Here is a 252,243-nt window from a genome sequence, read left to right as displayed (position 1 = left end):
TTTTCTATGAAGAGGGAGAGTAAATGCTGGACCCAACACAGCTCTGCTTCAAGGGGCTGCTTTCTATTTGGAAGTCTCTAGGTTCCTCCAGACCTCAGGGTCTTCTATCAACTCCTGTCTCTCAGGCATATATGACATTTTGGCATGGCCATTTTGATGCAAAAACATTAAACTTTCAGGATTTTAAAAAATCAAGTTATGTGGCCAGGCATGGTGGCTCACGCCTGTAATCCCAGCATGTTGGGAGGCTGAGGTGGGAAGATCACTTGCGGTCAGGAGTTCGAGACCAGCCTGGCCAACATGGTGAAACCCTGTCTCTACCAAAAACAAAAAAAAGTAGCTGGGTGTGGTGGGTGGGTGCCTGTAATCCTAGCTACTCGGGAAGCTGAGGCATGAGAATTGCTTCAATTAGGGAGATGGAGGTTGCAGTGAGCCAAGATTGCACAACTGCACTCCAGCCTGGGCAACAAAGTGAGAGTCCCTCTCAAAAAACAAAAAAATAAATTGATGTTCAAAATAGACAGTGCCAGCCCCTCCCTAGTGCCTACTCTGTCCTGAGGCCCTCCCAACCCAAACCCCATTTTGAGAGGCATCAGGGATGAAGATGGATTCCATATGGGCTCAGAACCACAGCCTGTTGACCAAAGTACATAGTACCACAAACACATTTTGATGCAAGTTAGGCAAAACAATAGTGGCAAAATGATAGAGCCAAAATTCCCTCTTTGGCCTCTTTGCCTGTTCCTCACCATGTGTGTAATTCTCGCTGAGTGTGTGTGCCCCACTTACAATGAGTTACTGTACATCCAAATGCCAGTCCATGAGTCATGGCTAGCACATGGTATCATGTGTCTGCATGCCCTACAATGGCCTGTATCTGTGTATGCTTGGGTGTCCGTCCTCATCACGGTGCGGGCACTCCCTGCTGGGCACCGTGGTCACCACTCTTTGCCTGCTCAGGCCAAGGACCAACAATCGGTTTAGGGGTCATCACCCAGGCACACCCCCCAAAGGAAGAGCTACCTGCTCACACTAACTGGGAAATAAATACCCTGTTTCTGAGAGTAATTTAATTATTGGCTCCTGTGGACTAGTGGGTAATTAAATTCCGTAGCTCCCAAAGTAATTAATTGCTATGCAAATAGTAATGCCCTCTGCTTTGGAGAGAAGGATCCCGGCCTTGAGTTTGCCCTGCAATTAGAAGCTAATAATTGCCCTGTCAGTTCCCAGCTTTTGCCGGGTAATTACCTGCTGAAGCCCCACTGGTCACTGAGGGCTATTCCCATCAACTGCCACTGTAGCTCTGGCTCTGGTGGCCCCAAAAAGCCAGAGCAGGGGACCCCCAAGAGTGCTGGTTAATCCTGAGGTTCTCCCCATCCTACACCATGTCCACAAGCCCCAGGAGTCCCGTAGAGACACACTTACTTCTGACCATGGGAAACTCAGGATGGGATCTCCTTAGCCTCCCTTTGCTAAGGAAGAGGTGCCCCATCTTCTCAATGGCTAGAATCCTGTCAGATAGGTTCACCCAGGCTGGAGTGCAGTGAGCCGAGATCAAGCCACTGCACTCCACCTCCCAGGTGGAGTTCAAGCCACTTGAACCTCCACCTCCCAGGTTCAAGCAATTCTCCTGCCTCAGCCTTCTGAGTAGCTGAGATTACAGATGTGCACTACCACACCTGGTTAATTTTTGTATTTTTAGTAGAGACAAGGTTTTGCCATGTTGATCAGGCTGGTCTCAAACTCCTGGCCTCATGTGATCTGCCCTCCTCAGCCTCCCAAAAAAAAGCAGGCATTTTGCAGCTTCCGCACACCTTTTCCCAGGTACTCAATAAACACTAATCTAGGTCCTGCTGTAAAGGGGCTTTGAGGATGTAATCAAAGTCCCTAATCAGTTGGCTTTAAATGAGGGAGGTTATCCTCCATGGGCCTGATCTAGTCAGATGAGCCTGTAAAGGGTCAGGGCTCTCCCTGATGAAGGATGCTCCAAATAGCAGCTTGGTGTAGAATTGTTCTCCCTTTGCTAGGTTCTCCCATCCCGACTGCCTGTGGACAGCAGCTTTGCTAGCACCCAGGGGGTTCCAGCTTGTTCCTGATCTTTCCTTCCTGACTGCTTGCCCTACAGATATCAGACTTACTTAGCCAACCCACACAATTGCATCAACCAGTTCCTTGAAATAAAATTTGGTATGTATTTAATAAAATTTATTTTATTATTTTTAGAGACAGGGTCTTGCTCTGTCACCCAGGCTGGAGTGCAGTGGTGCAATCACAGCTCACTGCAGCCTCAAACTCTCAGGCTTAAGCAGTCCTCCCACCTCAGCCTCTTGAGTAGCTGAGAGGTGCACACCACTGCGCACCACTGCAGGTGCACAGAGGTGCACACCACTGCAGCAAGCTAATTTTTATTTTTTATTTTTTGGTAGAGATAGGGTCTTGTTATGTTGTCCAGGATAGTCTCAAACTCCTGGCTTCAAGCAGTCCTCCCACCTCTGCCTCACAAAGCACTGGGAATACAGGCATGAGCTAACATGTTTGGCTCCCCCAAATTTTTTTTAATGAGCCAGGTGTGGTGACATATGTCCGAAGTCCTAACTACCTGGGAGGCTGAGATGGGAGGATCACTTGAGCCCAGAAGTTCAAGGCTGCAGTGAGCTATGGTTACACCACCGCACTGCAGCCTGGGTGACAGAGCAAGACTCTCTGTCTAAAAAACAAAACAGGATGGGCATGGTGGCTCATGCCTGTAGTTCCAGCACTTTGGGAGGCTGAGGCAGGCCGATAGCTTGAGTTCAAGAGTCCGAGACCAGCCTGGCCAACATGGTCAAACCCTGTCTCTAATAAAAATACAAAAATTAGCCGGGTGTGGTGGCGCGTGCCTGTAGTCCCAGCTACTTGGAAGGCTGAGGCAGGAGAATCACTTGAACCCAGGAAGCGGAGGTTGCAGTGAGCCGAGATCACGCCACTGCACTCCAGCCTGGATGACAGAGAGAGACTCCATCTCAATAAAATAAAATAAAATAAAATAACAAAACAAAACAAAAAAAGTGGCTCACCAAAGATTCCCTAGCTAGTAAGTGGGAAAACAAGGTTTCTAGCCAGGCTCCCAATTAGATTATAACTGCCCATTCAGTGTCAGGACCTGGCTCCAGGTCCCAAGTTCAAGGTAGGTTATACCTGTGCCCAATGAAAAGGTGCTTGTGGATCTCCCCAGCCATCTCATAACTCTCAAGCATCACTGTGGCTAAGCTGAGTTTTTGTTTCTGACCTGGATCTTGTCCCCTCTATCAGCCTCCTGGCCCTTTGTTCTGGGTTCTTATTGCTGTCCCTGATTCCTTCCTAAGGAGATGGGCCTGAGAGTGGCAGAGCCTATGTGTCTTCTAGGCTTTGGTCGCTCCCTTTGAGAAACAGCCAGACCCCACCCTCCAGGTCAGAAGTCTTCCAACTGAATCCCTGTGGAATATTGTCCTGATGTAGTCTCAGAGCCGAGGGACTCCCTAGGAAGCCGGATGCTGGGCAGGCTGTGGGTGGAGGGGGAGGGCTCATGGAGACTGACTGAAGGACTCTGAGCCAAGAATGGGTTTCAGGAGTCTGGGAAAGAAGTCTAGGGAGCACAGGGGCTCAGTGAGGGCAAAAATCCTCCCCAGCCCCTCAACTGGTACCTCACAGTTATCTTTCGGGTCTCAGCTGCAGGAAGCTCTCCCTCACCCACATGGGAGGGTAGGCCACATGCTCCGTGTTTCTTCTCTCCCATTCTCCGTCTTAGCCCAGGTGAGCAAAAGGGCAGAAGACCTAGGCAGAGGAAATAGACCTCACAGGTGACCAGCTCTCCTCAGTCCAGAGGACATGTCTAGGGCTGAAGCCTAGAAACGGGATGGCAGGAAGCACTATGGGCTTTGAGGCCAAAGTCTAGCCCTGTGAGTGCCTTGCCTTTGGTTCAGACACTCTAGGATTAGTGAACCATCCAAGGCAAGACTTCCGCACCACCACCAGGGAGGACAAGAGAAAAATGGGAGGCAGAGGATAGCCCTGGGAAAGCCAGAGGTGATCAACAAACAAGCTTCCTACGCTTCATATAGGGATGTGGGCAGAAACTACACACAGGGAAATACTCAAGCCTCTCCATACGAGATGGTTAAGGTCACTTGATATCGAGGGTCTCTCATCTATTTGGGAAAATCCAACCTGGAAGAGATCCCTTACCTCCACTGCCCAGCTTCACCTGACCTAGGCTTCCATGGCACAAGAAAAGTAATAGCGTCCCATGGTCTTGAGTCTGTGCCCTGACTTCTATTTCCAGCTTCTGCTCCAATTTAACTGCAGGAACTGGTGGGAATCATACTCCCACCTGTGCCTTTGTGAGGAGGTAATTTCTTGCTAGAGATTTTAGGACAAAAATGTCTAATCAGCCGGGCATGGTGGCACACACTTGTAATCCCAGCACTTTGGGAGGCTGAGGTGGGTGGATCACTTGAGGTCAGGAGTTTGAGACCAGCCTGGCCAACATGGTGAAACCCCATCTCTACTAAAAATACAAAAATTAGCCAGGCGTGGTGGTAGGTGCCTGTAATCCCAGCTACTTAGGAGGCTGAGGCAGAAGAATCTCTTGAACCCAGGAGGCGGAGGTTGCAGTGAGCAGAGATTGCACCACTGCACTCCGGTCTGGGCAACAGAGTAAGACTCTATCTCAAAAAAAAAAGAAAAAGAAAAAGAAAAGTCTAATCATTTATAAGTCAGCAGTCTTCAGAGAACTCAGAGAGCACTCCGGAGGGTGGAAGCCACGTCTCCCCCATTGGACTAGAGGCTCCCTAAAAGGAGGAGCCTCCATGTCCCCTTTAAATAGGGACTCCCAAATGCAGTTGTATTTCTCTCTTATCTTCCCCCTCAGTGCCTTGCCTTGAGGTCTGCAAACAGTGATTCTCAAAACAGAGTCCCTGTGAAGAAGCCCGGTAGGATCAGGGGTCTCAGAGCATGGCCAGGGCTGCCAGACACCCTCCACACAATATGGCCCCCTGCATAGGCTGGTGCAGTTGCTACTCCACTGACAGCTCTTTAGAATCCATTCAGAGTTTTGGCCCTGCTGTAATCTCTGGGTGATGAATATTTCCCCTAATGAAATGACAGGAATTGAATTAGGCTGGAATGCTTCTGTGCTTAGACTGTAGCTGATTAAACCCCCATCTGTGCAAGGCCTGCCTGTGAACAGCTTGTTACATACAATTTTTTAAAGGAGGGAAAAATGATGTTGGTATTCAAGTTCTGCAAAGGAACAGGAGAGAAAGTGGAAGCAAAATGTCAATCCAGGCTTTTAGCAGGATCTGGTTGCTTTTAATCTGATCAGGCCAGTACTCCCACCTTAGGGCACCTCCACTTTCCAGCCAACTTATCTCATGAGGAGGGACTTAGGCCAGGTGTCTTCAGGTCACAGGTACCTGCACCCTTCCCCAGGAGTCCTGCCCAGATCTCCTCTGAGCCCACAACTGTCTACCTCTTGCAAGGAGCATTTATTAAACAGGGAGTTGCTTTGGGGAAAGGTAGGAGAAGGAGAAGGTGTGAGAGCGAAGCCAGGCCTGTGGATTCAGTTCCCATCAGATGCAGCTCTAGCTCTTTGTTCTTCCTCCAAAATCATCTGGTCACCTTCATGGGAAATTGCAGGGAGTTTGGGGTAGGCACTCCGTCTGGGCTATTCGTGGGCCCTTAGTCAGGACCAAGGACAGCACCCCCACTATTTCAAGGATCACCAAACTTCCAGGTCCCTCCGCTTTTCCCTCTTCTTCCCTGCTAAACATTCCTCATTCTTCAACACACCTTTTCCTTTTCCTTCTTGTTCCCTTCCTCTTATTCCTCCCTCTTCCTTCTCATTCCTTGTCCTTAATCCCAGGGACAGAGCCTGGCTTCTGATTCTTCACCACCAGGTACTTCACCCCAGGAATCCCTCAAGAAAAGTTATTTAGGCTGGGCACAGTGGTTCACATCTGTAATCCCAGCACTTTGGGAGGCCAAGATGGGTGGATCGCTTGATCCCAGGAGGGAGAGACCAGCCTGGGCAACATGGTGAAACCCCATCTCTACAAAAAATTAGCTGGGCATGATGATGTGTGCTGGTGGTCTCAGCTACACAGGAGGCTGAGGTGGGTGGATCACCTGAGCCTGGGAAGTCGGGGCTGAAGTTAGCCATGATCGTGCCACTGCACTCCATCCTGGGTGACAGAGTGAGACCTTGTCTCAAAAAAAGAAAAGTTATTTAGCACCCCAAGAAGCCTATCCCACCAAACCTCTGTTAAAAGCCTTATTCCCATGACTGACTCTTACCCAAGCCATACAAGAACACACACGCCAAAATCTGGTGGTTAGCAGGAAGGAAGGTCAGGGTGATTGTTTCTGACAGACTGGCCAACTCCCCTTCTCCAGTGGAGCTCAGAATCAGCCCACCTGATTTGAGTACTCCCAGCACAACTGTGGCTCAAACACTACAGCCCTCTCCTCTCTTCACCTCTCCTCCCACCCTTATCCCTTTCCCTCCCTTCCCCCCTCTCCTCTCCTCTGTGTCTCTATGAAAAGTGGCAGCAGCTGCTGAAGAAGGCAAACCCTTCAATGAGCATCAGCAATTGTAGTGACTGAATGTCCCAGCCTTCTTTCCCAGTTAATCTGACTTGGGAAGAGTTGAGGTGTGCTCTGGCTCTGCTGCCCATGAAAGGCAGAGAATAAATAACAAGCCAGAGGCATAAACAGATGTGCAGATATATGCAGCTGGCATTTCCCTGCCAAATTACTATGGACAGAATGCTGGCAGGGGGCCAGGATGCCTCCCTCCCTGTTTGGAGTTCCGCCACCAGGACCTATCCAAGCTCACCATCCATTTGGCAACATCTGAGTGAAGGGAAGGGATGCCAGGGAAGGGAGTGGGGAGGCTGCAGGTGCCCTTAGGTTTGGTGAAGAGCTCCAGAAGCTCATTCTAAAGACTCAGGTGGGTGGGAGTTAACATGGTGGGGAGGGATAGGGAGCTCTGACCAGGCCCTCCCTGTAGGTTCCCTAGGGTAGTCCCCTTAGGGTGTGGCTTGAGGGTCAATTCTTATCATACTATATGGCTCTGTGTTTCCACCCTCCCACTCACTCAAGGATTGGGTGTTCTTTGATCTTGGATCATATATGGCATTCCTCGGAGTTGGCATGGAGTACAGGGGGCAGGCACCAGCTGGTTAAGAGCCCATCAGAAACTATGCAGAACAAAAAGATGTCCCTACAGGCTGGACTCAGTGGCTCACACCTCTAATCCCAGCACTTTGGAAGGCCAAGGCAGGCAGATCACCTGAGGTCAGGAGTTCGAGACCAGCCTGGCCAACATGGTGAAACTCCGTCTCTACTAAAAACACAAAATTAGCTGGGCATCGTGGCACATGCCTGTAATCCCAGCTACTTAGGAGGCTGAGGCAGGAGAATCGCTTGAACTCAGGAAGCAGAGGTTGCAGTGAGGTGAGATCGCGCCACTGCACTCCAGCCTGGGACAGAGTGAGACTCTGTCTCAAAAAAAAAAAAAAAAAAAAAAAAAAAAGATGTCCCTAGAGACTCTAGCTCTGGAACAAGAAACCGTGCTTGGAATTACTGTACAAGTAGCAAAGCAAGTGGGCAGGGAGAGAGAGAATGAGCTAGAAGGAATGTTGCCCAAGGGGGTCTCTCTATGGCTAGCCCCAGATCTGAGTTCAAAGAGACACCAAGCCACCTTCTGGGCTTCATTCAGATCACAAAGGGTCTTTTCTCTTATTAATTTGCCTTTCTTATGCCAGGCCATCTCATGCAGATTTGAGTGGCATGGAAAAGTTTTTCCAGTGCCTGATTATTGCCCTTGCTCCATATAAGGTTCTGCAGATTTCTGACTTTATGGGGATGGGTGATGTCTGCTCTGATGAGCCATGGCATTATGACAGATCTTGAATAGTCTCAATTCTGTAGGCAGTGGGGAGCCAAAGAATTATATGATAAAAATAAGTGGCCTAAAAAGACCAGACTGGGAGTGGAGTGGAAGGATGGGTTGAAGGAATGAGAGATGCAGAGTGGGGAGGCTAGTTAAGAGCCTGTTGTCATTCAGGCCTGATGATGGGATCCTGAGTTATGCAGAGGCAAAGGAACAGAGGGAAGAGTGGAAAAACAACGGCTGGGACTTTGTGATGAACTGAACAGGAATCAGATGAAGAGAGATAATGTGGCCACATAATTTATCATGCAATCTAGAACAGTTTTGAGCATAAATGGAGTTCTAGCAATGATTTTACCAAGACAATAGACATGAACTGTGGACAACTCTGGGCAAATCTGAACACACAGATGCCTTGGTCAAAGATGACTCAAAGTATGACGTTTGGGCAAAAGCATGTATAGGAATGATGCTGACCAAAGCAAGGAGGCTGGGAGGCAGAGTAGCAGGATGGGAAAAGGGGGAACAATGCCCTTGGCATTGGACGTGTCAAGTTTGAAGCACTTAGAGACATTCACCTTGCAATAACCAGCAGGCCACCCTCTTCCAAGCATCCTTGGGTGCCTTCTTGGCAATGTGTGTTTCAAACTTGAAGGACAGTCAGGGTTAGATATAGTGCTGTTTTTTTTTTTTTTTTTTTTTTTTGAGACAGAGTCTCGCTCTATTGCCCAGGCTAGAGTGCAGTGATGCGATCTGGGCTCACTGCAACCTCTGCCTCCCAGGTTCAAGCAATTCTCCTGTCTCAGCCTCCTGAGTAGCTGGGATTACAGGCATGCAAGCCTGGCTAATTTTTGTATTTTTAGTAGAGACAGGGTTTCACCATATTGGTCAGGCTGGTTTCGAACTCCTGACTTCAGGTGATCCACCGGCCTCAGCCTCCCAAAGTGCTGGGATTACAGGCGTGAGCCACTGCACCTAGCCTAGTGCATATTTTTTGACTCACAGATGCCACTTCTAGAAACGTTAATCTCAGGAAATATTCATTCTTGTACCAAAAAATGACATGTATTAAAGCAGGATCATTGTGGCATCGCTTGGAAATAACCTAAAGGTCTATGAATAAAGAATTGGTTCAATCTATTCTGGAGTGTCATGTGAAATATATTCACACATATTGAGGTATATCCATATATGACCTAGAAAATATCTCTGGTATTTTTTTTTTTTTTTTTTGAGACGGAGTCTCACTCTCTCACCCAGGCGGGAGTGCAGTGGCGCGATCTCGGCTCACTGCAAGCTCCGCCTCCCGGGTTCACGCCATTCTCCTGCCTCAGCCTCCCGAGTAGCTGGGACTACAGGCGCCCGCCACCACTCCCGGCTAATTTTTGTATTTTTTTATTTTTAATTTAATTTTATTATTATTATACTTTAAGTTTTAGGGTACATGTGCACAATGTGCAGGTTAGTTACATATGTATACATGTGCCATGCTGGTGTGCTGCACCCATTAACTCATCATTTAGCATTAGATATATCTCCTAAAGCTATGTATTTTTTTTTAGCAGAGACCAGGTTTCACCATGTTAGCCAGGATGGTCTCGATCTCCTGACCTCATGATCCGCCCGCCTCGGCCTCCCAAAGTGCTGGGATTACAGGCGTGAGCCACCGTGCCTGGCCCATCTCTGGTATTTTTAAGTGAAAAAGGCAAATTGCAAAATAATAGTATGACACAATAAATATACAGTAATTGTTTTAAACCCTATTTTTGTGTGTGTCTATATGGTGACTAGGTAAGAGACCTAGAAGACTACACACTGAATTGTTAACAGTAGTTGCTTATGGAAAAGGGAATAGAATTAGAGGGAAAGAGAAAGGCTTTCACTCCTTTATACGATACAGAAGTTTGACATCGAATTTTTTTTCTTGAGATAGGGTCTCAGTCTGTCGCCCAGGCTGGAGTGCAGTGGCATGATCATGGCTCACTCAGCCTTCAACTCCTGGGCTTGAATGATCCTTCCACTTCAGCCTCCTAAGTAGCTGGGACCACAGGTGTGCACCATCATGCCTGGCTGATTTTTGTATTTTTTGTAGAGATGGGGTCTTTCTGTGTTGCCCAGGCAGGTCTCCAACTTCTGAGGTTGAGTGATCTACCTGCTTCAGCCTCCCAAAGTGCTAGAATTACAGGCGTGAGCCACCACGCCTGGCCAAAATGGAAATTTTTATAAGCGTATGTTCCTAGACTACATTTTTAAAGTAAAGGACCAAAAAAAAAAAGGATTTTTTAAACACAGACTAAGGAGTTATTAAGGGGATAGGTGAAGCCCTAGGAGTGGGTGAAACCAGAGACTGGGGCTGAAACTTGAGACCTATTCCCACAGATGGGAAGCTAGGAGCAAGGAGACAAGGCCAGAAAAGAAACCCCAGAGGGCGGCCAAAGAGGGTGGAAATCACTTCTGACTCCCAAGGCTAGGGAGATAGAATCTCCACCTCACACGTAAGGCTGCCCTCATCAGTCTCTCCAAACTCCAACCATCCCCTTCAGGAGAACAGAGCTGTATAAGAGCCCAGCTTTGTTCCAGGGCCGTGATGTGTCCTCGGTGACCCACAGCTGTTCCAGACTCTGAGCTGTTAGAGAAAAGTCCAGCTCTACGTTAACTGCCACATCAACCCAGAAGATCAGCTCGATCTTAGGCACCACCTAGGGTGACCCAGCCCCAGCCTAGGTGGCCCCACCCTGGGTAGTCCTGACTTTTTCCTACTTCTCTCATCTTCCCTAATGCTGTCAAAACTCGCAGTACTTCTCCAGGTGAAAAAACTAATAGTCAGAAATTAATTCCATCTTGGGGAGCAGGGCTGTGTGTGTGTATTGTCGGGGGTGGCGGGGATGGACAGAGAGCAGCTTGACTCAGAGAGCTCCTCCCCTGGGGAGATGGAACCTGACAGACAGGGGTGTGGGATGCATCGAGGTGACTTCCTGACAAGGCTGTCAGCACGTTTCACTCTTCACTCTCAGCAGCAGGTCCCCTGCAGCTAAGTCGGCTTCTTTTTCTCTGTCTCCATCTCTCTCAGGCTGACTCTCTTCCCCCTGCCAGTGTCTCTTCTCCCCATTGGGAGCCCTTTCCAGTGCTCACTTCCTATCTTGGTACTCCACTTCCCACCTCTGCTAGGCTCTTCTTTTAATAGAAATGCATAGAGTCAGCTTTTCTATTAGGGTGCCCTAGCCCCTGCGTCCTTCCCAAACACAGCAAATTTTATAGTTGATTGGGAGTCCAGGGATGTACACAGCACATGGGGCAAGGAGACAGTGTGCACACGTGTGTGTGTGTGTGTGTGTGAGAGAGAGAGAGAGAGCACCTTTTGGTCCGTGTGTATGCTGCTAGTGGAGGGAGGGGTTCAGAATGTGTATGTGCTGGAGGAGGGCACAGCTGGCCCTAACCAAGGTTCCTCAGGTCGTAGAAGATTATAGATATCAGTACCAGCATTGTCTATAGAGTTTGTCTCATCAGCAGCCCCCTCCCCAATTTATAAGTGAGAAAGCTGAGGTCCAGAGAGGTTAAGTAACTTATCTTCCATCACACTGTTAGCTAGTGGTAGAACTAGGGTTAAAACCCAGGAATTCTGACTCATGGACAATACTGTGTTCACAACTCTCTCAGAGACCTTAGAGAAAAGGTCCTATATCTCAGACACCACAAAGGTGACAGATGCCCAGGCAACAAGGTGTTGCCCATCTCTACAAAAAAAAAATTAAAAATCAAAAAAATAAATAAATAGCTGGGGCTTGGTGGCATGCACCTGTAGCCCCAGCTACTCAGGAGGCTGAGGCAGGAGGATCCCTGCAGCCCAGAAGTTCAAGGCTGCTGTGAGCTATAATCACACCACTGCACGCCAGCCTAGGAGACAGAGACTTTGTCTCAAAAAAATTAAATTAAATTAAATTAAATTAAAATTAAAACTTAAAAGATGAGGCTGGGCGCAGTGGTGCATGCCTGTAATCCCAGCACTTTGTGAGGTCGAGGCAGGTGGATCACATGAGGTTGGGAGTTTGAGACCAGCCTGGCCAACATGTCTCTACTAAAATTACAAAAATTAGCTGGGTATGATGGCGCATGCCTGTAATCCTAGCTACTCGGGAGGCTGAGGCACGAGAATCACTTGAACCCAGGAGGCAGAGGTTGCATTTAGCCGAGATGGTGCCACTGCACTCCAGCCTGGGCTACAGAGAAAGACTCTGTCTCAAAAAAACAAAAACAAAAACAAACAAAAAAATCTTAAAGATGATAGATTTGACTAACAACTTCTTAAAGTGGTGGGAAAATCTAGAATCTCCTGGCCTTCAGGCTGCCCAGGGGACAGGCCGGGCCCTGTCTCTCTCTCTGTGTCCCCACCAGCCCCAGCGGTGACAGCAACCCCTCTCCTTTCCATCCCCGCTGATTCTCTCCTGACAGAGTTCTCCTTGGCTGGGTGTTTCTTACAGATCCTTATTCTCCCCCACCGGCTGCCTCATCCAAGGACCCAGCCCAAGACAAATTGGTCTTCCCCTTACCCAAGCTCTGGTTCCAGCCACTGCTTAGGGGCTTGCTTGACTTTTTCGAGTGTCCTCTGTTTCCCAGCCCAAATCTGAAGTCCCCTTTGAGCCACAGCTCCTTGGCATTGGAATCATTTGACTGCTCCAGGAATGACCCAAGACATCTTCCCCTTCATTGATTGGAAGAAAAATTGGTTCTTAACACAAGCTCTGTTCATTTGACAGCAACATGAAACGCCAGCATGGGGCGGCCACCCCCTCTACCCCTGCCTAGCATGCTGTAAGTTCTGCGGGTCCCCTTGAAGAGCTCATATATGAAGATTGTCTTCCCCGCCACGCTCTGCCCCCAACCCCTACCAGGAGCCTCTGCTATGAGGGAATGGTGGTGAGTACGGCAGGCTTCTCCTATCGCTCTAATTGCCTCTCCCACCTGCCCGCAGCTCCCCTAGGAAGAGGGGTGGAAAGAAGGGTGCGGAAAAGAGGTTGGCAGAGCAGTAAAATGTCAGGGCCTTTCCCCTCTGCTCCCTCTTGTGACTCTGGAAGCGTCCCGCTTTCTCCCCTCTCCCCTCTCCCCTCTCCCCATCTCCATCTCCTCCCCTTCCCTCTTTCTCCTCGGCAGCCCCCATGCAACCGCTGCTGAGGCAATGGCATTTGGGGGATGAGGTGGGAGAGGTTAATTATTGCTCCCTCGCCCCCCACGCCCCCCCCAACAAGATGTATCTGACTGTCAGAAGGGGTGACAGATGAAGACAAAGTACAGGTACAGCGCAAACCGGCCCTCCTTGTACCAGCCAGGGGTGGGGGTGGAGGGGGGCGCGCTACAGAAATTTTAACCCCTCCAACGCTGGTTCACATAGCAGGGAGGGGCGGCGGGAGTCGGGGAAGCTGGAGTTAGAACCTGGGTCCTGATGAGGGCCGGCTGAACCCAGAAAACCTGTGGGGCCTCTTGCCTTGCTACAGTGATCTGAGGTGGGGGGCTAGGTTGCGGGGAGCGACTGTCCCAGAGGCTACAGAATCAAGGTCACAAGCAATCATTCAGAGAACTTTACAGGAACAGAGAAAGGGGCTCATGGAGTAGCCTAGGTCAATTTGGGGACTCAGGAACCCCAGTAAGAGGGAGCGTTCCACCACTCTTTCACCTTCTCCATGACAATGTCCCCCTCACATGTCTGTCCCCAAGGCTGCTTGTCAGGGTGTGCCTGTGTATTTGAGAATGAGCGTCTGTGTAATTTTGTGTCTGAAACTGTGTGTACTTCTGATGATGTAATGCAATAGGCTTGGAAGTACTGGCCTACATTGGGGTTGTGTGTGTGCGTGCGTGCACCTGTGTGAACGGGTGTGTGCGTACACACCCACGGGTGCTTGGAAGGTGTTTAAGGGTACTGTGATGGTGCCTGTACTGTGAGCACAGTGTGCTGTGAGTGTGCTTGAGAGAGAGTGCTTCTGTCTGTAAGTGTGGCTGTGGCGAAGGAGTGTGTGTCAGGAGAATGTGGATGTGTGCACGCAAGTACTGAAGTGTCTGCATTTGGGACTGTACACACATGTGCTAGTGTGAGAGATATGTGGACGTGGATTATGGTGTAAGTGTGAGCATGGTTGTGTGTGCACGCACGCTGTGTGCACACTGGGCTCAAGACTGCAGCCTCTTCCTCTCACTGGCGTCCCTCCCTTTCCTGACTCCCCTCTCTCCATAAGCAAACGAGGTGAAATAATTACTTTTCCATTTAAATGCCCCATGTTCAAGCCAGAATGAAAACAAAGTGATTTAATAAAATTGTCTTTAAAAGGGAAAAGAGGAAAATAAATGTCTGCTCTGCTCCCCTCCCTGGCATTCAGGGAGGCCCCAAGCCCTTCAAAGTTAATTAAAACAGGAACTAAAATCACAGAATCACTTCCCAATCCTTTTCCCATCTCTCTCTGCCTTACAGGTAAGGCAGCCCCAGAACCGCTGCCTCAGCCCTGTGCCTGGAGGTTTCCTCCTGTTTTAAGTTTCGACTTCCCCCAGGACCAACCCTCACTCTCAGCAGGCACCTTGGCCTTCCTGCACACATGTCTGGGGGAGGCAGCTCTGTCCCTATTTCCCTCCTCCCAAAGAGTCATTAAAGGCTTTGTCTGGTCATTTGAAGTCCTTGATGGACACTGGTCCCCATCAGAAGCTTCCGGCCTTGCCTCCTCCCAGGACACAGCCAGCCCTCAGCCCTGCTGCTCCCCCGCCCCAGGTCCCTTGAGCCTCCAGCTGCTCTGAGCTTTATCTGTCTTCACTGACCCCCTGGCCCAGTCCTCAGCTCCAGCCCAGCACAGTTCCGGCTGCTTCCGCCTGGTCTGTATCTGTTCCCCATCAGAGGCCCCATTGGAGCTCTAGCCCTTCAACAGCCCAGATAAAAGAGATGGATGGAGGTGACTTTGGGGGATGTCCCTCCTCACAAGCCCAGAGGTAGAGCCCTGGGTTCTGACAAGGGCTCCCTGAGGAGGGTTAGGGGTGGGGGTGAAGACTGCTGAGCTCTCTGGAAGCCCAGTCCCTGCCCATCTCTATTCTGCCTCCGCCTTTCCCCTTTTCCTAAGGCCCAATTCCTAAGGCCTCCTCCAGGCAGATGCCAAGACTGCAATCACCCCATTCTCCAACACACCCACTTCAGCAGGAAGCTCTGCACTGGGCACCCTGCCCCCATCTCCATGCAGATCATCTACCCCAAAATAGTAATGCATAGTAAAACTGACGTTTATTGAGCACCTATTTTGTTACAGACACATTGCTTATAAGATCTCTAATCCTTATCACAATCCCTATGGAGTAAATTTTATCACTATATTGCAGAAGAGGACTCAGAAGAAGGAAGGTTAAGAAACCTACCCAATGTACGCATTTAAAAAGCAGAACTGGCTGCGTGGGTGGTGCATGACTGTACTCCCAACTACTCAAGAAGCTGAGGCGGGAGGATTGATTGCTCCAGCTCAGGAGTTCAAGGGTGCAGTGAGCCATGATTGTGCCACTTTAGTCTGGGCGACAAAGTGACACCCTGACTTAAAAAAAAAAAAAAGAAAAAAAAGCAGAACTGAAACTCAATCCCATACTGCAAAATCTCCTATGCAAAGACCCACCATTACCCTTCAGAGATTACTGCCCCCAGAAACCCCCCACTACTGCCCCCAGAACTTAACCCCTCTGACACCAAGGAGTTAGGCCCAGGAGAACTGTGAGGCCTTCTCCAGCCCTACTCCAGCTCTCAGGGTGGGGGTAGCAGGAAGCAATTGTCCCTAGAGTCCTCAACCCTTATCCTGGGAGACTCCATTACTTCCCTCAAGCTGTCACCACTTCTCATAGAGACCCTGTCTTTTCTTCCGGGGGACTCCAGCCCTCATTTCAGTGAAGATACTGAGTACTTCAAGGTGCTCCCCACCAAGAGGATGGGATGAGATTTGATTGTGGGGTAACTCTTGTCACCACAACTGGACTTTCATAACTGTCCACCCTGTCCAGAGAGCCTTTAGTTGCCGAAATGGCAGAGTAAATGTCAAAACCAAATCCAGGCCAGGCACAGTGGCATGCACCTATAGTCCCAACTACTCGGGAGGCTGAGGCAGAAGGATCTCTTGAGCCCAGGACTTCAAGTCCAGTCTGGGCAACATAGCAAGACCGTGCCTCTAAAAATAAATCAATCAGAAAAATAAATCTAGGCCAGGAACTAGCTTGCGTTTTTAGCACATCCCACCCGCACCCCACTCCCTAACCAGCGAGGACACAGCCCAGGGATCTAAGGCCTCAACCCTGGGGAAAAAAAAGAGGCCCTGAAGAAAGGGGAAAAAGGCAGTGAAGGGGCAGAAACTCTGGAAGTCCAGCAAGGGAGGGTGAGAAGGAAGGGGAGAGGTATGAAAATTACCATAGACCAAGGGTTGGGGCGGCACCTGGTGACTCCCGGACTTGACTGCATCTGGAAAGCATCTAGCAAAAGCAGGGAAAGGAAGAAATGATTCAGAAGCACCTTCCCACTTCAGTCCTAGAAATGTGTGTGTTGGTAGAGCGGGTGGATATTCTATGACCTTTTCCAGGTCTATGCCCCACCCTTGTTTGAACGCCTTGGGCTGAGCCCAAACTGGAAGCTGGTAATGGCAGCCAGGTAGGTGATAACCCAGGTGGCTGGGACAAGGCTTCATGGGACGCTGGTATTGTGAGCCCTGCCCCACCTCGACCACCACTTAAGTGAGTCACCTAAGCCAGGCCAGGCCCTGGAGCCTTAGCCCTCCTCTGCCCCCAGCACATCTGGGAGCCAGCTTCAGCAGAGAGAAGGCTAAACTGGGGCCCAGCATGGGGAAGGGAGGTGGGGGTGGGGAGGGAGGGAGGGATGACTCCCTCAATATGGCTTCCAGGCTCCACCCCCAGACAGGTGTATCCCTGCCACCAGAGCCTCTATCTCTGCCCTGTCCCCACCCCAACTCCATCCCCAATCCCAACCTCATTACTCACTTCTGCCCCCTTCTCTATCCCACCACCCCATCCCTCACCAAGTGCCCTCAAACCGCCCCTCATTATCTGCAAGTGACTCCCAGAGCTCACTGCCTCCCAGAACTGATCCCTCCTGGTCTCTAAGTGCCCTCATCACTGTCCTCAGAGAACCTAGCCTCTTACCCCAGCCTCCCAGACCCCGCTCCCACCCTTCCCCAGCACTGAGCAGAGGCAAGACTTGATGTGCACTAACAGTTCCTTACCACGCGTGGACTTACACAGCTGTTCCCGGTTTAGAAAGAATTCAGTCATTCAGAAGGCTGAGGAAATAACCACAATGCATCCTAGGAGGCAACAGGCCTATGTCTCTAGTTTCTTTCCCTCTGCCCTCAGCTGCCTTCATGCTCAGAATAGAGCTCCAGGTGACAGGACCAGTGATTGTGAGTTAAAAACCAGGGAATCTCCAGGCCTACCAGAGTTTAGGCCTACCTACTCCTCACATATACACATATTAGACAGTATTATATGTGCATGTGCACATAATCCTGGAAATATAAACATACCTAACTAATGTAAGTATACATACACATCTTAGACTGGAATCCAAGTTCCATGAGGGCAGGAACAATTTTCTGTTAAGGCTCTGTCACCCAGGCTGGAGTGGTGCAATCATAGCTCACTGGCAGCCTTGAACTCCTGGCTCAGGCAATCCACCTTCCTTAGCTGCCAGAGTAGCTAGGATTGCAGGTGTGCGCCATCACACCCAACAAATTAAAAAAAATTTTTTTTTTGTAGAGATGGGGCTTCACTATGTTACTCAGGCTGGTCTCGAACTCCTGGGCTCAAGCAATCCTCCTACCTCAGCCTCCCAAGTGCTTGGGTTACAGGCAATTTTTTTCCCATGATGTAGCCCCAGTGCTGGTACATAACAAGTATTTGTAGAAAGAATATGACACAGCCAGGCATCATGGCTCATGCTTGTAATTCCCAGCTACTCAGGAGACTGAGGCAGGAGGATCACTTGAGCCCAGGAGTTTGGGGCTGCAGTGAGCTATGAAAGTGCTACTGTATTCCAGCCTGGGTGACAGAGCAAGATCCTGTCTCTAAAAAAAAAAAAAAAGAAAGAAAGAATGATACATAATGGAATATATACTTGAAAATAAATGTATATATGTATACATATAACAATACATACAAATGCAGTCGAGTCCAGGAGTCTCCAGGTGCCACCCCAACCCTTGGTCTATGGTAATACTCATACCTCTTCCTTTCCTTCTCACCCTCCCTTGCTGGACTACCAGGGTTTCTGCCCCTTCACTGCTTTTTCCCCCTTTCTTCAGGGCCTCTTTTTCCCCCCAGGGTTGAGGACTTTTGCACACACATACATACATACAAAACCTACATGTAGGCCAGGCATGGTGGCTCACGCCTGTAATCCCAGCACTTTGGGAGGCCGAAGCACGCAGATCACTGGAGATCAGGAGTTCGAGACCAGCCTGGCCAACATGGTGAAACCTCGTCTCTACTAAAAATACAAAAAATTAGCTGGGCATGGTGGTGTACGCCTGTAATCCCAGCTACTTGGGAGGCTGAGGCAGGAGAATCGCTTGAACCCGACTGCAGTGAGCTGAGATAGCACAACTGCAATCCAGCCTGGGCGACAGAGTGAGATTCCATCTCAAAAAAAACTTCATGTATAATATATCCACATACATATATATGAAATTAGATGTATACATGTATACATACAATGCACACATAACTACTATATTATATTTTACATAGATATCATACTAATATATGCTACACATACATGTGCACATTCATATACATTAAATGAATACAAATTGAAGCATCTTTTTTTTATTCAGATTTTTCCAGTCAAGTAAATTGTCTCAAGGCCCCTGGCCCAGGTCTGAGTGTCACTACCAGAAGGATCCACCAGATGGCACTCCTTCGCTACTTCCTGTACTCCCAACTTGCCAGAGATGTCGCCTCTTTCCGCTAAGGCACAAAACTTGCAGAGCCAGGTGTTCCCCAGGCGCTTCCCCGCACGCCACCGCCCGCGCCATCCCCCCAGCCCCCACCAGCGTGGTGAGGGTGTCCTCGGTCCCCAAGGTCTGCAGTCTTGGCCCTCTCTGAGTCGGGTTCATCTCTCGGGCTTCCAGGCTTCTTTTTGAGGGGCGCTCTCCAGCTTCGGGCTCCAGTTCTGCCCAGTCCGCACATCGACCCCCCCGGTCACCAGGGCGCCAGGGGCTGGGCTTCGCCAGGACACCCTCGGTTATACCAGCACGGCTGCGCAACCCTTCTTTGGAGCCTTCGCGATGACGAGCAGCCGGGCGAAGCGGCCCTCCTCCTCACGACAGCCCGAGGAGGGGGTCAGGGTCATTTTCAGACAGCCCCCTCTGGCTTCCTCTTCACACCCTGCTCTAGATGGAGGAGAGAGGCACGTCCAGCCCGGCTCAGCTAAAAGCAGGGAGAAGAGCCCGGCCGAGACCTGGAAGCCTCGGCTTGGGAGGCGCTGGTCCGACGGACCCTTCCTGCCCCGGTTTGTCCGGACTCCGGATCTCCGGGTAGGAGCCAGAAGAAAGCGCATTCCAGGGATTTCAAGCGAACTATACTTAAAATCTTGGAGGTGGGAAATGTAGGGTGCGACTGAGCCTCTCCCGCCTTCAGGCCTGGCAACTCTGGGTCGGCGCTCCTGGAACCTCACATCTCGGGTGTGAGCAACCTAGGACACAAAACGCGGGGATGGCTTGGAAGCCCGTGGGCAGGCGAAACCGGGAGTTCTGGCAGCGGCTCAGCCTCCCCCTCCTCCTCCCTCCCCCTCCCCTGCCTTCCCCCGGGAGCAGCGGGAAATTATTTATTAAAACGCCGCCCGCGCTCTCATTTATTTGCGGTGAATAATCCTCGGCATCTCAGCACGTTTATTAAACCTTTCCCGTCCCCGCGCCCGCATTACTTTAATAATAAATCGCGTGTCACTTTCCAGCGACATTATTAAAGCGGGTCCGCTGCAGCAGAGGCGGGGTGCGGGGAGGGAGGGGGCGGTGGACAACAGTTCTCCCATTCCAGGCTGTGGTGCTTGAACCAGCAGGGCGGGGAGGGGAAAACTGAGGCTGCTAGGAGGCTGCTCCTGAACACCTACAAAGTCGGCTAACGCGATCAAGGAGTGCGGATTCCCCGGGACCTCCGTGACCCTCTCCGGTGGGGTGGGGCTTTTGGTGAGGAGCCTCTGCTCTGCAGGTGGACGCGGTAGGAGCTATGGGCCCGCAGAGGGCGCCTTGGAGCCCAGCTGGGCGAAGAACAAGCTAGGGGCGGATTCCCTGGCTGATGCTGGGACTCACACCCACGTCCCCTCTTTCAGCGCCGGGCGGATTTTGGCCACAGCGCCGAACAGCACGCCCCACCCCCGCCTACCCCTCTGATTCTGCTTCTGTGGGCGCCCTGGAATCGGCTCCCGGTATCCAGCCCGCTTGCGCTGTTGTGCGCGGCTCCTAGGGCCGCCCGCCTCCAGCCTGGGTTCGGCAATAAAAACTGTCGCTGGCTTAAGGACCCGGGGCAAGCCAGCAGTAGATGGAGTAGTGCGTAGCCGCGGGAGGGGCGGCCAAGCAGGACCTGGGGTTGGAGTTCCGGACCACACCCCTCCCATGTGGCCAGGCTCCCTGCGTTGGGCCCCAGAGGACAAACTCTGACGCTGAGCCAAGGGCAGGCCCTCCCGCAGTGGCGCCAGGATCCGGGTGGAGCCCTGGCGTGTAGGAGGCTGTCGCCATCTACACACAGCGCCTCGGCCTCGCTGACTTATGCTTTCATTCTTTCCTCCAATCATTAAATAAACATTGAGTCTCACCAGTGTCCCTGGGATAGGTAAGGAGAATGAGGAAAGAGATTTGGGGACCCCAAGCCAGAGAGGACAGGTCACAATTGGGGCAGATAGGAAACAGGCTTACCATGGCTCTGGCTTCTGCAGGAAATGGGTAGATTCCTATGGGAGCTGGGGAAGGGTATGGACCACACAGGTGACCAAACTTCCACCCTCCTCTATCCAGTTTATGCTTTCATTTTGGGGGCCTACCCACGTAGCCCTGTTCCCCACTCTGGCCTGGGGAAGGGTTTGGAATAAGATGAGCAAAGAAGCAGGTAATGTATACCAGCCCCAATGGAGGGCAGACTGGGAAGATAACTTCCCTCCAGCCAGATGGCTCCAGCCTCCCTCCCTCAAAGGCGGGATAGGCCCAAGTTCAAACTTTCTCTTTGTACATCTGGCAAGCATGTGCTTAGAGAGCAGGCCCTGCAGCTTCTGGAAGCCAGAGTTCTGTTAGTGTGGGAGGCCTCCCAGGGATATTCAGTTTTCATGTGCACATCTGCATAAACTGTCTGTGCATCTGTCTGTGCATCATTAGAAATCTTTATTGGTGCCTAGCCCTGTGCTAGGCTTTGTCCAATACAGAGTGGTATAAGATCTCGAGCTGGCCTCACCTATCTCTCTGCACTGAACTAAGTCATGCTCCGCTGTTCTCTCTCTTGTACAAAAGACGGCAGACAGCAAAGGGGACTGCAGGTAGTAGGTGCAACTGGGGCTTAGGAGAGAGGGAAAAGTTCTGGAAGATGAGTTTGGGGAAAGGGCAAACAAGCTAGATAAACGTTGGGGACCAGGAAATAGCAAGAACCAGGGCCTGGGAGGAAGGGCAGTTAGAACTGTGGCCCAGCAGGGCTGGAAGAAGTGGAGAATCCTGGTGCCTGCACCTCTGTGTCTGCTCCGGCCCCCACCCCAGCCTGGGAAACAACCTGTTGGAGGTCCTACTGGCCAGGGCATCTCCTGCATGGGCCCCTTTGTATCCCACCAGTCCTGGTCTCAGCTTCTCTCCCTACCCTTCTCCAGCTTTTGTCTCTATCCTACCACACTGCTACCTTGGAGTCAAATAGGCCTCCCATGATCATCCCTACTGACAGCATGAAAGCAGTCGATGAAGGGACCCTGCTCCCCTTTCCAGGTCTTTTCAAGAGCAGGGATGAACACTATAGCCGCTCACCCACCCCCATGGGCCAGAGCTCTGGACCTAGTAGTAATCGTCATTCTCTTCACTCTCAGCCTCCTCCTCAGGAACCAGGTTTAGTGATCGCAGCTGGGGGATGCCTGTAGCGTTCAGCTGGTCTGCAAACACACATAGGCAAAGAAGAGAGAACAGGAGAGAGGGGCTGTCGGTGCCCACATAGCCCAGTCTGCGGAAGGCTATGCTTGTGTATACAGACACATGGTCTGTTTCTTACACATTCACAGCTGGAATCCAGCACCATCCCCCCAACCCCCAGAGCTCAGGAATCCCCTTACCAGGTGTGAGCACTGTCAAGCTAGCAGGGGCCTCCACTTGACCCAGGGCATTGCGGGCAAGGCAGCGGTAAGTGCCCTCATCACTGGGACGCACAGCCTGGATCTGCAGCCAGCCAGTCACCTCAAACCTCTGGGGTCCACCCCTAAACTGGAGCCAGGCAAGGAATCAGCAGGGTCCTTCTGGAGGGCCCTGGGCTGCCTAAGGAAAGCCTCTCCCACCAGTCTACCTGCACAGAGATGTGGGGGTCATCCCCTGGCAGCTGGATGTCCAAGCCATCCTTCCTCCACTCGATGGAGGCCATGGGGTAGGCAAACACCTCACAGCCAAAGATCACATCCTGCCCTGTCACATTCCAAGTGTCATATGGATGTGACACGATCTGGGGCCCTGGGGGTGAAGGTGGGAGGTCTGAGAATAGCATGGCCCAGAAAAGGCATCCAGTCTGGCAAAGACATGATACACAAATTTTTGTGGACATGCTTGTGGCAGAACACAATATATGCTGAGGTAAATACACATCCATAAACACACCGTGACACACACAGGTACACACAGATATGGATGCTGGTACACACAAGGGTACCACGCAGACGTGGAGATAGGTATACATGCACATGTGCACATAGAACCTCATGCAGACCCAATGCACAAATAAGCACACACATCTACATTGTAGCTTGGCAGCCACTCTGTCCCTAACTGCTCCCCTGTCCTCATTTCACCCTCCCCAGCCTTTCCTGCAGTGCCTGCAACCAAAACCTTCCAGATCCCCCTTCCCCTTTTCTAATCAGGCCCAGTTCCCAAAGGAGGAAAAGCAGCCGTTCCCTCCGCAGTACCCCCTGGGGGAGTCCTGCGGCAAGGCAGAGAACCTGAAGCTGGACTTGTGCGACAGGCAGGAAGCCTGCAGGAGTGGAGGAAATTGCTGGGAACCCCACGGGGTGTTTGTTTTCTGGCTGCCCCAGCCGAGCCAGACGCAGAGCCGGGGCTCAGGAAGTGAAAGTTACTAAAGCTACCAAGGAAACTAGAGGCCTGAATGGACCCCAGTCCCCAGGGATAGAGAGAGAACTAGCTGAGCTTCCCGCTCCCTTTCACTAATCCCTAAACGCAGGAGAAAGCAGAGAGGTGGGGAGACTGGGTGAACAGACTGCTCTAAGAATGAAACGTGATTGCATCTCACAGGAACCCGTCTTGCTGCCTGGACTCCGCTGGTCTGGGAAAAGTCGGGGGGTCTCTGAGCAAACCATAGGTTATGTGCCTGCGCCCTCAGAGGACCTGTCTCTCCCTGCCAGCCAGCTCTGGGGCTTTCACGTGGTTCAGCGCATGCAGCTTGCTGACGAAGCCCGGGACTCCCACTCCACTCCACCCCCCACCCCCACCTTAAGGTGGCAGCTTTTATGGACCAGTAGCGAGAGCAGGGTTTTATACTGGACTCGAGGCCTCTATGGCCTTATCTTTTTTGCTCTGCTGGCCAGAGACCAATGCTGTCAGGGGTCGGGGAGCAGTGCCTCTAGGAAACCTAAGTGCTGGGTTGGGGGCCCCGGGCCGTGCGTACCCGATTCGCAGGGCCCCGGGTGTGCCACAGTGAGGTTGGCATCGGGCCGAGCGCGGGCCGCCTCCTGCAGGCGGCAGATCTGGGAGTAGGTGTGACCGTCGGACCCGCAGAGCGGACTCTGCGAACGACAGGCACACAGAGGTTCCGGCACCTCTCCGCGGCTCAGGTCGTCGCCTGTGTCCAGCCGGCACTCAAGCTGCTCGCCGCAGTGCCCGTAGAAGTGAGCACTGGGGTCCAGGTCGCAGAGCTGGCCCTCGAGGTTGGCACATTCCCAGCAGCAGCCGCACGCGTCGCGCACCCAGCCCGCCAGGCAGCCCCGCGGCGCGGCGCACTCTTCTGGCCGGCAGGGAGCGCAGCCCTCGCCCTCCGCTAGCAGCCGCAGCCAGCCGCGCCGCAGGTAATCTGGGCCTGGGGATGGCCTTGCGCCGGTCGGGGGCGGCGTCAGCACCACCAGCAGTAGCAGGAGCACAGGCAGCGCCAAGGCAGCTGCGGGCGGCGGCGGCGGCATGGTTAGCGGGAAGCCCTGCGAGCACTCGGGGCATCAGCGCGTTCGGGCACCCTGCCAGGAAGGGAAGCCAGGTCAGGAGATCAGAAACAGGGCCTGTGCCGAAAGACCAACCTCACTGCTTCTTGTACCAAAGCATGACACTAGCATCGCCCCCTCCCCTGCTACCAAGTAGACTCCCCCAACACACAGGCCTAGTGACCCTCTAGGGATTATCCAGTTATGGCACTTAGCAATCAGTTGGGCTGTTCTTGGGAGGGCTGGGAGTGAAGAGAGGTGAGGAAAGAGTGATAAGGCTCAGGCGCACGCACACCCACCACCAGCACCACTTCCGTGCACCACCCGACTCCGATCCCTGGCCCCTGAGCATCCTTGCCCAAAGAGAATGGGCGGCTCCAGAAGTAAGAAGCTGTTAATGGGGGGTGAGAACTGGGGGAGCTGATGCCGCCTCGCTTATGGCCTGGGGCACAGAGTGCTCACCTAGTGTCCGGAACTAGACCCTTCGCAGCAGCCGTGATTCGACTCCGAAAGAAAAGGTTATGGAAAGAAAGCAGAGGCGCAGTCAGCCGGGCCCGCCAGCCACCTCTGCTCCGTCCTGAGGACTTCTGAGAGAGCCCACGAACTTGGATTCAGAAAGCAGCTCCTCCGCCCCCCTCTCTCCGCCCCTCGACTTCGTGCACCCGCCTTCCCACTAGTTCTAAGGCTGCCAATTTTATGTAGCCGCATGGGACCCTCCCGGGTCATTTCCCCCAGCCTGGCCCAGAGTCACAATGCGAGCAGAGGAGCCGTAACCAGACACCGAGGCTGGGAGAGAGGAAGGGGGTGAGGACCGGAGGCGGGGAGTGGGGGTAGGAGTTTGGCTGGGAAGCTCAAAGTGTTGGCTGAACGGCTAGGCCCTGTCCCATCTGACTTTACAGTCCCTGGCGTCGGCGAGGGCAGCTGCATAAGGGGGAGGCGGCAGGAGCTCTGGTGCCAAGTCATTTTACGTCGATGTCGGGGCGCTCCTGGAGGGCAGGACCAACCACCTTCGTGTCCCCGCAGCCCAGGGCTGGTTTCCGGGAGCGACCGCAGGCTTGCCCACCCAGCTGCCCCACCAAGGCGCGGACAGACTGGGCGCCTACATCCGCCTTCCCTCATCTGGCCTCCTTCTTCCTCCCCACATCCGGCAGGTGCTGCGATCCGCGGGTGAGCCGGGTGATTCGAGGTCGGAGCCGACCAGCGGCCGCAGGGAGAGGCGGGCTAGCGCCTCCCCGGCGGGCGTCCCTCGGGTCGGGATTACAGGTTACGGTTGCGAGGCTGGCAGGGCCGGGGACACTCGGCCTCGCGGCCGCCACCACCGCCACCGTGGCACTTTGGGCCGGGGGCGGGGAGGAAAGCATTACTAGGGGCCCGCCAGCCAAACCCGGGTCGGGTAGGCCCCGCCCCGGCCGGCCCCAAGCGGTTCACAGAAGCCTCGGCGCAGTCCAGCTCGCGGGGGGATGGGAGAGGGTGGGGGGCAGAAATAGCAAAATGCAGCCGGCAAGGGGGCGGCACTTAGTCAGGCTCCGCCCACAAGACCCGGCTGCCGTCCCCGCCCGCCTGCGCGGGATCGACTCCGCATGCGCGCTGAAGAGCCGTAATACAGCCAGGACTCTCCCGTCGGAATGCGCCCCTGAGTTGGGCCAAGCCCATTCATTCAGGGGCTTCCGAGCCACGTAGGCGCCATCCCTGGCCAGAGGGGTTCTGAGGAGGTGGGCAAGGGCAGACACTCTCTCCCGGTCTCAAATTCGAAATAGGGACTAGAAGGGAACGTCACGCGAGGCCTCGCAACTGTCGCGAGAATCAGAACAGGAAATCTAGGAACCGAGAACACTAAGAGCCCGCGGATTTTAAACAGGAAAAAGAAAGGGCGGAGCAAACTCTGGCGGATAGTTGTGAGTAATCCCTGGTCTTTGGAGTAAGTATCGACCTGAGGCAGAAGGGGAACTGTCAGAGAGCTGCCGGAGACCCTGAAAAAGGCCAGAGACGGGGACTTGTGGGGCTGACGAATGGAATCACCCAAGGAGAGGTCTCTGACTCTAACAAAACACCTTGGGGACGGAGCTCCTTGCCTGGGATACAGAGCAGAAACAAGTCCGGGATCTTTTAGTGAATTGCTGCCGGCTTCTAAGGCCTGGAGCAGATATTCAACAACAAACTCCACGGACCTAGAAACTCTCCACTTACCCTACTATTGTAGCCGGTGGCTTACTTTTAGTCTTCCCTATGCTCTAAGCTTCTGGTAGTAGGAATCGTGCCTAACTCACTACTGTATCTTGTGAACCTAGCCCCGCGCCTGGTGGCACGTCAAATTCTCGGTAAATATTTGTGGATTAAATGTGAAAGACTGCCTGAGTGTTTAACCTGGATTTTCTGAGTCGCTGATGGAGAACAGTAGGTAGACGGGGAACCAGCGCCCTCTGGTGGGCTTGTGGTTCGTGACGAGAACATGCTGGAACCGTGCATCCAGGTAGGCACAAAGATAATAAAAGGAGATCCGCTGTTATTAAGTAGAGATTTTGTTCCAGTAAAACCCTACATACCGTAAAAATGCTTTTAGAAGGGAGTTTTTTGAATAGGACACAACTTGAAAGTTTAGATACATTCCCCGATCAACATCCCATACTTTATCCATCAAGGCTCCAAAATATTCAGTAACACCTATGCGCATCATACATAGTAAAGAGATAGCAAATGATTTTGCGTATATATACTTTGAAAATGTTTACTCGGTTTTGTGCAAAACGGGCCAAAGGGAAGGGATTTTCTAGCCTAGATGATGTGAATACTGCTAGGGAGAGGAGCCAGGTGGCAGCATCCTTTGCATTTAATGAGGGAGACTAGATCCAGATGGGCAGGGTGAAGTTGAAATTTGTTGAATAATAGATGGTCCCGCCTCTTTTTTCCCCTTTTCCTGCAGATGCTTGTATTGAAGAAGGAATGAGGTATAGAATGTAGTTTTCTTTCCACTGTGAAGCCCTGTGTTCACAAGATTATCATACGTTCACTTTCAGTCACTGACACATGAAATAACTGAAATATAATGACAGAATGATGAGCTGGAGTGTGGTGGTGCACGCCTGTAGCCCCAGCTACTTGGGAGACTGAGGCAGTAGGATCCCTTGAGCTCAAGGGTTCGAGAGACCATGTCTCTTTAAAAATAGAAGTTTAGGGCCAGGCGTGGTGGCTCATACCTCTTAATCCCAGCACTTTGGGAGGCGGAGGCGGGTGGATCACCTGAGGTCAGGAGCTTGAGACCAGCCTGGTCAATATGGTGAAACCCCGTCTCTACTAAAAATACAAAAATTAGCCCAGCGTGGTGGTGCACGCCTGTAATCCCAGCTACTCAGGAGGCTGAGGCAGGAGAATCGCTTGAATCTGGGAGGCAGAGGTTGCAGTGAGCCCAGATCACGCCACTGCACTCCAGCCTGGGTGACAGAGCAAGACCCCCTCTCAAAAAATAAAAATAAAAAATAGAATTTTAAAAATGAAAGAGTGAAAAGAGCCCTATACAGATGAACAACAAAAGATGAAACAAGGCATACAGTCATTGTTTAATTTGGTAAAGAAAAGAAATTACTTCAAATGATCCACATATTTTAACCTGTCACTTCACAAACCCTGTTTTGACACAGCTGGTGAAAATAGTAGAGTTGCAACTTTGAGGAAGAAGCAGGAATGAAACAAATGGTCCATACTGACATATTAGAGACGGATATGGAGAAACTGTGCTTCCTGTGAATATTAGAATTGGTTGAGTAAAAAAAAAAACCTCAACATAGATAATTAAAATGGAATACTTTGTAGCTACCAACTATGACAAATAGGTAAACTCAAAATAATGTATGTAGGAAACAAAGTGAAAAGTATGTATGGAAAAATAAGGTTAAGAGAAAAGAAGAAGTATATGGATACTGATCACAACTGTTTGTGTATTTATCATCTATATCATCAATAAACATCCTAAGAGAATTTGGAATGAGGCTAATGGTTGAGTGTAATACTCACTACTGCTTTATAAGTTATTTTTCCTTTTTTTTTTTTTTTTTTTTTTTTTGAGACAGAGTCTAGCTTTATCGCCCAGGCTGGAGTACAGTGGCGCAATCTCAGCTCACTGCAACCTCGGCCTCCCGGGTTCAAGCGATCCTCCTACCTCAGCCTCCTGAGTAGCCACCTGGCTAATTTTTTTTTTTTTTTTTTTTTTTAAGTAGAGACAGGGTTTTGCCATGTTGGCCAGGCTGGTCTTGAACTCCTGACCTCAAGTGATCTGCTCACCTTGGCTTCCTAGTAGAGGCTATTTTTATAGGTAAATTAGAATGTCAAGATAAATGTAGCAAAGCTGGGGTGGCCAGGTAAAAAGATTGGCTGGGCACAGTGGTTCATGCCTGTAATCCCAGCCCTTTGGGAGACCAAGGTGGGCGGATCACCTGAGGTCAGGAGTTCGAGACCAGCCTGGCCAACATGGCAAAACCCCATCTCTATTAAAAATACAAAAATTAGCTGGTTATGGTGGCGCATGCGTATAATCCCAGCTTCTTGGGAGGCTGAGACAGTAGAATCGCTTGAACCCAGGAGGCGGAGGTTGCAGTGAACCGAGATCGCGCCACCACTCCAACCTAGGTGACAGAGCAAAACTCCATCTCAAAAAAAACAAGAAAAGAAAAGAAAAAGGAAAACGTAATTCAGCTATAAGTAATGTTACAAAATGAAGACTGGAATAGCCAGGAACTGGTTCTCTGGAATACCTAGGCATTAAGGCAAGTTGAATAAGCTTCAGGACATCTAAATCAGGCCTCAGTCTACCTTCGTATATCTCAAAAGGCAATCCCTCCCCCCAACACCCACCTTCAGTATCCCATTGACCCTTGAAATGGTGACTATAGCTCCATCCAACCTGATGACTTGGCCAAATGTTATATTGATAAACTTAGAAAAGATGCTTAAATCATTCCACATGTACATTGTTTCTACATTTCTATTTCTTTCTTTTTTTTTTTTTTGAGACAGAGTTTCACTGTTGTTGCCCAGGCTGGAGTGCAATGGCACAATCTCGGCTCACTGCAACCTCCACTTTCCACGTTCAAGCGATTCTCCTGCCTCAGCCTCCCGTGTAGCTGGGATGATAGGCATGCACCACCACGCTAGGCTAATTTTGTATGTTTAGTAGAGACAGTGTTTCACCACGTTGGTCAGGCTGGTCTTGAACTGACCTTAAGTGATCCACCCACCTCGGCCTCGCAAAGTGCTGGGATTACAGACGTGAGCCACCGCGCCTGGCCCTTTCTACATTTCTTGTTCTCATTTTGTTTTTAACTTAATTTCATTATGAAGTATAATAGACAAGCAGAAAAGTGCACAAAGTAGATATATGGTTAAATTAATTATTACTAAATGAACACTCGTGATTATCCAGGTCAAGAAACAGAACATTGCCAGCACCCTCAGAAGCCCCCATCATGCCCCTCCCCAATAATTTTCCCTCCTCTTCTCCCTAGATAACTTTTGTTTGTTTTTTTGATTTGTTTGTTTGTTTTTGTTGAGACATGGTCTTTGTTGCCCAGGCTAGAGTGCAGTGGCGTGATCATGGTTTGTTGCAGTCTCAAACTCCTGGGTTCAAAGGATCCTTCCACGTCAGCCTCCCAAGTAGCTGGGACTACAGGCACACCACCACACCTAGCTAATTTTTTTATTTTTATTGTTGCAGAGACAAAGTCTTACTATGTTATCCAGGCTGGTGTGGAACTCCTGACCTCAAGCAGTTCTCCCACCTCAGCCTCCCAAATTGCTGGGATTATAGATGTGAACCACTGTGCCTGGCCAATAACCACCTTTAACTCTATACTTTAAGTTTACCTGGTTTTGACATTTATAGAAATTGGGACATGCCTAGGATTGGAATTACTGCTTCATGTGATATGCATATTCAACATTAGTAGATTTTCTTTTCCTTCCTTCCTTCTTTCCTTCCTTCCTTTCCTTCCTTCCTTCTTTCCTTCCTTTTCTTTTCTTTCTTTCCTTCTTTTCTTTCTTTTTTTTTCTTTTCTTTCTCACAGGGTCTCGCTCCGTCTGGGCTAGTCCCAAACTCCTCGGCTTAAGCAATCCTCCCACCTCAGCCTCCCAAAATGCTGGGATTATCAACATTAGTAGATATTACCATACACTTTTTCCAGTGTGATGTATGAATTTATATAGTCTTCAGCAGTTGATGAGTTTTCATTATGCCACATCCTTGCCAAGAGTTGGTATTGTTGTTGTTCTTTTAAATTTTAGCCATTAGGTAAAAATTTTAGAGCCTAAAATTTTTAAATGGCCAGTTCTGCAAGGATTTCCTCTCTTGGATATTTTTTAAAAACCTTTTATTTTGAATTTTAGACTTGGATAGAAGTTGTGAAAATAGCAAAGAAATTTCCCATGTACCTGTCACCTAGCCTACCCTGGTGATAACATAATATCTTATATAACCATGATATAATTATCAAAACCAGGAAATTGAAATTTATACAGTACTATTAGCTAAACAATGGACCTTATTTGGATATCACTGGTTTGATATTACGTGTGTGTGTATAATTGAAATTTTATTGCATGTGTAGAGTTGTGTGACCATGAGGTGAGTAAATGGGTCTTCAGGGGTATGACAGGGTAAAACTGATGCCAAGGGAAAAGCTAGTAGACTCTATAGTACTAAACACAATGTCATTTAATATATGAGTAGCTTTAAAATTATTATATCAAAAGTCAGTGATAGGAAAGGCAGCTAGTTATGGTAGCTAAACACACACAGCTGGGTGCGGTGACACATGCCTATAGTCCCAGCTACTCAGGAGGCTGAGGCAGGAGGATCACTTGAGTCCAGGAGTTCAAGTCCAGCCTGAGTGAAATAGCAAGACCCCGTCTCTATAAAAACAACAAAAACCCACTCTCACACATTTGCACACTGTGCGTCTACCTGTTGGGGGAGCTGTGCACATGGCTAAAGTCCCAGGGTCACTGGTTGAAGTTCACTTTGCATTATGACACACTCAGAAGGAAAGATAAGTTTCTGCCCTTACATCCAATTTTACTTGCAGACAACTTTCTGTAGGTGAGGCCAATGAGATAACTTTCTGCTGACACCCCACAGCATCCTCGTTCCTTCTGCCAGACTTCCAGATTTCTATTTCTGGCCCAAACCTCTCTCCTGAACATCACTCCATGGATTCGTCTACAACCACTTCTAGTATTTTCTTCCACAGCCAGGGAAGAAGTCCATAAACAGCTCCCGGCTACATCATACTTAGGACACCTAGAAAAGTGTATCAGTATATCACATCTCATGGAAACCTTTTATTGACTCTGTTTAGGTGACGTGCTCAACAATAATTCACCACATGGCCCAGGAGCCACCACCCTGGACCACAAACCCCATAGCAGATGCAGTCAGTACCTCACTCATATACCCTTGGCTCACTCCAAAGGTTACCTGCAGATAGTTCCTTTATGACCCGGTGGGTCTGTCTGTTGGAGGGAGTTCTTTAGCCCCTAGAGTCAGCTTGGCTGACATGCAGGGCAGGCTGGAAATGCTGTGGAGGTAACAACTCAGGAGCAAGCCACATCCGGTGAGGAAAAACAATAGAGGACAGATAATCCTGTTCCTTACCCTTCAGTGGGATAATTTTGAGGTGTGTTCTCCACAGTTTTGCAGAAGGCTTAGAGAGACTGAGTCACAGTTGTCCTCAGTGGTAACCTGCTCATTAATGCATCCTTTATTTGGTTTTCCTCCTCTCTCTGACTTCCCTTCCCCCTCACTGTGTTTTCTGGGATAAACTCCCAAATAAACTACTTGTACCAAAATCCTTGCCTTGGGATCTGCTTTCTGGGAAATCAAAATTAAGACAACCCCTGTAAAGGGAGGAGGCCATCTTCCTGAGTGCCCCATCAAGACCACAGGGACCAGGGGGAGATCTTAGACCCCAAAATCACATTGTGACAATATCTTTGCTGACATCCCACTTTATTTCCTTCCTTTTTTTTTTTTTTTTTTTTTTAAGAGAATCTTTTTCTGTGGCCATGGCTGGAGTGCAGTGGCATGATCATAGCTCACTGCAGCCTTGAACTTCTGGCGTTAAGCAATCCTGCCTCAGCCTCCCAAGTAGCTGGGACTACAGGTGCATGCCACCACACCTGGATAATTTTTTTTGGTAGAGACAGGGTCTGGCTCTGTTGCCCAGGCTGATCTTAAACTCCTGGTCTCCCAAAGCACTGGATATCCCACTTTTGTCTTCTTCTTCTTCTGTTTTTGAGACAGTGTCTCTGTCACCCAGGCTGGAGTGCAATGGCACGATCTTGGCTCACTGCAAGCTCTGCCTCCCGGGTTCAAGCAATTCTCCTGCCTCAGCCTCTTGAGTAGCTGGGATTACAGGCACTTGCCACCATGCCCGGCTAATTTTTTTGTATTTTTAGTAGAGATGGGGTTTCGCCATGTTGGCCAGGCTGGTCTCGAACTCCTGACCTCAGGTGATCTGCCTGCCTCAGCCTTCCAAAGTGCTGGGATTACAAGCATGAGCCACTGCACCCGGCCTGGATATCCCACTTTCAACCTTTGCACTTGAGAAATAACAGAGTCTAGTGTTGGCTTCTGTGGAGTGTTGGGACTCCCCTCAGCTGACCAGTTCACTGAAACTAAGGAAGAGCCTGACAAGTGTATGCTCAGAACTCCAAGCAAGAAACAGTGGGGGCTTTCTCAGGGCTGATGGGAAATAAAAAGGACTAATTAGCTAGGAACTACTTGGCTTTTAAGCAACCAAACCACATGGAGAATCTCAGGTCCCAGCAGAGCATCAGAATATGATTCATAGAATGCTGTGCATGTATAAAAGTTCATAAGCATTACATGTCAACATACTCAGCCTGCCAAAATCCAGAATTTTTTGTGCCTTTTCTATCATTTTCCCCAAGGGTAAGGTACAAGAAGAGAGGTAGCAAAATGTCGCAATCACAGGACCAGGAGCATTGGCTCATGCCTGTAATCCTAGTGCTTTGGGAGGCCAAGGCAAGAGGATCACTTGAGGCCAGGTGCCTTGGGAACATAAGGATACCCTGCCTCTACCCCCCTCCCCAAATAGCTTAGCATGGTGGCCTGCACCTATAGTCACAGCTACTTGGGAGGCTGAGGTGGGAGGATTGCTTGAGCCCAGGAGTTCAAGGCTGCAGTGAACCACGATTGTGCCACTGCACTCCAGCCTGGGCGACAAAGCAAGACCCCGTCTCCAAAAACAAAACAAAAAAGTGGCAATCAGGAGAACTTCCCAACAAACCTGCTGGATCTGTCCCCCAGTGTGGGGGACACAGATGGGAAATCTGTTGAGTAGAATTAAATAGAAGTTGATGAACTAAAGAAGTGTGTAGAATTTGGGGGCTCTAAATTGGGGGTTAAGATCCCCTGGGTCCTGGGACTTTTTGACTTGCTGTCACACTCCCCTCAACAACTTTTTTTTTTTTTTTTTTTTGAGAAAGGGTCTTTCTTCATCTCCCAGACTGGAGTGCAGTGGCGCAATCACAGCTCACTGCAGCCTTGACCTTCTGGGCTCAAGCAATCCTCGTGCCTCAGCCTCCCAAGTACCTGGGACCACCACCGCCTGTCAGTACACCCAGCTAATTTTTAAAAATTATTTGTAGAAACGAAGTCTTGCTATGTTGCCCAGGCTGAACTCAAACTCCTGGGCTCAAGCAATCCTCCCACCTCAGCCTCCCAAAGTGCTGGGATTACCAGCGCATGCCACCACACCTGGCCTAACATTTTTGTTTTGTTTAGAGATGGAGTTTCGCTTTGTCACCCAGGCTGGAGTGCAGTGGCACCATCTTGGCTCACTGCAACCTCCGCCTCCCAGGTTTGAGCAAATCTCATGCCTCAGCCTCCTGAGTAGTTGTGACTACAGGTGTGCACCACCATGCCTGGCTAATTTTTTGTATTTTAGTAGAGACAGGGTTTCACCATGTTGCCCAGGCTGTCTCAAACTCCTAAGCTCAGGCAGTCTGCCCGCCTCAGCCTGCCAAAGTGCTAGGATTACAGGCATGAGTCACTGTGCCTGGCCTGGCCTAACATTTTTGAAAGTGTGGCTGCATCACAAGAGACAAAGCTGCTGTGACCCAGGTCTTATGCTTCTGGAGCTGCCAAGTGCAAACAGTAGCCCAGCCACTAGGCACTGCCTGTGACGGGCAGCATCTATGGTAGGTGGCAGCTAGAGGCCCCACAGCCTAGGAAGGGCCTCCCAGAAGTTTTTATTTTGACTTAGAATCGAGGCTTTCAGTCTCAGCTTTGCCAGCAGCTGAGACCCATCTGAACCAAGGTTTCTTCTGAGAAACAAGGGTGAATTTGGACTTAAGGCATGTCATATTTGGCATGGTGTTTTTAAGTTTCTACTCAAACGTTGAGACATTTTATATAAAAGTCCAGAATTTGGGGCCAGAATTTTCAGGCCAGGATGTTCAGAGAGGCTTTGAGGAGAACCCCCAGCTGCTCCTCGTGCTAGGATAGAGAGGTGGGAGGGGTAAGGTAAGAAAAGCCAGAGGTGATATCCAAGCTGCTGCTGTTGCCAGATTGTTTTGAAAACAAACAACAAACAGTGGGGAATCTGGTCTACCCAGCAACAATTGAAGGTGAGTACTGGCTGCCGTTTTAAATAGGACTAGCCCTCTCCAGCTCAACACAATCCCAACCTAGTGTGCTTCCCTTATTTAAGATTCCTGACATAGCCTTTGAGTTCATGTTCCTTGAACTAGATGGTTCCTTCAGCTCTAACATGCAATAATAACAGGCCAGGCATGGTGGCTCATGCTTGTAATCTCAGCACTTTGGGAGGCCGAGGTGGGAGGATCTCTTGAGCCCAAGAGTTCAAGATCAGCCTTGGAAACATAGTGAAACCCCCATCTATACAAAAAGTAAAAAATTAGCTGGGTGTGGTGGCACATACCTGTAGTCCCAGCTACTAGGGAGGCCGAGGCTGGAGGATGATCACTTGAGCCCAGGAGTTGAGGCTGCAGTGAGCTATGATGGTGCCACTACACTCCAGCCTGGGTGACAGAGCGAGACCCTTTGTCAAAATAATTATAATAAAGATGATAACAATAACAATAATAGCTATCATTTATCAATGCGCCAGGCCCTATGGCAAACAACTTGCATATGTTAACTTGTTTCAGACTTACAAAACCGTGTAGGGTAGGATTATCAGAAGAGAAAGCTGAGTTTCAGACCTGTAGGAAAGTTTGCCCAGTGTCACTGGCCAGTAAGCAACAGAGCTAAGACTTGAACCTGGGGCTGCCTAGGTCCAAGGCATGATTCTAACATCACACTATCCTGACACTATTAGAGTATCTTTGCCAGCCTAACTTCATTGCAGCTGGAGCCAGAATAGCAGCAAGTGTTTTATAAATGTAAATACCCCATATTCAGGGGACAAGCTGTGGAAATGCAGGCGAGTGTGTGCCCAGGTGGCAGGAGATCAGGAGGTAGGGAGATGATGGGGAAATCGCAGGTCACAGCATCTGGGCACCTGAGGCCAAAGTGCTTCAGGGTTGGCCTCAAGAGAAGACAAGAAAGATGAGGTGGGGGGAGGAGAGAGGAGGCCAGGCTGTCTGAGAGTCCCTGGGGAGAACCTCCAGGTGTTCCTCCTGCTGAGATAGGCAGGTAGGAAGTGAGAGAAGCGAGCGCTGATGACTGAGCTGCTGGCGTTCGCAGGAACCTAACTGACTCGGTGGTTGGAGCGGGGGAGTGAGGTTAATGGGAATCAGGAGGCTCTCTGAGCCCCGGGGCCTAGTCCTCCTCATTCTTGTTCCCCTCTCCTTGCCTGAGTGGTCTGTGGTGACCAGCCAGGTTCCTTTACAGGAAACAGCCCAGCAAACTTACAGGGGGAAAAATGGAGTCCTCCTTAGGTGCAGAAACACAGCAACTTACCTAAGGTCTTGGGGCCCCCGCCCAGGGCAGTGCATCGAGGTGGGACGTGAGAAGAGAAAAGGGCTTGTCCAGAGGCGCGCGGTTCCACAGCCCATAAGGTTGGGGGTGGCCCGAACCTGAAACGGAGCCTTGGCCAGGATCCTGCAACCAAAGCCTGAAGCGCCCCCCGGTGGGGGCCGAGAGCGCTGCAGGCAGGTGGCGGCGCGGGGCAGGCGGGCGGGCGAAGGGAGCTCCGGCTACGCAGAGAACGCGGTGCGCCCCCTTCCCACCTGCGCGAGGGCATCCTGCCCGGGGGAGGAAAGGCGGGAGTCCGAGGCGGGTCGGATTCCCAGCCAGCTCCCTCCTCACAGGAGGCGGCCCATTATCCGGCGTCATTAAAGAGCAATTAGATGGAAATTAAGCCGAGAACAAGTATTGATTATCTCATTAAGGCCGGGGGAGCCCGCTCAGTCGGGGAGAGTTTACCACCGCTCACCCCATTATCTGCAAGGTGAAAGCCTGCGGTCATCAAAACCCAGTGATGTATCGATCTTGCCCCCATCCCCAAACCCATTCCACCCCTCCCCCCTAGAGTAAGTGGGTTCTAGAGAGGTGACACCAGGGGTGTGATGAGCTGGAGGAAGAGCTCAGGCCCCTACTGTCTCTCTTAGCACTTTCTCTTTAGTTCCCTTTATTTCTTCAGTTTCTGGTCCCAAATTTCTTTCTTTCTTTTTTTTGAGACGGAGTCTTGCTCTGTTGCCCAGGCTAGAGTGCAATGGCGCGATCTCGGCTCACGGCAACCTCCGCCTCCCGGGTTCAAGCGATTCTCCTGCCTCAGCCCCTCGAGTAACTAGGATCGCAGGCATGTGCCTGCCACAACACCCTGCTAATTTTTGTATTTTTAGTAGAGACGGGGTTTCACCATGTTGGCCAGGATGGTCTCGAACTCCTGACCTCAGATTATCCTCCCGCCTCAGCCTCCCAAAGTTCTGGGATTACAGACGTGAGCCACCGAGCCTGGCCCACATTTCTTCTAATGGTGGGGAGGGAGGGAAACCAGAGACAGTTCACCTCTCTCCGAGATTGGAGAAAGAGGACTTCTGTGGTTTTACATCCAAAGAAGAGAAACTGGAGTTGAGATGTAATTGAAAGAATTTGCCCCTGTTGACACACAGTACAGGGCACCCCTGCGCCCCGAACTCCTTTACCTCCCAGGAGAGGTTGAGTTCTGGGTCACCATCATCGCCAAAGGAAGAGATTCCTAGGACAACCCCACAGGCTCCCCAAAGCCCAGCAACTTCAGAAGTCAGAAGGGGCTTCCTTGGGGTCCCTGATGGTGTGATCTTTGTAGAAAAATCACAGTGTCGAAGAGGAAAGTTTTCATCCTGGCTTTGCTTCTAACTGGCTATGTGACCTCCTGCAAGTCACTCTGCCTCTCCAGACCACAGAGTCCTCAAAAGAATGGGGCCAGAAGAGCCCCAAGGCTCCAGTCCAAGTGCCTAGTTCCCTGCTGGCAGGCACTGGGGATGCGGCTGTGTGCTCTGCTCCACCTGCCGCAGGAGCTTATGGTCCCAAGGGGGAGAAGACGCTGAACTGACATCATGGAAATCAGTGTTACAATTATAATAGGAGTCAGGAGAAAGAGTGCAGGTGCTGTGAGGAAGTTTAAGCAGCCAGGAGGCTTGCACAGGAAGCAGATATTCCAATAAACACACCGGGGACAAGCCTGTTGCCCACTCATTCATTCAACACACAATTACTGAATGCACATCGGAGCCCCTGGTGAGCAAAACGGCGGCGTCTTCCCCCTGGAACCCACAGTCCAGTGAGGGAGCCAGACATCAATGATATAATCGCCCAATAATTGCCGCACAAATAAAGGCAAAAGCACAAATACGGTAGGTATGCTGAAAAGTATGACGGGGCGCACGGAGAGAGAATAAGAGAACTGAATTGAGGGAGGGCGGGGGCCAAGGAAGCCTGTCCGAAAAAGCGATGGTCGGCCATCATTTAAGGTTGGAAGTCCTTAAATCGAGGCAGCAGGAAAGCTGGAGGAGTCTCCTGGAGAGGGCGAGCCCTTCTTCCCCGAAGTGCCAAGACTTGCCTTCGAGCGCGCCCAGGTCGGCGACGCAGCAGAGAACACTGACGCTCGCAATCCCATTGCTGGACTCACCTGAGAGCCTCAGGTGCGCGGGCGAGTGGTAGGAGGAGAAGAAAGGAAGGCGGAGTGGAGCGACAGCAGCGGCAGGTGGTGCGCTCAGCCCGCGCCGGGTTGGCTCGCGCGAAGCGAGCGCCGCCGCCGCAGTATCTGGGCTCATCTCCCTGCCCCGGAGCCGGGCAACTATTAATCTTGGTTGACGGTTTCTAATGTCCTGGTTGGGAGGCGGGGAGTGCGGCCCAGTCCGCCCTAAAGGTAGAAGTGGTTAATGGGCCTCTTCATCACCGCCAGGAGCCGGTCCCTTGCGGAGCGCGAGGGGCGCTGCAGCAGGTGAGCTGCAGAGCTGGCGGAGGCCCTTAATGAAGCTGCCCGGGCTGGGGCGGACGGAGAGGGAAGCCGGGGGAGGGAGGCGGTTCCAGGGGTGAGAGGTAGGTTCGTCCGCCCCGACAGCCCAGCTTTGGGTGTGTGGAGTGGGGGAGCTCACCTGGGCGCCCTTTACCTGAGGGGGCCTTCTGAAGGCGCAGTGCTGGGGTAGGATGCTGAGTTAGGCCTGCCTAGATATGGATCTTTTCTAAGGTGACAGGAGTTGGGTGGGATTGGGGTGGGAAGGGGGGGTGTCCGATAACCCGGGTCGTCCTGCAATAAGCGAGGACCAGACACAAAGTGGGTGCTCCGAAATGTTTGCTGACCTGCAAGGCCTGTGCCTCACGTGTGCAGGGGAGAGATGTTAGGGTCAAGTGAGAATTTCGGGACCTCCGGACCCCAGTGATCAAGAGCGTCCTGTCTTTTTACTGCCGCTCCCGTTCCTTCTCTGTGACTCAGTTTCCCCTCTGAGGCGGGTTTTCAAGCTCCCCAGCCCTCCAACTCCCAAGCCCGTCCCCTCCTCCAGCATAAGCTAGTGGGACCTGTCCCTAACCCCGTCCTTTCAATGCAGTCACCACCACCCTCGCCCCCATCCTGGCCCAGACTGCTGGGAAAGAAGAGGTGGTCCCACCCAGCCGCGCTGGCGCCACTCCATGGCCCTCCGCTGGGACCCGCTGCCTCCCGGAGACCGGGCTTCTCTGCGGGTTTGGCTGTCTCCCGTTTGCTGTCAGCTTCTCTCCCGCCCTCTCCCGCCTCCAGCTGCATCAGAAATATATTGTATTCTCACCTAATCCTGTTCAATTACAGCATAATAAAACACATAATAAAAACCTAATTCATTTTTCTCCTGCGCCCCCCATCTCCCAGCATGTTCTTGCTCGGGATCAAAAATTTGTCTTCATGTTTGTGGCACGCAGCCCCAACGCCTCCACATATTTAATGTATGAGCTGGGGACCCGCGGGCTCTGCGGTCTTTGAGCCGGGACGGCGCCTGCCAGTCACCTGAGGATGCCGGCAGGAAAGAGGGAGGGGTGTGGACCTGCGTGGAGCCCCAGCGGTGCCCACTCCCCTCCTTCTCCTGGATGAGGCGCTTGAAGGCCCCGAGGTCTCCAGTGGCGGAGAGAGATAGCACATCCTTCCCTTCCAGCAGACCCACAGTAGCTTCCAGTAGTCACAGCTTGGAGCAGGTCCTTGGGGATCCAGTTGGGGAAAGAGACTCGGCCTACCTGGTGCCGCTCGGCGGGAGATACAGAGCATAGCCACAAAGAGGGGCCCCTCGGTCCTCAGCCTCCATTCCCTCCTCTGTCTCTGACCTTCTGAGATGGCTTGGCCTGGCCTGGCCAGTGAAGCTCTGCCTTCCCTGCCTGGACCACCATGCCCAGTCCCGATGGGTTCCCTAACACCCTCTGATCACATTGTAAACAACCTTGAACTGCTGAAATAAGGTTAGAACTTCCCACCAACAAGGGAAAATTTCCTGCAAAGGCACAGTACCTGGTGGGTTTACAGAGGGCAGGTCTGACACCCAAATGCAGCCCAGTGATATTCCTTTGTTTTCTTTTCTTTCTCTTTCTCTCCCTTTCTCTCCTTTCTTTCTCTTTCTTTTTCTTTCTCTATTTCTTTCCTTTTTCTTTCTTTTGACAGGCTCCACTCTCTTGTCCAGGCTGGAGTGCAATGACATAATCATAGCTCACTGTAACCTCGAACTCCTGGGTTCAAGTGATTCTCCTGCCTTGGCCTCCTGAGTAACTACGATTACAGGCACATGCCACCACACCCAGCTAGTTAAAAAAAAATTTTTTTTTTTAGAGATGGGGTCTTGATATGTCCCCCAGGCTGGTCTTGAACTCCTGGGTTCAAACCATCCTCCCACCTTGGCCTCTGAAAGTGTTGGGATTACAAGTGTGAGCCACAATGCTTGGCCTGTATTCCTTCATTTCTTCCTTCATTTATTTAGGACAGAAGTTCTCAAACTTTCTACATCCATAGAACCCTTAGTTTTTCAGTAATTTTTTTCACAGCACCTTAAGTCAAAAGAAATAGCTAACAGCCGGGCATGGTGGCTCACGCCTGTAATCCCAGCACTTTGGGAGGCCAAGGCAGGCGGATCACCTGAGGTTGGGAGTTTGAGACCAGCCTGACCAACACAGAGAAACCCCTTCTCTACTAAAAATAAAAATTAGCCGGACGTGGTGGCATGTGCCTGTAATCCCAGCTACTCAAGAGGCTGAGGCAGGAGAATCGCTTGAACCTGGGAGGCAGAGGTTGTGGTGAGCCAAGATCGCGCCATTGCACTCCAGCCTGGGCAACAAGAGTGAGACTCCATCTCAAAAAAAAAAAAAAAAAAGAGAGAGAGAGAGAGAGAGAAAGAAAAGATCATTAGCAGTGATGAACAAATCCAGCAGGATGAACCAGACTCAGCAGACTTGAGAATTTAGAAAGTAATGCTGCCAGGTAGAGTGCAGGGTGATGTTTTACCTGATACCGTCACTGACCAGCATCACCATCCCACCCCACTGTGCCTTGGTGCCTTGGAAAGAAGGTCATGAAAATGAAATCCTATATCACTAAGGCCAAGCAACACAGCTGTGGGACCGCTCTCTAGGAACTGGACAACAGTACGGTGAAGTTGTCTCCCTTCCAGCCTGCCTTAAGCGATAGCAGCTTGGTGCCAGCCCCAAGAAGCTGCAGATGTGAAGGGTAGGTCAGCCCCACAGGGAACTGCCAAAGGAACTAGGCATTGGCTTGTGCAGGGAAACAGATAAACAACAGACTTGGAGAGAGTGCTCTGATTACACATGAGACACTCTCTCCAACACCCCATTCTCTGCATTGGAAACTCCTGAAGAGACAAGAGAAGAGGGAGGGAGGAGCTGAGTTCTTCCTTCATCTTGCTGACTATAATAACTAGGGGGCAAGCGTCACTTCCTCAGGGGATTTTTCAAGCCATGCTACCCCCAAGATTCTGATATGACTCCCTGGGAGGACATCCTTCCCCATCCTCCAGGCTGAAAATCACTAAAGCTGTGAGCCATCATTTGTTTTGAAGGTGTCACATTTTTACGTTTGTTGAGGTATAAAACAGATTGAGAACCACTGTGTTTGTGACCTTACCTGAGATCAATATATGGGTGGGATTTAGGGCACATTTGGATTCCTCATTTATTTATTCAGCAAATAAGTATTGAGTACCTACTGTGGATCAGGCACTATTGTAGACGCTGTGGGCATTTAAAAGTAAATATATGAATTGGTGTTTAATGGGTATATAGTTTCAGAATTGCAAGAGAAAGTTCTGGAGCCTGTTTCACAACAATGTGAAAATATATATATGTGTGTGTGTATATATATATGTAAATTTTTTTTTGAGACAGTGTCTCCCTATATTGCCCAGGCTGGTCTCAAACTCCTGGGCTCAAGGGCTCCTCCTGCCTTGGCCTCCCAAAATGCTAGGATGACAGGTGTGAGCCACCATGCCCAGCCAACAATGTGAATATAGTTAACATTATTGTACACTTAAAAATGGCTAAGATGGGACATTTCATGTTATGTGTTTTTTACTACAATTTTAAAGTGAAGATATGGTGCCTGCCCTCAGTGGGGCTTTCATTTAAACTGGAAAGAAACATCTGTATAAGGCCAGTAGCACATGTTGTAGTAAATACCAATCAGGGTGATTCCCAGTTCACAGCAATTGCCCTTCCTTGGTTACAGCCTCAACGTCAGAGGTAAACCTGAATGTCCAATGTTCTTGCCTGTTGACCCTGACCCCTGGCCACCTCCTAGGGGTACACAACTGATCTAAGCTGCTCCAGTTTTTGAAACTTGGAGTAAGCAGGGATAATTCTGTTATAAAATGTTCTTAAGGGTTTTGTTTCGCAGAGATTTCTGTACCTCACTTCCCAGATGGGGTTATGTTACATAGATTTTCCAGTAAAAGTGTTAGGTTGGTGCAAAAGTGATTGCAGTTTTTGGCAATACAAGGCCTCTTTTCAAGGGGATTGCCATGCCCATAAACTCCAGCTGCTGACACCCCCAGAGTTGGCTTTGTCCTTTCCTATTGTTCACCTCCATCTCTGGGTATGAAAACTATAGCAGAATCCTTCCAATATCTCCCCCTATTTACTGAAGCTAGCCACAATTATTTTCTGTTGGTTTCAACAAAATAATCTCAAAACCCAAACCAAAGTGTTCCTTTTGGGAAATAAAAATTGTCAATTGATGAGGACTTGCTGGTGATAGAGGAGGAGAGGTCGGAAGGAAAATAACATAGCTGGTTAATTTATAGGTTAACTTAGCAAACTCTTGCCCCATAAGCAAGCACTTCAGCCTGAAGGAGCTTCTCGTTTCTTTATTAAAGGCATGGGGTTATTTTCCTACTGGATGTGTTGGATGTGGGATTGTGTGTGTAGTCCAAGCTATGCAAGGTTCCTCCTGCCTTCTCCAGGTCGTTATTTAGTTGCAAACATTGCTGGTCTGAGAAGACAGGAAGGAGGAAGCTATGGGAGGCTGTGGCCTGGAGCGGAGGCTGCCTTTGTCTGGCAGCCTGAGCTGACACTGGAGCCTAGGAGAGCCCCAATGAGGGAAAAGATGTGTATAAAAGAAGAGAGAAGGGAGCATCTTAGGAAACTCCCCTTTTGGGGATAATACAGCTGAATCAAGATTCCTCCACAATTCCTAGCAAAAGGTTGTCCTTCATGCCTTTCGGGCACGCGCGGTGTCCCTGCAGGTGAGAGGGTAGCTTCTCTGTTCACCCAACCGCCCATTTCTACCCAGCGCCGGCCACAGAGCCACGATTAAGAGTTCAGCAAACGTTTCCTGGACTGTTAGGCGCAAGGGTGGAGAGAGGGAAAGGAGGAGGACGGCGCAGAAGAAAGAGCCAACAGCCTCAGAGGCAGCTGAAAAAAAATCTGGGCTTGGGATCCAGGAGGAGAGTCCTCGCGTGATTCCTCGAAAACCTCGCGGATTTCTGGGCAGGAAGTCAAAGGGCTGGCGCTAGAGAATTCGTGGGTTTCAATATTGGAAACGAGGGAGGGGGACTTGGTGGATTTAACGGCGCAGGATCGAGGTCAGCGGGAAGGCGGATCTGAGACGTAGCTTCCAGGCTCCGACCCGGAAGGTGAGCGAGAATCGGGGCCTGAGGTACTAATGCCGTTGCTCGGGAAACGGGAAGGAGGCGGAGCCGAGCCTAGCTTTGACTGACAGGGACCACAGCAGGGGCGGGACTCTGCTTCTGACTGTTCCCAGAGGGTGGTGGCTTACCTTTGACCGCGAGGGCCCGGGGGCGGGGCTTGAAATGGACAGGCTTCACTGGGAGGAAATGGGGCTTGGCTCTGACCTGTAGGGCATCAGACCCAGCAGGACTAGGCCAGAGTCTGGCATAGCCCCACAGTGCCAGAGTTGAAGCTGGTCCTGATTACCTGTCCTTAGGAAGCAGGTGTTATTGGTTCCGGTGATCCTGGAAAGGAGCAGAATATCCCTACTTGACCACCTCCCTATGGCCAGGCTAAACTTAAAACATGGGCAGGGAGAGAGGGAAGGTTGTGGTCTTTCCGGTCTTCATAATAGGCAGGATGGGGTTCTCGAGCAAATGAGGCCAGGCAAGGGGAAGAAGATGGGAGGGAAGGTCAAAGACACCAATTCAGGCTTCCAGAGAAAGTTCCTAAAGTCTGAGGTCTGGGAGGAAGACAGGAGGCCCACCCAAGAATGGGGCAGAGCACTTTCTAGTGAAAAACGTGCTGCCCCTCAGCCCAAATGCTGACTTCTGAGGAAATTTCCAAGTATAAGGAGGCAGTTTGGAAGGTATGATTGGCTAAGGTTTGTCCCTAGAGAGCCTGTGATGTGCCCTATAGCTAACTCTTTTGACGTGTTTGAGAAACTGGTGTGGAATTAGGAAGGAAAGATGACAGAGAAGCCCACTAGTGCCCTGGCCAATCTTTTCTCTGACATGGTTTAGTGTTACCTGTGGAGCACAGATAATTCTGTTATAAAATGTTCTTAAGGGTTTTGTTTTGCAGAGATTTCTGTACCTCACTCCCCAGATGGGGTTATGTTACATAGATTTTCCAGTAAAAGTATTAGGTTGGTGCAAAAGTGATTGCAGTTTTTGGCAATACAAGGCCTCTTTTCAAGGGGATTGCCAAAGGCCAAAAGTGTAACTGCAGAAAGAGCTTTAGGAGTTGACTAAGGATTCCAGTGGGCTTGGTGATTGACAGGACAGGATGAAATTAAAACTGGTTATCTAGGCCGGGCACGGTGGCTCACGCCTGTAATCCCAGCACTTTGGGAGGCCAAGGCAGGTGGATGGCTTGAGCCCAGGAATTGGAGACCAGCCTGGGCAACATGGCAAAAACCATCTCTATAAAAAAATACAGAAAATTAGCTGGGTGTGGTGGCACCTGCCTGTAGTCTCAGCTACTTGGTAGGCTGAGGCAGACGGATCAATTGAACTGGTGAGGTTGAGGCTGCAGTGAGCTGTGATCCGTGATGGTGCCACTGCACTCCAGCCTGGGCGATAGAGTGAAACCCTGTCGCAAAAAAAAAAAAAAAAAAAAAAAAAAAACCAGAAAGAAAGAAAAGAAAAGAAAAAAGAAAGAAAAGAAAAGGAAAAAAAAAAAGAAGGTGAAACATCTACATTCGCCCTCTGTCTTAGTACATACTTGGGGGTGCCAGAGGGAGGACTGATTTTCTAATCTCAGAGCTCCCTCTGCTGGGGGATGAGGCTCCCTACACAGGGGGAGGAATGAGACAAGACCTGGACTTGGGGAGAGTCCAGGGAGAGACGGAAGGCTGCAAGCAGGGGACTCTTTCTGGGCCCTCAGGACGTGGAATCAAGTGAAGACCAAGAAGTAGACAATTTTGCAGTTTATTGAGTAATGGCTGGCTTCACAGATGTTATCACTGGGGGCGGTTGATAGGGGGAACAGGAAAATGCTCTCAGAGGTTCCCACTGAAGCCCTTTCATCTGCCCTGCCCCACCCACCACTGAAGCCAGAGGTCATGGGAGTTGGGATCTAACTACACTCTGTGAACTTACCACCACCCATTCCATCCCCAAGCCCATATTTTATTTGGACTAGCCACTGATGCCCGGGCCCTTCCTCTTCCAGGGGGTGGGAGGGTGGAGGTGGGGACAGGACCAACCCTCAAGAAAGAAAAGAGGTTAAGGTGGGGGTTTTGCTGAATGTCTAAGAAATGTCAGTGGAACAGGCTGGGCGCGGTGGCTCATGCTTGTAATCCCAGCGCTTTGGGAGGCCAAGGCAGGTGGATCACCTGAGGTCAGGAGTTCGAGACTAGCCTGGCCAACATGGTGAAACCCCCATCTCTGCTAAAAATACAAAACTAGCAAGATGTGGTAGCACACACCTGTAATTTCCACTACTCGGGAGACTGAGGCAAGAGAATCACTTGAACCCAGGAGGCAGAGGTTGCAGTGAGCCAAGATCGCACCATTGCACTCCAGCCTGGGCAAAATAGTGAAACTCCATCAAAAAAAAAAAAAAAAAGTCAATGGAACACAAAATTCCCTGTCTTAACATTGTACATTCGGGGCCTAGCTGCCCTTGAGGATGTCCTAGTTACACCCTCTCTGATACCTGTGGAGTTTAAGCACCATTCCTACAGCTGTGTCCGTTGGGAGGGGGTGCAGTGGAAGCTCTTAAAGGGGAATGCTTGCTCTGCCTCTGTGGCTTTTTGTTTGGGAAAGGGAGTTGGGATTGGAGGATTTAGATTTGAGGTCATGATGTCAGAGCACACCAGGAACTCCCAAGGCTGTGCCTGAAGATGCCCACGCTGTCGAGTAGGGTGGTGGGGGAGACAGCGAGGGCAGTACAGGACACAGGCACTCCTTTGTCTGGTAGAGAGGAGGAGGGGAAATGGAGCTATTCCAGGATACAAGGGATGGCACTGAGGGATGCATAAGTCCCCTGCCTCCCTTGTCCCAACATGTTCTCCTCTGCCAGCCCAGTCAGCTTGGGGAGCTAGGTATCAGAAACCTGAAGGATTCAGCCCACTTTGTCCTACTAGTGTCTATCAGTCTCTGTCCTGAGATCCTGGGGCTCCTCCTATGTCTAGAAGGGATGAGGTGCCATCAAAAATAACTTGGCTGGTGTAACAGTTTAGAGAAGGAAGTCCCACCTGTAGCCTGGCTGGCAGGCAGGCGGACATGAGGCTGAGAAGGGAAGCCAGATGTCAGAACATACTAGGCTAGCATGCCTGCTTCTAGCTTTCAGGACCCAATGTACACATACACATGTGTATCATGTATGTATATGCATGGACACTCAAGCACAGGAGGGGTTATGTGCTCTGATCTTTGAAACCAGAGAAGGGAGGAAAAGCCTTATGGAGGTCCCTCCCCCACCCTAATAGGTTGCTACCCTCAATTGCCATCTGCCCACCAAGGCCCCTGCCCAGTGCTAGGCAGATAGCCAAGTGGTAGGGGTGACATGACTCCACTAAAGCAGCAGCCCAAGGAAGTGAGGGAGGGGACAGAGGCTGACCCTCCTCAAAGCCCCTTGTTGTAGTAGACCACTTCAACGCTGGGGTTTTGCTCATGGATCTGAGCTCTCAGCTCTGGTTCCAGCTTGCTCATGTGTATGGAGCTGCAATAGAACAGCACAGGCCAGTTAACGTCCCCTGAATCCAACCCCACTCAGGCCCAGGGATTGCCATCCCACCTCCTCCCAGGCTGAAGACTCCTCTCCTTCTACTGCCAGAAGGACTGGCTCACTGTCATTCCCCCACTCCCAGAATCAGTGGAGTGCCTGCCAGGCCTCCTCCTGAACACCCTGGAAGACCCTAGGTCAGCTGGTCCAGAGATGCAGAGTCCAATCCAGAGTCCCCCACCCAGCCCAGGGACAGCACTTACCTCTTCTGGGGGAATAGGGCACAGCACAGGGGGGTTGCAAATACCAGGCTGGGGGAGACAAGTGTTGGAAAGGTTTGTAAAGCTTTGGCCTTAGGGTGTTCCCTCCCTGCACCCCACCCCATCCTTGGAGATAGGCCCTAGGGGTGGAGATTGATAAAAGCTGAAAGGACCTTTTAGGAATAGTAAACCCAACCTGGACATCAGGTTCTGAGGAAAGAGAGCCCCACAACCAGTAAGCGGCAGAATCAGGAATTAAATGGGCATGAATCTCCTGGATGGCACCAAAAGGTACATTTCCATGGTTTCCTCTTATAGATGAAGACTGGAACCCCCTCACTAGGATCTTGACCTTCAAGGACAGGGACCACCCCGTAACACACAAAGTAGACCCTATAGGTGTTCCAAACACACACCCACTGAATGTATGAATGGATGATGTCTATAAACATCTTAAAGACAATCCATACCCACCCACATCCACCATGGACAAGGCACTCCCACACACCCCAGCTAACTCCTTGCACACTTACCAGAAGCCCACCAGTCCCACCTGCAGGGGTGCCCCCAGCCAGGGGCGGCGCTGTGGAGAGACAGAAAGACAATGGAACGGCTTGTGTCCCCTGCCTCACTGTCACCCCATTTCACCCACCATAGCTCTATCCCATCAGCCTTGCCTTGGAGCCCTTAGACCTGTGGCCGTTTTCTTTCTCCCAAGGCAATGACAGGGCTGGGACCTCCAGATCGTGCCCTTCCACTCCACCCAGGCCTGTCTGCTGATCACCCTCCCTGGCATCCCATGACCTCTCACCTCTCAGAATTGGTTGCCATGGCACTCCCTGGCCCTTTTTTTCTTCCCTCACTTCCTCCAGGAGCTGATTTCTTCAGGAAACCTCCTGTGAACCTCCACTTACCTCTTCCCATCCCAGTGGCATGAATCTGACCCTTTCCAAGCACATCTCTTCCTCGGCACTCTTCTCAATTTGCTCTGGCCACAGGGACCACCAACCTGTTCCTCAAATGTGCAAGCCCCTCCTACTGCAGTGCCCTTGCACTGACTGTTTTCTGTACCCCAAACGCTCTTCTCTGTGTTATTTGGCTCTCTCCTCATCCTTTGCGGCATTAAAGACCCCTTCTCTGACCATCCTATCTAAACAGCTCTCCCCCATGAATCTCAATTACACTACCCCCATTGCTTTCCTACAAAGCACATATTACACTTTCTAAGAATGTATTTATTGGGTGCCTCCTTGTTTATTGGTTTCTGCATCAGACTATAAACTTCATGAGGACAGGGGCCATAACCATCGTGTTCAGTGCCATCTCCTCAGCCCTAAAACATGCCTGGTGCATGGCACTCAATACATTTGTGAATAAATGATTCTGTGAATGAGCCAGAGCTTGTTCCTGTGCTTTGCTTTCGTGTCCTGTTCATGTCTGTGTGTGCGTGTTCACCCGTGTGTACCTCTCAGTATGGAGGCACTAGGGGGTAAAAGAATGAGCATGAGATCAAGCATGACTATGACAGTCCCCTTCTGTGTGTGTCAGAAGCCACTGGAGTAACACTGATGAAGTTGGTTTCCTTCCCTTGTCCTCTCCTCCTGCCCCTGCAGGGTTCTTTCACCCCAGCCCAGTTCATTCTTGCTGAATGAACGAAGGTGGAGGAGGCGGTGCAGGGGTCAGGAGAAGGGCTGGCAAGTCTTAGAGAATCAGGCGAGGCTGGAGAGAGAGTTGGGCCTGGTCACTTCTTCTCCCAGCCATCGCCCATTCCAGGACAAGAGAGGTACAGTCGCCTACCTTCAGGAAGTCTTTCTTCTCCAGAGTGTCCATGATCAGTGGGGGGATGGCTGTGGGGAGAGCAGGGCCAAGAAGGAGAACATTAGTAGTGGAGTTAAAGTCAGGAATTGTGAAGGGTGACCCCCCTCAAAGCTCCTCCCTCTCTCCCCAGAGTCCTCCAAAGTCCTGAGAACTGCACCTGCTTCTCTCAGAGTCTCCTATGCCCCACCCAGCCACTCCCGCCTTACCCATGGCAGGAATCGCCATGCAGATTCTTGAAATCACCACCTGGAAGATTCCCTGCTTGGCTGCAGTCACCGAGTAGCCAAGCCTCTGACCTGCCTCGTCAGCCACCGGGATGCCCACCTGCAGCTCTCTGCAAGGGAGGGGGGCTGGGGTCAGATCACAGGCCCCGGATCCCACCTGCAATGCCCGAATGAGCAGCGGCTCCTCAGGGTCCCCTCACACACCCCAGGCTCAAAGGCTGGTTCTCCCACCTGAGGATCCCGGGTCAGACTGAGCCAGGGCCCAGCAGCTCATGTCTGGGGAGGGAGAGGGATGTCCCCATTTTGAGGTGGTCTGCGTGGATGGACAGTGTGCTACATTCCGGGCATGCACATGCCAGGAGCCGGGGTCACTCACCTCTGCCTCATCAGGGGGATGTTGATGCAGTTGGCAGCTGCCACTGCTGCAAAGGGCACAAATCTGCCGACCAAGGGGGGCAGGTGCTGGGGAGGAAGGGTGTTGTTCAGTGGCCCTAAGGGCCATGGGGTGGTGAGGGACTCTGGGGAGATATAGGGGGCATATAGGTCAGAACTGGAGGTGTGATGAGGAAGAAGGAGGCAGATAGAGGATGAATGGGGTGGTCAGGGGAGTGAGGGGCCTTTACCTTGGTGAGGGATTTGAGTCCCAGGGCTGTGGCCACAGCTCCAGTGGTGGCACTCACATAGGCTGTCCCCAGCTGCCTGTGGGTGGAAAAGCCAGGTCACGGGGAGAGGTGACAAGTCCACCAGGTGGCCCTTTCCTTTAGGGATATGCCAAGTCCTCAATACATGAGGCATAAAAGGGGAAGCTCCTTGCAGAAGAAGCCTTCCCTCCATCTCCGGCGTAAACTTGTCTGGAAGCCCCAGTAGCACCCTGTGAAGAGGGGTGGGTCCCCCACAGCATACATAAGAGGACCTCATGCCTTCAGTTAGGCAGGGTAAGTCGGGGTGGGGCAGGCTGAGGAGAGGGCGCTGAGCACTGGCTGCATGGTCCACAGGGAACCGGAGAGAAAGGAGAGGGCACTGCAGGCTGGGAGGAGAGGGTCAGATGGGACAGTGCAGCTGCTGCTGGGGGCTGGCTCTCACCTCACAGTGATGGGAGTGTCACCACTGCGGTTGGAGTAGTTAACAATGGCATTGAAGGACTGATTCACCCACTGCCAGAACACCACGGTTGGGGTCTTCCTGAGGGAACAAAGACACTCACTTCTGCCCCGTCTACAGTGGCCCTCATCTTTAGACCCCTGTAATGAAACCAAAGGTTATTCCCCAAGCCTAAGAAGGGACCCAGTTAATGGCCCTAGAACCTGTTCTGGTAACCCCTATGTACCCCCACCCCCATTTATACAAACACACCTACTGTCTCTGGGGTGAGAGACCTCCTGAGGCTGAATTCTGAGGAATGGAAGCAATTCTGACACAATCTTTCACTCACCCAGTTGGCCCAGACAAGAAGCACCTAGTCAAGCTATGCTCTAGCTTAGGGCACTGAAGAAGGGGACATGGGACAAGACCTGCCTGTAGAATGTGAGCATGCAGCCAGTGATGGTCATGTTCATGGGCACCTGGGCTGACATGCGGCCAATCAGGACCACCTTCTCCCCTGTGTCCGGATGGAAGGCAGAGTCATACACATACTTGGCCCTCCACAGCTGGTCCTCGGTGATCCCTGGGGTCACCACGCCGGCCCTGCAGAAGTTGGCAAGGAGCAGACAGGCTATGCCAAGGGGCAGATCTGCCCTCACAGGCCCCACCTGCCCAGCTCAGGGTAACTCTGGACAGAGAACCAGGAACTTCAGCCCCTAGTCTCAGCATAAGGAAGCTCCTTGTCTTTGGGAGAGGGCCAACGTTTCCCAGAAGTGGAGGCTTCTATTTCTATTTCCCTTATAGCCACACAAAGAGGGGTACCCTTCTGTTTCTGCCAAAATGCTGGGTCAGGGATGATGGTGGTTTCCAGTGGGTCAAAAATGGCTGCAAGCATTGCAAGAGTTTTTCCTCCCAAAGATAAGGGGATTTCCCTCCTATCTTCCTGGGACTCCACTTTGAGCACCTCTATCCTTGCAGAGGGTGACCCCACAATGGGATAGGTCCCTGTAGAGGTTTGTGATGCATAGAGCAGCCCCTCCCATAAATATCAATGCCATCTTCTCAACCCAAATGCCCTAAAATCCTTTGGGTTAAAGCTCTGTGATGCCAACAGACGGGGCTAGAGAGTGAGGGGATTGAGGGACAGGGTCACTGTCAAGCTTGAGGAGGCAGGTACAAAACATGTTATATTAATCACAGAAAATGAGATCCTGGCACACAGGGTCAGATTGGGGGGTGGTCACCTGTAGTTCTGCACGATGTTCCGAGAAGCTTCCAGCTGTGCCCCGGACAGCAGCAGATTTCGAGGATCAGTAACAGTGAAAAAGTGCCGGGCTCTGCCCAGGAAAGTACTTTGGTCCCAGCGAGGTTCCTGGATGTTGATGTCTAAAGGCAATTCACCCATTTTCTGCAGGACAGAGACAAGGGTCAGAGCGGGAGTCCAAGGGTCCAAGGGCTTCAGCTAGGGGAAATCTTTGGTGCCCCTGCCCTGGCCCCTGAGCTTATCATCGGTCCCTTCAAGAGCTCAAGGTGACTAGATATAGGGAAAAGAAAGAGAGATCAGACTGTTACTGTGTCTATGTAGAAAGGAAAGACATAAGAGACTCCATTTTGAAAAAGACCTGTACTTTAAACAATTGCTTTGCTGAGATGTTGTTAATTTGTAGCTTTGCCCCAGCCACTTTGCCCCAGCACTTTGACTCAATCTGGAGCTCACAAAAACATGTGTTGTATAAAATCAAGGTTTAAGGGATCTAGGGCTGTGCAGGACGTGCCTTGTTAACAAAATGTTTACAAGCAGTATACTTGGTAAAAGTCATTGCCATTCTCTAGTCTCAATAAACCAGGGGCACAATGCACTGCGGAAAGCCGCAGGGACCTCTGCCCTTGAAAGCGGGGTATCGTCCAAGGTTTCTCCCCATGCATAGTCTGAAATATGGCCTCGTGGGATGAGAAAGACCTGACCGTCCCCCAGCTTGACACCCATAAAGGGTCTGTGCTGAGGTGGATTAGTAAAAGAGGAAAGCCTCTTGCAGTTGAGATAGAGGAAGGCCACTGTCTCCTGCTTGCCCCTGGGAACTGAATGTCTTGGTATAAAACGCGATTGCACATTTGTTCAATTCTGAGATAGGAGAAAAACCGCCCTATGGTGGGAGGCGAGATATGTTTGCAGTAATGCTGCCTTGTTATTCTTTACTCCGCTGAGATGTTTGGGTGGAGAGAAACATAAATCTGGCTTACATGCACATCTAGGCATAGTACCTTCCCTTGAACCTAATTATGACATAGATTCTTTTGCTCACATGTTTTTTGCTGACCTTCTCCTTATTATCACCCTGCTCTACTACTACATTCCTTTTTGCTGAAATAATGAAAATAATAATCAATAAAAACTGAGGGAACTCAGAGACCGGTGCCGGTGCAGATCCTTGGTATGCTGAGCACCGGTCCCCTGGGCCCACTGTTGTTTCTCTATACTTTGTCTCTGTGTCTTATTTCTTTTCTCAGTCTCTTGTCCCACCCGACTAGAAATACCCACAGGTGTGGAGGGGCAGGCCACCCCTTCAACTAGATAGGTAAGCAAGGGTGTGGGGAGGAGCTGTTTCCTGGGCAATGTCCCAGCCCAGGGACCTGCAGCCACTGGAGAAGGGGGAAGGGAAGACCAGAAACAGGAAAACAGATCTCCTTGTGCTCTATCCTGGTACAGATTTTCATGAGTGAGGATTTACATGTATGTGGTTGACACATAAGCAGCAACAAACATCCCAGCCACGTGTGCTACAGATGCACAAGAATATATAATATATATATTACACACCCATGCTCAGGTGAGCTTTAGGCCCCAGCTGCACTGAGACCTGGATACAAACCCCCAAGACTGTTTTGGAAAATGGCACAAGACATCCCACACTCCAGTCCCTGATTGGAGGAGAGCAAGGCCTTACTGGCCACCCAGGGCTTATCTGTTCCAGATCTCAATCAGGGGACTCTGATGTCAGCCATGTGTGTGCATGTGGGCATGCACAAGTCCTCTCTACAGACCCATTTTTCTCCAACTCACACTGAATGACCCCAGGCTCTCCCTGGTCCCTGGCCAGGCAGGGCTGGCACAGACACTCATCCACCTCTCTCTGGGCCACTTGCCTCCGGATAAGAGCAGGATTCAGTGGCTGCTCCCTCCACCCAGCACAGAGAGGAAAGCCTGGTGCAGCCATCTGGCTGAGTTGGACAGAATCCTACAGAATGACTAATCCTCTCCAGCCACACTTCCTCCCGCAGAGGCAGAGACGCCCTCCCCTCACACTCACATACCCACACACAAAGACACTATCATGCACACCCTGCCCAGACATACAGACAGAGTGGAGGTGTCCTGTATACACCGGCCTTCAAACACCTTTACAGGCGCACACTGTGCCCATCTGCAGACACTTGAATGTGTGACTACACACAGCCCCACCCTGACATTCCTCCCCCCAACCTCCCTTGTGCCCTGTGGACTTGGACCTCCATAGAGCCGAAGACACTGACTGCACCAGGACAGACAGTTTCAAGGCAGGCTTCCTTCTCTGACCCCCATTCCAGAACCCCGCCCGCCAGGGAGAGCTAGCACTTACGCTTTCCATAGCTCTCTGAAGCTCTCAGAACCGCCTTCCTCTCTGCCTCCGCTGTCGCCGCCAGGCCCTCCCAGCCATCACGCGGGACGTCACGCGTGACGCCGACCAGCAGGGAGGGGCAGGAGCTTCCCGGCCGCGCCCACCCAGTGGGCACGGGGATTGGCAGAACGTGGGGGCAGTGGGTGTCATTCGAGGCGATGCCCCCAGCCTGGGCCACCTGCCAGGCCCTAAGCTGCTTCCCAGAGCCAATCCCACCTCGGGGATCAGTTCTGGCCCCCTCCCCAGCCAAAGGGAGGAGGGGCTGGAGCCGCGGGCGCTGCTCCCTTTGTTTACAGTCCCCTGGCGGGCCTCAGCAGACCCCCAGCCCTGCAGCAAGCGGTCTAGGTGCCCAGAGAGAAAGCCCCGGGCGCAGGTGGGCGGTGTGGAGGGGCAGTCCTCTGCTGGCGCGCCGGGAGGGACTCGGGTTACCGCCTGGCTTGTTTACTTGATGGCTGCCTTGGCAATGGCCTTTGGCTTGCTTGTCCCCCTGGGCTCCTACCCCAGTATCCACAAGCTCCTCTTGTAGCAGCGCGGCATTCGCATCACTTCACAGCCCCGTTCCTGTCGTGCCTGTGCCCCTTCTATGTCCCCAACCCTCTCCCTGCTCCCCCTCTGTAACCCCTAGCTCCATTGTGTCCCTGGTCTCCTTACGCTCCCAACCCCTAGCCCTGCACCCCAGACCATAGCCCCACCCCTGAGATGTGGAGGGGCAGACGACCCCAGGAACCTCGCGGTCTGCATCCGAGCAAGTGCATCAGAAGGATTCTTAGGATTCTTCCCGTCCTGGGACCAGCTGCCCCACCCTGCGACCATTCCAGAACTGGGTAGCCAGAGACACCTTCTGACAGAGGAGGAGGATGCAAGCGAAGAAGGCACCCCCTCCGCCACGCACATACTCACAACTCACCCAGCCATCACACAGAGCACGCCTGCAGCAAACTCAGGCTCACGTCCCGCTCTGCCCCGTGACGTCCCCCCACGGAGGCCTCAAGGGTGCCCACGGAGGGGTGGCAATTCCAGGAGCCCCGGTAGCTGGCTCGGCTCAGAGAAGAGGTGGTTCGAGCGGGAGGGGAACAAGCCAGACCCAAGCCCTAAATTTGCGGAATGAGCTAGGGCGTCAGAACCAGAACTGGGGTGGGTAAAGAACTCCGCTGCCCGGGACCAGGTAACGCTCGGCTGTCCCTGGAGCCCAAGGGAGGTGCCGGAATAGAATGACTGGCGGCCCTACCAGCCAATGGGAGCCCGGGGCGGTGCAGGCCAGCCCAATTCCCGCAGCCTCCGCGCAGCGTGGGTGGGGTTTGCCGGCTGCAGCAGTAGCTCTCGCCTGCGGGTGGTTTGACGAGGCTGGCGGCGCCACACCAGCGACCAGGTGAGGCGGCCCAGGCACAAAGGGGTGGGGGGCCTGGAGGGCCGAGTTGATGTTGGGGTGCTTCATTCTAGGTCCCAGAGCTTCTCTGAGGGAACTGGCCCTGGGTTTTGCGCGGGATGTCGTGGGACCCCTCTCCGGCAGATCCTCCCCAAAGCTTGGGAGAGGTTCATGCAGCCTCTTTAGACCCGGAGCCGCAGCCTGGAGCCCGCGGGTGTCTGGGGGTCTTCCTGGGCCTCAGCTGTCTAAGGTCCTGAAGCCCTATCCTCGAGGCCCAGCCCGCCCCACGCAGCCCCCTCCCTACCCCGGGCCACCTCCATGCCCGCATATGCATGAGAGAGGTGATGCCATGAGCTGTCCTGACTTCTCTTTTGTCTCACACCTCTCTAAGCCCCAGGGCCCGCAGTAATCCCAACTCCACTCTCAACCTCTACTGAGGACTGGGGACGGGAGTAGATGACTCAGCCCCGAGCAGGAATGAGGGGTGAAAGGTTCCCACCTGCCTTGTAGAAAGTCAGCGAGAGTCCAAGATGGTGCCTGGACGGGGCAGTTCTCTGGCCTAGGGTGAGACAGGAGGGGGGCCTAAGGCATGGGAGGGCAGGATGCTTAAACCAGGGGGAGGGGTGGAAGTTTTAGGGGGCAGCAGGGGAAACATTTACACCCCTCCCTCATCCCTGCTCTCCTTGCCCAGGCCTGGAGCTCACACTTCTGAGAGGCATCGCAAGCGAGGGCCTTCACGTTACTGAGACCCCAGCCCCGCACAGAGGCTCATGGAACTCGAAGTACGCAGGGCTGGCCTCTCCAGAGCTAGCAGATTCCTTCTGGACCTGTAGGGTGCCGCCCTAGCCCAGCCGCCATGGCGCAGGGTTTCGCAGTGGGCTTCGACCCACTGGGCCTAGGAGACCTGAGCTCCGGCTCTCTGAGCTCCCTCTCCTCCCGAGGCCACCTAGGCAGCGACTCAGGCTCCACCGCAACGCGATACCTGCTAAGGAAGCAGCAACGGCTGCTGAACGGGCCCCCCCGCGGAATCCGAGCCTCATCGCCCATGGGACGCGTCATCCTCATCAACTCCCCCATCGAAGGTAGGGGTGGGACCCAGCCACTGGCCTGGGTTGGGGAGGGTGGCGGTAGGGGACAGTGGGAACTCAGCAGGAGGAGGCAGAGCCAGTATGATTGGGGGAATTCAAGAGATGGGAGTCACAGGGAGGTGGCAGGCCGCCTGGGAACCCATACACTCTTCCTCACCTGCCCTTGGCCTCTCCTCCAGGCCAATCCTGCAGGGGTCCAGGGTCGTAGAAGGGTCAGAGGAGGGAGAGAAGGCCATGGCAGCAGGGACAGGCATGCGTGTGGTATGCTAGCCCCTGGTGGACAAGGCAGGGGATTGAACTGGCCTCTCTCCCATGGGCTCTGCCCTTCTCCAGATCCATTGTGTGTACTTCTGGGGGATGGGGCAGGATAAAGAAGGACATCCTCCATCAACCAGTCCATTGTGTGACAAGCTCTGTGCTGGGCTGCGAGGAGTCAGTGCCCAAGCGGGTAGACAGAATTCAGGGCTTCCGTGCTGAAGGAGGGGAATGAAGGCAGCACAGCAAATGTTCAGAAGAGGAGGGTTGAGGGTGGAGAGGGAGCTCCATCAGGGAAGGGGAGACCTAAGCTTATGTAGTTGCTTAATGCCGCTTCATGGAGCATCAATTCTATACCAGCCCTGGGGAGGTGTTACAAGGGACCTAGAGAGAAATCAGGCTCCCTCTTCACCTTCCAGAAATCTACAGTGTAGCAGGACAGAGCAATAAGAACAGCTGGTGGCAGGGGTGAGCTGTCACCAACAAAGGCTGGAAGTGAAAAGCATGGAGCATGGTAGGTGGGCACTTAGGAGCCAGCCTGGCTGTAGTGACAGATGTGAGGTGACTAACAGCTGATGAGCAAGACAGGACCTAGAATGCCAGGTGCGGAGCCAGGCCCCCTGAGTCTGAGCTTTCTGTGAGCAGGACCAGATAAATATCTCCAGCTCCTCTCCTCATTCTTAGCCAGCAGAGCTCCCCTGGCTGGATCCCAGACTGGACTGTTCAGGCCCTGCTCCTCCCCCTCTGACCCAGCAGGGCATCTCTCTTCCCCTCCCTAGGCCACTGGAGCAGGGGGGGGCATGTTGCTCAGGGAGCAGGCTTTCCTCCACCAGTGCCCTGGCACGCTCACCCCTGTCATACACCAGTCTATGCTTCACCCTCTGGTGAGCACAGGGCACTGCTGAGGGTCACCACGGTCATTCTGGTGAGGGAGCAGAAGTCCCCAGAGGAGTTAGGAGACATTGGGGAAAAGGGAAGCAGGCACCGCATAACTGTCTGTATTAGTCCCATTCTATTAAAAGAACTATGCTATACTCCCTCTGATACACTCTTTCTGTTTCTCTCTCTTTCTCTCTCTCTCCCCTTCCCTTTGCCCATGTATGATGCAAGCGCTGTTTATAACGTCTTTTTTTTTTTTTTTAAGAGGGAAAGGGTCTTGCTCTGTCGCTCACCCAAGCTGAAGTGCAGTGGTGTGATCATAGCTCACTGCAGCCTCAAACTTCTGGGCTCAAGTGATCCTCCAGCCTCAGCCTCCTGAGTAGCCAGAACTATAGGCATGCAACACCAAGCCCGGCTAATTTTATTTTATTTTATTTTTTGTAGAGACAGAGTTTCACCATGTTGCCCAGGCTGGTCTTGAACTCCTAGGCTCAAGTGATCTTCCGGCCTCAGCCTCCCAAAGTGCTGGGATTATAGGCATGAGCCACCATGCCTGGCCTATACCGTCCCTCTAAAGATCCTCTTCCAGGGGTTTCATGATTGCTTTCTCCCTCTGCCTCATCCTTGGCTCCCACTGTGCAGCCAAGGAAGCAGCATCTCCTAGCAGTGAGGGACTGAGGAGTTGCTCTGACCACTTGGCTTCTCCTCTGACTGGGCTGGGACCCTCTGAGCTCAGAATTCTCCCCTCTGCCTGAGAACAGGTATCTCCCAAGTCACCGCAGCCTGGAACCCTGCCCCATGTTATTATTTAGATCACTCCCGGGGAGTAAAGTAACTGATAAGGAATAAACGGTGACATTGCCACCTACATCAGCCCCATGAGATCCCACCAGCTCCTTAAATTCAACTGGTCCCAGAGAAAATGCATTACCTTTAATCCAGGAAAGCATTACCCTTAATGCATTTCTCCTCACTCTCCTAGTTTGACCATCCATCCATCCATTTATTCTTTTACTTATTCAAAAAAAATACTTATCAAATACCAAGCACTGTCCAACATATTGGAGATATACTAGAAGAGTATTACGAAGTCCCTACCATGATTGAACTTATGGTCTAGTGAAAAGAGACAGATAAATCACAAATAAGCGAACGACAACAAAGGATGGGAAGAGTCAGAAGGTGATCATCTGATGATATGATAGAATGGTGCTTCTCAAACCTCAGATGCCTCAGAATTGCCGGGAAGGCTCATTCAGGAATAGATTGCAGGGCTCAGTCCCAGAGCTTCTGGTCCAGTGGGTCTGTGGTAAAGCGAAGGAATTCCCGTTTTTAGCAAGTTCTCAGATGACACTGACGCTGCTGATCCAGGATTACGCTTTGAGAAGCCCTACAAGAGGTACTCACTGGGAGGAAGGGAGGACACTCCAGGAAGCCTTCTCCAAGAAAGTGGTGTCTGAGCCAGGAGGGGAATGAGGAAGAGGAGCTGACCTTCTAAAGGCCTGGGCAGGAGCACTGCAGGCAGAGGGAACACTGGAAGGGCTTGGCCTCCACGAGGAACAGGAAGATCAGTGTGGCCAGAGCTCAGTGAGGGAGGGGAGGGTGGAGGGGAGGGCGGAGGGGTGGGCAGAGGAAAGCCCAGGCAGGGCCTTATAGGGCATGGTGAGGAGACTGGAGTTCTAGAAGCAGGAACAGGTGTTGAAGTTTTTAATCAGGGAAAAGACATGAGCTAATGTAAAAGCTGACTCTGGGTACTGTATAGAGAATAGCTAAAGGGGGCAAGAGTGGAAGCAAGGATAGTGCCGGGGCTGCAGTGGAGCACCTGGGGGAGAGGCTGGGGCAGTGGAGGTAGAGAAGATTCCATCCTTACAGGGCTCAGGCTCCTGGAAAACCTCAGATTTCACATTCCCTGACCTAGGGCCCTAGGGAGGCCCCAGTGAGGCCCTGAGGAGAGAGGGTTGGTAGCAAGGGAGTAAAAGGCTCCTTGGCTAAGGCTGAAAGTGTCCTGAGATCTGTGTAATCTAATCAGCTGGGAAAGCCCTGGCCCCCCACATCTGTCCTGCACCACCCCTCCCCCCAGGCTGCCCTCGGGGATTTCTTTCTGAGCTGCCCTGGCCATGCCCTGTAACCTGACTTCTCTTAGATCAAATTGAAGTGTGTGTGTGTGTGTGTGTGTGTGTGTGTGTGTGTGTGTGTGTGATTTCTCCCTGTCAAACACCTCTAGAGTAACCCTTACCTATGAAGAAATCTCAGCTTCTCACCTGGGACCCAACTTATCCCTCCAGCCTTCTTGCTTTTCTGTAACTGGAAGGCCTCCTCAAGGGCCCACAGCTGAGCCTCCCTGGCTCTTTCCCCCTCATCAGTGCCCCCCCTTACCCCCGACCCATCAAAATCCCACCCATCAGAGTCCTTACAGAAACCTTACCTGGCCTGGGCAAGGTGGCTCACGCCTGTAATCCCAGCATTTTGGGAGGCCGAGGCAGGTGGATCACTTGAGTTTAGGAGTTCGAGACCAGCCTGGCCAACATGGTGAAACCCTGTCTCTACTAAAAGTACAAAAATTTGCCCGGTATGGTGGCACATGCCAGTAATCCCAGCTACTAGGGAGGCTGAGGCAGGAGAATCGCTTGAACCCAGGAGGTGGAGGTTGCAGTGAGCCAAGATTGAGCCATTGCACTCCAGCCTGGGAGAAGAAGTGAGATTCCGTCTCAAAAAAAAAAAAATTCTTCCCCGACAGGTTCAACCTTTAGGAACCCTCTTCCCCGCCTACTTTCCCCAGCGTGATGGAGAGGGCCGCCTTGGGCACAGACATATTGCAGTGTGGTGTGGTCTGGGGTTTCTTTCCCTGTGTAGCCAGGTAGTTCCTAGAACTCTGACTTCCAGAATCACAGAGTCTAACAGATGGGAGGACCCTCAGGGATTCCATAACATCCCAGACAGAGATTTGCTGGGTCCCAGCTTGCATGCCTCCGAAGATGGGAAGCTTACTATCTGTCTTAGAAAATCTCTCCCATTGGCCGGGTGTGGTGGCTCACGCCTGTAATCCCAGCACTTTAGGAGGCCGAGGCGGGCGGATCACGAGGTCAGGAGATCAAAACAATCCTGGCCAACACAGTGAAACCCCGTCTCTACTAAAAATACAAAAAATTAGCCGGGCGTGGTGGTGGGCGCCTGTAGTCCCAGCTACTCGGGAGGCTGAGGCAGGAGAATGGCGTGAACCTGGGAGGTGGAGCTTGCAGTGAGCGGAGATCGCACCACTGCAGTCCAGCCTGGGCGACAGAGCGAGACTCTGTCTCAGATAAATAAATAAATAAATAAATAAATAAATAAATAAATAAATAAATAAAATCCCTTCCATTTCAAGGCTGGGGTGGTGGCTCACTCCTGTAATCCCAATGCTTTGGGAGGCCAAGGCAGGTGGATCACGAGGTCAGGAGTTCAAGACCAGCCTGGCCAATATGGTGAAACCCCATCTCTACTAAAAATACAAAAATTAGCCGGGTGTGGTGGCACACGCCTGTAATCCCAGCTACTTGGGAAGCTGAGGCAGGAGAATCACTTAAACCTGGGAGGCCGAGGTTGCAGTGAACCGAGATTGCATCACTGCACTCTAGCCTTGGCGACAGAGCAAGACTTTGTCTCGGGGAAAAAAAAAAGAAAGAAAACCCATTCTATTTCCAACAGCTGAATGTTTTAGAAAGTTTTTCCTTACAAAATCTGCCTCTGTCTAATTCCATTGTGTGAGCAAGAGTACTGCAGGCAGGTTCTGTTTACACAGATGAAAACATCTAATGCCTTCCACAGGGTAGCTCTACAAGCATTTGAAGATAGAGCTAATATACTAATTTATGCTGCAAGCTGATGAAGCCAGACACCCTCAACCATCCCCCATAGAACAGAATCCTGAACCTTCTTGTCTGTCCATCTGACCCTGGGAGTATCAGAATTGTTTATTAATTTGGCTTACCCCAGGCCCATGGGCATGTGAAGCTCAGAAAGCACTGATACACACACACACACGCGCGCACATATTAGGAAGGAAGGAGAACAGTATCTTTTTTTTTCTTTTTCTTTCTTTCTTTCTTTTTTTTTTTTTTTTTTTTTGAGACAGGGGTCTCACTCTGTCACCCAGGCTGGAGTGCAGTGGTGTGAACACAGGTCACTGCAGCCTCGACCTCCTGGGCTCCTGCCTCAGCCTTCCGTGTAGCTGGGAGCACAGGCATACACCACTACACCTGGCTAGAGAATGGTGTCTTTAGCATAGAGTCCTGTCCCGCTGATCTCACCTTCTTTCACACCTTCCTGGCCCATGGTCTCAAAATCACTCAGAGCGGGCAGGATATGTGGCTCATACCTGTAACCCCAACACTTTGGAAGGCCAAGGTGGGAGAATTGCTTGAGGCCAGGGATTTGAGGCCAGTCTGGGCAACAAAGTGAGACCCTGCCTCTACAAAAAATTTAAAATTAATCCAGGCACAGTGGTGTGTGCCTGTAGTCCTAGCTACTTGGAAGGCTGAGGCAGGAGGGTTACTTGAGCCCAGGAGTTTGTGGCTGCAGTGAGCCATGATCATACCACTGCACTCCAGCCTGGATGACAGAGCAAGACCCTGTTTCTTTAAAAAATAACATAAAAATCACCCAGAGGGGCCTTAGAAATGGGCTGACCTGCCCCACTGCATTTAGGCCCCTACGTGCCTGTGTGACTGTGCCCAGCAACCTAGCCTTTGCAGGCCCCAAGTTGGGGAACCCAGGGGCCCTCTGTGCCCACAATGAACATGGGGGCATCCCTAAATCCCTGTCCTCACAGCCAACAGTGATGAAAGTGACATCATCCATTCAGTCCGGGTGGAGAAGAGTCCAGCAGGGAGGCTGGGCTTCAGCGTGCGCGGGGGCTCAGAGCATGGCCTGGGCATCTTCGTCAGCAAAGTGGAGGAAGGCAGCAGTGCAGGTAAGCGGAACCCCCAGGCTGAAGTCCACGTTTAGGATGTGACTCCAATCTCAGTGAATGGCAGGGGATGCTGCTGTCAGGGACAGACGGAAGAGTCCCCAGCTCTGGAGGGCCTGATTGATGGGGAGACGGGGCCAACCCTCAAGTCAGAATGGTTTAAGGCACAGATCCCTAGGCACTGGGAACACTCAGCCCCTGCTCTGACAATCCTCACTCTGATTGAGAAGCTCAGTTTGACCCCAGGGAGCTCCATCTGATGGGGAAGGCTCAGCCCCACCCTGGGGACCCATGCCAGCCACTCCCATCCTGTGGTGCAGAGCGGGCTGGCCTGTGCGTGGGGGACAAGATCACGGAGGTGAATGGGCTGAGCCTGGAAAGCACCACCATGGGTAGCGCCGTAAAGGTGCTGACCAGCAGCAGCCGCCTGCACATGATGGTTCGGCGCATGGGCCGTGTGCCGGGCATCAAGTTCTCCAAGGAGAAGACCACGTGGTGAGCAGCAACTCCCTCATCCTAGCCCTGGCCTTGCCCCAGCCCACCCCAACCCTACCAACACCCAAAACCCACTGGCAGGAGAGGCTTCTGCTCCTCCTGCTCGCTGGCTCAGGAAACGCAGGGGATCCAAAGGCCTGACCTCAAAATAAGGAGAGGCTGCATCTTTCCCCTGCCCTCCTCCAATAGCTCTGCTCTCCCAGATCCCAGTGGTTCTGCTGCCACATTGCCGCTGCTCCTGCTGTGAAACCCAGAGGCAAAACACCACCTCTCTACAGGGGTGCTGTAAGGATTAGAAATGGGGCCTAGCCTGGGCAACATAGCGAGACCCCTTCTCAAAAAAAAAAAAAAAAAAAAGCCGGGCACGGTGGCTCAAGTCTGTAATCCCAGCACTTTGGGAGGCTGAGGCAGGTGGATCACCTGAGGTTGGGAGTTCAAGACCAGCCTGACCAACATGGAGAAACCCCGTCTCTACTAAAAATAAAAAATTAACCGAGCGTGGTGGAGCATGCCTGTAATCCCAGCTACTCGAGAGGCTGAGGCAGGAGAATCACTTGAACCTGGGAGGCGGAAGTTGCAGTGAGCCGAGATCATACCATTGCACTCTAGCCTGGGCAGCAGGAGTGAAACTCCATCTCAAAAAACAAAACAAAACAAAAACAAAAAAACTGGGCATGGTGGGCATGTACCTGTAGTCCCAGCCATTCAAGAGGCTGAGGTGGAAGGACTGCTTGAGCCCAGGAGGTTGAGGCTGCAGTGAGCCATGATCACACCACTGCACTCCAGCGTGGGTGGACAGAGCAAGACCCTGTCACAAAAAAAAAAAAAAAAAGGAATGGTCCTGGCACATTGCAGCTGCTCAATAAAAAGAGGCAATTAGGCTGGTTTCCCAGCTAATGAACCTATGCCCCACTGCAGGTCTCAGGCCTGGGGAGCCCCCAAAGGCAACCCCCACTCTCCCTGCAGTTGTCAGAACTGCTGGGAGGGTGGTGGGTGGCAGTGGATGGAGGACCCCACCTGAGGGCCCCCTGCTGTTGTCCAGGGTGGATGTGGTGAATCGGCGCCTGGTAGTGGAGAAGTGTGGTTCAACACCCTCCGACACCAGCTCAGAAGATGGTGTCCGGCGCATCGTCCACCTATACACAACCTCCGACGACTTCTGCCTGGGCTTCAACATCCGTGGGGGCAAGGAGTTTGGCCTGGGCATCTATGTGTCCAAGTGAGGGCTGAGGCAGGAAGTGTCTTTGGGTAGAACTGAGAATGGGGTCTGGAGTGGGGCCTAGGCTGGGATGTGGGGATGGTCAGCAAGTGAGGCCTGGCCAACCACCTGTCTCAGTGAGGGCCTGGGAGGGGGCAGGAGGCCCCAGTAGGAGGGTCAAGGACCTTGACTGGTGCAGTCTTGTGTCCAAGAGAAGGGGGTCTGGAGTGGGGTGACGGAGGGCAGGCCAGGGGCCTATCAGACTGATGCCTGTCTGGCCTCAGAGTGGACCATGGTGGGCTGGCTGAGGAGAATGGCATCAAGGTGGGGGACCAGGTCCTGGCAGCCAACGGTGTCAGGTTTGACGACATCAGCCACAGCCAGGCCGTGGAGGTGCTGAAGGGCCAAACGCACATCATGCTGACCATCAAGGTGGGCAGAACAGTGGGGGTAGGGAGAGGTGAGGCTAGAGTAGGGGCTTCCCAGACCACCCTAGTTCTTAATAATGCTCTGCAATTTATGATGTTCCCACAGCCACTAGAAGGTAGACAGGCATTGTTCTCATCCCTGTTTTGAAGAAGAAGAAACAGGTTTAGAGAGGCACAGCAACTCACGAACAGGTCACTTACTCAGCTGGTCAGTGGCTGGGCTTGGTTCCAGTCCTGCTCCCCACAGTACTAGAGTGATGCCCCCTTCTTATGAAGGGTGGAGGCCTAGGGTTGAAAGGAACAAATGTCTTGCCCAGAAGGGAGGGGTGGTGGCTGTGGTTTGGACAGGACCTGGGTGATGGGCATCCCCAGGGCATACAGCTAGGAGGGCTGGGCTGGGGCCAGAGGTTGGATTTCACGGGAGGTGGCTGGATTCATTATTCATGTGGGTCTCACACTTGTCTGAGGATCAGGTCTTCTCATTCCGGCTCCTGGAGGATGCCACCTCACTCTCCCCTGGTGCCCAGCCCTGGCCCCTGCTCTACCCTTCTGCTTCCCTAAGCCTTCACTTGGGGTGAAGGCTTCACTGGGTGCCTCCTCTGCCGCCTTCCCCCGCCAATTTCTACCTCTCCCCCATCCCATTTTTCCTTTTCCTTCCTCTCAGATTATCCCAAACATCTTTCCTCACTCCCACTCTGCCCCTCATTCATTCAACAATATTTTTGAGCACCCACTATGTGCCGGCCACTGTGCCAGGTACTGGGGCTGCAACAGTGAACAGGACAGATAAGTTCTCTGCTACTGGAGGGAGACAGACCAATAAACTAGATGCTTGCAGATAGTGACAAATGCTCTAAGGAAATTAACAGAGAGATGGAATGGAGTAATTCAGGAAGGCCCCTGTATCTCGGGGTCAGGGCGGCCTCCAGGCAGAGTGAACAGCAGGTGCAAAAAGGAACTTGGCACGTTCAGAAAGAAAGTGGCCTGTGCGGCCAGAGCATGATGAATTTGGAGGACAGAAATGAAGTTGAAAGTTTACTCCCATCCTGTCACCCCCACCCCATTCTCACTCTCCCTCCTCACTGCTCCCCCTTCCCTCCTATGCCCACCATCCCCTCCCCAGGAGACCGGCCGGTATCCTGCCTACAAGGAGATGGTTTCTGAGTACTGCTGGCTGGACCGACGTAAGTGGCTCAGATCTCCAAGGTTGGAGGGAAAGGGCTGAGGCCTTAGGGTGGGGCCCGGATCTCTGAAGAAGAAAAGGGCCAGGCTTGGTGGCTTACACCTGTAATCCCAGCATTTTGGGAGGCTGAGGTGGGAAGATCGCTTGAGTACAGGAGTTCAAGACCAGTCTTGGCCATATAGGTAGACCTCGTCTCTACAAATAATAATTTAAGCCGGCCGCGATGGCTCACGCCTATAATCCCAGCACTTTGGGAGGCTGAGGTGGGCGGATCACCTGAGGTTGGGAGTTCGAGACCAGCCTGACCAACATGGAGAAACCCAGTCTTTACTAAAAATACAAAGTAGCCGGGCATGGTGGCCCATGCCTGTAATCCCAGCTACTCGGGAGCCTGAGGCAGGAGAATTGCTTGAACCCAGGAGGCAGAAGTTGCAGTGAGCAGAGATCATGCCATTGCACTCCAGCCTGGGCAATAAGAGTGAAACTCCATCTCAAAATAATAATAATAATAATAATTTAAAAATTAACTGGAGTGGTGGTGAGGGCCTGTGGTCTGTGCTACTTGGGAGGCTGAGGTGGGAAGATTGCCTGAGCCCAGGAGTTTGAGGCTGTGGTGAGCTGTGGAGCTGTGATTGTGCCACTGCACTCCAGCCTGGGTGACACAGTGAGAGCCTGTCTCAAAAAAAAAAAAAAAAAAAAAAAGCCTGGCGCGGTGGCTTATGCCTATAATCCCAAAACTTTGGGAGTCTGAGGTGGGTGGATCACCTGAGGTCAGGTGCTCGAGACCAGCCTGGCCAACATGATGAAACCCCGTCTCTACTAAAAATACAAAAATTAGCTGGGTGTGGTGGTGGGCACCTGTAATACCAGCTACTTGGGAAGCTGAGGCACAAGAATCGCTTGAACTCAGGAAGTAGAGGTTGCAGTGAACCGAGATCACATCACTGCACTCCAGTCAGGGCCATAGAATGAGACTGTCTCAAAGAAAAAAAAAGAAGAAGAAGAAAGAAGAAGAGGAGGAAGAAGAAGAAGAAGAGGAGGAGGAGGAGGAGGAGGAGGCAGAAGCAGAAGCAGAAGGGGAAGCAGAAAAGCACAGGAACCAAGACCCTTCACACAGTCCAGAGCTATTTCTGGGCTCCCCTCTGAGAATCTGCGGATAAAATGCAGACTCTCCTAGGGTCTGGAGTCCCAGTGGGTGATTTGAGAAGTGACATGCCTTAGGTCAGTGGCAGCATTTCGGAGCAGCGGGTTCCTCACCACTGCGGTTCTAACCCTGGCTGCTGCCTGACCTTGCCTCCTCCACCCCTAAGCCCAAGGGTGGTCTGCAAGCCGGGCAGGGCTCTGAAGCAAGCCCGCTGATCCCTGGCTTCTCTACTCCCTGCAGTGAGCAACGGGGTGCTGCAGCAGCTGTCCCCGGCCTCTGAGAGCAGCTCCAGCGTCTCTTCGTGCGCCTCCAGCGCCCCCTATAGCTCGGGCTCCCTGCCGTCGGACCGCATGGACATCTGCCTCGGGCAGGAGGAGCCCGGCAGCCGCGGCCCAGGCTGGGGGCGGGCGGACACAGCCATGCAGACGGAGCCCGATGCGGGAGGCCGGGTGGAGACCTGGTGCAGCGTGCGGCCCACAGTCATCCTCAGGGACACCGCCATCCGCTCGGACGGCCCCCATCCCGGCCGCCGCCTTGACTCTGCGCTCTCTGAGTCTCCCAAGACGGCTTTGCTGCTGGCCCTCAGCCGACCCCGGCCCCCCATCACGCGCTCCCAGAGCTATCTGACCTTGTGGGGTACGTGGGGGATGGGTGGCGGCTGCTCCCTCCACAGCCTCTGGTCCAAAACCTGTCTCACATCCTGTCCCGGGCTCAAACCTCCCTTTGCCCCAGGCCTTGACGCAGCCCTTGCCCAACCCAAGCTCCAGGCTGCTCAGACCCTGCTGTGGGCTCCACTTTAAATTAGTCCTGGACCCCACATTCACCCTTAGTCTCAGCCCCCCTTCCCCGAACCAGCCCTAACCCCAGCCCCTGGATCCTGGAGTTCCCAGGCCTATTTACACACACAGTTGCTCAAACACACGCACGCATGTGTGCCCTTCTCTAACTGGGCCTCAAGGGAGATTCCTTACATAGCCACAGCTGTGCGGTGGGGAAAAGGGTCAGAAAGTCGGAAGAGGAACCGCACTCTCACCCCGGCGTAGCTGCAGATCCTGTCTGCCCTCTCCTCTCCCTTCTCTCTGTCCCTCCCCACACCCCTGCCCCTCTGCCCCTCGTCCTTCCCTTCTGCCCACCCCTCCAGCTCCCCCGTTGCTCCCTCGTGTCTGCAGAGGAGAAGCAGCAGCGGAAGAAGGAGAAGTCGGGGTCCCCTGGGGAGAAGGGTGCCCTGCAGCGCTCCAAGACGCTGATGAACCTCTTCTTCAAGGGAGGGCGGCAGGGGAGGCTAGCGCGAGACGGGCGCAGAGAGGCCTGGACACTGGACAGCGGGAGCCTGGCCAAAACTTACCCTCGCCTGGACATAGAGAAAGGTAAGTAGTGGGCTGATCAAACAGGAAGGCAAGGTGAAGTCCACTAGCTTCGGCATTCAGCAGTTCTGAGTTGAGATCCCACACCGCCTCTTACAAGCTGAGTCCCTACTCAACCCCTGAGAGCCTCAGTTTCCTCATGAGTAAAATGGGGGTAATAATACCTATTTCTTTTTCTTTCTTTCTTTTCTTTCTTTTCTTTCTTTCTTTTTCTTTCTTTCTTTCTTTCTTTCTTTCTTTCTTTCTTTCTTTCCTTCCTTCCTTTCCTTTCTTTCTTTTTCTTTCTTTCTTTTTTTTTTTTGAGATGGAGTTTTGCTCTTGTTGCCCAGGCTAGAGTGTAATGGCACCATCTCAGCTCACTGCGACCTCCGCCTCCCGCGCTCAAGCGATCCTTCCACCTCAGCCTCCCAAAGTGCTGGCATGACACGTGTGCATCACCATGCTCAGCTAATTTTTTTGCATCTTTTTGTAGAGGTGGGGGTTTCACCCTGTTGCCCAGGCTAGTCTCAAATTCCTGGACTGAAGCTATCTACCCGCCTTAGTCTCCCAAAGTGCTAGGATTACAGCGTGATCTACCACACCTGGCCAATCCCAACTACTCTGGAAGCTGAAGCAGCAAGATCACTTGAGCCCAGGAGTTTAAGACCAGCCTGGGCAACATAGCAAGACCCTGTCTCTAAAGAAAAAAAAAAGTAAAAGAAAAATAAAGCACGTCTTGGCTCAGCTGCTGATTTAAGCTGGGTCTAAACATCTGAGCAACATCATCAGACATCTGTCCCCCTCCATCTCTCCCATGAGTTGACTTCGCTATTGTGGGGCTTTGCCCACCTGGGGGTAAGATGACCTCTATTGCATAGCAACCCCAGGGGAAAGTGCTTCTCCTTAAATAGTTCCAGCTGAAGTCCCAGGGTAGGCTCTCCCTGGCCCAGCTGAGATCCTGTGCCATGCAGAATAAATCGCTGTGATGTGGGAGAGAAAGTGCTTTTGTTGGCCAGCCTGGGTCATGTACCCACCCTGGAGTACACGGGCTAAGAACAGAGTGGGGTGGGTCCCCAGGGGAAAATCAGAGTGCTGTTTTCAGAAGAGGGGGGTGGATGTCGGATCAACAAAACAACCAGAGGATGAGGAGCTGGACCCTGCTTTGCCCTGGGGTGGGATGTTCTGGGGTCTCAAGGTGATTGTACCATGGGAGAGACAATCCCTTCCAATTACGGCTGCCTGGCCCCTCTCCATCAGTGCATCTCTCTTCCCACAGTTCCCAAGGCCCTGCCCTCTGCTGGTTCTCCTCCCACCTCTCTGGCCACTTCTCTATCTCCTTCCAAGGCTCCTCTTTTTCCCTCTGTCCCCTGAAGGTAGGTACTTCTCCAAGCTCTGTCCCTGAGGTTCTTCCCTCCATACATTTGCTTCCAAGTGAATTTGCATAAGCAGTGCTCAGACTGCACCCTCTTTTGATCCAAAACCGTCCTGACTCCCCATTGCCTATGAAGGAAGTCCATAGCCTGAGCATTGCCTTCAAGCCCCTCAGGGCCAGGCCTCTTGCCTCCCTATCCCACCTACTTCCAGTCTGAATTCTCCATTCCAGCTTGTCCTGAGCCCTCCTGAACCCCATTTTCAGACTGGGGGCCAAGGCCTGCAGCTGAGCCTCTTTCTTCTTCATAGCAGGGGGCGTGGGCCCGGTGCTGAAGTTTGTCACCTGGAGACTGAGACGCGGTAATTCATGCATCCCTTTACCAAGGCCTAGTTTACAGTAGAGCGGCAGATGAGGGTGCATACTGGGGGCCAGCTGAGTGGCTCTGGACTAAACTCAGTCAGTGTCAAGCATGGGGGATCAGGCAGCTAGAATGGTACGTATTGGGGGCAGCTAAAAGAATTGGACTAAGCTGACTAGGAAAGATAGGGTGGCAGACAGATATTGGGATGCATTTTAGGAGCTTGTGTTGGGACTCCCAAAGATATATTTGGGGGTGATGAGGGAGCCTGTGCTGGGCCTCCACTGGGCAACAGACTACTATGACAGTGCATGTTCAGGGGGCCCTGGGGGCACTGGGCTAAGACCCCATTAAGAAACAGACTGGTATAGGGGTCCGTGTTGGGGCTGAGGGCTGGGGGTTTTGCTGCATTGGTGGGCAGGTTGCTGTGGGCTACCATGGTGGGGAGCATATAGGCTAGGCTAGGATTCTGCCCCAGGTACCTGGGCTCTCAGCTGGCCAGTTCTGGGGCCCAGCCCTGCTGAGGGAAGCCCCTCTCCCCTCCCCTGATGGTTCCTGCCCTGCAGACCGGGAGAGGGGCCAGGCCCTGCTGTCTGCCAGGTCTGGGAGTCCCTCCAGCCAGCTGCCTAATGTGGATGAGCAGGTTCAGGCCTGGGAGAGCCGGCGGCCCCTCATTCAGGACCTGGCCCAGAGGCTGCTGACTGATGACGAGGTGCTGGCTGTCACCCGCCACTGCTCCCGGGTAAGCCTTCATCCCATCCGCAGCCCTGGCACACGGTCCTTCAGTCACCCAGCCCATCATTCATTCAGGCCACTGTCCACTGACCAGTGTCTGGGCTTGATGCCAGGAGGCTAGTGGTCAGTAAAATCAGAAGTTACTCCTGACACACACACACACACATACACACACACACACACACACCTGCCAGCTCACAGGAAGAAGAGCTAGAAAATCACTAGAACCTAAATGCCCATGGTGATGAGTCACATGAAGAGCTGTGAAGAAAAAGAACATGAGACGGTAACCCAGGAGACACACATTAGATGGTGTGGGCTGGGAGGCCCTCCTAGAGGAGGTGATATTTAAGCTGAGAAGAGAAGGAGCGGACAGGTGCCAAGTGGGGAAAGTGAGTCCCTGCAGTCACCTGCCTCTGCCCTCTGCAAGCCTCCATCCTTCACTGCATGCCACCCTCTGCTCCTAGGTCAGCCAGTAAGCCTGGCTTCATGCCAGGTCCTCTCCCCTGTTGCCCAAGTAAGTAATCCTTTGCCTCCCCCAACACCTAAACTGTTGTTCTCTGTTCTCTTCCACTTCAAAAAGAACCAGAGCGCCCCAGGGTGGAGAGAGAGTCAGATTTGAAGGAGTCTCTGGGGCCCACCTGTTGGGGAGGCTGTGGGGCACAGCTCACTCACTCCAGGACTGGCAGGTCCTCTCCTGTCCCTGTCTCAGGAAGGCCTGTGTGTGTACACTGGGCTCTTTGTGAGGAGTCTGCACACTGTGTGTGAGGGCGAGCTGGGGGGTCTTGAAAAATTGTTTGTGGATTCCCTCACCCTTCCCCTTACTCAAAGTGGGGCTGTGTTGTATGTCTGTGTGGTGTGTGCACTGGCGTGTCTGTGGGGTACCTGGTTTGTACTGATATGACTGCATGATTGTGTGTGTGTGTGCATGTGAGCAAGCACGTGTCTGGCTAGCGTGTGTGTGTGTGTGTGTGTGTCCATGCATTGTCACCTGGAGACTGAGACATGGTCATTTATGCATCCTGTTACCAAGGCCCAGTTTGCAGCAGAGCTGCAGATGGGGGTGTGTGCTGGGGGAAGCTAAGGGGCTTTGGGCTAAACTCAGAAAGTGTCACCCTCAGCTCCCAGCGCTAAGTAGGGCAGCGTGTACCAGCCTCCAGTGGGCCGGCAATGCAGGCTTTGGCCACGAGGTGGGGCTCTGGGTCTGTCTCTTTGGAGGCTCCTTTTCCCTCATCCCTCCCTTCTCCTCTGCCCAAACCTCCCACTGTGCCCCCATACCACCTGCCGAGCTCAACCACCACCCAAACCTGACCCAAGCCCCCCACACCAAGAGATCAGACCCTCTGCGATGGAGCCCTGGCTGGAGTGATGAGTAAAGTTCTCCTAGTGACTGGGGCATGTAGCCCTGAACCCCAGGCTTCCCTTCTCTCCCCATGTGAGCCATCTCTCTACAGCTGCCAGACCAGGAATCAGAAACCCCTGTCTGGTTGGCCAGGCGCAGTGGCTCACGCCTGTAATCCCAGCAGTTTGGGTGGCCGAGGTGAGCGGATCACCTGTAGTCAGGAGTTCGAGACCAGCCTGTCCAACATGGTGAAACCCCATCTCTACTAAAAATACAAAAAATATATATATATAGCTGGGCGTGGTGGTGGGCACCTGTAATCCCAGCTACTCGGTAGGCTGACGCAGGAGAATCGCTTGAACCCTGGAGGTGGAGGTTGCAGTGAGCCAAGATCATGCCATTGCACTCCAACCTGAGAACAAGAGCGAAAATCCGTCTCAAAAAAAAAAAAAAGAAAGAAAAGAAACCCCTGTCTGATCGCTGTACACTCCCCAAGCCACCTGGTGACCCATTGTCTTTGGCAGAGGTGACCCATTGTCTTTGGCTCTCACATTCGAGGTCCTCCCAGATTCAACTCCCTAACCCACCAACCTCCACTTTCCCACGGCCGCCGCATAGGTTTATACAGGTTACAACCTGCACAACCTCAGAGACGCTACTCATATAGTCACAACCTGTGCAGCAGCCCTGCAGGGAGGCTCTTCATGGACCCCATGGCCACGTTTAAACTACTCATTTTTCCACACCACCTTTGCAACACTTTCTTCCCAACTTTTGTGCTGTTCCCTATGTCTATCTTCTAAGAGTCAGTCAAAATACCACCACCTCCATGAAGCCCACTGGGATCTTCCCACCTTCCTCTGAGACTCCCTGTGCCCCATTGCCCATGGTTTGTAGTTCACCGGGGTATGTGACTCATCTTCCCCTCGCTCCCACTAGACCCAGTTCCTGAAGATCTGAGACAGGATCATTGTGCCCCTGCTGCCCAGTACAGGGCCTGGCACTTAGTAGGTACCGAATCCAAGTCCATGGACTTAAAGCGTGTGCATATATGAGGCTGGTTCTGCACCACATGTGTCTCTCCAGACAAAAGGGAATGTATTATTGATATGTGTATGTGTGAGTCGCTGTAACTGTGTGTGGTTTGGGGCCACACACATCGTTTGTATTGTATTTATTTCCAGATATTTATGAATGACTCACTCTGACCACCAGGGCATGCTCTGTCTCTGTGCCTGTGCCCATAGAAAGTGTTCTATGCATGCGTGTCCCTGACTCAGTCTCCCTCTTGCCACGAGGGGGCGGTGTGCTGTCCAAATGGGATGGCTCCCAGTGTTCAGGTCTTCAGAGTCAGTGGGGTGTGGCTGGTGGCATCCGGGCAGTGCCAGGCAGAAGGGGCTCCACCCCGCCCCCCTCCAAGGGAACTGATTGGAGAGGCCCTTCCCCAAGGCTCCTATTCTAGCCCCGAACAAAGCCTAATTTGTAGGTCTGTGTGCAGACACATGCTGGGACAGCCAGGCACACAGCCTAGAGTTTGGCTCAAATTCCTTCCTTCTGCCTGGGATGTGGGGGTGGGGAGGAGAGTTCACTCCCTGCACATCTTTTTCCGGCACCAGAGCAGGCAAGAGTTAGACTTCCCGGGTTCCAGTCCCTCTTCACACTTCCTTATCTGTGTGGCTTTGAGTGAAGTCCTTCTCTCTGAGCCTCAGTTTCCGCATCTGTAAAACGGGAATAATTAATGCCATTTCTCAGGGTGGTTGCTGAGAGACGGTATGTAAAAGGCTTAGAAAAGTGTCTGTCCCAAAGCTATTATCGATGCTGTTGCCATTTATTGCAGGTCTGTTATTACTGCAGGCTTCCACCCCGTCACCAAGATCAGACCACCCTGTGGCAGCTGGGGGTGGAGTGAACCTTTCCCAAGGCATGCAGGGCTGGATAGGTCCCTACATGCGTAGAAGAAACACCTGCATGCCTTGGTGTCCCCCTCACTCAGCTCTGGAAGTCCCCACTGCTGTCTGACCTGTGCTGCCTCTATCTGCAGTATGTGCACGAGGGAGGCATAGAGGACCTGGTGAGGCCCCTGTTGGCCATCCTCGACAGGCCGGAGAAGCTGCTGCTGCTGCGGGACATCAGGTGGGAAGAGGTTGCAGAGAGGGCTTGGGGGCAGGAAGGGGATCCCTGGTACCACCTCCAACCTCCCGAGGGCTGAAGGGCATCCTGGCACCTCCGGAACTGAAATCCTGCCTGCCCCTCCCACCCCTGCTGTCTCTCGCCCTCTCCCAGGAGTGTGGTGGCCCCCACAGACCTGGGCCGCTTCGACAGCATGGTGATGCCTGTGGAGCTGGAGGCTTTCGAGGCCCTCAAGAGCAGGGCAGGTCAGCAGTGGGGGGCGGGGCTTCTGGGTCCTGAGCCCTGCTGGGGGTGGGGATGGGACCCCGTGGTGGAGAGGGCTGCAGAGATTGCCTAGCCCCTTGAGCTGCCTCCGTCCCGGAGCCTGGCGGGGTGCCTTTCCGCTGACCTGTTCATCTCTCCAACCAGTCCGGCCTCCTGCTTTGAGACCAGCCCGGCAGGACACGCCACCCAAGCGTCACCTTATCACCCCCGTGCCTGGTCAGTCAGAGTCCCAGAGCCCAGGGAGGGGCAAAGCCCTGGGGAGATTAGGGAAAGGAGGATGGGCCTTCTACTTCTTTCCCCACTGGGGGCAGTTGTGGCTTCCAGGCACATTGTGGTTCCCTGAAGGAAAGCTCTTGTCCACCAGAGCCATTTTATCACATCTGCTGGTCACCACCTGTACTATTACTTAATAGTTGGTTTGAAACCCACTCACTTTTAAAATCTAGTCTCATTCTATGCAGTAACCTCTGAGAAATTACGTTTGGTGTGCTAGTCGTATTTTTTCTTAGACACATTAAAATAGAACTGTAACGATTCCAGCAGGAAGCATTAAAATGCAATTCTAGGCCGGGCACGGTGGCTCACGCCTGTAATCCCAGCACTTTGGGAGGCTGAGGCGGGTGGATCGCTTGAGGTCAGGAGTAGAGACCAACCTGGCCAACATGGCGAAACCCCGTCTCTACTAAAAATACAAAAATGACCTGGGCTTGTTGGTGCACGCCTGTAATCCCAGCTACTCCGGGAGGCTGAGGCAGGAGACTCGCTTGAACCTGGGAGGTGGAGGTTGCAGTGAGCCAAAATCGCGCCACCACGCCTGGGCAACAGAGTGAGATTCCATCTCAAATAAATAAATAAATAAATAAGCGATTCTAATAGAACATGTTTGTCTGCCTCCCGGGTGGGTGGGCCGCTCTGCAGTGGTGCCTGAACAAACTCGGGCCTGGCTCTCACAGGCCCCACACAAACCAAAGCAAGGCCTGGGTCCTGGAGAGGTGGTCCAGGCTGGGAGGGGAGGAGTGGGCAGCTGACCTTGGCGCTCTTCCCCAGACAGCCGCGGAGGCTTCTACCTGCTGCCGGTGAACGGCTTCCCGGAGGAGGAAGATGATGGGGAGCTGAGGAAGCGGCTGGGGGCCCTCAAGGTCTCTCCAAGTGCCTCTGCCCCTCGCCACCCCCATAAAGGGATCCCCCCTCTCCAAGACGTGCCAGTAGATGCCTTCACCCCCCTCCGAATTGCCTGCACACCCCCTCCCCAGCTACCACCCGTGGCTCCCCGGCCCCTGAGGCCTAACTGGCTGCTGACAGAACCCCTGAGCCGAGAGCACCCTCCGCAGAGCCAGATCCGGGGCCGGGCTCAGAGCCGCAGCCGCAGCCGTAGCCGCAGCCGCAGCCGCAGCCGCAGCCGCCTGGGTCAAGGCAAGTCTCCAGGTAGACGCTCCCCATCCCCGGTGCCTACCCCTGCCCCCAGCATGGCCAGTGGGCGCTACCACAAGCCTCGGAAGGCCAGACCCCCTCTGCCACGACCTCTGGATGGGGAGGCAGCCAAGGTGGGGTCCAAGCAAGGGCCCTCGGAGAATGAAACTGAGGGGACGGCCGAGGAGGCAGCCATGAAGACCCCCAGTGGCGAGCTGAAGACAGTGACACTGTCCAAGATGAAGCAGTCCTTAGGTGAGTTCACGTGGGACTGGGCCCGGCAGGGGACACTAGGAAGCCTGGGCCTAGGGAAAGAATCTAGAGGAGTATTGGGCCAGGCGCGGAGGCTCACACCTGTAATCCCAGCACTTTGGGAGGCTGAGGCAGGCGGATCACTTGAGGTCAGGAGGTCAAGACTAGCCTGGGCTACATGGCGAAACCCCGTTTCCACTAAAAATACAAAAGAATTAGCCGTGTGTGGTGGTGGGCGCCTGTAATCCCAGCTACTCAGAAAGCTGAGCAGGAGAATCACTTGAACCCAGGAGGCAGAGGTTGCCGTGAGCCCAACTGAGGTTGCGCCACTGCACTCCAGCCTGGGTGACAGAGTAAGACTCTGTCTCGGCCGGGCGCGGTGGCTCACGCCTGTAATCCCAGCACTTCAGGAGGCCGAGGAGGGCGGATCACCTGAGGTCAGGAGTTCAAGACCAGCCTGACCAACATGGAGAAACCCTGTCTCTACTAAAAATACAGAATTAGCCTGACATGTTGGCACATGCCTGTAATCCCAGCTACTAGGGAGGGTGAGGCAGGAGAATCGGCTGAACCCGGGAGGCGGAGGTTGCGGTGAGCCGAGATCGTGCCATTGCACTCCAGCCTGGGCAACAAGGGTGAAACTCCGTCTCAAAAAAAAAAAAAAAAAAAGACTCTGTCTCAAAAAATAAATAAATAAAAGGGAATTTGGGGTATTGGGGTGCAGTTGGGTGGGGTCTAGATTTGAGGGGCTGGGATCTGGAGGATTTTGGAATGAGTTGAGATTTGAGTAGTAACAGAATGTAGGGATGTGGGAGAAGTTGGGGCCTTGGATTTGGGGATGGGATTCTAGGTTTCTCCAGGGAGCTTGCATTTTGGGGTCCGGCTGCACTCTCACACGGTGTTTCTGTCACTAGGTATCAGCATTTCTGGGGGCATTGAGTCCAAGGTGCAGCCCATGGTGAAGATAGAGAAGATCTTCCCTGGGGGGGCCGCTTTCCTCAGTGGGGCCCTGCAGGTGGGTGAAGCATGCCCTGGCCCACCCTCTCAGCGCACAGCTGAAACCAGGCAGGAGGTGGGGCTGGCCATGCTCAGCTTCCAGCCAGACATGTTTAGCCCAGGTTGTGGGAGGAGGCTTGGGGTGAGGGGGTTCAGGTGAGCAGGATGAGCAGGCCCAGGGAAAACTCTGTCCCCTCATGCTAGCCTGAGCCTGAGCCCCAAGGGACAAAGAGCCCTTGTCTGTGCCCCACCCTACCCCCAACAACTGCAGGCACAAAAGTCTCATTGTCCATCCCCTCCACCCAGATGGGGGAGGAGTGTCCTCATGGGTGGAGGTGAGAAGATGCTGCCTTCAGGTTGGGGGCTGATGCAGGGTGACATGAGGAGGGAGGCATGTGACTCTCTCACCCCATCCTAGGCTGGCTTCGAGCTTGTGGCAGTGGACGGAGAGAATCTGGAGCAGGTGACCCACCAGCGTGCAGTAGACACCATCCGTCGGGCTTATCGAAACAAGGCCCGGGAGCCCATGGAGCTTGTGGTCAGGGTCCCCGGGCCCAGCCCACGGCCCTCACCCTCTGACTCATCAGCCCTTACTGATGGGGGCCTTCCTGCTGACCACTTGCCTGCCCACCAACCCCTTGATGCTGCTCCAGTTCCTGCCCACTGGCTCCCAGAACCTCCCACCAATCCCCAGACTCCTCCCACTGATGCCAGGCTCCTCCAGCCGACTCCCAGCCCAGCCCCCTCCCCAGCCCTCCAGACTCCTGATTCTAAGCCTGCACCCTCCCCACGCATCCCATGACCCTCCCCCTAACCTCAGATTCACCCACTGACTCCAGCATCCCGTTATCCCCAGGACCTCTCCTACCAACTTCTTCAGGACTCTCCAGCTCCTGCCCACCCTGCCTCCTCCCAGTGCCACACTGGTGCCTCACATCTTTCCACTTTCTTCCCTCCTCAGCTGTCATTAAGGCTCTGCCTTAGTGTCCAAGGACAAGGTGCTAGTGGGCAGCCTGTGTCACCTGCACTCACTGCTCCCCAACCTCCCAAGCCAGGAAAGGGGGTGAGAAAGCCAAGGTCTGGAGCTTGGGATTGGTGTGCACTTTCTCACATGCTGTCCCTTATGAGTTGCCCAAGCCTCCAGGGACACAGACTCTCAGACAGGGCCCTGAAGGGGTCAATGCATCCATTCCTCAACCCCAAGCAGCATTCTGTGCAAGGAAACGGATGAAAGGCTTTTCTAGTCCCTGAAATCCTGAGAGATCATTTCACGTTGGGGTCCACTAAGACCTCAGACATTCTACTGGATTTGTCCTTCCTCCATCACCTTTTCTCCCCAAGAAAGCTCTATGAGGGGGAGAATAGCCAGCAAATGGGGGGGGGGTGTGGGTCAAACAAGTTCCTGTACTCTTTATCCGGCACATTCACATTATTTTTAAACAAAAAAATTTTTTTTTTAATTTTTTCTTTGGGTTTGTACAAGAAATTTACAGTGTGAAAAATATACAAGTGAAAACGAGGCCATAAACCTGGGTGAAGGGAGAGGCTGCTTGGTCACAAACACAAATAAACAAGACATTTCTGAGTTCTTCCTTTGGTCTGACTTCAGCCCCCTCACTCCAGGAGAGAGGCTGCAGAGCTCAAACCTGGGAACCGAGCCCAGGCCCGGCCCTGTCCCCCAATGTGGGCAGGCACATCCGGAGCAGCTGGTGCCATCTGGCTTTCTCTGGCTTTGGGGTCGGGGGGAATGTGAAGAGGAGGGAGCCCCTTCTTCTTCCCTGCTCCCCTGGCTGGAGTGGGCTGGAAGCGCCTGTGAACAGGGTTGGCAGTGGCACTGGCAGCGGTGGGGAATGAAGTGGGTAGTAACAGGAGCCTCTGGGTAACAGTGAACACGGGGACCTTCGAGCGGTCTGATCTTGCTCCTCCAAGTCATAGGGCCACCCTGAGTTCTTGGCAGAAGCCCAGAGGCCTGGATCCTAGGAGACAAGTGGCTTTGGGGCCCTCAGCCTTTGGGGCCATCCGTGGACCCTGGGGCCTAAGTGGATCTGCAGCTGCTGCCCCTCTGACAGAGCTCCCTACAGAGCTGCTTGCCGAGGGCCCTAGATCTCAGTAGCAGTGATCTCCTCCAGGCAGATGCAGGGGGCCTGCTCGGCCAGGCCCAGGTCAGCGAGCTCCCGGGCCTCCAGCTCCAGGCTGAGCTGCTGCAGCTCCTGCTCTAGCTGCCGGTTGCGCCGGTACATCTGGATGTAGTTGTGCTGCAGCTGCTTCTGGTAGCGGATCACCTGCTCCTTCTCTGCCTGCCAGGCCAGCCGCTCCCCCTCAAAGCTGTCCCGCTGCTCCTCACCCCGCCGCCGCTCCCGCTGCAGCTCCACCCGCAACCGCTCCACCTGGGCCCGCAAGCTGCCCCCAACCCCGGCTGCTGCCCGCTGCACTTTGGCCTCATCACTCTCTGCCAGGAGGAATGGGTCAGCGGTGGCAGGTGGCACAGGGGGCTCCCGGAGTCCGGCCGCCTCAGCATCCAACTGCCCAGCTTTCTCCCGCAGCTGCTCAGCTTCCTGGCGGTGTCGCTGCAGCTCCTGGGAACAGGCTTCCAGCTCCAGCTCCCGAGCTCGGGCGGCCTCCTGTAGACCCCGCGCACGGCCCTCACTGACCCGCAGCGTAGCACGGGCCTCCCGCAGCGCCACCCGCAGGGCCACCAGCTCGCTGCCCTTCTGCACCAGCTCTGCCTGAGACTCTTTCAGCTGCTGCTTCAGCAGGGAGATCTCGCCTGATTTCTGGCACACCTGGGGGTGGGAGGAAGTGGGGAAGGATGGTGAGACAGGTTCTCCTGGGGGGGACAGGCCCTGCACATCATGCTGGGCATTTGGGAGAGAAGAGTCCATCTTTATCCCCATTTTACAGATGGAGACACTAAAGCAAGTCTAGTGACATGTCCAAGGTCATACAGTTAAGATGTGGCTTAAGTGGAAAGCAGACCTAGAACTTTTTGCTTCAAAGCTGGTGTCTTCAAAGCATCACAAGACACTGCAAGTACCACCAAGCCCTGGAGACTGGGGACTGGGTCCTGGCAAGTGCTGCAGGAGTGGGGACAATGGAGGGCAGTGCCCAGGTGCCTGCTGGAGAGCTACTACAGTGACTTAGTTAAGAGCTCAGATATTGGAGCCAGACTGCCTGGGTTCAGATTTGGGGCTTCAGCCTTTATGGGCCTCAGTTTACTCATCTCTAAAATGGGGAGACTAATGGTAGCCCCCTCAGTGTTGTTATAAGGATAAAATGATCTGTTCCATGTAACATGCTTAGAACAGTGCCTCCACACCACAAGCACCACATTCTTACTACTGGCTGGAAGCGTGGCTACGTGCCACTAGACAAGGCCAACAAGGAGACCCCCCTCCCAGAAAGGGACAGAGGGGAACCTCATCTCACGGAGGTGAGGAAGGGGAGGACCTCTGGGGGTGGCAGGCTGAGGGAGGGTGGGGCTGGGCCCCTTTTTCCAGGGTTTCTCCCTGTGTGACCCTGCTCCCTGCCCCTCCTGGTCTGGCCCACCTCCCACTTGGTCTCCTCAAGCCTCGGCCCGAGCTCCCGCTGCTCCCGCTCCAAGGTGGCACAGCGCCGCTCCAGCTGTTCGCGCTCCTGCAGCAGCTGTGCGAAGTCGTCCTGCAATTGCCGCTTCTCCTGCTGCAGCTGGAACACCTGCAGCTGCAGCAGCTGTTGGGCCCGCTGTGCCCGCTGTGCCTGGGCCGCACAGTCCTCTCGCAGGGCCTCACGCTCTCGCTGCCAGTGCCGCTGCCGCTCCTCGTATGCCTGCAGGCGAGAAGAGAGACCTGGCTCCTGGGCAGTTTTCCCAACTCCCCACTCAGTGTCTGCTCTGGCGGCCCACTTCCGAGGGCTCAGGAAGGGTGGATTCCATTAAACAACAATAGTAATTGCAACAACAATACTAACTGCTTTTATGATGATCATAGAAACAAACACAAGAGCAAGCAGACCGGGCTCGGTGGCTCACGCGAGGTGGGTGGATCACTTAAGCTCCGGAGTTCGAGACCAGCCTAGGCAACACAGCAAAACCCTGCCTCTCCAAACAACAAAAATTAGCTTGGTGTGGTGGCATGCGCCTGTAGTCTCAGCTACTTGGGAGGCTGGGGTGAGAGGACTGCTTGAGCCCAGGGGGTTGAGGCTATAGGGAGCTGAAATTGCACCACTGCTCTCTAGCCTGGGTGACAGAATGAGACCTTGTCTCAGAAAATAAAAAAAGCAAGCACTTGGCCGGGTGCAGTGGCTCACGCCTGTAATCCCAACACTTTGGGAGGCCGAGGCAGGTGAATCACTTGAGGCCAGGGGTTCGCGACCAGCTTGGCCAACATGGTGGAAACTCTGTCTCTACTAAAAATAAAAAATAATAAAAAATTAAAAAAAGGCAAGCATTTATATAGCACTTCCTAGGTACCAGGCATTAGTCTAATCACTTTATACCTTTTGCCTTATTTAATCCTCATAATAATCCCATGAAGCTAGAAATATCCCTAATATAGATGAATAAATAAAGGCTGAGTAAAGTTAAGCAACTTGCTCAAGCCCAAAAACTAGTATTTGGCAGTGGGAGGTTTGAATCCATGCACTCTGACTCCTTTCCACCCCACAAGTTTTGTTTTTTGTTTTGAGATAGAGTCTTGCTCTGTCGCCCAGGCTGGAGTGCAATGGTGGAATGTAACCTCCTCCTCCTGGGCTCAAGTGATCCGCCCACCTCAGCCTCCCAAGTAGCTGGGACTACAGGTACATGCCACCACACTTAGCTAATTTATTTTTAGTAGAAATGGGGTTTCCCCATGTTACCCAGGTTGGTCTCAAACTCCCGAGCTCAAGCAATCCGCCCACCTCGGCCTCCCAAAGTGCTGGGATTACAGATGTGAGCCACCACACCTGGCTACTCCACGCATTAAACCAGACAACTGGTGGGGAGGGCAGGGGGGTCACAACTACAACTACCCAACCCCCGTTCCCTGCCAAAATGGAAATGCTGCTTGCATCCCAGGGCCTTGGGATGTCCTGCCATGCCCCTTCCCCATCATTGCCTCTGACCACACCTGGCACATGGTAGCCTCATTCTCGTCCAGACTGTCCCGCAGCTGCTGAAGCTCTGCCTCCCGGTCTCGGAGCTTTCCTTCCAGGACACAGTGCAGCAGGGCCTCGTCCGAAGGAGGTGGAGGCGGGGGTGGTGGTGAGCGCTCCCCACAGGAGCTGCTGTCAGGGGAGGCCCGAGTACCACTGCCCAAAAGCCCCCCAGCCACACGGCCCCCCAGGGAGCCTGTGCTCTTGCTGGAGGAGGACCGGCCACTGTCTGAGTGGGAGGGCCCAGTAGGGACCCCTCGGCCTGGCCCAGGCAGTGCCCCTCGCCCAGAGCCATGGGAAGGCAGGTGCCCGCCTGGGGAGCTGGTGGTTGGCTCGGCACCTCCGGTGCTGTAGGTGGGCAGGCTGGACAGTGAGTTTCGGCCAGAGTCGGATAGCGTCCCTGATGGGCAGCCACTGGCCCAGCCACTAAATGCCAGGGGTTTGTCAGCAGCTGAAGAGGAGGAGGAAGAAGAGGAGGAGGAGGCAGGGCCCCCAAACAGCTGCGTCAGGCTGCCCTGGCTCCCAGACAGCCCGGTGGCCCGAGGACCCATGAAGCTAGGCAGGGACGGAGCCCCTCGAGGTTTGGGCAGCACTGGCTTGAAGGCTGTTGGGCGGATCAGGATCTTCTCCATGTTCTGAAATGAGGTGCCATGTGACACTGGAGATGAGCTGCCCAATCTTGCAGAGCCCTTATGACACTCCCTGCCCTCCCATCTTGGGTCCCCAGTGCCCATATATTCATAACAATTGCGGCCACTGGTGGAGGTGGCCACCAGTGTCAGCTTTGTGTCAAGCAATTTGAAAGGTTTATCTCCATTGTCTAAATATGATCACTATCCCCATATTACAGATGAGGAAATGGAGGCTCAGCAAGGTTAAAGGCCTTGCCCAAAGTCAAACGTATAACTGGTGCAGAATAACCAGAACGTAAGCAACTAGCACTTACTGCATACATGCTACGTGCTAGGCACTATGCTATACATTATTTGACCTTCATGTCAGTTCTAGAAACTGAGGCTCAGGTTAAGTGACTTCCCTGAGGTCACACATCCAGAATGAGAGAGAGCTGGGATTAGGACCCAGGTCTGGTGAATCTGGAGCCCACACTCTTTCCTCTATATAAGCTTCTAAATTCCAGTTTCCCAAGCGAGGACTCCCGTTCTACCCAGGCCCACAAGGAAGAGCCGGTCCTCACCTTCTCCAGCTTTCCGGAGACAGGGATGAGCTTCGGTGGTGGGCCGCGGAGGTGGGCATTGTGTGCCCGCTGCTCTTGGGCATCCTCAACATCACTGCTTGGGCTGGGGGGTGACTCTGTCCGGAAGTCCTCATTGATGTAGGTGAAGCTGGTGACAGGGACAGCCTTCCTAGGGGGCACAGCTGGGCACAGCGGCTCCTGTGCCTCATAGCCACCCCGTAGCAGGCCATCCTGCTGGCGGAAGAAGGTGGGCCCAGGAGGGCCGTGGTGGCGGGGAGGAGCTGGCCCCCCGGGACAGGGCCGGCCTGAGATAAGGCTGCTCACACTACCCATGACTGGAGCTTGTGGGGCAGTGGCAGCTTCAGGAGCAGGCTCCAGTGGCACTGGCAGAGTCTGCACAATGGCCATGGTGGCAGAGGCTCAGGCCTGGCCAGCGGCCTCGCAGGCGACCTGTAAGCAGGGCAGTGGCGTCAGAGTCCCTCCACCTTGAGACCCCTCCTGACCCACTGATCCTGACCAAACACCTCCTTGACATCAGTAACAAGCCCTGATCCCCACCAAGACTCCCCCTTCAAGCGCTGGAATGAATCTCAATTCCCCCTGGGCCCCAGACCACACTGCCCAATGCTGGTCTGAACAGGGCTGAGGAGTGAATTCACTCAGCAGAGATGCTGAGAGGCATGGGAGGCCTGGATGATTACCGCAGGGCCACCTGGCAGCAAAGACCCAGGCCCAAGCCCAATCCTGCATCCTCCACAGAGGCCAGGACTCAGGTGAGGGAGGGGCCTTCTCTACCAGCTTGAAGCACAGGTCCCTGGTCCTCTCAGCCAGGTGGCCTCATTACAGGGCAGTTTGGGCAGAGGTACCTCAGGGGTGCAATCAGCACCTCAGATGGTAATTAGGGAACAAAGAGCCAAGGCCAGGCAGTGCCCTGCCTCCCTCTGCTGGGCCTCAGTTTCTCTCAGACAGAGAGGCGGCTAAACTGCCTCTCTGTCGATCTGGCTAAATAAGAAACCAGCGGCTCTTAGGGAGTCCACAGGTGTCCTTTGGGGTCTCCTGCCTCCCAGAGGTGGGTGCAGGCTCATACCAGTTTCCGTGACAACTCCTAGCCTCTGCACACCCAATCGGTGAGGCCTGAAGGCCTGAAGGAGCCTCCACAGGCTCTGCCCCACTGCCAACCTCTCTAAAACCCTACAGCTTCAGAAGGTCCCCAAACTAACCCTGAGGGGAGGAAGGTAGATGCCCCGCCTTCACCTCTGGAGGCTGCTCCAAAACCTCACTTCCACAGAGCCCAGGCAAGAGGGCTCCACCTCCCCAGGCTCTGCTCCTTCCTGGAAGCAGCTGCAAGCCTCCACCCGGAACCCCCTCCCTAGTCCCAGTCCCGAGGCCGCTGATGACCAGGACTTAGGCATCTGCTGAAGTCATCATGCAGAGCGGGGCCAAGAAGTGGACAGAGAATTGCACTGGGAGTAGGAGTGTGTGCATTTAGTTATTTGTTGTGTGACTACATGCACAGGAGCATGAAAATGAACACGTGTGTATGAAAATGTGTGTGAAAACATCATGTGAGTCTATGCATGTTTGATGTATCAGTTCATTCACATACATATGAGTTCATGTGTGAATTCACATGTGTATATCTTACAAGAGTATGTGGATCAGGGGTCATTAGAAAGCCTGTGAAAGTTATAAATGCGGATCTAACAAGTGAATTTGTGGTGTGCGGGAGAGACGGTGCCTGGACAGACTTGTCAGTAAGTTCATGAGTTTATGTGTGAGCTCCTGTGTTTGTGTGTGACTAGGAAGGTGAGTGCACCAGGGTGTGCAGGGGAGCCTGTGAACGTGGGCACGCAGGTATGAGAATGGTGGGAGCCTGGGTGGCTTGAGGGCCCGTTGGTGGGGGGAGCCTGTTTCCTTCTCTCTTCGGCGTGTGGGGAGAGGTGGGACATTATCTAACTCCTTTGCCTGATCTGTTCCCCTTCTTTCTCGCATGCCCTCCATTAAATCCACCGCCCTCCTTCCCACCCAAGTCAAAAGACACTGCGAACCAGGAAGAGGTGTCCACGCTGGGGCAGGAGCTGCGGGGAGCTGGGGGAGGGGTAGTCCAGGAGCAGGGAGTGACCACAGGCCCGTCTGTAGGGCTGGGGCTCAGACCACCCCACACACCCCAGCCCCCAGCAGAGCAGATAGAGAACCCCCTCCCCTCCCCTCTCTGGGCCCACTCCAGGGTGTGGAGTGAACAGTGGGGAAGGGACTTCTTAGGGGGCCAAGGGGGCTGGCACCTCTGTTGCATTTCCCCACTTCAGCGAGCACGGAGAAAGTGAAAATTGAAGGAAGGAGACAGGCTCAGAGAAAGACAGGGACCCCAAAGAGACAAAGACTCGGAGAGGCCCGAGGGTCAGGCCGACAAGGGGACAGCCAGCGGGACCCAGTGAGCCAGGGCCCCCCAACCCCACGGAGCCGAGGGCCCATAAGTCCAAAGTGCCACAGAGCCGGGCCCTGAGAGCCACACATCCAGGGAGCCAGAGCCAGGAGTCTGGAAAGCCAGGCCCAGCCAGGCCGGCTCCCGCTCTTGGAGCCCGAAAGAGAAGGAGGGGCAAGTGGAGGCTCCATTTTGAGAAATGCGTTTGTGGCTGTGGGAGATGGGAACCCCTCATTCTCCCCAGCACTCCCTGAGCAATCACTCTGACCCAGGAGCACCCCCCTTTTAGTGGGCTGAGGAGAGCAGAGGGCTGGAGCTGGTTCAGGGCCGGAGACGGATCTGAAGAGTTGGGGAAAGTCTCCCTCCCACCCAAACTCCAAGGACCAGTCAAGCGGGGTCAAGTCTGCGATCACGAGTTCCCATTCTGCGGCGGGAAGCCAGGAGCCCCTGACCCATTCTCCAGAGTCCAGCCCCGCTTCCAGAAAGTGGGGGCGACTGGGGAACGCCGTCCCCCCGCTGGATTCCACCGCGCAGAAGTTGGGGGCTCCCCAGGCCGCCTCCCAGACCCGGCCCCCCCTCACCTCCGCCGCGCTGCTCCATGCTCAGCCCCAGGCCGCCCCCAGCGCTCCACAGGCGCGCCGCCCGGCCCCGGCTCCGGCCCCGGCCCCGGCCCCGGCCCCGGCCCTGGCCCGCGCGCCGCCACTCGGAGCTGCCCGGCCCAGCCCCGCCTCCGCCTCCGCCTCCGCCTCCGCGGCGCCCCCGGCCCTGGCCAGCCCCCGCCCGGTGCGAGTGGGCGGCACCGCGCAGGGGAGGGTCCGAGGGGCGTCTCCGCCCCGGGGCGCGGACACGCGCAGGCACCCGCGTCACGCGAATCCGCCGGGGCGCACGTAGGGGCTGCTCGGCGGCAGTCGGGAGCCCTCCCTCCGACGCCCTGTGACTGCGTATCTGGGGGCTCGGTTCGGCTCGACGCGGCGGCGGCGGTGGTCACCCTCAACCCCAGCCGGGGCCCCGGGGCCAGCGGCAGCTGGTCATTGTTCCAGCACAAAGGGCCACGGCGCGGCGGCGGCCGCCCCTCCCCCTCCGCTTCTCCAGGCGAAGCTTCCCTGACACGCTCTCAGCCTCAGAGTCCCAAGCGAGAGGCCGATGGCCGGCCGTCCCCCACTCTCCGGTGCCGGGACCCCGCGCCCTAGCCCGAGTAGGAGGCCGAGGCTCGATCCGCGCCTGCCCCACGGCGGGTTGGAGGCGGCAACCTGGGCTTCGCGGAGGCGACGCCACCTGGCGGCCGGCTCGGAGAACACACCCAGCCGCCCCCCACACGCGGGCCCTGCCCCACTCCCCGGCACGGTGCCCTTTTCCCCGCGAACCCAGGCCGGCCTCTGGCGCGACCGCGTGCTCCCCAGACTCCCCTCGGGATCACTTGCTAAGAGAGAGGTCATTTATCGGAGAGGAGCGGCCCCTGGCTCCCCAACAATCACTGGGGCGAACCGGTGCAAGCCTACAGCCCAAACCTACACCAGCCTCACGGCAGACAATATTCCACTTCCTCAGGGTCAAGTAGTCTCACCTTCTCGCACACAATACAGTCTCCCTAACACCCACACGACCTTTCCCACATGCAGCCTCACCACGCAGCCACAAGCAGTCTCAGCCGTCACGTGGGTCCGCGTTCCTTCTTTCCATAATCTTCCAGTCCAACTCACACACAGACACGGTGTCACAGGCCTGTTGGGCACAGGCTTCCACAACAATCCGCAGTCCTTCGCACCCAGTCACAGTCTCAAGTGCACTTAGTCTCCTAACCATCTTTCACGCATTGACAGCCTCTATTCACAGTCACTCACACAGACAACTTCTTACACGCCGTGCTTCACAAATATTCTACCGCACAGCCTTTCCCCTAGGGGTCTCGGTGACCCGGTCAGGTCAGCTGATGCCTGCATCCCTGGGCAAAGACAGCCTTTCTCCCCTAACCACCCCCTCCCCCGCAGGGCCAAGGCCTGCCAGAGCTCGCCCGGGCCCCAGGAAGGAGCATCCCCCCCCTTCCAGGCCACAGCCCTGGCCGGCTCTCAGCTCTATTTTTAGCTCCATGGACAGGGTTGTTTTTCTTTCTTTTTCCCTGGAAAGGGAAACACAGCCCAGCCACCCTGACTCACCCCAGACCCTCAGCCTCACAAGAACAGACTGAGCCCCTCTCCCCAGCAGAGCCCCCTCCTCTGGCCTTGCCCTGATCCCTGCCTCCTGGGGCACCGAGAGCCTCCTCCTCTTTCTGGCAGCCTGCCCAGCTCAGGCGGCAGCTGGGCTCAGCGTGTGTGTAGGGGTAGGGGGTGGGGCGAGGAGGAGGCATCGGGCTACTGCCCACTCCCTCATTCCCTGGGGGGAGGGGCTCGTCCTCCTTTTTCTAGGGGGGCAGGCCCACTCTGGTATTGAGGGAGCGTTTACACTCATGCATTTTCTGGGGGGAGGAGACTCCGACTCCCGCAAGGAGTGGAGGTGAGGGTAGGAAAGGGACCCGCAGGCGCTCAGGCAGCTGCTCTCTGGGCTGGCGGTAACAGGCGGGGGCAGCTGTCCACTGCCATCAAGGGCCTGTCTCCGAAATCTTCAGGGATGCAGACACCAAGAATGTGCTGGGGAGAAGGACGTCCAGGAGCCCGAGTTAACCCCAGCCCTGCCCAGCAGCCGGGCCCTCCTGCTCCGCCCCGGCTCCAGGGGGCGCTGTGCTCCGGTTCCCGGGAGAGGGATAACCCCGCTCCAGGCGGAGAATGGAACGCCGTCCGGCCTGGGACCAAGCAAACGCGCCCCGGACTAGGGTGGATTTCCGCCCCGTGGTGGGGTTGGGGGCACAGGCCACTGGTCTGCGGAGCTGTCACGTGCTCGGCGCCTGTTTACGTCTTGGTCTTCACCTGCGGGAGGCCAGGAAGCAGGAACCTCCGGGTGCGTCCCACCCGGCCCGCCCCCGTCGGTAGTCACAGGGCTGCCCCTTTCCCGCACCCAATACGCGACCGCAGAGTGCCCTGCCCGCTGTGGGTCCGCGCGGGCCGGCTGGCGCTGTCCCTGGGAGTGCAAGGGTGGCCAACTGGGCGCGTCCTTTCCGAGTGCATGTGTGTTCGCGTGTCCCAAGTGCGGGCGTGGGTCTGTGCACGCGTGTGTGGGGCCCGTCGGCGTGCGTTTTCGTGTCACTTCCCTGTTCGGACTCTTCGCGGGGGCCCCACCAAGTGCGGACCCCCCTCCTCACCCCAACCCCTAGCTTCCCTAGAAGCGGAAAGTTCGTTCAGGAGCGGGGATGTGCGGGAGGCGGGAGTTCCTGCACCTCCGCCGCCCCACCACTCACCCAGCGCCACCTGCGCCTCGGCTCCAGTTCCGGCCCCGCTCCTGCTCCAGCGCGCCCACCTCCTCGCCGCGACAACGCCGGCTCCCTAGCCCGCTCCGAACTCTAGGTTCCGAACTCTGGGCTCCCGGCTCCCAGCTCCCGGCGCCCGCCTGGCCCGACCTGGTGGAGCGGGGCGGGGCGGGGCGGCTCAGGCCGCGCCCCCCACCCAGGGAGGGGAGTGGTCTGCCCCGCACTCCACCAGCAGCCGACCCAGTGCCCAGCCCAAGAGTGACTCGACGGTGGCCGAGGCTGCCCCTCTGGCCTCTGACTTCACAGCTTACTGGATTTGGTTTTTGACCTGGGGAAGGGGGCGAGCATCACGTGACCGAGAATTCGGCTACCTGGCTGCCTTAAACTAAGCTGCCTATAGAGCTTGACTCTGCCACCCTCCCTGCTCCGATGGGAGCCCAACCCGGTCCACTCTTGGCCCAATCCCCAAATACAGGGACAACCCCTGGGAAGCAGACAAAGAAGGCTCAAGTTTCACCAGAGCAGCTCCCAGCTACCCCTACCACGCACACACCTCAGCGTGGGGCTGCCCAGGCAGAACCAGCACAGCCCCCTCCCTAGAGTAGGTATCTGCCCAGGTGAGCAGGCCTGCGGGTTCTGACCCCCACGGGGCATGGCTGGGCTTCTCGAAGACTCATAAAGTCCCACCCACAGGCACAAACAGGAAGTTGGCCTGTATTGCAGGGAGGCCCCAAGGGCTCCCTCCCGCCATGGCACTCAAGGCAGCATGTAGGAAGGTCTACAGGTATCTGGGCCATATGGGCTACAGGAGACCTCGGTGAGTTGTTTTTTGAGATGGAGTCTCGCTCTGTCGCCCAGAATGCAGCGGCACGATCTTGGCTCATTGCAACTTCCGCTTCCCAGGTTCAAGCGATTCTCCTGCCTCAGCCTCCAGAGCAGCTGGGACTAGAGGCGCGCACCACCACGCCCGGCTAATTTTTGTATTTTTAGTACAGACGGGGTTTCACCATATTGGCCAGGCTGGTCTCAAACTCCTGACCTCGTGATCCACCCGCCTCGGCCTCTAAAAGTGCTGGAATTACAGGCGTAAGCCACCGCACCCGGCCGAGTTGTTTCTTCTTAAACCCATCCACAGCAGAGAGGAAGCTGCCAGAGGACCAAAGCTGTCCCCTCATGGCCAAGTGTGACATACACTATCAATTAGAGGACAAGGCTGTAGATCCAACTGGACCTGGCTTAGCCAGGCCTTTCCTGAGATCTCAGGGAAATTTTTTTTTTTTTCTTCCCAATCCACCGAACCTGTGAGTCAGGGAGATTCTTAACATCCAGTTGGGTGTAGACAGACCAGTCCTATCCCAGGGAATCCGCACAGGCCCTAGGGACCCCCCACTGCTTTCTAGAATCCAGGGATCTGAACAGACTGGGTGGAATCATGATATGGGGTATTTAAGGCAGGTATGGAATAGAACGTGTTTGTGCAGGGGGTAGGGCTGGGGGGAGTATTAGCTTCCCCTCCCCCTCATCATTCTGGTTTGTGCTGTGTGGGGGTGTCTGCTAGAAGGATGGGGCAAGACAAACAGCCAAGTCTGTATCTATCCCTCTATCCCCAGTTCACAGAGACCTCACAAAGGTCCCCTACTGGAAACCCCTAAAAGATCTCCTGAGAACCCACCAGGCATTCTAGGGAGACAGGAATGTGGAACCCACATCCTTACAGGTATGACTGATATGGTATTGTGCCTCTGGAAGGCATGGCTGCCGTTCAGCGTTACAGACTCTGGATGAGGCCTAGACCAGCCAACGGCTGGGAATGATTACTGTGGGATTAGGGAGGCCTGGCTCCAGCCAGTCTGGGAGAGACCCCCAAGAAGGGAGGCCCTGGAGGAGCTCTCCCCACCCCCCTAGGTTCTTCCTCACAGAGAGCAGCTTTCCAGCAGCCTTGCTCCGGATGTTTCAGGAGACATTTGTGACCAGAGTTCTCACACTCCAGAGACCACAGACCCCTCCACCGGCCCCAGAAGCCCCTTCATAGGTTGAAAGGAAGAGCCTGACAAGGCAGCCCTGCTTCCAAACGGAGCAGGAAACCTTCCCCCAACCCTTACAAAAGGATTCTCCCCAGCCCCCTCAGAACATATTGCATTCTCACGACTCTTTCAGGCAAATCCAAAGGGAAACTGGGACTTTGGGATATCAGAGGATGAGAAATGAGAAGGTGTCATCATTTAGGAATACTTCTGACAGTCCCTCTGGATCACCTATTTTACAGTCTCCTCCACGGCTTGTTAAAAATGAGGATTACTGTACCCGTCCTCAAATCCAGAATGAGAAATGTACGTGGTGGAGGATGGGGGGAGAATGGGGCCTAGTTTCTGCATTTTTCACAAGTCCCCAGGAGTTCCGGCACGCATTAGCATATGAGAAACACGGAGAGGGTACAGGAGGGAGATGGATGGGGGTGGACAGAATATGTTGAGTCTAAGTCCACTTGAGAGGTGGGTGGCTCACATCACAGAGGAATGGCCAGTCAGGCAGGGCACTGGGCTCACGTGGCCCAGTGATGAGTACCTGTGCCAGGAATCACTCGAGATCCTCAGGGAAGTTAGGTATGAGGACAGATCATCTTGTCTTCCCTAGGCCAAGAAGAGATGTAAATGGAAGGTGGGGTGTGAAGGCCCTTTAATGTCCCTGCTTCCTTGGAAGCCCACCGCTCAAAGGCTGCAAGCAGTGGGAGGGGACCCGTCCATTCCCAATCCCAAAAGGGAAATTCAGCTACGGACTGGGGAGACACCTGGTGGATGAATAAGAAAAAGCACAGAAACAAAGGCAATGGAAAAATTTTTTAGTAAAACTGGAAAAGGCTCTATAAAATGTCCTGACTCCAGCAGTCTTGAGGCAGCACACAATGGCATCAGTGTCTAGGTGGCAGGCACTCCGGGCTGACAGCTTCCTTCCATGGCTCTATGACCAAGCAACCCAGCCCGAGGCAGCTCCCACCAGTGAGGCCCTGATATTGCAGGGCTAAGCACCTAGGATCCAATTCTAGTACATGCCACCTCATGCTAGGCTCTACAAAGTGGGGAGCAGAGGGGCTTGGTACCCACTGTATCACCCTTTGACTTTGAAAGCCTAGGCTGGAGTTTCGCATGAAGTCCCCAATTCCCCTCCAGGTTCATGCGGCCTGACCTCACTGCCTTGAATCTGACCTGCTCATTCCTACCTCAGGGCTTGTATTTCCTTTTCTCTCTGCCTGGGTCCCCTTCGCCGGATGTTCACGTGGCTCTCTCCTTCTAGTTGTTTAGGCCCCAGCTCACATGCCCTCGGCTCAGAGACACCTTTTCAGACCACTTATCTACACTAGCCTGCCAGCACTCTATCGCATTTCTATTTTCTTTACAGCATTTTTCACTAAAACTAGGTTTTCTGCTAATTTGTTCACTGCTTGCTTGTCTCTTCCGCCAGAATGCATGCAGGCAGGGACTTTATCTCTCTTTTCAGTGCTGTATATACAGGACCTCAAACAAAGCCTGAGCAACACAGTAGTTTCTCAGTAGTCTGCTACATTGAATTTTCTCACTATGGAAACCTGCTCTAGGTTAGGCCTCTCAGACTGAGAAGGGCACACAGCTCAGGACCACAGGATAGAGGAGCCCTCGCAGAGTTTTATGCTCCAGCCTGTCCTATCAGGCTCATTTCAGTGACCAGCTCTGCACGGCCTTCACTTTGAACGCTTGGAGGTGTCTGGCTGGTCAGGAGTGGGGGCCTGGCCTGAGCAAATCTCAGAGTTCTGTGTCGTAGCCCCCTTTTTGCCAGAAGAGGGCTTTTTGGCCACTGGTCCAGTGTCATCCTTGATCTTCTTGAGCCGGGCCTTGTTCTTTGGTGGAATGGAGAAGGTGAGGGAGTTCTTGTTGAACTCAAGCGGGAAGACACCTACATCTCCATCAAAGCGGTTCTTGGACACCTGCAGATACCGTTTCCCTGGCCCGGTTACCAGCTTCCTGTCCTGCAGGATCAGAACATTGTCTGCTTCCTGGCTTGCCTGGGGAACAGGGGGCAGAAGGAGAAAAGCAGGAGTAAGAGGACATGAGCAAAGCAGAAAGGAAGGCTGACAGGGCAGGGAGGAGTGATAAGAATGGGGAGAGGGGCTGGGTACAATGGCTCACGCCTGTAATCCCAGAACTTTGGGAGGCCGAGTCGAGTGGATCACGATGTCAGGAAATCAAGACCATCCTGGCTAACATGGTGAAACCCCATCTCTACTAAAAATACAAAAAATTAGCTGGGCATGGTGGCATGCACCTATAGTCCCAGCTTCTTGGGAGGCTGAGGCAGGAGAATCGCTTGAATCCGGGAGGCGGAGGTTGCAGTGAGCCAAGATTGTGCCACTGCACTCCAGCCTGGGCAACAGAGCGAGACTCCGTCTCAAAAAAGAAAAAAAAAAAGAGAAAGAATGGGAGAGGGAAAAGTACTTCCCCCCATGACCAAAGCTCTTTGAACTACTGACCACGATGCTGGGGCCACTCAAATCTTTCAGTTCCCTGACAAGCTTGCTACTGTTTCAGACGCTGCCTGTGCTGTTCCCTCTCCTTCTCCACAGCGGGCCACCCCACTCAACCTCAGCTTCTTCTCTTTTAGGTCTCAGTCTAAATGTCACATCTCATGAAGGAGACCATTCTTTTTTTTTTTTTTAAAGACAGGGTCTCAGCTGGGCACGGTGGCTCACACCTGTAATCCCAGCACTTTGGGAGGCCGAGGCGGACGGATCATGAGGTCAGGAGATTGAGACCATCCTGGCTAACACGGTGAAACTCCATATCTACTAAAAAAATACAAAAAATTAGGCGGGTGTGGTGGCACATGCCTGTAGTCCCAGCTACTTGGGAGGCTGAGGCAGGAGAATCACTTGAACCTGGGAGGTGGAGCTTGCAGTGAGCCGAGATCGCACCACTGCACTCCAGCCTGGGTGACAAAGCGAGACTCCGTCTCAAAAAAAAAAAAAAAAAAAGATAGGGTCTCACTCTGCTGCCCAGGTTGGAGTGGAGTGCAGTGGTGTGAGCACGGCTCACTGCAGTCTCAACCTCCCAGGCTCAAGCAATCCTCCCACCTCAGCCTCCTGAGTAGCTGGGACCAAAGGTGCATGCTACCATGCCCAGCTAATTTTTAAATATATATATATTATATATATATATATTTTGAGACGGAGTCTCACTCTGTCACCCAGGATGGAGTGCAGTGGCGCGATCTCCGCTCACTGCAAGCTCCGCCTCCCGGGTTCACACCATTCTGCCTCAGCCTCCCAAGTAGCTGGGACTACAGGTGCCTGCCACCACGCCCGGCTAATTTTTTTTTTTTTTTGTATTTTTAGTAGAGACAGGGTTTCACCATGTTAGCAAGATAGTCTCGATCTCCTGACCTCGTGATCCACCCGCCTTGGCCTCCCAAAGTGCTGGGATTATAAGCGTGAGCCACCACGCCTGGCCAATTTTCAAATATTTTTGTAGAGACAGGGTCTCACTACATTGCTCAGATTGCCAAACTCCTGGGCCCCAGCAATCCTCCTGCCTCAGCCTCCCAAAGTGTTGAGATTACAGGTGTGATCCACTGTACCCTGCCATTTTTCCACTTCTGCACTACTCTCTTTCCCAGCTCCATGTTTGTTCCATCATGGCACATGATTTGTGCTCCTTGCTCTGAATTCCCTAGGCCCAGCCCAGGCCTCGTATGTAATAGGCATTCAGTGTATCACTAGAAGCTCCAGGATTGGGCTGGTCCTGATGCCCAGAAGGCCCTCGCATTTATCTGATTGTCTAATACCCATTGTCTACCAAACCTCAACCCAACCTTTGTTGTCACCTCCTCTGGAAGTCTCCCAGATGTCTCAGGCTGACTCAGACATCTTTTCTCTTTGCTCTCCAAATACTTGTGCTGCCTATCATACTCTTATCATACTGAATTGCAATCACTGTCTTACTGTTTCCCCAGGAGAGGATGTGAGCTCCTGGGGGACAAGGAGAGCATAAGAACCAACTATCAGCCTTTGTATTTCCAGCACATATATTCCTCATGTCATGGCCCCAGAGGCATTGCCTCCTGCCTGTTCGGATGGACAGTCAAGATGATTAAGGCTGAATGAGGGCTGTCCCTGGTCACACCTACCCACTCTATTTTCCAAAGCTTGAGCTCCTCTAAAGGCCACTCACTTTGGCTGAGCCAAAAATGGACGCTGTCTGCAGTTCCTTGTCATCATCCTCTTTCCGGGGGTGAATGACCAGTGTCACATGGCAGTTATTGTCTGTTGCAAACTTCCGAAAGACCCCGATGATGTAGTCTTGAGCTGCAATCCTGCACCATCCCAACAACACAAAGAGCTTATCAGACACAGAAGGACAAGAACATACACATACTCTTGATCCATTCACATCTCCCCACAAACTACCACAACCCGCTCTACCTCCCTCTACCCAAGGACTCACACTCAGATCCCTGTCCATACATCCTGCTGCCATACCCCACACCTCCATATGATACACATGGGGGTGGTACGTGCCTGCACACATCTCAGAAAATAGGAGAGCACAGCATGTGTGCCTAGAGGCCAGCTGCCTGAGAAGTGTGTGTTGTATGTCCAAGCGGGCTCAAGCTAGACAAGAGAGGATGTCACCGTCACCTGTCTGTGGACAGCTGCTCGTGACCCATCATGAACTGCAGGTTGTCGATGATCACATGACAAATGTCATAGACGTAGACTGCATGTTGCATTGTATCTATTACAGTCCTGGGAAGAGGAAAGGCAAGGAATTTGACAAGTTGTCTCTAGACCACCCCAGGCAGAAGAACTAGCATCCTGAAAACTCTCTTGGCTGCCTCCTCTGCCCTTCTATTATTATTATTATTATTATTATTTGAGACAAGGTCTTGCTCTGTAGCCCAGGCTGGAGTGCAGTGGTGTGATCACAGCTCACTGCAGCCCCAACCTACTAGGCTCAAGCGATCCTCTTACTTTAGCTTCTTGAGTAGCTGGGACCACAGGCATATGCCATCACCATGCCCAGCCTAATTTTTAAAATTTTTTTTATAGAGAGGGGGGTCTGCCTATATTGCCCAGGTTGGTCTCAAATTCCTGGGCTCAAGTGATCCTCCCACCTCAGCCTCCCGAAGTGCTGGGATTACAGGCGTGAGCCACTGTGTCCAGCCCTGCCCTCTCATTCTTTGAAAAACTCCAAACCTAAGGAGATGGGGGAGTTCCTACTGGAGCTGGAAAAGGAACCAAAGGTTCCTGAGTGCTGGGATATGTCTGGGAAAGCAAGGTGGCTGGAATCTGGGAGTCTCACCTGATGCTTTGCTGTCCATGGAAAGTCATGAAATAGAGGGGCAGGTCCTCAAAGCGGTCAGCCCAGTGATCATATTTGTCCAGTTGATCTTCCAGCCGCCCCTCGGCAAACTGTGTCAGCATGACCCGGGCTAGTCTCACATTTCTGATCTCGAAGCTACCCCACAGTGTGTTCACCCCCTGGGAACACAAATCCAGGGCATACTCACTGATGAATGTCGTCTTTCCACTGCCTGTTGGCCCTGCAGTGGGGTGGAACAGACCTGGGTGAGGAGGAAGTCCTACCCTTGAAACCAAGACATAGGTCAGGGCTTTAAAATTGGGGGGAAAGGGCCAACCTTCTTTTCAACATTGTCATGGCCCAAACCCACTTGCTTTTGTCACCTGATCTTCTGCCCCTTTACTCTAAGTAGTGATTTCTCAAAGGGTTACCTGTGAAGACCGTCAGCTCGCCCTTTCGATGTCCCTTCAAGATACGATTGAGGTCTGGAAAGCGGCTCCAGCGGAGGCCAGCTGCTTGCTCCACATTTGACAGTTCTCCTAGCACCTCCTCCCGAAGCTGCCGGAAAGATACGATGGACTTGTGCCAGGCAGGCAGGGCGGTACGAAGAATACGAGAAAGATTGAAGCCTCCGTTCAGGGCCTCCAGGGGACGGGGTTGCTGGTCTCCTGGTCGCACCAAGAAGCATCGTTTGGGGTTCAGTTTTCGTGCAAACAACTTGGCGGCTTCCCAGGACCGAAGGTCATCCCCCAACCAGAATACAATCCGCCGGAACTGTTCCAGGTAAGGGAGTAAGGCAGGGGGTAAGCAGGTCGTTCCTCGGGGTAGAGTAAGGGTAGGCAGCCCCGTGGACTGGTTCAAGGCCAGGCTGTCAAGCTCACGACTCGTCAGTACCACCTCAGCATCTCGACGACTAATCAGTGGTAATCCAAACAGATTGTGGTAGGCGCTGGGTCGGGGAATAGTGGTTTCCTCGTAGCTCACTCCATCCCCCTGGCATTTAGCCTCTAGGAGCTTCAGGCCTCGTAATCCTGAGCCCCCAGGGGAGAACCAAGGGAAGACAAGACTGCGAGCAGGTCGCAGATATCGCACACTGAAACGCTTGAGTGTGTCATCTGTAACCCTGGTAAGGCCAAACATTGTATCAGCCAGCTGAACCTCCTCCTGATCAGGCAGCTCCCAGAGAGGTATTGCTCGGTTCCAGATCCTCCGGACCTCCTCGCTGTCCTCAAATTCTGGTGCCTTGCTAAGCAGAAACCCCTCCCTGGCCCCATCCCCTCGCCCCTCCACGCTGGCCTGGAAGTCTTCCCAGCTCCCTTCTGCTAGGCTGGTCATGCAGAGAAAGCGGCCTGTGGTCTTGTCAATGAAGAGGCTGAAGGAAGTGGTAACACCAGTCTGGCCTTTGAGCTGTGAAGACTCTGCAAAGGGGCTCAGTGCCCGCAGACAACTGTGACCATCCTGGAAGGGGATCCCATGTCCCCGCAAATACTGGCGGATTTCAGTTACAGTTACAGGCAACACTGGCATATCCAAGGCTTGGAGAGTCTCCTTCCTGTAACGTCTGCGAGGAGGGCCTGGGGCCAAGTTTCGGGGCAGGCCCCTCCGACCCATCCACTCCCCACGCAGGGGTAACAAGATACGGAGGGGGTACCCACTTCGGAGGAGGACCCACATTCCTAGCCAAATGTGGGAAGTCACTACTTGAAATGCCTTAGGTGCCTGGTTAGCGTGCCTTCACTAGACCAAACTCTAGGGATATCCCACGCAGCACTCTGCAGAGCTCACTCTAGGTGCATTCTTTCTCTCCATGAATTTCTCCTCTTCAGCCCCTTTACGTTGCTGCTTCACACATATGCCCATCTACACGTCCCTTTCGCGTCCACGTCCTTCTACAATGGCTCCCCCACCTCTATGGTCCGTTAGTTACTCTCCGCCACCTCACCTCTATGACCCTCTATACAGTTCCTCACTGATACAGTTTCTTTGCATCATCTTCTCACCTCTACTGCTCCTCCACAGCATCTCCTCGTCGTCCTCATTTCTATAGTCATCTGCATCCTTTTTGTAGTCCCTTTGCCCTAGGCCCCGACTAGAGACCCTCTTCCGCTTCTTCTTCCCCTCACTGGGACCTCAACACGGCCAGAGCACCCAGCACGACTCCCGCCAATCCCCCGGCCCAAAGGAATGCCCGTCTCTATCCTCCCCCGTGTCTTCACTCCGCTCTACTACTCCGAGCTCCGCCGCGCCGGCCCCCAGCCCCAGGTTACCACTTTTATCTCTCCCACTTCGCCCGCAACGTGAGTCTCCCACACATGCTACTCGCCTTGACCTCGGAAGCAAAACTCCGGGAGCGGTCGTCCCGGAACCGGAAGCCTCGAGGTTTAGTCCCGCCCCCCTCTCCTCGCTGCTTAGGCTCCGCGGCCTCCAAGCTGTAGCTATGACGGCGCGCGGGACTCCGAGCCGCTTCTTGGCCAGCGTTCTCCACAACGGACTGGGTCGCTACGTGCAGCAGCTGCAGCGTCTGAGCTTCAGCGTCAGCCGCGACGGCGCCTCGTCTCGCGGCGCCAGGTGAGCCAAGGGAAGTGCGCAGGCGCGGGTCGGGGTCGGTGTGGAGGTGGCAACGACTCCCCGGGTAGGTCGCCCCCAGTCAGGGGTCATACTGCTCACTGTCCCGGGTCGCTTAGGGAGTTCGTGGAGCGGGAGGTGATCGACTTCGCCCGACGGAATCCAGGGGTCGTAATATATGTAAACTCGCGTCCGTGCTGCGTTCCCAGAGTAGTGGCCGAATACCGTGAGTGGGGCCGGGCTCGGGCTGGAGGGCGGGATCAGGGGCTCGACCCGCTATCCTCCTTCTCGCTTGGTCGCACCGGCCAGCTTCCACCCACTCTCACCCCTCTTCTGCCAGTTAACGGGGCTGTGCGCGAGGAGAGCATCCACTGCAAGTCGGTCGAGGAGATCTCGACGCTGGTGCAGAAGCTGGCCGACCAGTCGGGCTTGGACGTGATCCGCATCCGCAAGCCCTTCCACACCGACAACCCTAGCATCCAGGGCCAGTGGCACCCCTTCACCAACAAGCCGACCACGTTCCGCGGGCTACGCCCCCGAGAGGTTCAGGATCCTGCCCCAGCCCAGGTGCAAGCACAGTGAAGAGTAGCCCCACCAACTGCAGCCCCAGGCTTTGGACTGTTTCGCCAGTAAAGGTGGTTCTTCCCCTTTGGGATTCCAAGCCCAGGCAAATGGAACCCATCAATGGGCAAGTTGACAGAGCTTCTGCTTGGGATAATGAAGAGCTGCCTGTTTCTTTCCAGTGCCTGCTTCTGTGGGCAGTGACCTTGTGAACCACTCATTTTTATGCAAGTGGCATCCCTAAAACCTGAGATGAGGAAGACTTCAAGGGTTTTACAGGGCCCTTGTTTTTTAAATCCAAATTGATAATAATGATCTCAAAACACAGTGAGAGGTCTGAAGGCTGGCTTCTGAAGAATCCCTGATGTCTTATTGGAACAACCACTGAGCTATGGAGAGCTCTGCTGTGATGGGCTAGGCACTTTATATCTGTGTGAATACAGATTTATAAAACAGGTTAATAAACTTATCCAAGGTCACATTTCAGGTCTGTCTTCAAAATGTGTGCATATGTTAAGCACAAGCCTCAGTTTTCATTATTTTAAAACTAGACGCAGAACATGTAACAACTGTCAGGTGGTTAGTATCAAAGGCCAAGTGATTAATATAGGCCTGACCCCTGAAAGGGAGAGGGGAGTGATTCTCAGACCAAGTCCTGGCTGACAAGCTTTCTCTGGTCTTAGCTATACATCTCCTTCCCCCCACGTCCCTCTTTGTGCAGAAATAAAATCCATGTCCCTTGAGCCAGCTGGTGGGGGGTGCTGAGAACCTTGGGGAAGGGCAGGAAGGCTGATATTAATGAGTATTTTCTAATCTTAGTTTAAAAAGGGGGGGTGGTGGGGAAATGAGAGCCAGGAAATGAAAATCTAGAAACCCCTGTAAGAATTCTTGAACTGTTGTCATTTTCTTGTCATGCCCTAACACCATGATCAATGAATAGTGTGAACCTTACTAAAGAGGCCTGTGTGCCTGCCAGGAGTCAGGATGGAAGCGGAGGATCCCAATTTCCTCTGCAAATAGTTGTATTGGGGAGCAGAGCCAATCCTGGAGGCAGATATCACCTTCTGTATAGGCTCAGGAGCCTGTCCCCTGGTGATCAGGGGTGGGCCCATCTAGATGAAGCAGACTAGTCATAGCTGTGGGGAAAGAGGGTGTTTATTAACCAACGGCAGGGGGAGGAGCTGAGCCCAGGCTCCCCACTCTGTCACATGCCTGTTCCACCCACCTGGTTGTAAGTGGGGGCATTCCTAAAGAAGTGTAGCCATTCTCACAATAAATACATTCATTGTGGGGTGGAGGTGGGCGAGGTTGGGTGAAGGGCAGTAAAAACCCGTGGGATTCCACGTTCTCAGCTACAAAAATAACAGTCATCCTCACCCGAGGGGAATGGGGGAGCTCAGTCAGAACTGATTGTCCCATATAGGCCTAGAGACTTCAGAGGCCCCTGGACCCTGAAAGTGCCCCGGTGAGGTAGGACAGGGGTAGGAGCTAAGCGTCCAAACTCCCAGCCTCTGCCCTTTGCATAGTTCCAAGAACGGGCTTCATGTGCCAGTTGAGACATCAGATTTCTCCTCCCTTTCCCTGCTGTAGTCTAGAGGAAGCAAATGCTTGATTCCCCCAAAAGAGAGGCTGGCTCATTGAGTGCAGTGTTGGTCATCCATCCTAGGGAAGGGCCTGTGAGGACAGTTAAATGGGAGGGGGATCTCCCTCTGAAATGTCCACGGACTAAACCCAACAGACAGGTCCAAGACAGCAAGGGGAAGCTCAGAGGTGCATGTGAGTGGAAATGTAAGCGCATGTGTGATACAGGTGTGTGTTACCACATGTGCATGGGGATGGGACATGCCTGGAGCTCTGTCTCTCATACTCTTGAGAATGACCAAGGAGAGTGGGGAGGCTGATTCACAAGGGCCACACAGGAAGGGAGAGGAGGGGAGTGATGCAGTCTTACCTCCCCAGGCTGGCCCGTTCCCAAGCTCTTGACAAAGAGGTCACCACATGGGGCTGGGGAAGAGGACCAGATAGGATGTGGCAATTGGGAGGGTACCCCAAGTCCAGAAGCAGGGATGAAACAGGAATGCACCAGGAGAAGGTGAGGGTGGGGGCACTGCAGCCCAGCCGATAAACATTCTTCCACGTGTGCATGTGAATGTACGCAGGGCTTAGGTGGCTGGCAGAGGTCTTGTCTGGTTTCAGGACCATCCAGCACACAGGGCCATGCAGAGGGTGGTGACATTGAGCCCATATGGACCTGCAGAGCCCTACCTGGGAGAAAGAGAAAGGGTTTGGGCAGATGAATGGAACAGGAGGATGGAGTCCTCACCTATAAGTGTTTAGGTTAGGGGATAGGAACTGGCTCTGGGTCTGCAGGGCACCTGATCCTGAGGGAGCACCTACCTCTGAGGAGCACCGATGGGCCTGGGCTGCTCACATGTGGGTCTGTGGAGACTGAGGAGGGGGCTTTGGCTGGGCCTGACTGGCCAGCCCTACAGGGACATCAAAAAGTTGGGAGAAGGGTAGGGAGTGGGGGTAATGAAGGGAGGGTGGCTGTGTTAGGGAGGCAGTGGCCCAGCCTGGGACAGATAGGCTGGCTTGGAAGAGCGTTTGTTCTGGGAGGCTGGGCTCAGACAGAGCTCTCATCTAGCTGCTCCACGAGCTGCGTGTGCTTCCTCTTTTCCAGGATGCGGCTGAGTTCCTCGGCGAAGGAGCAGGGCCCTGCTGGTACTCCATTGTTGCTCTGCCTCAGAAGCACATAGCTATTGCCATTCATCCTCCGCAGCCGGCTGGGCAGTGCCACCAAGCCATTGGTCAGCTCAGCCGGTGGCGGTGGGGGCGGTGGGGGTGGTGGGGCTGGGGCTCCCTCCCCAGGGATGATCTGGAGACAGCTGCCCTCCAGGCCCCCAGCCCCCTCATCATCACCCTCATCTTCCTCTCCAGGACACTGGCCTGAGACTGTCTGCAGTTGCACCACAGATCCTCCTGCCCGGCTGGCCCGACCCAGTGAGTATTTCCGTCGGCGCCCTCGTCTGCCTTCCCGCAGACAGGCCACATAGAGGAGGGAGGAGGCCAGGATGAGGCAGAGGCCACCAAGCGCGGCAATGGCTAGCACATAGAGCAGTCTCACATCAGGTGCCAGCTGTGCCCCAGGTGTGGCAGGGGCTTTTGGAGCTGGGGCAGGAGTGGCTGGCCGGACCGTGAGGCTATAGGAGGCCAGCAGGGTGCGGAGGCCATTTTCCTCGGCATAGCAGCCATAGTTGCCACTGTGCTCAGGCTGTGCATCTGTAACCAGCAGCCCGTCCACGCCCACACGGTAGCCACCCTGCCCATCACTCAGGCCCATGCTCCCATTGAGTAGCCACAAGGCCCGGGCCAGGTTGGATGGCTGGTCACAGGGCAGGAGGACATCATCACCCCGGAGCACAGAGCGGGTCTTCAGTGGTGGTGGTGGCCCTGTGGGGTTTGGGGGAGAGGTCAGTACCAGCCCGTCCCAGGAAGGGATTAGAGATGGCAAGCCAGACTGTTCACTGCCAAGTCCCTGGCACCAAGCACAGAACCCAGAATCACAGTGACAGCTGACCCAGGCTCTGTGCTCATGCTTCCACAGAAGGTTCACGTTGGCCCTTCCCAGGAAGCAGGCAGTGCCTTGGGCCCTTTTCCATTCTCTCTCCATGCTCTCATCCTCTCCTGTGGTTTCAATTTCTGCCATCTGCCAGTAACTCCTAATCTCTACCTCAGACTTCTCTCCTGAGTGCCAGACTCGGATATCTACCATGTGCTGGGCATCTCCACATGAGGTCTCTTGGACACCTCAAAACCAAAGCTTTTCTCCCCAACGACACCAAGTCCTTTCCTTGAATCGCCACCACTGTGAATGGCACCACCAGCCACACAGTTGCTTAAGTCAGAAACCTGGGAGTCTCCCTTCTCTTTCTTGCTCGCCTTTTTGTTTTGTTTTGTTTTTTTGAGACGGAGTCTCATTCTGTCGCCTAGGCTGGAGTGCAGTGACGTGATCTCAGCTCACTGCAACCTCCACCTCCCTGGTTCACGCGATTCTCTTGCCTCTGGCTCCTGAGTAGCTGGGATTACAGGCATATGCCACCATGCCCAGCTAGTTTTTGTATTTTTAGTAGAGACAGGGTTTCACCATGTTGGCCAGGCTTGTCTTGAACTCCTGACCTCAAGTGATCCACTCGCCTTGGCCTCCCAAAGTGCTGGATTATAGGCATGAGCCACCGTGCCCGGCCCTTCTTCACGTTTGTATCTAACTGTCACTAAGATTCTGTTTCTGGCATCTATCTTAGACCTGTTGATTTCTCTCCTTCCATGACTCCTGGCCCACTCTGGCCCCATGTAATCCATTCTTCATGAGAGGTATTTTAAAAACACAAATCTGATCATGCCACTCTCCAGCCTAAAACTCTTCAGAGGTTTCCTATTGCTTTTCGGATAAAGACCAAAATCTTCAACATGGCCTTTGCCCACTTGTCCAGCCTATTCTCCTGTCACTCAAATGTGCCAGCCTCCCTCTGCCTGCTGCTCCCTCCGCTTGCATGTCACCCCATTACCCCATGTCCTCTGCTTGCCTGGCTAACTTGTGGGAGATAGTATAGTATAGTGACCAGAAGCACAAAGTCAAATCAGACTGCTTGGGGTCAGGTTTGAATTCTTTTTTCTTTCTTTCTTTTTTTTTTTTTTTTTTGAGATGAGATGAGGTCTCACTCTGTTATCCAGGCTGGAGTGCAATGGTGTGATCTTGGCTCACTGCAACCTCTGCCTCCCAGGCTCAAGTGATCCTCCCACCTCAGCTTTCCAAGTAGCTGGGATTACAGACATGTGCCACCACACCTGGCTAATTTTTGTATTTTTTGTAGAGATGGGGTTTTGCCATGTTGCCCAGGCTGGTCTCCAATTCCTGAGCTCAAGCAATCCACCTACCTCAGCCTCCCGAAGTGCTGGGATTACAGGCGTGAGCCACTGTACTCAGCCAGGTTTGAATTCTGGTCCAGTTTCTTAATAGCTGAATAAGTTTGAGCAATTTACTTACACTCCCTGGGCCTCAGAGAGGTCCCTCATGGGGATAATAATAATGGCACCTTTCTCATAAGAATGCTGTGACAGTAGATGACATCATGCATAGAAGTATTTAGATCAGTGTCTGGCACACAGTAAATACTTAATACATCTTAGCTGTGATGATTAACTTTTGTTCTTTCTTCAGATATCAGTTCAGTCATCCGATCTTCCTTGGGGAAATACCCATTACCGTCCTGAACCCTTGTCATCCACTACTTGGCTATAAGCTCCAGAAGTGACAAGACACTTCACATCTTAAATATGTTTCCTCGTTTATAATTCATTTGGGCAGTAAATGTTTGTTGAGCACTTACTCTGTGCCAGGCTCTGTGTTTGAGTCATCCTTACCAAATGTACATAGCCACAGCCACTCAGATACAAACATATACGTACACATGGCAGTAAATGGCAAAGAGGACAGTCTGCGTAGCTAGACCCACACTCATATGAGTCACTTACCTGTATCCCTGCTGCTCTCACAGCCTCGATTTCCTCTCTCTATGTCCTGTATCAGTGCTGTCCTGGGACAGAAGATCAGGTTTTATGAACAAGGGGAACTGGGTTTCAGTTTCCCAGTGAAAGGGTAGATAGGTCTGTTACTAATAACTAGCCCCTGCACTCCCCCAGTAGCTATCAGGCCTTCCTCCTCCACTCAGACCACATGTGACTGTCACCCCCCACCACTTCCCACCTGCTTCCCTGGGACCTGTTGGCTATGGTGGTGGCTGCCGCGCAGGCATGGGTGCCAGGGTCCCAGCCACAGTAGGGGTCTCGGGCCAAGATGCAGTCATAGCAGGATCGGTAGCGGGAGCAGCTGGAGAGTGGTAGCTGGATGACTCCGCTAGGAGCCCCCACATAGAGGCTGTGCTGGGAGCCAGATAGGACAGTTGGTCGGCAGCGCCCCCACTCATACAGATACACAGCCTCTGCCCAACCTCCCCACTCCCTCTTCCTATTTCAGCAAGGCTATATTAAGGGTCACAGAGAAGGGCTACCTGCAATAGAGAGATGACTAGATTTTCCACAGACTGGGGCTCCCTGAACACTTGTGTCTCTTCAATAATGTGCATCCCAGAGCCCAGGACTACGGCCTTGTGGATCCAGCCATCAGCTGGCATGGAAAGAGCAGAGAGTTAGACCCCAACTATGGGATCTGCTCTCAGCACCCTGCAAGAGGCCTAAATACGAACAGCTCAGGAGTCCTGAGGTCCAGAACAAGGACTCAGCCAGGAGCAGTGGACCCTCAGGACATTGGGAACTCCAGACTAGTCATGGCAGGAATTAATGGATTCAGAAGCATTAGTGATCAGGGCCAACAGGGATCAGGGATTGGGATCAGAAGCACCTGTGCCCAGAAAGAGCAGGTCATAGGTGGGTCCAGCAGGCGTGGTGACAGGTGTCCCTGTAAGGCGTGTGTAGCGTATGTTGCGCTTGAGCAGCAGGGGCCGTCCACGTGTGGGCACAACGGGCCGAGCCATCAGTGGGTGCAACTTTACAAAGTCCAGGACCAGGGATGGCAAGTCTTGGGATGAATTGTAGCCTTGGCTGCGCAATGAATCTGTGATACACTGGGGTGGGGGACGAAGGTGGTGAACCTCGGGACTCCACCACCTGCCTGCCCTCTCCACAAGGCCAGACCCTCTGACCCTTCCCTGGGCTCTGTCTACTCAGCACTGGCCCCAGGCCTGGGCACTCACCGAGCCAGGCCGGGGCTCAGGCACCCCACCCTCATAGCGACCCCAGCGCCGGGAACCACCCTGGTATTCCATATAGGGTCCTGCAAAGACAGCCTGGATCTCTGCCAGGTCATAGCGGCAGATGGCTGAGGCCTCCAGGGTCTTCCTAGAATGGGACATAGGGCAAGGGGGGTGAGTTACATGGAGTCAAGCCTGCCCCCCAACTCGTGCTCAGCCTGAAGCTCACTGTTACCCTGGCCAACCCCAGCTATAGTCCCACAGGGCCTCTCCTGTGAGTCAGTGGACCACTGCATTCATTCTCTGGCTCTAGCCTAGCTTGATGTGCTTAAAATTCTCACTTTGCCAGCACTTTGAGAGGCCGAGGCGAGCAGATCACGAGGTCAAGAGATCGAGACCATCCTGGGCAACACAGTGAAACCCCATCTCTATTAAAAATACAAAAATTAGCCAGGCGTGGTGGCGCACGCCTATAGTCCCAGCTACTCGGGAGGCCGAGGCAGGATAATCACTTGAACCCGGGAGGCGGAGATTGCAGTGAGCCGAGATCGCGCCACTGCACTCCAGCCTGGCAACAGAGCAAGACTCCCTCTTAAAAAAAAAAAAAAAAAAAATTCTCACTTTGCAGCCAGACCTCCCCACAGTGGATCCTATCTCATCCTCATTGACCTCTGCTCCAGCCCCTATGCTGTCCGCAGTTTCTTGCCTCCCGATTGTCCCTGCACTGACCACTGTGTGCTCAGCGTGAAGGCTGCATAGAAGTGTGTACGGCTTGAGGTTTCAGCATCCAGGCTGCAGACCCCACGCAGTGTCTCATACAGTGGAATGTGGCAGATGAGACGGGCTTTCAGGAAGGAAGTCCACTTCTTCTGCAGGATCTTCTTCCCTCCCAGGTCTCCCTGGGGAGGTAGAGGCACGGGATAAGGGGCCAGGGTCAGAGGTCCAGCCTCTATACCCATGCCCCAACGTCAGCCCAATCCACCTTGCAGACACGAGCCACACGGGCCACACGGTGACTGCTGCGGCTCTGAGTGAAGCTGCCAGAGCCCTCCTCAGTGGCACGCTCCGTGAAGAAGTAGTACACCTTGTCATCATCACCCACTGCACTGGCCTTGCTCTCCCGCACGAGGACGGAGAACACAAACTCCGCATCTGTGGGTCAGGCAGTTTGAGAGGCTTTTGAGACAGGCTGGGGATTCCTTTCCCCCACTCTGAGGCTGACCCCTCACTTGACAACACACAGGAATGGAATGGACAGGCTCACCTGGGGATTTGGGGGTGGGGTGGTCAGCTGGCCAAGGGAGTAAAAATGAAGAAATAGTCCCCTACCCCCCATCATCCTGTGCCTCATCCTCCTAACCATTGAGCCAATGCATTGGTGTCTCCTCAGTTCTCAGGGAGTGTGGGTGGCGGCTCCGGCGGATGTCAGGAATGCTCCGGAATTCATACCTAGTGGCTGTGTAGAGGCCTCCATCTGGCGTGGGGACATTCCAGGCATGAGAGACATGTCATATACAACAGGGCACATGACATATACATGGTGGCAGGTCCTAGAGATGAGATCCACATCCTAAAAATACCATGTCTGTGATAGGGAAGAAGGCCTGCTCACCAATGATGAGGCCTGTGAAGCCACGGGCTGGGTCATAAGGACACTTCTCCTTCCCCTCCTCGAAGCTGGTTGGCAAGGTGAAGGCCTCAGCATCCTAGGGAACAAGGAACCAGCAGTAAGTGGTTCAGAGGACAGGCAGGGACAGTGGCTCAAAGTCAGATCAGTCTGGGGTCAGGGATCAGGGATAGGGGCAGGTTGTATGGCAGATGCACCTGACAGCAATAACTTAAGCATCCCCTGGGAATGACCTTATGGCCTCAAAACAATGTATGTTTGGAGTTCCAAATCTGCAAGTGGCCAACCTAGAGATTCACTCCTTATCTATGAAGAACATCTGAGCCCCTAGCCCATCCTGTGGAACACATGCTGTCCAGGGGATCAAGGCCCTTTGTTTTGGGTTAAATGAAGTTTGCCAGGTGGAGGTGATTAGGGGGAGGATGCTAAGTGAAGATGCTATAAAAACTGCATGGTTTTTACAAAGGGGAATGGTTCTCCAGTGCAGCCCGCCGCCACTGGACTGCCCTGTATGAAAGTCCCCTTAATAAACCATCCGTCTCCTTCACTGGCTCTGAGTCTCTTCTTTGGCATCTCGAACATGATCCCATCCCTAATGAAGTCAACAGAGATCTGGCACAACACAGGTATACTCACAATGGCTGCACAGAGGGGCTGGAAGGCGTGAGTCCCACATGCATAGAGGTGGGTAGAATTGAGCCGCTGCAGGAACCGCACATGGTTAAAGCACTCCGTCTGTGGGATGAGGTGGAGAGGGCTGTGAGCCCCCTGCCTGACTAGAAGCCTCCTCCATTAGTCTAGCTTTGTAGTTTGGCTCTTGCCCCCACCCACAGGACAAACGGTTCTTTCCAAGATACCTGTGATCCTTCTCACTGCTCCAGAATATTTCCTGGAACTCACTGTCCTTGGCCTCCCAGTAACATGACCCTATTTCTCTCCTCTGTCCCTCAGATTACCTGACACCATTCTGCCAATATCTCCTGTGTCTCTTGCAGTTCCCTCCACCTCTGGTTCAAGAGCTCCCAGGGATTCCACCATCCTGAGGTGCTTCTCCTCTCCCATCCAGCTCCTTCTCAGCACCTCTTTCTATTCTTGGAACTCCTGCCCTCCTCGCTGGGGTGATACAACCAAATCTATCGCTAGATGCCAGCTCGCTCTCCACCCGATATCCCAGGGATGCTTCAAACTCACCTTGTCAGAAGCCAAGTTCATCCCCTCCTCCATAACCTACATCTTTCCTAAACCTGTTTATCCAGTCTTTCCCACCTCACTTCATCCAACCTACGACTCAACCTAGAAGCCAGGAATCATCCTTGCTGCTTCCTACTTCCTCACCCCCACATTCAGTCCCTCTCCACAATTAATTCATTGTCCTAAAAGTCTCTTGACTTGGTCCACTTTGACTCCACCACCAGCACCCAGTCCAAATGACCACCATGACCTCTTCCTTAGACATCTGCAGTTGCTACCTGATAGCTCCTCCCAACCTTCTCTTTTATAAAAACGACTTTATAAAGCTATTTATTCAGTCAATGAATACATGTACATAGTATAAAACTTAGAAAGTACAAAGGGGTATGTTATAAACAGGGAGTCTCCCATTTATCCCTGTCTCCCAGGTTGCCTGCAAAGAAGACTGCTGTTACTATTGTCTGAAGTTTCCTTCCAGAGATATTTTACCAAACAACACACTTTTGCTACTCTCCAATCACTTTCCAAGGGATATTCTAAAAATGTAAACCTAGCCAGGTGTGGTGGCTCACACCTATAATCCCAGCACTTTGGGAGGCTGAGGTGGGAGGATCACTGGAGCCCAGGAGTCCAAGACCAGCCTGGACAACATAGCAAGACCTCATCTCTATGTGGTGGCATGCACCTGTAGTCCTAGCTACTTGGGAGGCTTAGGCAAGAGAATTGTTTGAGCCCAGGAGGTCGAGGCTGCAGTGAACCACTGCACTCCAGCCTGGGAAACAGAGTGAGACCATGTCTGAAAAAAAGTCAAGTGGATCACACCACTGTATCGGCTCATCAGTGACCTGAATATAGAGTCCCACATGCTCCTAGCCCTGTGTGATGGGACTCTGCCCATTCCTCTGGTCTCACTCACCCTACTCCAGCCACACTGGTCTTCTCTGCCTGTCAAATGCCCTCAGCTGCCAGCCTCTTGACTCCTTTGCCATGTTAATGATTCCTCCTCTTGCCTGTTACCCAGGGTTTAAATCCATACAGGCCTCTTTGTGTCTCCTCCTGCTCCCTCACCTGGTACAAGCCACTAGCATCTGTCCCCCATCTCCATAAGCCTGCTCAGGCCCCTTCCTCTGACCCAAATGATGCCCCCAGCCTCCTCACTGCTTTTCCTGCCTCCAGACTCACCCTGTTTTCATCCATCCAGTGCCTGGGGCCAGATAAATATTCCTAAAGTGATGTTTCCCCAAGATGTTTATTTATTTTTTTAATTTTATTTTTTTTGAGACGGAGTCTTGCTCTGCCGCTAGGTTGGAGTGCAGTGCATGATCTCAGCTCACTGCAACCTCCGCCTCCTGGGTTCAAGAGATTCTCCTGCCTCAGCCTCCCGAGTAGCTGGGACTACTACTCGCAACACCATGGTGATGTGACTGGGACTACTACTCGCATGGTGCATCACCATGCCAGGCTAATTTTTGTATTTTTAGTAGACACAGGGTTTCACCATGTTGGCCAGGCTGGTCTCGATCTCTTGACCTCATGATCCACCCGCCTCGGCCTCCCAAGGTGCTGGGATTACAGGCCTGAGCCACCGTGCCCAGCGGATGTTTACATTTTTTAAAGGGGGGTAGGGAGGAATTCTCTGGTCAAATAACTTTGGAAACCACAGGTGAAACCTATCTTTACTGGGCTTACTTCCTAGAGCCTGAAGGATGTTGCTGTGCATTGTGGGACTGGGCATGTAGTGTTTCCCAAACTCATTTGACATTTAAACCCCTCCTTTGAAAATTAATGTTCCTCAGAACATGCTTTGGGAACTGTTCTATAAAGCCTTGCTATCCAAAGTGTGGTCTGGGGACCAGCAGCATCAACCTCACTTGGGAGCTTGTTAGAATTGCAGACTCTTGGGCCCTTCCCCAGACCTACTAAGTTTAGCACCTGCATTTATAATATACCTGGGTGATACATTAAAGTTAGAGCCTCTAAAGTATCAAATTGTGAGGGTGTTCACTGTCACAGAATAAAACCCAAACTCCCAGCTGGGCATCTGTGGCCTTCCATGACCTGGTTCCATCTGCCTCCCCAGCCCCATTTTCTACCTGTGCTGCACCAAGAGGCAGCCTTTGATGGAAGCTCTTGGAGATGCCTTTTTAAACGCAGCTATCCCAACACCACCCCTGGCCCACCTTGGCCCAGTGGATCTTGGGAATTTTTTTTTAATTATTTTTTATTAGAGATAGAGTCTCATTATATTGTCCAGGCTGGCCTCGAACTCCTGGGCTCAAGTGATCCTCCTGCCTTGGCCTCCCAAAGTGTTGAGATTACAAGTGTGACCCACCATGCCCAGCCCAGGGCCGTTTATTTTGTAAAAGCTCTCCAGATGGAGCCATTACCTAGCCAGACATGGGACCCCTGGAGACACCCTATTCTTTAGCTGGAAAGGGCTGACGCTTCATTAATGCCTGTCCATGGAATACTGGGTATTTGACCTATTCCTTGACCAAAGACTCATTTTTCTCATCTGCAAAATGCAGGATAATACTATTTCATAGGGTTATTTTAGAATTAACTGAGATAATAGCTAAATCATCACTTGCTGTAGATAGTTGCTGACTTAACAATGGTTCAATTTATTATGATGGTTTTATTGGTAAGTAACCCATCGTAAGTAAGCATCTGTAGAGGTTACTTACTGTTTTTTGTTGGTTTGCTTTTTTGAGACAGGGTTTTGCTCTGTCATCCAGGCTGGAATGTGTGGCTTAATTATAGCTCACGCAGCCTCAACCTCCCAGGCCCAAGTGATACTCCCACTCAGCTTCCCAAGTAGCTGGGACTACAGGTGCACGCCAGCATACTTGGCTAATTTTTGTATTTTTTTTGTAGACAGATCTCGCTGTGTTGCCAAGGCTGGTCTTGAACTCCTGGACTCAAGCTGTCCTCCTACCCTCAGCCTCCCAAAGTGTTGGGATTACAGATGTGAGCCACCGCGTTCAGCCTACTTATTGCTATTTTGATTATTTGGGATCCCAGAGGAGATGAAGGTGCCACTGCGGGACAAACTAGTAGGCCACCAGATGGTTGAATTAGAAGTACTGTGCCCACATGCCGGGGGCAATGGCTTACATCTGTAATCCCAGCACTTTGGGAGGCCAAGGTAGGAGGACTGCTTGAGGCCAGGAGTTCAAGACCAGCCTGGGCAACATAGCAAGACCCTGTTTCTACAAAAAATAAAACACTTAGCTGGGAGTGGCATGTGCCCGTGGTCCTAGCTACTCAGGAGGCTGAAGTGGAAGGATCCCCTGAGCCCAGGAGTTTAAGGCCACAGGGAGCTATGATCATGTCACTGTACTCCAACCTGGATGACAGAGTGAGACCTGACCTCAAAAAAAGAAAAAAAAAAAAAAATGCTGTGCCCATGGCTTGCCATTCTGGCAATACTTACAATGTTTACTGTGGTTGCTGAGATTGACTGGCAGGTCTGTACCTACCCATCTGTGTCCCCAACAATCCTGGCATCCCTGATTGAGGAAGAAGGGGAGGAAAGGAGCTGGGGACAGGGCAGACCACATACCTGGTTGTTTTTCCCTTTTTGATGACATTTGCTTTGCATCTCTGGGGAGGCTTCCCAGTGGATCTAGTGGAGGCAAAGGGAATAGGCTGATGCACTGACCCCAATACCTATTATTCATAGGACCAGGCAATAGGACCCCACAGAGTTGGGGAAATTGGGGTGGGGATCAATTTCGGGAGGAACACTGAATGCAAGGAACACCTGGGCTGGGAAGGGCAGTGCTGTCTGACTAGGGGGCTATGGAAGGCTGGCAGGGTTTTAAGGAAGTTGAGGTCCCAGGGAGCTGGATAAGCATAGAGACCCTCTGGGTGGTCCAGGTTCCAGGGCCTGACCTCTTTGTGAGCCCCATCTCCTATGTCGTTGGCACTGAGAGAGAACAGGGCACCTCGGGCTCCCACCAGCAGCCTTGCTGAGGCCTCCTCCAGCAGCAGTGTTGAGTAGTTCTGGGCTTGGCCCTTGAAGTGCCGGGTCCCAGAGAGCTCTGGGGAGAGCAGGAACAGTGAGCCCTAGTTCTGGGGTGCCTCCCCACCCCCAGCCCTGGCTTCTGCTGCCTTTTGAGGTTGAGGGTCTAACCTTCATAGGGTATGGTCATCCGAGGGGTGGCATCTAGCTCTCTAGACGGTCTCCGCAGTGAGGGTCCTGGGACTGCAGTTGCTGTGAGGATGCTGAGGAGGAGGGGCCAGAGCCTCCCCCACATCTTCCTGGGGAGGCCCAGACTAACAAGACCCCCAAAGGGAGCCAGAGTCACAGGTTGTGGGGGCGGGGAATGGGAAGCACAGTCACAGGGGTCAAAGTCCAAGGAAGTCACTTGGAAGGTCAGGGGTCATAAGGTCATAGGAGTCAAGGAATCATGGGGCCATGGGGGGTCCTGGAATCGGGGGGACATGGAGTCACAGGGTTGTGTGGCCATGGAATCCCCAGCTAAGAGGTCAGAAGGAGGGAGGGATCACATGCCTTTCTGCATCAAATGCAAACTCCATGGTGAGAGGGAGTTGTGAAGTTCTAGAGGGGTTGTAGGTTACTGATGGGGTCACCCTGCCCCCGACAGTAGAGCTAGTCCTGGTTTTCTGAGGTCCGTTTTCTGAAGAAAAAACAGGGGGAAAAAAAAGCCCTTTGATCTGTATGTGGGTGGAAGATGGATGGCGTTACCCAGACTTCAGGGGGCACTGAAAGAAGGAGGCCCAGCATCCACAGAACGCCCACGCCAGGATAGACTCACAATCATTCTGTCTATCCCTTTGCTCTGATGCAGGAGGCTGGGGTGGAACTTACCTTCCTTACAAGACCCTAGATGCCCACAACCCGAAACCCAAGGTCATGACCCTCTTCTGGCCAAGTCAGAAGCTCCACTAGGCCCTCAAGTCAAAGGAGCTGGGGTTCTTGGAGAGAATGCCTGCTTCTCCCAACAATGAGATGCAACTCGGTCAGCAGCTGCCCCTGCTGCCTGCGGGGGTGCCTTATGCAGGAGGGCCTAACCAGAGAGGTTTAATGGGCCTTTGTTTATTTTGTCCTGCTTTCCCTTTGTTTTTTCTTTTCCCTGGCCTGAGAGCTCCCTCTGGAATTTCTCTTTAATTATAACTTCTTGGTATTCCTCTCCAAGGGGGTGCACATCTCTGCCCACGCCAGTCTGTATTGCACCCTCTGGCTAGGCATCCACACGTGTCCCTATCTGCAAGTAGGCATTCACAGGCATTGGGGTGGGTACCTAGGATCCCCCTGGTTGCACAGGTATAATGTCTGTGCAGAAGGCTGTAGTGTGCAAGGCCAGTTGAGACATAAGCAACGTGAAGAAGGTAAATGATGGGATCCCTGAGCCCTTGGCCCCTCCCGACACATCTTGGACCCTCCCTCAAGCCAACCAGTTGGGGATGGGATGGGGGTGGGTGGCAGGCCTCTCCCAACCCCTGTAACAGGCCTCCTAATCACCAAGGGGTTCCTTGAAGAGTTCCTGGGCTGGGCGAGGTGTGGAGAGACCTAATACATTCCATCTCATCAGCCACCCACAGGCAGGGCCAGAGGGTGCCACTGGTGCCTCCTCTCCCAGGTCAAATATTAACTATCTGGCCTTGGAAAGAGGGGAGGAATCAGGAACTGGCCAGAGGGATAACAGGAGCAATTATTCAAGAGGTAAAGGTCAGCACTGCAGGGGCAGAGCCCTGAGGGGTAGAGTCAAATATGAAAGGGAGAGAAGAGGATTCCCTGACCCTGAAAGGGCATAGGCTCCCTGTTTGGGATCTGGGACAGCAGGAAGCTTCAGGCAAGCTGGCCATGCCCCACCCCTCCCTGTGGAGGCACACCTGTTTACCTTTGGGACCTCCTATTTGCTCAGTGCAAAAGGCATGTGTGTGGGGAGCACTATGGCTAGGAGGAACATGCCCCAGGTTAGAGGAGCCACTCAGTGTGGTGCATGTCACACTTATAGTTTAAGAGTCACATGGGTGACTATTAGGAAGGTGATATACATGCACATGGGTGCACACACACACACGTTCACAAGGAGGACTGTGAACACGTGGATTCACAGGGGTCATTCACACATATACTCACAGGGAGTTTTGTGCACACATATGCTCATACAGAGGGCCACAGCCACAGGTAATCATACATATTCACATGTGACATTGAATTTACATGCGCATCCATTCAGCAGGTCACACAGCCTCAGACATTGAGGAGAGATAAACCCACACATGTGGGTTTGTGTCAAGGACTGTGCACCTATTCAACAGGAGGGTCCTATACATACACATGTATGTGTAGGGACATGCACACAAACACATTGATATAGTGGGCCAGGCAATCATGTTCACAGAAGGGTCAAGTACATGTGTGCTCACACGCAGTTCTTGAACACACAACTACATCCATGCAGAGACAAGCACACATGCATACAGGGGTCCAGTTTTTGCCATAGGCTTGGAGGCTGCTAGTGTCCACTGGGGTGAGATGCAGAGCAGAACCCTGCCTCTGTTCCTGAAAGTCCCAATTCTAAGGCCCAATTTCAAGTGTGTGTTTGTGTGTGGGGGTGGTGAGGGGGTTGTGTGTGTGTGTGTGTGTGGTGATGGGGGAGGCTTCTGACCTTGGATGGGCAGATGGGATGGGTGCATGAGTCAAGGCCGCTCTACAAGGGAGGGAATGGGAAAGTAACTCAGGCAGGAGGAGGCCCCTAGCTTTAGCAAAGATGGAATGGAACGCATAATTTAGTATTCCTCCACCCCGATGTATATTGCGGTTCTAGAGGTGGGAGACGGGCTGGAGCTCTCAGCCCCCACTTAACCTGTTGGGAGGGGGCGGGGCTAAGTGGGCGGGGCGGAGCATATCACCCCTCCCTTCAGTGGCGAAGTACGGGTTTAAGGTCTCCAGTCCACGCCCCACACTCCACCCCAAGTTCCACAGTTCGGGTTCTTCCCCAGGGCCAGCCCCCTGAACTCTGATCACCTTTCCTCCATTAGATCTTGGGGTGGAGGGAATTGGGGAGGAGAGACCCTTCAAACAGGATCAATGGAGGATCAGCAGGCTCTCGACCTTCTTCATCCCAGATGTCCACCTGCCTAGTGTAGGCGGTATTTCCCTCTGCCTAGTAGGATGGCGGTCTCTCCTGGCTTGAGAGAGCCCCTCCCCTGGGACCCCCTCCCTCCAACATCCTGGACAGTCCGCGGTCCTCTCCCTTCGTCAGGTCTAACCTCAGTCTCTACTGCTGCAGCTCGAGGACAAGCTCTCCTTCGATCCCGCCGGACGCCGGGAGACGTGACCCAGATCCTGGGGAACACTGTTCGCCACGCGGCCCCCTCCCCGCGCTGGTCCCCGACTCCGTGGTGGCCGGTTTGCACCCCGCGCAGCCCGAGGCCTGGCCCGCGCCCCTCTAGAGCCTTCATGCAGGACCGGGGGACTTGGTGGTGAGAAAGGCCTGGCCCAGCTTGGAGGGTAGAATGGACGTGGGGGAGGCCTTGCCCGACCCCCGGCCCGCAGCCCCAGGCTCACGCCAGGGCGCCGCCCGCACTCCTCGCCTTGCTCACCTTTGCGCTCGGATCCGAGGCCATAGAGACAGCGACGCGCGGCTCCGCGGCCCCACAGCACCAGCTGCGAGAGGAAGGGGCCGCGGCTGGAGGCGGGGCGGGGGGGGGTGGAGGCGGGGCGGGGGGGGTGGAGGCGGAGCCGGGGGTGGGGCGGGGTCCTGAAAGGCGGGGCCGACTGGGTGGGGTGAGGGGAAGGTCGCCGCTCTCTTCTTTGCGCCCCCTACTCTAGCACAATAGAGGCGGTTTGAGGGCGAGGCTCACACACAGCCTTCGGCCATCGGGCGACCCCCCACCTCTAGGCGCTGCGGCCCTGAAATCGCCCCCTGGTGGTGGCCTCGCCACCCCGTGCACCCTCCACATGCTTATAGCCCGTCCTCTCCTCCGCTGTAACCCTAGGACCCCCCTGACTTGCCTACTGCTGGGGACGTGCAAACCTGTCCTGGCGTTGCGGGGTTGGGGGACCCTCTCGGAGGGCCTTCTGGCCTGTCCTCTAACCTGGACCTCACTCCCTGTGCTCCTGCCACCCGCTTCTGCTCTCGGCCTAGGGTGTGGAGGGAAGGCTACCCTAGGTGGCGACTGGACGTTGGGGAAGCTCTGAACACAAGGTAGGGGCTTGATTCCCAGCTTCAGGGGCTGTTCAGCTTGAGCTATGCGTGGGGGAGATGGGGTCAGGCCTGAAGGGGATAAAGTAACAGCCTGACCTGAAAGGCACACAGAAAATGCTTTTTCTGGATAAATAAGCCACAAGCATTTGCACCTGTTCACTCACCAAATCTTAACCCTAACCTAGGCTCACCTCAGGGACTGGGTCATTCAAACACTTGCCTTCCCCTCCAGCTCATCTTGGGCACCATTCTTATCCAGAACTTAGAGTGCACCCTTCTAGGCAATCAAGTACCCTATCCTTCCCAGATTCAATCACCTTACCCAGCAGCAATCTAGGAAACCCCTCACAATCAACTCCCCAACTCCTTTAACTCAACTAGGATGGTCCTTCTGTGCAAACTTGGTTCCTGCCTCCTTTAACAGGTCACAGCCTATTAAAATGAACTTAGCCCCTATAGTCCAAACAAAACCTGCATTCAGGCCCTGACCCAGCCTGGTCCTTCCTCCTCCATCCATGACAGTATTCATGTGGGCTCAAGAGATGGACCAAAATGATAAAGGCCACAGGAACATATGTGATTGACTCTTGCATGTGCCTAGGAGTCAGAACAGGATTCAAGTGGCACATTTAACTAAAGGAAACTTGGGAAAGGCTTCATCCTTCTTTCTGGATTCCCCAAAGCTCACAGTTTGGCACTGAATCATATACAATCTCGTAGTTTGGATGGCTGTGTGTGACTGCAGACTGCTAGACAGCAGGGCCCACATCACAGTTCCACCTCCCCCAACACTCTGCAAATAGGATGTGTGTGGCGGGGAGAGGGAAGGTAGCTGGGGAGAAACACAATAAAAAATGTACACACACTTTTACAAAGAATATCCTGCTTCATTTTTTATTTGTACCCTCATCCCATCCTGAGGAATTTATAGCCCCATTTTATGGATGGGGAAACAGGCTCTAAGACATTAAGTAACTTGCCTTGAAATTCATTCTTGTGTTTATGGAGAGGACAATCAAGACTGGAAAAGTCTGAGAAGGAGGAAGCAGGGTAAGCCAGAAGGGGAAATACCATTGGCAAAGGTAGAAATGTTCAAGCTTATGCACAGGCTTGTGTTGGGGAACTAAGGAAGGGGCATGAAAGAGGGCAGTGAGTTTGATTTGATGAAATGGCCGGGGGGGGGGGGGCGGGGAGGGGTTCCTAGTGGGAAATAAAAGGGAAAAGTCAGCTCGTAGTTTGAAAAAGACCACAGAAGAAAATCCTGAAAGAGATGATGGACTGAGTAAGGACGTCTGAGGTGGGAAGACCAGCCAAGGCAGGGCTAAGAAAGATAAATCTGCAGTCCTTATCAAAAAGTGGGTTGGTGGTAACAGTGGAGGCAGGGTAGGAAGACTGCTGGTCCTTCAGTAGCAGATAGGAGAGCAATTAAACTGTAGGGGCCCAGGGGGCTAAGAGGCACAGCTTCCCAAATGTTCACAGAACCTGCAGTGCTGACTTCAGATAGCTCTGGAGGTGGCGAGTAGGCCAGTGTGGTAGGCTCAGTATCACTCAACTTCACTTTATGAACCAAGCTTTGCTCCTCTGAGGTGCTGATGGCAAACTCAGACATTGTTAAATGAGCAAAATGTGTGATTTCAATGATCACTGGGCAGTTACTTCAGTACTTTTGATAGCAGACCACAATCCATTTCCTTCTGCTAGCCTCCCAGTGAAATCTCTAAACCTAATGAGAGTATCAGATGTAAAAGCAATTAATGGAGCTGTCCATAGGAAGCCCTTTTGATTGACAGTATGTCTCTCTGCAAATCCAGCTGGTAAAATAAGAACGGGGGAATACTGACAGACAGTGGAAAAGAAAACTGGAAATCAACTAAAGAAATTAACCCTAACCCAGCCATAAATCTGCATCCTGGGACACAGGCAGGTCATTCTTTGAACAGGCTGTCACTCATCCATAAGGTCACTACCCTGGCTGCTTCGCAGGGTGGCTGTGAGAGGATTCCATTTGGAAACCTTCTGGAGAACTTCACACACACAGAAAAGTATGAGTTTTGTTTTTGCTAGTCTATTTTCCCCAACTTTGCTGTAAGAAAGTGGCTGAGGGTAGTGCTGGCCGTCTTCAGCAGTGATTGTCAGCCACTTACACACCAGAGTTTAGCTCCACTTTGCACAGAACAGTTACTTACTGTAGCAGGGATCCTAGGTGAAGGGGGTGGGTATGAATTCCTGAAACTTGAGCAGGTTCCCTGAAGCAAGAGAACTCTGGCCTAGTCAAGTTGTCCTGCTTACTGTTCAATGTGGCAGCATTTCTGTTCCTGCTTTGCCATCTCCATCTCTGGTTTGCCCAGCACTTTCCCTTTAGGTGGTGTGGTCTTTATTTTGGCTATATATACAGCTGAGGTGCTTCTTCTGTAGGGGCTGTCACCAGTGCAACAATGCAGAAGTCTCACTATTCCACTGTGCCTCAGAAGCCTGTTTAGTTTTCCTCCCAGCCAGTCATCTTGGAGTCAGACCCAAAGCTGGGCCTTCTGGTTTGCCCTCTCTTGACTCCAGCCTAGGGAATGGTTAGTAAGGGAAAGGGAGTGTCAGGACATTTCCACAAATGCTGGAAAACCACCACCCATCACCAATTTCTCAGCTTTAGCATGCTGGCTTTTAAAAAGTGAAAATTTTAATTAAAAAAAATCAGCAGAGATAGCTGGACAGAGAAGCTCCAGCTCCCGGTATCCAAAGAAATAGGGCACACTTACAACTATAATTTTTGGAGATATGGTTTGCTCAGATGTCAGTACACCCTGAGGTGTCTGCTTAAGATCAAATCTGTCATCAGAGAAACGCCTCGTTAGAGCAGCAAGCATTTGTTGAGTTCTTGCTGTATGCCAGGCACTGTACTAGGCACTTTTCATGCATTAGCTTGCTTAGTCCTCACAAACCCTGAGGTAGACACCATTATTCAACAGATGAGGAAACAGTGAGTTTAAGTAATTTGGCAAAGATCAAAAGGCTAGTGTGATGAATCTGGGATCTGAGGTCAGGCCTTGGGGCAAGGTCAAGGCCCTTAACTTGCATAAAGCTGTGCTGCCTGCCCTCTAGTAAGTACTTATGGCAATGTCTCTGCTTCTTCCTGGGCTGTCATCCCCTCATCCCTCCGCCCCACTGTCAGAGAAAAATGCTCCCATTTAGTCTCTTTCTAGCCAGCCTGTCAGAAGGCAGAAATACTGGCATGGTTTTGGAACTCAAGGCCTCTGACAATGCCAAGGCCTTCTATGAGCTCCAAAGTTCCTCCTATGAGGTTTCAACCTCTGCCTCCCAAGTTGGCATACCCAGAACTCTATCTGCTTGGCAGGTTGGAGGTGATCTCAAGCCCTGCTTCTGCATTGTACAGCTTCTTCTTTCTTGGTCCTGGGCTCAAGAACAAGGGAGTCAGGTTAAGGGTATTTGTTTCTAATTCTCTTTGCCCAAGAACAGAAAGTATTTTAACCTGGATACCAGGAGGTAAGATTCATGAGATCTCTATGTTGTTCACCATCAAATCCTTACTGAATCCTAAAAAGAGTGCCTAGTATGTAGTTGAGACTCAATTGTTAGAATGAATGGTGGAATGAACATAGTGAATGAGGTAAGAATGAGATTACTGAATTCCTGATTGCAAAGTATACAGCAATTAACTGGGTTATATAAAAGTGAACTGTGTACAATGGTGGCTTTATGTTTTCCAGAAACAGGAGACATCAAGCTAAAAAACTGGACAATCCAAAGCAAGAAGAAATGTTTAAAAGCCAGGGGACTGGGGTGGGCTGAGGGAACAGGGCATTCCAGATAACTTAGCCTCCCCAACTCCCAAACAAATATTACCAAACACATGTTCAAACTGAGAAAAAGCAGTTTTAATAGCACACACACACACATATTCATAGGACTTTAACAAGATGTAGTATAAAATCTTTAAAAAAAAAAAAAAGGAAAGAAAAAAATCTGTATTTACTTCCTAAGAGCTGGTGGATTAACTGGCTGACAGGACTGCCCAGGAAAAACAAATGCACAGATAATGAGGTGCGCCGACACTGTTCATGAGTAAGGAATAACCATGGATCATGCTAACTGCTCTACGTGCCCCGCCGCCTGGACCCTACTATTGCCTCCTTAGCGACAAACCACCACAGTCATCCCCTAATTCTCCAACTCAGTAGCTTGTTTAATGGGCTACCTCTTAAAATTTTCATTTTTAATTTAAAAATTACCCTTGGCTTAAAGATGCCACACATTATTACTGGCCAGTCCCCACCAATTATATTTGTTTTGATAAAAATAAAAATGCAAATACTCCAACTAAGCCTGGATGATAACACGCCATTTTGTATCTTTTACATTTGAGGAGATTTTTGTGAAGCTGAAAGCAAGCTACTATTTGCACTTGAAAGCAGAAACAAAATGCAAACCTTCCAAAAGGTGACAAAGGCACCACTGCCATCAGGAGATAGAAAATGTACAAATGCTGTTACTTTACGGCTACATCAATGCATTTTGTGCATGGAGAGCCTCTTAATGTGATAAAACTAGTAGAATTATATTTTCGGTAACAAGAAAAGCAGTTAGAAAAGGCAAACAGTTACACACAAAAGCATAAACACTTACAAGTACCTTAATGTGCAGCTTGCAAGAAGGGTAATAAGTTTGCCATACATATCCATAAAATTAGACAAGGTGATTTTTGGCACAGTAATATTGCCAAACACACCACCACTCAGTGCAAGCTTTGTTTGCCAAGTCCCCAAAGTGGCCTGACATTCTCTGTGCAATGAACATTTCTCCCTCTCTACCATCCCATTCACTGGGCAATAGCAGCAGGAGGGAGACAAAGCATGGGGACTCAAGGGAGAAGTAAAATACTTGATTTGGAAGAAAAACCATGGGCTACTTGTGCTAAAAGAGAGTCACAAAATTTTCATGAGAACCCAAATGCAAATACTGACTGGACTATGACCTGGAGTCTGAAGACCTCTACCAGAGTCATAAATACAAGGGCCTAAACTGAGGTCTGGCCATTTATTTTAAAGGGACCATGAAGTATTTTTTTTCTAAAGGAGAAATATAATTAAAAATAGAGATTTTTTTCTTATTGGAACTGTTAAATAAAAATGTATCAAAGTGGTTTTAAATTTGATGGACAGTTATCTGTTGAAACTGCAATACAAAAGGGTCATTAAAAAAAAACCTGAATAACCCACTTGTCCCCCCCATCAATGTACACAATTAGAAAATATTTACACACTGTAAATTACAAGCAATATAAGCAGTATTTTATACTTTGAGATTTTGTACACTTTACACAATGCAAAATGAGAAAAATATGAACACGTATAAAATTACACACAAATAATGTATCTACAAAGGATTAAATTACAGAACGAAAGCCCCCATCGTTGGGCAGATAGATGCCAGAGTTTCAAGCTTCTGTCAAATAGAACTCTTTGTATCTATCTCTTTAACCATAAGTGGCATTTTGTAACAATACCCTTGAGAGGTAGTATCAAGATAATAATATTCTTACCAGTAAACAACACAGAATAAAACTTTTGTTGGTCTGACTCTTGGAGCCTCAATCAGTTTAGGTTCTTGGAAACTGGATTTACTTGTCTTCCCTATAAAATCTCTGACTGCCAATGCTTGATTGACATGAGCTCAAAAGTTACTGATGCTATTTTAAATGATAAATTTAGGACAAAATGCTTTTTACTCCTAAGCCTCAATTTAGAGGTAGAAAGTTATTTTATTTTCTTGCCTCTCAAACCGCAAACATCAAGTCCAGTTTCTGTTCCCCTCCATCATCTTTACCCCCACAACTGGAGACACTAGAGCACTCAGGAGAACAGGTCACTCAAGCCAATACTGAAAGAACAACAAAAAAAGTTGGCATTCTTTCAGGAAACAAACCCTCCTAAAAGGGACATCTAGTCAACAAAATAATTTTCTAGTTGGCTAGTAAGAGTTTGTTACTACCCCTGGGCTAAAAACAACATGTGCACTTCCACTAACCCTCTACCATTTAAACCAAAGGATGGCTTTCCAGTGTTTAAGAATTTACAGCAGCTGTGGTTTTGAAGTGCAACAACTTCAAGATACAAGCGCACACACACACACACACACACACACACACACACAGACACAGTGTCCCAAAGAATTCAGGTGTCTGCCAAAATTATATACTCATGGAAACAAGGTTGTTGGAAACTTGTCCAGATCTTTAGGCTTTTACAATATAGACTTCTGTAATATGGTTACCAAGAGCCAGAATTCTAAGATATAGCCAAGATTCTAAGATTTAACCAGTATTTAAAATACATGCATTTAAAAGAAATCCAGAACAAATAGCATATGAATGTTCTGGCATCAAAACAGGGCCACTACTTTACAGCTTAACCTCTTCCTCTTAAGGGGATCTGACAACATGCCAAACTTTTGTTTCTCAACTGTTTGTTTAGATGTATTTTAAAAACAGACTTATAATCTTGAGTAATGAAGGAAAATGCATGGATTGAAACCTCCCTGTGGTTTATAAAAGTTACAGAAGAGATTTATGCTTTTTATTACTAAACTCAGTTTTAAGCATTCCCTTTGTGTCCGAAAATAACCAAGAGGGAAAATTAAACCCAACTGGAACTTGGTCTTGCTTTCCATGTCCAACTTCTCAAGTTAGTCCAAGCTCTTTTCTTATATATTTCCTGTGATTATCCAAGTGACAAAAATACTATCTAAAAAAGATAATTGGCTTATAATTCAACAAGAGGAGTTAACTGGGGCAGGTTAGACATGTGACTATTATTCTGCTTCTACCCCTCCCCTCTTTTAATAAGACTCTGCACTTTTGAAAGGTCAGTTGCCTTAACAATTAAGCAGATCATATTTCATATCTGCTTCAGAAATGGCAATTTCTTCATTACCAGCTTCATACTAGATATTCAAGTGGCACATTTGCTGTACATTTTCTTGGCATTCATTGGATTCTGTAATAATCCTTTCTACTCCTCTATGAAAGGCTCTTATTGAATTTCTCTTGGTTCATATTTTTGCTGCTGCAACTCCTATTAAGAATCTGGTACCCAGAAGTCATGAAGCTGCCCCTAAAAAAGGGAAGGAGAAAAAAGAGGGTAAAGCAAAATTTAATCATATTATGAATTAATCCTTATAAAACTACTAATCATCAGACAATGGGCTTTGATAAGACAAGTAATAAAATCTTTATATTGACTTCTCTGAAAATTTATGGTAATCAGATTCAAATTTCACATTCAGTAGTCAAACAACAAAAAACAGTAAAAAATAAGTGCAGGATGTTTTTCTCACCACTGCACACATGGAGGGGCTTAGTTAAGCAGATTAAATAATGTTAAGCTGATTAGTATAGTTTTGCTATTAAATTATTTTCTGTTTTAATACCACATCAGTACATGACCAGCATTAAAAGAAAATCTATTAAGGTTAGAAACAAATACAAAAACAACAAAACATAAATATAAGATTTCTCAAAGACTTAAAATAGAGAGATTGCTTTATCTACTTAATATTCAGTGTTCCTATTATTTTGATATAAAATATAAGCAACTTCTAGGCCCTGGCTACTCAAAGTTTAGTCCCTGAAGCAGCAGCATTGGCATCAATCTGATAACTTGCTAGAAGTACAGAATATCAGCCAGGCGCGGTGGCTCATGCCTGTAATCCCAGCACTCTGGCAGGCCGAGGCGGGCGGATCACGAGGTCAGGAGATCCAGACCATCCTGGCTAACACGGTGAAACCTGTCTCTACTAAAAAATACAAAAAAGTTAGCCAGGTGTTGTGGCGGGCGCCTGTAATCCCAGCTACTGAGGAGGCTGAGGCAGGAGAATGGCGTGAACCCAGGAGGCGGAGCTTGCAGTGAGCCGAGATTGCACCACTGCACTCCAGGCTGGGTGACAGAGCAAGACTTCGTCTCAAAAAAAAAAAAAAAAAGAAGTACAGAATATCTCAGTTCTCACTCCAGACCTATGAGTCAGAATCCATATTTCACCAAGTTCCTAGTTGATTCCTATGTACATTAAAATTTGAGAAGCGTCATTTTAGACAATCCTATGCCAGTTACTCTGTAAACAAGCAGGCTGGCACACTTACTAGCAGGTGTTAAAAAAAATGTCCCTCTTAGTTAGGCAAAGACTCCTTAGACATAACATCAAAAAAAAAGTGTCAAAAATATATACGTAATAAACAAAAATAAAGGAAAGGCAACATACAGAATGGAAGAAAATATTTACAAATTATATCTCTAATAAGGGATTTGTATCCAGAACATACAACTCAATAATAAAAAGATAAATAACTATATTCAAAAATAGGCTTTTTGAAATGAAGTATGGGATGAAAAAAATGGGCAAAGGATCTGAATAGACATTTCTGCAAAAAAGCTATACAAATGACCAATAGGCATATGAGAAGATGTTTAACACCATTAATCATTAGGGAAATGCAAACTAAAACCACAATGAGATTCTACTTCCCTACTCCCTACTATGGCTTTAGTAAAAACAAGTGTTGGTGAGAATATGGAGAAATTAGAAACCTCAGACATTCTGGTGGGAATATAAAATGATGCAGTCACTTTGGAAAACAGTCTGGTAGTTTCTTAAAACACTTAACATAGAATTACCATATGGCCCAGCAATTTGACTTCCTTTTCAAATGTTTCATTTGAGAACACATATTCACATAAAAACTTGCATACAAATGTTCATGGAAATATTATTTGTAATAGCCAGAATGTGAAAACAATACAAATGTCTAATAAGTAGATAAATAAATGTGACATATCCATACAGTGGAAAATTATTTGGCAATAGAAGGGATGTACATGCTATAACATGGATTCACTTATCATTATATTAACTGAAAGCAGCCAATTACAAAAGATTACATAGTATATCTCAATTTACCGATGTCCAGAATAGGGAAATCTATAGGGACAGAAAGTAGATTAGTGTTTGCCTAGGATTTGGGAGGAGTCAGGAGGGGAACCAAGGTAGTAGAGGGAAGGGGAATGAATGGGTATGGGATTTCTTTTTGGGGTGATGAAAATGTTCTAAAATTAGACTATGGTGATGTTATTCACTCTGTCAATGTAATAAAAACCACTGTACACGTTAAGTGGGTAAAATCTATGGTATGTGAATTCTATCTCAATAGATCTGTCTTAAAAATGCCCCTAATTGGATAACCTCCATTTGATGCAATGTAATATTTTTAAATGGGCTCAACCACTTCTGGAAATAAATTAATGAATATAAAGCAAACGAAAACTAAAAAAATTACAAACCATGTATTATACTGGCGTTTTCAGTTTATCTTAAGATAACTAGAAGCAAGTGCACTGTTATACCCTATTTTATTTCAAACAGTATGAAGAGTGCCATTCAGCAAAACTATTAAGAATACATGAAATTGTATAACAAAATGACACCTGAGTAGGCCGACAGTTCTGGATTATTTCCTGCCATTTTCCATGTATCCTGGCGACCAAGTCTTTCACCTTAAAAATATCAAAAAACAGGAAAAGGGATCAGATTAAAACATTCTCACCTACAATTAGCTTAACACTACACAAAATATCTGACAGCTGCAACAGGCCCACACTCAACAACTCAATTTGATTTCTGTCAACAAAGAGAAAATAAACTACTCATCTTTTGAAGGAGATTTCAAATCATAGAAATTAATAAGACTTTCCTTTATCATCATAATCTAAACTATTGAATGCTTATGATTTAATTTTCCTGTTATTAAAGATCATCCCCAAAAACACATTCTCTGCCTTCAAAGGAACTTAACTTTAACTCGCTGGCTTTTGAACAACCAGATAGAGAAGCTGAAGGGTGGTCTGTGTCAACAGGGCCCAAGGCTTTGGCTGTTCTGTGCCTTCCCTTCCCAGCTTCCCTTTGAAAGGATCAAAGCCATTAAAAAAACGTTTATTTGTCCCTCTCCACATTATTAGAAGATCCAAAATTCACTGTTACTCCTCTCCATGCTTGTGCCCAAGTACTATGAATCCCCTTTAAATACCTAGTATTTTCCTACATTTGGAGGTTTAGCAAGTGTCTGTGCAAAACTGAAACTTTAACACAAAACCCAAACTCTATCACTCTAGAGATTCTCAATTAGCTATTGAACATAACTGCTTGAGAAAAATGTTTTAAACAAGTCAGGAATTTTATAGCAGCTTTAAATTTATAAAGTAAATTACAATCTATGCTTTTTTCTTCATCTACAGTTCAAATTTCTCCAAAACAATCACCAACTTTTCTATAATAGAGGCTTTTGGAGAGGCAGGCAACTCATCTATTTCAGCAGGACCATCCCTTGAAGCAATTTCCACAGACCACTGTGTCGCTTTCCACTTTAAGTAAGAGAAGCACTGGCAACAATCTGTGCCAAGCCCTTGTCTTTAAGAAACATAAAACTTGGGTGGTCCCCTTTTAGCATGGCTGTCAGTAGTAGCCACTACCAAGTTCTACAGGCCAGCAATTCTGGTCAATGAATGCTCAAAAGAATGTGCTTCTGAAACTAGAGTTCTACTCTTGGGGAAAGAGCTATCCCCTACATGTATTTGAAAATCAGAAATCTGATAACTTCATTAGTTGCTTATTTTTGTATTTAAGTTAAATTTACTAAAATAAATACATATGTTAAATCTGAATGGGCATTGTTCAAATGACTAACCTTTGCAGCTAATTAATGTAAGATATTAAGTTACAAAGCTGAGGCTTCACATTCAATGACTATCCAAAGACAAGAGGCAAAAAGAATCAGCATTGTATTACATTATCAAAGCTAAAAGATAATCTTGGAATAAAAAAATCTTTAGAAAAAAGTATTTTTATTTTATTTTGTTTTATTTATTATTATTATTTTTTGAGACAGAGTCTTGCTCTGTCGCCCAGGCTGGAGTGCAGTGTCGAGATCTCAGCTCACTGCAAGCTCTGCCTCCTGGGTTCAAGGGATTCTCCTTCCTCAGCCTCCTGAGTAGCTGGGACTACAGGCACGCACCACCACACCTGGCTCATTTTTGTATTTAGAAAAAAGTATTTTAAAAGTGTCTGATTTTATGTTTCAGGAAAAACTGTCAAATCATTCTATTAATACTAACATTATTTTCCTACTCCATACTCATATATTTGGCTTTTCTACTGTCTTTGAGTATATAAAACCTTTAAGAAAAATAGCTTAGCAAGCTTAGTGCTGAAATCATTTCCACCCTAGAGCTCAGACTAGGTGTTGTACGACCCAAAGATTTGAAGACTCCTGGCCGGGTGTGGTGGCTCACACTTCTAATCCCAGCTCTTTGGGATGCCGAGGCAGGCAGATCACGAGGTCAGGAGTTCGAGACTAGCCTGGACAACATAGTGAAACCCCGTCTCTATTAAAAATACAAAAAAAAAAAAATTTGCTGGGCATGGTAGCGGGCGCCTGTAATCCCAGTTACTTGGGAGGGTGAGGCAGGAGAATCGCTTGAACCTGGAAGGCGGGGGTTGCAGTGAGTCGAATTTGTGCCACTGCACTCCAGCCTAGGCAACAAGAGTGAAACTCCGTCTCAAAAAAAAAAAAAAATTTGAAGACTCCTTCCTTTAACATATTCTTCAATGAAACATTCAAAGAATAACAGCTAATCTATTTGTACTCTATGAATAAAACAAGTTTTCAACCATCATAAAATTTCAAAGCCACTGTTTCATAACTTACATATTTATTTAAATAATGCTTCAATCCTTGATGGTAACTTAAGCATGAAGGTTTTAATTTGTGTAATGGGGAAAAATATGTATCATTAGTACTAGAAGTATTTTTCTCCTTGGGTGTCAGGAGTTTCAGAACAGAAAGTAAAGTGAAAAGTGTATTTGCTTTGAGATTTTTTTTCCTTTCACTTTTAATTTAGCTACACTAATTTAGCAGGAGCTGATTTCTGTTATTAAAAGAGAAAGTCCTATTTCTAATCTTACATGTTTCTTTTTGTTTTCGAGACAGAGTCCTGCTCTATCTCCCAGGCTGGAGTGCCATGTGTGTCCATAGCTCACTGCAACCTCAAACTCCTAGGCTCCAGTGATCCTCCTGCCTCAGCCTCCCAAGTAGCCAGAACTACAGGTGCATGACACCATGCCTGGCTATTTTTCAAAATTTTTGTAGAGATGGAGTCTTGCTATGTTGCCCAGGCTGGTCTTGAACTCCTGGCTTCAAGCAATCCTCCTGTCTCAGCCTCCCAAAGTATTGGGATTACAGGCATGAGCCACCGTGCCTAGCCTTATATGTTCTTTTTCTGAATATAGGCCTGTATGCTTCTATCCTTAAATATTAACGTAACCAAGATTAAGAAAAAAAAAGAAAAAAAGAAAGAACACACTTACCTTAGTTCTGTAAAAAAGTCTTGCATCTTCCCTAATATCACATTTAACATGCTTTTCCAAAGCCCCACAGAGTAGCACAAAGTGTTTCTGTGCAAAACAAATGCAAGGGATGAAAACAATTCTGAAGCATTACAAATTAACAAAGAAATTATGCAGCTAGAACAACTAAATCATTTAAAAATCTATTATTCCTGTTAGCAATGACTGATATTAACTATTCAACGTAACAGTAGTTGTATCAGTGAAAGCTGCTTCCATGACAATAAGATTACTAGTTTAAAAAATACACACTGTAACAAAAGTTGTTTTGCTATGCATTAACTCGCATTAATGAAAATTAACCCCAGAGCTCTAACTGGGTAATACAGTACTCAGAAATTTAAAGAGTCCTTCCTTTAACATACTCTCTAACAAAATATTCAGACAACGGCTAGCCTTTTAAAAAAAAAAAAATGAAAAAAATTTTTTAAAGAAATGGGGTCTGGCTCTGGTGCCAGGCTGGAGTGCAGTGGCACAATTATAGCTCACTGCACCCTTGAACTCCCCAGCTCAAGTGCTCCTCCAGTCTCAGCCTCCTGATTAGCTAGGATTACAGGCATGCACCACCATGCCCAGTTCTTTTTTTTTTTTTTGAGACAGAGTCTTGCTCTGTCACCCAGGTTGAAGTGCAGTGGTGCGATCTCAGCTCACTACAACCTCTGGCTCCCAGGTTCAGGCGATTCTCTGCCTCAGCCTCTCGAGTAGCTGGGATTACAAGTGTGCACCACCATGCCCAGCTAATTTTTATATTTTTAGTAGAGACAGGTTTTGCCACGTTGGCCAGGCTAGTCTCAAACTCCTAACCTCAGGTGATCCACCTGCCTCAGCCTCCCAAAGCGCTGGGATTACAGGTGTGAGCCACCGCGCCCAGCCAATATTTTTTTAATTTTTAAATTTTTTTTGTGGAGACAGGGTCTCACTTTGTTGCCAAGGCTAGTGTCAAATGCATGGCTTCAAGTGATCCTCCCACTTCAGACTCCCAATGTGTTGAGATACAAGCATGAGCCACTGCGACTCGCCAGCACAACACTGGCCCATTTGATATTTGGTGATGTTGGTATCTTATGAATGTATTATACTGTTGCCAAGGTATAATGGTTAAATTCCACTCCAACAAACAGAGCTAACATTTGTTGACAAATAATGTTTTCAATATGACATGATTACAAGACCACTATCATGCCCCTTCTTTCTGGTATATATGGGAATTCTTATAGCAAAATCAGTTTGCGACTTTTTTTTTTTTTAAGAGATAGGGTCAGCCGGGCGAGGTAGCTCACACCTGTAATTCCAACACTTTGGGAGGCCGAGGCGGGCAGATCACAAGGTCAGGAGATCAAGACCATCCTCACTAACATGGTGAAAACCCGTCTCTACTAAAAATACAAAAAAATTAGCCGGGCGTGGTGGCGGGTACCTGTAGTCCCAGCTACTCGGGAGGCTGGGGCAGGAGAATGGTGTGTACCCGGGAGGCAGAGCTTTCAGTGAGCCGAGACTGTGCCACTGCACTCCAGCCTGGGTGACAGAGTGAGACTTCATCTAAAAAAAAAAAAAAAAAAAAAAAAGAGAGTCTTGCCCTGTTATCCAGGCTGGAGTGCAATGGTGGGATCATAGCTCACTGCACCTTTGAACTCATAGGCTCAAGTAATCTTCCCATCTCAGTCTTCTGGGTAGCTGGGACTACAGGTACGTGCCACCACACTTAGCTAGTTTTTGTTTTTTTGTAGAGACAGCATCTTGCTATGTTGCCTAAGCTGGTTTTAAACTCCTAGGCTCAAGCAATCCTCCTGTCTCTGCTTCCCGAAGTGTTGGATTACAGGCATGAGCCACCACACCTGGCCTATTTTTTTTTCTATAGGAACAAGACAACCTTTCATTAATAGAGGTTCATACTTAATTCTTTGAAAAATTATGCATCTTAAATTTTAGAAATGTATAGACCTAAGCAGTTCTCTCACATATACTTGGTGAGAACGTAAATGAACACTTTCTGGGATGAAAATGTGATAATAGCTATTTAAAATAATTAAAATTTGAAATATTTATAAACTTTGATCTAACAATTCTACTTCTAGGAATTTACCTTATAGCTATGCTTGCAGAAGTGGGCAAAGATATATGAATAAGCATGTTCATATTAACACTATGTGCAATCACAAAAAACATACTGTTTATCAATAAAGGTTTCAAAATACTATAGTTATTAGATAGAAGTACAAATATTTGAATTTTTATATATTTTTTTGAGACAAGGTCTCACTCTGTCACCCAGGCTGGAGGGCAGTGGCATGACCACAGTGCATGGCAGCCTCAACCTCCTTAAGCTCAGGTGTTCCTCCTGCCTCAGCCTCCCAAGTAGTTGGGACTACAGGCATGCATCACCATGCCCGGTTAATTTTTTTTTTTTTGTAAAGACGGCATGCTGCTCTGTTGCCTAGGCTGGACTTGAACTCCTGGGCTCAAGCGATCTGCATGCCTCGGCCTACCAAAGTGCTAGTATTACAGTTGTGAGCCACTGCGCCCAGCCAAGTGCTAATGTCTTAAAGAGGAGGCCGGGCACAGTGGCTCACGCCTGTAATACCAGCACTTTGGGAGGCTGAGGCGGGTGGATCACTTGAGGTCAGGAGTTCGAGACCAGCCTGGCCAACATGATGAAACCCCGTCTCTACCAAAAATACAAAAATTGGCCAGCATCATGGCACATGCCTGTAGTCCCAGCTACTCGGGAGGCTGAGGCAGGAGAATCGCTTGAACCCAAGAGACGGAGGTTGCAGTGAGCTGAGATCGTGCCACTGCACTTCAGCCTGGGTGACAGAGCAAGACTGTCTCAAAAAAAAAAAAATTTTTTTTAAAGAGGAAAAAAAGGAAGTTGCAAATGATACTATGATTACATTTTTGTTAAAATAATTGTTAGTATATTATATGTAATATATTAGTAAATTGTGAAGAAATTTACAGGAGGGCACTGGATTGTAGGAGTCTTTCAGGTTTTACTTTATATAAGTTTTACAATAATCACTAATTTTTTTTTTTTTTTAAATAGAGATGGCATTGCCCAGGCTGCTCTTGAACTCCTGGGCTCAAGTGATCCTCCTGACTCAGCCTCCCAAAGTGCTGGGATTACAGGCATGAGCCACCATGCCCAGTCACTGACTTTTTTAATCATAAAAAGTAATTTATAGCCGGCATGGTGGATCAGGCCTGTAATCCCAGCACTTTGGGAGGCCGAGGTGGGCGGATCACAAGGTCAGGAGTTCGAGAGCAACATGATCAACATGGTGAAACCCCATCTCTACTAAAAATACAAAAATTAGCTGGGTGTGGGTGTGGTGGCAGGTGCCTGTGATTCCAGCTACTTGGGAGGCTGAGGCAGGAGAATCGCTTGAACCTGGGAGGCAGAGGTTGCAGTGAGCCAAGATTGTGCCATTGCACTCCAGCCTGGGCGACAGAGCGAGACTTCATCTCAAAAAAAAAAATGTATAAAATATAAAAACCATGTAAGAACATTACAGATGACTATATTAGCTTCTAATCAGAAGAGCAAACACTTTTTGTTTTTGAGACAGAATTTTGCTCCTGTTGCCCAGGCTGGTGTGCAATGGCGTGATCTCAGCTCACTGCAACCTTCGCCTCCTGGGTTCAAGCAATTCTCCTGCCTCAGGCTCCCCAGTAGCTGGGATTACAGGTGCCCACCACCACGCCCGGCTAATTTTTGTATTTTTAGTAGAGACAGGGTTTCACCATGTTGGTCAGGCTGGTCTCGAACTCCTGATCTCAGGTGATCCACCCACCTCAGCCTCCCAAAGTGCTGGGATTACATGTGTGAGCCACTGTGCCCAACCGCAAACACAGTTTTATATACAACAGCATTTATAAAAACATAAGAACTAGTCTTGTGTCTTTTCTATCATGTCTAGGAGATACTATGTATTTTTTTCTTTTTTTTTTTGAGGTGGAGTCTCCCTCTGTTGCCCAGGCTGGAGTATAGTGGTGTGATCTCAGCTCACTGCAACCTCCACCTCCTGGGTTCAGGCAGTTCTCCTGCCTCAGCCTCCAGAGTAGCTGGGATTACAGGTGTCTGCCACCATGCCCAGCTAATTTTTTTTTGTATTTTTAGTAGAGACAGGGTTTCATCATGTTGGCCAGGCTGGTCTCGAACTTCTGACCTCAAGTGATCCGCCCGCCTTGGCCTCCCAAAGTGCTGGGATTACAGGCATGAGCCACCACGTCCAGCCTAAGGTTTTTTTTTGAGATGAAGTCTCGCTCTGTCGCCCAGGCTGGAGTGCAATGGCACGATCTTGCCTCACTGCAACCTCCGCCTCCTGGGTTCAAGCGATTCTCCTGTCTCAGCCTCCCGAGTAGCTGGGATTACATGCACGCACCAACACGCCCGGCTAACTTTTTGTATTTCTGTAGAGACGGGGTTTCACCATGTTGGCCAGGCTGGTCTTGAACTTCTGACCTCAAGTGATCCACCCACCGCACCCTCCCAAAGTGCTGGGATTACAGGGGTGTGCCACCGTGCCCGGCATGTCCGACCTAAGTTTTAAAACAGGAATTGGAATAGTTAAGATATGAAATAAAAGGAATTAAGCAAGATCTTTCCCCAGGAGTATGGGAAGAATAGAATAATTCAAAATGAAAATCTGAATATTAGAAATGCATTTCCAAAGCAGCCTGCCTTACCATCAGTTTAATTTTGAAGGCAAATGTTATTTCTAAAGGAACAAAAGGGGAATGGCAAAGAAATGGGAAGAAACGAGCTAAAAGCTGGCTGTATGGCAGATGCATCTGACAGCAATAACTAAAGCATACTCTGAAAATGAACCTATGGTCTAAGAAGAATGTGTAACTGGAGTCCCAAGCCAAATAATCTGGGAGTGGCCAACATGGAGTTTCACTCCTTATCTATGACGGACATCTGAACCCCCGGCTCATCCCTTGTAAGGCCATAAGGGATGCAGGCCCTTTGTTCTTGGTTATATGGAGGTTGCTAGATAAAGGGTGCTAAGTGAAAATGCTATGTAAACTGCATGGTCTCTACAGATGGTAGCAGTTCTCCTGTGTAGCCTGCTGCCACCTGACTGCCATTTCTACTGGAGTCAATATGGGTTCAGCACAACACCAGCCCATTTGGTATTTGGTGATGTTGGTATCTTATGAATATATTATACTGCTGCCAAAGTATAATGGTTAAGTTCCACTCCAACAAACAGAATTAACATTTGCTGACAATTCTTTTCTTTTTTTTTCTGAGATGGAGTTTCACTCTTGTTGCCCAGGCTGGAGTGCAGTGGCGCAATCTCGGCTCACTGCAACCTCCACCTCCCGGGTTCAAGCGATTCTCCTGCCTCAGCCTCCCGAACAGCTGGGATTACAGGCACCTGCCACAACGCCTGGCTAATTTTTTTGTATTTTTTTTAGTAGAGATGGGGTTTCACCATGTTGGCCAGGCTGGTCTTGAACTCCTGACCTCAAGTGATCCACGCACCTTGGCCTCCCAAAGTGTTGGGATTACAGGCGTGAGCCATGGCGCCTGGCCAACAATTCTTTTCAATACGATATAGTTACAAGACCATTATCATGCCCCTCTTTCTGGTATACATGGGAATTCTTATAGCAAAATCAATTAGCTTTTATATTAAGAAAAGTTTACATAGTTTTCTCCTATATAAAGCATGCTCACTCATTCCATCATCAGTAACACCTATTTAAAAACAGCAGCAACAACACTAAACACTACCTACCCGTTGTCCAGAAGAAAAAGAATGAGAACAACTAACTTCACCGACTAAATGAAGAAGAATGTAGGTCAGGTAATATGCCTGTTAGAGAAATGAATAAAATTAACACCTATGAATTAGCTAGCATAGATGTCATTCCAATTTACACATTAGGAAAATTGCCCAGGAAGGATAAAGGATATGGTCAACTTAACCCAGCTGGTCAGTAAGTAAAAGCGAAGCATCTAAACTAGGCTTTCTCATTTCTAACTCAGGTGCATTCTTTTTACCATGATTCATGACCTCACGACTGCCCTAATAAAGGGCTACAAAAAATACTCTTGGGAGCAAATTACCAACAATCATCCTTTTACCTAAATTTTCAACTCTCAAATTTATGGAAGAATTTCATGACAGTGATAAATTAAAAATATCATTCGCTTTAAAACTATGTTTGCTAGAATGTGTCTAGTGTCCAAATCCAGAAATGCCTACATATCAGTCTATGGTTAGTAAGCTGATTAACAGTTATGCTTCTATGTACTCTTTGAGACCTTCTAGCACTGGATACCTGCTTTTCAAGTTCTAAATGAAGACTGTCATCAATAATGCCATCTGGTTGTTCAGCCTTTTTCTTCAAGACCATTTTCTTTAACAAATCAGAAGGCTTCATCTGCACAAGATAGCGATGTAGGACTGATACCTATCAAAAGAAAGAGGAGACATTGAACAAAGCTAAATAATATAGTTGTTCTTTCTTAGGCTATTTTTTCCAGTGTGTACTCTTTCATTTTGTCCTTTTATTATAGCTTTCTTTACACTTAACAATATCCATTTTCCCTTTATGTAAAACCCTGAATTGCTTAAAAAGGGATTTTAAGTGGTCGGGCACGGTGGCTCACACCTGTAATCCCAACACTTTCAGAGGCCGAGGGAGGTGAATCACCTGAGGTTAGAAGTTCAAGACCAGCCTGGACAACGTGGAGAAACCCCGCCTCTACTAAAAATACAAAAATTAGCTGGGCATGGTGGCACATGCCTGTAGTCCTAGCTACTCGGGAGGCTGAGGCACGAGAATCACTTGAATATGCGGGGTGGAGGTTGCAGTGAGCCGAGATCGTGCCACTGCATTCCAGCCTGGGTGACAGAGCAATACTACATCTCTCAAAAAAAAAAAAAAAAGGGATTTTAAGTTAAAGATTTAGTACTTGTAACTTAGGATAAATGCTTAGGAGACCAAACGATATTATCATAGAGGACACAGGGAATGCTTTCTCTGTTAAATTATTTGAAAGTCAACAAAGTTGACTCTGTGGTTAGAAGTCATTGAATTCTGAGAAGAACTACAAGAAGTTGTGGTAAAAATCACAACTAGATTGTTACTTGAATATCAGTTAGTGAGTTTGAGGGTTAATTATTCATGTAATTATTCAGCTAATTATTCTATTTTACATGGGCAAAAAAGGAAAAAGTAACAGAACAACAAAAGTTAGGAGAAATGGTAGAAATCCTATCCTCGGATCTCTTTTGAAGGCAGTAAATATCAATGAAAGGAATGAGAACTATCTGCTAATTATCCTGGTAGCTCCAGCATGATCCCCATATATCTGGAATCAAATCTACCTTAATTCTACTAAAGCAGAAACCAGCTGTGCCCATCAGTCTCTCCATCCCACAGCATCTCGTGCATGCTTCGATTACTGTTCTTACCACACTAACCCACAAGAGTTGGTTAATTTTGTTTCAACCATTAGATTATGTTTTCAAGGGCAGAGTCTCTAATCTAAATCTTTGTTTGTTTTAATTCCTAGGATCTGGTGGCATACCTTGTACCAAATTGCAATTCAAACAAGAACAAAGGGACATCCAGATCAGGTTCTATGGGGCTTTTTTTTGAGACAGAGTCTCGCTCTGTTGCCCAGGCTGGAGTGCGGTGGTGTGATCTCGGCTCACTGCAAGCTCCACCTCCCGGGTTCATGTCATTCCCCGGCCTCAGCCTCCCGAGTAGCTGGGACTACACGTGTCCGCCACCATGCCCGGGTAATTTTTTTGTATTTTTTTTAGTAGAGACGGGGTTTCACCGTGTTGGCTAGGATGGTCTTGATCTCCTGACTTCGTGATCCGCCTGCCCCAGCCTCCTAAAGTGCTGGGATTACAGGCGTGAGCCACTGTGCCCGTCCTATGGTGAGTTTTCAAATCCAACCAAGGGCAGCCCCATTAGTGCTATCAATGTTTATAAAAAGCCTTCAGAATTTTACTCAGAGTGGGACTTCCATTGGACATTTTTTTAAATTAAAAACATTCATATGTATATTAAAGACAAGGTCTCCCTATGTTGCTTAGGTTGGACTTGAACTCCTGGATTCAAAGGATCCTCTGGCCTCAGCCTCCCAAGTAGCTGGGACGATAGGTGTGTGCCACCAGTACCCAGCAACAGCTGGACATGTTTATCCACACTCTCATATATACATGATATATTCTTACTGAACAAGTACTAGAGGGCAACTACATTTAAGCTCTATGATCTAAAAAGACTCATTTTAAAACAGGTTAAAGATGCAATCAATGTACAAGGGTTTTGCAATTTCTAATCTTGTGATAAAATTGCTAACTTGGAAAAGCTGAACTAATTCAATAAATGAAATCATATTCATATAATTGCACATTATGATTTTCCCAGTAGTTTCTTTATACATTAATTCACATCTGATTGTCCACAACCACCCTAAGTGGTGGAGGGTGCAATATTATCTCCATTTCACAGATGAAAAAATTGGATCTTGTTAGTTAAGTGTGCTAGAGATTACATGAACAGTATCAAGCTTAAGAGCTGAGCCCTGACCCCAGGACCTTTGACTTAGGGTTCATCAATTTTCCTTACACCTCTCATTACCTCTCCCATTTATTAAAAATAAAAATGTATTTATTTATACCTGCAGATTACTGGCATTAGGAACATCTTCGTGTTTCTCATCCAAAAGCTTTGAAATAATCACTAGACTGAGGCACTGTCTCAGTTGCCTAGAATTAGAAGTTAAAAGTATTTAGAATGAATTTTAATTAATACTGCTTGAAAAGCAAATGAATGAGCCAAGAGGAGCTCTAGTTCTAATTGGAAATATAGGCAATGTTTCAAGAGAAGTCTGTACAGGAACATATAAGCTGTTATAGAACAGTAAAATTTTCATGTAAAATATCTGTACATAAAACTTGAGTTATCTGAAGCTCAATAAATCATTTAACGGCCTTATCTTTGACGCTGATGATTTACTGACAGAAAACCTATTTTTTTACTGATGAAATTTATTTTTACTAAAGCAAAAAAAAGCTAATTCATTTATTTTTGTGGAATATGTCATCTGTATTAAGGTAACAGATAAACTAAAATTAAAAATAAAAAAATATTCAGCTTGGGTGACAGAGTGAGACTCGTGTCTCAAAAAAAAAAAAAAAAAAAATTACATAATGACCTGAGTTAAGAATTAGAATAAGGCAGAATCAGGCTATCAATGCCTTTTCTCGCAACTGAATATGAAATAAACATATCTGATCTAACATTCAAAGAATGATGAATGGAAATAAACAACCCAAGGCATTTCATTAATGTAAAATTATAAAATTTCTTAATGTTTAATTTTCACTTTTTAATACCTTCCACGTGATGTCCAATTAGGGACCAGCTGTACCAACCACAGGAGGTTGTGGGGATGACTGGAGAGTTCATTTATGCCCAGACAGAGTTCAGGCACCTGAAAAAAAAGAACATGTAAGATTTCTTTTCAAACAGAACAGTAGAATAAAACACCCAACAGATCATCTACAACCCTTCTTGACATAATGGAAGCACTAGTACAAAACAGAGCACACATTTTTAGAAATAGCATGGAGTCTAGAATCTGCGAAAATGTACACAATACACAGATTCAGTTTTACTTATACTATCTTAAATGGACTGAACAGATACATTTAGCAGAATTTCACTTGGCTTTCACGTTTTGTACTACATCATATCTCCCATCGATATTTAAACAGTCCTTCTTGGAAAGATAAACTGATCTAAATACAAATGTGTATGAGAGCTCTACAAGACCATATATGTTCCTGATTTGGGATTTCTTGCACTTTAGGGATCCTATTCCAGTATTTTTAAAAGCCTAACACCTGGCCAGGTGTGGTGGCTCAAGCCTGTAATCCCAGCACTTTGGGAGGCCGAGGGAGGTGAATCACTTGAGGCCAGGAGTTTGAGACCAGCCTGGCCAAAATGGTAAAACCCTGTCTCTACTAAATACACAGAAATTAGCTGGGCGGAGTGGCATGTATCTATAGTCTCATCTACTCAGGAGGCTGAGGAATGAGAATCGCCTGAATCCGGAAGGCAGAGGCTGCACTGAGACAAGATTGCGCCACTGCACTCCTGCCTGGGTGACAGGAGATGCTGTCTTACCAAAAAAAAAAAAAAAGCCTAACACCCCCAAAATATGTATTACCATTGTGTATCAATTTTTAAAAAAGCGTAACACTTGCTTCAAAATAATCTGATGAGCAGGGAAAGGAAATATAGGGTCGGTTTTACATTAGGCAAGATTATGTCTCAATTATTGAAGAAAAGTGATACTTAGGAATTTATTATACTCTTTGCCTTACTTTTGCATATTTTAATTTTTCCACCAAAAAAGACTGAAAAATATAATTTTTAAAAAGGCATAACAAAAATTATACATGTTCATCCTCCATATGGTTGCAGAAGTTCAACTCAAATTCTGGTTGTAGGTATGACTCACTCCATCATTTCATTTAGGTCTCTGCTCCAAGGTTATTTTGGAAAGGCCTTTCCCTGCCAGCCTTATAGGAAATAGCATAGCATCTGGTCTTGCTATACTCATGTCCTGCTTTATTTTCATTTGTAGTACTTAACTACTACCTGACATGATAATATAATCAACATTTACTTGTTTATCTAACCCTTTGACTAGGACAAAAGCCCCATGAAGGCAAAGGCTTTGTCTCTTTCACAGCTCAATCTCTAGCACCTACATTAATGCTTAGTCCATAGGAAATCCCCAATAAACACATTTTTGTTGGATAAAGAGCTGAAGTTTTAGAAAAAATTCAATTATCATGAATTTAAATAATACAGCTCCAGCAAACATTCCCTTCCTCAGTTCATTTTTAATCCGCCAAAGATCTTGAGTTTAGAAACAGTATTAATTCCATATGCACTATGAGTCAAATTGTAATGCTATATAAAAAATGAATAATGAGAGTTTCGGCACCCAAGACTGTGTGGTAGATAGAGCTCCCTCTCCCCTCTCCCCTCTCCCCTCCCCCCTCTCCCCTCTCCCCTCCCCCGTCTCCCCTCTCCCCTCCCCCCTCTCCCCTCTTTCCACGGTCTCCCTCTGATGCCGAGCCGAAGCTGGGCGGTACTGCTGCCATCTCAGCTCACTGCAACCTCCCTGCCCGATTCTCCTGCCTCAGCCTGCCGAGTGCCTGCGATTGCAGGAGCGCGCCGCCACGCCTGAGTGGTTTTCGTATTTTTTTGGTGGAGACGGGGTTTCGATGTGTCGGCTGGGCTGGTCTCCAGCTCCTAACCGCGAGTGATCCGCCAGCCTCGGCCTCCCGAGGTGCCGGGATTGCAGACGGAGTCTCGTTAACTCAGTGCTCAATGGCGCCCAGGCTGGAGTGCAGTGGCGTGATCTCGGCTCGCTACAACCACCTCCCAGCCGCCTGCCTTGGCCTCCCTAAGTGCCGAGATTGCAGCCTCTGCCTGGCAGCCACCCCGTCTGGGAAGTGACGAGCGTCTCCGCCTGACCACCCATCGTCTGGGATGTGAGGAGCCCCTCTGCCTGGCTGCCCAGTCTGGAAAGTGAGGAGCGTCTCTGCCCGGCTGCCATCCCATCTAGGAAGTGAGGAGCGCCTCTTCCCGGCCGCCATCACATCTGGGAAGTGAGGAGCGTCTCTGCCCGGCCGCCCATCGTCTGAGATGTGGGGAGCACCTCTGCCCTGCCGCCCCGTCCGGGATGTGAGGAGCGTCTCTGCCCGGCCGCCCTGTCTGAGAATTGAGGAGACCCTCTGCCTGGCAACCGCCCCGTCTGAGAAGTGAGGAGCCCCTCCGCCCGGCAGCCACCCCGTCTGAGAAGTGAGGAGCGTCCTCCCTCCTCGTCCGGGAGGGAGGTGGGGGGGTCAGCCCCCCGCCCGGCCAGCCGCCCCGTCCGGGAGGGAGGTGGGGGGGTTAGCCCCCCGCCTGGCCAGCCGCCCTGTCCGGGAGGTGAGGGGCGCCTCTGCCCGGCCGCCCCTACTGGGAAGTGAGGAGCCCCTCTGCCCGGCCAGCCGCTCTGTCCGGGAGGGAGGTGGGGGGGTCAGCCCCCCGCCCGGCCAGCCGCCCCGTCCGGGAGGGAGGTGGGGGGGTCAGCCCCCCGCCCGGCCAGCCGCCCCGTCCGGGAGGTGAGGGGCACCTCTGCCCGGCCGCCCCTACCGGGAAGTGAGGAGCCCCTCTGCCCGGCCAGCTGCCCCGTCTGGGAGGGAGGTGGGGGGGTCAGCCCCCCGCCGGGCCAGCTGCCCCGTCGGGGAAGTGAGGGGCGCCTCTGCCCGGCCGCCCCTACTGGGAAGTGAGGAGCTCCTCTGCCCGGCCACCACCCCATCTGGGAGGTGTACTCAACAGCTCATTGAGAACGGGCCATGAGGACAATGGCGGTTTTGTGGAATAGAAAGGGGGGAAAGGTGGGGAAAAGATTGAGAAATCGGATGGTTGCCGTGTCTGTGTAGAAAGAGGTAGACATGGGAGACTTTTCATTTTGTTCTATACTAAGAAAAATTCTTCTGCCTTGGGATCCTGTTGATCTGTGACCTTACCCCCAACCCTGTGCTCTCTGAAACATGTGCTGTATCCACTCAGGGTTGAATGGATTAAGGGCGGTGCAAGATGTGCTTTGTTAAACAGATGCTTGAAGGCAGCATGTTCGTTAAGAGTCATCACCACTCCCTAATCTCAAGTACCCAGGGACACAAACACTGCGGAAGGCCGCAGGGTCCTCTGCCTAGGAAAACCAGAGAACTTTGTTCACTTGTTTATCTGCTGACCTTCCCTCCACTATTGTCCTGTGACCCTGCCAAATCCCCCTCTGCGAGAAACACCCAAGAATGATCAATAAAAAAGAAAAAAAAAGAAAAAAAGAAAAACAGAAAAAAAAAAATGAATAATGAAGTTTTAAGTAACATTACCTTTGTGTTCCAATCTCTGATGTTTTTCATCAGGTTTATCAGGAGGCTTTGAAAGTCTACTAAAGGAATCTGTTTCAGCTGTTTTTCCAAACTCATTTTAAATAACATTAAAATCAGCAACATTATTTCACGATCCTGGTAACCTTCTGGATGTATAGATGTACACAAGCCTAGAAACTGTTTAACATAAATGCACAGACAAAAATATTTTAGGAGGTATATTTTACTTTTAGAGTTTTAATTATAAACTCTTTTTGACAAAAGATGCAAAAAAGAACTGTAAAGAAAACAAACATCAGATGTCTAGAGAAAAGAAGGCAAGAACTACTCAATGTTAATAGTTGAATTAAGTGGCATTTTCTTCTCCATTTTCCATTTTTGAGATTTTCTTAATGGTTCTGTATCACTGATTCAATTCAGCAACTAAAAATGTTTCACACTGTCATTAACTCTTTTTTTTTTATCTTCTTTTTTTTGAGATGGAGTCTCACTCTGTCGCCCAGGCTGGAGTACAGTGGTGTGATCTCGGCTTACTGCAACCTCCACCTCCCGGGTTCAAGTGATTCTCCCGCCTCAGCCTCCCCAGTAGCTGGGATAACAGGCACCTGCCACCACGCCTGACTAATTTTTTTTTTGTATTTTTAGTAGAGATGGGGTTTCACCATGTTGGCCAAGCTGGTCTTGAGCTCCTGACCTCAGGTGATCCACCCGTCTTGGCCTCCCAAAGTGCTGGGATTACAGGCATGAGCCACCGCGCCTGGCCTCTGCCATTAACTCTTGATTACTAAGTTATATTGTAAGTCTTTTTTCTTCATACATCCTACTTATAAAAAACTATTGGTTTCAAAACTATTTAATGATGTAACTGACTTAAAGTTCTGTTCATCACTAATATTAAAACAAAATAAAAACAGCAAAAACAATTTTTAATACAAAGATTATTGCTAAGAAATTTCAGAGACTGGAAATCACCTGGTAAGAAACTAGAGAGTTGTTTTTTTTTTTTTTTTTTTGAGACAGAGTCTTGCTCTGTTGCCCAGGCTAGAGTGCAGTGGCACAATCCCGGCTCACTGCAAGCTCCGCCTCCTGGGTTCACGCCATTCTCCTGCCTCAGCCTCCTGAATAGCTGGGACTACAGGTACCCGCTGCCATGCCTGGCTAATTTTTTGTATTTTTAGTAGAGACGGGTTTTCACCGTGTTAGCCAGGATGGTCTCGATTTCCTGACCTTGTGATCTGCCCGCCCTGGCCTCCCAAAGTGCTGGGATTACAGGCGTGAGCCACTGCACCCGGCCGAGACTTTTTTTTTTTTTAAAAACCATTAACCACAGACTAAATGGTTCTAGCTCTGAGCAGAAGACACATAAAAGTTTTTTCCTACCTTAACCACATTTAAAATGTTGGTTTCAGGAAGTGTTGAAAAAATTGGCTTATAAGATGAATCTTCACTTTCTTTCCCCCTTGATGTTGTCTGTGTTTCAGAACTATTGAGAAGTGAGTAAAGCAATGTGAAGTTAGGCACAAAATATATTACTCACTTTAAGAAATTCTGGGCTACTTTTTAAAAACTATGTTTTATCGAGGTATAATTTACATACAATAAAAGGAATGTACCCATTTTAACTTTTGATAATGATATATACTAATGTAACCACCATCCAAATCAAGAAATAGAACATTTCCATTCCCCTCAAAAGTCTCTTTATGCCAAATCCAAGTCAATCTGCTATCCCTGACTCAAGGCAAACACTAATGATTTCTATCATTATGCATCAGTTTTCTCTTGAACAAGCTACTTTTTATATGGTACTATCCTCATTGCTGTTGCTGTTAGAGAGCTATGTAGAAGATGGCTCTGACTAAAAAGAATTCATAATAGGTAAAAGACTCACAAATGGCCTAAAGAAACTGCTATAGCAATATACAGAAACAATTCAAAGCACTCTAGTTATCAGAGGTTATCAGTGAAGATTCATGAAAAAGGAGATGCATGAACTTAGCTTTCAAAAGATAGATAACATTTTTAATTTTTTGAAAAAATAATACTTTTATATGGTTTTAAAAAATCAAAATATATTAAGGTACAGTATGCTGTGATAAACTGCCCTCCTAGCTCCGTTCTTTATAACCACTCGTTTCCTTCCTAAGATAATTACTACAAGTTTTAGTCCTTCCTTCCATTGGCATTTTATGTATAAACATACAAATATGAATATATGTCCCATTGTGGTATAAGAAGAAATACATTTGATCTTTGTCCCCAATTCCTGGCACAGAGCTCCTAAAACCTCTGGAATGTCTGATAAGGTAGAAGGAGCCTCTTTTGTTATTTATAATAAGCCCTTTTCAACCATACCTAAATTTATGCTAATAATATTGTGACTCCTAGAGGATGGGGGCTGGTTGCCAGAGTTATCAATCATGTGACTAGAAGGCTGAAACTTTCAGTCCCACCCAGAGGGGTTAAAGATTAAAATGGCTAATGCTTTAATCAACCAGCCCCGTGTAATGGGCCCTCCATAAATACCCTAAAGTTCAGAGAGCTTCTGGATTGGCTAAGGCATCAAGATGATGAGAGAGTGGGTGGGGTGGGGTGGGCTCACACCTGAATCCCAGCACTTTGATAGGCTGAGGCAGGCGGATAGCCTGAGCCCAGGAGATCAAGACTAGCCTGGGCAATACGGCAAAATTTGGCTGGGCATGGTGGCTCACGCTTGTAATCCCAGCACTTTGGGAGGCTGAGGCAGGCAGCTCACCCGAGGTCAGGAGTTCGAGACCAGCCTGGCCAACATGGTGAAACCCCATCTCTGCTAGAAATAGAAAAATTAGGCTGGCGTGGTGGCGGGTGCCTGTAATCCCAGCTACTCGGGAGGCTGAGGCAGGAGAATCGCTTGAACCTGGGAGGTGGAGGTTGCAGTGAGCTGAGATCGCACCACTGCACTCCAGCCTGGGCGACAGCAAGACTTCAAAGGCAAAACTCTTGTCTTCTCTATTAAGGAAGAAAGAAAAAAAAATGATGGGAAGGTGGAGTACCTGGAGAGGCCAGGGAAGTTCTATGCACTCCCATCCCCATACCTTGCGCAATGTATCTCTTCCATTTGGCTGTTCTTGAGTTGTACCCTTTACAGCAAACCAATAATAGTAAGTAAACTGCTTTCCTGAGTTCTGTGAGCCATTCTAGCATATTATTGAACATAAATGGGAGGAGGACTGTAGGAACTCCTGATTTATAGCTAGTTGTTTAGAAGAAAAGGAAGCCCAGACTTGTGATTCCATATGAAGTGGTGGCAGTCTTGTGGGATTGAGTCCTTAACCTGTGGGCTCTGTGCTAACTCTGGGTAATTAGAACTAGAATTGCATTAAACTGTAGGACATCTAGTTGGTGTCTACAGGGAACTGGAGAAATGACAATGTGTAGAAAACCTATACATTTGATGCCAGAAGTGTTGTAAATGTAGAGGAAACATTTTTTTACCCTTTATCACTCCCCCTCCACCTTTAATACAAATGTTAGTATATTACATACCTTTGCACCTTCCTTTTCTCACTTAGCAATGTATCTTGGAGATATTTCCACAGCTACATGTGAAGAACTTGTTTTTCAAAATAGCTGCTTAGTACTTCTTTGCGCCCCTTCCTAGTTGTATAACCTTGGGCAAGTTACTTAACCTCTCCGTGCCGACCTTACTTGTAAAATGGAAATGAAAATCTTACTAGTATTTGTAGTAACTACTAAGTGAGGTACTATGTGAAGCCCTTAGAACAGAGTCTGGCACACAGCAAACACTATATAAGGGCTAGTCATTATGGTGTGGAGGGACAGCAGGCAGATCAATTTGATTAGAAAGCCGACAACAAAACAGAAAACAGGTCAGGGTAAAATCGTAAAGTCTTAAATATAGGGTATAAAGGTTTGAGAATAGTAGAGAGCGAGTTCCTGCAACAGTGAAAATAATACCTTGCAGGTGGAAAGGCCCTGGAAGAAAGATTTTTTTGCCAGGCTAGGCATGAAAAGAGAATCTGAATTAGACTGACTCAGGAAATGAAAAGGAATGAATAGATATGACATAGGTGGAGGAAAAGGAACATAGGGATGTGAGAATTGAAGGGATACAGAATTGAAGGAGGTTAGAATGTATTTAGACTTAAATTTTAAGTCTATGTATCTAGCAGAATAATGGTCAAGAAAAGAATTGTACTAGTATCCCTTAATATCTGAATTTTCTCTATCTAAATATTTACTCTGACAATCTGCAAACATTTTCACTCTACATCTACTATTTGTATAGAGAACTTGCCATGATGAATATGCATATACACACCAGCAAAAATGGGTAAGCTGTGAGTCCTGGTTAAAAAAAGAAAAGTGATGGCCAGGTGCAGTGGCTCATGCCTGTAATCCCAGCACTTTGGGAGGCCAAGGTGTGAGGATTGCTTGAGCCCAGGATTTTGAGACCAGCCTGGGCAACATAGCCAGATCCACTCTCTATAAAAAGATTTAAAAACATTGGCCAGGCATGGTGGCGTGTGTCTGTAATCCCAGGGTACTCAGGAAGCTGAGGCAGGAGGGCCACTTGAACTCAGGAGTTCGAGGCTGCAGTGACCCATAACCGTGCCACTGCACTCCAGCCTCAGCGACAGACCAAGACCTCATCTCATGGAAGGAAGGAAGGAAGGAAGGACGGAAGGACGGAAGGAAGGAAGGAAGGAAGGAGAAGGGGCAGGGGCAGGGGCAGGGGGAGGGGCAGGGGCAGGAGCAGGGGCAGGGGAAGGGGGAGAAGTTGGGGAAGATGGGGAAGGGAGGGAAGGAGGGGAAGGAAGAGAAGAAAAGAAAGAGAACAGTGAGTGGGGTTGTATCTTAACAAGTTCAAGCCAGGCACAGTGACTCACGCCTGTAATCCCAGCAGTTTGGGAAGCTGAGGCCGGCGGATCACCTGAGCTCAGGGGTTTGAGACCAGCCTGGGCAACATGGCAAAACTTCGTCTCCACAAAAAATAAAAAAATATTAGCTGGGCGTGGTGGTGAGTACCTGTGGTCTCAGCTACTCAGGAGGCTGAGGTGGGAAGATCACTTGAGGCTGGGAGGTGGAGGTTGCTGTGAGCTGAGATTGTGTCACTGCACTCCAGCCTGCGCAACAAAGCAAGACCCTGTCTCAAACAAACACACACACACACACACAAATTTCCAGACTCATGCTCATGTTGTTTAAACAGGCATTTTGTTACACAGCACTCATTCCTTCACCAGATCACTTTTGTTAAGCTTGTGCCCACCTTTACTCACCAGTATACAACAATAGTGACTATAGCCACCACCACTGTTTATTTCCACTACTGTACATGCTCACTACAGTAAAGTAAGAAAAATTCAAATTGTTGTATACAACATACAAAATTACTACACACTACTGAGTTCACTAAATGTTAAATAATAAAGTAGGAGGTATGTTAAATGTTTATATTATGCAGAAACATGTGGTAACTTTTAAAATATAAGTGTTTAAGAACATTCTTGTAATATTTAGGGGAAATAGTTGGGATTTTTGGATGGGCTGGGTAAACTATTTTTCCTATTTAAAGTGATGAAACATAGTCTCTAGCTGAAATGTTGCTATCCAACATATTTTCAGATACAGATTACATCTGAGTAACCAGGGATCCTATATGGAGTAGAAAGAGAATTTTCGTAATGTTTAAGTGAAAACATTCAACTTTTTCCTCTTTTATTTCCTTTACCTTTCCATTTTTACTTCCTTTTCTGTGATCAGTCTATTCATTTCCTCTGCCCATTTTTCTAATAGGTATTGATCTTTTTCTTATTGACTTGAAATTAATACTTTGTCTGTAACCAGTTTCCTTTTTTTTTTTTAGATGGAGTCTCACTCTGTCACCCAGGCTGGAGTGCAGTGGTGTGATCTTGGCTCACTGTAACCTCCGCCACCCGGGTTCAAGTGATTCTCCTGCCTCAGCCTCCCAAGTAGCTGGGACTACAGGTGCGTGCCACTACACCTGGCTAACATTTTTGTATTTTTAGTAGAGACAGGGTTTCACCATGTTGGTCACTGGTCTCAAACTCCTGACCTCAAGTGATCCGCCCGCCTTGGCCTCCCAAAGTGCTGGGATTACAGGCGTGAGCCACCATGCCTGGCCCCCACCTTTTTTTTTTTAAAGACAAGGTCTCACTCTGTCACCCAGGCTGCAGTACTGTGGTGAACTCGCTGCAACTTCCAATTCCCGGCCTCAAGTGATTCTCCTGCCTTGGCCTCCCCAAGTGTTGGGATTACAGGTGTAAGCCACCACACCCAGCCCAGTGTATCTTTTAACTAGTTACACTTCAGATATTTGAAGGTTATTGATTTCTCTTTACTAATTTTATACCCAGACACCCACACCAAATTTTCTTAGTTATTTGTCATAGTTTTTCACCTGAGTCTTAGGCTTCTATGTCTAGATTAACTCACATCTACAAATAATCTTTCAGCAACTCCTTTCCAATTTTTGTATCTCTTGTTTTTTTTCTCTTGTCTAATTACTTTGGCCAATACTTCCACCAAAACAATGTTAAATAACAAAGGAAAGTCTTTTAAAAAAGAAAACAAAACTTTTATGAGAATATTTCTATTATTTGCCTGCTAAACATGATGATGGCTTTTAGATTAAGACAGATGTTAAGAATGTATCTAATTCAAGATTGATCTCAACTTTGAGAGATCTTTTTAAAAATCAGAAATAAATATTAAACTTTAGCTATAATTATATATAAGTTGTACGAAATGATATTTTTGGAGTTAATTATGATGAGAAAACTTACACTAGATAGTCTTCATTAAAGTCTGGCTGAAGATTCTCCAGGGGAAACAAAGATCTAAAATCAATCCCCATATTGAAAAACACAGCTGCTACATCAGACAATGATGGGATCCATGGCCAAACTGGTGAGTCACTGAAGGTATCTAATTAACAGAAGAAAACATTTCATTCTAAATCTGTGGTCTACAAACCCACATTTGCAAGGTGACAGTCTGCAGGTGAAACATGAATAATTACAATGGTTTTATAGAAATGACAGCTGCTAATTTTATGCTAACAATACAGTTATAGGATGATCATAGGAATTACAGATTCCCAAATAAAATAAGAAAATGACATAAAGAAAATATCTGAGAGTGATGGATAAAAGGGTGTAACTCAGAAGGAAGTAACACGTTTTAAAATGGCTGGAAATACCACTGGTAAAATCCCAACTATCAATAACACAGGAAGACTTTTTATCATCTTCATTGCCTTTATAGTCCCAATCCCCAGGACAGATGAAACAGGTAAACCACTATGCTTGTTTTATTATAAGGGCTCTCAAAGATGAGAAAGCAAATGTTACACTTTTACAGTGGATGCTTTCAATATGCCTTACTGTATTATCAGTATAATACTGTTGCTTACCAATAAGCCAATTAAACTTAATTGGCTAAGTAAGTTTGGAACCATTTCCACTTATCAAGCAAAGTAAGCCATGATTTGGTAAACAGGAAGTGAGGGTTTCCACGTGCAAGATCTTATATTCTTTTTCTCAATGCAAGTAAGAAAATTCAGATACTCGTTGTTTAACTGAAGTTCCATTTCATTATTAAAGACTTTTGAGGTCGGGTGAGGTGGCTCATGCCTGTAATCCTAGCACTGTGGGAGGCCAAGATGGGTAAATTGCCCGAGCTCAGGAGTTCCAGACCAGCCTGGGCAGCAAGGTGAAACCCTGTCTCTACTAAAATACAAAACAATTAGCTGGGTATAGTGGTGTGTGCCTGTAGGCCCAGCTACTTGGGAGGCTGAGGCACGAGAATTGCTTGAACCGGGGAGGTGGAAGTTGCAGTGAGCTGAGATTGTGTCACTGCACTTCAGCCCGGGCGACAGCAAGATTCTGTCTCAAAAAAAAAACCAAAAAAACGACTTTTGATTAGAAAAATAATTTTGTATTGTATATTTCCAAATATACTAACATTTAGCAATATGAAAGATACCATGTAAATAGCAACCAATAATACACACGGTAAATCTTAATAAGTAGATATACTTACCATTTCTAATTGTTATTTCCATCAATGTACTTAAAATCTGCACTGACACAATACAGTCTGTATGAACTGACATCATCTGTCAAAAGCAGAGAAATGATAGGATATTAAGAAGAAAGAAAACACAAACATTCATTATTTGCTAGGCACATATAAAGTTGTTTCATGTAGGCCAGGCGCAGCAGTTCATGCCTGTAATCCTAGCACTTTGTGAGGCTAAGGCGGGCGGATACCTTGAGCTTAGGAGTTTGAGACCAGCCTGTGCAAGACGGCAAAACCCAATCTCTACAAAAAATACAAAAATTAGCCAGGTGTGGTGGCGCACACCTGTAGTGGAGGACTGGTTGAGACCAGGAGGTGGAGGTTGCAGTGAGCCATGATTGTACCACAAAAATAAAAATAAAATACAATAAGATAAAATAAAAATAAAGGCATTTTATGTGCATTTAATACTAATGATAACCTTATGAAGTAGTACTCATTACACATATGAGCAAATAGGTTCAGAGAGATTAAATATTCTACCCAACTAATATATATGATACGTGGAGAAGGTGGAATTTAATTCTAAAGTCAGAGCTCTTTACATTCTAACATGCTGCTTTTTTTTTTACAACTTTCATTTATAATTAGACAAATATAACATTTGAAACTATCAAAAAATGTCTTTTTAGTATACAGCATGACATGAAACCAAAAAACCACAAAGGAAAAGGCTGCATGCAAAAATCAAACCACAAATTAATAAGATACAAATATACAAAATAATATACCAACATAGTTTTTCAAAGATGCTCAATATCACTAGATCAAAGAGATGTAATAAAAACAGTAAGATACCACTGGCTAGACGCGGTGGCTCAGCCTGTAATCCCAGCACTTTGGGAGGCCGAGGCAGGCGGATCACGAGGTCAGGAGATCGAGACCATCCTGGCTAACATGGTGAAACCCTGTCTCTACTAAAAATACAAAAAGAATTAGCCAGGCGTGGTGGCGGGTGCCTGTAGTCCCAGCTACTTGGGGGGCTGAGGCAGGAGAATGGTGTGAACCTGGGAGGCAGAGCTTGCAGTGAGCTGAGATCGTGCCACTGCACTCCTCTAGCCTGGGCAACTGAGCAAGACTCCATCTCAAAACAAAACAAAACAAAACAAAACAAAAAAAGATATCACTGATTGACTTCAAAATTGGCAATGATCAAGAATATCGATAATACCCTAGTATTATCGATTTTCTAGTATTCATAAGAATACTAGAAAAGACGAAAGCAGTCTTAATGCCTCAGGTGAGTGCAATTTGGTTAAAACTTTTAAACTAGGGCCAGGCGCAGTGTCTCACACCTGTAATCTCAGCACTTTGGGAGGCTGCAGTGGGAGGATCATTTGAGCCCAGGGGTTCAAGACTGGCCTGAGCAACATGGCAAGATCCCGCCTCTACAAAAAATTTTTAAAAATTAGCTGGGTGTGGTGGGGCATGCCTATAGTCCCAGCTACTTGGGGGGCTGAGGGGGGAGGATCACTTGAACCTGGGAGGGTGAGGCTGCAGTGAGCAGTGATCGCACCACTGCACTCCAGCCTGGGTGACAGAGCAAGACCCTGTCTCAAAAAAAAAAAAAAAAGAAAAAAAGAAACCCAAAAAATCCAAAACAACTAATTGGTAATATTTATGCCAAGTTATTATTTTATACTTTCATCTAGTTAGTCTTTGTACATACAGGAATTTAGATGCAAATAATATGCCTGTAATGCCTTTTTACTTACAGGAATTTAGAGACAAATAATATACCTTTTTTTTTTGAGACAGAGTCTCACTCTGTTGCCCAGGCTGGAGTGCAGTGGTGCAACCTTGGCTGACTGCAACCTCTGCCTCCCAGGTTCAAGCGATTCTCGTGCCTCATCCTCCCAAGTAGTTGGGCCTATAGGCCTGCGCCACCATTAGGCTAGAGACGGGGTTTCTCCATGTTAATCAGGCTGGTCTTGAACTTCTGGCCTGAAGTGATCCACCCATCTCATTCTCCCAAAGTGCTGGGATTACAGGCTTGAGCCACTGCACCTAACCTCTGATATAACTTTTTTTTTTGGGGGGACAGAGTCTCGCACTGTCACCCAGGCTGGAGTGCAGTGGTGTGATCTTGGCTCACTGCGACCTCCGCCTCCCAGGTTCAAGCGATTCTCCTGCCTCAGCCTCCCCAGTAGCTGGGATTACAGGCACCCACCACCATGCCCAGATAATTTTTTGTATTTTTAGTAGAGACTGGGTTTCACTATGTTGGCTAGGGTGGTCTCAAACTCCTGACCTCGTGATCCACCTGCCTTGGCCTTCCAAAGTGCTGGGATTACAGGCATGAGCCATTACGCCCTGCCTGACATAACTTTTTACAAGACAATTTTTTGGGAACAAAAATCTCAAGTTTAAAAAAATTTTTAAAAAATCATTTAACAAAGTAATTTTATAGTGGATTTGTAGAGGAACACATATTGTATTTCTATTATTATCTTTTTCATTTGCTTAGAAGCCATAGATTGTAATACATTTAAATTTAAAATGTAAAGGGTTGCCGAGCACAGTGGCTCACACCTGTAATCCCAGCACTTTGGGAGGCCGAGGCAGGCAGATCACTCGAGGTCAGGAGTTCGAGAGCAGCCCGGCCATCATGGTGAAACCCCATCTCTAATAAAAATACAAAAAAAAAAAAAATTAGCTGGGCGTGGTGGTGGGTGCCTGTAATCCCAGCTACTTAAGAGGCTGAGGCATGAGAATCGCTTGAATCCGGGATGTGGAGGTTGCGGTGAGCCGAGATCGCGCCACTGCACTCCAGCCTGAGAGACCAAGAGAGACTCTGTCTCAAAATAAATAAAATAAAATAAGATAAAATAAAATAAAATAAAAATGTAAGGAGGAGTAACCTGAACTCTACTTTCAAACAGTCATATGGCTTGTGTCATTTTGAACACAATCTATGTGAAAAAAAAAACTTCTGCTATGATGTTTGTGCTGTTAAGCTCTGCCACTAGGAGGCAACACCATTCGCAGACATGTTACACATAGGACAAGGTTTCTAACAATCTTTTTGCGGTGGGTGAAAAATTCCAGGGTGGGAAATACAGTGATTTCAGATAATTAAGTAAATGTGTAAAGGAGTATATACAGCAATCTAATGTCTATCAGTTGAGACTGGGTTAAATAAATCATGGTATAGCCTAACAAAGGAATACTATGAAGCCACTGAAAAGGATAACGTATCAACACTCTGAGATGAAATGCTCAATAATTTACTGCTATCTGAAATAAACAAGTTATAAGACACATTCACATGTTCTGTTTATGTTAAGTTACATGGCAATTTTTGAATGCAGAGAATACTCTAGAAAACATTGACCAAAATGTAACAGCTCCAGAAATTAGGACTTGGGAGTTCAGCCTTCTTATTTTAATTTAAAAAATTTAAACTGTTCACTCAAACAGATTCTGACAGAAACTTCTTTTTAAAAATATTTTCGGCTGGGTGCGGTGGCTCACGCCTGTAGTCCCAGAACTTTGGGAGGCCGAGGTGGGTGGATCACTTAAGGCCAGGAGTTCGAGGCCAGCCTGACCAACATGGTAAAACCCCATCTCTACTAAAAATAGAAAAATTAGCCAGGTGTGGTGGCACAGGCCTGTAATCCCAGCTACTTGAGAGGCTGAGCAGGAGAATTGCTTGAACCTAGGAGGTGGAGGTTGTAGTGAGCAGAGATCACGCCACTGCACTCCAGCCTGGGTGACCAAGTGAGACTCTCTCTCAAAAATAAACAAACAAATAAATAAATAAATAAATTTTAATCTCCTTTCCATTTTACTTGAACTTTTCATAATCAAACCTGAATTCCTTTTGAAAATTGTTAAAAAAAAAAAAAAAAGTACTAACCTTTTTCTGGTCTACTACATTTAGACACTCATGATAAAATCACAAAAATGCAAGGATTTTAATTACATTTTAACATTAAACTTACAAAATACTAGTTAGGAGTATAGCATTAAAATGAATTGACATAATTTCTAAAAACTACTTACAAGTTGGTAAAGCCTCCCACGATGAAAACGGACTTGGAATCAAAAAAGGAGAAATGAGACAGTGTCTTACACAGGGAAAGTGTTTAATGAATGATTAGTCTGGTTTTCAGAAAATAAGTATGAAATGTATTAAACAACTGCTTAAATGAAGGTATGCTTGTATGTCATAATTAGGGTTTGAATGGCTATAACAATGGGCCCACATCAACAAGAGGCAAATTAACATAGATAAATGCAAAGTCTTACTTGGAGGTTTAAGAAATGATATACACAATTAGAGAATAATGAAGCCCTGGCATAACAGTAAAGGAAGTTTTTTGTTTGTTTGTTTGTTTGATATGGGGTCTTTCTCTGTTCCCCAGGCTGGAGTACAGTGGCATGATTAGTTTTGAACTGTAATAAGTAGAAATTTGTAGGTTTCTTCAGATGGGCAAGAGTCTCACTGAAAACTGCTGGTAAGACAGACCTTATCTGGAGCATGTGTCTACGTATCTTCAGTGGAGGCAGTGAGGGAACACTTTAGGAGTGACATTGACAAGCTACTCCTTTACTTGGATCTTACCTTAACCGCAAGACCTTCAACTACTTTACACTTTAAAAAAGCAAACTTTCTCTCTCACCCCGGTACTCTCTGTATCTACCTTACCCTACGTTTTCTTCATAGCACTTATCATCTGACATAATACATTTACAAATGTGCGCACGCGCGCGCACACACACACACACACTCTTATTGTTTGTCTCCTCTATATTAGCATGTGGGCTTCATGAGATCAGAGACACTGATTTTTTCATTGCTGTTCTCTCCAGTGCCTGGCACAGCTGGCACTCAAAATGCCAACTACATAAAACAATGAACGAAAGGCTGTACTGGAATATCTCTCCAGTTCTCACCAAATACGAGATTTCTTGAAATGCTATCATAAAACCCAGAGTAGAAACTCCATGTTTTTCCCACTTTTCACTTTATATATAATAGCTGTAGTTCTCTGATACCATTGATACTTTTTTCCTTTTTGTTATAGGATTTCTGGGGCCAACACTCACATATTATAAAGGACTCTTTTATACTACGATTCCTTTTTACTGAATGTATATTTTTCACACATTTAGGATTTTATTAAAGTGGAACACTCAGTAACCTGAGAATAATTTTTTTTTTTTTTAAACAGATGTGGTCTTGCTATGTTGCCCAGGCTGATCTCAAACTCCTGGTCTCAAGTAATCCTCCTGCCTTGGTATCCCAAAGTGCTAGAATTACAGGCATGAGCCACTGCGAAGAATAACTTGTCATTCATAATCGTTCTCGTCTTTGAAAGAAGCATAATTCCAATCTAACTGAGTAGTTACTATAGTACTTGTTGATACAGAAGTTTTTATACTGGAAAAAGCCCCATCCATCCATGCCCTCCCATATAAATGTCTTTTTTTTTTTTTTTTTTTTTTTTTGAGACAGAGTCTCACTCTGTCCCCCAGGCTGCAGTACAATGGAGTAATCTTGGCTCACTGTAAACTCCACCTCCTGGGTTCAAGCAATTCTCCAGCCTCAGCCTCCTGAGTAGCTGGGATTACAAGTGCCTACCACCACACCTGGCTAATTTTTGTATTTTTAGTAGAGACAGGGTTTCACCATGTTGGCTAGGCTGATCTCTAGCTCCTGACCTCATGATCCACCTGCCTCGGCCTCCCAAAGTGCTGGGATGGCAGGCATGAGCCACCACTCCTGGCTGATACAAATGTCAAGAGTAAGAAACTTCTACATTGATCTGCATGAAGGTCCGAAGTATCTAGAGTAACACCAGAACTCCATACATAGCATCAATGATACCACTGATATTTAAAAAGTTACCAATTGAGTTAACTTTCTGGAATTATCATATCTTAAATTTAAGATAATTATTTAAGTGGATTTAAGCGTTAAATATGAATGGGGAAAAGAAACACTTGGTTGGATTTGCATCCAAAAAAAAAAAACCATATATACGAATGGGGAAATATAAGCATACAATTAAAATTCTGAAAATGTATATAGGTACCACCATAAACATGAAAAAAGGTTAAAAAGAAATTTAGGTATGTAAGCATTAGATCCCTTCTAAAACTAACTATAATAGTGATTTATCACTGTGGTGAAGGGTTCAGGCACAACTAACACTGACTGTCCTGTACAACTATCTACATTATCCCTTTCTTCATAATCTCTTTATATTGACTCTTTTTGCTACATTCTAAGCCACTGACATCATGGATGTGCTACATTAATTTTTTCTGCAGTAATGTACAAATAAAATTATGTTTAAAAGCTTTTGACTTAGAAATATAGTAGGAGGCAACTATAACCCTCTAAACATTCCTCTTACCCGAAACAGCCACTTTAACACAGGGACAGGACACTGGACATAGTGATAAGCAGACGTAAGGAAACCTTGTGTTGTCAAAAAAATCTGATCTGTTTTTCCCGATCTGAAAAAATAAAGTAAAATCAACATGGCTATTAACTTCATGGCAAAATACTTCTACTATTACCACCAACACATCTGACATAATCAGAGAAATGAGCAAACAAACTGTCTTCAGTCCATAAAGGTGGACTCTATACCAATATGGATGAGTTACTCATAAAATACATTTAATTGATGGCCTAAAGCTGATCCAATCTGTTGGCTAGGCTCCACATTTAACTGGCAGACAAAGCTACATCTGCTGGTAGTGTTGAGAAAGAGCCTATCAAGTCTCAGACTGGGGAAGTACTTTAAAAAATTGGCAGCAGAACTGATGTGATCTCTCTAGAGCTGAGATATCATGCACTGAGAGAAATTAGATCAGTTTGGGCACTGTGGTGGAGATTACTAGTTGCACATCCCAGCATCTATTTTTGCCTTTCTTCTTGGTAACTGAACCCTGATCTGTAGCTGCGAACACTGGCTGCCTGAAATAAACATCACTCTCTGGCTTCCCTTGTGGCCAAGTGTGGTCATATTGACTAAGTTTTCTATTCAACTAACTTAGTGTGTGGGAATGCTGTGTGGAATTTCTGGGAATTTGAACTAAAGGCTGGAGCTAGAACAGCACCCGAAGCTAGGTGCTAAGAATGGTGGAGAAGAAAGATTATATGGTAAAACTGGCACTCCAGCCCTGGACTTCCTGCTTTTATACTTCTTTCAAATATACTTCTTGTTTAAACCACTATTATTTTGACAATCACTGTTATTATACACCGATCTTAATCATAATTAATAAAGGCATGAGATGTGTCAAACAACTATCCTACACTGCTTCCTATAATTAAAGAAGAAAACATAAAGATCAATAGTAATAAGAGGATTAGGAAACTTAATAGGTCATAATAGAAATTAACCTTTTAGAAGATTACGTGAGTCAGAAGTATTTTAGAGTAATTTTTTATACATATAAAAGTAAAATGTCTATTTTTCTACTTACTTAAGAATAAGTTTTTCTACAGCACTTTGTCCAATAAAACCAGAGTCTCTTAAATCCAAGGTATACTGATTGAAAATTTTTCCAGAATTGAGGAAATTAAATATTTCTTCACCTGGATGATGATCAGGAATAGCATCAATTGTAACTGAAAATTTCTTTAGAAATTCCCTGAAACATAAAAAAAGTCAATCAATACCAAATTGTTACACTACATATAGTTTTGTATTTAAAAGCTGGGTGCAAAGAAAACTATTTTTTAAGCCAATGTTAATCCCAAATTAGAAGACTAGCATGAGACAAGTATGCTTTGCTTCTTCCACTTTTTGTAGTTGTTAGTCAAAAGCCACTAAATGTGTCTATGTGAAAAGAAACAATAACCAGGAGAAAAGATAAAAGATGAAACCTGGCCCTAACATTTGCCTTTCAAACCCATTACAGACAGAAACCTATCATAAATTATTCACTAACAGCCATCAATGGCCCATTTATTTTACAAAAACAAAACTAAAAAATGTAAAAACTTTAATAAGGTAAAATACATTATGAAAAATGCTATACTTGTGCTCTTCTAAGAGGCCATCCTCATCATCTGTACTGTCTTCTTCTCCAATTCTGATTGGGGATTTAATGCCTCGGCCTTGCCTTATGTCTTCTTGTAGTTGCTTCTGCAGTTCATCTAGCCTGAGAATTGCAAAGAATGTTATAACAGTTTACTCTAAAAATATTTTTTAAAAGTCTTTAATTTATATCTAAAAGCAGCACAAAGAAAACCCTTATTAAGTACCCTGGTATATGACAAATTTTGTTATACTATCGGTCAAATTATGTCTCCCAAATACATCACGATGTACAATTTTCATGAAAACAGATATATTTTAGGTGCTAGGCTTTTACCCAGTTACCAGTGTGGCATTAGAATAGTGTTCCACTGCATAAAAGACTTGAGGATTTCCATAAAGCTAGAACTTCAAGAATGATCTGTCCAAACCACTCACAGAATGGGAAAGGAAAAATGGCAAAGAATAAACATCACTAATTTGATTATCCTCTCTACTCTTTAAAGTTCACTGGGTTCTAGATGCCCAACAACCTGATAAGTTAACTAGGCTTTCTAGCAGCAGTAGTTGTCACTGTCATCATCATCACAACACCTAACACTTACCGAGCACTTAATATGTGACAGGCACTGCACTAAGGGCTTTATATATTAACTCTTTTAACCCTTACAACAACTCCATGTAGTAGTTTATAACACATTTTATAGATAAGAAAACCAACATTAGAAAAGCAAAGTAACTTGCAAGAGCTTGTAATGCAAGGATGTGGGATTCAGAGCCAGAGAGTCTAGCTCTAGAGTCCTTGCTTATACTGCCTCTCCAAGATTAAGTTATTTTAAACAAGGTCCTTACCCCAGCCACAAACAGTGGATAAGTACAGCTGAGGAGTAAATAACTAGTAAATGTACTGTTCTATCATTATAGAAAAGGGTCAATCATTCAATTAAACTAGTACTACTGTCTTTCATTTGTGAAGTGCTCAATTTTAAAGGAGGAACTTCAGATTTCATATCACAGATCACAAGAATTCATGAAATATTTAAAGAATTTTACAATACAGACAAGTTCTCTAATTAAATTCAGAAAGGGGGAAGCTTTTGAACTACTAATCATCTGAAAAATTCCTAAAGTTAGCTACTTGGTTATCAAGTTTGAGATATGTAGCACATACCAACTTCCATGTAATCAAGTCAGCTGAGCTGTTAGTGAAGTTCTCCAGGCTAGGTTCAAGGACACTCCTTGAATTAACAAGGAATATATTTTTCCCCTCTTATTAGCAAAACCTGTCCATAATTAGTCACATAAATTTCATTAAGATCATTATGATCCTCAACTTCTCCCTCTCTCTCTCTCTCTCTCGTGTGTGTGTGTGTGTGTGTGTGTGTGTGTGTGTGTGTGTGGCGGGGGGGGGGGTGTTCATCATAATTCTAAACTTTTTCCTCAAAAGAGTAACTTGATAGAAATATTTCAGAAAATTCTACCTGTGTGAACCGCCCCACCCACCAAACAAGCCAATTAAAAACAGGCAAAGAATCTGAAAAGACATTTCTCCATTTGTATAACAAATGGCCAATAAGCACATGAAAATATGTTAACATCATTAGTCATTAGGGAAGGCAAACCAAACAATAAGGAGATACCACTTTACTGTTAGGATGGCTATTATCAAAACAAACAAAAAACAAAGATAAAATAATGTGTTGGCAAAGATGTGGAGAAACTGGAACCCTTATTAATTGTTGGTGCAAATGTGCAATGGTGCATCCATTGTGGAAAACAGTGTGGCGGTTCCTCAAAAAATTAAACGGAATTACCATATAATCCAGTAAGTCCACTTACGTGTATATGCCCAACAGAATCTAAAGGAGAGACTTGAAGAGATATTTGTATACCCATGTTCATAGCAGCATTATTCACAGTAGCCAAAAAGTGGAAGCAATCCAAAGGTCCACTGACAGATGACTAAAGAAAATGTGTTATATACATAATACAATGGAATAATCAGCTTTAAAAAGAACGGAAATTCTGACACATGCTACAATATGAATGAACTCTGAAGACACTGCCCTGAATGAAATAAACAGTCGTAAAAGGACAAATATAATACCACTTACATGAGATAACTAAAACAGTCAATTTCATAGAGACAAAGTAGAAGGGTAGTTGCTGAGGGTGGGAGGAAGAGGAAAATGGGGAGTTATTGTTTAAAGGGTATGGAGTTTCAGTTTGGAAAGATGAAAAAGTTCTGAAGCTAGACGGTGATAATGGTTGCATAACATATAAATTTACTTAATGCCACTGAACTGTACATGTAAAAATGGTTAAAATGGTAAATTTTATATGTATTTTCCATTAAAAAAACACAAAAAATTCTACCCATGCTTTCGATCTAGAATTTCAGCTATCAGATACTAGTTGTAATAAACAGAAAGGAATTTATATTATTAGTTAGTGCAGTATACTATAAAAACCTGGATCTTTTGATCCAGTCTATGAACAAGAGAACCCATCTTATTCCCTTTTTTTTTTTTTTTTTGAGACGGAGTCTTGCTCTGTTGCCCAGGCTAGAGTGCAGTGGCGCAATCTCGGCTCACTGCCACCTCCGACTTCCGGGTTCACACCATTCTCCTGCCTCAGCCTCCCCAGGAGCTGGGACTACAAGCGCCTGCCACAACACCCAGCTAATTTTTTTTTTATTTTTTAGTAGAGATGGGGTTTCACCATGTTAGCCAGCATGGTCTCGATCTCCTGACCTCATGATCCACCTGCCTCGGCCTCCCAAAGTGCTGGGATTACAGGCGTGAGCCACTGCGCCTGGCCCCCCACTTTTTTTTTTTTTGAGACGGGGTCTTATTCTGTCACCCAGATTGGAGTGCAGTGGCTCAATCACAGCTCACTACAGCCTTGACCTCCTTGGGCTCAGGTGATCCTCCCAACCTCAGCCTGTTGAGTAGCTGGGACCATAGGTATGTGGCACCATGACTGGCTAATTTTTGTATTTTTTGTAGAGATGGGGTTTCACCATGTTGCCCAGGCTAGTCTCAAACTCCTGGGCTCAAGAGATTTGCCTGCTTTGGCCTCCTAAAGTACTGGATTACAGGCATGAGCCACCACACCTGGCCTCTTTTTTTCATTTGAGACTGGGTCTCACTCTGCCACCTAGGCTGCAGTGAAGTGGCGCCATCACGGCTCACCGCAGCCTTGAACTCCTGGGCTCAAGTAATCTTGCCTGGGTCTCCCAAAGTGTTCTGATTACAGGCATGAGCCACTGCGTCCGGCCAACATATCTTATTCTAACACAGTTGACAACAGAGTCCAAAATGCACGCTAATTTCTCATGATTTTTTAAAAAAGGTAAATTAAAAGCCACACAAACAAGCAAAATGTTAAATTTAGCAAATTAATCTTTATGCTAACGAACCTTTGTGTGTCTTCCATTTCCTTCACTAGACGTTCTAAGGTATTTGTGTAAGTTCCAGGATGAACATGTTCCTAAAACAAGAACATTTAGAAATACTTTACCACATGTCTTAGTAGAAGAACTGGGATGTTTTAAGTAATTAAGGGTACGAAAGACTATTTTCTATTTCAATAATCTGGGCCAGGATAACACCTTTCTTAAAGGATAATTTTCACCATCATGCTTTAAATCTAGTATTTTGCACTGCAGACAATTTGATTTTACTACCTATTAGGAAAGGCAGTACTTATAAAACCCTGCTAACTTTGAGATGTGACTGCAAACACTCAAGGATTCTGTGGCTACCCTGTCTTTACTTTTAAATTCTATTTTAGTAGAATCAAACTACTAATTTTTAGGTGTTACCATGGAATATTAACACCTTCCCCACCAAATTTTACAGACATCTTAGAATTTAATTCAGCTTATTCCCAAGATAGAATGAAGCACTTTATAAATAAAATTGCACACCACAATCAACAACATTTCTACACTCTACCTTCATTTACAGATGTGGTCTCCAAAGCAGGGGGTGTGCAAGGTGATCCATTGGGGTGCAGGAAGAAAATAATAGAACTTCTATTTATATGGAACTTCTATAGAGACTCCAGTAGAACTTAGTCTATAGTAACTTCTACGTCACTTCTACAGGAAAATACTTATTTTTCTCTTCTTCTTCCTTTTAAATTCTGTTTTTGCATATGCTTTAGAAAGTACACAGTATTATAGTGGTACATATATATAATCTAAAGGTATACATATATGTTGGGGTACATGCTCAAAAATTGTTTTTACTAATAGAAGTGTGTGTGATCAAAAGAGTTTGGAGACCACTGACTTACAGTAATAAAACTAAAGATATGGAAACTCATTTACCAAACAAGAATTATTCCATTTTCAGTACAATTATGAGTTATAATAAATACTAAATTTTAAAGTAAGTTCCAATAATCCACCCCTTTCACTAATTAATCATCTTTCCCTCTTCAAGTAAAGATAAATGTCACAGAACTACTTACTATATAGTCTGATGACTGAGATCTAAGCCCCTTGGAAAGAGCAGGAGGCTTTCCTGTAGTTGCAGGAGTCTGATTGAAGTTCAAAGCCATTATTTCTTCCAGTGACTTTAATGTTTCCTCTTCCTCATCACTGTCTAGGTTGTAACCTAAACTTTCTTCATCACTATCAAAATCACCCCTTAGTTTTCTTTTCAGTGCACTGCTACCTGCATTGGAATTTCCTGAACTCTCTCTTTCTGAAGGGGCTTTATCTGAAGGTGCTGCAGGGCTTGGGATACATGGCACAACTTCCAAAGCAGCAGGGGGAGACTTTGTAGGAGTGCCATATTCTGAGCTCAAAGGTCCCCCAGAAATTTTCCCTGAAGATACATTAGAATCGGCCTTATTAGTCTTTGCTTTGTGTTCCTTGTGTTTGGTGGATTCTGTAGAATGCCCAGAACATTCTTTAGATGAGGAACGCTCTTTATCTTTTTTAGAAACTGGAAGAGCACAATTTTTAGCATTTAATGGTACTAGAGAGGAACCAGCACTTGGAACACGGGAAAGTAAAGGTAGTTTTGTCTCCTTCTCCTTTGTCATGGAGCTAGCGGTTTTATTTTTCTGAAGGTTGCTAGCTTTTTTAATTGCAGACTTTTCCTGAGATAAAGGTAAGTGGGGTTTCTGCATCTTAGTCTCCTTGGTACCTGCCACTCGGATTTGGTCACTATTCCTGGTAGAATGGTGGCCAGAACTGCCAGAATTTGAAGGTGCCAAGCCTGCAGAAGAGCCATCAGTTTCATCATTCGGTTCCTTGGATATATCTTCTAAGCGCAACACATCACCAGGTGTCTTCAGTGCAATATGTTTTATAAATTTTTCTTTCTGATGTGGTCCATCAGGACGCTTCTCAAGGAAGGACTCTCTTGCTTTTGGTATCATAGATTCTCTTGTGCTTTTCAGATCTGAGTCCACAGAGTTCCTTTTTCTTTTTTCAGGGAATTTATTCTGCTTAGAGCCTGCTAAAATTTAATTTTTGTTAGATTAGTGAAAATATATACTTTCCAACTTTAGTAAAGTTTATTCAGTGTCTAGAACACCCTAATGAAAGGTTTAAAATTCTAAGTATTAAGGCTGAGTGAGATTAGTCACCATATATGGAATGCAGAAGAAGAGTTACTTATCAACTGGATAAATACTGGTGTCCAAGAAATTTAAAGCTAATGACAAATGCTCATTTTCATTCCAAAGCTATGAAAAGTTTACCACCTTAACAGAATTAAAGATGCCACTCCCTAAAACAAACAACTGCATATTTGTACCAAGTTAAGGATGCCATAGGTACTTTTGGAAATTCTTTTAGACCTAGGACTACCTGGTTGCAGAAATGTAACACTTCTACATTTAAATGTATAGTACCTTAAAACACGTATAGGATAAACACTTGAAGGCAGATAAATGTTAATTTCTCATTAAAAAAAAAAAATCACGCTGTGTCCCAATGCAGTATGACTGGTATACTTACAAAAGGTGTCTTTGTCTTTGGAGACAAAGACAGACATGCACAGAGGGAATACAAGGTGAAAATACACAAGGAAAAGATGCTATGTGACTGGAGTGATGCAGCTGTAAGTCAAGAAATGCCAAAGATTGCAGGCAAACACCAGAAGCTAGACGAGGTAAGGAAGTATTCTCCCCTAGAGTTGCCAGAGACATTACGGCCCTATTGATATCCTGATTTCAAACTTCTAGCTTCCAGAACTGTGAAACAATAATTTCTGTTGTTTTAAGCCACCCTGGTTTTGGCACTTTGTTATGGCAGCCCTAGGAAACTAATATAAGCTATATTTATTATAGCCCCATCCAGAAGTACTTTAATAACCACATACATTTGAATGAACCAGTTTTTAAAAATTCATATTGTGGGCTGAGTGCGGTGGGTCACACCTGTAATCCCAGCATTTTGGGAGGCCGGAGTGGGCAGATCACTTGAGGTCAGGAGTTTGAGACCAGCCTGGCCAACATGGTGAAACCCTGTCTCTACTGAAAATACAAAAATTAGCCAGGCATGGTGGTGCGTGCCTGTACTCCCAGCTACTTGGGAAGCCAAGACAGGAGAATCGCTTGAACCTGGGAGGTGGTGGTTGCACTGAGCCAAGATGGCACCACTGCACGCCAGTCTGGGCAACAGAGCAAGACTCCGTTTCAAAAAAAAAAAAAAATTTCACTTTAACCTGGTGCAGTGGTGTGTGCCTATATAGTCCCAGCTACTCAGGAGGCTGAGGTGGGAAGATAACTTGAGCCCAGGAGTTCAAGACCAGCCTAGGTACCAAAGCAAGACTTCAACTCAAAAAAACAAAACAACAACAACAAAAAAAAAAAAACACAAAAAATTCACTATTTGTGCAATCAGTATTCTCCAAACCAGATTTCCCTAAATCAAATTTTCTGCACATGGACAGATGTCTCCATTCCCCAAGAGTTGCTTTAAAAACCTAAAATGGCTGGGCACAGTGGCTCATGCCTGTAATACCACAACTTTGGAAGGCCAAGGTGGGAGTTCGTGAGCTCAGGTGAAACCCTGCCTCTGCGAAAAGTACAACCCCATCAATCCCTTCTCTAGTTAGAAAATTTCTTATCTTTTGGCCATGTCTAGTGGCTCATGCCTGTAATCCCAGCACTTTGGGAGGATCACTTGGGCTCAGGAGTTTGAGACCAGCCTAAGCAACATGGTGAAATAGTCTCTACAAAAAATACAAAAATTAGCCGGGTGCAGTGGCATGTGCCTGTAGTCCCACCTACTTGGAGGCTCAGGTGGGAGGACTGCTTGAGCCCCGTGAGGCTACAGTGAGCTGTAATTGTGCCATTGCACTCCAGCCTGGGCACCAGAGTAAGACCTTGTATTAAAATGAGTAAATAAAATAAAATAAACCCACCAAAACCAAACTTGAGAGGCAATTATTATTTGGATAGCTTGATCAATATATAATCTGAAAAATTCAATTTATAAAAATTAAATTAACTAATTAACAAATGCCCTTATCTCTGCTCTTTTACAGATATCTCCCATTACCTGAGGAAATCATTCCATCCTATTCAGTTTTCTGGGGTTAAATGTCTTACAAAAAGGACAGGGGTAACAGGATGAGAAATTAAATGACTAAACAAAAGAGAAGATTTGGGGTACTCATTATCTTACTTTTAAGTATGGGATTACAAAAAATGAGCTACAGAGCTGCCAGTTTGAGTTTTGTTCCATTTTTCTAGAGAAGTCAGATAATTTAAATATAGCTAGAAATGAGGAGAAATTCCTGCTTTGCTCAGGCATTATTCAGGGTTGATCCAGGAGGAGACAAACACTGTTTGTGGAAGATGTTTAGGATAAGTCAGCTTATTAAGGGGTTTCATCATCTAGAATTAGAGAAAAGTGAATTGGTACTGCAGGTAGGATCCCCTTTAGCAAGCTCTTCAGGTCAGGTGATTAATTGCAAAATGTTCATAATTCTTTTTGTATCCTTTGTCAGCCTGTAGAGAATATTTGTTTTACAGTTTTTCAAACATTTCAAATATACTAATACATAAAATATTCATATAAGAGAGAGATTGAGTTTGTAAAAAGAAAAAAAGGAGGCTGGGCATGGTGGCTCACGCCCATAATCCCAGCACTTTGGGAGGCTGAGGCAGGAGGATTGCTTGAGCCCAGGAGTTCAGTGCTGCAAGTGAGCTACAATCTCACCACTGCACTCCAGCCTAGGAGACAGTGAGACTCCATCTCAAGAAAAAGGAAAAATCCAAAGGCCATTAATAGGTGATTGGTTATTAATCAGTTACGACATGTACTAGCAATGGATTAAATTTCCCCTCAGAATTCAGCCAAAAGACAGGGCTCTAGAAGACCAAAGGGCTAAATGCCTAGTCTAACATTACTTCTGAAATCCCTGAACTTGTATGTGATTAATGATTGCGTGATTATGTACATTACCATGACAATTGATTAAGTGTATTAACAAGATGAACAAGACATATCATTTGGATTTTTATTTTTATTTATTTATTTTTTTCGAGATTGAGTCCTGCTCTGACACCCAGGCTGGAGTGCAGTGGCACCATCTCAGCTCACTGCAACCTCCACCTTCCAGGTTCAAGCAATTTTCCTGCCTTGGCCTCCTGAGTAGCTGGGATTACAGGCTTGGGCACCATGCCCAGCTAATTTTTGTAATTTTAGTAGAGACGAGGTCTCACCATGTTGGCCAGGCTGGTCTCGAACTCCTGACCTCAGGTGATCCATCTGCCTTGGCCTCCCAAAGTGCTGGGATTACAGGCATGAACCACTGCGCCTGGCTTAGATTTTTAATAATTTTGCTATCAGACACAATAAGCATTCTTCATGCTATCTAGATTGAAATATCCCCTTGTCCTTTACATGCTGAAATTCTGTTGATGTTAGTCAATTGAAGTATAAATGTATATTTATTAAGAGTATAATGCTATAATTATTAGTGATTATGAAACACATGCAAAAATATTAGTAATAAAAATATAAGTGAAGGCAACCATCATAAGTCAGCCTCTGAAAATATGTAGAAAGCATCTTTTCCAAGCAGTACTCAAAAACTTTGCTAGGTGGGATTATATAAATGAAACTACTTTAGCCACCATGAATGAAATTTGCAAATCCAGGAAATGAAAAGATTTTTTCAAATCTTAAGTCAGAGAAAAAAGAAAAGGAATAATGTGGTAGCCACACCACCAGCAGCAGCCCCTTATATAAAATAATATTTTGTTCTTCCATTAACTTTGGTGCAAGGTGATCATGTATTTAGTATTAAAAATGTGCAATACAGTGAGTGCAGAAGCAATCTCCTGGCTGAGAAATTCCTGTTCTCCTACAATAATGTCAAAATTCACTAAAATTTGGTCATAAAATCAGCAACATTATAAAAATTAAATAAACAAAAAACACACAAAACTTTAGATTTATTCCTGTATCCTAGAAGTTCCTTCTATAATGGTAAAATACGGTTTCAGCCTTGGCTGAAGATTGATTTTACCAGTTGAGAGTTCTTGGTCAAAATGCAATGCACCTCTAAAATATAAATAAAATGAAGTAGATGAAACCTGAAGGAGGAATTAGAACTGTCTCTCTGTACTTTGGCTTTTCCATCTCTAAAAGTAAACCACCATATAAAGTTATGAGGTTCAAACGAATTAGAAGCACATAAAATGGCATAGCACACAGTAAGTACTCAATGAAAGTCAGCTATTATTATCGTGTCCAATGTATCTTACTGAATGTGGGAATTTGTTTTTCAAAATGTATAGTCACATCAGGAAAAAAATCGGATACACTAGACTATTAACTGTTGTTAGTTGTGGAGACCTTTCATTTCTTGTTGCAAACTTCTGCAGTGTTTGCCTTTTTAATCTTCTATTTTCTAGTTTTAAAAAAAGATAAAATGTACTGAATTAACAGATTTGTTATTTTATATTTTTTTCAATCAATAAATGCTAAAAGTACAAACTAATGTCATGTAGATATCCTTGAAATTTAATATTAAAAAGGGATCCTTGGATTTGAAATATTAGAGAACACTGCTTTTTATCATGGTAACAGTCTCAACCCTATACAAAGCATCTTCAACATAATACCAACAACTCAGTCTACAATTCCAAGATTATAAGATTATGTTTCCTGGGGGCCCGGTGCAGTGGCTCATGCCTGTAATCCCAGCACTTTGGGAGGCCGAGGTGGGCAGATCACGAGGTCAGGAGATCGAGACCATCCTGGCTAACGTGGTGAAACCCCGTCTCCACTAAAAATACAAAAAATTAGTCGGGCATGGTGGTGGGCACCTGTAGTCCCAGATATTTGGGAGGCTGAGGCAGGAGAATGGTGTGAACCCGGGAGGCAGAGCTTGCAATGAGCCAAATTACACCACTGCACTCCAGCCTGGGCGACAGAGCGACACTCTGTCTCAAAAAAAAAAAAAAAAAAAAAAAAAAGATTATGTTTCCTGATGTAGCCAAGGATTCAGAAGGAAACACTGAATACCAGTATGAGAAACATACTGTTAGGAACTCCTGAAGAAGGCAGAGAAGATTCAAGACAGATTACAAATTATATGCACTAGGTCAGGTGTGGTGGCTCATGAGCTCAGGAGTTTGAGACCAGCCTGGGCAACGTGGCGAAACCTCGTCTCTACAAAAATACAAGAAATTAACCAGGCATAGTCGCCCACATCTGTAGTCCCAGCTACTCAGGAAGCTGAGGTGGGAGAATCATTCGAGGCCAGGTGGTCAAGGCTTGCAGTTGAGTCGTGATGATGCCACTGCATCCCAGCCTGGGTGACAGAGTAAGACCCTGTCTCAAAAACAAACCCAAATTATAAGTACTAGATTCAGGGACTAGTCTTTTTTAATATGATTTTACCAAACTCTTAATTAATATGAGACACTGAATTCATCCCCAAGAAGGGAACTGCATATTTAAACAAATTTATTTTAAAAAGCAGTGCCATTAAAATGGAAATTTATTTAGAAATCCATAAATTTAATTTTGATTCTACCTGAAGTAGGTTCCCATGAATCAGAAGAGGATCTTTTTCTTGAGAGATGTCCATTTTCCTATGAGCACAATGAGATAAAATTAATTAAGTGTTGGGGACAGTAAAGAATGTGAAGGCATTCTTCCTAACATTTAAACACAGATTTCTAGATTGAATAAGGCAAGCACCCATATTTGGAGGTAAAGCCTAATGTCTATAATAAAATATTTAAAGATCTTAAGGTTTTTGTCATAAAAATTAAGGGCATTTGTATCATAAACATGTAAAAATATCATAAAAATGAAGTCAGTTTTCAAAATGCTGATTTACGTTTATATCAATAATTCAAGAATATTATATTAGAACACTGTATTTTTGAGACACGGTCTCGCTCTGTCACCCAGGCTGGAGTGCAATGGTGTGATCAAACTCACTGCAACCTTGATCTCCTGGGCTCAAGCGAGCCTCCCACCTTAGCCTCCTAAGTAGCTAGGAGAACAGGCACATGCCACCATGACTGGTTATTTATTTATTTATTTGTAGTAGAGCCAAGGTCTCGATATGTGGCTCCGGCTGGTCTCAAACTCCTGAGTTCAAGCAATCCTTCCACCTAGGCCTCCCAAAGTACAGGAAGCAGGAGGATCGCTTGAGGCCAGGGGTTCAAGGCCAGCCTGGGCAGTATAGGGAGACCTGTCTCTACAAAAAAATACAAAAATTAGTCAAATATGGTGGCAGGTACCTGGAGTCTCGACTACTTGGGAAGCTGAGGTGAGAGCATCATTTGAGCCCAGGAGTTTGAGACTGCAATGAGACATGATCACGCCATAGCACTCCAGCATGAGCGACAGAGCAAGACTGTCTACACATAAATAAATAAGACTATACTTGCCTTAAAAAAAAAGAATGCTTACTTTTCTGACTAAAAAAGATCTTTGTTCCCAGTCTGAAAAAACTAAGGATAAGAAACACTGCTTTACTGAGTTCGATGAAGGGCAACTGGAGGAAATGTAATGAAACCAGCTTCTACACAAACTGTGCATAAGTATTTCCTTCAGGAAAGACGTCAATGTGATGTAACAACTCTTAAATATTTTTAAATTTAGTATTCTAAATATGACATAGCAGTAGCAATGCTAATTCAATAATTCTTACACATACCACATTTGACAGATTATTTTTTCCAGGTATGATGTCATTCTGTTTCCTTTGTTCCTGCCTTGGTTTATATTTTCTTTCTATACTAGATTTTAAGGAAAGACTGCTTGCTTCTGAGAAAGAATTCTCGGAGTTGATTCTCTGCTCCATTTGCTCCTTTCTCAACCTCTTTAGTTCTCGTTCTCTGCAGTAAGAAGCTAGTGACAACTGGAATTTAGCTCCCAGTGGGCTTTCTTCCGGGTGGTGCCTGGACAGGCTGCTCCTGCTGCTAAGACTTCTGGAGCTGTTATTGAAGATGTCAGCTTCTGCCACTGTGGTCTGCTTTTTGGAGTCTGCATTGGTTTTGCCTCGATCTCTATCATTCTTCTCATTATTTTCATGAATGAATAGTGACTTCCTTCTCTCTGGGGATCGATGTTTTTTCTTTAGTGACTTCATCTCCTTTGGCAAGTGATATGAAGAAGGAACATAGATATTTGTTCCTTTGGCTAGATATTTGGAGGCTAGTGACAGACAAGGCCGACGTGACTCATGTATACCATGATCTTCATGGTGCTCTTTAACACCTTTCATGAAAGCTTCTATAATAGGGCTCTTTTCTGGTGGCACCCTTTTGGGTTTAGATTTTTTTGGTGAGGATAGTTTCCTTTCAAACTGCTCTGTCCCAGTGATAGACAATCTACTTCCTCCATATTTGATGTTTGATTTTTGTGGTGAATCCAACATGTGTCTGTCTAAATAGCCAATTAAAACACATACAAATTGCATGTTAGTAAAATATTTAATATTTATCTAAATTATTAATGTTTAAAATATAAATTAAACTATACTAATGTTACCACAAAAATTTTCAAACCAACAACTTGGATAATGATACACACTTTATTGGGGGGTAAAGGAGAAATTAAGACATGATTTATTTGTTAAAAGCCTTAGTTTCATAAAGCTCTCTTTTGGTACATCATATAACCTCCCTATGGCTCTATAAATTACTGTATTAGAGAATCAAAATAGTATGTATTATGAACATTAAATTTTTTACTAGAATAATATTTTAAATGTAAGAAAACATAACAGCAAAAAGACTTTCATATTTAGAACTTCAGTTTATCCTTGTAAAACAAAATACTGCATCTTCATTTTATTTTCAATTTTGAACACTACGTTTACTAAAAAAGTTTAGAGTAGGTTTTAAAGTTGAATCTGTCTCTCTCCTCACCCCCAAAATAGCCCACGAAAAATGCATCAACAGTGTACATACCTTGTTTTGAAGCTGGTTTGAAGAAATCTATAATTGACTGCTTCCTGAAAATAAAAGCATAATATGGCATCATATAAGCAAATATTAAAACCTTCATAACTCAGATTAAATGGAGAAAGATTTATAAAATAAAGGCTGGATTTCACTATTTGGTTTAATAAAGTTCTGACAATGGTAACAATGCTTTGCTAAACTGTTCATTAAAAAAATAGAAAATATAACGTATCACTTCCTATAGGAGTTCATTTATAAAAATACAACTGAGGTTTATATTATTTATAGTACTTAAATAGGTAAGACTGGTGTGTAGACCCAAGGAATTAGTACAGAGTGCTTCTTAAGACTGAAATGTTCACGGCTACATGGTAAAATGCAACATCTTGGGTATCAGCATATGAACCTACTTGTTCTCTGCAGACATTGATACAAAATAATTACTTGGTATCTAAGCACAGCTGCATTTTAAAATTTAGAATAACAAGCTAAAAAAAAAAACTCAATAGATGTATGCCAAATGAATAATGGGGATTATAAAAATGGAGTAAAACTTGAACAGACTCTCATAACAAGAGTAGAACAGTAGATGGTAGAATGGCAATACAGGTGATTTGGCTGATCTAGGGAATCAGTTGAAGAGGAGTTTGCTGGACAAAGGCAGAAAAGAAAAATACCAAACTTACGCTACCCTCTTTATACATTAAGATGTTAATCTAAGTAACAGCAGAAATTAGAATGAGTTGTCACAACTAGTTTCAAATTCTTAATTTTTTATCAAAGAATCCTTAAGATAGTTACAAAAATAACACATTGCTTGGGAAAAACACAAGGAGAAAAGGAAGAAAGTTAACAAGAATAACAAAAACCAAATTAATTTTTAAGAATTTCTGTACCGTAAAGACTGGATTTCATTATCTGGTTTAACTAATCAAGTTCTGACATTGGCAATAATGCTAAAGTGAAATAGGAATCCATTACCAGAATTCGTATTCTGATTTGTTCACTGTAGAGTTGTCAGCCGCAAAAAAGGGGATGTTATGATATGCTGAACAAAAAATTAACTTTCTGGTAAATTTTGCTAAAATGTATCATTTTACTGAAAGAGAATAAGCTATAGACTATTGATTTCCCTAAACATTCATCCACTATGAGGTTGGAATGCTCAGTGAAAATTCCAACAATCCAAGTTTCTTGAAGGTTAAGCTTCTTGTACACTTTACTGGTCACATTAGAAGAGCAATGCACATCTTTACTGGTTTACCAAGTCCATCACGCTTGTCTGAGATGTTGGTATAAAAGCTAAGTGCTTATGAGATGAATATGAGTGACGGGCTATGGAAGAATATATGCATTTGTTTACATAAATTATACTAGGCAAATTAACTCCACCAGAGTAAATGTTGGAGGTTCTGCAAAGGGAAGAAGGATGATACCTTGTTATTGATCTTGTTATTGATTGAGGAGAGATGGGAAGGGACCCAGAAGCAGCTCATTTGTTGCACACAAGATAATTCTAAATGCATTTTACTAAATGTAACACTGTATCTCTTCCCTGAAATATTGGACCTCAGACTCCTTTTTGATTAATACACCAGAAAGAGAAAAAAATGATTTTGGGTAAAACATACAAGAAACCTGTAAAATAACCATGAATGTAACTTTCAAGAGGTAGGTTCTCTAAGTTCATATGCACACAAATGTCCACTGCTTATTTAACAACTGGCTTAAAAAAAAACACACACACACACACAATTATAACAGTTTCACAAACCCTTATCTGAACCTTCTGGGGCCAAATGTGTTTTAGAATTCTGAATTTATCAGATTTTAGGAAGGGGATAACTTGGATGTATTATGGAAAGTCCCCAGTGGGGTCTGGTGCTGCAACCTGTAATCAAATCCACTGACATTTCTGTAGCAAAACATGAATATTCACACTTAATGGGATAAAGACCACAAACAGCCTTACATTAGTTTTAGTCAGATCTGGCTGCCCAGTAAGATGTGGTGCCAAACTTACTGAAAACGTTTTGGTTTTCATAGCTTTCTGGCTTTCAGAGTTAAGATAAGGGATTGTGGGCCTGTACCACAGTATTAGTAACATGAATATTGTTAAAACTTAATACAATTTAACTTAAAATAAAAGACAGTACCAAGTTCGTAGGGAATTTAAACATGTTTTATTGTCAGAGGATGTCATTAGATGAAACTCCCCATCTCGTTACATAGCTCCCACAAAATCTTTACAAAAAAATTAGCCTCTTGGAGAGGCGTGAAGTTACTGAAAGAGAAAACACGTCACATTCCAAATCTGCAAGTTCTTTTAAGTATGAACTAGCGTGCATGCTGGACTGCAAAGTAATTCGTGGAAGGGATTCCCTCATCACAGGTTACATAATTTCACCCACAACATAGAAAAGGTTTATATTACTAAACCACTAGGATCAGTAGAACTGACAACGTACAGAAAACGATCTAAATATGCATTAAGCAGTTAGGGTCCCGGGTCAAACTCTTGCAAAGGAAAAAAATCACTTTCTTTCTACCTAAGGCGGGTTCTCCGTAGCTGTCCAGGCTGGTGGTCACTAGACCAAGAGCAGCTGCCCAACTACAGAGAAGCAAACTCCAACTCCCAGAAGCCCCTGCGCGGAGGCGGGGCGGGGGTTTGCCAGGCCCCGAAATGCCAACGCCTGAGCTCGCGGAGGATGGCGGGAACTGGAAGAGCGGCGGTCTGCAGCCCTCCCCTCATACCCTTGCCCCCGCGACCCGGCCCCTTCTCAAGCCCTCTGCACGGTACCTGTCCCCAGGACTCTCTGTTCTCTTTCCCGCTGCAGCATGGGCGGTACTACCGGGTCTCAGATGGCAGCGCGGGGGCGACGACCCCGGGGCTGGGGATGAGGGGAAACCTGGCCTAGCGGGCATGCAGCGCCTTGTCATGTCGGCGCCGCTGGCGACGGCGGCATGAGCCGTGGCTGGAGAAGTTGGGTGCGTGGTTGCCGTCTTGCTGCTGGGACTCCGGGAGGCTGTCGGAGCAGAGGTGGGCGGCACCCCCTTCTCTCTTCATGGCGGTTCTCTCTTCCGAAGTGACTCCGGCGTGAGCGGGAAGGAACCTGGGGACCAGTAAGGGGCGGGTCTTACTTCATGAATCACGTCTTGATTGGCTGGCACGGTGGTCATTTCGGTGGTGGCGCAATAGGAAGCCGCAGCCTCTCTGGAGAAGGCGGGGCTTGGGGACGGGGGAGGAAGAATCCTCCCCCTCCCACCCCGTCACATGCACTGAGGGCGCGCGCTTCTGTTCCGGGCCGCCTCGGCCTTGGCCGGCGCGCGGGGGCGGAAAGGCGCGGGCAGCAGCTGGCGGACAGCTGACGACACCCGCCTGGTTGAAGGCGAGGGGTGAGGGTTTGCTGAAGCAAACCGGAGCCCGGCAGCTGCCTTCGTTGAGGATGGCCAACACTTGGGCGTCCTGTGTCACACAATTGTGCCTCAGAAATCCGCAGCTGTTCATTACATCGTCTCTTTAACAGCTTAGGCCAAAGTGCCATAATACTGTCACAATTTGCTGAGGGATCTGCACAGCGCGATCCGAAGACTTGTCCATTCTACGACGGTTCTTGTTGAGTGTCAGCGGTAGATTATTTTTTTGTCTTTAAGAAGAAGAAAAAACCCCCAAAAAACTCCGTTGGAATAAAGACAGTTGTTAATCCACAAAAGCATTTTGTTTCTCATGAGTTACCATGAAGTCTCTGCAGCCGACTTCCTTGGAGATTTTTTAAAGGAACACAAGGTCAGCTTTCAGTTTTCCATGTTAAGCGTGGGCAGCATAGATGAGTAAAAGCTGCCTGCAATCTCCAACCCTCCTTTGTAAAGGGCTTGTGCTCTGGAGGCTGTTAGCCATGGTTTTCCTTATAAACCGAGAGACTGGTCAGTATCTCTGAACCTCAGCCTCCACATCTGTAAAATGGGCATTTTACTCACTTTTCTGGGTAATTGTAAACCATAAAAGGATAAAACAGTGTACACTGCACAGTTCAGATTCTCTCATGTAACAGGTACAGAGCAAATTATAGTTCCCTTTCTTCCCCAGGTAGATTCCTACAGCGAATTTTACTTCTTTACAAAATCTTCCAGAGACAGGTCAAATACTGTTGCAATAACTGTTAACAACCAAAATATCAATTTCAAGATGTCCAAGCTTTAATTGACAGAGTTATTTAATCAGTTGGATGGAAAAAAATCTTAAATGATATAAAATAATTTGGACGGGTCTTTCAAGTTTATTGTATAGAAATTGAACTATTGGCCTGATACAGTTGCCCACATCTATAATCCCAGCAGTTTGGGAGGCCAAGGCAGGTGGATAGCTTGAGCCCTGGAGTTGGAGACTAGCCTGGGCAACATAGCAAGACCCTGTCTCAAAAATAAATTAATTAATTAAAATTTAGAAAAAACGAAATTGAACTGTTCTGGTCACTAAGCATGCCTGACCGACTCCAAGTTCACCTCCTTTTCCCTTCCCCTTTAGTCCCCGGGAGGAAGAATTAATAAGGAATAAAGTGGACAAAAAGCTGGCAAAGTAGAGGGTCGAAGGTAAACAGTGAATATACAGGTTTCACATTCACCCCAAAAGCACATATGTACAGCTGTATACTAGCTAATGGTGGCGGAAGAAGGGAAGTGCCAAAATAGAGGGTACTTTTCTGCTCCTAAGAGCGGAGAATTTACTATACGTAACATTGTTTTTTACATAAAAAAACATGATACTCAAAATGTGTCGAATGACTTACACATTTGCATTTTACATGTATTATTTCCTATCTCTTCGTGCTTTCTGTTGGATGTTTTTACACTAGGAAGTTTCTGTACTATAACAGAGCACCTCTACAAAACATTTAATCCGATTCATTTCCTTGCATGCCTAATCGATAAAGAGTAATGCATAAAAACACGTTCTGCATGATCATTTAGTTGCTTTTCTTGGATTATAGTACTTGAATCATCCAGCCTCCAAAGTATCACTTTAAAGCCTGTACTCAAACTACCAAACAATAGTTTTCTCATTTTCTTAATCTGAGTAACAGATTATGGAGTTAAGTGAGGCAAGAAATCCCTCGATCAATAAATGGAGATGGAGTCATAATGAAAACACAATTTTAAAAATATCTTCTTAACGGGAAGTAGTTATCTAAATCCTCAATAAGCATCAAGACTCTTCTTTGTTTAAGCTGTGTACGAAAGTGGTACAGATTTGGGTTGCAGGGTGAAATATGTTCAACATGTTAATAAGAACCCCAGGGGAACTTCTAGCGCCTAGGGCTCTTCTCCACCTCCCACCCCCAAATAGTATTGGACAGTCTATTTTGTGTTTATATCCTTTCTCCTAGTTTAAATGTGTACGTATATACCATGCATGCGTGTGCACGCATACATGTTTATTGTAAGGGTTTTTTACACTTCAATTTGTAGTGGGCTAAAAGGAGATGACCAGGAAACTACACTAGGTAAAAGATTTAAGGAATTCAGATGCGTGCTTAGGAGGAGCTAATAGGGGAGAGAAAACTAGGATGGCAGGGGGGATACTGGGGGGAAAGGACATTGAACAATGTAACCAAACCCAATTAGAGACTTAAGACAAAACTTAGCTGGGATTTGGAAAAAAAGAGAAATTAAGGCTGGATGACCATAAAAGGCTAGTTTGGGAAGATTTCTGGGCATGGGGATGGGATGAGGATGCAAAGATTGAAGAAATGGAGTGGCTTCTTTGCACAAAGCTTCTGTGGGGGTGCAGCTCAGCTCAGTTTAGCACCCTGCCTTGTTAAAGACAACAGGAGGAGGGGGCTCTGGCCTTGATGAGAAGGAATGGGACAGCAGCAGAAACAATGTTACATGAACAACAGATCAAGTTTGCTGGGAAAATCAAGCCCAACGTGGGAGTTCCTGAGAGGAGTGACAGTATAACTCATGCCAGAGATCTTAAGCAGTCACACAGAGAGAAAACAGCTTGGGCAGATTGGTTCACACAGTACCTTAGCAGGCAGGGACTGAGAACAAAAGGTCAGTAAGTGACAGAGAATGTTACCAAAAAGCAAAGAACTCTAAAAGTAATTTCTGATTGTACCCAGTAATAAATTTTCGCTCTGAAATTGCCACACATTTAATTAACTCCAAGGCTCTTGTTGGAAGGTGTTCTAGGGCAGGCCAAGAGACAAAGACTGATTTTCTGTAGAACTGCTGGCGGGAGGTGAAGGTGAGGGTAGAGGGTGGCCTGGGAAGGGGGATAAGGAACAGACTCAGAAAAACAGGAAATAATTAACTTGAAAGCCTGACAGAGAAAGACAGACCACGTGATGATCTCAAGAAGGGATGGCAAGCTCACAGCATCTCAAGATCCACACAAATCACTGTGCAAAAGGATGCCAAACTCAAAACTGCCCAAGTGCTTGGAAAAAGGACCTCCCAGGTTTAAGCGGCTGCTGGGGAAAAGCCAAATGTAAACTAATATCATGTCATGTAACCTAACGTTCTGGGAGTAATTAGTAGAGCTGCGCAAAAGCAGATCTAATGTGAAGGAACGTCCATTTCTTGTTCTATCATGATAGAATGGTGCCAGATAGTTTCCCACACTTCAGATACATGAGACATGTATTTGTGATTTTCAACATGTCTGAATATTTCCTATACTATTTATTAATGTTTTTCCTTAAATTGCTTTTTAAATTTAAGTACATTTATTTTAGGAGAAAACTTTAAATCATTCCCGTAAGTGGAAAATTAGTATCAATTTCCTAAAATGGAAGATAACTAAAAACTAATACTAGTAAAAATATATAACTAGTTTAAAAATATAAATATATCCAAGTTTCTTCTAGAGTTATCTTGTTTACCAGTGGTGGTGGTAGGCATTGATAGGCGCAGATATTACTCGTACATCTGAAATATAAGAAACTCTTTGGGAAATATTGGTTTTAGGGATTCTATCCCATATTTAGGTGTTTTTCACACCTGGTTAGCAACTCCTTAGAGGATTTTGAAATTGATGTAATGGGTTACAGACCATGTTTTTAAAAAAGAAAAAGACAATGGAATAGAGAATGTCTGTTCACTGCACACAACATATGGGCATGTGTTGTTTTGCAACGTTTTTACTTCTTCAATTGTATATATGTTTTATATGGTAGTGATGTAAAAGGTATTCCTGTGGCCCCTGCTTTGGGCCATGGTCGAAATATTTAAAAGTCATTGCTGTAATCTGTGTTCATATTTCATACTTGTGTGTATTGGTGGCACTGAACAGCCAAGGCTGGAGTGCAGTGGTGCAATCATGGCTCATTATAGTCTCAACCTCCCGGGCTCTGGTGATTCTCCCACCTTAGCCTCTCGAGTAGCTGGGACTACAGGCACATGCCGCCATGTCTGGCTAATTTTAAAAATTTTGTAGAGACGGGGTCTTGCTGTATTGCCCAGGCTGATCTTGAATTCCTGGGCTCAAGCCATCCTCCATCCTCGCCTTCCCAAAGTGCTGGGATTACTGGCATGAGCTGCTGCACCCGGCCAAGAGTTGTTTAAAGACACGGAGCAACATTTAAAAACCAAAAGATTTCACACAAAATTCTAGATTTCTGGCTTCAAGTGGTACAAAGAGTGGTCTCGCACTTATGCTTACAGGGGCTAGGTAGGTAACTGAAGTGAGTGAATCAAGTCGATTTTCCTAACTTTTATAAAGCCTTGGGATTAAAGAAATATTTCTTAACAACAGCAATGACAATGGCCAACGCTTACTGAACCTTATTATGGGCCAGAGACTGTTCTAAGCACTTCATGAGTACTGACTCATTTAATCTTCACCACATTCCTACAAATTAGAAAATGATGATCATTGTCTAGTGTCTGCATGGGCATGATAATAAGAGGCACCTACTACTGAGCCTCAGTGAGGAGAGGGGCGGTACTGTAGAACTAGAGAACACATTCCCCACTAAATGGGGGCAGCCTCTCCAGGCTATAGCTTCCATATGGGAATGCAAGCCCAGGGTTGCCTCCTCTCCTCTCAGTGTCAACCCCTGGGGAGTAGTGGGTGAGACATGACAGACCTGCAGTCAAAGCATGCAGCCTCAAGTGTCTTGACATATACCCTAACATTTGTTTATTTCTATAGCACTATGAGATCATGTTCTCTTAAAGCAAATGTCTCTTGGGGCCAAAGAGGAGAAAATAGTGAATGCTTTTGGTTCCCAGTGCAGTATTACAGAGAGCAGGTAAGAATGTCACTCAGGGCTTCATACGTAAAGAAATTGCTGTACTTTACCTATGAATAATACCTATGGGAATTTAAAAGGACCAATGGCTGATATCTATCAAAAATATCAAATGAACATGTCCTTTGACCCAGCAATTCCCCTTCTAATATATTTTAGATATGTACTTCTATGTTCACAAAGATGGATGTGTAAAAGTACTGATTGCAGCATTATCAGTAGCAAAAGACTGAAAGGGAACTAAATAGTCCAGCAACAGGGGACTGGTTGAATAAATGCTCATGCACACAGTAGAATATTAGGCTGCAGTTAGGAAGTCTGAGTTAGAAAGTCTAAGTTAGATACACAGGACGTTTTGTGGTTAAATGTGCAAGGCCTGGGGCTCTACTTCCTGGGTTCAAATTCCAGCCCTGCCACTCAGTAGATCTATGACCTTGAGCAAGTTACCCAACCTCTCTGTGCTACTGTGCTCATATGTAATAGAGAATGATGATACAGGTAGTATCTGCCTCATAAGTTTTTGTGAATTTTAAGTGAGTTAATACACAGCTAATTGATCACAACCAGTTACAGATTTCTTTGTTCCTTCTCCACTCCCACTACTTCACTTGAGTAACCTTAAATTTTTTTTTTTTTTTTTGAGACGGAGTCTTGCCCCGTCGCCCATGCTGGAGTGTAGTGGTGCCATCTCAGCTCACTGCAGCCTCCGTCTCCCAGGTTCAAGCAATTCTCCTGCCTCAGCCTCCCAAGTAGCTGGGATTACAGGCACGTGCCAGCACACCCGGCTAATTTTTTAATTTTTAGTAGAGATGGGGTTTCGCTGTGTTGGCCTGGCAGGTCTCAAACTCCTGACCTCAAGTGACCCACCTGCCTCAGCCTCTGAAAGTGCTGGGATTACAGGAGTGAGCCACTGCGCCTGGCCTAAAAAAATTTTTTTTTAAAATGAGTTAGTATACAAGTAGAACAGTGCCTAGCATGTAATAAATATAAGGTTAAGCAATAGTTACTTGTAATATAAGCTGGTGTGGAATAATCTCTAAGATACATTAAGTGAAAAAATTAAGTTGCAGGCCGGGCGTGGTGGCTCACACCTATAATCCAGCACTTTGGGAGGCTGAGGTAGGTGGATCACTTGAGGCCAGGAGTTTGTGACCAGCCTGGCCAACATGGTAAAACCCTGTCTCTATTAAAAATACAAAAATTAGCCAGGCGTGGTGACACGCCCCTGTAATCCCAGCTGCTCCAGAGGCTGAGGCATGAGAATCACTTGAACCCAGGAGGCAGAGGTTGCAGTGAGCCAAGATCGTGCCACTGCACTCCAGCCTGGGTGAGAGTGAGATTCCATCTCAAAACAAAACAAAAAAATTAAGTTGCAGAACAGTGTATGTTACTATTATACATAAGTTATTTTTCATATAAATAAAAGCAGTTATTTGCATGTATGTGCCAAGACTATCTCTGGAAGGATGCTGTGCTTCCTAAGTGATTTTCCTTTCTTTTTCTTTCTTTCTTTTTTTTTTTGAGACAGGGTCACACTTTGTTGCCCAGGCTGGTGTGCAGTGGTGTGGTCACTGCAGCCTCCCAGGCTCCCACCTTAGCCTCCTCAGTAGCTGGGACTACAGGCATGTGCCACTATGCCCAGCAAATTTTTGGTATTTTTTGTAGAGACAAGGTTTCACCATGTTGCCCAGGCTGGTCTCAAACTCGCGGGCTCAAGCCATTGGGCCACCTCGGCCTCCCGAAGTGCTGGGATTACAGGCATGAGGCACCATGCCTGACGCTAAGTGATTTTCTTTTGTTTTTTTTTCTTGAGATAGGGTCTCCCTCTGTTGCCCAGGCTGGAGTGCAGTGGCACGATCTCGGCTCACTGCAACCTCCGCCTCTTGAGTTCAAGCAATTCTCATCTCTTAGTCTCCTGAGTAGCTGGGACTATGGGTGCGTGCCACCACAGCTGGCTTATTTTTGTATTTTTTGTAGCGACAGAGTTTTGCCATGTTGGCCAGGTTGGTCTCGAACTCCAGACCTCAAGTGATTTGCCTGCCATGGCCTCCCAAAGTGCTAGGATTACAGGTGTGAGCCTCCACGCCCGGCCCTTAAGTGATTTTCTAACTGCAGCCTAGTATTCTACTGTGAATGAGCATTTATTTAACTAGTTCCTGATTGCTGGACTAGTTCCCTTTCAGTCTTTTGTTACTGATAGTGCTGCAGTGAATACCTTTATACATCCATCTTTGTGAACATGGAAGTATGTATCTAAGATACATTAAAAGGGAAATTGTCAGGTCAAAGGACATGTGCATTTTATATTTTTGATAGATATAGACCATTGGCTCTTTTAAATGTCCAGCTTGCTCATAGGTAAAGAAGCTCATGACAGTGGTTGCCTCTAGAGAGAGAGGTTTTCCCTTATTTGTCAAATTTACATTTTATCAACTGCATATATAATTTTTCCAAGGAAATATGTGAATATATATCCATACTTTTTAATGTCTATGTGTCTCATTTAAAAAAAAAAAAAAGGACCAGTGGTTTTAGATGAAAAGTTATGCAAAGTGCTACGTTAAATACTTTCAGAGAAGGCCTTGCCAGATGGCCTCTGGTATCTCTGCTAGCCTCTGCTCACGTCTCTGTCTCCCTTTCTCAGGACCTCACCACTGAGAAATCCCCACTCTTACTTTCTCCTTGTGGGCAGTGTGGGAGCCAGCCTGATAGGGGATTTGGTAGCAGAAACATCTGTTGCTGGGTTCTCAAACTCAATGTGTTTGAAACATAACTCTATCTTCCCTCCCCAAACCCCGAATTTGATGCTGTCCCCTCCATTATTCTCATCTCAGTGAATGATTTTATCCTCTCCCCTGACCTGTCACCCAAGCCAGAAATGTGGGAGTCCTACTAATTCCTCCCTCTGTCAGCTTCAGACCCTACCTGTTATCATCACCAAGTCTCATTGATTTTCACACTAAATAGCACTTGTTTCCTTTCTTCTCTGCTACACACACACACTCCTATATGATTCTTTTTAGAAATGTAAAAGGTATAGACAAACACCAATAATAGTATTACAAACCCATATGCACCACTCTGAACTCACAACTGTTAACATTTTATCCAGTTTCTTCTTTGCTGGTCTTTTTTGTTTTTATAGTAAAACATTACAGGTCCTTTTTCCACTATCACCCCCAGGTTAATTCTCCTCTCCACCACTATTGTGATTTTAAAGTCCACTAAACATTTTAATATACATATATATTTAATCATACAGAATATATAGGATTATTTTGTATATGTTTGAAAAATATGCATACATGTACATTTTATTTATGTATGCCAGTTAATATGTCACATTTTATTTGTCTGTTACAAACAATGCTGTCATGGACATCTCTGTACATGTTTCTTTGTGTCCATGTGCAAGAATTTCTATGGGTTATATAATCAGAAGGGAAATTACTGGGTCATAGGGTATTTGCATTATCAAGTTTATTGTATACTGCAAAATTGCTTTCCATAAATGGCTGAATTAATGTACAATCCCACTAGCAATGTATGAGAGCACTGTTTTCCTTATGTTCGCTCCAATATTTGAAATCATCATCCTTTTTTGTTTTTGCTAACCTGAAGGGTGAAAGTGGTTTCTCATTGTTTTATTTTGCATTCCCTTAATTATTAGCTTGAATATCTCTTTCAACATCTTTGGGGAGCCCATTTAGATTCTTCTTTTGTTAATTGCCTATTTGTAAATTTCACTCATTTTCTACTATATTGTTTATATTTTTCTTTTTTTTGAGACAGAGTCTTGCTCCGTCACCCAGGCTGGAGTGCAGTGGCACGATTTTGGCTCACTGCAACCTTCGCCTCCTGGGTTCAAATGATTCTCTTGCCTCGGCCTCCTGAGTAGCTGGGACTACAGGTGCGTGCCACCACACCCAGCTAATTTTTTTGTATTTTTAGTAGAGACGGGGTTTCACCGTGTTAGCCAGGATGGTCTTGATCTCCTGACCTCGTGATCGTCCCGCCTCGGCCTCCCAAAGTGCTAGGATTACAGGCGTGAGCCACCATGCCTGGCCTTGTTTATATTTTTCTTACTGGTTTGTACAGTTTTTAAAAAATACATATTTTGAGTACTCTTTTCTATCTCATCTGCTGCACCCCTGTACAGGTCCTGGTCGGTCCTTGCAGAGTCTTTTGAAACAGCTTCCAAATTGGTCTCCTGTCCTTCAGTTTTTCCCTTCTTCAATCCATCTTACACATTGCAGCATGAACTATCTTTCTAATAAGCAAATCTGAGCATGCTACTCCCAAACTCATTACCAACAAGCAAATAAAACAAAAACATCATCATCAATAACAACAAAATCAAACAAAACCCCCTAACACATTTTAACGTTTGCCATGCTACATAATCTATGATCCGGTCCCTCTGTACCTTTGCTGTGAAATCATACTGATCCTCCCCGTGCATCTTACGTTGAGCCATTCAGGACAATGCTACTGGCCATTCTTTGAACACCTCAGCCTCATTCATACTTCCGGGCTTTTGTGCAAGCCCCTTGTAGTGTTACTTGTCCTCCTAGTAAAAATCTCCTTGACATCCCTGAAGGGGCCTGGTTGCTCCTGGCTGAACTCTCATATTCACTGTGACTCTAATATTTATGACCTTGAATTAAAATAATTTATTGTATATATGTCTTCTCTCTAGATTGAAAGCTTCAACTAGACAGGGCTCTGTCTGTTCATCTCAAGAGGCTGTACAGGCTGGGTGCGTAATCCATGTAGTTACATGCCTGTAATCTCAGCACTTTGGGAGGCTGAGGCAGGAGGGTCACTTGAGCTCAAGAGTTTGAGACCAGCCTGGGCAACATAATGAGACTTTGTCTCTACAAAAAATAACAAAAGCCAGGCATGGTGGTGCGTGCCCGTAGTCCTAGCTACTCGGGTAGCTAAGGTGGGAGGATTGCTTAAGCCCTGCAGGTCAAGGCTATAGTGAGTGATTGCGCTACCGCACTCCAGCCTGGGTGACAGTGAGACGCTGTCTCAAAAAAAAAAAAAAAAAAAAAAAAAGGCAATATAGCAGAGTGGTTAGGAGTGGTGGACTCTGAAGCCAGACTGCCTAGGTTTGAATCTTAGTTTTTGCTACAGTTCAGAAAGGTACTTAGCCTCTCTGTGCTTCAGATTCTTCATTTGCAAAATGGAGATAGTAATAGTACCCATCTCAATGGCTTGTATTAAGTCAGTTTGCATATATAAAGTGCTTATATTGGAAGACCAAGGTGGGAGGATCGCTTGAAGACAGGAATTTGAGACCAGCGTGGGCAACAAAACGAGACTCCCATCTTTACAAAATAATTTTAAAATTAGCCAGGTGAGGTGGTGTGCGCCTATAGTCCCAGCTGAGGTAGGGGAATCGCTTGAGCCCAGGAGTTGGAGGCTGCAGTGAGCTATGATCGCACTGCTGCACTCCAGCCTGGATGACAGAGCAATACTCTGTCTCTTAAAGTGCTTATAATAATGTCTGATATCTAGTAGCTCAACAAAGGTTAATTCCGATTATCCCTATTTATTAAACCCATTATTAAGAACTATTTTATTTATTCATAGTAGGCACTTGGCATGCTTGCATGAAGGCCTTGTTGACTTGCCCTGGATGTCTTAATGCCTTTTTTAGAATTAGGACTGAGGATGTTGAAACACCTGTCCACTGAAATTGGGGTGGTACATTCTCCATGGAGGCTAGCTCTTACAACCGAGTTAGTTCCCCCAGCCTGTCTGCTTGCCTAGCCCCAACTTCCTCTGATTTTTTGACACAAGGCCCCTTCCTGAAAAGGTGATTCCTAGGGCAAGAGGATGCAGTTGGTGCAGGGACAGAGCTAGCCTATGTGGCACTTGAACATTCCCAACTGAAGTTCCAGGAGTAATCCCAGTTGTCACTTATTCCTGGTTTGGGCCTTAGTCAATAGTGCCCTCCTTCTTCTTTCTTTCCCCAGCCCCTCTGTCCCAGGCACTTACTTCCCAGCCAGAAACAACTGGAGACATTAGAGAAATGCATTGCATTAGATGAACCTGAGAACATTCTTTGCATTTTAAGGAACTAGGTGAGCCACTCTGTGGGACTTCCACCCCAGTCCTCTCCAGGTCACTCACCAAATCTGTCTTTTTCCTCTTCTGTTTGCTCTTGAAGCAGGCTTTAGTCTGAGGTCCCAACATGTGATAAACCCAAACCATCCGTTCCAAGATTTTCCCAGAATCTCTAGTTTCCCATGTTGGAGTCTCATGTGCTCTTTATCATAGTGTTCTCTTTCTGAACTCTTCCTAGCACAAAATTCTCACTTTGTGTTCTTATGACCAGAGCAGAAACAAACCTTTCCTGAGTAGTCAGGAGCAGGAAAATGTCCTTTGTTTTTGTTTTGTAGAGCGTGCCTAGAAATGTCGCGTCTGAGTTTCTAGAGGCCCTTAGAGTGCTGCTGGCTTAGATCACAAACGAAAAATTCAGATGTGGACAGGTGTGGAAAGTCAAGGGATCAGCCTAGGGGATTCTGGGTGTCTCCAACTCGGCAGAACAAATGGCAAAACAACAGATGTCCACAGATGTACCGACCCATGAGGCACTCATATTCAAAACTTGCTTTGGGATTACATTTACTCATGAAATCTTCCCCTTCTTTCTGCAGTACCCACCACCCAATCTCTACAGGGCTTGGGAAATTATGCATTCTGCAGACCTTATGTTATAGGTACCAGGAGGTTATGCATGACTTACTCAGGACTGGCTTTAGGACTCAAAAGTTCTGACATTTTCAGACTGTTCGTTAGTCATAGAATGTTGCAGCCTACCTATAGATGTTGCATAATGATTAAAATGTATATGTTGGTTTAAGTAAATGCACAGGGGCAGCCACGACTGACGAGATTGAGACCTGTTGAATTGGGAACCCAGTCTAGGACCCTCACAGTCATAGAGTGCTCTCTTAAAATAGAAGACATTTGGCTGGGTGAGGTGGCTGTCTCCTGTAATCCCAGCACTTTGGGAGGCTGAGGCGGGCAGATCACCTGAGGTCAGGAGTTCAAGACCAGCCTGGCCAACATGGTGAAACCCTGTCTCTACTAAAAATACAAAAATTAGCTGGGAGTGGTGGCGGGCGCCTGTAATCCCAGCTACTCTGGAGGCTGAGGCAGGAGAATCGCTTGAACCTGGGAGGTGGAGGTTGCAGTGAGCCGAGATCGAGCCACCGTACTCTAGCCTGGGTGACAAGACTCCGTCTCAAAAAAAAAAAAAAGAAGACATTTTCAGGCTGGGGAAGAAGGTATATTATGGAAAAAAAAAAAGAATCAATATGATTTTTCCTAATGTTGGAATCAGAAATGTGGTTGGTGAACATTACAAAGTGGGCATTTCATTTACTATTTTGTAAGGCAGACAGAAACCAGAGCCAAGAACTAACAAAAGTAAAAATTTTGTAAGCTTTTTCCCACCCCACACTTGTTATTGCTATTCCTCGTTTGCTTCTAGGAGTGATGGCAGAAAACACTTACAACTAATAGAGTCTGTGTGCTGGTCATCAGATGCATTAACACAGCAGGGAGTTTAGGAAGCTACATGCTGTTTCTAAGCCAGGCTTAGGGGAAAGGACCCCAGAGGATGGGTGGCAACCTCCAAAGGAGAGGAAGCAGTTTCAGTACCTAGGTCTGCAGCAAAGAAGGAAGAAGAGAGCTTTGGGTGAGGTACACTTGGGAGGTAGCAGTTGGTCTTGAGAAAGGGCCAAGCAGCAGCAAAATTCATGTGTGAACAAAGGTTTCGAAGCAGCATTGTCTGCAATAGCCAAACTGGGAACGAGTCAGGTGTCCACCAAAAAGGAATTATTAAATAAATTACAGAACAGCTTTACCATGGAATAGCAGACAACCATTAAAAAGACTGGAGAGGGCTGGGCACGGTGGTTTATGCCTGTAATCCCAGCACTCTGGAAGGCCAAGGTGGGTGGACCACTTGAGGTCAGGAGTTCGAGACCAGCCTGGCCTACAGGGCAAAAATCCCGTCTCTACTAAAAATACAAAAATTAGCCAGGCATGGTGGCGGGCACCTATAAACCTAGCTACTCGGGAGGCCAAGGCAGGAGAATCGCTTGAACCCTGGGGGCAGAGGATGCAGTGAGCTGAGATCTTGCCACTTCTCTACTCTAGCCTGGTCAAAAGAGCGATACTCCATCTCAAAAAAAAAAAAAAAAAAAAAGCCTGGAGAGGATCTAAAGGTGCTGACATGAAAAGATAACTGAGATATTTTAGTGAATTATGAAAGTGAAAAAAGCAAAGTCTACAATAACATGCATATTGTGAAATTCCATTTGTATGTGGGTTTTCTTTTTAAGGATAGCCATGCAATGTTTTCTTACATATTCTTGTATATACATAGAAAATGTCTGGAAAGAAATAACATAAGACTGTTAGTGCCTCACCCCACTCAGCTCTCTAAGATTGAGAAATACTGAGGGAGGCACCAAGGAATTACTACTTTCTTTTTTTTTTTTTGAGATGGAGTTTCACTTGTATTGCCCAGGCTGGAGTGCAATGGCGCGATCTCGGCTCACTGCAACCTCCACCTCCCAGGTTCAAGCGACTCTCCCGCCTCAGCCTCCTGAGTAGCTGGGATCACAGGCATGTGCCACCAGGGCCGGCTAATTTTTGTATTTTTAATAGAGACAGGGTTTCACCATGTTGGCCAGGCTGGTCTCGAACTCCTGACCTCAGGTGATCCACCCACCTCGGCCTCCTAAAGTGCTGGGATTACAGGCGTGAGCCTCTGTGCCTGGCAGGAATTACTACTTTCAACTTTATAATCTTTTATTCTGTTTGAAAGTTTTAAAAACCATTTATAATTAAAAATTTTTCTTTTCTGCAAAAGGCTTTGAGCGTTTCAGCCAAGTGAATTTCAGGATTCACAATATATGAAAGCATATCTCTCAATGCTAATTTCAAATAAGAATATGGGCTTTAGTCTTCTGCTTTTTTCTTTTACTCAGGATGGTGGACAAAATTGCAGTATTAATATACGCTCTTTTCATGCACATGCAGAATATTTAGAAAGAATGACTGTTCTAAGCCATGGAAGGATTCAATGAGATGTCAATAAATGGATAGCACACAAATAATACTCTCTGTCTACAGTGCAATACAATTAGAAATCAGAGACAAAAGTACTATATTTAAGTAATAGTTAAATAACCAATTTACGACACAGTCCAATTCTACATTCTCTCTCTAACAGAGTTAAGACAAAGGAAAAACTTGTACTAATGAAACTTTGATGATTTTTACCTTCACTCCTAAATATTATTATTTTTTCTCACCAATGGATTCACATCACACTCTCCTAATTATGAAGAGAACATTCATTGCTCCTGAGTTGAACTACATGTAAATAAATGAATGAGTTCATTTATATCTCACCTCCTCCCACAAAGATTTGAAGGCAGTTCAGTTGCTTGTGAACTCAATTCTGAATCTGGAGAAACCTTCCTTGCCAGTCAGTGGTTGTAACACTAATTTATTAAAGCCATGAAAAATTCTTCCAAGATCCTAACCCTTGGCTACAGGCACCAGCATTTGAAAGACTCTGTTTTTCTCTGGAGAGGAGCTCACACACCTGCCAGGCACAGTCATGCTTAGATACAGACATAGACAGATCCCCAAATATATCTTATGTGAAAGAAAAAAAAAGTTGCAAGACAATGTGTAATATGTACTGTATGAATTGTTAGATTATCTAATTTGCAAATCAGGTATATGCTTGGGGCACCAAGAAAGCAAAAGACAAAAAAAAAAAAAAAAACCACCCACAAAAACCTAAAAAACCCCACAACTTTTTGAAAGAATACATTTAAAAAATACTGAAATAAATATTAAAGAAAAAATTAAAACTTTGACTTTTTGCTTATTTTTTTTTTGTTTAGTATTTTAATTTTGAATTATACATGTGTAGGGCCAGGGGACAGAGTAACCATTTTTAGGCTTAGGGTTGCTTAAGTTCGAAGTCTGGCTATGATTTTATAAAAATATTTTATATAAATTTCAAAATTTATATTATATTTTATTTATATTATATTTACATTTTTAATTTTATTATAAAAATAAATTTTGTAAACTTTACATATATATTTATATCTATTAAATATTCATATATGCAGGGAAAGCAATCTGGATAAATACACCTCAACTTAAAAGTGGTTATATCTCTGAAAGACAGGATTTTAACATCTACCTTATATGTTTCTGTAACTTTTGACATTTTCACAATGAGTATGAGTTATTTTTGTAATCAGGAAAACAATGAAGGTTAAAAACAACATAAAATATAAAGTGCAGGCAGTGGACAGTTAGGCCTTGTCCAGGAATGTCACTCGTCAGTTGTATGGTTGGGTGTGGTCTCACCTCAGTGTAGGCTACTGAGATATTGCTGCCCAGTCTGAAGCTTCACCCTTGATTCACTGCAGTTTCCTTTGATTCCTCTGTCCTGCTGCTGCCACCTCTGACCTGTGTTCCCCTTGTCAGATGGGGCTTGCTTGACATTCATCTGACTATTAAGATTCCAACCCCTATTTTTCTCTTTTCCAGCTGACCCCCTGGAATTGACATTACCTCAGACCCTCTAATAAATCGTCAGCTCTTTTTCCTATGTAAACAGACCCTCTGGGCTGTCTTCTTGTGTGATTCAGAGCTTTATGTAAATATTCTGGCAAGCTGGGTCAATATAAAATGTGGACGTGGGGCCGGGCATGGTGGCTCGTGCCTGTAATCCCAGCACTTTGGGAGGCAGAAATGGGAAGATTACTTGAGACCAGGAGTTCGAGATCAGCCTGGGCAACATATCAAGACTTCCTTCTCTACCAAAAAAAAAAAAAAAAAAATTAGCTGGGCATGACGGCATGCCCCTATAGCCCTAGTTACTTGGAAGGCTGAGGTAGGAGGATTGCTTGAACTCAGGAGTTTGAGGCTGCAGTAAGCTATGATTGTACCACTACACTCCAGCCTGGGTGACAGAGATTCTGTTTCTAAAATAAATAAATAAATACATACATAAGTAAATGAAATGTAGATACAATCATTTAAAGATATTGAGCACAGTGAGTTTTCATAAGCTGTGTTTAAATGGGAGGTAGCAATGGTACCAGCATAAAAGCCAGCTTTGGCCAGGTGCGGTGGCTCACTCCTGTAATCCCAGCACTTGGGAAGGCTGAGGCGGGCAGATCACTTAAGGACAGGAGTTCGAGACTAGCCTGGCCAACATGGTGAAACCCTGTCTCTACTAAAAAATACAAAAATTAGTCATACGTGGTGGTGGCCACCTGTAATCCCAGCTACTCGGGAGGCTGAGGGAGGAGAATCACTTGAACCCGGGAGGTGGAGATTGTAGTGAGCTGAGATCATGCCACTGCACTCCAGTGCACTCCAGCCTGGGCAACAGAGTGAGATTCTGTCTTAAAAAAAAAAAAAAAAAGCTAGCCTTTCCTGGGCAGAGGATGCTCACTGGAACACAGAGCCGGACAAAAAGTGGCCAGTTGGCAGCAAGGAGACTACAATGTTTGGAGAAGAGGGGTATCAGGTGGTGATGGGGGACTTTGATGGGCTGAGGGGACTTCTCTGAGTGGAGAATTCATCAGGGCCTGGTGCTTCCTGAAGACAAAGGCTGCTGGGGCCAACTGGGATTCACTAGGCTTTAGCTAATCCTTGGTTTGGAGACACACAGATTACCTGTCTGGCCTATTTGTTAGTGTGTTATACAGAGATGAAAACCCAATAAAAGAGAGGCCTGGGAGAACAGAACTCCTGTGAGGTGAGAGGCCCCCTCCCTAATGTAAAGCTGATGGCCACTCCGAGCGGGTCTTGCTTGATGGATAGTTGGCTACCCAAGGAGAGAGAGAGGGAGGGAGGGAGAGAGGGAGAGAGAAAGGAGAGAGAGTTGAAAGGGAGGGTAGCACCCAGTGAGGGCTTCCAGTAACCATTTCAGAAAGGAGTCGATGGCACAGATGGGAGAACTGCAAAAAAAATTTAAAAAGAAAGAAAAAAAGACAAACCAAAAATAAATAAAAGGAGTCAAGAGGCAGGCGGGGGAACCAAACCTTGTTACACCTGTAAGAGTCTTGATTATGTGTGGCTTCCTCAATCGTGTTGTTTATATTTTCCACGTCTGTTTCCATGGTGATTAGCAGTAAATCAGTAGCAGCAAAGCAATAAAAGCTTTAAAATAAAATGTATTTGTCTTTGGGGAGCAGCAAGAAAGGAGGAGCTGGGGAGGCTGGCAAAGGTACCTCCCCAAGGAGAGGAAAGCAGGCTGGTTCCAGGACCCACTGCAAGAAGGTGAAGGAGATCTAGACTTGGCAGCAAGCTTGGGTGGAGGAGGATCCTTGGGGCTTATTTAAAAAACAACTACAACAACGAAAACCCCAGCCCTTCTATTATTTTGCTTGTCCTTCCATTGTGGCATTTATTTCACACCTACTTGGAGATAATAAATTACCCTGTGGTCTGGGTGCGGTGGCTCACGCCTGTAATCCCAGCATTTTGGGAAGCTGAGGCGGATGGATCACTTGAGTCCAGGAGTTTGAGACCAGCCTGACCAACATGGAGAAACCCCGTCTCTACTAAAGCTACAAAAACTAGCCGGGCATAGTGGCACACGCCAGTAGTCCCAGCTACTTTGGAGGCTGAAGTGAGAGGATTGCTCAATCAAGAACAGGAGGCAGAGGTTGCAGTGAGCTGAGACTGAGCCACTGCACTCCAGGCTGGGTGACAGAGTGAGATTCTGTCTCAAATAAATAAATATGTAAATAATCCTGTGATCATTTGCTTTTATATTTTCAGCTAGATGTAAGAATGAAACCATGTCTCACGTGTTCCTATATTCCCAAGCAGCTGATACAGAACAGGGCATGTTTCAAGGGCTCAATATATTTTTCTTTCTTTTTTTGGTTAAAAAGAATCTTACTTCTATATACATATGTATAATGCATAAATGTGCCCTTTTTACTTCCTCTTTTTGCTTGGCTTCCTCCTCCCCATCTTCTCAAAGTCATACAATCATATGCAAATAGAATGCACACATACATATATAGATTTTTTGTATATATATATTTCAAAAAAATATGATTATATCGTATTATACACTTTTCTGCCACTTGCTTTTTTTTTTCCTCAACAATACCTTGGAAATCTACCAAGCAAACTTCTGCAATACAATCTCATTCTTTTTTTTTTGAGATGGAGTCTCACTCTGTCACCCAGGCTGGAGTGGAGGGACAAGATCTTGGCTCACTGTGGCCTTGACCTCCCAGGTTCAGGTGATCCTCCTACCTCAGCCTCCTGAGTAGCTGGGACTACAAGCACAAGCCACCATGCCTGGCTAATTCTTTGTATTTTTTTTATAGAGATGGGGTTTTGTCATGTTGCCCAGGCTGGTCTTGAACTCCTGTCATCAAGCAATCAGCCTGCGTCAGCCTCCCAAGGTGCTTGGATTACAGGTGTGAGCCACCATGTCTGGCCCGTCATTCTTTTTAATAGCCAGAGGTGTGGCTGTGCTATATATAACTTATTCAAGGTGTGGCTCAGCTGGAGCTCTTGGCTTTCTGGAGCTGATTGTTCACATTTCTTTCCAACCTGGCACTCAGTGACATCAGACTGGTAGCTTGAAATCAGGCATGACGGGAACATTCACATCATAGAAATCTGCAAACACTGCAAACCAGGGCTTTTTCCTGGTTTTAACTAGCATACCACTCGGTGCCTATTACTGGGTTTTAATTTGTTTCTGTCTTTTTTCCTCAGGGATGGGGAGAAGAATGGCCAGTACAAACAATCCTAGTGTGTGTGTGTGTGTGTGTGTGTGTGTGTGTGTATGTACATATGTATGTATAATCTCTTGGCATTTGCTCTTCTATGGGATATAAGAGTGTGATTTATGGGTCAAAGGGAATATATATTTTCAATTTCTAAAGATGTTTCCAGATCATAGAGGGTTGTGGAAATTTGCATTTCTACCAGCAGTATAAAAACTGTTTTCCTTCTATCCCTGTCAGCAATGGAAATTACCCTCATTTTAATTTTTGCTAGTCTAAAAGGTATAAAATAATATCTCATATTTTAATTTGCATCTCTCTGAATACTAATAATTTTGAGCTTCTTTCCCTATGTGTGTTGACCATTTAAATATGCTCTTTTGTGAGGTGTCTGTTGATGCCCTTTGCCTATTTTTCTATTATTTGTATCCCTTTTGTCCATTTATAAAATCTTTTTATTTTTAAAAAATCATCTGTCCTATACATTACAAATATTTTCTCCCAAATCTGTTGTTTGTCTACTGACTTTGTTTTATCTTTTGCCATACAAAAGTGTTTTTTAATTGTTATAAGGTAAAATAAAATATGTCTATATTTTCTTTTATAGCTTCTGGATTTCCAGTCTTGGTTTACAAAGCACCTCTCTTCTTGCCTCCATATTGAACATGTAGCCTCCTAAATTTTCAAGTTGTTATTGTCTTATTTTTTACATTTGTTTTTAACCTACATGGAGTTTATATTTGTATGTGGTATAAAATAGGAGTCCCATTTTATTTTCTTCCAGATGGAAGTTGTCTTGGTGCCATTTATTAAATAATCCATTCTTTCATGGAATTGAAACACGAAGTATGTCATATAGTAAATTTTCATGTATATACTTGGTCTATTTCTGGGTTCTCTATTTTATTCCAGTGATCCATTTATCTATTCCCATGCCAATACCAAATTGATTTAATTACAGTGGTTTTATAGTACATTCTGATGTCTAGGAAGACAAGTCTCACCCTTTATGTTTCTTTTTTACATATTTATTTGCCATTCTAAAGCATTTATCCTTCTATATAATTTTAGGATGATTTTATTTAATTTTTCCTCCAAATCAAAACTTTTTTGTTATCTAATTAGAATTGCATCAAATGTGTCCATTAATTTTGGAAAAGTTGACATTTTCATCAATATTCTTTTATCCATTCCAAATATATTTACTGAGTACCTACTTTGCAACAAGCTCTGGAGATACAGCAGTGAAGAAGACAGACATGGTCCCTACTGTCTTTGAGTCCAGGTTATTTTGTTTATAAATAAGTGGTCCAGTAATTCCACTCTTGGGTGTATACTCAACAGCAATGAGTGCTAATAACAACAAAACCAGGTGCAGTGGTGCACATCTGTAGTCCCAGCTACTCAGAGGTAGAGGCAGGAGGATCACTTGAGGCCAGGAGTTTGAGGCTGCAGTGCATCATGATCATGTGGGAGAATAGCCACTGCACTCCAGCCTGGGCAACACAGTGAGACCCCCATCTCTAAAAGAAAAAAAATGAGTGCTAACATCCACCATGAAACAGACACAAGAGTATTCATAGCAGTTTTATGCATAATAGACAAAAACTGGAAGTAACACAAATGTTCCAACAGTAGAATGCATAAATTGTGGTATATTTCTACAACGGATTACCACACAACAGTGAGAAAGAATGAACTATTGATTCCCACAACACCATAGATGAATCTCACAGATATATTGAGCATGAGAAGGTAGACACAAAAGAGTATATACTAAGTGATTCCATTTCTTTTTTTTTTTTTTTTTTTTGAGATGGAGTCTCACTTTGCTGCCCAGGCTGGAGTACAGTGGTATGATCTCGGCTCACTGCAAGCTCTGCCTCCCGGGTTCACACCATTCTCCTGCCTCAGTCTCTTGAGTAGCTGGGACTACAGGTGCCTGTCACCATGCCGGGCTAATTTTTTTTTTTTTTTGTATTTTTAGTAGAGATGGGGTTTCACCGTGTTAGTCAGGATGGTCTCGATCTCCTGACCTCGTGATCCGCCCACCTCGGCCTCCCAAAGTGCTGGGATTACAGGCGTGAGCCACCGCACCCAGCCAAGTGATTCCATTTCTATGAAACTTAAAAAACAGGCAAAACTTATTTAGAGAGAGGGTAGAATGTGGCTACTTTTGGGAGGTGGATGCATATTGACTGTGAGGAGACACAAGGGAATCTTCTGGAATGGGGGTCATGCTTCACATTCGATCTGGCTGGTGGTTACATGAATACACATACAGTATACCTTCATCAAGCCAGACACTGTGAACCATCCATTTTACTGTCTGCAAGTTGTACTTCAATTAAAACCAAAAAGGATAAAGGTAAACTTTTCCACACAGAATTCCCCCCTCCACATCAGGGTGCCTAGGATAAGCAGCCATCTGTGGACCTCTGTCTTATGCCTTCTCCATCTCTGAAACACTGAGTTTTCTAGTGCTTTCTAGGCTGGGCTATTGCAATCTGGAATCTACAGCAGCTGCTGCTCATATCATCATTTTCCAGCCCTCCTTTAAAAAACGCATTAAAAAAAATCTTGATGGACTACAATATTGTGGAAAAGCAACAGACCTGGACCAGCCAGCTCAGACTCCCTCTCCCCGACTGGTCAATGAGAAATCCTGGGTTTATGTGCCTTACCCCCAAAAGAGTTATAAAGTTTAGTAAGTGCCTGGAAAGCAGGCAAGACTCTGCGATGCAATCTGGATCACCCATTACCAATTTGCTTTGCTCACCCACCGTAGTGGCTGGGCCTTATGCTTCCTAGGGGAAAATGAGCAGTTTGAATGCCTGCCCCCTCCTTCTCTCCTCTCCCATCTTATCCACTCTCCTCCCTTTGTTCTCCATTAATGTGTTCTCTAATGTGGGGGTGCCCATATTTGTGGCTATTTGGGGAGAAAACTTTGAGCCAAACTTGGGGCTTCACACATAACCCCAAGTTGTAAGCATGCGATGTAGCCTGCAGAGGTTACAAAAGGCAGATTACCGTGTGGTGCTGCGGTTGCAGTTATTTCATGCCATTTTGTATTTCCGCTCTCTAGGGTAGTGACTCATTGCTTTCCAGTTCAATGTGAGGACATGTCCCACAGTGTTGACTGCCTGATGCTCCTGGAGGACATTCCTAACCCACCACTCACCAAGTTATTAGAAATCTAACTCCGAAATCACTAATCCCCAAATAGCCTCTATTCTCTCAACTGCTGGCTTCCTTGCTTTGATTTTATGCACAGTAGTTCTAAACTCAAGGCCAAAAATTCTACCCCATGCTGAGCCACTTTCAAAGGAGAACCAATATGCTAGGACTAGAGGGGGATTTGAATAGCAGCTAATTGTCAGTTTGTCTAGTGAATAAAGCTTCCTCTCTCCCCTGAGCAAGCTGGTTATTTGTTAAAGTTTGCTGGGGTTTTGGAGCACCTCACTGTTAGGGGCAGTTCAAACTCAGCAGTTTTAATTATTAATCAGGTCAAAGGCTGATGACAATTTTTCCTCTCTTCAGGGGAGGGTCTTGAGAGTTCACAGGAGGGGATGTCCAAGCCCTGTCCTGTGACTGGTGGAAAGGAAGGAGAGAGGGAAACAATTCAAGTCAGACCAGTCCCGAGTTCCTAATGGTTCCTTTGCCCTAGACAGACCGTATTGGAAAGTCGCTTAATCTGCCTCTGGGTTCATTTTAAGCGAATATAGGTCTTCATCCTTTCCAGGGGGTTGTAGCTTTCTGAGTTGATAAAAATTCCAGACTTGATAGAACATGTTAAAATGTTGTACCCTTGCAAATTGGAGTGCAGAAAAGGTGGTATGCTCTTCAAATGTGTCTACTCTGAGGTATCACCTTCCGCGGGGTGAGAATGGGGAGGGGTGCCTTCTGCTTGAGCACACGTAGAAAAGGCGTGAGGCTTTTTCCAGTTTGAGTTTGTAACATTTTCAAATACAGCCCTTCCTCCCACACTTCTTTCCTGATCCCTGTGGGTCTCCTTTCTCCTTTTGGCCTGAGACCCCAACTTGACAAGATCCAGAAAGGTCTCTTTTACATCTGCCTATTTGTTAGCCATTCTAAACTATTCCAGCAGCCTCTGCCTCCCACCCTCGTTGCTAGGCAGATTCCCTGGTTGCTAGGCCACCGCTGCTCCTTCCCTGCCTCAAAAAGAGGTACGAATTTCCGGTGACCCACTCAACCATCCACCCACCCACTCACACACTGACAAAACAAATAGGTCCTAAACACCTACTAGATGTGAAACTCTGAGCCCAGCGTAGAACAGTTCCAAATGGAAAGAGAGATGGCAAATCCAGGGGTATCTGATATAGAGGTGACCAGTTGTGGGGGTGATGAGCATGCTGTCTCCTGGGAGTTTTCTCAGGGAACAGCCATAGACTGGGATAATTTTCTCTGACCCTCAGCCTTTTGGGTGCAGAAAACTCATTTTCTGCCCAACCAGAAACAGATCCTTGTCCTAGTGGCAAAAGCATATTGATCAGGCTTGAGAGACTAATGCCTAAAACCAGAAACTGAATTTATTAATTTATGATGTGAATGAAGTCTGTCACATGGATCCAAGATAATCTACTTTTCTAGAAATGATGGTGTCACCGAAGGATATTGGAGAGCTGGTATAGAGCACCAGTTTGCATAGGAAAGGGAGTATATCTGTATATCTATATTAATTTTAACATTCTTACTATATGTCAGGCAAAATGCTAGATGGTTTACAGATGCAATTTTATTAGTTCCTCCTATCAACCATGAGAGGGAGCTACAAAACACTCCTTCCAATGTCACAGAAAAAGCAGTTCCAGTTAAACGACTTAACTCAGGTCTTCCAGCTAATAGATGACAGGACCAGAATTTGAACCCCAAAGCCCATGGTTGGACCAATGGATTCCAGCTACCTGGCAATAGTAGGCTGACACGTTAGCTTGGGGGCAAGTTGGGTAATGGATGCTAAGGCGCTGATGAATGAGCCTGATGGAAATTTCCAATAAATGATGGAACATGTGGAAGTGGAACTCTGTTGAACCTACATCTAGAGATGGGAATTGGAGGCATCATCTAGCATTTAGCTCACTTCTTCTGGAGGTGCTCTGAGAGAACAGTTTCTCAATTCTTGGTGATAGTTGATATGTATTTGTGCTTGTTAGCTCCAGTGTAGCAGTGGAATATAGGAAGGTCATGTGGGCTGGCATCTAAATGGTGTGGAACAGGGGACCTAAGAGGGATTGCTAGGGCTGGGAGCTCAGAAGGAAAGGCTTCTGGAGTAATAGCTTCACCACCATCCTGCCAGACAGACATCAACCCAAGAGTCCCAGCACCTAAAGCTACCAAGAGACCAAGATCTTAGCTTTTTTTGTTGTTGTTTTTTAAAGAGACAAGGTCTCACTCTGTCACCCAGGCTAGAGTACAGTGGTGTTCACTATGACCTCAAACTTCTGGGCTCAAGCTATCCTCCTGCCTCAGCCTCCCAAGTAACTAGGACTGTAGGTGGGTACCACCACGCCCAGCTAGCTTTCTAAAAAATTTTCTTTGTAGACATAGGCTCTCACTATGTTGTCCAGGTTGGTCTTGAACCCCTGGCCTCAAACAATTCTCCCACCTTAGCCTTCCAAAGTGCTGGGATTACAAGTGTGAATCACCATGCCTGGCCAATTTTAGCTTTAAGGAAAGGTAGAAGCAGCCTTGGGGAGAAGGTCGCATGTTTGTGGGTGGAGCAGAGTCACTGAGCTCTCTGGAAGGGGCACCCCGGAACCGGCATAAGAAGGTCGGCAGAGGAGTGCATTCCTTGTTAAGGGGCCTGGTCAGGAGCCCCAACGAGGGGGCAGAGCAGACATAGCACAGCCTAGATTTGGGAGCCAGATTCAGACAGGAGCCTGGGTGGCATTGTTCTGAAAGCCGAGAACTCAATGAGACATGGCAATGGTGTTAACCGCTGTGGAGACAAGAGCGACTCCATCGCGGATGCTAACCCGCCATGTTAACTTCTGAGTAGCCCCAGTCCCCTGAGTGCCTCCTGATTCCTACCTTGTTTGTCTCTAGTGTAAGAACAAAGCAACCCTGATGTTATCGCACAAATTATAGGCTATGACGCATGTAGCATTCTTGCCTCTTCCGGAGGGTTGCCTTGCATTGTCCTGCTGGAGTGTGTGCACCCTTTCTCTATGGTATATAAGCCATGGGTCTGGGGAGTAACAGGCAGAAATCTACCTACCTTGCATCCATGCAAGACCATGCTTCTCTCTGTAAGTTCCCCCCAATAAAACACCCTTTACTGACAAATCGGATTTGTTTGCCTCATTCTTTGTTTCTCAGCTCCTTCAGCATTTGGGGGCCACTTTGCACATATGGCCCTTTCCCAGAACAACCTCTATCTCAGGCTAAAGTCCAAGCCCTAATGAATTGAGGAAGAATGAGGAGCAAGGGGTCAAAAACCTGTACCTTTTCTTCCCACCCTTCTTAGCCTCTTGTTCTTGCAACAAACTATTCTGGGTCTAGACTTGAATTATGCTGGGGAAGGAATCTGTGTTCCATAAGTTGTCTGTTTCTCTGCCTTTGTAATTTACTTTTTTGGCGTTCCCCCCAGTTTCCTAGTGAAGTGCTTTTTGAACAATCTCAGCCTTGTCTGGACGCCTGAGATTTGCCCACATTTGGGCCGAGACAGCCAAGGGGTTCCAGGGCCCCTGGAAATTTAGCATGGTGGGGCCAGCAGCTGTCTCAGCTGGATTTGCAGGAAACAGCTGGTGGAGCCAGGGCAGAGAGAGGTGAAATCTCGAGAGAGGAAGAGATTGAGAAACAGAGAGAGATGGGAGCAGCTGCAGTTGCTAAGCTCTTCCCGCCTGGGTTCTTCCATTACAGAGGCCTGCCACCGTCTCCAGCTCTCCCCACATTGACTTTACTCAAAAAGACATAAACAAGTTAAAGTAGTGATGCCCCAGGGACTATAAACAGTGAGCATGGACAGTATCTGTTGGGGAATCAGACCTAGGGTTCTTACCTTAGAGCCTGGGTTGTGTTCACCTGCAAAGCTTAACAGCACCGGGGTGTGATTCAGTTGGAGGGGGGATTATGCCCCAGACATTAGACCATGACTGTTTGGGGATAAGGTCCAATCAGAGAACATAGCATTCAATTGAAATAGCAGGGAATTGGAGGAATTTGGGCTCTCCTGTTAGTTTAGTAAACTGAGAGTCTCTCAAAGATTTGTGTATGGCTCTGGCCTGCGCCTGATAGAAGGCCCTCCCCCAACCCGTACCTCCCTTACTCGGTGAGCCATGATTTTTCTTTTTACTTAAAGACCTGGAATTATGAAACAACTAGAGAAACACATGAATTCTTTGACTTATTGCTACTTGGCCCTTTGGGAGGAATGGCTGAGGTTAGGAAGGTGCCAGAGTTACTCAGAAAGTTCTGGAGGGTACCTACTTCTAACCCACAAATACTTTGCAGACGCAGGCTTGGTTCCTGGGCAGCAGCGGTTAAATTGAAATCTTGATTCTCTTGGTAACTTGATGGCTTAGTTTAGGCCTCAGATTGCTGTTCCATGAACTGCCTTGAAATTTAATCACCCAAATTTATTTCCTAGAGTGTTTTTCACCATCTCCTCCTCTAGGCCCATTAGTCACCATCCCGTGACCTGACAGAGTGATTATTAAAGACCCTGTGGTTCTCTTTCACTAGATTTAGGGGTGTTGGTAACTCTGGAGGCAAGTTCTAACTTGGGTCACAGTTGGGTGGATTTTCCCTCAATTGGTTGTGAATCTTCCCTCAGGGCACCTGGAGGCCTGGGAGAATTACACTGTGTACCTGCCATTTCTTCTTTAAAGCTGGCGAGATGGTTACTGGTGTCTTCTAGGGCTGGTGTTTTCAGGCTAGGGGTTATATTATCCTTTGCCCCTGAGCGCATTACTGACATCTCCCAGCTTCAATTTCCCTTTTGGTAAAAGAGGGATAATGCCCATAAAAGATCGGTGCTGACTGGGCGCGGTGGCTCATGCCTATAATCCCAGCACTTTGGGAGGCCGAGGCAGGTGGATCATGAAGTCAGGAGAGCGAGACCATCCTGGCTAACACAGTGAAACCCTGTCTCTACTAAAAATACAACAACAACAAAAAAAAAATAGCTGGGCGTGGTGGCGGGCCCCTGTAGTCCCAGCTACTTGGGAGGCTGAAGCAGGAGAATAGCGTGAACCCTGGAGGTGGAGCTTGTAGTGAGCTGAGATCGCGCCACTGCACTCCAGCTTAGGTGATAGAGCGAGACTCTGTCTCAAAAAAAAAAAAAAAAAAAAAAAGTCAGTGCTGAGCCTGGCACATCAGCATGCAACGAAATGTTAGCTCCCTTCCCTTCCAGCTGGTACTAGACCTGGGCCTTCCTTTGAGGATCTTGGAAGAGAAATTTTATTAGTCTGATTTAGAAGCATTCTTACAGAACTTTATTTCAAGAATAGTTCATAAATGTTTAACTCTCTCCCCCTTCCAACCTAGTCCTCTTCTAAATAGGGGCTGCAGACGAGGTGCAGTGGTTCTTGCCTGTAATCCCGACACTGGGAGCCTGAGGCAGGTGGATTGCTTGAGCCCAGGAGTTTGAGACCAACCTGGGCAATGTGGCAAAACTCCGTCTCTACCAAAAACTACAAAAAAGTTAGCAAGACATGATGGCACGCGCCTATAACCCTAGCTACTCGGGAGGCTGAGGTGGGAGAATCACCTGAGCCAGGGATCTTGAGGCTGCAGTGAGCCATGATGGCATCACTACACTCCAGCCTAGGTGACCAAGCGAGATCTTGTCTCAAAAGAAAAAAAAATGTAAGACAGTGTCTCTCTCCTAGAAACAGTTTTTTTCCAGGTGCGAATGAAAGCAAAAATGATCTTGCCTTTTTTTTTTTTTTTTTTTTTTTTTTGAGACAGAGTCTCACTCTGTCGACAGGCTGGAGCGCAGTGGCACGATCTTGGCTCACTGCAACCTCTGCCTCCCGGGTTCAAGCGATTCTCCTGCCTCAGCCTCCTGAGTAGCTGGAACTATAGGCACATGCCACCATGCCCAGCTAATTTTTGTATTTTTAGTAGAGATGGGTTTTCACCATGTTAGCCAGGATGGTCTCAGTCTCTTGACCTCGTGATCCACCCGCCTTGGGCTCCCAAAGTGCTGGGATTACAGGTGTGAGCCAGTACGCCCGGCTGATCTTGCCATTTTAAAAGAGAAGCCAGATACCAGCATGTATGATGAAAAGTCTCAAATTTTACATGTTTTCAATTAATTAAAAAATTTAAAATATTGGATAGGTGAAACACAGTATGGCTTCCCACTGGTTAGGATGGCAGTGGGAAGGCTTTGCCCTTGGCAGGCTCTGGATACAGTGTTCTTGTTTTTGTGGCCACCCCCTTCCCCACCCCAAGGGCTGGGCCTTCCTACTGTCTTCTTGGTTGGCCTCTCAAGGTAACTACGTGAGCCTTCTCCTCCCCTGCAGACATGTTGGGCCAGTTAAAGGTTATTCTGTAGAAATCTCAACCAACAAGTCAAAAGATGAGTTTCCTGCTCTTAATAGATAATTTTTATTGGTTTTGCAATAAACGTATGAAATAGAAACAATAGCAATAAACCAGCTCAACAAGAAATCGAAAGGCGCAGGCCCCCAAAGCCCTTCCCGCCTCTTGTTAATGAGTCTCTAATTTACAGACCGGCTTGCAGGCCCACTTTTCTTTTGCCAAGCTTTGCAAACTTTTCCATCTTGGAGGCCCAGGTACTCTGGGGGCTTCTGTGCTCATTTCCACATAGTGGTTGTAATGGAAGCTGGGACACAGTCATGCCAGAAGGGGTGGGGTGGCACCACCTTGGGGTTTGGGGGCCTGAGCCCAACCTTGTCTCCTTAAGGGGACTTGAGGGTCTGTCCCCTTTGATTTTGTTTATCAATGGAGGGCAGAAAAGGAGAGTGACCAGGATAAAAACTCATGCTGAAATGGCTGAGGGCTATAAGTTTAAATTTTGGAGAGCACAGAGGCCAGGGAGTGGGCACAAAAAGCATGCAGAGGCTGAGGGAAGGGGTTGCATCTTCTAAACCCTTGAACTTCATCTTTTGGAATGTGCAGAATATTTTTAGTTTGTGGTGCTGGGCCTTTTCTCAGGATCCAAATCGGCATGCCCCACGCCTGCTAAGGGAGGTAGGGTGGGTGGGGGGCGATCCTGGTGTCACTGTAGACACTGATGAGACCTTGCAGCTGTTCTCAGTGGCAATTCAAGCAAGCTGGAGGCCCAGGATCCCTGCCAGCGGGTGTTTACTTGCCGGGTTACTGGCAGTGTCAGATGAATGATAGCTAAAGTCAGAAGGGCTCAGTGCTCCATTTGAACATTTCCCCTGGGGCCTGTAGCCCAAAGAACAGGTTATCTGTGTTCCTGATCACGCCTCAAAGAAAGTGCAGGCCTCCTCCGGGCTCATGCTCTAAAGTGAGAGTGAGAAAAGAGGACCAAGTGGGGTTTCCGCGTCCACCTCTCCAGGGATTGGATGACCCAGAGTTTGGACGGGTGGCAACAACCCCGGCAGCCCATGGCAGGAGCCCCCAGAGGGCATTCACTTGGGATGCTGATGCTCTCATCCCTGGGGCCAGGTTGGCACTCCAACACCCCCCTTCTCACCCCTTCTGGCCATGCCCAGTGAGGGCAGAGCTGTGGGTACATCTCTTCTAGAAATTCACAGCAGTGCCTCAGCTCTCTGTGGCTCTTCTCCTCACCCCATCTCCCCACTCCCCAGTGAGCTTGGGGGAAAAGACCGCTGACTTTGCAACCCACAGCCCCTGAAAGTCCCCTTCGATAGCATGCTGTTATGCTTCGAGGACACAGGACTGTGAACTCGAAATTGTCTCGCCTTTGTCACCTCCTGGCAGGTCTTTAGAGCTCGGGGAAACAGCCGAGTGGTACAAATCGCAGCGGCGTGGTAAAGCCCCCCTAATTCCCGATGGGCTGCCTGACTCATATCCGTTTCCCTGGCAAAAAATAAGTTTTTGTTATTGCTGGCTTGGCAGAAGCACGGAAGAGTGCGCGAGGATCTACTGCCCCATGCATCACTGGCCAAATTGCCTGAGAAATCCCAGCTCTAGAACTTTTCATCGTTGGCTGTGATGTACGGAGCAGAACGGCAGCTCCATTTCCCCCGCGTGGGGCTCAGCGACGCTGGCGCTTAGCAGACCTTCTCTGCTTGCAATTCACAGCAAATGTGGCCTCTCCTTTCTCTTCCCCTCTTCTTGGCCTCTTATCCCCCCAACAACCTTTATCTTTCCCATCCCCCCGTCTGCTCATCAACCCCCTCCCTGCTCTCCCCAGCAGAGCCATAGCTGGAGAATCAGGAGGAGGCCTGCAATGTCATTTCCCCATCACTCTGCAGACGATTCCACACTAATGTTCTTTTAATGCTGTGATGCTGCACTAATTAATAAGCATCCTGCACAGAGGACTCGCCTCGCCTCGCCTCTCCTCCCCTCTCCTCCTCTTCCCTCCCTGCCCCTCCCCACCAGCCCCCCCGAGAAGGCCTCGTCACATCCTGGCATCTGGCAGCAGAGAAAGGATTTCACTCTTGTACCTGGGCTGCCTGATATTGCTATGAGAGATAACTGTATACGAACCAATAATCTAGCCTGACAATCCAATTTACTGACCAATAGCGCACAATCCACCATGTCATCGGCTGTGGGGAGGCCCATAAATTAGTTCCTAGTAATTTATTCTGATCAATAGAATGGGCAAAGTCACTTGTCTCTTTAATCAAAGGCCCTCTCAGAGATGTCAGTGCAGGCAGCTGCGTGGGAGGGAGCAGGGCTCTGTGAGCAACAAGGCAGTGGGTGCTAGCACCACACTCCTGCCCTGGCTTCCAGAACCCAGAAGCCTCCCCAGAATGGGGCTAGTGTGGGAGGGGCCCAAGGTCCAAGCTGCCTATGCTTCCCTTGGTCACCCCAACCATAAAACATTGGCTTTCAAACAAGCTAAGGACAGAAGAGGCCATGATAGTAATTAACAAGAGATAAGCTCCAGGGAACACTGTACAGGGCCCCAACAATGTCTGATTTTTTCTGAAAGTTCAGAATCTTCCTTCCTCTCCTGGTCACGGGGCCCTACCAACGCTTGTGCTGATGCTTCTATAAAGAGAAGGATCCTAGCCCCGTGGGTAAGAGCCAGACTGCCTGGCTTTGAATGGTGACTCTGCCATTAGCTACGTGGCCTCAGGCAAGCTTCTTGCCTTTCTGTGATTCACTTTCCTCATCTGTAAAGTGGAACTAATAACAGTACCTACCTCAGGGTTATTAAGAAGATTTAGTAAATTAATTATATGATATATAATAAGTTAATATAAAATTAAACTAATAAATGAATATACAAAGTGCTTAGAATAGTGCCTGACATGCAGCAAGCACTATATTGAGTGTTTGTTAACATAAACAAACACAGAGATCAAGGGAAAACATTGATGAGCTTCTCTCTGAAGATGTGCCAAGTCCTTGAGATGGTCTTCCTGACAACTTTGACTGTTTCCTACCCGTCTTCACCTCTTGTCCTCCTTGTCCAAAATAAATAGATAAAGGAAGAGTGTGTTGATGTTAGCTCTTTGAAGTGACAGGGAAACTCCAAAGGCCGCCGTGCAAGGTTTTCCCCTTATCTGGGCCCTCTGGCAGAGCCAGTGTGTCGGCCTTGGGGAAACAGACCGATTTTGCTTTAGAGAAAATAGGCCTGATGTTAGACAGCAGGGAGGGAAAGGAAGGTCTGTTACCTGTGCTGGCTGCAGGGACTGGCTTGTGAGGAAGGAGGCAGAGCTTGCTGACATGAGCAGGACACAGGAAGATGCTGGGCAGGGCGCCATAAAGGGCAGTGGTGCAAGGGTCTGTCACCTTGGATTCCCATCCTGGCTCTGCCACTCACTGGCTGTGGGACTTTGGCCAAGTCACTTCATGTCTCTGACCCTGATTCTGTATTGAGGCAGGAAGGGGTTTCACAGAGTGATCTCAGAAGTCCCTTCGGGGCCAGGCATGGTGGCTCACACCTGTAATCCCAGCACTTTGGGAGGCTGAGGAGGGTGGATCACGAGGTCAGGAGTTTAAGATAAGCCTGGGCAAGATGGTGAAACCCCGTCTCTACTAAAAATATAAAAATTAGCCAGACGTGGCCTGGGCGACAGAACGAGGCACGATCTAAAAAAAAAAAAAAAAAAAAATTAGCCAGGCACGGTGGTGGGCATCTGTAATCCCAGCTATTCTGGGGGGCAGAGGTTGCAGTGGGTCGAGATTGCACATTGCACTCCAGCCTGGGCGACAAGAGCTAAACTCCATCTCAGGGGGGAAAAAAAGAAGTCTCTTCAGGCTCTGACGCTCTGAAATTCTGTATGAATCAGTGAAGGAGTCTGTTGGCTTTTTCTTGATCCCCCTCAACCCTGTACTCCCCACAATAATCATCTGAAAGACTCTGAAACCAAGTTAGTAGCCCAGAGAAATCTGCAGTGTCTCAGGAATATTAGTCACTAAATGGAACTAATGTTATTTGCAGAACAGGGATGGGGTGAGAGCCAACTCATTCGGGATTGGGATTCCTGAGCCCCTGGCCCCCAACTGTAACTAGGTTCCTGGATGTGCAAAGGGCCAGGGGTCTCTGTTCTGCCTTCAAGGTCAAAACCAGGACTTCTGATTCTTGGTAACCTTGGAGGCCTCTTTGTTCAATCATTAGCCCTTAGGGCTACCTCATGGCAGGGAAGCCCATGCTAAAGGCAAACACTCACTGAGGCGCAGAGGGGAAACTGAGCCAAAATCACGCCCAAAACTTAAGACTCCAGTGACTGTCCTTGGATCCTATCCTGGCCTCCTGTTCCCCCATAACAGCCCTGGTGTGTCTATCAGAGGTGAGCTGGACGGCTGGGGTGCAGCGGTCATCGGGGTGATGGGACCAGGTTGGAGGCCTGAGGCCAGCCCAGGGTGGCTACATGGCAGGTGGACACAGTTTCTAGTGAGCAGGAATCTGGCACCCTCTGCTGACCCCGCGGCAGGAGACAGCTGGTCAACCAGGCTAGGCTGCAGCCACCGGGAGGGGGAGGGGTGGGGTCCAGGACCAAGAGGCAGCTTCCAGTCAAAAGAGCAACTTCCCTTTCGGAATAGATCATTTTTACTGGTTTTGCAATAAGCTTATGAGACAGGAACAATAGCAATAAACAAACCGAACAAGAAATCGAAAAGATGGACCCCGAAAGCTGTTACTGAGCTCTTCTCACCTTCTCTTAACGAGTCTCTAATTTATAACAAACTCATCAACCCAGCACCTCCAGGGTTCCCTGGTTCCAGGTTGGGAACCCCTGGCCTCTGCCTTGTGTGTGACTTGTCATCTCCAGGGTCCTAAGACCTGGCTCCAGAGGTGGCAGGAGGCTCTGGCTAGTAGGAGGAACTGGCCCAGGGTTGTCCAGGGACTTCCATCATGGCTTCCTCTGGGAGGATCTGCAAAGTGTGGTCCTCCCCTGCCATGCACCCCCACCCCTGCCCAGTAGGTCTCTCCAGAATCAATGGGGCTGGCTCTGGATGGCCCACTTCCCCAAAACTTCTGCTCCAACCCTCTGCCCAGCCCCAGGCTGCTGATGCAGGCATGGAAATCATGTTCCTTTCAGACTACCAGATTAGGGCTTGGCATGGGAAGCTGAGATAGCTGGGGGCTTCCAAGCCCCCAAATTCCATGCTCCTCGGATAGGACTGAGGTCACTGCTGTGGGCTGAGGTTTTTCTCTCCTTAAGATGAGAAGATCCATTAGGGCAGAGCCATGTCTCTCCCCTTCCCCTCTTCCCCTAAAGCTAAGGCTGTCTGTGAGGAGGGCCAAATGCCTCCCTTCAGACTGGGCTTCCAGGAGGCCGGGGCTGAGTCTCTTCCTTCACCTGGAGATCCCTGGGGAAAGGCTGTGTCGCCTCCCTAGACTGCAGTCCCCTGGGCCTGGGCCATGTTTCCTTACCTTAGACTGAGGCTGTGGGAATGTGGGACTACATTTCTACCACAGGCTGCAGCTCCCTTAAGCATCCATTTTTTTTCCAGTCCCTTTTGTCACCCAGTAACCCTGAAGCTTTTCCCAAGGTAGCCCCCTGTATTCTACCTGTCCGCGCTGGAGGAACAAGTCAGCCCCTGTGCCTTTCCTGGCAGCTGGGCATGGGACAGGGCATCAGGGATGGGAAGCAGTGTTCTGCCAACGACTTTCTGGGTTGGGCAGGGCTATGCTTCTCTGCAGGGGACTGAGTGTCTCCTTGTGAAGCCTGCAATCATTGGAGATGGCCACAAGATGTCAGCTCGAGGCTGTGGAAATGGCTCCAGTCCTGGGACTGAGCTCAAAAGGAAGGAAATCAGACAGCAGCCTGAAAGGCCCCCTCTGTCCCCCACTCAAACTCACAACAATGCTCCATCTCTCTACTTTGTCCCCAGTTCTTTGCTCCCAGAAGAGTGGTTCTGAGGCTCCTTGACTTCCAGCTCTGGGAAGGATGGGAGCTGCTGCCCCTATTGCAGGCACCCTTGCTGGGAAGAGCCCTGTGTGCCTGTGTTCCCCTGTGTGTCCTTGTGGGTGTGGCTTCAGGCCACCACAGCCAGTGTGAGTGCTCAGGGCTGCCTGCGTTTGTGTGTAACTCTTGGCAGGAATTTGTGTCTGCCACAGTAGACAGAGAAATTCAGACCTGAAAGGGCCCTTCGAAATCTCCCAGTTCAACCTCTTGTTTTATAGATGAGGAAACAGAGGCCCAGAGAGAGGAAATGGCTTGTCTAAGGCCACACAGCAAGTCCATGTTGAGCTGTTCCTGGTACCCAGGTCTCCCACTTTGCAGCATGTGTGTGCACCCATCTGGGAGTCTGGTTGACCAGGACTGTGTGCCTGGTGTACTTTTGTGTTAGTGATTTACATCCAATGGGTCCTGGAAAGTTCCCTGACTGACCATCAGCCTGCAAGTTTCCAAACAGAATCACAAGGAAATGGGAAGAAGGAAGGCATGGAAAGGAAGGAGGGAGAGACAGAGAAGTACATATGCATGTAGATGCACATCTCTTTTTGCTTCATGGGGACAGGGTGTGATGTCAATTGTTGGATGTGTCTGTATCTCCCTAGGTAAGTGTGCCTGTGTCAGATACCTTGATTCATTCTGGTGTTGAGGTTTGAGTTTGTGTACATGCATGTGTACACGTGTGTACAGGGACTCATTTGTGGGACTGCAGGGAGTCAAGGTGTCTTTGGGGAGGCGTTGGTGCTTTTGGCTGGGTACAGTGTGAGCGATGGTGTGTGCCGCGGTTGGCGTGCCTGTCAGTGACTCTGGAGCGAGCATCGGTCAGTGGCCACGTGAGTGACTAAGGGTGTCAGTGAGCATAAAGAAGAGGCTGCTCCCTCTCCCCATCTCTTTGTCCCCAATCAGACTGTCTTCCCATGGCCCCTAAGGTTTCAGTGTCCCTGCCCCAGTAGCGGCGAAGAAATCCTTTATCGGTTGAGGCACCAGCCCCCGTGTCGGGATTTCAAGGTTCCTGTCGGTTCCATCCATCTTCCGGGGCCTCCTGGTATTAGCATTGATCTACAGGGGAAATGGAGAGTGCGGCTGGGTTATTACGCACCCACCCGCCTTCCCTGGGCCGTGATTGAGTGCACACAGAGAATTTTTGAAACATGGCCACCCTAACTTATTCTGTCTTCCTGCCAATAGCGTGGCATGGGTCCAAATTACGGGTCGATACCAGCTGATCTTTTTATGTTAAACTGTGATGAAGTTGCTTCTGTGGGGAGATGGTATTAGGCCCTGGGTCCTCTTTTATTGGAGAACTTTTGGGATGGAAAAGGGAGGGATGGAAGAGTGGGCAAGGGGAGTGGTCAGTCGGGCATCATGGAGGGCTGGTAGTGTGTGCATGGGCCAGGAGCATGTGCATGCCCGCAGGGGAGTCAGAGCTCGCTGCACTGGCCCTGGGATTCCCGGTTCTTGCCTGATTTCTCCCCCTTGTGACCCTCGCCACACTGGGGACCCTCAGGGACCCCCATCAGACTTTCCATCGCTCAGCCAGCCTGCCCCTGGTGAGGCCCCTCCCTGCTTCCCTGTAAGGATAGAATTCCATTTTCCTCTAGCCGCTTCCACCCTTCTCCCCCACCCCCACTCTACACACCTGCACCATCAAACGGGTTTGTCTTTAACCTCCAAACAGGGAACTTTAATTAAAGAGACAGTGACCCCTTTTATGAGTTTGGTCGAGTTGGGTTTCAGGGCCCTTGTCACTAGCGGCTCACATAACCCTAACAAAAGCTTGAAGGCCCCAAGAGGAGCCGGTCTCCCTCGTAGACATTGTGGTGGGGGCACGGGTGGGATGGGGGTGGGGGCATGGAGAAGGGGGAGGCATCCTTGGGTCAGGATCCCCAGTGACTGCATTGGTGAGGTTGAAGGTTGGGGGAGGGGACAGGTGAGGGGTATAGGGAGGGGGCACTGACACTGTGCAGTACCTTTGGAGCGCAACCTCCCCGCATAGGACAGCCGTCTGGACCCCAGCAGTGTAGCGGCTTCTCTCTGCTTGAAATGGTTAAGTTTCCAAGAGGGACTCCTGCGAATGTCCAGGGCTTGAATCCCATTTACCTATGGACTTGTATTATAAAACTTGAAGTCATCTCCAAGAGGAATAGACTGGATAGAACTCCAAGAAGAGCTGAATTTTTTTACCCACATACTTAAAGGAAAAGTGGTTTTATGATAAAACATAATTGCTAATAACTATAATAACACCATTCAACATCTGGCATGAAACACAAATTCTGTCCTGAACCTGAAGGTGCAAACACCGCACAGCATACACACTGCCAAGAAGGGAGCTGGCCCTCCACACGGAAGAGCTAAATTCAGGCCTCACTGTGCCCCCTGCTGTCCACATTCCCCACCCCCAGCTCCCTTAAGGACCCCAAGTGTAGACATCTAGTGGGTTCGTGTTGTGAGTTTGAAGGGCCCTTATCTTACATCCAATCACCTCTTGTTGATTTTTAACCAAGGGCTTCTCTAGGTCCTGTAAGGGATGTTTGCTTGCCCTTTGATCTGGTACTTTGATATCCTTTGTGAATTCTTCAGCCTGGAGAGGGCTGCCCAATCTGCCACACTTTTTCATTCAACAAACATCAGGGGCTGTTAAAAACAACCAGTGTGTAATTGATTATTTCCAAAGGGATGGGTTTTTATGAAGTGGGGTGCACTCCCATTAACCAGAGGCTGATACATTGTCAGTTATCTGCAAAAGGAATTAGCCACCTAAATGGTAATCCAGGGTTGCTCTGACCAGAAACTAAGGCTCAAACTAGCTAATTTGTGGAGATGAGACTCAAGGCCAAAACTGAATGAAGAAGATTCTCAGCACGCCCTCCACTTCCACCATCACCATGGGATCCTTGCTCCTCCTGGTGACAAGTGTCGTGACCGGATAGGGACACTTAGGTGGAATGTGGGGACACCTGTGGGGAGTCAAATGACCCACAAGGGCATACAGACCAGAACTTGCAATGTCATCACACCCCAGGTCTCCACATTCCCACGCGTGGACCTTCCCTTGTGCACATGCATTCCCATGTGTGGACCTTCCCCTGTGCACCTGCGGCGTCACCTACCCACGTGAGTGGCCTGTCTATGTGTGTGACCTCACCCACAGAGAGAGGTCACAGCCCCTTCCCTCCTCTCTAGGGGAGAGATCTGGAGGCCAGAGGGGCTGGGGAGTAATTGGTTTTGGCGTTTCCTACCTCCGCTGCCCGGGAAGCTTTCTCTGTTTCATCTTCAGCCTGATCAATCCCCAGTCATGTGCCTTTCCACATGGACGCCCCCGACCCCCCAATTCACCATGCTCTCGGAAACTTCGTTAGTGCCATTAATCTGCTGACCCAAGCAAATCACCAACTCTTCCTGCAACACAGCCTCTCAATCCCTCCCCCAGAGACCACCCCCCCAGGATCTCCAGAGCTGGCTCACTCTCCTCTACCTCCTCATGTTCCCACTCACCCCTTTCTGTTTGGTACCCACCCCCAACCCCATCACTCCCAATCTGGGATTCTCCTTCCTCCTCATTCATGTCTGCACACTCAGCGCTTTCTGAGTCTTTTCCTGCATGTGTGTCCCAGCAGGAGCTTAGTCCGTGTCGGCCACCGGCACCCTGAAGCTGAAAGGGTCCCACGCACCTGCTCCTTAGTAGTAGAGGGTGTAGGGTAAGGCTCTGGCCATAGGAACCATATAAGGAGGAAACTAACAGGTACTGAGCCCTTACTGTGTGCCAAGCACTGTGCCAGACCCTTTTACCCAGTTAGATTATTTAATCCTCACAACCCAAGAGGCAGTCATTATTTTCCCCATTTTATAGATGAGGGAAATTGAAGTTTGAGAGATTAATTATTTGCTCATGAGTAGTAGAGCTAAGATTGGGACCCAGATCTGCCTGACTCATAAACCATTTTTTCTGCTGTATAGAAAGGAAGAGCACCCCCATCCTTGAGCCAGGCCCTAAGACCTAGAAACTTCCTATGTGAAGGAGACCCTGACATGAGGTTTGTTTCTCCTTTTCCCTCTGTAATAGCTAGGTCTTGAGGGGTGTGTGTGTGTGTGTGTGTGTGTGTGTGTGTGTTCCTATCCTCTTCCTTTCAGCCTAGGAAGCATTCATGGTACCAGCCCCCTGTTGGGGGCCCCAGGTTGCAGGCTGGTGCCAGGATGCACCCCACTCAGCCGGCTCCTGGCCGCACAGGAGAAGGCCCTGTTTCCTCCGTGGCCTCCATGGCTGATGTGCTGGGCCCATTGTCCAGGCAGAAACAAAGACTGCGGATTTAAGCCGAGTGACCAGGCGGCTCTGCCAAGCAGAAAAGACCGCCCCCCTCGAAGCTGGGCCCAGCCGGGGGTTAGGAGGGGGACCTGAGAGAAAGGGGACAGGGAACCTTTGAAAGTAACTAATTAAAGGGCCTTTGCCTGCCCCCTCCCCCTGGGCGCCTAATCTCTCTGGGGCAGCAGCCAGACAATGTGCCCCTCCACCCTGCCCCCCTCACCCGAGTTTTAAAACAAGAGACAACTTGAAGTTAATGAGCGCCACCTGACGGGGGTCCCCTAATGAGAGGGGGCTGCTGGGCAGCTCACACATTCTCTGGTTCCATGAATAGCTCCCCCCACCCCCTGAGTTTTATTCATCTAGGGCCAGGGGCAGGGGGCAGAAAGGAAGGGGCCCTGCTCAGCTCGGAGCATGTGGACTGTGGTTCAGGGCAAGGAGGGGGCCCCACAACCCCCTCCCCCATGGCCCATGCCCAGCTCTGAGGCTGAGGCTTACCAGGCTTTGGCCTGAGACCTGGGTGGCCCAAGACCCAGCTGGGTAGCTCAGGGCCAGCCCTGCTGCATAGGCTCTTGGTCACTGGCATTGCCACTGGCTTTTCCCAACAGGGCAGTGAGGCGTAAGAGGCATTCTTTGGGACTGCTGTACTTGGTGGTGGGGACTGGGGTCAGGAGTCATTTGGGAGCCGGACTGAAAGCCTCACTTGCATATTTGGGCAGTTTCCCCCATCTCTGCCTCATCCATCTAACTCCGAAGTCCTGGTCTTATCTCTGATTCCTCCATCTCTGATCCCTGCCTGGCTCCCATCCCTGAAGCCCTCATTTCCTGCTTCCCTAGATCTGTTCTCCATCTCTTACCCTTCCTTGCCCCCAACAGTTGTTCCTCTCCCAGACTTAGCACCTTTTGCTCCCAGAGTGGGTGGGCAGTTTGTAAACCTCAGGAGACAGGCCCAGCCTCCTCGACGGGGTGTGTGGGTCCTGCCGCTGTGAGTGTGGAACAGCCTGGGGAGTGAACAAGTGTGCAGAACTTTGGGGAAGATGGGAAAATTGTGAATGACTCCAACTCTCTGCCCTCGAACTTCTTCTGCCCCAAATAACTATCCTTAAACCCACTGCCCATCCCTGTTCCCCATCCCAACCTGCACTGTAGCCCGCAATGAGACGTAGAGAACCAAAGACCCTGACTTCTGATAAATCAGAGAAACGGGAACCCAGGGCAGCCTGGTCTTTGCTTTGAGACGAGGAGACAACCAGCAGGGCTCCTCATAGTGATACCACAGAATTCCCCCTACTACCCCAAAAAGGCAGGAGCTGTTGGGGTAGCATTTGAAAGGCCTGAGGTGGAGGTGAGACAGGAACCAGACAGCCTGGGGGTCTCCAGCCAGCAGAGAGCCATGGACAGAGGTGACTAATTTCCCAACTACTCATGGTGAAAATATCACATTTCATGCTTTGTTGCCGATTCATAGAAAAATCCTATTAAAACCCAGTAGATTATTTATACAGTTTAAACAAATGATGATCAAAGATTTTACATGTTTTTAAAAGAACCCAGAGTTATGCAGCCTGGCTGGGGCTTAGGCAGAGTGTGGTGGATAAATGTATGGTGTGTGTGGATGTCTTACTAGGGGAGGGTTGGGGTAAGATTAGCTGGGCAGGCTTGGATGGGGAAGTGGTTACAGTCGTCTTTCCAGCAGGGGGCGACCTCTCCCCGGTGTTGACACCCCCTCCCAACACCCGATGAGAGCCCCACAGATGGGCAATGATTTCATGTCCCTTTTTGTCTGGTCATCCTCCCTTATAGCTCCTGGACCTGATCCAAACTGCCCAAAAGTGTAGCTGTGGGGGATTGGCGATTTAGAGACCATGATTGTGTGGGACTGGGGCTTTGCAAGTGAATGTGCGTGATGCAAGCACCATGTGCGGCTGTGTGTCCAAGTCTGGCATCTGTGTATGGGGTCAGTGTGGTGCCCGTGAACCGGGCAGTGCATGTGGTGTGTCTCTCTTGTCCGCCTCTGTGATTTACCTTCCTCTTAGTCCCAGGCTGAAGGTCTCTCCATCCTACAATAACCCTGGCCTGTTGTTCCTATTACACATTCACATGCACAGGTCGCACCTGCTCAGAGAGATGCTTTTTGAGAGGCAGTTCCCAGTGGCTTAGCTTGGATGGTGGGCAGTGATAGATGAGTGGAAGAGGTGAGGGCCCCTTTGAACAAGCTTTGGGGAACCCCAGCCTGGGAAGAATTGTTCCCCTACCCAACCTCTGAAGGACCCATGGGAACCCCCTGAATCTGCCTAATCCCACCTGCCTTGGGGTTGTAGCTCCCCATCATGCATCCAAACCCTCCAATGCAGGAACCTCCAGGACTATCCATGGCCTGTCCTGGGGGACCCTAGTTAGGCCCCTCAGAATCTTTCTGACCAGAAATTGAACTAGGCCCTGGCCTGGCCCCTGAGACCAGAACACGTATTAGGGGTGCAGGGTACATTCCCTTTCAGAACAAGCTGCCTGCCCCCAGGGTCACTCCATCACAGGCTGAGGCCCTGCAGCAGGACCCCCCATCTTGAAGAAAGGTGTGCTAAGTGATTGCGATCCCAAGGTGGAGGTCAGCCTAGAGTCTTGTTGCCCTTGTCGTGAGAACTTGGAGCCTAGTTCAGCTCCAGGAGTTGGATGAGGGCCGGAGGGAGGGTGGATGAGCTGATGCCTGGGGCAGGGACAGAACAGCCCTGCATCCCGCACCCAGTGCTGCCTGTGCCTGCCCACCAGGCCGTCCTGCCTCAGCAGTTTTATTACTCACAGGGAGATAACGCCCTGGGGGGAGGCAGCTTGTTCTGAAAGGGAATGTTCCCTGCACGCCATACGCGTTCCAGCCTCAGGGGCCAGGCAAGGGCCTAGTTCAATTTCTGGTCAGATGGATCCTGAGGGGGCTAAACTAGGGTCCCCCTGGGCAGGCCATGGATAGTCCTGGAGGTTCCTGCATCAGAGGGTTTGGAAGGGGCATGGCAGGGGGAGAAGAGGCAGAGTTAAGGGGAAGTGTGGTTCCTCCCTTGAAGGGAGGAGGAGCTAGAAACAGCAGGATATGGGGGCATCTGCCTCCTTGGAGAACCCCCCAGCTGGCACAGGGGAGAGCAGGAATCACGGAGGGCACCTCGCCTGGCGTGAGTGCTCAGGGCTGCTGATGGGCCTAGGGGACACGAAGTTTCTTCGCCACTTGGTTTGCTTATGTGTTTATTGCTCCTTCCGCAAAGCTGGCTGCAATAGTGACAGGAGTGCCCAGGGCCTGTGCAGCTAGCTAAGGAGCGAGACCCAGCCTTGGTATATTTAACCATCTCATCATGGAGACCCTGGCCTATTTGTTTTCTTCCCTGACTCTCGCTTTTCTTCTTTCTTTCTTTCTTTTCTTTTTTTGAAACAAAACAGGCCACATTTGGGAGCCTAGAATATCAGCGAGTAGAACAATTGCTTGTGACTGCCGCATCCATCACAGGCTGAGGTCCTGCAGCAGCCCGGCCTGGAGGAGCCGCCACCGGCCCCGCTGCCTTCACCATAGCCCGCACTTTATTAGAATTTATACGTTGCCCCGATTGAGGGGGAAAATAATTAACACCCCTACAAATATATCGTAAACAAAATATTTATTAGAAATAAATAACTCATTTATTTTACATATTTCATTTCAACAATAACATTACCCAATTTATCATTTAACATTTTTGCAAGACAATTTAACGACTACTTATTAGCATTTCCATTTTTCAACCGCGCACCATAAAGCACAGGCGCTCCCCAAATGGCCTGGCACAGGCCGAGCCAGGGGCTCAGAAGACCCTGGGGAGGGCTGTGGACCGCCTGGATCTCTCTCTCTCTCTCTCTCTCTTTCTCTCTCTCTCTTTTTCATTGAGATGGAGTCTCGCTCTGTCGCCCAGGCTGGAGTGCAGTGGCACGATCTCGGCTTGTTGCAACCTCTGCCTTCTGGGTTCAAGCGATTCTCCTGCCTCAGCCTCCTGAGCAGCTGGGACTACGTGTGCGTGCCATCATGCGCAGCTAATTTTTGTATTTTTAGTAGAGACGGGATTTCACCATATTGGCCAGGCTGATCATGAACTCCTGACCTCAGGTGATCCACCCGCCTCGGCCTCCCAAAGTGCTGAGATTACAGGCATGAGCCACCACCGCACCCGGCCCCCTCTCTCTTATATACCCAAAAGTACGCAGGACAGACAGCCCACAACAAATACATGCAGTCACCTTCGACCATAGACATCCTCGCCTCACATAAACTATGGAGCTGCTCTCCCCAGAGCAGACACCTCCAGAAGACACATATAAGTATACGATTGACACCCCAATGTTCATGCTCATGTGGACCCCATTATCACCCCCCTACACACATGCACGCACACACACTCACATTCCTACTGGCCCACACCCAATTGCACACAGACGCAGTCACTGGCTGTGCACTTATGCCAACCTCAGTTCTCACATAAGTGGGTAATGGAGAGAAGGGCAGTGCGGTCTCTTCCCTCTAGCTCCACAGGGGTGGGGTGGGGCATGGACGAGAAGCCCAAGTGCAGGATGTGAGTCCCCTTCAGTCCCCACCTGTGGCCCTTGGGCTTCCCTCTATGTCCCTCTTCTGTTTTCCCCTGCGCAGCAAGGATTTCCTGGGATCATGTGCCCATTTTTACTTCAAACTTCTGCCCCAGGGAGGTCATCCTGAAGGCTGGGTCTCTCCAGTGCCCAACCCCAAGTATATTCTCTGGGAAGGAAGTGTGTAAGAACCAGGCCTCAGCTGCTTGGGTTCTGGGCTGTGAATCCAGGGCTGGGGCTCTGGGCTACAAAGGAGAGGTTAGAATCTGGGTGAAGTAAGGTTAAACACCTGCTGATATTTGGTGCATTTGCGTGTCTCTTCTTCACCCAGCGTCAAGGCCCAGCCTAGCTCCTCTGCCTGCTTCTTTCTGTGGGCAGAGAGAAGGCAGCAGGGAGAGTCAGTATCCTAAGTGACAGACGAAGCTGGAAGACGCTTCTCCATCCTCCTGCCCTCTAGTTCTGACCTGGTGCCTGGTGGAGGTGGAGGGTGTCCCTAAATGCTCATGGAATCAAACTGAAGCCCCCACCCCACCCTCTTCTCAATCCTTAAACAGTACTCATTCCTGTGTGTGTCTGTGTGAAGACACGGGCTGAGGGAACAGATGGGTATGCAGCCCTCAAGGACACACAAGGGTACACATATGTGCATGCGTGTGTGCCACTCAGTGTGCATTCTGCCCAGGCTGCCTCACTGCCTCACCCCCAGCACCAGTCACAACGTCTGGGAGATTTGGGTCCATTTTGAGGTGTTGGAGGGCCAGGGCTGAGATGTTCCCCCGAGTGCATAGCCTTTCTGCCCTCTCTCTGGGAGGTGAAGGTGGGAGACTGGTGCCTGGGTTGGGGGGGTGGCTGGGGCCCAGGAGACAGAGCAGGGAGGCCCTTCAGAGTCATCTAGCCAGGGGATGGGGGCAGGGCCCAGGGCGAGCACACACAATGGCTGGAGGTTGGAGGGTCTGAAACTGGAGACTTTAATAAAAGCCACTGACAGCAAATAAAGCTGCCAGGGGAGTCCCATTACCCACAACAAGGACCCTTTGTGAGCTAAGCAGGACTGAACTGACCCTTCTCCACCAGCCTGGCCCCATACCCACCCACCCAGGCCCCGTCTCCCTGCAGGCTCCACAGTCCCCATCCCCAGCCCAACCCAATCCAGCTCAGGGGCTTGCCAATGCTGAGGGGATCGGGCTGGGGGATGCTCCACAGCCTGCAGGTCTTTCTCTACACCTACCCCAGTCTCCCTGGTTTCCAGTGCCACTGGCATTTGGTTGTTTAGTGCCCTTCACAAGTGTTCAGTAACTCCACTGCAGGATTACCTTTGGTTAAATAAGTGGGGAAACTGATCCCTGCTGTGGGATCCATTCACCCTGGTCCAGTTGTGGGGCAGGGGACTGATAGCGAAGATTGGCCTGGTCCTGATATGGACCCTGGTATGGGCCTTAACCCTAAGACGGCCCCGCTCCTCTCCAGAGACCAATGCTGACCCCGGTACTGTGGTATATCAGAAAGACTTCTGCACTTAGGGTCCGGCAGAGCTGGGTGGAGTCCTGGAGCTGCCCCTTACCAATCATTTGACCTTGGACAAATCATTTCTCCTCACTGAGCCCGTTTCCTCATCTTTTCAATGGAGCTGGTTTATTTATTTGTTTATTTTTAATTTCTTGGGATTTTTAGACAGGGTCTTGCACTGTTGCCCAGCCTGGAGTGCAGTGGAGTGATCACGGCTCACTGCAGCTTTGACCTCCTGGACCGAAGTGATCCTCCCACCTAAGCCTCCCGAGTAGGTAGGACTATGCCCAGCTAATTTAGTATTTTTTGTAGAGATGGGGTCTCCCTATGTTGCCCAGGCTGGTCTTGAACTCATGGGCTCAAGTGATCCTCCTGTCTCGGCCTCCCAAAGTGCTAGGATTATAGGTGTGAGCCACCATGCCCGGCCCAGTGGGGCTGATTTAAAAGAGTTCCTCTCTGAAGGTTAGGATTAATGACCTAATAGATGTAACACATAAACTTTAAGGCGCCCCACAAACGAGGGTTGTTATAATCACTCACTTCAGCCCCACTTTGAAACCAAACTGTAAGTTGAACTTTGATCTCCACGCAGGTTCTGAGTCTTGCTCTGATTCCCAACCAGACAATGATATTGTTAGGGGCACAGGAAGCTCAATGAACGGCTGTTAAATGAAAAATTGAAGAAAGGGATGGAAGACATTCTAACCCCTGACCTCAGCTAGGAAGCCCACTGATTGCTGGAGGATCTGGGGGAGCCAGGCAGGGAATGGAGAAAGCTGGGGGTCAGAGCACAGGCCTGGAGTTTGGGGACACTTGGAGGAATGGGGGAAAGTGGATTCAGGGCAGTCGGGGTGCTCTGAAGCAGAGTTGGGGGTGCTCAAAGGGCAAGTTCTCTGAGGTTGGGTGCTGAGGAAGGAGGTAGAAAGGGGGCAACCCATGGGGCTTGGGGTTGCTGCTTTAAGGGCAAGGTGGGGCCTGAGATGGCGGCACCACACAGGGTTACAAGATGGGCGTCCGCTATCACAAGTCCCTCCTTGGTCCGGCAGGAGGGGATTCTGGTGCAGGGCGGGGAGGGAGATTAGGAGGCGCTCTCAATTGCCTTAATGGGCTCTAAGAGGCGGGATCCTATTACAGCTCGGGGTGCCCCGGGGTGCCTTGCTGGGAAGACAAGCTAATCTGCCATGCAAATTAAATCCTGCCTCAAGACGCAAGGCCTGCTTAATGTGATCCATTACACAGTTTACTTGTTTATATCTAATATTGGAACAGGCAGCCCGGGCGGGCGGCAGCGGCAGGCGGAGCAGCCCAAAAGCAGGAGAGTAAATTACCAGCAAAATGAGCTTTTCCAGCCTCAGCCGCTGCACCACCCGTGCCTTCCTGGCTTTCAGCGTCTTGGGCGCCCCCTCCCGCCCGCCCGCCCGCAGCGTCCCCTCACTCTTGCTTCCTCCTCATCGGCCTTCAAGTCTCCGTCTTCTCTTTGTCTTTCTCCTTCTTTTTCTGTCCCTTGGCCGCTGTCTCTGTCTCTGTCTGGTTCCTTGTTTCTTCCTGTCCGTCTTGTCTCAGCCTCATCTCTTGAGGCTATCTGGCTGCTTTTTTCCTCCTCCTGTTTGGATTTCCAGCGCTCACTTTGGGCTTTCCTCTGCAGTGCTTCATCTCTTCCTGCAACAGAGATAGAGACATGTGTCTCTGTGGGTGCCGGGTGGCTGTGTGACGCTGTGTGTGGGGAAGTGGAGGGTAAGCCCAAGCCTGGAGGACACGCTTGTGCACACACTCCTGGGGGAGAACTGCGAGAGGCTGGGCACTGGAATGCCCGACTTGCTGGCAACACTGTCCCTGATGGTGAGGGAGCACACTCAGTGACCTTGAGGTCTTTCTATGGCAAGTGTCATCGAGCCCTGTGCATGGGTATGGATGGGCTCCTGGGACCTGTCTCTCTCTCTCTGTCTCGTGTGTGTGTGTGTGGTAGTGTTTTAATAAATCTTGCAAGAGGTTGCCTGCCGTCTTTCCCATGCACCCTTTGGCTGGGGCGTCCTTCCCTTACGCCGAAGCTTCCCTCACCTTCCTCACACTTCTTCACCCACAGGCCACACTCCTTCCAGCTCCTGGAGCAGCCCCAAGGCTTGCAGTGCCCCAGGGTCACCTGACTGTCCACCATCTGAGTCCCTGTGTGTCATGTTTTGCTCCGCTCTCTTCCTGGCCCACTTCTTCCACCCGACCTCCCACCTCTGTACTCCTCTGTGGAGTCACTATCCCTCTGGCTAGGTATCTCTGAGGCCCAAGCCTGTACCTCCAGGAGAGTCAGAGGCCAAAACAGAGCCAGAGACAGGCAGAAAGAGAGTGAGGTGAGAGAGACACACAGAGACCCTCACCATGGAAGAGGGGGTAGACAGAGGAGGTCAGACAGAGAGACCACAGGCGTGGACAGACACAGGTCAGGGCCAGGCAGCAGAGAGGCCCAAGAGGGTGGGATGGCCGCGGATCTGTGGCTGGGGGCTCACACTTAAGCTCACAGAGGCCCAGGCCTGGTGTTAAGGGGGCTATTTCAGACTCCAAAGCTGTTTGGGGTTGGAGGGGTATAGGGACGGGGGCTCCCTATCCTCTGGGCTTGATGGGGCACCTGCCCTGTGACCATACTTTGAGGAGGAGACATGAGCGACAATGGCCTAAGCCTCTGGCCCCCTGAACTGTGCCTGTGGTCCTGAGAGAAGCCAGCCCTCCTATCAGGCTCTGAGAGCCTTGGGCCCCCAGGACAAACAGGGGCAGAAGGAGAGACAGCTCCTACAGCTTTCTGTGATGTGCACAGCTGCAGCTCTTGTGCCTGCCCTGCACACACACTTACACACACGTGCCACGTGCCAGGCTGGAGGCTTGCCAGTGAGGCTCTCCTGGCTCTGGTCCATGGCCCTGTGCTGTGGCCCTAGCTACAGTCTTTATGCCTGGGACTCCTAGTTCCCTAACTTCCTGTTCCCCAAGGGTCTTGCCCCCTTTCGGGCCAATGAGCAGTTTTGACCCCCACTCTCCTATTCCTCAGCTCTCTGGGACTACTGGCCCCCCAGTTCCTTGCAGTTCCCAAGAACCCTGGAGCCCCTGGTTCTTCAACTACCTGGCACACGTCTTCTTGTTCCTGACCTCTGGCCCTGGTTGGGGGTGGGGGCTCCTGACGGGTGGAGGGTAGGAGGGAAGGTGTGAGTCTGTATGTCTGTGTGGAACGGGGGCTGTTTAGATAAACAGATGGCAACAAATGGCATAAAATTATATACCCATAATGTCAGTTCATAACATTTTGTTCGACATACTTGATTTAATCGCTTAGCTGACGATTTGGCTTTTGGGCCCATATGGTGGGGAATGAAGCTGCGTGGCACCCGCTCCAATCTGGCTCTTTTATCACCGAGGCTGGGGGGCGGGGATGGGGGGGGTCAGTCGGGGGAGAAGAAGCGATGCAGATGGAAAGAGAATGAGCTGACAGGAGGGGGCCCAGGGAGGGGGTGACGGCAGGGACTGAAGGGGACTGGACCCTGGCAGGGTGGAGGAGGGCATCTGGAGACCGTGTGGGTGGGGCCGAATCATCCAGGATGGACAGGACTGTCCCCAAGGGACCTGAACCCTATGGCTGACCTCACTGGACTCTGCTAGGGCTGTGGCCCAGATCTGCCTCCATGAGCCCAGTGACCTGACACTGTCTTTTTCTCTCTTCAAAACGAAGACCCAGACCCCCGGGGCTATCCCCATCACTCCTGCCAAACTTAACAATTTGTGTGTGCACACATATGTGCATGCGTGTATGCCTGCCTGCTTGTGCGTATGTGCGAGGATGTCTGGGAGACCAAGAGATGCCTTGTGTGATGAGTTCTGTCTGTGCAAATTGCCTGACTTTCACTCTGAGCAAATGGGATGAGGTGAATCAGTGTTGTTGGGCTGAGATCGTTGCGGTGTGACTGAGTGAATGGGTGGTCCTGACGCACCGGGGCGCGCAGTAGGCATTCCAGCAGTGTGCTCAGTACGTGCCTCACAGAGGTTTCTTCTGGGTGTGAATGCTGGACTGGGGAATGACGTGTGTGTGTGTGTGTGTGTGTGTGTGTGTGTGTGTCCAGGCCCATCAGCGGACTCACCCTGCACTCTCTGCAAACAAGTCAAGCCCTGTGCAGAGTGCCCCCTCTTAGTTCTCTGGCTGTGGTCCCCAATCGCCATTCACCTGGCCTCTGCTGGGCACTCAGAGAAAAGTCTGGCTCTTCCCCACAGAGATCTCCCTGCTTCCCCATCGCCAGTCCAGCCTGCTTACACCCTGCCCACCCCTCCTCCTGGTCTCAGAACTGCGCCAGCCCCCACAATTGTGGCAAATCTGGGGCTAAATCGGCACCCATCACTCATGTCGGAGTCTCATCTGCCCCCGGCAGGGTGCCACCTGCTGGCTCCAGAAAGGGTGGGGAGCTGGCCCAGGATGGGGGCTGGCACCTGCAGAGGGTTGGGAACCTGCTATCCTCTCCCCAATCCCCAGGACCCTGTCCCCCAACCCCAGCGTGGGCTTTGTGTGCATGGAGTCTCCTGGGCTGTGCTGGGGGCCTTGTCACCCATCTGCCCTTCTGGAGTCTCTGCCACTGTCTCCCTGTGTCTTCATAAGAGCCTCCTTCCCTCTGTCACTCGTTCTGTCTCTGCCTTTCTCCCACATCTCTGCTTCTCCCTCCCACTGCTTTTCTCTCCTTGCACCTCTGAGGATCTCTGAAGGTGGAGACCAGGATTGGGCTGGGGCTGGGGACCTATGCCAGCCCTCTCCACGTGGGAAGTTCTATTACCATCTTCCCCAATCCAGTGGGATCCTTCAGGAATGTTACCGGGCCTTGTGGCAGGGCTGACCCTGCTGGCTGCTCTCTACCTCCTGCAGATTGTGCCCTCAACACTCTGACTCCCATGGGATGTTGTGGTGTTTTTTTTGTTTGTTTGTTTTTGAGATGGAGTCTTGCTCTGTCACCCAGGCTGGAGTGCAATGGTGCCATCTCGGCTCACTGCAACCTCCACCTCCTGGGTTCAAGCGATTCTCCTGCCTCCACCTCCCAAGTAGCTGGGATTACAGGTGCCCACCACCATGCCCAGCTAAGTTTTTGAATTTTTGGTAGAGATGCGGTTTCATCATGTTGGCCAGGCTGGTCTCAAACTCCTGACCTCAGGTGATCTGCCCACCTCGGCCTCCCAAATTGTTGGGATTGTAGGTATGAGCCACCGCACCTGGCCCAATGCTGTGGTTTGACTAAACTCTCAGCTCTCTCAGGCTGCTTGGCCATTCACTTGTTCAACAATCATGGGGCAAATCTGATGTGCCTGACACTGTGCCAGCCAAGATCAGGAGGACACCCATTTGCCCTGCCCTCCAGAGCCTCACCATGTAAGGGAGACAAATATGCAAACACATCAGGCTGCTGGTGTTCCAGCAGGTGGAAGAGAGGTCCCAATGAGGCCCAACGAAAGGGGAATTCTGTGGGTAGGGATATGGAAGCCTGAGGAGAAGCTTTAGAGAGAAGGGGGTTCTCAGCTATATTAAAACATTTTCTTTCTCTAGTTACAAAAATGATATTTGCTCCATGCAGAATACATAGAAGGCACAGAAAAGCTCAAAGGAAAACAAAAATAAAATAGAACCTCTAAAGAAAATTTCAGGGAGTCTGGAAACATGATGGGGTGGTCAGGGGTGGGAGGAAGCCGGGGTCCAGTGGAGTTTGGAGAAGGGCATTCCAGACGGGCAAGGAACAAGGCACCCCAGCATGAATCTGGGACATTTGGTTGCTGTAAGAAGTCAGCTGTGGCTGAAGTCTGGGGTCCTGTAGGCTAGCTGAGGAGCTGACCTTTGCTTTATAAGGAATGATGAGCCTATGAGAATAGTAAGTAGATGAGTGATGTGTTCCTATTTTCCACTTCAGAACAATTGTTCTGGAGGATGGATTGGAAGTGGTGGAGACCCGAAGCAGAGAGACCAGCCAGGAAATCACAGAGAGCATGAGAGGTGGTGGCAGGGAATGTGTAGTGGGAGAGGAAAGAGGAGAAGCAGTAGGAAGGCAGAATGAATGGGAGTGGAGACTGCTGCGATGTGGGGGTAGGGGTGGTAGAGAAGGAAGGGCTGAGAATGAAGCCCAGGCTTTGGGCTTGTCAGTTGTGTGGCTGGTGGTGCCATTCACTAAAACAGGAAACCAAGCAGAGGAGCAGGATTCAGGTGGGCAAGCGGGGAGGAATGAGTTTGGTTTGGGACATGTTAAGTGTGAGATGGAAACGTGCAAGTGAAAAAATTTAGTTGACAGTGGAATACACAGGTCTGGAGCTCGAGGGTGTAGATTTGTTCATTTCTTTGTATCAGTTAAAAAATATCTACTGAGCATCTACAATAGATTGGGCTGAGGATTCAACAGCGAATGAGACAGACTGCACCTTTCCCTTGTGGGGCTCACAGCTCCCCATGGAGAGGTAAGATCTGAAGCCATGGAAATGGATGGACTTTCCAGAGGGAGGGGAGAGGTAGGTGCCAAAATGCGAGCATCTCTGGGCTGGCAGCGGGACAGCACAGAGCAAGGGCCTCTTCCCTCTCTCAAATCACAGAAGGCCATCCCATGCACTTGCTCTGCTACCTTCTTAGACTCGCTTTGACTGGATGTCTCCTGGGGTCCCTGTTCCCCAGGCCTGCTCCTGCTAGTATGCTCATGGACACTTGCATATGTCTGCGATCCTCCCTGTGTCTGCCCTGCTCCCACATGTGGGGTAGTGGAAAAGAATTTCAACAAACTCTGGTTCTATGTGACAAGTAAATCCTATTTAGCACCTGACATTGTTTGAAAGAAACTGTCTGGGCATCATGGCTATTGCCTGTAATCCCAGCACTTTGGAAAGCCGAGGTGGGCAGATCATTTGAGGCCAGGAGTTCCAGACTAGCCTGGCCAACATGGTGAAACCCTCTCTCTACTTAAGAAATAAAAAAATTAACCGGGTGTGGTGGCGCATGCCTGTAATCTCAACTACTCGGGAGGCTGAGGCAGAAGAATTGCTTGAACCCTGTTGGCAGAGGTTGCAGTGAGCTGAGATTGAGCCACTGCACTCCAGCCTGGGCAACAGAATGAGACACTGTCTTAAAAAAAGAAAAAGAAACCAAGACTCCTTGCTATGGTCTTTAAAGCCCTTCATGGTCTGGCCTCTGCCCAATTACCCAGCCTCATCTGCAGCCAAGCCTCCCACATGGCCCAGGGGCTACCTTTGCAAACAAACTCCCAATCCCTGATCAGCTCTTGCTCTCTCCCACCTCCAAGCTTTGCAAATGCTCTTTCTCCTGACTCCATCTCCTTCTCCCAGCCAGTCAATCCAGCTGACTTTTTTTTTGAGACGGATCTCGCTCTGTCACCCGAGATGGAGTGCAGTAGTATGATCACAGCTCACTGCAGCCCCGACTTGCTGGGTTCAAGCGATCCTCCTGCCTCAACCACCCAAGTATCTGGGACTACAGGCATGCACCACTACTCTCGGCTAATTTTTAATTTTTTTGTACAGGCGAGGTCTTGCTATGTTGCCCAGGCTGGTCTCCAACTCCTGAACTCAAGCAATCATCCCACCTTGGCCTCCCAAAGTGTTGGGATTACAGGTGTGAGCCACCATGCCCAACCTGCCCCAGCTAACACTTAATGACCTAGTCCAAGTGCTTCCCATCTGGAGCCTTCCCTAGTCTGCCAGAGTGCACTGGAGGCCCCTCTCATAGGTTTCTGTTATGGCACAAATGTTCACGTCTCCCCAAAATTTGTGTTGAAATTCTAATCCCAAGGTAGTGGCACTAGGAGGTGGGGTTTTTGGGAGGTGATTAGGTTGTAGAGGTGGAGACCCCATTCTCAAGCTGGTATTGCTATAAAAATAAACAAACAAGTCAGTAAATAAAAAGAGACACCAGAAAGCTAGCTAGTCCCTTTCACCATGTGAGGACACAGCAAGAAGGCACTATCTATGAGAAGTGGGACCTCACCAGACATGGAATCTGCTGGTGCTTTGATCTTGGACTTCCCAGCTTCCAGAGCTGGGACAAATAAATTTCTGTTGTTTATATGCCACCCAGTTTCTGGTATTCTCTTATAGCAGCCTGATGGACTAAGACAGCTTCGCTTTTGGAAGGCCTTATTTTCTCTACCTCCAGATAAGGAGATCCTTTAGGACAGGGCTTGTGTTGTTTTTGTTCATCTTTACACGCCAGTGCGTAGCATAGTTCTGGGTACATATTAGGTGTTCAGGATTATAAACTGTGCACTGAAGGCAGGCTGCTGTTGAGATTGAGCTCGAGGGGCAGGTGGCCTATGTGTTGGGCAGGGCCGATTTTAGAGACAGAGTTGGTTTTAGGGGGCTGATGTGGGGTGGAGGAAGCCTTGGCATTTGGGGTAACAGCTGGGTGCTGGGGTAGGTGGTGGGAGGTGGGCTGAATGTAGTAGGGGTGGATCTGGTGTTGGCGTAGTGTGGGGTGTTTGCAGGGGTGGTGGACGTTAGAAATGTGGTGTTGACAGCTAGGCAGGTAACTAGGTGTAGGAGAAAGGGGTGAGCAGAGGAGGGAAGGGGAGGGAGCTGAACGCAGGAGCACAGGAGTCCCCCGAGACCTCTCCAGGGTTCTGACTTTTAATGCTGCTGATCCAGCTCTTCCTCAGTAACCAGCTTCTCCCCAGAAGGAGAGGAGAGGAGAGGAGACCCGAGGAGAAGAGCCTAAAAGGGTGAAGAAGGATTTTCATTATGAAGTTAATTAGCTTCAGAGCCGCTGCACCTTTCAGGACGAGGAATTAGAGGGATTTAATTGCTTTATCAGCCTTCCCTTTGATTTTCAGCAATCAGGCCGATTCCATTTAATTTAACTGCCACAGACGAGGAGAAAATTGATGCGCTCACCTGCCTCGGAGCAGAAAGAGAGAGAGTGGGGAAGAGGGAGAGGGGGAGCCAGAGAGACTGGCAAACACAGAGCCTGCAGATTAATGAAAACCAACAGCATTTGCTCACAATTGGAGATGAAGTGTGCCCTCGAGGTGTTTGGAGCTGTACGTGTGGCCGTGTATCCGTGGCTCTGTGTGAGTTTGTGTGTGTGGCCGCGTGGGAGTTTGTGACGTGCATGTGTGTGGGGACGTGACGATGAGTGCCTTGGTTGACATGGAGGTGGGTGTGTGGGTGAATGTTGGTATGTGGCTGTAGGTAAGTGATGGTGGAGGCATGTGATTGACTGTTGAAGACTCTTCATACATTGAAACGACAGTGTGAGGGAGGATGGCTGTCTCTGTCTGCGTAACCATGAACACAGTGACTGTGTGTGTGTGTCATTACATAAATAAGAATTTTGCTCTGTGTGAAACTGCATACCTATTCATCCATTTGTTCAGCAAGCACTGAATAAACTTGTGCTAAGAAGCAGGCACAGTGCTATGGGGCAAAGGAGACTGAGATGGAGTCCCTGACCTCAAGGATTCCCAGTCTAACGAGGAGAAAGACTGGTAAATATGCATCATAGTTAGAGTACTGTGCTGCATGGGTTGCCCTGGAAACACTGTCTGGAAGGCCTCCAAGAAGAGGTGGCTTTAAAGATAAGAAAGTCTCTAAGTAGAGAAGGCATTGATGGGGTCGTGGTATAGGAAGCGCATTGCAACCAGATCAGACAGTACGGGTCACATAAAGGGAAGCTGGGGCTGCTCAGGTGGGCAGACCCCGAGAAGAAGGACTCTAGAACATGCTAAGAAACGTAGGATTTCCTTCAGTGGGTACTGAGTTGGAGGTATCTCTCAGATATATGTGATAGAAAGATTGTTGGCCGGGCGTGGTGGCTCACGCCTGTAATCCAGCACTTTGGGAGGCCAAGGCGGGCAGATCACTTGAGGTCAGGAGTTTGTAACCAGCCTGACCAACATGGTGAAACCCTGTCTCTATTAAAAATACAAAAATTAGCTGGGTGTGGTGGTGTACACCTGTAATCCCAGCTACTCAGGAGGCTGAGTAGGAGGCAGGAGAATCGCTTGAACCCGGGAGGTGGAGGTTGCAGTGAGCCAAGATCATGCCACTGCACTCCAGCCTGGGTGACAGAGTGAGACTTCATAACAACAACAACAACAACAACAACAACAACAACAACAACAACAAAAGATTGCACTGATTCACTGACTGTTGTGTGGAGGCTAGACTGGAGAAGGCCATGGAATGATCTGGGGAGGGGACAGGGCAAAAGGAGGTGAATATTTCTGAACAGCTAGGTTGTAGATGATTCCATAAAGGGGAATATTAGAGGATGAGGAAGTTGAGGGATGATTCAGTCTGGAACATATAGAGTTCAAGTTGCTATGGGACATCCAGGTTGAGGTATCCAGTAGACAGCTGAATATGGGTTTGGAGCTTAGCAGAGAGGTGAGAGGTCCAGCCTGGAGATGGAATTGTCCGCATGTGTAGGCTGTAAACAATGAGGCGACTCAGGGAAAATGTTGAGACCAAGAAAAGAGGAGGGTCAAGGACGAAAGCCTGGAGATCAGTCATGTATATGAGACTGGAGAAAGAAAAAGAAACGGGAAAGATGGTGAAGAGTCAGACAAAACAAAGGAAAACTGAGAGAAAGTTAGAGAAAAGAGAACATTGCTGAGAAGTTGAGTTCCATTTTTAGACACGTTGAGCTTGAGGTTTGCTATGAGACATCCATGCAGAGATGGGCAGGATCTAGAACTCAGAGCTCTTAATGTGAGTGAATGCTTGGGGATGTGAGAGTTTATGGGGGAAATCTTGCATGGCTGGAGAATAGGATAAGTGGATGGATGCAGAAAATGATGAGATTGGAGAAGTGGGTAGGGTTATGTAGGGCTTTGAATACCAACCTCCAAGTTAGTACTTTAACCTGAGGGCAGGAGTTGTTTGCTGTCTTTAATAAGGAAAATGACTTGATCAGATTTTCATCTTAGAGATATGACTCTGTCTTAGTTTGATTTTCCCCTAGATCAGAGCTTGAGACAAGGACTTAGGTGAAGGCAGTTTATTTGGAAGGTGATCACAGGGAGCAGTAGTGAGGGAGTGGGGAGAGGGAAACAGAGAAGAAAGCTGGTTGTGGCCGGGCGCAGTGGCTCACGCTTGTAATCCCAGCACTTTGGGAGGCCGAGATGGGTGGATCACGAGGTCAGGAGATCGAGGCCATCCTGGCTAACACAGTGAAACCCCGTCTCTACTAAAAATACAAAAAAAAAAAAAAAAAATTAGCCGGGCGTGGTGGTGGGTGCCTGCAGTCCCAGCTACTAGGGAGGCTGAGGCAGGAGAATGGCGTGAACCCGGGAGGCGGAGGTTGCAGTGAGCCGAGATCACGCCACTGCACTCCAGCCTGGGCGACGGAGTGAGACTCTGTCTCAAAAAAAAAAAAAAAGAAAGCTTGTTGTCTCTATGGGCAACCAAAAAGCGATCCTTGGAGATCCTCTGAAGAATCATGTAGAATGCACTTCAGAATTGTCCCTTTAAAGGACAGGAAGCTGGGTACTTATCTATTACTGGGTACTCGAAGGAGGTCCCCACTGGTTGACAGTTGCTGCCAGGGTCATTACATTCCCTTTCCTGGGCTAGCTGCGCTGAAATCCGAGGTGGGCCAAGAGGAAGAGATGCTAGGAACAATAAAAGCATCTGCCTCATTCTGGCAGCCTCTTGGAAAGTGGATTAGAGAGGGAAAGGTTGGAAGTTGATGATTGTAATTGGAGAGGGAGAGGTTGAAGATAGATTATTGTAATGTCTAGACAATCCAAGATAAAGAACGCAGGAACTGATAGAAGGGCTGTCTTGGAGGCATAGAATTAACAGGACTTGAAGATCAATCTGATATTTGGGGTTTATGGCAGGCAGAATAATGGCTTCCCAAGTGTATTATTCTGTCTTCTGTTACTATAAAGGAATACCTGTTTAGAGGCTGGATAATTTATAAAGAAAAAAGTTTATTCGGCTCATAGTTCTGCAGGCTGCGCAACATGGCACCAGCATCTGCTCAGCTTCTGGTGAGGTCTCAGGAAGCTCTTACTCATGGTAGAAGGCAAACAGAATGGGCATGTCACATGGTGACAGAGGGAGCAAGAGAAATGTCACAGTCTTTTAAACAACCAGCCCTCACGTGAACTAATACAGGGAGAACTCACTCATTACTGTGGGGAGGGCACCAAGCCATTCATGAGGGATCCGTCCCAAACACCTCCCACTAGGCCCCACCTCCAACATTGGGGATTGTTGGAGGAATCTTCCACATTTTAATATGAGATTTGGAGGGAACATTCAAACTATATCATCAAGGTCTATATCCTAATTCCAAGAACCTGTGGATATGTTATATTACAGAGCAAGGGGGAATTAAGGTTGCCAGTCAACTCCAGGAGATTTATCCTGGATTATCTGAGGAGATCCAATATACTCACAAGGGTTGGCCCTTACAAGTTAAAGAAGGCAGATGAGTCAGAATCAGAGAGAGACTTGAAGGTGCTATCCTGCTGGCTTTGAAGATGAAGGAAGGGGCCACAAGCCAAAGAATGCAGGCAGCCTCTAGCAGCTGGAAAAAGCAAGGTAGTAGATTCTCCTCTAGAGCCTCCAGAAGGAACCAGCCCAGTCAATACCTTGATCTGAGCTTAGAGTGAGACCCATGTTAGACTTCTAGCTTCCAGAACTGAAAAATAATAAACCCATGTTGTTTTAAGCCACTAAGTTTGTAATAATTTGTTACAGAAGCTATAGGAAACTAATAAAGGGTCCAAGAAGGATTCTCTAATAACTTTCAATATTTCTAGCTTGGCCCAGAGAGGGAGGAGGAATTCATGGAGAAAGGGAAGAGAAGTAAATTTGGGAGAGCAGCTTCTGAGCTATTTCATCCATGTTCTTTGTGCAACTGGAGGGATTTCCATGTGGAGCTATCCAAATGGAATATGAAGTCAGGGTGTAGGAAAGGTTTTGGGGGAAGGGGAGGGCCTCATCAACATGGTGATATTTGAAGCTGGGGAAGCAGATGACATTTCCCAGCAGAGGATGAGGACAGAACCTTGCAGAGATGCCAGAGTGTTGGGGCCAATGGAGAAGCTGCTGCTGCTGGAGGCTCATTCTCTTGATCTCTGTTTCGTCTTAATGAGCTTGTTGAGTTCCAGTGTTGGCTCCGTGGCCTCCACTCTGCCTTCTCCAGTATCCTCTGACCTTCCCCAGGACCTTGGTTTCTTAGGAGGTAACCTACAGGGCTGCTCTGCTCTGTTGTGCAGGTTGTACACTGCACAGCTCTAAGGGCATCATTCACATAGACTACAATATAAACGTGGTGCCCTCCTAGCATTGTCAGTGCACAACCTTGTGAACAGTACACGACGGCCTGGTTGGTCTGTTTAGAGAGACAGGGAATTGGAATTGGACTCTCCCTTGCCTCTAACTCTGTATCTAGAGTCTTAGCCCTGGCTTGAATCCAGGATGCAAAAGAGGTCTCAGGAGCAAGGCCCAGACAAAGTGGGAGCAGCCCCTGGAAAGATGGGGCTCTGGAGGCTAGGCTCTCAGGTGTCTAGGCCTGGGCCCTCCGTCAACCCCCCATTTCTTGGGTGGACAGCTCTTCCCTCTTCCACCAGCACCCCACCCTGTTGACTGCCTTTTGATTAGAATGTGGACTCTAACTTGGAATTAACCTGATTAATGTAATGAAGGCAGGGCCGGCTCAGCACCGCCTGGTGATGAGGGGAGATGGATTGGGAGCGAAGGCGCTGGGATGGAGGCGCGGCCGTAATTGCTGCGTTTACTGCTACCTGCCTCGCTGACCCTGCTGTTTAGCCCATTAATGATGATGCACAAGCTTCACTTTCCAGAGATAATGACAGAGAATCTTGGGGGAGGGAAACAGAAGTGGGGGTCTGAGGTCTGAGGGAGACATGGATCTGAGGATGGGGCCATGGTGAGGGTGAGGGGTTGAGGGGCCCGGGGCACAGAAGCATATGACGGGACAGGGTGCAACAGTACAAGATGGGGGGCTTGCTCTAGGCTCCTGTCCCCTTAGGATAATTCAGGATAACTGCCCACCACTGAGCTTTGGGTAGGGGCTGCAGCAGCTGGCAGGGCTCTCTGTCTGGGCAGGAGGGCAGCACCACTGACTCCCCAATTCAGGAGGGCTTCCTGGAGAAGAATCTTGGAAAGAGGAAAAAAAACCCAGCAGGTGGGCATGAGCTGAGCAATGCTTCTCCCATGCCTTCAGCACCTGCCTGGGACAGGGAGGAGAGTGTGTGGGGGTCAAGGCAGAGCCTTGTGGGGCATGGTGTGGGCACACATATATGTACCCATGTACTGAGCACAAAGAACCTATGCATGTCAATAGGAAGACTTACCACTTCCATTAATTTCTGTTTGATGCCTCAAAGAAGATGAAATTGATGTCCCTAATCTCATCTGCTGCCCCTCTATGTACTTTATCCTTACCTATGTACATCATTCATTCATTCGAGATAGTGGAGAGCTGCCCTAGTTCTACTGCAAACTTGTTGACCCCACAAGGTAGACCCCTTCCCCTCTCTGGGCCTCAGTTGGCTGCTCTGTAAATGAAGGAGAGGGACCAGGTGGTCAGCCCTGATATGTGATGATGCAGAGATGCTGCCCGTCTTTCTCGACACCTGCAGCCTGCCTGGTGGCTCTGGGTGGATGGAGGGCCTTCTCAGAGCAGGCCCAAGGACCATGTGTTCCATGCTGTGATGGATTCCTTCAGAACTGCCCACACCTACATCCTAGCGTTCTGGTAGCCAGTTGGCTTTGTGGACCCACATGAAGCTCCTGGGCACCAGAATTACCTGCTTTTTCTCATACGAGCCACAGCAGCCAGGCCTCCCTCACTGTGCACTAGGGCAATTGATTTGTAAAACAAATTCAGGACTTGACATTTATCCCTTAAATTTCATTATGTTAGTTTTGACCCATTATTCCAAGCTGCCTGTGAGGCCCTAATTTTGTCCTCTGCCATTTAACAAGTTTTACATCTTCTGATGATCTGGCGAGCCTGGAGGTCATTAACAAAAACAGGAACTAGGAACAGCTGAGGGTGGAGTCATGCAACAGAACCCTAGAAATTTCCTTTTGAGCTTACACTCATCTACTTTTTCAATACCTTTCTCCATTTTAACTAGTGGTTCTTGGTGAACCTACATTGGTTACTGCTGTGCATAAATGTTCTCTATTTAGTGCCCTTGCATTGTTAATAATGCATTTTCCAGAATGTAGACTCTATGAGGGCAAGAACCACATTTGTCTGGTTCACCACAGGATCTCCAGTGCCTGGCGATCTCTGTCTGAGATATAGACATAGAAGGTAGAGTACAGGCCGGCACGGTGGCTCACACCTGTAGTCCTAGCACTTTGGGACGCCGAGGCGGGTGGATCACCAGAGGTCAGGAGTTCGAGACCAGCCTGGTCAACATGGCGAAACCTCGTCTCTACTAAAAATACAAAAATTAGCCAGATGTGGTGGTGGGCGCCTGTAATCTCAGCTACTCAGGAGGCTGAGGGAGGAGAATTGCTTGAATCTGGTAGGTGGAGGTTGTGGTAAGCCAAGATTGCACCACTGCACCCCAGCCTGGGCAACAGAGTGAGACTCCTTCCCATAAAAAAAAAAAAAAGAAGGTACAGAGTACACAGTCATTGAGAGAATAATTGGCTCCTCTAGAGAAATGAGGATGGCAGTTGTGTTCTCATGGAGTGACTAGGAAAGTCTGTGCGTGTGACCGCCCCAGTGCTTGCCTTCTGTTCTCTCACATCAGGCTTTGACAGGAAGTGATGAAGAGGAGAGGGAGATTTGGTGGAAATTTTTAAGCAAGTACTGAGGTACTTCAAGAGAGAAATGTGGTGTGTGTGTGTGTGTGTGTGTATGTGTGAACTTTGGGGTCAGGAAGACCTGGATTTGCATTTTGCTTTAGTTATTTATTAGCTGCATGATTGGAGGTGATTGCTTATCATTTCAGAGCTTCAGTTTTTCATCTGTAAAATGGGGCAAATAATATCTAACCCCCCTCAGTTATAAGGATGAAATATAACTAGATGGACAGCGACTGGATGTGGTGGCTTACGCCTGTAATCCCAGCACTTTGGAAGGCCAAGGCAGGAGGAAGACTTGAGGCCAGGAGTTCAGGACCAGCCTGGGCAACATGACAAGACCCCATTTCTAAAAAAAAAATAAAATAAAATAAAATAAAAATTTAAAAATAAAATAAAATAAATGATGGAGGAAGCCCCTAGCACGTGGCTTGGCATTGTGCCTAGGAATGATAGTCTCACCCTCTTTGCCCCCTCCCTCTTCCTTATGTGGACTGAAACTCTCAGGGAGAAAGAGAGGGAGCATGAGGAATGTTATTTGTGCTCCAAAGTATCTCTGTACAATTACGGAGATACTGTAAAGCCAACCTTGACTTTTTATTAAAAGCTGTTTCCTTAGCTGGGTGTGGTTGTGAATGCCTGTTGTCCCAGCCACTCAGGAGGTTTAGGTGGAAGGATCACACGAGTCTAGGAGTTTGAGACCAGCCTGGGCAACATAGCAAGATCTTGTCTCTAAAATACATGTATAAATAAATTAAAATGAAAAGTTGTCTCCCCTTATTATATGGGTTATCAATGTTAATTGAGGAAAAGCTAGATTGAGATATGCAAAACACAGCATCGCCTGTAACCCTACTGCCCACACGTGTGTGGATCTCTGTCTACAGGGGGCATGTTGTACTGTTTAGTTTTTAGATACACTGAATTAAAGTTTTCAGGAGAACTTCCAGGTGGAGGTGTCAGCTAGGCAGATGGAAATGTGAGTCTAAACTGTGGGAGAGTGATCTGAGCTAAAGACAACAGCCTGGGCAGTTGTCTGCTTGCATGTAAGTGGGCTGTTGCAGCTGTAGGAAGGAGTCTGGGGCCTGAAGGAGAGGGTTGGGCTGAAGGCTGAGGGCAGAACCCTGGAAAGCACCAGCATTTGAGGGTCAGGTGGAGTTAGAGGAGTCAATGATCAAGACAGAGAATCACCAGCAGAGAGGATGGAAGAAAGTCAGGGGAGAGTGTTGTCAGGAAGCCAAGTGCAGAGAGAGTTTCAAGACGGTGGAGTGGGCAGCTGCGTGACATGCTGCAGGGATGTCACACAGGATGAAGCCCCAGAGAGCCATGAGATGTGCAGCAGGAGGACATAAAGATCTTAGCTAAAGCAGCTTCCCTGGGGTGGTGGAGGCAGAAGCCAGGTGACAATGGGAATGGGGCTAGAGGTGGGAAGGAAAGTAACAAGTGTGGGCTACTCTTCCAGAAAGTGTGGTGAGGAAGGGAAAGGGTCCTATGGGGTCCTGGACTGTGGGGGTCAAGGGATGGTAAGGTGAGCACATGTGCACACTTGGAGATGTAGAGGTGGGGAAGGGACAGTGGAGAGAGAGAAGAGAATAGTTGAAGCAGAGTCATTATAAAGCATGACTTAATGGTTTATAAAACACCTCTGAGGCTGGGCGCGGTGGCTCAAGCCTGTAATCCCAGCACTTTGGGAGGCCGAGGTGGGTGGATCACCTGAGGTCGGGACAGCCTGACCCACATGGAGAAACCCTGTCTCTACTAAAAATAGAAAATTAGCCGGGCGTAGTGGCACATGCCTGTAATCCCAGCTACTTGGGAGACTGAGGCAGGAGAATCTCTTGAATCCAGGAGGCAGAGGTTGTGGTGAGCCAAGATCGCACCATTGCACTCCAGCCTGGACAACAAGAGCGAAACTCCGTCTCAAAAAAAAGAAAGAAAGAAAGAAAGAAAAGTAAAGAAAAGAAAAAAATCTCTGTATCTTCCACAAAGTCTGCTGAGGATGTTGTCCATTACGTATTTTATTTTTCACTTAACAAGGTATGGTGGACACTTTTTCATGTCAGTGAATATAGCTCTACAATCCATACCAATATTGTTAATGGCAGCAGAGTAGTCTACTGTAAAAGGGTTCAGATAGGTGTCAAGATGATATGTAATCAGGAATCTGCTGTCAGTGACTTCAGGGGATCCTGGAAATTAGGAGGGGTGCTACGGGGTGGAGTTGGACGAATACTGCCATCATAGCAGCAAGGAGTAGGCTTTGGATATGGAAATTAAAGAGTGTCCAAATTAATGCTGATTCCTGGCAAAATTCTAGAAATGATTATTATATATGAGGTCTGGCAATGCTTAGCAAGGAGAATGATGTTTGGCAGAAGCCAGCATGAGGTCTCTACAAACACATACCAAAGGACAGAATATCATGCTTCTTTTGTTGATAAGGATACAGAATGAAGAGGTTAGGGGAATGCAGAAGGCACTGTTTTTATACTTACAACAGGACACAAAGCAGCTTATCATCGTATTCTTGTGTATGTGATGGGAAAATGTGGGCTGCATGATGGCCCTGCTTGGAAGATTCATAGCTGGTGACTCACTCTACCCAAAGAGACGTGATGACAGGTTTTCTGTCTTGCCAGCATGACGTCTCTGAGCCTGTGACTCAGCCCTGGCCACGCGATGTTTCTATCAGCGACTCAAATGAAGATGTAGGTGTCCAGCTCATCACACCTTCAGATGACACAAAGAGGAACAGGCTTACTAATAGATTGGGTGACAGAATTGAGGTTCAAAATGATCTTGGCAGGCTGGAATGATGACCCAACACCAGCAAATGACATTTGGAGAGCATGGATGTAGAGTCCTGCAGGCAGGTTAAAAAGATCAGAAGTGCAAATGTGGGCCCAGGAGTCTCAGCTTAGAAATGAATCATGTGAAAAAGACAAAGTTTATCTGACAGCGAATTCATTGTGAGTCAATTGTGTGGCACTACCAGGAGCCTGTTGACTCCCAGGCTGCCTTGGTAGATGCAGGAAGCCTGGAAGAAGAAAGGTCAGTGTTCCCACCGGGCCCCATAGTTTGCTAGGTTCAGGACTGGGGACCCCTAAGAACAAAGTCCAGAGGAGGACAATCCCTATGGTGAAGGATCTAAACACAAAGTCTTGTTTTTTGTTTTGTTTTGTTTTGTTTTGTTTTGTTTTTGAGACGGAGTCTCACTCTGTTGCCCAGGCTGGAGAGCAGTGGCACGATCTTGGCTCACTGCAACCTCCGCCTTCCAGGTTCAAGTGATTCTCCTGCCTCAGCCTCCTGAGTAGCTGGGACTACAGGTGTGCACCACAACGTCCAGCTAATTTTTGTATTTTTAGTAGAGGAGGGTTTCACCATATTGGTCAGGCTGGTCTGAACTCTTGACCTCGTGATCCGCCCACCTTGGCCATCAAACCTGGCTAATTTTTGTATTTTTAGTAGAGATGGGGTTCTGCCATGTTGGCAAGGCTGGTCTCAAACTCCTGACCTCAAGTGATCCACCCACCTTGGCCTCCCAAAGTGCTGGGATTACAGACGTGCACCACTGCGTCCAGCCCTAAACACAAAGTCTTAACGTAGGGTGGTCATTCAAATTATTACCTAAACTGGGACAGATTGGGAGTGAAAGTGTTATTAATAACTAGAATGCATCATTCTACCTTGGAGGCATCTTTGGGACTGGGACTTTATATACTGGAGAAGAAATAACCAAAGAGTTATTATGTATTATATATGAGTCAGGAAACTTGTTTTCATAGTTCATTATCTTTTAAAAAATTATTATTTACAGGTCAAGACTGGAGGATCACTTGAGGAGAGGAGTTCAATACCAACCTGGGCAACATAGTGAGACCCCATCTCTAAAAAAAAAAAAAATTAAAATTGGCCAGGCATGGTGGCCCCTGCTTGTAGTCCCAGCTGCTTGGGAGACTAAAGTGGGAGAATCCCTTAAACACAGGAGTTTGAGGTTACAGTGAATCTTGGGCAACAGACGGAGACCCTGTCTCTAAAACAAACACATAAATAAATATTTAAAAAGGAATATCTGCTCACTGAAAAAAATTCAAATGATAAACAACTCTCTTCTATCGAATAAGAATAAAACTAGCACACACCTCATCGATTTGCTATGAGGATTAAATGAGTGTAAAGTGTTTAGAGCAGTGCATGGCATAAGTTTGTAAGATAAAAATAAAAATAAAACTGTTTAAAAAGGAAAAAAGCTCTTCTTTTCCTCACCCCTCCCATCTCTATATCAGTCATATGTTTCAGAGGTAGCCATATTATTAATTTATTGTGTATATTTCTAAAATTTTTAAAAATTTTTTTAAAAATTTAAAGTAATGTACTTACATGAAACAAGTGTGGCAAAATTTTGATAAATTGCTAATTCTCAGGGATTAGAATATGAGAGTTCATTGTACTATTTTCTCATTTTTGTGTATGTTTGAATTTTTCATTAAAAGTTAAATATAGGCCAGGCATGGTGGCTCATGCCTGTAATCCCAGCACTTTGGGAGGCCGAGGTCGGATCACCTGAGGTCAGGAGTTTGAGACCAGCCTGGCTAACATGGCGAAACCCTGTCTCTACTAAAAATACAAAAAAAATTAGCCAGGCATTGTGGCGGGTACCTGTACCCAGCTACTCGGGAGGCTGAGGCAGGAGAATCTCTTGAACCTGGAAGGTGGGTTGCAGTGAGCCAAGATGGCAGCACTGCACTCCAGCCTGGATAACAGAGTGAAACTCTGTCTCCAAAAATATATATATATAAAATAAAAACAAATAAATAAAAGTTAAATATAGCTGGCTGCGAGTGGTAACTCACATGTGTAATCCCAGTACTTTGGGAGGCTGAGGCGGGAGGATGGGTTGAGCCCAAGAGTTTGAGACCAGCCTGGGCAATATAGCAAGACCTCATTTCTACAAAAAATCAAAAACTTAGCCAGGCGTAGTGGTGTGTCCCTGTAGTCCCAGCTACTTGGGAGGATGAGGCAAGAGGATCACTTGAACCCATGAGGTTAAGGCTTCAGTGAGCCATGATTGTGACCCTGCCTCAAAAAAAAAAAAAGTTATATACAGTTGACCATTGAACAATGCAGGGGCTGGAGTGCTGACCCATCATGTAGTTGAAAATCCATGTGTAACTTTTCAAATGGCCAAAAAACATGAAAAAAATGCTCAACATCACTAATGATCAGGGAAATGCAAATCAAAACCACTATATGATACCACCTGACTTCCACAAGAATGGCCATAATTAAAAAAATTTAAAAAATAGATGTTGGCATGGATAAGGTGAAAAGGGAACACTTCTACACTGTTGGTGGGAACGTAAACTAGTACAACCACTATGGAAAACAGTGTGGACATTCCTTAAAGAACTAAAAGTAGAACTACCATTTGACCCAGAAATCCCACAACTGGGTATCTACCCAGAGGAAAAGAAGTCATTGTTGAAAAAGGTACTTGCACACACATGTTTATAGCAGCACAATTCACAATTGCAAAAATGTGGAACCAACTCAAATGCCCGCCAATCAACGAATGGATAAAGAAACTGTGGTACATATATGATGGAATACTGCTCAGCCATAAAAAGAAATGAATTAATAGCATTTGCAGCAACCTGGATGGGATTGGAGACTATTATTCTAAGTGAGTAACTCAGGAATGGAAAACCAAACGTTGTATGTTCTCACTCATAGGTGGGAGCTAAGCTATGAGGATGCAAAGGCATAAGAATTATACAGGGGACTTTGGGGACTCAGGGGCAAAGGGTGAGAAGGGGTGAGGGGTAAAAGACTACACATTGGGTTCAGTGTACACTGCTCGAGTGATGGGTGCACCAAAATCTCACAAATCACCACTAAAGAACTTACTCATGTAACCAAATAGCACCTGTTCCCTCAAAATCTATGGACATAAATAATTTTTAAAAAAATCTATGTATAACTTTTGACTCTCCCAAAACTTCACTACGAATAGCCTACTGTTGCCCAGAAGGCTTACCAATAACAAACTGTCAATTAACACATATTCTGTGTGTTATATGTATTATATACTGTATTCTTACAATAAAGTAAGCTAGAAAAAAGAAAATGCTATTAAGAAAATCATGAGGAAGAGAAAATATACTTACTATTCAATAAGTGGAAGTGGATCATCATAAAAGTCTTCATCCTCGTTGCCTTCACACTGAGTAGGCTGAGGAGAAGGAGGGAGGAAAGGGGTTGGTCTTGCTGTCTCGGGGTGGCAGAGGTCAAAGAGGTGGAGGTCAAAGAACAGGAGGCAGGAAAGGCAAGCACATTCAGTGTAACTTTTTTGGAAAAATTCTGCATATAAATGGATCCATGCAGTTCAAACCCATGTTGTTCAAGGGTCAACTGTATTTACATAGCTCAAAAAGCAACCAAATACAAGGTTATAGTTGTCTTCTATTAAGTCCCTATAGGCAACCTTTTTGAAAATGATTAGTTACATCTTCTGATATGTACTTCCCTACTTCTGTGGCCATATCATGCTTATATTGCTATTTTTGACTTTTCACTTTATCTCTAATATTATAGATATCATATATATTATGTGTACATATATATAAATTTTCGGGAACTTTAACAGTTATTATTCTCTGAATATACCTTAAAAACTCACCCTGGCCGGGTGAGGTGGCTCACATCTGTAATCCCAGCACTTTGGGAGGCCGAGGCAGGTGGATCACGAGGTAAGGAGATTGAGACAAGCCTGGCCAACATGGTGAAACCCCGTCTCTACTAAAAACACAAAAAATTAGCCGGGCATGGTGGCACGCGCCTGTAGTCCCAGCTACTCTGGAGGCCGAGGCAGGAGAATTGCTTAAACCCGGGAGGCAGAGGTTGCAGTGAGTTGAGATCACACTACTGCACTCCAGCCCGGGCAACAGAGCGAGACTCTGTCTCAGAAAAAAACAAAACAAAACAAAACAAACCACACCCTGTCTTTTTTTCATGGATGTGTTTCTTATACCTCTCTGAGGTTATTAATTGCAGGTTTGTTTGTTTTTTTAAGCTTTCTTCTCTTCTCTGAATATTCTTTGATTCTTTCAAGTTCTTTTTTTTTTCTTGAGATGGAGTTTCTGTCATCCAGGCTGTAGTGCAGTGGTGCAATCTCGGCTCACGGCAACCTCCACCTCCTGAGTTCAAGTGATTCTCATGCCTCAGCCTCCTGAGTAGCTGGGATTACAGGCATGTATCACCATGCCCAGCTATTAACTAATTATTATAGAAGATGAGGATTGGGATCTCTTATGTCACCACCTATAATCATTTTGTCTTTGGCCCAATATATTTATATCACAATTTGGGGTAAAAATCAATATATCACATTTATGTATATAAGTGTGTAAATTTTTTTTTGAGATGGAGTCTTGCTCTGTTGCTCAGGCTGGAGTGCAGTAGCGCAATCTCAGCTCACTGCAAGCTCCGCCTCCTGGGTTCAAGCAATTCTCCTGCCTCAGCCTCCTGAGTAGCTGGAATTACAGTCACCTGCCACCACGCCTGGCTAATTTTTGTATTTTTAGTAGAGACGGAGTTTCACCAAGATGGCCAGGCTGGTCTCGAACTCCTGACCTCAGGTGATCCACCCACCTTGGCCTCCCATAGTGCTGGGATTAGGGGCGTGAGCCACTGTGCCCGGCCTGGTCTTTATCTTTTATGTTAGAAACTTGTCCTAAATCATTAGCATCTTTTCCTGTCCATCAATACACAAAGGTAGGGCACTAAATGACCGCTTGAAAGCTCTGTGCTAATTTTAGGACCTGTTGATTAGTGGACATCACTGAAGAATGATCAGTTGGAGACCCGGATGTTTTGTGGGGGGACTCTGATTATCAGTATTTAGAGGTCTTTTTCGGGGGGCTGGTCAGTTTGTTCAGTTTTCAGCTTGGAGGGCTGAACAATGGAAGACAGCTGCCAGCTTTCTGAAAGTAAAGATGGGGGAGATTAGCTACTCCCCAAATTTAACCAGCTCATTTCAATATAACACGGGTTAAACATTTTTTTTATTATTGAAAACTTCAAACATATATAAAAGTAGAGAGGAGTATAATGAACCCAGCTCCAACGGTTATCAATTTATGGCCAGTCTTATTCTATATATTCCTCAGCCAACTCTACCCCCTAGATTATTTGATAGCAAATCCCAGATATCACATCATTTAATTTATAAATATTTCAGTTTATATTTTTAAAGTAAATGACTTTAAAATAACCATAATATCACTAGCACATCTAAAAACTTAATAGTGTCCAGTTAATGCAGTGCTTACATGTCCCTGATTGCCTCATAACATCTTCTACTCTTCTTTCTCTTCCTCCTCTTCCTGCTCCTTCTCCTCCTTTTAATTACTTGCAAGATTCAAATATAATGCAATTAGTTGATATATCTCCCAAGTCTGTTTTAGTCTATCCATTTTTTTCTCTCTTTCAATTTTTTAATTGAGGAAGCCAGGATATTTACCCATAACCTGGAGTTTTTGGATTGCATCCTTGAGGTTCCTCTGCTCACAGTATTTTCTGCAAGATAGTAGTTACATCTATAGGCTTGATTAGATTTAGATTAGATTTTTTTGAAATATCACTTTATTTATTTATTTATTTATTTATTTGTTTATTTATTTATTTATTTAAGATAGAGTCTCTCCCTGTTGCCCAGGATGGAGTACAGTGGCGTGATCTTGGCTCACTGCAACCTCGGCCTCCTGGATTCAATCCAAGGTATATATAGCTCATATAAGAAAGGCAGTAGAAATGCTTGGTTTTTTTTCCGATCAGTTTACCAAATAATGAGTTGGCTCTCTACCATCCTTCAAAGAAGATTAGTAAGGTTTTTCTTTTAAGTATAATGATTATTCATGGATTTAAATTTATTAGATGAGTTTCAATCAATTGCAGTTATTATTCTCACTGATGCTCAATTGTATCATCTTTGGCAAATGGGAGCCTGTAATTAGTGCACAAGTCCTTTTGAAATGACCCTAGTAGTCTTTCATAGCTTCCTTGCTTTCTGGTATAAGATTTCCAGAATGATCTTGTACATGTCCTGTTTCAGATCTGAAATTTTTCATTTCCCCCAAAGAGCCCTGGTTCTTTTTAATGCAAAATGGTATTTAAAGACCACAGTCTGGAGACTAGAGGTGCTTATTGCTACTGAGTTGTTTGGTTTCTTGTCTTTTTCAATGCATAAAGCCATGAAATACATTTTTTAAAGATAAAATACATCAACAGTTATTACTGATACTTCCAAATCAAATGCAAGACTATGGGGATTTTACTAATCACTATTGATCTTCCATCTGTTTTTGTTTGTTTATTTCTCCCTTACCAAAAAACTCTAAGAACATCAATCTCATTACTTATTGGCTTTATTAGTGTATATCCCACTAGGGATGTATGTAGAGTCAATTACTGGATTTTAAATTACTTGAAATAGTTTATCTATGTGATTATAATACCAACTTAACAGATAAGTTCATTTGTTTCATTTTGCTTTCGATTTTTTATGGATTACTTATTTACATACTTGATTTTATTGTGTTATTATATAAAGTATCTATATGGTTTTAATCTATTTTAAAAAATCTATTGAAAATTTATACTCAGTGATGTCTACCTTCTACCCCATCCTCTTCACTTTGTTTCCTCCTTTCTCCAATAATTATTTTTAAAACATTTTGTTTATCTTTTCATTTCGAGAAATGTAAGCAAATAAGAATATATACTCATATCCATCCTTTCTTTCTTAAACACTTGCCCATTACACACATTTTAATCCACCTTAATATTGACCTTTTAAAAAATGTATGTCTAGGAATATGTCACTTGTTTATCCTTTGGCTCAACCTGCTCCCTGGTTTTTTTCTCACTGGTTTGTCACACACTTCTAAAAGCAGATACCCAATGACAAGAGCAAGAATGTGTTTTAAAGGCAGGTGTGGATCTGAGTCTGAATTCCAGCTCCGCCCTTTACTTACTATGTGACTTTAGACAAATATGTTTAATCTCTCTGGATCTCATTGTCTTCATCTGTAAAACGAATAAAATAAAACCTTCTTCCTTGGGTTATGGTGAATAATCTGTGGAAGAACAGTGCCCAGCACATAGTAAAGATCAGATATGTGAGTTGTTTTCAATTGTGTTACTCTGGGTTTTCTTTTGTATTCTTGTCAATGTGATGATTCCAAGAATCTTACAAGTACTGAATATGATTTGCCTTATTTCAGCTCCTGAAGGAGCAGACACCTCTCAGGCTAAGTGAACAGTCAAGAGCACTGAAAGGGGTCAGGGCTGCTCAGATAGTATCCACAGTTGGGGGCTGGCTTGCTTTGATCCTGGCCAGCCTAACAGAGCTGCGTCCTGTTCTGCAAAGCCACCACCACTTCTTGCCTTCCTTCTTTTCTTTTCCCCTTCCCTTCCCTTCCCTTCCCTTTCCTTTCTCCTCCCTCCCTCCCTCCCTCTCTCCCTCCCTCCCTCCCTTCCTTCCTTCCTTCCTTCCTTTTTTTTTGTTTTTAGAGTCTCACTCACTCTGTCGCCTAGGCTAGAGTGCAATGGCACGAGCTCGGCTCACTGCAACCTCCGCCTCCTGAGTTAAGTGATTCTAGTGCCTCAGCCTCCTGAGTAGCTGGGATTACAGGCGTGCACCACCACACCTGGCTAATTTTTGTATTTTTTAGTAGAGACAGGATTTCACCATGTTTGGCCAGGCTGATCTTGAACTCCTGATCTCAAGTGATCCACCTGCCTCAGCCTTCCAAAGTACTGGGGTTACAGGCGTCAGCCACTGTGCCCAGCCCCCAGTTTTCTTTCTTGGCTGAGCTCTTTCCTATCCCAGGCTGCAACATCCCTCCAGAATCTTCTTCCAGCCTCTGCAGCATCCTGAGGAAGCTTCCTTTTAAACTTGGAAAGGGCTTTCTTACTCTATTCTCAGAGCCTTGGGGCTTAGGTTAAGAGCTCCATCCTTTTTCCTTCCACTGCCTTTGAGGTTTTATGATCATGTGACATCATTACCACACTCTGCCATCATGTGATTGCATCATTATATCGGTAACCATTACTAAGTTAACACAATTACACTGTCAGATTGTCATTTCAAGTTGCTGGGTTGTGTGCCTTGTTACAGTCATTTCAAGACTATAGTATCACTGATTACATGGTTACCTCATTACAGCCCAGTACTGTTAACCTATAGTGCACTGACCCATCATTTCCTGGCTGACAGTAGCAAATTGCCATATGGTTATACTGTTTTTGGATTACATCGTTACAGCCCCACACTATCACTTGTATCTTGGCGGTGATACATCATCTTTACTGTGCTATGGTATTATAGGATTATTTTGGGTTAATACTATACTGTTACTTTGTTACAGAATTAAATTGGCCCATCCAAACTGCAATGCAAAACTGGAGACTAGGAGAATGGGGCAGGAGGGTATATCTCCCCATTCTGCATCCAGAGGCCAATTTACTCCCCTGAGCTACTTCCCTGTAATTCTGTCTATTGGCCATCATGCCCTGGCATGTCAGACTCAGGCACAAATACTCAATATGCAAAGGCATGTCATGATCTCTAGCCCCAAGTTAGCGTCTCTTCTTACCTCTGCTGGTGGCCCATCAGCTGCCAGGCTCTTGGAACACCCTTGGAGGCAATCATCTTTGCCCTATCTCTCCTCCTCACCTTCATAACCAATTGGCAGCCAAGTCCAGATATGCTACCTCAGTGAGGCTACCACCAGGCCTTCTTGGGCCAGACACTTGGAGATGGAGCCCACCCAGCTTCCCTGTTCCCCTCTGTCCCTCAGGGAGACTTCCCTATCACAGATCTTCCTTCCACAGTTCAACCTGCATCTCTCTCTCTCTCTCTCTCTCTCTCTCTCTCTCTCTCTCTCACTCTCACTCCATTTCATCCCCCTATCTCATCATTGCACTAGCCTTCTAATAGTCTCCCTGCCTCAAACTTTCCCTTCAACCACCTTGTCTGGCAGCTAGAATTAACTTGTAAATAAAACTTTGCATCAGGTCACCTTAGAAGTAGTCAGTGCCCTCCCCCCAGTTAAGGATAGGAAAATGGTCAAACAGTCTGGCATTGATTGCCCTTCACAAACTGGTCTCCCTGGCCCTCATCTCTCTCATCCAGTCAGTACCCAAGTCTTGTCAGTTCAACCTCCAGCAAATATATGAGTATCAGTTTTGGAAAGTTCCCTTTCCAACTATTACCCAATATTTCCAACTATTACTTCTCCCTTGAACAACCCCATGCTTCAGCCAGCCCATGTTGCAGAGAGCCTGCTTCTTTCAGACCCCACTTCCCTACTCTTCTGGGAAGTCCTCCTAACCATTCTCTCTGCCATTCTACTCTCCAGCCCTCAGCAGCCTCTCCCTGGTCTGAGCCCACAAGGCACAGCTGATTTGGGTCAGTTTGATGGGCTCACAAGTATTCTCTGAGGGTTTCTCAGCCTCCAGCCAACCCAGCTTGTCTTGGGCTATCAAGAGAGTTCTGACATTGGGGAACTTGGCCTCAGACAAGGGGGAGAGCCAAGACAGGGCTAGGCAATTCTTCATTCAGTACATTTATTCTGGTATCCATTAAATGCCAGGCTCTGAGAAAAAAGACATTGACTCCACTCTTGTGAAACAACATTTTTGTGGAAAGACAGATAATGCACAAGTACTTGCCAGATGACATGTTGATGAATGAAAAAGTTTGAGGAGCTGTAAAAGCATATCAAGCAGTCAGGGAGGGCTTCCTGGTGGAGGTGACATTTAATCTGCGATCTTAAGGATCATCAGGAGTTAGTCAAGTGAACGTGGGGGTTGCAGGGTAGGAGTACTTCATGCTGAGAGAACAGCCTGTGCAAAGGTCAGAAGGGAGGGGCAGTGGGGCTGGAGCAGAGAGCAAAGGAGCATGCTGGAGGCAAGGCCAGGGCACAGGCTGAAGCTTCGTGGCTTGTAAGTCAAGGGTTTGAACTTGATCTCTTGCAGGCCCATGATGATCCCCAGAAGAGTGTTAAGCTGGATGTTAGTATCAGGGAGGGAGGCGGTGCAGCAGGATGTTATTTGCATTAAAAAAAAAATAACATTAGCCACAAGCAAGTGCCTGAATCAGGAGAGCAGGCAGAGCAGATGATGGCTCAGCCTTGACTGGTGGCAGAGAGCTAGAAGCAAGTGGACCAGATGTGATGTATTTACAGGAGGCTGAACTCTCAGGACTTGGATTCTGATTGGATGGGAGAGATGAGGGAGTGGGAGGAGTCAAGGATAATGATGGGATTCTGGCTTGAGCCATGGAGTGGATGATGGTGCTGTTCTCTCAGATTAGGATCAATGGATGGGACAAAATTGTGCCTTGGGTTCTGCACACATGTTCACCTAGGATGTTTGAGAATATCAAACTAGGGGAGTGTGGGGAGTTTGGGCCTCACCCAGTCAAGGGGTTGAAGAAGTCTTCCTGGTTGGACTAGCTGATGGCAAGGCCATGACTAAATGTGGCTGAGGGGCCAAGGAGGTTGGGCCTACGACTGGGATCTGGGGGACCTGGAAGTCAGAGGAGCAGGAGGCCTGGAGGCTTGGAAGGGGACCCAGGGTGGCCCAAGGCTTGGGTGACTCCAGCATTGGTTGGTGACAGACGGCTAGGTTGGGCTGGGCTGCCCTCTCCTCCTCCGATAATTAATCCCGCACGGGGGCCGCGGGCGATGACAGGGCTGTCTAGCGTGCACTTAAGCATTAAATGACCAATTTCTGTCAGACTAACTTCCCCAGCCTCCCCATCCCCTCCCCTGCTGCCCACCCCCTGCCTGTACCCCCTCCTCCGCTCCCTGCACTCTGAGTTTTTCAGCAACTGATGGCTCTTGGTTCATTTCTGTGGAATTAATTGGTCCCTGAATGAATTCTGTTGACAGGGCAATTTATCATGTGTTTGGGCTGACAGTGCGGGTGTTGGGGGTAGGGGGTGGGGATATGGACTAGGGGGGACGGGATGAGGGGGAGGAGGGGGTTTGAGTTGGGGTGAATATTGACCCTAGATGGTACCAATGCAAGGGCTTGGGGTACCATAGAACACCCCAATTGTGGCTTCATCCTTGGCTACACATCCTGACCCCACAAGTTTAAGAGAAAACCCCAAATTGGAGAGGAGCCCCCAAACTTTGTCTGGTCTCTTTCTAACTCGTCAATCAACCCAAATGGGGATATGGTCACTGGGGAAATTCAGCACCACCCTACATTAACACTCATAAGGCTGGAATGGGGCCTGGGGTTCTGGGTGAGAATAAGGGAGAGTATGTGTGTGTGTGCGCATGCATGTGTGATGAGGACGCTCATGCACTCAGAGTGAAGAACTGATTAGTCTGCGGGGTAAAGGGGCTGGTCCCCAGGGAGTTGGGCGCTCAGCCGGCCTGGCTAACAGGGGCCTAAGGGACTGGCTAATTAGGGTATTGGAATGGTTTGGTCATGCAGAGGTGTGGGGGGAGGCTGGAAATGTTCTGGGCCCCAAAGAGCAGCTTCCTTTGTCTCCCTCCCCTAGTGCCCTACCCTGCACCCTCAGGGGTCCCCTTAGATCACCATTCATCTGCCTCAAGGCTTACAGAGACCCACCCCAGAGACCTCTGGGCAGAGAGTGGGAAGAGAGATAGGAAAAGGCAGTCCTAACTCTCAGATGGGGAAAATGGCAACAATAAATAAATCCATGCCTCCTCCTTCTGTAGATTAAAGAGCTTTCCCCCATCCCCTTCCCCATCTGAGTGCACCCACCTCACCTCTACAGAGCTTACTCAAACTCCTTCTGGCCACAGAGATTGCCTGAGCACCTACAGTCTAGAACTATGGAAGCCTAGAATGTCCAAGTGGGAAGGAGCCCTAGTGGTCATCTGGTTTTACATACAAGGAAACTGAGGCACGGAGAGAGTGAGGTCTGTTGAAGGTCATATAGTGACCTTGTGAGCCAGCCTTGTGACTCTCTTGTGGGTCCCTTTTGCCCTCAGTGTGGAGATGCCTCCATACACACATGGTTTTTCTTCTGCCTCTAGGTTGCATGGTGGGAATTCTTTGGGGGGCAGGTGGTGGCTTTCTCACATAAGACAGCTGAGGCTACACCTGGGCACTTGAGGATGAACAGTCACAGATATCAGACTGTGAGCATGGGCTCAAGGTTCTGCCGGGGTCCAGTCAGCTAGGGAGGCCCCTTGGAGAAGGGAGATGTGGATGGAGTTTGGGAGTGGGGGCAGTGTAATCTTGGGGGCCTGGCTTCTGTGTCTTGAAGGATGGAGCCCAGGACCTCCCCACAGTGTGAGCTCTCCCTGCTGCTGTTGGCCATGTGCTCCTGCTGCCCTCACAACTTCCTTCTGAATCCCCAGAAGAGATTCTTCCAAAATTCTCTACCCGCTTAAGGCAGGATCCAGTCCTGCTCCCCTCACTCTCAGCAGACAGCAGCTGCGGCTCCTACAATCTTTCTGAGCAAATCTAGTGGACCCTGTCCCTTCAAGACCTTCCTCTCCCAAGCAGAATTTTCCGGTTCCTCTCCACCCCTCCCCACATGCCTCCACCCCATTCTTTCAGGCCCCTCATGTCCATCATAAGCAGCTTCTCTTCACATCCCTGCCTTCCACCCTCTGCCTCAACCACAGGCTTGTCCACACAG

The 252,243-nt window shown here is 48.4% G+C and overlaps 8 protein-coding genes across 51 annotated transcripts; 2 read left to right on the top strand and 6 right to left on the bottom strand.

Moving 5' to 3' along the window:
- Positions 1-18,729: 18,729 nt before the first annotated feature.
- On the bottom strand, positions 18,730-25,752 carry KAZALD1 (Kazal type serine peptidase inhibitor domain 1). Of its 2 annotated transcripts, XM_009459110.5 has the most exons (6): positions 24,753-25,752; positions 23,768-24,326; positions 22,442-22,602; positions 22,215-22,362; positions 21,920-22,037; positions 18,730-19,613 (listed from the first exon to the last, which is right to left on the bottom strand). In XM_009459110.5, the coding sequence occupies exons 2-5, from the start codon at positions 24,273-24,275 to the stop codon at positions 21,943-21,945; spliced, it is 912 nt and encodes a 303-aa protein (XP_009457385.1). In that variant the 5' UTR covers positions 24,276-24,326; positions 24,753-25,752; the 3' UTR covers positions 18,730-19,613; positions 21,920-21,942. The 2 variants fall into 2 exon arrangements, with proteins under 2 accessions (XP_009457385.1, XP_063638146.1); XM_063782076.1 differs by lacking the exon at positions 18,730-19,613 and having other exon boundaries at positions 21,271-22,037.
- A 19,822-nt stretch (positions 25,753-45,574) lies between these two features.
- SFXN3 (sideroflexin 3) lies at positions 45,575-55,585 on the bottom strand. Of its 5 annotated transcripts, none has more exons than XM_063781060.1 (11): positions 55,280-55,585; positions 51,961-52,124; positions 51,149-51,319; positions 50,717-50,815; positions 50,257-50,332; positions 50,010-50,095; positions 49,616-49,743; positions 49,389-49,438; positions 48,125-48,174; positions 47,595-47,642; positions 45,575-47,328 (listed from the first exon to the last, which is right to left on the bottom strand). In XM_063781060.1, the coding sequence occupies exons 2-11, from the start codon at positions 52,119-52,121 to the stop codon at positions 47,232-47,234; spliced, it is 966 nt and encodes a 321-aa protein (XP_063637130.1). In that variant the 5' UTR covers positions 52,122-52,124; positions 55,280-55,585; the 3' UTR covers positions 45,575-47,231. The 5 variants fall into 5 exon arrangements, with proteins under 5 accessions (XP_063637130.1, XP_063637129.1, XP_063637128.1 ...); XM_063781059.1 differs by having other exon boundaries at positions 50,717-50,874; positions 51,196-51,319; positions 55,280-55,580; XM_063781058.1 differs by having other exon boundaries at positions 54,334-55,544.
- Positions 55,586-55,643: 58 nt separating this feature from the next.
- Positions 55,644-79,143, top strand: PDZD7 (PDZ domain containing 7). 11 transcript variants are annotated; one of them, XM_016919141.4, is made up of 17 exons: positions 55,657-55,741; positions 56,430-56,820; positions 62,768-62,908; positions 63,226-63,400; positions 64,443-64,619; positions 64,883-65,030; positions 66,150-66,210; positions 67,594-67,989; positions 68,523-68,720; positions 70,377-70,427; positions 70,993-71,168; positions 74,545-74,636; positions 74,787-74,878; positions 75,042-75,113; positions 75,945-76,562; positions 77,474-77,574; positions 77,974-79,143. In XM_016919141.4, the coding sequence occupies exons 2-17, from the start codon at positions 56,595-56,597 to the stop codon at positions 78,355-78,357; spliced, it is 3,108 nt and encodes a 1,035-aa protein (XP_016774630.4). In that variant the 5' UTR covers positions 55,657-55,741; positions 56,430-56,594; the 3' UTR covers positions 78,358-79,143. The 11 variants fall into 11 exon arrangements, 8 of the variants coding, with proteins under 8 accessions (XP_063637125.1, XP_016774630.4, XP_016774633.4 ...); XM_016919144.4 differs by lacking the exon at positions 75,042-75,113 and having other exon boundaries at positions 55,664-55,741; XR_010146679.1 differs by lacking the exons at positions 70,377-70,427; positions 70,993-71,168 and having other exon boundaries at positions 55,664-55,741.
- Positions 78,988-89,927, bottom strand: LZTS2 (leucine zipper tumor suppressor 2). 10 transcript variants are annotated; one of them, XM_001169360.7, is made up of 5 exons: positions 89,610-89,927; positions 83,860-84,309; positions 82,640-83,299; positions 81,102-81,359; positions 78,988-80,338 (listed from the first exon to the last, which is right to left on the bottom strand). In XM_001169360.7, exons 2-5 carry the CDS (start codon positions 84,265-84,267, stop codon positions 79,655-79,657), a joined length of 2,010 nt encoding a protein of 669 aa, XP_001169360.3. In that variant the 5' UTR covers positions 84,268-84,309; positions 89,610-89,927; the 3' UTR covers positions 78,988-79,654. The 10 variants fall into 10 exon arrangements, with proteins under 10 accessions (XP_001169360.3, XP_009457380.3, XP_054515845.2 ...); XM_009459105.5 differs by lacking the exon at positions 89,610-89,927 and adding an exon at positions 88,435-88,594; XM_054659870.2 differs by lacking the exon at positions 89,610-89,927 and adding an exon at positions 87,907-88,164.
- A 2,514-nt stretch (positions 89,928-92,441) lies between these two features.
- TWNK (twinkle mtDNA helicase) lies at positions 92,442-99,329 on the bottom strand. 6 transcript variants are annotated; one of them, XM_016919136.4, is made up of 5 exons: positions 99,214-99,329; positions 96,947-97,187; positions 96,283-96,390; positions 95,816-95,957; positions 92,442-93,654 (listed from the first exon to the last, which is right to left on the bottom strand). In XM_016919136.4, exons 2-5 carry the CDS (start codon positions 97,066-97,068, stop codon positions 93,334-93,336), a joined length of 693 nt encoding a protein of 230 aa, XP_016774625.1. In that variant the 5' UTR covers positions 97,069-97,187; positions 99,214-99,329; the 3' UTR covers positions 92,442-93,333. The 6 variants fall into 6 exon arrangements, with proteins under 6 accessions (XP_016774625.1, XP_016774623.2, XP_016774624.2 ...); XM_016919134.4 differs by having other exon boundaries at positions 97,378-99,306; XM_016919135.4 differs by having other exon boundaries at positions 95,772-95,957; positions 97,378-99,292.
- On the top strand, positions 99,305-100,558 carry MRPL43 (mitochondrial ribosomal protein L43). Its single transcript, XM_016919140.4, has 3 exons — positions 99,305-99,514; positions 99,631-99,737; positions 99,852-100,558. Exons 1-3 carry the CDS (start codon positions 99,384-99,386, stop codon positions 100,091-100,093), a joined length of 480 nt encoding a protein of 159 aa, XP_016774629.1. The 5' UTR covers positions 99,305-99,383; the 3' UTR covers positions 100,094-100,558.
- Positions 100,559-101,209: 651 nt separating this feature from the next.
- On the bottom strand, positions 101,210-117,332 carry SEMA4G (semaphorin 4G). 6 transcript variants are annotated; one of them, XR_001706789.4, is made up of 16 exons: positions 117,239-117,332; positions 113,796-114,303; positions 113,555-113,703; positions 113,223-113,285; positions 109,103-109,201; positions 108,452-108,545; positions 108,200-108,313; positions 107,822-107,991; positions 107,569-107,738; positions 106,843-106,987; positions 106,491-106,713; positions 106,141-106,256; positions 105,837-106,012; positions 105,605-105,666; positions 102,470-103,522; positions 101,210-102,337 (listed from the first exon to the last, which is right to left on the bottom strand). XR_001706789.4 is itself a non-coding variant. In XM_016919133.4 (15 exons), exons 2-15 carry the CDS (start codon positions 113,917-113,919, stop codon positions 102,696-102,698), a joined length of 2,532 nt encoding a protein of 843 aa, XP_016774622.3. In that variant the 5' UTR covers positions 113,920-114,303; positions 117,239-117,332; the 3' UTR covers positions 101,210-102,695. The 6 variants fall into 6 exon arrangements, 2 of the variants coding, with proteins under 2 accessions (XP_016774622.3, XP_054515843.2); XR_001706791.4 differs by having other exon boundaries at positions 105,852-106,012; XR_010146680.1 differs by lacking the exon at positions 117,239-117,332 and adding an exon at positions 116,906-116,996.
- Positions 117,333-121,708: 4,376 nt separating this feature from the next.
- SLF2 (SMC5-SMC6 complex localization factor 2) lies at positions 121,709-176,465 on the bottom strand. Of its 10 annotated transcripts, none has more exons than XM_024346543.3 (20): positions 175,563-176,465; positions 172,769-172,812; positions 171,511-172,241; positions 170,374-170,431; positions 163,832-164,829; positions 162,774-162,844; positions 159,354-159,476; positions 158,796-158,963; positions 157,715-157,817; positions 151,311-151,386; positions 150,053-150,194; positions 144,624-144,726; positions 143,244-143,420; positions 139,677-139,774; positions 138,959-139,046; positions 136,597-136,728; positions 136,050-136,127; positions 130,264-130,350; positions 127,329-127,397; positions 121,709-124,964 (listed from the first exon to the last, which is right to left on the bottom strand). In XM_024346543.3, the coding sequence occupies exons 1-20, from the start codon at positions 175,700-175,702 to the stop codon at positions 124,929-124,931; spliced, it is 3,522 nt and encodes a 1,173-aa protein (XP_024202311.3). In that variant the 5' UTR covers positions 175,703-176,465; the 3' UTR covers positions 121,709-124,928. The 10 variants fall into 10 exon arrangements, with proteins under 10 accessions (XP_024202311.3, XP_024202312.3, XP_054515842.2 ...); XM_024346544.3 differs by having other exon boundaries at positions 163,832-164,826; XM_054659867.2 differs by lacking the exon at positions 175,563-176,465 and adding an exon at positions 175,312-175,369 and having other exon boundaries at positions 163,832-164,826.
- Between the last annotated feature and the right edge of the window lie 75,778 nt (positions 176,466-252,243).

The sequence above is a fragment of the Pan troglodytes genome, chromosome 8 (genome assembly GCF_028858775.2).
Source record: "Pan troglodytes isolate AG18354 chromosome 8, NHGRI_mPanTro3-v2.0_pri, whole genome shotgun sequence".
NCBI classification, from domain to species: domain Eukaryota; kingdom Metazoa; phylum Chordata; class Mammalia; order Primates; family Hominidae; genus Pan; species Pan troglodytes.
Note: the sequence above shows the minus strand (reverse complement) of the source record. Positions and strands in the feature narration are given on the sequence as shown.

What these genes read in the sequence shown, in the direction of transcription:
- TWNK (XM_016919134.4), bottom strand. Translation starts at nt 98,620, where the DNA reads ATGTGGGTCCTCCTCCGAAGTGGGTACCCCCTCCGTATCTTGTTACCC. An exon ending in GAGCAGCTGTCCACAGACAG is followed by an intron (nt 95,958 to 96,282) that starts GTGACGGTGACA and finishes GGGATGGTGCAG; the next exon opens with GATTGCAGCTCAAGACTACA. An exon ending in CCATTTTTGGCTCAGCCAAA is followed by an intron (nt 93,655 to 95,815) that starts GTGAGTGGCCTT and finishes CCTGTTCCCCAG; the next exon opens with GCAAGCCAGGAAGCAGACAA.
- PDZD7 (XM_016919141.4), top strand. Translation starts at nt 56,595, where the DNA reads ATGGCGCAGGGTTTCGCAGTGGGCTTCGACCCACTGGGCCTAGGAGAC. An exon ending in CATCAACTCCCCCATCGAAG is followed by an intron (nt 56,821 to 62,767) that starts GTAGGGGTGGGA and finishes CTGTCCTCACAG; the next exon opens with CCAACAGTGATGAAAGTGAC. An exon ending in CTGGGCATCTATGTGTCCAA is followed by an intron (nt 64,620 to 64,882) that starts GTGAGGGCTGAG and finishes GTCTGGCCTCAG; the next exon opens with AGTGGACCATGGTGGGCTGG.
- SEMA4G (XM_016919133.4), bottom strand. Translation starts at nt 113,919, where the DNA reads ATGTGGGGGAGGCTCTGGCCCCTCCTCCTCAGCATCCTCACAGCAACT. An exon ending in GAGATGGGGCTCACAAAGAG is followed by an intron (nt 113,286 to 113,554) that starts GTCAGGCCCTGG and finishes TGCCTCCACTAG; the next exon opens with ATCCACTGGGAAGCCTCCCC. An exon ending in ACCAATGCATTGGCTCAATG is followed by an intron (nt 107,992 to 108,199) that starts GTTAGGAGGATG and finishes CCTGACCCACAG; the next exon opens with ATGCGGAGTTTGTGTTCTCC.
- LZTS2 (XM_001169360.7), bottom strand. Translation starts at nt 84,267, where the DNA reads ATGGCCATTGTGCAGACTCTGCCAGTGCCACTGGAGCCTGCTCCTGAA. An exon ending in TCTCCGGAAAGCTGGAGAAG is followed by an intron (nt 83,300 to 83,859) that starts GTGAGGACCGGC and finishes ACCTCATTTCAG; the next exon opens with AACATGGAGAAGATCCTGAT. An exon ending in ATGAGGCTACCATGTGCCAG is followed by an intron (nt 81,360 to 82,639) that starts GTGTGGTCAGAG and finishes TCTCGCCTGCAG; the next exon opens with GCATACGAGGAGCGGCAGCG.
- SFXN3 (XM_001169424.8), bottom strand. An exon ending in GACACTCCCATCACTGTGAG is followed by an intron (nt 50,333 to 50,716) that starts GTGAGAGCCAGC and finishes TTCCACCCACAG; the next exon opens with GCAGCTGGGGACAGCCTATG. An exon ending in GTGGGACTGGTGGGCTTCTG is followed by an intron (nt 47,643 to 48,124) that starts GTAAGTGTGCAA and finishes TGTCTCCCCCAG; the next exon opens with CCTGGTATTTGCAACCCCCC.
- SLF2 (XM_024346542.3), bottom strand. Translation starts at nt 175,702, where the DNA reads ATGACAAGGCGCTGCATGCCCGCTAGGCCAGGTTTCCCCTCATCCCCA. An exon ending in GGCCTCTTAGAAGAGCACAA is followed by an intron (nt 158,964 to 159,353) that starts GTATAGCATTTT and finishes TTTATGTTTCAG; the next exon opens with GGAATTTCTAAAGAAATTTT. An exon ending in GTAGAAAAACTTATTCTTAA is followed by an intron (nt 157,818 to 158,795) that starts GTAAGTAGAAAA and finishes TTATTTTTTCAG; the next exon opens with ATCGGGAAAAACAGATCAGA.
- KAZALD1 (XM_009459110.5), bottom strand. Translation starts at nt 24,275, where the DNA reads ATGCCGCCGCCGCCGCCCGCAGCTGCCTTGGCGCTGCCTGTGCTCCTG. An exon ending in CCCGGGGCCCTGCGAATCGG is followed by an intron (nt 22,603 to 23,767) that starts GTACGCACGGCC and finishes CTTCACCCCCAG; the next exon opens with GGCCCCAGATCGTGTCACAT. An exon ending in CTTGACAGTGCTCACACCTG is followed by an intron (nt 22,038 to 22,214) that starts GTAAGGGGATTC and finishes GTGTGTTTGCAG; the next exon opens with ACCAGCTGAACGCTACAGGC.
- MRPL43 (XM_016919140.4), top strand. Translation starts at nt 99,384, where the DNA reads ATGACGGCGCGCGGGACTCCGAGCCGCTTCTTGGCCAGCGTTCTCCAC. An exon ending in GCCTCGTCTCGCGGCGCCAG is followed by an intron (nt 99,515 to 99,630) that starts GTGAGCCAAGGG and finishes CGGGTCGCTTAG; the next exon opens with GGAGTTCGTGGAGCGGGAGG. An exon ending in CAGAGTAGTGGCCGAATACC is followed by an intron (nt 99,738 to 99,851) that starts GTGAGTGGGGCC and finishes CTCTTCTGCCAG; the next exon opens with TTAACGGGGCTGTGCGCGAG.